We start from the raw sequence: 288,358 nt of genomic DNA, 5'->3' as shown, positions 1-288,358 counted from the left end.
TCCAGTTACAATACTCATTTTCCTGACAAAAGTGTCAGGAACAACAGGAAGAACCTGCACAGTTCTCGGCTCATCCAACACTTGCAGCTTTGGAAAGCAGGGATCCATTAATTCAGGTCCTCAAAGCCCACTGTCCTGAAGACTTTCAATGTTTCCCTGCTTTAAAACACTAAAAGTAATGGGTCAAATCCAGAACTTGTCAGAGATCCATTTCATTTGAACCAGGTGTGTTTTAGCAAGGACTTTTAATTGTGTCTTGTGATCTTGCATGTGTTAGATTACGCATGCGCTTATCTTCCTATACATGCAAATCATCATCACTGACCCTAGAGCTCACAGCACATGCCTGCTGATTACACGGCTATGCACGCAGCCTGTTAAAACCATTTTGTTCAGTTTCTTTGGGTGTTTCTCTTCTGCATCTGTTTTCAAAAATCCCCCCTAAAAACATTTTGGTCTTTTTAAGTTTTGGAAATTAGTTCAAAATTCTGAATTTTTCTGTCAGAATTTTTTATTTTTTTTCCATCAGTGACCCAAATCCTCTTCCGTATAAATCATGAGTTCTGGCTTTGTCTTAAAAAGAACGTGCAAAGTAAATTCTGAAAGAAAACATAACAAGCCAAACTCCAAGGTGTATTCGAAGCCAGAACATTGAGCAGGTTGATCCTCACATCTTCTTCATCTGATATAACAGGTGGAGACACTGAATTAGCTGAAAGATGCAGATGCGAGACAACAGCAGCTTCAAATATCAGCACTGCAATGAGCTGAGGTACAGCCCTCCCACACAGGAGAGGAAGGTGAAGCAGTGAGCCACATCCTCACTGCTCAGGAGGTCAAACATGCCACAGCCAACACACAGCCTCAACTCCAAAAGGACAGAGAAGCCAACGCGATGCCTACAGAAGCCACAATGGACAGATGCCTACCAAACCAGCTCAAGCTTGGGACAGACACACACTGAGTGTGGAGAGACTGGTTCAGATTTTCTAAAGCCACATCATGCAACCAGATGTGTATCTCTCACAGGAGGGCGAAAATCCCACCAAATTCATAAATAAAGTAACTTTCTTTATCCAATGTATTCTGCCAACTGTTTCCATCAATATCTTATGGAACAATAACATCCTGCCAGAGATACAAAAAAACTTAATGCAAAAATAAAAAAATAAAAACAATCATACGCCAGCAGTCATGTAATGGACTAAAACAATAGAAGTGGGACAAGAATATTTACCGAAAATAATAAGAAATTTTTTTTTAACTACACTGATAATTTGCCAACTCCATAACTGTTAATGCAATACATTGTTTCTGTTCCTTTCGTAACAAACCTTACTATGCTGTTACAGCATGTAAACCACCTGCTTGTAACCAGAGATCGACTGATAGTGGGAGCTCTCATCCTGTATTTTAGACACCGTTTTATAGGTGGGAGGAAATGTGGAGGAAGATTACTGAAGTGAAGAAAGACATACAAAATATTGGACAGTAAGTAAAATTAAAAGTCTCAACCATTGCCAAGTAGCCCTGTATGCAGACAGTCTCTGTGGACGCTCAACCGACAGCTGAACACGTCTGATAAGAAGTGAGCCAAGGAGCAGCAGCAGAAAGAGAGGTACTAAGTCTTGAAGAGATGAAAGAGGAGGTGGAATAGCAAAAGGAAGATGATGTTTCTGTGATGGAGCGAAAATGCAACCCTTGCTACAATGCAATATTTTTTGGATTTAAATTTATATTAGTTGCAGTTATCTGTTTTGAATGTTTGATTATAACTAATCTTAATCAAACATTCATTATGATGTGAAAGCAAACTCCAGTTATGTTATTGTCCTTTAAAGGACATAGTTTAATATTTGCTTTTATGTTTTTGTGCATTTATAGTATCACGTGTCACAATGACTGGGTCTACTTTAGAAAATGATTTATTTATTGATTAATTTTCACTAAGATACTCTGTGTACTTCTTGCAGTTCTACTAAACATTTTCTAACCCCCAAACTGGAAACATTAAAAAATAAAAAATAAAAAAATGTAAATTATGTATAGTGATATAATGTGTTACATTGGCAACATGGGCAATATCATTGAAACTTTTTTTTTTTTTAAATAACAATAATATGCATTTTATGCAGCTGTAAAATGGTTACTTGGATTCTTCCCTGGTAAAAAAAAAAAAAAGATCTGGGAATGAGAATGTCATGTTTTATTACAATCACGTTTATTTAGAGTCTGCTGTTTCCTCTTCATGATAACCCAAACAGACATGTTGGGTCTGTTAGCTCCACAATTTAATTTACAAAGTTGTAATTTGTTTTGATCTTGTGGTCAGTATCTTAAACCAAATAATGTTACATCTATATGATAGAAAAAAAACCAAACAATAGTCTTTGTATTTTTCTCCAGTAGTAACATGCTTCCATTACCGAATTATACAAGATGACAGAACTGATCATGTATGTATTAAGCATAAGTATTTCCCAAGATTAAATGTCATTTTGTCCTATCAGGTGTATAAAAAGTCAGGAAATAAACCACATCCTCAAAGCTGGTCCACAGGCTTTCAAAGTAGCCGAGTAGACTCAAATCCCAATTAATTAGAAAGGGGTTTTTCTTTCACACTGCCAGTCTTCACCTGAAAAGCTCAGCTTTATCATTCCCCTGTGCTGCTTTTCTGAATAAACAGGAGTCTTTATTTCAAGTTAAATTCACCACATGAAAGAGTGAAATCTTGTGGGTCGGACAATTTAAATATTTTTCTTTGCACTTCCACACAAATATTTGTAAGCATGAGTGTCTCACTTTATCAAGCTGGACATCCAGCCAATATTCCCTATTGGGTTGGCAGTGCAGGCAGCTGATTTTAATAACTATTCAAGCACTGAAATAAACAAGAAGAGAGAGAATGCAATGGGACTTTGCATGCACATCTATGACAGAAAAGATGATGTTGCCCACTAGCGTCCTCATCTGACAGAGGATGTTTTGATCCTCATACTTCCTGAGCTGTTTTGTTTCTATTAACTGTTCCCCTATGCAAGCAGTTTTCCCAGCTGTGCTGTTTTCTTCCCGTCTATTCTGTTTACTTTCTGCACCGTGGCTGGCTGACGGGTAAGAATGAATGTTCTGAGAGAAATTACCTGGCATGGACTCCATACAAAGAAAAAAAGACAAAGAACTGGATACTGAAACGCATTTTCTGCCACCATTTGCTTAGGTGATGTCACACCAGATATTATTGTCCTTATATGCACAACCAAAATGAGATATTACACTGTTTCATAAAAATGTTTTCCTTTAACCCCACAGTGGAGGGCTTCTCGTGCATCTTAATAAAGGTTGACTCTAATTAGATCCTAAATGACAGCCGTTTCATAATATCTGTATATTCCTTACTGCAATCTTTACTTATGTATCTTTCAAAATCCTGGTTTTACTGTAAACGTTGCACAGTACACGGTACACAGCAATCCATACTAATAACCCCCCTCACCCATTTATCATCTATCTAATTCAACTGCATCCTCTGACACCAGGGCTTATCAATAGGACCAACAGGGATGTAACAAGAGCATCTCTAATCCACTAAGTCTCAAATTGACTCAAGGTTTGATCCATTTCTGTTACCGTACACGCCTGAAGAAGCTGAAGGTGGGCTTGTGTATCAGTGGCAGAGCAGGGAGTTAGCAGTGGTTTTAGGGTTATGATTTTATAACAGGCAATAATTTCATCAGCTCTCTCATGTTTGTATGGTAGCTATGAAGCTTTACCTGCCATGCAGGATGGTTTGTTACACAGATATGTCGTATATGGGAGATTTTCCCCCAAGGCAGATAAGCTTACATACTGATTGGATTAATATGAGGTCTTTGAGCTAAAAATTGAAATCTTGCAACCTGGCAAGTCTTGCTATTTTGCTTTGTTGTCAGTACTTGAGCTACTTTGTGTGGATCTCCAGGGGGGTCTTCAAGAAGCAAGTAAGACTTTCTCTTCATGTTTTTTTTGTTTTGTTTTTTTGCCATCAATTCCCCTGACTCAGACTTATAATAAACTTTTGAAACCATTAAAGGCACCAGTAGGTGGCTACACAGGCCCTGTTGTGTGAATCAAACTGAACATTCACTTAGAAAGTTAAAAGTTGCACTTTTCTTCCAGCCACTTTCTGCAACTGTGAAAGAATATCACTGGGAATGTACCGCTGACCAGTCAACAAAACCTCCAGAGGTGTCCTTTGTTCTGTTTTGCTCCTGAGCCCCCTGGGATGAGAGCCAGTCAGCTCTTTTTGGAGAACACAGTTCTGTTACAGCCTGGGCTTAAGAGAGGCTAGCTCTCTCTGACAATACGGTGGCGTGCACAGAGCAGACGCGCAACACTTCCACAGTACTACACAATGCTAATCTACAATGCTTCAATGCCTGCAGCAACATGTGGAGGCAACCAGCTGACCTCATAAGCAACAGATCACTTTTGCAAGTGAGTGCCAAGTGCTTACTCTGTAAGGACAAAAAAGCAATAGCCAGTAAGCTGGACAGTACAGAAGGAATATGTCATCTACATCACAAAGCTTCCTTGCTTTGTTCGTTTATAACCAAGCTGATGTACCAAAAAGCTGCTTCCTTTCAATCGGCATGGTAACATAACAGGAACATTTTTGGGTATGTCTTTTAATTAGTTTTGACATTGTTATTATGACGTTATGTCACTGAAATTATGTTAGTTTTGCTTCATCCAGACAAAGAATCTTGTATGCGATTGACTTTTCTTGCTACCAACATGGTACTAGTACAACACACAGATCACATGCATGGTGTGATGTGGTCTTTAACTGCAAGCACATAAAGACAGATGATTTAAAGCCCCCGCTTACATATTTCTTTGTTTCCTGAAATATCACAAGTTAAAGTACAAAAACTCAGGGCAGCAACAGCTCTGAAACATTTTCTTGTTCATGCTCTCACAGAGACATGCTGGTATCAAGTATATAATTACCTTGTAAATGATGTTTAGCTGTTATTAATTAAATCAGGTAAATGCTTATGACGATATTTTTAGGTCTGTTTTACACAGGAGAGGATTTTGCTACCATCCATTATTCACAACTTCAAAATCCTTCAAGCTTTTCTGCCAATTAATCAAATGAATCATTACATGAGCCCCAAATTAGTTGCCCATTATATTTTATCAGGCTTATTTAATAATAAATCTTGTTTGCCTTTAATTAAATGATAGGATTTTTTTTTTTTTTTTTTTGTCTTCCCAGAACATCCTGGTGCAACATGTCGGATCCAATCGAGAAAAAAAAAACTACAGAGTTTTATTTAAAGATGATCTAAAGTAAAATTCCCTTTTTAGTCCTGACCTTCATCAAATGTGTATTTGTCTTACACAAAAGAACTCTTTTAGAAAGGTAAATCAAGTGATATTCACAATACCACTGATGAGACGTGAAAGCTGGAGCACAGTGGAGCATCCCAAGACCAACAGGTAAGAATAGATAAGAAATTTGAACTGATGATACATTATTTCGCTGTTGGCGCTTAAATTATTCACAAATATCAAAATTAAAATGTTCATTGTTGAACGGATTCGATTCTGGTACTGCTTAATACATCCTTATGGGAGGAAATCACTGATTATTATCTCAAATGCAATAAATGACTGTTTTATATATAGTAATGTAAATGAAAGGACATGTAAGTCAAGTTAATGTTAAATTGGAGAAAGTAATGCAACAGTCACCTTGTATTAGCATGCTTGAAATCAGCAGTGCTGCCATATGTGTCAACAAGCGCTGCGTCTGCTTTTCTAACTGACACCATAAGAAGGGAAGCACTGTGAAAGTGATGAATAATAAAAGGATTAATTATTTCTCACCCATACCACCAAGGCAGAATCCCCATGTGGAGTTTTCTGTCAGTGAATTAAACGCACAGATGTTTCAGCATCTGGTTGATCCGTTTGGCATTTGCCAAGGCAGGATACATCACCAAGGGGACCATACATGTACCCTTCCCTGCACACTTAGGCACATCAAAGATCTAGCACTTAGTCTACACATAAACCAAATAAACACCCAACACGCCTACCTTCAGCTCTGCTGCTCACATTTGTATTGTGTGCTGTAGCTGTTTTTTTTTTTAACCACACTTTACTTGGTACAGTAATAATTTCTGTAGCCAGTATTGGCTGTAATGACAGGATGCAAGGCAGAAGAGCCAGTCAGTAAGCTCAGGCAGAGCTGCTCTTTGCTTTGTTTTCTTTGCTGAATCACTAACGGTACTCGTCCAGTACGGCCAGTGAATTGATATCTTGTTGCTGGCATGTGGCACAGTTCCATAAAGCAGAACACAGCTGCCAGGTGATGACCTGGGCTGAGACATAAAGTTATGAAATATAGTTTCTCTGCATGAAGACACTGCAGGCCAGCGACGGCTGCAGGACTGTGCATAATGAATGTGTGTGCGTCGTCCAAATGAGTCCAATAAAGTTTTAAGGTCAGAAAGTTGTGTGGGGTTGCTTTAGTACAAGCTGCTGAGTAAATTGAAATTTTTTATGAACTTTTTTTTCTTTTGTCCCCACACAGCTTCCATCTTGAACACCATCCTCTGTTCAATGGACCTGCTACCAAGTCAGGTTGAATGGAGTCTCAAATCTTCACAAAGAATCAAAGAACGACTCGTTCCTTCTTTTTCATCCTTGATGAAGTCCACAGTGGTAAGCCACACTCTCACAAAACATTTGTTACAGTTTGTGAATTATTAAGTGGATTTATTTAAACAGCATCTTTCATAAGGAATTTGCTGTTCAAAGCACTTCACAAAAAAATACAGGCACAAAGTGGTTCATAGAGGGTATAAATAAAACAAATTATCTAAAAGTGTAAGAAAAAAAATAGGAATTTTAATAATTATGATGTAATAAAGTTTTTTTTATTATTTAATCAAAGCATTATTTACAGTTTTTAATTAAATACAGCAGGCTTCAGTCATTGCAGATTAAATGCTAATGTAAAAACATGAGCTGTGATTTTGTTAGTTTTCTTTTTTTCATTTTTAATTAAAAAAAGAAAATTTGGAGTCCTGACTTTTCTATTTCCCCCTGGTAGTGAGCTCCACAGGTTTTTGTGGCCTCTAGATGTTATCCAGGGAGTTTGTTGTTCCAAGTTATCAAGTTTCACCTCGGCTTTGTCATTATTTAATAGTTAAAAGTTGTTGTTTATTTATTGCTGCAAGCAGTGAGTATGTATAACAGCAGAATCGCCAGGGCAACAGAGGTACACTGTTGTGTGTCGCCAACAAAACTGTCAGAACTGTGTCAAACAATATTACAGTTAAACAAAGTGGAAGAGTACTAAAAGAGCAGTTCGTCCGCCCTGTTTTGCACTTTTATTGAATTTGTTGAGTTGATCCTGGTTGCTTTTAGTCCTTCCTACAGACAAGAGATATGCAAACTGCTTCATGCACCATGGAAGTAACTCAAACCTCTCAATGGTACTGGCTCTGACAAACCAGGCAAAATGCTGTTAGAAGAGTCTAAATAAAAAATCAGCCAGCTGGGACACATCAGAGTTAAAGACTGAGCTCATGAAGACACAGTACTGCATTAAATTTAAGCGCACCGACATGACAAGCAGGACTGATGAAGGCAGAAGCAACATGAACATTGCAATGTGTTCCTTCTAGCTTTACTTTGTCTTTCTGGTAGTAAATGTGTCGTGAGTATAGTACAACATGCAACTTTACACTTTGCAATTCAGTATAAAAGCAGAAAACTCTGCTTGGCTCCTTTAAGTTTATCATTTATAATAAATTCAGTTTTGTGTCATCTGCCTTTTTTTTCCATAATGTATAAATGTGTGTGTCGTTTCACAGACAGAAAAACAAACAGCAGATTGTAAGAAACACTGTCAGAGGAAAAAAGTATTTAAATGACTTAGTGCCACTCTGCCAGGTTTCGTTCTAATCTTATCTGATCAAAGACAGAAACATGTGAAATGTATTTATTCACTAAAAATGACCCAGAACATGCTGTATAATGTTATTCCTCTTGAATCTCTCATACAGGGTAGTTTAGACACAAATTTCACAAATAGCTGCAAACACATTTTGGATTAGAAAGAAATCGCTACTGCACCACGTCATTTAGACTTAATCTCAGCCATATTCTCATGAGCTCATGTCTAGAGGTCTGCAGACCACAGCTTTTCTGCTTTTGCAATCGACTTTTTCCATCACTTCAAAGCCTTCTGCTGCAAGAGGAGTACGATGCAACAGCTGTAGCTTGCCAACATCAACAAGTTCACTTCGGGGCTTATTCACCCCGTGGTGATTCTCTCCAGAAACTTGTCAGCGTTTCGAGCTATTTCGCTCTCTGTGATTTTTTTTCATGGAAGACTTTAGGAAGTTTAACAATCTGTGCCTTCTGTTTTCTCCAACTGGCAGGTATTTGCAAAGTTAATGTGTAGATCATTCGCATCGTTAAGCTAAATAGTCCCTGCTTTTGAGCCACCCCCTCGTACAATAAAATGAAAAATTTACTAACGTGAGTCACAAGGTGTGACAAGACAAAACATCCTTCTGATCCAAAGAAAGCTCCTGTACAAGATTTATAAAGAAGCATTAATGTTTTAACTGCTCCAGTAGCTACACGCGAAGTTTGTGTGTTTCTGTATTCACTGGATGAAAGGGATCTTCCTCTTAAACCAGCATCAGAAACATGTATGTTTGTCTTTTACCTGCTGATAGTTCCTTAGGAGAAAAAGATGTATACCTATGTGGGATGGGATCATTTGAACATTGGTTTATAATTACACAAAATTACTGCAGTTCACCTCAATTTATAAGCCCCCTCTTCCTGATTTCTTCCTGTTGGGATCCTTTTAGGTACAACTCTGCTGTAGGAGGGATGGGTGCCATCATCATACAGTCATTTCATTATCCCAGCTCATCATGTTGTTTCTTATTTATATTTGTGAATCTTTATTTCTATCATAAAAACAACATTTGGTTTAAATGAGGATAGGACGATGGTAGCATACGGATGGTTGTAGGAAGATCATGAAGATGATGATAATTGTATATCCTTTATTTTGAACAGTAGTTTAAATTCTGACTCAAACATACAAAACAACAAAGCAAAGAAAAGGAAAAAGTCGCTCAAAGTGGCGCAAGATGATACTCCGGATATTCTTCAGAAAATAAACTGAGATCGTTTCTCCCAATCTCTCACTGTTCTGCAGCAGTTTAATAGCCAACCTACCGCAGAAACTATTAGTTTAGCTACATTTGGTGTTAGAAAGAAAAAAAAAAAACGAACTACTTCATATTGCATTATGTACAACTCTGTCTGTTCTAAATATGACTGGAAAATGATATCCTCGCTAACTGTGGAAATTTAGTCATTATTTCTATTCATCTCCATGAAATGACTGAGAAAACAATACTCAGCTTACTTGTGAATCAAATAATCTGACTTATAAATGTATCCAATAAATTTAGCTTTGTATACTTAATAAAGAGTGCAATATGTTAAGTATGTGTCAGAAAAGATTTACAAGCTAAATGTTTTATTATCAGTAGGTAACACAAGCAAGTTAATGAAGATGTCTTTTCTTTCGGTTGCTTATTCTCTGCAGTTTTCATCTCTAATGGTTTCCAGGCTGTTCTGGCAGGTGCCAAGATAGGCCTGAAGGAAGCTTAAACATACGTTCTATAACAATGTTTTATATTAAAACTTGTACAGGATAGGAGAAAATAAAAGAAAGAAAAGTACACGTTTTAAATTTTCTTTCTCATGACCCTTTGTTTCAGAATGAGACCTGACTGACTATCAGTAAATATAAATAGATCTCATGGCCCCTCAGGAACTCTGTCAATACGATCTTGTCAATAGTTTATTTTTTTGTTTGTTTTCAAACTTTTTAGAGCTCAATTGCTTGTTTTGTGACATAATTTTGTAAGACTATTTAGAACAAATGTATCAATGGGACAACTTAACCAAAACCAAGCCAGCTAATGTCTTCAACAGCACAAGGTAATTATAATATTCTCACATTTTATAACTCTATGGTCCGGGTTTTGTAATCTGGTAACCATCTGTAAGTGGCTTACTGTGGAAGGTGACCATGATAAGAGGTACGTGTTTGACAGAGAAGGGTACTGAAGTGCTGGACTTGGATTCAGAAGCACTTAGGTTGCATATACAGTGACTAGTAACTTGACAGAGACTTACATTCAAAAGACTTTGAACTGGACTCATAATCGTGGTTTAAGACTTATGAATAATCGTGTATTTCAATATTTTCTTTCTGATGTGATTTAATTCCCCCTTGTAGGACTGACGTATGCATGTATGCACAAATGAAAAAAAAAACATTGGCAGCCCGGGTGAGCACATCTGTTGCTGCCGCAGTTGTCATTATATCTTTTGGTTATCAAACCTTCATGAAAGGGATAAATAGAAGAGCAACAAACTGTGATGCGTCTGGCATAAAATACAGGATGCTGGATCCACCAAATCTAACTTCATCCATCAAATTAAAACTCACATAGAGGACAGTTACTCTGAAATAACAAAGCTTAATGTCACCATCCGTGTTAGCAAATGGGGCTACAGAAGCATAAACATTAGTTTGTGATTATCTTTGTACAGAAATAATGTAAACCCCATTAGACTGGCATTAACTGAATGTGTTCAGAAGAGGGATGAGACCTTTACTGATCACACTGCTTTGTTTGCATAAACTGCTGCCCTTGCCATGATCCAATAAAATCAAACCTAATCCATAAGACCCATTATAGACAGTGTGGTTTTAATCGGCCATTTAACATAAGTTATTTAGCTTCTTTGGTAATATTGGTGATATTTGTTGAATCAGTTAAATACAAGATCTGTATAAATTCAAGTCCACTAAAATTAGAATATAAATGCAAAAAATAGTTAATGTTCATATTTTTTGTAATAAACTCATATTAAGTCATATCAGCCTGTGAGTTATGTAGCATTTGTAAGTTTAAGATAATGCCAAAAGCCTTTGCTGTCAGAAAATGTTTTAAGATAAAGAGTAAGTATGATTTAAGATTCCTTGGATAGAATATTATTTTATCAGCAGACATGGCGGCAGACGTCGCATGGCGGCAGACGTCCCATGGCGGCAGACGTCCCATGGCGGCAGACGTCCCATGGCGGCAGACGTCCCATGGCGGCAGACGTCCCATGGCGGCAGACGTCCCATGGCGGCAGACGTCCCATGGCGGCAGACGTCGCATGGCGGCAGACGTCGCATGGCGGCAGACGTCCCATGGCGGCAGACGTCCCATGGCGGCAGACGTCGCATGGCGGCAGACGTCGCATGGCGGCAGACGTCGCATGGCGGCAGACGTCCCATGGCGGCAGACGTCGCATGGCGGCAGACGTCGCATGGCGGCAGACGTCGCATGGCGGCAGACGTCCCATGGCGGCAGACGTCGCATGGCGGCAGACGTCCCATGGCGGCAGACGTCGCATGGCGGCAGACGTCGCATGGCGGCAGACGTCCCATGGCGGCAGACGTCCCATGGCGGCAGACGTCGCATGGCGGCAGACGTCGCATGGCGGCAAACGTCGCATGGCGGCAAACGTCGCATGGCGGATGATGTATTGCAGCTAAAGCAACTTGCTAACTGACATGGATTTGAGACTCGACTCGGATTTGCAAAAACTGATTTTTGCTGGACCGTTTGACTCTGGAAAACAACCAAAAACAAAGCCACAAAAACTTTGAAATGATGTTTTACACACCAAACTGTAGAATTAAAATATATCAATAGCTATTCCAGTAACCCTCCTCTTGCAGTAATATCTTAAGAAATAACAAAAAGCCAGCTCCTGAATAAGCAGTATTGCAGTTAAAACACTTTTTGTGTTACAACTGCACCTTCTGTCAGTGGCTGATTTGGCTTAATAATGTCTCATTTATCATGTTTCCATTACTGTGTAATTAAACTGAAATTAAACATAATTGGAACAGTAATTTCAAGTGCTCTTTTGTTAGAAAAAAAGATTTGTTCTTTATTGCAGTACAAATGTACCAGCATATAGTACAATAAGCACAGAGTGGAAAAATTACATGGTTTGTATCAAAGCAGCTTCCCCTTAGGCATCAGTGAAATCTGAAAGGAAAACGTAGAGTTGTGCAGTGTAAGATAATGGCCACAATTATGTTGTGTTCTGCTGTAATTTTTGGTCTGTTCAGCTGTATTGCCTCACCAGGCCATCTGTCTGCTCTTTGTGTCTCGTTTTTCCACTTTCTCTTTCGATATCATCAAGAGTGGCTAATCATAAAGCCAATATGTGGACAGAAAATAACACAAGCAACAATTTGCCAAAATAAACACTGCTGGAGGATAATAAGCATATCCAATAATAAATATCATATATGACTGCTGTAAGTTTTTCTTTTCTTCATGTTCAGAAAAATAACCTTAGCAGGTAGCAGGAGACAGACACAGCTGAAGAACAACTTCAAAACACATGCTGATCTGGAAAAATATATTTTAAAACAGTTGCTCAACAATTCAGCATTAAGCGTAATGGTTTCCCTACTTTAGTCCGTCCATCCATTTCCCCACTAGCTTGTTCCGTTGCAGGATCGTGGAGGATTTGTTTTACCTGCCCAGTAGGAATAAGTATGGGCAATTTCTCTATTGTTGTCTCTTTGTGCTCTTAAAAGTTAAAGCAGATTAAATACAACAGGCCCATGAAATATCAACATCATGTTTCTAAAGAGGAACTAAAGACCTTAAATCCCCTCAGATGAGTTTTTGTCTGAATTGGTACAACATCAATAACACTGAACTGAATTAACCTGATGGCAATGCATGAAAAGGAATAAATAAGTGCTACAATAAACCTAAAAGGAATTGTCAACTAAATATCTAGCTTGTCCCAGATTTACAGAAGTTTATATTTCCCAGGTATTTTCATGTGTGCCAACCTGGCCTTCTGACAGAACATAATATATAATAGTTCCATGGGCAGAGAATGTTGTCGTTTCACATAAAGGCACAAAAATCCTGCTCTGTTAATCTCTATGTCCTCCCTTTAGGCCATGTAGATGTGTCTCTGAACACAGAGGGGGGGTGATGATGGAGTACATCTGCCAACTCACACCTCACACACCTTGAGTAGATCAATCAGCCCACAGAACACTTCCCACAGTCATTTGACTTTTACACTTTACGCGTCTGATTCCTCATTTAAAGATTATGCTTTTACTTGTGAATTTACACGTGATCATGTTTAACGCTGCAAAATAATCTTACAAGTAGCCTCAGCAAGATGTCACCTCACAGGACACAATAACTGGGGTTGTTTTGCAGTGGTTTAGTGCCTTGTACAATCTAACTGGATCCCATTCTGGGTACAGTCTACTTGGTAAAGCTATAAGAATAAAAAAAAAAAAACCTTTTTAAAAAAAGTACAGCAGTGGACTCCAAACATTGGCAGAAAAATATACAAAAAAGACAACTGTTTACAGTTTATCCATGTAAAATATATCAAATTCTGAGTGCACTTAAATATCACAGCAGTTCCTTTTTTACATGTCGTGCACTGGAAATCAGTTCTTGTCAGTCCTTAGAGGGCATGGCAGTCTCCAGTCCAGACCACATGCAGGCCTTCTGCATTTAATAATACACCATCACATTGAGATTTACAGGCAGTAAACATCTCAAATGGAACCTCAAATACACATTTTGCCAAAAGCAGCACATACATACCTTTTCTGTAGCGGTAAACTTCCTAACACCAGGAATGGTTCCTTAATTAGCAAACTTTCCTTTCCAGTCCGATCAAACAGGAAGAAGGGCTGGAATGCCTCTTATAAAGAGTTGGCAGAAAAAGTTTCAGCTCCTGGGACATTGCCATCCAGTGGCCAAGATTTACAACATGGCATGCTTTTTTACATCTGATGAAATCAAGCAATGCAAACTGCAGCAGAGGATAGACAAACCACGAATGTACAAAACACAACAAACAACAATTGAACATTTCTTAACAATCAAAAAAAAAAAAAAGACCTTGTGTTCCTCAGTAAGAGATTAATTTAATAATTTATCATCTGGCTACAACTTGCACATTACAACATCAGTGGCGGTCCATTATCCAAACAGAACATCCTGACAACACAAAATGTTCTCTTTGATTTAGCAATGGCCATGTTTATATGAGTTTCAATTCCTCTTTCATTTGGAATAAAAGTTTAATCCATTTTAAATAGATGAAGAATTCCCATGTAAACGTCTAATAACAAATTACAATGATAATTCAGAATTAAATTTAATTCCAAAGTAAGTTGCTGGTTTATTCCCAGTTTAGATCTGATTTGATTGATTCTTCTATCATGTTCTATTTCTGATCTGCACATGCTCGTTCCCTTGTCCTGTCAGGATGAGGAACATATTCTGCGCCTCCTTCTCTAAGACTCTCCCTTCTCCTCAGCTGCTGAAGAAAGTCAATATAATGCTTCAAAACTATCATCAAAATCAAAACAAAAGTGGTTTCCATTATGTGGTTATCCATGTTGTACCTGAAAAAAAAAAAAAAAAAAGCAGGAAGTAGATGTAAGTACGCCACTTTGACCAACTGTCCAATCAGAGCCCTTTCTAACCATCAGATTTAAAGTAGGATTAAATAAAGTCAAACAAACATATTTTCCATGTAAACCACAATTCCGAAATACTATTTCCATGTAAACGCAAAAGAGAAAACTTTAATTTTGAATAATTAACTCCAAATTAAAAACTATCATGTAACCGTTAGTCAGCTGTCTTTAGTTTTAAACTACATTTTGAATGTAGGAACAAATATTCCTTCCAGCCGTAAATCTTGATTACTTTGTATATGTGGAAACAATTCCTTTATCTTCAACTCAAACAAAGCAAAAAAAGATGATAGTGGATTTCAGGAGGAACAAGAGTAAACATAGCTGTGTTTACATCCACGAGGTCGAGGTTGTAGAGGAATACAAATACCTGGGAGTTCAGTTGGGAAACAGAATAGTCTGAAAATGCAGGACAGAGGCAGCTCCAGTAGGACTCGGTCCTCGGGGACCACTGTCCTGCAGGCGTTTGATGTATTCCTGCTTCAGCACACCTGATTTAAATTAAATAGATGTAACAGCCTATGAATCTCAGCAATATGACTTGTTCATTTGAGTCAGGTGTAGTGGAGCAGGGATACCTCTATGTATGTAGGATTTTATCTCTCTCTCTCTCTCCCTCTCTCTCTCTCTCTCTCCCTCCACGAGGTGTTTTCTCCGTTTTCTCTTTGGTCTCTTTCTGCCCCTCTTATGTCCTCCTATCCTCTCCGATCCAGCAGTACAAACAATATGAAAAAACAAAAACAGAAAAATAAAACAAGAATCTAAAATATCAAGGGGATCATTGTAACTATAAAGCTCCCCTTTCAAAGTAAATTTGCTCAGCAGAATACAGCATCCAGACCATCATTCGGCTTGCCTAAATGTTGGACAAGACAAAAAAGAAAGGAACAGGGATACCTCTAAGACCTGCAGGTTTGCAGCCCTCGAGGACCAGAGCTGAACACCCCAGATCTGCAGTGAAAGAACAGAGCAGACTCTGCCTCTTGAGGAAGCCAAGATCGTTTAAAGTCTGCACCAAGATGTAGCATATCCTCTCTAAATCTGTCGTGCAAGTTCAATCACCTTTGCATTCTTACTTTGGAGCAACAATATCACAGCCTGAGACTTATAGTCCATCCACACCTACAATTCTGCAAGACTTGGTATAATTCAGGTCTTATTTCAGTGTGAGGTTGCAACACATCTGAGTTTCCTTTCACACTGCACTTTCTCAAACAAACTGGACCTTTTAAATAAAGTATTCCCATTTTTCCAGCGGCAGCGCTAAATCAAGAATCACCACAGTTAGAAACTACCAAAGGATAAGCAGAATTTTTCTGAAAAAAATTGAAATTGAAATTGAAATTGAAAAGACAACAACAAAGAACAAAGTCTGCTCATCTGTTGGTTAATGCAGGGCTTCTTCTTCTGTTCCCACCACTTCAGAAGACACCATGGAGCTGCACCAAGTCCCAGCGGTCTTTGGTTGACCACATTTCTATCTGAACTTTTACTGCATCTCTCCACAGTGGGCAACAAGCAAGATGTTGCAAGACAAAACGGTACAAGGAGTCATTCCTGTAGGCAATAAACATTTGGAACAATTTGCTTTCCAATTAATTAATACTTATAAGTTAAAATAAAACTTAGAACAATAGCTTCAATATTAAAATTTCCCTCTGAGGATTAATAAAATATTTTTATGTTGCTCTTATTCTCTCTTGTATGACTGAGCTGTTTGCATTAACACATCTCCAGTTTCAGCCACTGCCGGCAGAATTCCAGTAAAAACAAATAAACAAATACTATAAATGTTGCGCTGTGACTGTCGGATGAAGTTAAAACACGCAAAACAATTTCTGGCTTAGTCATAGCCACTATGTGCCTAATTTTTTATCCTTAACCTATTAATCCCACAATTGTGTGGTTAAACTGGTGGATAACAAGCTTTTTATCTCCCAATGGGAGCTGAGTTCTCACAAGTGTGCAAACAGATCCGATTATGTCCCTGAAATGGAAATGAATATTATGATTTTGGTAATTAGACACACAAGAAATGTTTACTAAACAGTGACCACACATGTTCCTTTTTGTTTCTAACAGTCAGTGTTTTTTTTAGTGACAGACTGTGATAGATGCTGAATGCCGGTCATACATGCTTAAATATTGTTTGTTCCAAAGGGCTTATAGTGCTTCCCGGCTCTATATGATGGGAGCGAAAAGACAGAGCATAAGACTTGATTTTGGCACCAGTCATGTTTAGGATTAATATTTACATCTGACATTAAATTAAATCTTTACAAAATGAATACATTTCCTCTTTTGTTTTTTCTTTCCGTCTTTCTGCTTACAAAGAGGTATAAAAGAGAAGCTGAAGCCAGATTTTTAAAATGCTGCCAGGTCCCGCTTACATTTAAAAAATGGTCAAGGAGCTGATGTCAGCAGCCATTAAAAGGTCAGGTCCCCGTTTTATTTAGGAGTCTTTCAGTCCAACGGTTTGAAGTCAGGAAGGAGGTTGTCATATAATTAAAATAATATTTTGGAAACTGAAGCACATTTGTCTCTTTTTCTGTCTTAATCCCTCTTTCTTTCTCTCCTCTGTTCTCCAGGGTGAGACACCACTGTTGGCTTTCTATCCTTGGGAGAGTGCTATACACAAGCAGCCAGAGCTGGTTGAGAGCGTTCTGTATTGAGCTCTCAGCTCTTTCACTTTCTGCAATATAATGGCTTTCACAAGCATCATCAGAAATCCTCTGCTGGCAATAATAGACCTCAATTCAAATGCTGGCTCACACTTATCCTACCAAGTGACATTGCTTGGTCTTTTGGACATGCTAGATAATATTATCTCTCCTGCCCATGCACACTGTGAAGGATCAGTGAACACATCCACACATTCAGGCAGAATACATGCTCTCACAAACCTGCACAAATACAGTAATTAAAGACAATCAGAAAATTGTAGTAGCGCAGACAAACCGCATACATCACACTGTACACACTGTGTCCAAAAGAAAACTTGGCGTTCTGCCTTTATAATTTCTACATTACTATATATTTTTTTTTAAACTTTAAATAAAACTATATTGATGTCATCTATGTAAATGTTTTTCCTTTTTTGTTAAAAAACAAAACAAAAAAACAACAACAACCAAAAATCCAACAAAAACATCAATAACATCAATAACAAAACAGAGTTATGTATCATTCTGCACCTCATCACCTGACTGGACATCCAGCTTGTGCAAGACATTGACATTTTTTATTTGTGACTCTCCGCAGCTTTGCTAATGGTAACAATAACATGCTAAGCAGCGTGGTACCAAAGAGCGCTACTCGGTTGTTTACGTTCAGTTAGTGAACCATTAGATGGGGATAATTTTCACACACTGGGGCTTTAAATGTAACCATAAATAAATCTAAACTCAAAGACTGAAAAATCTTTTATTCACAATGCAGGAAGAAGAAAAAAAAAGATACGTGTCAGAGACATAAGCCATTTTGTTTGTTAACAATTTGAAGCTGTTTAATGTAACTTCCACCCACACAGCTACAAAAAGCAGGACATTTAAAAGATATCGTTATATACTGGTTTTATTGTGATTTGGCTATTGTGAACACCTCTTTTGGGTTCTTCAAATTCACTCTGCAAAAGCAGAAATTTAAATCCTGCAAACTAATAACCACATCTCTATCTACATTGTGAAAATAATGTATGGAAACAAGGAAAATGAAAGATGAATGCTCCACTACAATTTGCTGGTGAACTGGAGGAAAGCTGATAAAACCTACTAAGGTTTGAGAATGGGACAATGCAGGGAAAACCTTAACAAATAAAAATGATGCTGTCATACAGGCATACTTACATTTCCAAATATTTGCGAAGGCAAAGACTCAGGAAAGCTGAGGCAATAGCCGCAGTATATTAGGCCAAGAATAACACATATCGCACAAGGGCATGATCCTTCAACAGCCTCTCATCTGGGAACGCTACCAGTTTCATTCAGTAGGCCAAATATTGCTGCCAGGTATTGAGCCTCTGTCTTTGTAGAGCTATTCATTCTCACACCAAGCCAGCACTTCAATTACTCTGCTGACTTTAACTGGGACTTTATTTCAGCTTGAATTGGAGCACACTGTGCCTTTAACGGAAGAAAATGGCTCCAGACTTCTACAAAGGGTATCAAAAGGGATGTGCCAGTCCTGTTACATGGTGGTTATGGTACAGGTCTGAAGTGCATTCAATTATATATGTTCAGTTTAGTCCCTGGTGAAGCAAAAAATGTTCCTGTTTTCTTCAGACTTTCTTGCTGTTAGTTATGTTCCCGTTGAATATTCTTGTAAAGATAAACTTGTGGCTTTAATCCTTCACGTGTTAAGGGTTTCCTTCCAGATATAGCCATGCATTCACAGAAAACGGGGATATTTTCCCAATGACACTGCACACTCATGCATATTCTTGCAACCACTAGAGGAAAGGCATTACTCACGAGAACACTGAAGGGCATGACTAAGCTCAGCTTTGCATGAATGGGTCCAAGACCAGAAATATAGACGGGCTAAATACAGTCCACATTTTGACATCTCTCTAACTTGGGGGAGGGTGGATTTTGAGGAACAGCACATTTTATTGTCTGCATGTTTTATGCTTAATCCAGACTGCTGCTCTGTGAGATGAACCTTGTCAACCTTCTTGTCCTGTGTACAAAAGAATAGTGTGTTGGCAGCTCAGGAGACTTTTTTTTTCTTTTTAGAAAGTATGGGTGCATTGTTACTTTTCAGGCTTTGTCTGCCAATTTCTTCAGAAAAAAAAAAAACAAAAAAACCCCATATCATTTCACCCTTGAAACAGTGTTGCATGAAACCCAAAGTGGGAGGCACTCAGGCATGAAGGATGTGCACACTCACAGAATACATACGCATGTGCTTCTGGAGGAACCACACAAGCTTACTTACTTTCACCACCTCTGCTATGGTTGTTTGGGCACAGTGCAGAGTAAAGGTCCCTTTTATGCTCATTGTGTAGTTTTAAGGCCATGGGTCATTGTCTCTGGGAATGTCATTTGCCAGAACATTTTCTGACACCGCCGGTCGACCTCATGAGCCCCAGGGACGGCGCTGAACGGAGGAACTCATCTTTGTATCAAAGCTATAAATAAAATCATTGGACTTGTGATATTGTTTCAAACCTCCAGGCTGCTTGCTCATTCAGCTGCTGTGAAGGACAATTTTCTGGCTGTGACAGGTGTTAGAAGATTGTTGTGTGTCCTCCAGCGTGGTAGAAGAAGCTCTCTGGACATACATGTGGGAACAGACCAACAGCATGCCGTGACTGACAGCAACCCCCGATCAGGTTTGTCATCTCATCTGATAAAAACACAGACTCTGCTGTAGTTACATTCACTGAAGGGCAGCTCCACATCATTGAGCCAGAGTCTGTAACATTCTGACTTTCTGGCATTTCGCGTCACAACCACATCCAGTTGATTCTTCCCTCAGCCTTGATGCTTGTCGGGTCACTGGAACATAAAGCAATGTAGCCACTTTATTTATAATATCTACTTAAGGGAATGGTTTGAAAATTAATTAAATTCACAGTTTTCCCCCTAAAAGTTAGTTAACTCTTTAAGACCAATGATCTTGGAGTTGTTCTCAACATTACGTAAACGAGCACGGCTAGCGGATTGCCCAGTGTGCACAACGTTGGGAACAATGGAGATCCCATTGGTAGCAGCAACAATGAGAAAGGACACAACTACAGGGTCCAGTCCTTCCATGTTTGTTGTTTGGGTGTTTACAAGACACTCCCAGCTGGTCATGGCAAACTGACCACCCTTTCAGAGTCTTCTTCCTGCTTCAGGAGAGTTTTTCTCTCCTACGTTGTCCATGCTCATGTCAGGGGATTGCATTCAAATGAAGATTTAATTTTGGTTTTTTAACTAAACAACATCTTATAAGCTGCGATGGACTGGCGAGCTGTCCAGGGTGTACCCTGCCTGTCGCCCAAAGCCGGCTGGGATAGGCTCCAGCTTCCCCGCGACCCTGAATTGGAATAAACGGTTCAGAAAATGAATGAATGAATGAATGAACATCTTATAAGTTGACATTTTAAGAACATAATTAATGGCCTGTCCAGGGTGTACTTTCACTCTTACCTGGTATGAAGCAGGAATAATCTGCTTCCCTGCAACCCTGCAGTGGTGAAGGTGGGCACAGCCAGTAGATGGATTGTAATCGGATTGAAGTGAACATGACTGAAATGTATTGAAATCACTTTAGTTGTAGTTGTCATGAAACTGTAATTAATTGATTTTTTACTAAGTGGATTTTGTTGACTTTAGACAACTCCAAGATTGGTTATTTCACAGGATATGAAGAATTGACCAAGATGTAAAACTACCTGACATGCTTCAATTTACATTTCATCAGCTCCAATAAAAGCAACCAGCTTCTCCTTCAGTTTATTCTGACTGAATTTATGCAAAAGACTTGAATGAATCAAATCAGCTGACAAGTAAGTTTAGTCACAAGCTACCAGACGAACAATTACACAAACTAATGTGATTGCTGGTTTTGGCCATTACACACCACCAGTATCTTTGAAATAATAGATTTTTCTCACTATTTATCCATAATTTTTAAAAGGTAAAATGTCTGTAGTATAATTACAGTTTGAATGTTCAAAAAATAATCCTCTGTGAACATAAAATATTCAATATGCCCACTGAAGTGCAGCGTTGGATCCTTTGTTACTAATCAAGGTCTTTATTGCCAGCTCAAAGTGGACAATTTATTCACACAAGTGCTGAGATTACAGGAGCATTTGAATTTCTAAAATGCTTTTAAAAATGGTAACCTGTTAAAATGTCAACATTTTAAGAGTCTTTTGTTGATGTATTGATGGAGATGAAAAAATAATAATAGCAGAGCTCAAAGTAGTTCAGAAGTTTTCATGAATAAGAGCTTCAATTTTCAATAAAAAATAATAATAATAAAAATAATTTAGGATAATCACTGAGCCCATTAGCAACAGACAAATCATGCTTGACAAGTCGAGTTTAAAGAGTTGAGATTTCTGCACAGCAGCATGGAAAATGATTCGGTTTGGCTGGATGGATGATGGGTCATCTTGTGTAATATTATCAGGTTCAGAGCTAGCAGAAGGCCAGCCTGTGCTGTACATGATTATAGTGGTTGTCCGTCTCTCACACTCCACTCCTACCAGATCAAACTTCCATTTCCATAACAGGTCTTCTCACATGTCTGTCTTTCAGGTAAGCTGTGTTTCAGAGGGTGGTTGAGCTGAAATAAGTGCACGTCTATTTTTCCTGTCAGCTCAATTCGCTGTTGAGAAATGTGACTCTTTAACTTGTGTCAAACAGGAACATAAATAATATTCCATCTACTTTTTGTAAACTGAACATGCTTTTGATTACACAGTACTGTGAAGACAGAAATGAGCATGTGGTTTAGAGAATCAGATACATTATAAAATGTATGTACTCCATACTTAGAAGCACTTATCCTCATGAAAGGACCGGGACCACCTGGGTACTCAACTCCAGAATAGATCGTTCTGCTTGAGGATGAGGAAAGTGATATTGAACAGATGGATAGCCTTTCATGCTGCAGCATCCGAAGCAGATGGAGCAGCAACATCAACTCAAGGACTTAGGTGAAAAACTGAAGGGGCTTGGATTTATGTGATCACATTTATCCCTTAGAAAACGGCCCAACTTATTTGTTTGTATTCTGAATCTCATATGCAGTCTAATGAAATTCTATTACTGGGCTTTGATTGTAAGAGATTTGAGTCCTTTTATTTTTCATGATGATTTAATAAAGGACAAATGTTCCAGGTAGCGGAGAATGATAAAACTGGAACAATTGATTCTAATCTACGAGCTCTTTCAAGTAATTTTACTCCAGTCTTGATGAAGATGTGTGATCCAGCAATAATAAGGTATTCATGTATTGGTTATTGGTTTTGGGTCATTGCATGTTGAAGCTCTTGTTGGAATAACCTTTTTAATTACATTTCTATTTTTAAAGGTGTCCTCACTAATCCACCAGGCTGTCAGCTGCACTGTTACACTCTAAAACAAATGAAACGAGGTTAATCTTATTGGTATTGCAAAGGCGTAGTGAAATGACTGGAATACTGGAGCTAAAATGTCCACAGACTGTTAGATATGTGGCGAGACAGCTGGCGGCCTCAAAAAAAGGACTGTTTATGGCCTACAAAACACTGCAGTGTCCCCTTTTCCATTAAAGAAAAAAGGTATTATTAAAAATATATATTTAAATATTGTGTCACATAGATAGACTGTAACTATAGCTGCCCACGTCTTTTTAAGAATCCTTAATGGGATTTTATTTGGAAGTCACCACAACCCAGCTGTCGCTGTTTATGGACAATGAATAATGAAATCTTTCTCGGATGAATAACCAATTAAATCTGTGGGATCAAAATAATAGATTTTCTTGGTTGCTGTGTTGAAAAGAAAGCATTAATGTTAATTTCCCTTTAGATTTCTGAAAAAAATACAAAAGAACATTTACTAATCGTGCAGGGAGATGATCCTTGAGTAATGCTAAAAGCTCCCCTGTCAGTAGCACGTAGCACCGTGTGGCACTAAGTGCTTCTCTCTGAGCTCATTAAAATCATTTGTTGGGCAAAAATTAAACAAAATTGTTTTAATCAGCCAACAATCATTGTGCACTTTTAATTGTTCTTGCTTTGTATATTATGCATCACAGTGCAAAGCAAAGGACAAACAAAACACACACTCAAACAACAACACATTTTACCATATCAGACAAGGAAAAGCAAATGTTTAGTGATTTTAAATCTTTTATTTAGCATTTAATTGATTTCTTTTTTCTTCTTTTTCAGCTCATGTGCCCGGGATGCTTTTCTTCTAACAAAGTCTTTTGTGTGAGAAGATGTTTCCAAACCAATAGGACTGAAGCTCTTAATGTCACGTATTTCCTCTTTTTCAGTTCACGGACAAAAATGTTTTACAGATAAAGCTAATTACAAGTGTTCTTGATCACTTCAAGTTAAGTAAATCCTAATCAGAGCTGCGACATTTTCACACTTAGCCAGTGTCTGATGACCTTTACCTGAGACGTACTACTTTCTTGCATCATTCCAGAGTCCCCGGCAGCTAACGGGGCTCCAGTCACTGCTCTCTCTTGTTTATAAATCACCATTTTTTTGGTTTAGAGGGAGGGAATGTTGAGCTTGATTTTGTTTGTGGTTCATTTGATGTTTTCTTTTACTTATTCATGAAGCAAAAATAACACTTTCTACTCTGCTCATAAGACACGTGTACACATACATCATGTCATAAATATTGATAACAGTTTGTGTATTTGGAAAGCTTCATTTCTTTGTGTTTTGATTGATGTGACAGAGAGAAGACACCTTGGAATTGCTAAGCTGCTTTTTGCTATATGCATTCCCTGCTTAAAGGTACAGTGTGTAACAATTACTGATATCTAGCAGTAAAGATCAGCATAGAAATGACTTCTAATACCACAGCTGGGAATGAATCAGTCACCACAGTTCTTCCTGATATAAACATGTTTCATCTCTACGTGGCTACAGGTGCAGCAAAAACTATGTAACTGCTTCAAAATTGTGCCCATGTATGTCGTTTTCTTCATTGTGAATTTTAAAGATTTATTTATCCCAAACGTTGCGCTTGCATCTAGTAAACAAAGTTGGTCCTGCTGTGTAAAAGCTCGGTGGGTCCTCACTTCCCACACAGAGTTGTTCGTGCATTCAGTGACATCATTGTAGAAAATAATGGCACTAATATGGCAGCTGCCATGTCTGGGATACCTGGGGGTTGGCTCTCCTATTTTCCAGGGCTGACGTTGCTGAGGAGGTTAAAAACTCCTCAGTGGCTTCTGCAACATCACATTGGCATGTGGTACAGTTTCTTTGGAGCGGCAAACTGAGGTGGTGATTCCTCTTTTCAAAAAGGGAGGCTCAGGGATGTGCTTGAGTTACAGGGTATCACACTTCTGAACCTGCTTGATAAAGTCTATTCAGGGGTGTCTTGAGGGGAGGGTCCATCAAATAGTTTGACCTCAGATTGAAAAGTAACAGTGTGGACCAGCTCTACACCCCCTTCACAGGGTCTTGGTGGAGGATTGGGTCTCTGCTCTATGCTGATGATGTTGTTCCGTTGGCTTCATCAGGCAGTGAGCTGCAGGGTCTACATCTCTCAGCCTGGAAACATCTCAGGATCACCATGGATGCGTGAAAGAACAGTATGGGGAAAATCTGGGCTTAACAACCCGACCCCGGATAAGTGCAGAGAAAGTGGATGGATATTTGTTTAGTTATTATTCATCTAGTGTGAACATTTTAACAAATAAAGCTAATTAAAATGCAGTTAATTATCCTAAATCAAGTGAATCCTAATGAGCGCTGACAGTAAACTACTGCACAGTAATTCATATTCATTCACAGTTCATCATGTTTCTGATACTTTTACTGAGTTTTCTTGGAGTCTACATTTAACATTGAGGCCCACAACTTTGTTTCCACTCTTACTAGAAGAGCAGGGCTGACTGCTACCAACAATTATTGTAAATGTTCATGAAACCAACAAAATTACAGCATGTTGCATCATCCTGCAGAAATGTTTCAGTTGTTCAGTGTTTTGAATGCCTTAATCACTCGCTTCCCAAAGTAAAAACACTTTCAAAGATCAGTGGATTGTATCACAGTTACTGCAAGGTCACAAAACTTATACAATCATTTCCAGTGATATGAGTGTGTCATCCATATAAGGTCAAAATACATGCATTTAAATATTCCAGTAATCTGCATCAAACAAAATTCTCTTTTCACAAGCAGGAAGCTTTTTTTTTTCCTTCAAAAATACCCGGAAGGTTAAGCACTACACTTATTGTTCGCTGTTTTAGAAGGCAGTGAATGTCTTCACTCACTGCTCTCCTGTCATGTCTAGTCTGAAATCACAAACAAGGTAGTAATAATAGCAAGTTTCCTCTTGTTCACCCCTCTCCCCAGAGGATAGCAGCGTAACCATGTAGCAATCAGGACTCAACAATATGTCTCTATCATAGCCCGTGTGGCGACACTTCTTTTCTTCTGCGCAGATTGAGTTCAAGCCCTTGGACTACAAGCAACAATCAAGGCCATCTCTTTATATGTTGTTTTTTTGGGGTTTTTTTTCAAATAAAGAGTCTGTGTGATTAACAGGGTATTAATGGATCAAATCAAAAGTTGTGTGAGCTGCACCTGTATATATCCCGACTACAACAAAGCACCCAAACTTTGACCTTCAACACACATTTGTGATTCAAACGGCTCTTGCAGTTTTTCTTTGCCAGCTTTTGGTACAGAGGGGCAAAAATCAAGCTATTAAATAACAGTTAGATCCACTTAAAATACACTCTGCATTAATATAATCTGTGCTTTTGATAAGACTTTGATGAAAACAGCCCTCAGACTGTGGTATTGTGTTAAGAATGTATCTTTTACTTAGTTTCTATCACCAAGAGTAGCCAGAGTTTACCACCTTGATGTGATTGTATTGTAGTACTTTTAAGGCCTACTTTCTGTAACATCTTTTATGATTTCATCTTACATCAGCACATTGGAATTCGTTGTGTAGAAGAAATCTCTACTGTTTTCCTGTATTCCCAAGTCTTGAGAGTTTGATCATGCTGATGCAAGCGCAAGCGAAGGTTTATATCAGATAGGTAGATTTAGGGACTTACAAAAGTCACCAAGTTAGTACAACAAATGAACCCGGTACTGTCTCCGAGTCTGTTTTGAAGCAGAAAAAGACTGCAAGCTTGAAAAAACACTGTTGCCGTGGTGAAAAATTGTGCCCACCAAGATTTCACCCTGAGCAGACGCTGATTTATCGACAGCTATGTGAGAGGTGTATGATTCCCCCACACCTCTTTCCTGATTCTGGGGTCATTGACAATGACTTATGTGAGAAGAGACAAAAGTGCCATGGAGAAAATATTGTACGTGTGTCATTTCACAGCTACTCATTTCTTCTTCCATGGAAGCCGGTCACACCTGAAACAGAATGAAAGCTCTGACAAAGATGATTTACGACCCAATAGTCACATAACAAAAGACCTTGTGACCATTTAAAAGGTAATTGGGAATTGGTTGATACTTTCAATTGAGTCTTGATAGATATTACATTAAGGTTGAGTCAAACACTAATAAGTTCAAAATCTTTTTCAGACATGCTCCTTTTTATTTTTGCTCCTTCACTGATTTCCTGTGAATACGCAATCCGTTTCCACTGCAAAGCAAGAAGTCATGTTAGTTCAACCAAAACTGACATTTCATATAAATATAGCCGTATTAGTTCTATCAAAATCATTTAAATTGAAGCACAGTCATAACAGTGATTTCCAGCCACAGCAGCATCTGACAAAATCACTGTTTGAGAAACTTAAAGACAATTTCTTTGACATGAATTTGGCTTTACTTAAATGAATGATGATTTTCTGCAGAGAAAGTTTGGTCTTGACTGTTTTTTCCACGCAGTCAAAAGCACTGTGGTGAGTAACACGCTTCAGTGAAAAACTTAATTACTCTGTCATGCATACATAACAGGACAAGGTTGACGGTCCATTTAAATTGCCAAGCTGAACTCTAACTCTAGTTCCGCTCAGTTGTTCATATGTTGTCAATTCTTCAAGTGGAGCAAGTGTTAAGCCTGCTAAAAAAAAACTAAAAAAAAACATATTACTACAAAAAGTGTTTTTATAAAACTTCATGGATGTACAAGTAAATATATATATATATATATATATATATATATATATATATATATATGTGTATATATATATATATATATATATTTGTCTCAAAGGTGTTTTCATTTCCAAATTTCTTCTGCTTTTGCTGTCAGACTGCAGAAAGAGTCTCAAGATGTTACTGAAAAACCTTTCAATAAGACTATTTGTTAACCTGTGATCATTATTTGTGCAGTTTTGGACTCCTTTAACAATATCCGTATTTTCGGACATAAATAGAAGGGTCACAATGTTTCATTGCTAGTCACTTAAAAAAAAACTCCACAAGAGTTTCTAAAAAGCAGCTGAAATCTTTTATCAGTCTGTTTGAATCTCCAGTGGCCTCAGAAATCATCTTCATTCTGAATTACGTCAAATTTGACAAATGTGACAAAAAAGCACATGTCTGATACAGGATTTTACTAACCAGAGAAAGGAACAAAAAAAGACAATTTGCTGCACAGGTGACTTTTTCATAAAATTGTTTTCCATGAAAACAAGCTTAGTATCTATACCCAAAGATTAGTAATAATTGCAAGGAAGTTGTGGGTTTTAATGATATGGTATATATCATTAAAACCCACAACTTCCTTGCAATTATTACTAATCTTTGGGTATAGATACAACACTTGTTTATTCTATAGGGATTACAAAACTGGGCAGGATGTATTGCATGTAAGAATCAGGATCAGACTCAGCTTTAATCGCCTAATACGTGAACGCATGTAAGGATTTGTTTGCTGGAAGATGTTGATAACATAACAGGAAGCAGTATAATAAGTTAAAGTGATAAATCAGTAAAGCAATCAAATAAGTCAAAAGTAATAAATAAAATGGGATCTCATATAGTGGTGTCTACTATATATGGAGCTATTAACCTATTCAGATATACAGTAGAGGAGCAGCATATCTTAAACATTAGGAGTGGCTGGAGCTGCTGCAGTTTAACATTATCTACGTCCCACAGGGCAGGATGGAACTATAAACAATGTTCATGGTGAATACTAATTTTGTTATCCTTGCAACTATCTTTAAAATAGAAACATTAAAATGTCATTAAAATGGATCTGTGTCTTGAAATAAGACTTAAAGAAATCTTTACAGGAATTTTCTAAGTTAGAATAGAAAGTAGCTCTGCAGGTGATCATCATGAATTAAATTTGCTTTAAAAATCCTTTATTGCAACTAAAAAAATATCACTCCTTTTTAATGATCTGCATTTATACAGTTATGCGGCATTTATATAGCAAATGGGTAAGCCTTCACAATGTTCCTCATTCACTCAGAGAGGAACATAACCAGGGACACTGTGACATGTGGGGCAAAAGGGATCAAACCACCAACCCTGTTCTTCCACCTGAGCCACGGCTGACCTACAGGACTTGTGTGTGATGTGCATTAGGTATGAGTAAAAGCAATGCTTCTTTAAACACACTGGTCACAGAGCAGCAGAAAAAAAGTATAATTGTAGCTTATTGTCTTGAAAGCTCTTAGTAATCAGTGTCTCAGCATGAAGACTCAACATATATTTTTTAGCTTAGTTTCTTGCATCTCCTAACCTGAGGTTGGTATGTCCTTGTCCACTACAGGAAAATTCTACCACGTATCTAATTACCATTTTACTTTATAGCATCCATACTGGTTGTGCTCACCCCTGTATCACTGATCATTGACTCCAGCAGAGCCATGCATCCACAATGCCGCAAAAGCTTTTACTGTTAACATTGCACAGCATGAGAACCTCGTCGAGCTAAGAAAGCATGGCTTTACGTGAGGAATGGTTTGGTGAGCCTGCAAAAGAGATTTAGGATCAGCCTCCAAGGTTTTCTATTGCTTTGATGGAAAATGCAAACGTTAACTTGACAAGATTTTAGTGTATTTTAAATATTTCTACTTGCTGCACTTATATCCAATAATATGACTTTTCAGAGATCATTCGGAGTATTTAATTTAGCACTTACGCAATGTGAGTCAAACAACCTTTGAATCGCTTCACCGTAGTTCCTATAAATGCATCCCGTACAAGAGTGCTACCCAGACACCAGGCCAGAGATAAATCCTACTCATTTCCTCTGTTGACAGTCTGAGGCTGCTTCCTTGACTCGGTAAAATTAACGGCCCAGAACGTTATTTTCCCATCCAATATGCTGCCATCAATCATTCTGTGTGCCTTCATCACTTTAAAAAATTATGTGTCACTGTTTCCCACAAAGGCAAAGCAACAAATTTAGTCACAAGGCAAAAGAAATAATGATGAAATGCTTCAGAGTAAAATGAGGAGAATGTAAAACTTCTGTGCGACAGGTTTGGAATTTCTGCCCGCGTCTGATTTAAGATTCGCTGCACAATAGTCAGTATTTGGTAGTTAAGATGCTTTAAGTCAAGTCACTATGAGATAAATGTGGTTTAAAAGTAGATTTGTAGGGCTTGACCTTCATCTATAGGAGCTCACATGTCCAGATTTCCTCTGATCAACAGGAATAACGGCAACATGTGCAGTAAGTGCAGCATCCTGATTTGTAGGTTTACACTCATTAAAGTCTTGTGAAGAGAGTCCCGTTCATCATCGAATGTTACATTAACTGTCACAAACAAAATACTGATGGTCTGGAAAAGCAGAATCTCAACATATTTGAAAGCAGTTCATATTTCCAGAAATGCAATGTGTAAAATTCATTAAGGTTTTGGAGACATTTCTCATTGGTGTATGTAGCAAAATAAATCGATTTACATGTGAAATATCAGCAAGTTTGGAACATTTTTGCTCATTATTAGGAAATCTCCCTTTAAAGCATTATTATTTGTTTGAATAACTTTTTTTTTTTTTTTTTTATCAGAGAATGACACCTAGTCTCATATAGCCTGATAGACGGAGGAGAAAGTATATCATCACTGTAGGCTGTGACTACTCCTGTGTGAAGTATAGAGTTTTACAGCAGAGTGGGAAATTGCAAGTGCCAGGGAACAGAAGTGAGTGACATCAAGGAGGATAGAATGGTAAGGAAGCATGTAAAGTGCATCCTCATTTCACTTCTAGGCTGATGCTCTCTTACTCCCTGATCACACAACAGCAAAGGCTGATGGGACTGCGGATGGGTGGGGGGGGATGTGATTTGAGGGCATCAAGAAGCGGAACTGACAGAGACGGATTCACTGTGGCCCAAGCATGGAATTGCTTTTCCCTTCCCCTGGAACTGAGCTGGAAGTGTCTGTGGCTGCAAACAATCTCTAAGCAGCAGCTTTCACAAAGCCCGAGAGCCAGAACCATGAAGGCTCAGAGGCAGGTGAGGAAATGCTGAACTATTTAAAGTGTGTGTGTGTGTGTGGTGGTGGTGGGGGGGGTGATGGTGTAGAGTTGAGGTGGGTGCAAGCGAAAGTCAGCTTGGCTCATCAGAAACAGTTCGGTCATAGGTAACTTCTAACGCTATCATAATTTGGGTGAATTTTTATTATTTTAAGAGAAAAGTTGTGTACTTGTAAAGCATTGTGCTTTTAAGTTTTTCATTTATTTACTTATTTATTTATTTATTTATCCATGCCAAATGATAGAAAATGTGCAGTAATGTATTTATATATGTGTAAACATAAAGAGACAGTAAAACATGATGCTATTCTAGCACACTTTAATGTCAATAGTTAGCATGACCAAATCCTCTTTCGTGTCATTTCTCTAGTCTTCAGGAGTAGTTCTCCAGGCTTCTTGAAAGACAGTCCAAAGCACTTCTTTCTGCTTTATGTTTTGTTTTCTGTCAAGATTATCTGATGTTGCTTCAGTAATGTTGAGTTCTGGGCTTCGGGGAGGATTCATCACTCCATAAAATCTTTTGCTATTGGTTTTCAGTCAATGTGTAAGTCGGCATATCTCAACCGTCGGGTCCTATTTCCCCTTTTTGTTTTGTTAACAGCACCCTTCGATGGTGAGCATTTGGTGCGGGGTGTTTTCCTGTTTTCATCTGCTACAGAGTGAAAAAGCAGCGAAGAAAAGTCAAGACAAAATAAGGCTGAAGGATGAATCAAGGCTTTTGCTCAGCACTGCACACATTTTGGAAACATATCACACACTTTTTAGCATTTCATTTTTGTGAGTGTTTTGTGAGTGTGAGTGCCGTGATGGGTTTGTGTGTCCTGTTGTCAAGTCGCACCACTAATTAGGCAGGTGTTAAAAAACCATAGGGCAGAAAATTAAAAAGACGAGGCAGTGTTTCGCTCTCTCAGTTTGAGACACAGATCAGGGTGTCCAATTTAATTTACACCTAAACCTGAGAGAGAGTCCATGTGGAATTCTGACTAAGTTAATCCAGGCCACTACAAGTTTTTTTTTTTTTTGTTTTTTTTTTTTGTTTTGTGCAAAATACCATATCTTAACCACAGTAATTGCTTTTTAACATCATCATTAACTAATTAAATTAATTTCATACCAAAATGAGCCACATGAGAGGGAAGTTGCAATGAACAGCATCATTAGAACCTACATGTTTTAGCTGAAATGCAACACGGATAAGCCTCATTAGAATCCAGAGAAACAAATAGCTTTTGAGATGGTCCAAAAAGTGCTGTCGGGAGACCAGATGAGAGCTCCTGTTGCTTCCCCTCTAATGATGCATGTCTGTCGGAACATGAAGCATTGTTACACGGATATCTTTGTCATTAAACAACTCGCTTCAACATCTCTCTCTCTCTGTCACTGAGTCACTCCACCCTCTGCAAATCTATTCTGTCGCTTTTGTTGTCAATCCTTTGAAAGGGTCAAAGCAAAGAGGTGAACTACAAGTAAGCTCCACAGACATTTGCATTAGCTGGCTCAAGAAAATCAAACATTCAAATCTAATATGACGTGTATCATGATAGAAGTGATCAGCTTTCTTTGGTAACCTGTATTTTCTTCATAAAACTCAGTGTACATCCTGTAAAAGGCACACATCTGATTTACCATAATATTATCATACTGCTGCCTGCCCAGTTCAACGTGAACATGAAAAGATAAACTAACGCCTACAAGGAAAGAAAAAAAACTGCAAATGAGGAACACTGACAGAAAACTGGTCAACTTATAAATTCTTCATGTGGCAGCTACACGCGTGAGCACTTACAACTTTAAACTTGATGTGTTTATTACATGGCAGTGGATGTAGGTCTGAAATGGTCTCATTAAGGAAAGATAAAATAGAGATATTATTTATAGTAATTCAGTTGATTGATATCTATGAGAAATACCAAGAGAACGATCAGTTTTCTAATCTATGTTCAGTTTTTTGTGTGGCTGCAGTGGAACAACATGCATGACTGACAGTTCATAAGTCCAGATAACTACTAAATATACTGTTTTTTCTCTATGTTTGGACACATGCATCACTAACTATTTCCCTTGTGCAAACAAACACTTCTTAAAGCAAATTTATGGTCATTGTTTTTGACCTCATTAATGAGGATATGTGCCACAAAACTGACATCCCAATACAACATGGCTGAACTACTGTTCTGGCTGCTTGTGGACGTCATGATTTTTGTAAAATAGTGTGAGTGGCACTCTTAAGAAACAGGAAGATTTCACATGCCGTTTGGCACAGATGAAACTGTGTTTTAAGATGAAGACTACTGAAAGTAAAGCACACCTTAAGCTCAGGTAAGAAGGCTATACGGGTGATTTGCTTTGCTTTTTATATCGGAATCAATGTGTAAAGCTTAATCAGCAGGAGGCAGAGGTAGGAGGTAGAAAGGAGTTTTTAGTCCTGCTGGAAACTCGTCCATCTTTCTTCAAAGACTTGGTTTAGTTCAGATTTAGATTATTTCCTGGCAACTGGTTTGTGTTGTACTGGCTGCAGCAACAAAGCGTAAATAAAGATTTTGCAGCAAATCAGGGCCAAGCAAAATTTTCTTTACTGAAAATGGAGCAGTTATCATTTGGTTGCAATGATATTAGCCTCAGAGAGAAGAGTTACCAATCATGTCAGAAATTTCATCTTCTGTCGGCCAAAATGAGTTTCTCCGCAGTAGGATAAGCATTCATGTGTGTAAAAGACAGAGATAACTATGTCATGCCTCTGCTTCTGTTGTCTTACAGGATTCAGAGTATTTTTGTGGACTGAACTCTCCACATTTGAGTGCATTCAGACTACATCTGAAGAGCCCCAATGGTGAGAGCTATTAGAGCCCACTGGCAAGAGCAGAAGTCATAATGAGACAGACACTGATGATGAACTACTTGTAAATGAATTCAAATACATGTTCGCCTGTTAAACCTCTCACATGTCATCAGGGAGCAGCCGTAAGAGGGTCGTGTTACAAGCGAGTCCTTCATCTATATTGCAAAGCATTGCATGTGGCCCTTCATGATAATTATAGCCAGTTGTTGTTCCTCTGGAGACACATGTCAAGCTCAATGCAATATGCATCGCCGTTCAGAGTTTTCTTGTTTTCCTCCTCATTCCAGCAGATTAACATCAAACATGGAGGTGGGAGTGCCACGGAGCATCAGTGAATCCAGTCTTCAAAAAACAATGCTTAAGCACAAAGGTTTTGTGCAGTTATTGTTCACACATAGAGGCAGATGACCTTCCTTTCCCGGTTTGTGAAAAGAAAATCAGCTCCTCAAACAGTATTTACGGTACAAATATTAATTCCAGTACAATTATAAGTTACATCGCTGATGCTAATGCTCTACATTGCTGCTTTAGTCTAATGTGAGGCCGTGACAGGTGTGGAAAAGGCTGTTTGTACCAGTATGTAGTGCGAAGCTGGCCCTCACCGAGTACTCTGTTCTTTTCATTCTTTGAGTGACACAACAGCATCTAATACAAGTCTCAGCAACGCATGTCACGACCCCGTCACCCTCGCCACGCAGCACAGCAGACAGCTGATGAGACAGCAGGCAAAAACTCCACTCCACAAGCACTGGAGCAGCTGTCAGAGGCTCACTCTCCCCCCCGGTCTGCCTCATACAGAACGGGTAAAATGCAGTGAGGGAAAAGGCAGAAAAGGGGGTGAGGTGGTGGGCTAGAGAAGAAAAGAACAAGTTTAGAAACAGGACATAGCTATAGAAAAAAAAAGGCAATTGCAAGTGATTGAGTGATGCTGATAAAAACAAAAAGTGGGAGGAAATGGTAGTGAGACGATCGCATGTTGAAAAACAGCGCCATGAATTATTCTGTTTTTATCTTTTATCTCTGACAGCGGTTTCCAAAGACTATTTTAATTCAAACAGAGGTATTCTTCAGTACAGACGATCGAAAAACCTGACCTCCGAAATGAAATATTAAACAGTTCATATCTATATGCGAGTGAATCCGAGGGTTCAGCCTACATGACACCAAAGCATAATCCCTGTGTTCTGCGGTATCAGGCACAGTATTAAATGGGAAAGTAAAGGAGAGAAATAAAGAAAAGTAGTTCTCTCCTCCATCTAATTAGGTTTGAAGGTTGTGAAAGACTGGGCCATGACACTGACAGTTGCTCTCTATGGGCAAGAGACAAGACTCTTAAACCCACAGTCCAATTTGTACCAAAGTCAGTCTCACTGTCTCCCTGAGCTAAAGGGATGGATAGTAGCTAGAAAACAGTAATTTAGCCATTTCTATTAAGTTAGCATTAAATGCAAGCATACTCCCAGAGAGCTATGTAAAATAAAGGATTATGTTGACAAAAAAAATTGGCAGCTGTTTCAACAAATGGTTGAATACTTGATGAAATGCAGTGTTTTACTCGAAGCTACAGTCAACAGCGCGTTAGCATATTTAGCACATCATGGTGAGATTGCAAAGCAAAACTGCGCTGATGAATGATGCATTAACACCTTTTTGTGAGTTAATTAAACATTCAGGTACACAGATTTATTCAAACATAGTCAAAAAAGATGTTCTTTTTTTGTTTTCTATCTTCATGGTTTAGCAAGCTAACAGGTCAACTTAAAGGCGTTAACCAGGTTTATAACTCTATATTAGTCTCTCTGATTAATTTCATGTTCCTGTAGTTAATAGTTTAAATGCCTGGATTGAATAACTACGTATGCACTGAATATTTGTGTGAAAAATGACTAGATAATTATATTTTAATAGATAAACAACTGGCAATAAGGCTGGGGGTGCAAGCAGTCAGAGCTTAGGGTTGTAGCATTCTTATAAAACGCTATGTTTTCTATTCTAAAACATAAACATCGTCGTATGGCGTAGTTCAGGGATTCACAAGACCCATAATCTCACCATCTTGTCTCTTCTGTTTCTGTTTCTATTAGCGATTTTGTATCAAGAAACTGCTGAGTTTTGAGGACCTATACAAAGCCTCAGAGCCTTAACTAAAATAATTCATCATGACATCCTTAGTCCACTTCCATTAATAAAAGCACATTTTAACCAGACGCAGTTCAGCATTAAAGGGATCATTTAATTTCTCTAATTCACAGTGCAGTCAATATGGTGCCAGTTTGTAAAAGCAGCTGGGACCAATAGAAACTTAATATGATGCTGTCAGTGGGGTCAGCAGCAAAACTTTTTTACACCATGAGATCGGATTTCACAGAGTCAGGCTGACATACTTTTGGATACTGACACCAGTTTTCTTACTTTAGCAGTTTACCTAAACTTATTTAAGATACAGTTATCTAATCAATGTGGGCTTACAGAGCAGCTTTAATTTGGGAGTGTTCACATCTAAATTGGAGTAAAGGTTTTGGAATTAAAGCTCTTTGAACTTCAGATGCTACATTTTCAAGGGACCAAAAGTAATTGGATGGTTAGGTCTAAAGCTTTTGCATGAGCTTCATGGACTATTCCCATTAATCCATCATCAACCAAGCAAGGAAACGGTCTGGAGTTGATTATTCACACTTGGAAGTTGGTGTGAACACATAACACGCAGTCAGAAGTGCTCTCAATGGATTCAAAACAGTCCAACCTTTCACCCTTTCTTGCACATCTGACCAAAATGGATGAATAGGTTGACAAGAAGCTGTTGGATCCACTTGATGTGAACCAGGTGTTCTGGTGCAAGGAAACAACTAAAATCTGCCAGATACCGAGCCTCCAGGACTGGAGTATGACATCCCTGTTTTAGATTAACAAAGATGATGTGGCTAAGATTCACCCTTCATATTAGAATGACTCATATCCTCAGGTGTGTTTCAAGGTGGATGACAGCGGCTGTGGTGGATCCATCTTACCGATATTTTATAGCACAGATGTTGCAGCTTGTTGCTGTTTTATTTGTCCCATTTAATAAGTTTTTAGTATCAGAATGTTACTACAGTGCAGCAGCAGTAGAGGCGTTACCATTGTTTCCTGATTGCTTTTGTGGACGTGTCTCTGTTTGTGTAACGTCATCAGTGTTACACCTGGGGAAATGACAGCAGATAGCACAGATAGCAGGCAGGAGATATATAAGAGGAAAAAAACTCTAAATAAATAATTGTTCTCAAACTAAGTCCGAGTTAAATCTCATATCACTGGAACAGCAACTGAAGTGCTACTCGAGTTCCCGTCTCTGAGTCTGCATCACATTGTGTTGTACGCTGGTGAGGAGCATCATCTTAGAAGGAATACTCTTCTATTATCTTTGCTTGCAGCCATCGTTACCTGCTTAGAAGTGAATTAAAATTCATTAACTGATGAAATATCAAGTGTGAGGTAATCACACAAATATTCAGTAAGCTGTTCATTAGTCCACAGTGACATGTTGACAGGAATTTATGGCACATCCTCCATTACTTAATTCATGTATTAAATCATTATGACTCACACACAAACCTTAAGACAACTTAGTATGTGAACAGCACACATATCAGTGTTCCAAAAAATAAGTATAAACGACTTGACATGACAAAGCTCATTTTTCTGCAATTTGCTGCAGATGTTTTGCACCTTTTAGAGAAGTGTGTGTATTATTTCTACCCATTGGTCAACAGCATTAGTGGAATTAAATCCATAGAAACATATTTGTTAGCTTATTTAGCTGAGTTTGCATTTTCATCTCTCCAAGTGCACTGTACATCATACGCTGCCCTCAGTAAAACCTCCGTAGCTCATTGCAGCTGTGTGTGAGAATATTACTGTTCTTCACAAATGTAGGCAGTACATGCAATGAGGACACTGAATGACACTACAATGGTGTACAAGTGTTGAAAAAGGTTATTTCTATGGGTCATACATTTTCTGAGGATGTACACAAACTTTGCAACTCACCTGACACCACTCAGATGTGACCATGGGGCATTGCCGGAAGACGACAACACGTGTTTTCTGTCTGATGAGTTTAGTTGATTTTTTTTTTTTTTCAAACAGAAAATGCAATAAATATGAACCTGACAGAATTTTTGTATTAAAAAAAATCTCTGGTCAATAATTCTTTGAGATCTCCCAAAGAGAAAAGCATTGAGCAGACAGACAATACCGACACTGTTTTTCATACTTTGTCCAGGAACAGGCTTCATCTGATCCATCATTTCTCATATTTTTGCTGTTGTTTTGATTTAGTAATATATTACATTATATTATATACATTATAAAATTACATTATATTATATGTTACATTTTTGGATGTATTTGCCATGTATACTCTCACTGATTCCTGCAACTCACTGCATGAGCAAAAGATTTGTGGTGTGCATTTTCGTATATGGGCCAGGGCCAAAATGACTCATAAGTTGATTTTTTTTCCCTTTCCAGTCCACTCCTGTTGCTGTGGAAGAGAAATGAAGGAGCAGAGGACAGCTATGTTCTCCATAGAGGTTACCTATCAGTACAACTGTCCTCATAACCGCATCTTTTTTGACAAATGCTTGAGATACAGAAAGAAAAAGTACATATATACAATGTATATGTATATGTGTATATACATGTATATGTATATGTATATATATATATATATATATATATATATATATATGTATATATATATATAGATATATATATATATATATATATACATATATATATATATGTATATATATATATATACATATATATATATATATATATATATATATATATATATATATATATATGTATATGTATATATATATATATATGTATATGTATATATATATATATATATATATATATATATATATATATATATATATATATATATATATATATATATATATATATATATATATATATATATATATATATAATGTATATGTATATGTGTATATGTATATGTATATGTGTGCTGATGACCGCTACATTGTGAACACTGCCCTGAGAAACCGGATGATGAATGCCACTCAACTCCAGGCACGTTTAAGAGAGGTGAGAGGCACCCAAGTGTCACGTCAGACCATTCGAAACCGTTTCCATCAGCGTGGTCTGCGTGCTAGACGACCTGCACGGGTATCTGACCACACCACCAGGCACAGGCATCATCGTCTTGCATGGGCCAGGGAGCATTTACGCTGGACGAGGAACCAGTGGGCCTCAGTGCTGTTCTCTGATGAAAGTCGATTCACACTGAGCAGAAATGATGGCTGGCAACGATGTTGGAGACGTCAGGGAGAGCGCTATGCATCAGCCACTGTTGTCACCAGGCGAGCTTTTGGTGGTGGCGGTGTTACAGTGTGGACAGGGGTGTCCACTTGGTACAGAACTGCCCTACACTTTGTGAATGGTACAGTGACAAGCCCATACTACCTGAATAACATCATTAATCCAGTGATTGTGCCCCTACATGAACAGCACAGACCTAATTTCATCTTCATGGACGACAATGCTCCTGCTCATCGAGGCCGCATCATCAGGGAACGGCTGTTGGAGACTGGTGTACCTCAAATGGAATGGCCTGCACTCTCTCCAGACCTGAATCCCATTGAAAACCTGTGGGATCAGCTGAGCCGTCGTGTAGAGGCTCGAAACCCTGCACCCCAGAACCTCAATGACCTGAGGGCTGCCCTTCAAGAAGAGTGGGATGCCATGCCTCAGCAGGCAATAAGTTGCCTTGTGAACAGCATGAGACGTCATTGTCAAGCTGTAATTGATGCTCAAGGGCACATGACGAGATATTGAGACGTTCGAATTTTTTGTTGTGGTGTAACTACCATTGTTGTTACCTTTTGTGTTGAATGAATTTTTTGAGATGAGGAAATCAGTAGTGCATCCTTCTACTTAAATGTCTTACTTTTATGATATTATATCACTGTAGCATGAACATATTGCATTTTCCATAAATTTCACCTGAAAGCCAAATATCCCTAACTTTTTGTGAGTAGTGTATGTGTGTGTGTGTGTGTGCTTGCATTTTGAGGAGGAAACGAGGAGAAAACTGATTGCATGTTTTGCTTTAACCAGTGTAATGAGCAGAAAAAAGACCTGCTATCAGCTGCAGCAATCAGAAATGCTGACAGCCAACAAGAGTTTGCACATGTTCAGCTATTTTTTGGATGTTCAATAGTCTGAGTCTCAATGCAATAACGGAAATGTTCAAACTGTTAGAATTTACCTGATTGTTTCCTCTTCAGAAATATATTTAAAAAAATGTTTTCGAAGTTTGTCAAGGATCACATTGAAGTATGATGGATCTCAGTCTTCGCTTGTGGCCCCATTTTTCTGCTCCAAATAAACCGAAGGATAAATCCAGTTGCTAAGCCAGTCCCTCAAAGGGCTGACCTTTTGATAAGCTCATCTCTCAAATTTATGGCAGCATGGAGAAGCTTTATTGCCATAACCTAGAAATTGTTCGTGTTGACATAAGATCATTTACAAGCTTCTTCCCCGAGCCCTCAAGGCTCAACATCCCTATATGTGTACTAACAACGAGAGATTATCCTTGGGGCAAAATAACTTCAGCTTTTACTTCACCTAAGATTGTGTTGTTAGCAGGAGAGGGGTAGAGACTCCTGTTGAGGATAAAACCTTAATATTTCAGCATTATAGCGCTGTAACTTTGTTCTCTGCTTTTTTGCTGGATTTCGCATCTGCTGTGTCATGTATGACCTTAACGTCATTGTTTCATACTGGCTGTTTTGTTCCTCTCAGCCGGGTACTGAATCCAACCCCATTTATGATACAGTTTGGAGCATGTTAAAGGTGGTAAGAATGGGTGATTGCAGCACCAAACACATTCCTCCAGTCTTTTTTAGCAGCAAAAAGTAAGTGTGATAAAGAGGAAAGGGACACGAGTTGCTCTATAATTCTAGTTATCTGTTTCTGGCTTCTTCTTTCCCTGAGTGATCCAGGTTAGAACCATCAGGGGCACCTCTCTCTTCCTCTCCTCGTTCACATGAACCATGACTTTCTCTGAACTGAAAGCACGCCGCTGAGATAAGGGCTCCGTTCAGACCGGCTGAAGCAGTGGAAGCAGTGAGAGAATATGGTGGACAGAGCCATCTGGCCAGCTCCTCTCTGTCCTCGCTTGGCTGAGCACAAAGTTGGGGCCACCTGTCTTGTCTGTTGCATGATCCAGTAGCTGGGTACCACCAGGATGGTAAAACGAGATTGTGTGTGTGTGTGTGTGTGTGTGTGTGTGTTCACTTTTCACCTTGTAAATTTTATAGGAAAATCTGCAGAAAAGGAGAAGACGACTTTCCTAAAAGCCTTTTACATTATTTTCATGTTAAATGATATGCATATTGTCTTTCGACTTATTGACTGTGACTGGGGGAAGGTCACAGACTAAAGCTTTTGGTGACAATATTCTCTCAGAGAATATTGGATTTTATCTGCATCTATTAGCAAAGCATTTGGCATGAAAGAAGAAACGTTTAGAAAGAGAAACGTTAGGATAACATTCTGCCAGGGCTAAAAACCTGCATTATAGATATGAAGCTGTTTTGCAAAGCAAGTGAGCACACATTGCTATTGCTGTTATTCCCAACTATGGTGCTTTTTTGTATTTACCTGCACATGTAAGATTTTACATGAAAAAGTACATTGTAGTTAAAACAACATTTAAAATCACCCGAACACCTTAAAGCCATGAACTGCTGCTGTATGAAAAATCTGATCTTTAAACCCCTGGTATATTTTCCTTTGTACTTATACTTGGATGTAAATGATAGGTAGAAAAATCTTTGCAACTGGACTAATATTGAGCAGTAACACCAGGACCAGCAACTGTTTAACAGCTGCAGTGTAATAACAAGGGCCAATCATGCACAGAAAAGCAAAATTGCCTGGATTTGCAACCGACAAGCTCGGATTATTTTGCTCTAGAATCCCAATGTGAGCTGCAGCAGGAAAGCACCGGCACACGTCTGACAGAGCAGAGGGAGCGATCTGGGGAAGTTCTGCTACAGAGCTGGAATACAAAGCACCGTGCACGGTCTACTGGTTTTGTTATGTTTTTTGTGTTCTCTTATGTTATTGTTCTGATTTCCCTGATTATGTATTGTCTGGCTCTTTGCTTTTCTTTTCATGTTTTTCATATCTTTTCTTTTTTTATATCTAACTATATTTCCAGTCAATAGACTTTTTTTTATTGCTTGCAGCACACCTGGATTCAGTTATTTATTGCCACACAGACACACAAACACACTATTTGTTACTCACAACTCCTTTTGTATTCATAGTGAAAGCTTTTTATTAATCTTTTGTTAAAGTCTTGTCTTCCATTCTGTTGTGTGTTTTAGTTTAGTCTGGTTAGTTTTGTTCATGCCATGTTTTCTTTGGACTTTGAGCTCATGTTGCAGGACTTCCTGCCACAGCGGTGCTTTTTGTTTCTATGTTGTGCATCACCTACTGCTTCCTGAGATTGCATCTATGTTTATGTCCTCTTCACTTCATGTTTTATTTTACCCATAAATACCCAACCCATGGAAATATGATCAGATAAGTTAATTTTTTATCAGGTTTCTGTTTGTGCCTTTAACAAAATGTAAAATAAAAAAAGTACTAAACATTTTAAACATTTTTTTAGGGATATTTATCATTTATTACCAAGTGATGTGTCAAAATTTTTATAGTGTAAACTTCTGCTTTCTGGTGGTCATTAAGGAGCAAAAGACAAAAAATCTGATTGTCTTCCACAACATTTTAAAGTTTGAACCAAAAAGTGATGCCTAACGTGTCAGAAACTGTATGTATCATGTGTCACGCTGGGTTCTTATGGGTTAACTCTTCCAAAGTGTGGCATCATCCGTTCATTTCTGGATTCCCTGCCTGCTGCTTTTGTCCCATTATTTTCCACCCAGATCCTAGCAATAGAATGTACTGCATACTATAATTTCAGTGGCCAATGAATTTCGAGATATGGAGAAGGATTAGACATTACTGGGCACGATTTCCTCGTGGTAATGGACAGTAGCCATTAAGTATTAACAGGCTGTAGAATTGTCTCACACTGGAAACTATTCTAATTATTTCAGCTTGTCTTTAATCTTAATATAAGAAAAAATAGATTATAGATTCCACAATTTACTTTTAATAAGTAACCAAAAACAATGAATAATGACTGTTAATTCAGTTTAGTCCCTGACTTAAGAAGATAAATAAGGTTGGATATTACTGGCTTGGAGCTGCCAACGTACCTCACTTGTTCTCCTTCCTCTGCTGTCTGTTGGACTGCTGTTTTATAGAAACTCAACAGCATTGTGAGTGTATCTGATGACAGTCACTGGGGAACTCAAGGGAACATCTATCAGACCTGTCGGCAAAGCATTAAGTCAGGAAACCTAAAGAGAGAGAAGATCCTGTTGGATCCTGGCCTAGTGATAAGTTACCTTGACCAGACAGTCATTACACCACCTGAATTAAATGATAATATTCCAATTACCTGCTAATTTAAACCTCGGGTGAAATATGAGTAGCCAAGGAAGGAAAAAGGATTCTGTGTTGTAATAGCTTTCTGCGGGTGAAAAGGGAAATTGGGAAAATCTTACCGATATTAAATAGGGTTGTGTAAATGACCTGTCTCCATAAAAAAGCTCCTTATCTTTGTCACATTAAATCTCTAAGGCATACCTGCTTCTTCTCACTGACATGATGAGACGACAAATCTCATTTTAAAGAGCTCTGAATTTACAAACACACTCGGGAACCCGAACTGTTGTTTCTGAAGGCTAATCAATCCTGAACCAATCTAGAGGCAGATCCAGACGGCCTACTTTGTCTTCAACCCCAGAGTCAGGAGGTCTTGCCCTCTAATTAATCTGACTTGTCCCTCTGCTAAACACTGGATCAGCTTGCAGAACTGCTGCATTATTCAATGTAACCACTGGTGACGGAGGAAGTCTGTGGTCTGGAGTCACATTACTCTGCAGAGCAGCAAAGCCGGAGAGATGAAGACGGAGAGGAAGAAATCAAAATCAATGGAAAAGAAGCTGAGGGTGGGGGAGAAGTATGATGAAGCAGGGAAAGGAGGAAAAAAGATAAGGTGACAGATAAGACAGACCAGTAAGATCAAGTTGACGTGTTTCAAAATGATGGGAGCTGATGCAAACCACAGGCAGGTCAGAGCCTCATGGACAGGAAGTCCATCTTTAGATGTCACGTTCGCTGCTTCTGCTAACAAATCAGCCGCAAAAACAGAATCAGGTTGTTGTTTTTTTCAGCTGTGTGTGCTTTTCTGATGGGACATCAAATGACAGGTTGACAACAACACGTCTCTTTTTCTCCCTTAATCTTTTATTGTTAATCGTTATCCCTCAGGAGAAACCTCGTCCTGACCCCGATATACATCTGTCTTCTCCATCCTTCTCATTAAATACAACCTTTGTCCCCACAAATACAATGGTCAAAAACACAGTAGGCATGTACCGTTGGTTCATACAGAAAGAAACAAGTGAAATCGGTGGTCCTGTGTTGGCAGTTGCAGTCAGAATTGAAAGCTTTGGAATGGTAAAAGTACAATTCACTCTCACAGCGGATAAAACAAAACATGTAGCTCCAGATAGGTTGTACAGAAGCGTAGCGCTGTCACCGAAGGGGAAAAAATTGGGACCTTTTCACATTATAACGTGATAAGTTCATTGTGAAAACATGAAAAATATTGCATAACATGGTGAATTTTATTGTGAAAATGTGAAATTTTAACCATATCGAGAAATGTCTAATTCACCAAACGGGACTAAGTTGTACTTCACCCTGGGCTGAGACAAGGAGAGACTGAACAATGTCGACGGTGCGGCTAGACAGCACTACGTCTTTGTGTCGGCAACTCTCCCGGTCCCAGTGGTGAATATAACGTACAAAATTTACATTTTTAGAGAACAGCTGGACCTTAAACATAACCACTGGTACATGTTAACCAAAAACTGTCCCACATTCCTGTGTGTACAATAATAAAACAGTAGAACAATTAATCCATGACAGAACTGAAAAGTCTGCTTAATGAGAATAATTTCCACAAAATGTATTTTGCACCTAATATTTCTAGATTGTAACAACATTTGCATGCAGTTCTTTGTGTCTCTTGTTTGTCTCTAAACTTATCACATTATCACATGATATAGTTCACATTTTACAATAAAACGATCACGTTAAAGTGTGACCCGTGTCATGTTTTTACAATAAACTATCACGTCATAAGGCCATAATGGCCCATTTTCTCTTTAATTTGGGTGACAGTTCTACGTTTCTGTTATTTGGAAATCAGTTACATAAAAAATGCAAATAAGATCGTGGCGTAATACATGCGCTGATGAGCTGTTTTAGACTCAGTTCATACGCTTGTCTGACAGAAGAAAAAAAAAAAGTCACAAAATGGTCATTTACAGCACATTCAGCTTTGTGGTTATGCAGTGGTTACTTACGGTATATCTTTACTCTGGGCAAACATATAGTATAATATTCACATAGTATTCACAAAACAATTTACATCTGTATGTACACGTTCCTTCTACTTGTGAGAAAAAGTGTCCAGGCACTTTCTCCAGCAATCCTGGAGTCAGATTACTGACTACTTTAGCTACCCATCAGAAACTAGCTGCTTTGTATCCGTTTGAAGGTTTGGGACTCTGGTGATGTACGGTCTCAAAATCGAAATGTGAACTGAAACCAGCAGCAGAATAATGCCTCCAGCTGCCATTTTGAAGCTTCTACGGGCTTCAAGGTGCCTCTCCGGGTTTATCAGAGCAGGTACTGGAGTGCTACCATCACCCAGCTGAATGAGCTTTAGGGGACACAATGAAGTCAAACATATTTTAAAGAGTAATAATGGAGAGTAGAAGAGATATTGTTGTGGTCCTGGGGGGAAAAAATGGTTGAAAATATATCAAAAACCGCTTCCTCTCTGTTTGATGTAGGCTTTCAGAAGACTGTTTGAAAGCTGATTCTGATCATTATGTGCCAGTCTGACAGAGGGATTAAAAAGTCCATGACAGCAAGCTGAAAAAAAACTGTTTTTTTTCCCCCTCTCCATCAGCTCTGCAGTAACTAAACAGCTCGGTCTTTGTTGCCATTTCTTCTTCATAATACACCATTTTCACTCAGACAAAACATTGTGAAAACATCAATATGTTTAGTGGCAACTGTTGATGCAGAATGGATTTTTTTTTCCAATGCACAATCCTAATGCCCCTTTTTTTATAATACATATTCTTATTTATTTTACCCCATTAACATCAACTAACTGCATGTCAAAGTTCTCAAAGTGAGCCCCACACCTGATATGATGAAATGGTTTAACTTGTTTTGATAGTTTACAGTAAAGCCAACTGCATCAGACAACAAAATAGTAAAATAGTTACAAACTCAAACCTGTACTGCTGCACGGGAAGAGACACATCACCAAAGCATTAACGGAACATCATTTTTCACATCGTCACTATGGCATCTCAGTGCAGTTCCCCACTGCTCATTTTTCTTTCCCACTGGGTATAAAATACAAACAATCACTTTGGAGCAGGAACATTAGATGAAGCAGTACATGTTTGTGGGAGTACATCAAGATGAAGCGATGGAAAGAAGTAAAGGATTCAAGTCAGTCAGTGGGATTGGCACTGTGACAGTAATGAGAGAGGAATCTCCTGTGGTGGGACCAGGCCCACTGCTGTGGACCAGAGAAACGTCCACCTATAGCACACATGGTAATCCAGCACACACATTATGGCAAAATACAACACATTGGACTTTTGTACAACTTCTGCCTCAATACTGCTGACTTCTGGGTTGATCATTTTTAATGCCACGGGTCTGTTAAAGTCTCCGGTACGAAAAACGTTGAGATTTATGTGGTAATTTGAACAAATCTGTTCAAACATGAGACAATAAGGCAGTCTATGGTACTGTAGATAAGTCCAGCCACAACCACAGCAGACTGCTGTTGTGTGCGGCTCTTAGGAAAGAAGAGAGTTAATAAGATGCAGCGGTAACCATGGAAATACATACAGCCTCCTCACTGAACGAAGCAACGAAGCAGAGCCATGGTGACCCTCGTCAGAGCACGCAGGTCCATTCTTGGGATTGGAAGTACTGTTTTTTCACCACAGAAACCCATTAGCACAAAAAGAGATTCAAACCAGGAGGCAAAGAGGACCGAGTGAATCACAAAAAATATCAAAAGAGATAAACATCACCAACAAGAAGGAACTCACAGCTGTACATTAAAGGTTAAAAGTTGGAACCTTGACCATGTTTTTTCTTCCTTCCTGCTCCTTCTTTCACTGTCCCTTCAAAGTCAAGTCCAAAGGTCCAGACATTAAAGAAGAGGGGAGGTCACCGGGTGGCCTCAAATCGAATCTCCAGCGCACAGGATACTGCTGCTGTCGTAAACATTTAGTTGCTATCTGCCTTCAAAGCAGTCCAAGTACTCCAGGATGAGGTCATAGCAAAAGCGATACTGGTCCTGAAGAAATACACAATATTTTCAAGTTTAAAAACAGAAGAAGAAGAAACTGGAAAATACTTAGAAAAAAGTTATATTTTGGGACAATTTATTTAAACTTTCTTACCAGAGACTCTACCATGTTGGGTTTGCAGTTGCGTAGAGTTTTGACAGCATAGAAGATGTCCACCATGTTCTGGTACTGGATCATCTCAAGGAGGATGTTGCAGGCACAGAAGGTCCCACTACGACCACCGCCGTTGCTGTGGAAGAAAATATAGTATTAAGATGACATTCAGAGGTGTCAATCACATTTTCTGGATTTAGATTACATAGAAAATGTCTAACTTTAGAATTTGCTGGAAATCCAGATGGATGCACCAATGGATGTATTTTGCTTTACTTTCTTTCCAAAAACCCTATGAGACTGGAATTTAATGCTCAGTAAATACAGCTATGTCAATTCACTATGCACACAGCTGCCATGTATAGTTATTCCCATTTCATACCAACGTGTCACAGTTATGACAACCAAAGCAAAGCCATGGTGTCTGTCCGTGTCATCCCATGGCCACAGCTGTATCACACCTACTGTCTGTCCCAGTTATTCTCAGCAGCTGTCGGGAGAGTGCCGGGTGAATTATCCCCTCTGGTTATCGGTTTAACTGCAGATTATCTGTTTAACTGCAGTGGTTTAGACTTATGTCTCAGTTGCTGCTAACTAAAGCTTTGACTCTCAGGTCCCTCTCTGTGGAACCAGTTCCCAGTTTGGGTTCAGGAGGCACACACTCTCCACCTTTAAGACTTAAAACCTTCCTTTATGAAAAGTAACATAGTTAGGCTTGTACTGCTGGAGTCACTGAGCACTTCTTTTCCTTTCTGTGTCTCTGTTCTATTTTTTAAGTATAAAAAGTTACAACATTATTGGCATTAGTACACATTCCTGTCCTCTGTACCCAAAATGGTTACGGCAGATGGTCACCCTCCCTGAGTTCTGCGAGGGTTTTTTTCTTCCTGTTAAAGGAAAGGTTTTTGTTAATGTACACTGTCACCCACCGCCCCACCCAACCACCTGGTGGCTTAAATCAAAGTCAAGATTCAGTGCAACCCACTGGTTTCCTTAGCTAGGCTAGTAATTTCTAGGGATGGGCTTGTATGAACACTGTTTGAACATGATGAAATGACTTGAACTGAATTATCTGTAAAATGTCAGAAATAACTTTGTTTTGCTCAGGTGCTACACAAACAAAGCTGGATTGATCTGAACTGACAGAGTTGTGTTTTGATAAATATTGATGCATTTTACAAGACAGTACAGGACCTGAAAAGTATAAATACTTTTTTTTTTTTTAAAAAGCATAAAAATAAAAAATAAAATAAAAAAATAAAAAATGATAGTATATAAATGTAATCTTGAAGTATATATGTAAAAACATTTATAGCAGTAGCCCTACTTTGTATTTTGCTGCCTATTTTGTCCACCAAATAAAAGATAAAAAAGAAGAAAACAGACAAATAGATGCTGAGTAATTTTAGGTATAAACAGTGAGAATAGAAACAAGCAGACTGACGTGGAGCCATACTACATGATTATTTTTACAACTGGAGCTTGTATATTTCGAGTTTGTAGGTTCAGATAAACATTATGTTGGTCTGAAGTGTCTTTAAATGCAGAAATTATTGACAAAACAAACGGGACTATCGCAGCTTATGGACGCTCTTTGTTTTCAGGGTCTGATTCAGGTTCCAACATGTAGGGCTGTATGCTATGTGTTGACATTGTATTTAGTTTTTTTTATTGAGTACATATTAACCTAATCCTTCTGTTTATGAGATGTTACAGTGACAGCGAAAGCAGGTGTGGTGCACGCTCCCGATGTAGTGCAGTGGCGGGAGGCGGGGCTTAATGCGGAAGAGTCTCAATCCACTCGTTTTGCCCGCAGGCTGATCTGACAGCCTACGGAGAGGGTCGGTCTGAAGTAAATAAAGCGATTTGTGACAATAACTCAATCAATCCCAGCCCTTCTGGGCTCAGAAATAAAAATAAATTAGCCTGAAATGCACATAATAGTTCCACTTTAACAAACAGCATTCCATGCAAAGAGCTCCAGGTTTAAATAAAATGGAGTGTTTTAGGAACGAGAATGTTATCAACAAAGGCTCCTCTGCATTAATGCATAAAGTGAGTTCATATTAATCTTGCTTGAAGCATCGCTGTCAGGATTGCAGTGTTGGTGTGTGGTTTGGTTGGCCACATGAGTCTGCAATATCGCAGCAAGTAATTTCTGGATTGCCGAGAAATTTAGTACCGACCTTTGTTCGTCCACAAGGAGTAACCCCTCTGGCCTTGGTGGTCCCCTGACTTTTCCTCTAAAACCAATATGAGGCTGACATTTGCAGTTTTGAGTGAAATATCTTCATAACTACTAGACAGACTGCTATGAAACTTAGTGAAGACATTCATGTTCCTTTCAGAATAACCTGTATTCCCAAACTTTTTACCTGCTTCAACAACCAGGCACAGTTTTGGGACTTTTAAACACGCCGTTTTATGACTGAGTCATCCAGCTTCGCCCTTCAGCAGTATTAGCAAGTCGCAACACTAAACAAAGATGGTGAACTCTGTTGACACTAGCAATTAGCTTCAAGCAAGAAAGCTGTGCTAAGCAGAGCCTGACTGAGACACTGGATTGGGAGTGGGTCTACAAATGTTTATACTATGTATCATGTAGACAAATAAATCATCCCTGTTGTGCCTGACATTGAGTTAAAGTTTGACTCTCAGGGTGACGCAACACAAACACAGGTTTTAGTCTGTAAAAAGCTTTCAATGTTCTCTATGTACTACATATATAACCGTTGTATATGTACAATATCAAAAACTAAAATTAGATTTCTCTCTCCACTTGGAATGAGATTACTAAAATGTTCAGATGAATTCTAGAGGACAATAATGGAGTTTAGAGAAGATACCTCTGTGTAATCTGATAAACCTACAGCTTCATAAAAACAGGCATTTGATACAGTTTTTACAGCACGTACAAGCTATAAAGACATTATATCCATAAACCATAAAAATAGCAATATGAGAAACAATATGTAAAAAAAAAAATAGAAATAGAAATCGCCGCACAGAGCAGTATTTTTTGTGAAATGGCTGTCCAGGTCATCAGAAATGAAAGGCAATATCTGCAAACTACTAGAGGACAATCTCTTCCTCTCTCCTGAGACAGATGCAGTGGAGGTGGGTGTAAGAGACTCTGCAGAGTATACAAGCAATATTAAGGTAATCAATCGTCGTCAGTGCTTTGGCAGTGCTGGATTTAGTGTAGTGAGAACCATCGCATTCTGTATTAAGCCATAATTGATTTGATCTCCATAATCTCCTTCCAGGTTGTCGTGGGTAACACTGTGTGACAGCGCTGAGTGATGTGCTTTCAGATGGGGGTGGTGGGTATGAACGTGTGACGGGTCGCCAATGAGCTAGACGGCCCATTCATATTCATCAGCAGGGTGTGCACTCAGGGGGCAACAGAGGAGCAAACAACACAGTAAACTGCACCATACAGTATCAGATCCCATTAAACTACAATCTGATTTTCCATATTACAAAAACACTGCTGTCATAAATCGCACTGCATCCTACTGCAGCAAACGACACACCATGTTTGACACAGTGTCCTTCTCTTATCAGACACATTTGCTCATGATTTACCATGTTGTCACAGGCATTTTTTGCGATACATCCCTCTGAGAATAGGCCTTTGATTTCATATGCACTTTTAAATGTCAATCTTCAGAAGCTGTAATTTACTTTCTAGAATCCTTTTAAAACTGGACTGAAGTTTTGCATTTATTGTACATTATGCATGCTGTTAAAAAAAGAGACAACTCACAGGCAGTGCACAACAGTGCGTCCTTCTCCACACTCCCTCTGCCACTTGTGCACTTGAGCCAGCAGGTTGAGGAAAGCCTTTTTGGAGTCGGGAACGTCACGATATGCTGACCAGCGAAGGAACTGGAACTGACACACCACCAGCTGGCCCTCTTGGAGCTTCAGAAACACAATAACAAAATAAAACACGTGTCTGTATTGTAAAAAAGAAAAAAAAAACCCAGAACCTTCTGGATGTTTCAGTATTTGTGAGCATGCCAGTTTTGAGTGTTCCCCAGCCTTCCTGCTGGCACACTGTGCTGTGCTCACTCAGCAGCCTGGCTTTAAGATATATGGGTCTGTAGGTGTAAGTGGGGCCTGCGCTGTGTGTAAAAGGGGTCCCTGTATGTTCATAACCTTGTCCGGTAGAATCTCACCTAACACTTAAGGACCAGTAGAGAACTGTAAGTCATGCAAATTGGGCTGGCAAAGACACCCAACGATGCATGGAGGAATTGCTTCAGTGGAAGTGGGAATTTAGACTGTCCTCTTTGTTGTACTATCCTTACTACCAACTAGACGTGCTTACAATGCAATACTTTTGACTTTTACTCCTAACCTTGCATATCATTGTCACATACAGGAAACATACACAATAATGCTCTGGGAGAAGGGCTAAAAGTGGGATAGGAGGGATATTTCAGTGTAATTTGATTCTACCCACACTGTGTTAAGTTGCCCTTTTCCTGATTATGATATACATCAAGTGAGAAGAAAACGGTGCCACAGGTAGAGAGGGGTACGACAAGGGCAGCCGACAGAGGAGGTGAGGTTGCCAATCAAGAAAGGAGGTTCTGGGTGCCGCTTGTTGTGCTGCCTATGATGGCACAGGGGATAACACACTGCATGCAGATTTCTGCTATAATTGGTAGACAATGATCCTAAGTAGGATGCAATGCATGTGCTTATGCAAAGTCCCGGACATAACATCTGCAGATCTGCATGTTTTACGCAGGTTTGCATGTATAAGAAGTTAAACTGCTTTAGTTTTGTTTTTAGATGAGGACATGCACTGTTCTTGCTCCCACCTATGAGACAGAGGACATGTGTGGCATATGCTTCTTTAACAATGTAAAGGAAAATCGGGCGAAGTATAGAGTAGTACGAGCGCCACAAAAATGAATAAATCTAGAAAGGAAATAAATGAGGACATTACAGATCGGGGTAAACTCTATAAACTCTAGTCCTCAAGGTGCTGCAAATGTTGGGAGTTTCCCTGCTGCAACTTGCAGACTTGTTTAGAGCTTGACATCAAACTCTGCACCAGCTGCTAACTACCCTCTGATCTGAGTCAGGTCTGTTGCAGCAGGGAAACTCCCAACAACTGTTGGACTCAAGAAGCAGAGTTGCTGTTATAGACAAATACATGAAACAATACATCAAAACATAAAAATCAATTTGCTGGAAATATACTTTTTTTTCCCATTTATTTATTTTCACATAATTTCATTCTTTTATTTTTATTCTTTTTTTAAAAATGATTATTTTATCCCTATATATTTTTGCAGTATACTCATGCTGAAATCCTCAGAGCACACAGTAGGCTATCAACATCTCTGCCGGGATCAACTTCTCAGTTTGGACATGAAACCCCAACTCAACGTGCACAATTGACAGTTTGAGGAAGAAACTGATAAAGGAAGAATAAATAAATTAAAAATAGAAGAATTAAATTGTAAAATTAAATACATGAAAACAATGATAAATATTTATACCAAATTGTCTATATATCACCAAATGTATTTCCTTCTTCTTTTCCAGATTTATTCTTTGTTGTGGCACTTCAATCATTCCATACCAAAGAAGTATACTGCAACAGAAATACATCAAGTTTTGTGTTGATAAAACTTGGCTTTTTTTTGTATGTAAAGAGGAAACCTTGAAGACAGCATATTAGTAGGTTTTGTTTGCATGTTTTGCTCAGAAACAAATGTTTTACAAGATTCAATTCTTAAAGAAATGGTTACATTTTCTGGGCTGCTGAATATCAACCCAGTAGATTTGTGATAAGCTGAAAAATGTTTTCCTCCTCACCTCGCATTGTGGTCAAATTAGAAGGCGCTATATTAGGACACATTTATTTCAAATTTGACACACAGTCAGAAAGCAGAAACATACCTAACAGCGACTGACAGCTGCAGTTTCCACATGTACAAGATGTATCAAAATGTTTGATGTACAGCTGGAAGTTTTTGTCTTTTTTGCTTTTATGTGGCGCTAAAAATGTTCTGTTGGTGAAATTTCACATGTGAATTTCCAGTGAAGGTCTCAGCTTAATGCATCTCCAGGAAGAACTGAGTTGTCATTTGCGAAAACTGTGGAGGCTTTTTAGCTTCACAGGTACTCACCCTTGTAACGTTCTTGACCCGAAACAGACGCGTGATGACATCATCATCGGCTGACATGGACAGAAACTCCACTTCCATGGGTCCATACTGTTGTAAACCGGGCTCTGGCCAGTACTGAACACACGGCTAGGTGCAGAAACATGCAAAATATGGCAAATTATTATTATGGCAACTAATTGTGGTACAATCAAGGGCTACATTGTTAAACAATGGTCACATTAGAAGGTGGAGGTATAATGTATTTGATAAGTTGCAACAAGACGAAGAAATAGTGCTTCAGAAGTGCACATGAACTCTATAACACATGAACTCTACAAATGACTTCAGAACTTGACCTTGCAATGAACAACTAAAAGTGGCCATAACTCAATTTTCAGGCAAGACCCAAAAGGTCTGCCTTGCACTGGAAAAAAATACAAGATGAAAACATTTATAGTAGAGTGGATGAAAAGTGGGACAGGACAGCAGAAGTAATAGTGTATTTTCTTTTCCTATTTCCACACTTCACAGCATGTTACAAAGCAGCACACAGAAAAGTTAATATATAAAAACTTACTCTCTACTTTTAGTGGGCACTGTGTTATCAAAGACTTAAAATAAAGATAATTTCTTATCATTTCAACAGTTAATGTGTAGAGCAGGGGTGTCCAGCTCTGGTCCTCAAGGGCCAAAATCCTGCAGGATGTCAATAATTCCCTGCTCTATCACACTCAGCTTAAACTAATTAGTCACTGTGCAAAATTTCATAAGTTTCTGGATCCATTTAATTGAAATCAGGTGTGTTGAAGCAGGAATATATTGCAAATCTGCAGGACAGTGGCCCTCGAGGACCAAATGGAACACCACGGTGCGCAACTTTTGGCAATACGCAATCTTTCAGTGAAAGCCAGGCAACATTTGACTTTAACAGTCTTTAACTTTTATAGGATAAATGATTAAAATAAAGAATTAGTAGAATTTAATTGAGCATTGTGGAGACTTTAACCTAATCTAGCCTATTCTAGCCCAGTAGGTGAAAATGCAGCCTGTAAAACCATGATGGGAAAAAGCCTTCCCATGAGACAGAGTATTATTTGTCCAGTTGTCCACACTATAAACATAACAAAGAAACATTTCTGATGTAATGTCAGAGATGAAAACTTTATAACATGACGTTGGCGAGTACTACTCTGAACCTGTTTGTCAAAGACACTCTACTAAATTGTCTACTTGTAGTGATTTTGTACCAGGAAAACTTGATCAATTAAAATAATTTTTGTCTTATTTACTCAAGCTGTTTCTTTGCCATTTTTTTTTTTAGTAATGGCTACAAAATTATGAGACAAAACACTTTCTCAGTTGATGCCAGATCTGCAGCTGCTATGGCAACTAGCATGTAGACACCTTTGGAGACCGAGCTGAAGCACAGCAGAGAGGACCTGCACATTGTTTTTTAAAACCAAATTACCAAGCTAAGTCTACGATCTACTCAAATTCACAAGTTAAGCTCTGCTTTAAAGCACTTTGCGAAATCAATCATTTTAATGCTGATAGCACTCGGATTTTCCTACCTATAAAAGCTGACCGCTTCTTTACACTCTCATGTAATAATTTTTTTATTAAATCAAAGGTGTAGCTTTCCATTTCAAAACACAGGTCAATATTATTACTTAAAACAGACAAGTTGATAATAAATTGGTACTAAACTTATATTTGATCATTCCTTGTTTTAACGGCACTTTAGTGATGTACCTTTCTTTCATCTTCTCAAGAATGAGGCAGATTCTTTTTAAACAAAACTTTGACCAAAATTGTCCTTATTTCAAATGACTTTGATGTGGTCGCTCATGTTTGTATCATTTACATTGGACATTTGTGATTCATTATGCTTTATATATTGGGCAGTTGCTAATGCCACAGCTGCATTTGGTTCAGAGTGCTGCAACCAGATACCTGACTGGAATACAGAAATGTGAACTCAGTTCACCAACCTGGGCTTCATTACACTGGCTGCCTGTCAAGCAAAAGATAAATGATTAAATTCTGCTGATTCTATGAATATGCTTAAACACAACACCAACTTATCTGTCTGATCTGTAGCTGTATTATGCGACTGGTCATCTTCTAATTGAAACATCAGCTTTTAGTAGTTCCAAGATCCAGATTTATATGCTGTGCTGATCACGTCTTTCTGTTTGCGGATCCAAAACGCTGGAACATGTTCCCCATCCAAACCAGTTTGTCCCCCTCTGTACCAAATATCCTTTTTATTGGTGCTCCCAAATTACTTCTGCTTGTTCATGCTTTGTTTTTATCATCAGCAAAGTAACATAGATATAAATATTTTTAGCTGACAGCATGAGTAGTAAAATAACATGCACCCAGTGACAGTTAAAACCCCACAGCTCCCTCTTCTTGTTCAAACCAGTTAGGAAAACTTGATCCTTCAGAGAAAGCTAAAGGGAACCAGACATAGGCCATTGAAGGCCATAGAGTTTTTAGCTTTTTGCTCTGAGCATGTGCTGTGCACACAGGACACCCCTCTGGAGTATTGTAAAAACATGGCAGAGGACCTGCAGGTTCTCGTTCATAAATTATTCATTCTAAGTTGATTAAAACACAATGATTCTTGTTTTCATGCAGTTCTACACTACTGAAAACACAGTTATAAATATTACATTGCTTTTCAGCCAATAAAGCACCTGATTTTTTTTTCTGTAAAAACCATCATATCTGATTTTAACCAAAGCTTAGACTAGAATGCACGTGTGTTATTCACATTCATGTTGCAGGAGTAAGGCAACAACAGATTATACATGCAGTGGTTTTGCATGCTCTTGCGATCTTACCCAACATTACATGTTGCTATGCCTGGTATGCCTCAGGCCACAGTGTCCGACAGCATTATTTTATTTTTTTTTTCTTTATTTCAACTCCTACGCTAATGATGCTTGGTATTTACTTTAAACATGAAATCATACATCAACATTGTTGTCATTTTTCATTAGGAACTGGGTGATGTTTGTCATGAACAACTGGACTGCTCACATGAATCATGTTGAACAAACTTCAGCATTTAGTGCTGGATTTCTTAGAGGTTTAATATTCTGATTAATGAGAATCTGACTGCTGAGAACTTGTTTAACAGCTTCCACATGGAATAGTTTTTAACGAAATCCTTTTTTTGAAGAGAATTTGTGGCTCTTTTAACTCTGTCATGTTTATTTAGTTATAAATTTGTGACAAATTGTTTCTGACTTTTTTATCTTGTTTTTTATTTAATCAAATTATTTGGATGTGATTAGTTTTATTCATATAAATATATTTTATTCATATTCATATATTTTTTATTTATTTTATTCAATTTTCTATTGAATTTAATATCATTTTTGTTTTTTTGCATTTGTTATGTTTTCCTTAGTATTCCATGTATTTTTTGTTTTTTATATAATTGTGAATAAATTCAGGTGCTAAGACATAAATGATCTATTCTTAGTTTTATTGTTTTTTAGTCAATCTTTTAAGTCAAACTCAAGCCTGTATTTTGTTTCCACACTTGTTCCCACTGCCATCATTGGACAAGTTAACAAATGAAGTGAAGAAAAAGGCTCAGGAGAAAAAAGTGGGCCAGTGACAAAAAGAACCCTGAAATGCTGCTGGGGGGGGGGGTCCTGTGCAATGCAAGTCTATTCTTCAGAGATGTATCTTGAGGATTGAAGGGGAAAACTGGGACGAGTGTTATCTAGTCATGCCTTGAGATCAATGTGGTCAAAGATCAAAGCCCTGCAAAATGGCATGAAGGAACTAATCCTGAGCACAGTAAGACACAGAAATAGTGAAGGCAGGGTGTGTCAGGAAAAGTGTCAAATAAGTTCACAAAACCTCAACATTGAGAGTACAAACTTGTACAGCAAACAGACTCCTGTGTTTGGGAGAACTCAAATGTTGTGCTTGTCTGCTTCCTCGCAGTGCCAACGAATCAATAGTGATATAAATGTGTGTAACACTTTGACCTTACCCAGGCAGAGTTCGACTGGTTGAGTTGGTTGAGCATGACTACAGCCGTGCAGCCGTAGTCAAAAACCAGCCTCCAAAAGTCTGCTGTGGTGCCCGGCAAAGGGTGAGGGGTCACAATGAAGGCAGCCTGCCGGTGAAAGCTGTCGGCAAGGGCAGCGTTGATATAATTGTTACTCTCTCCTTCCGTGGTAACCAGGAAGGCCAGGGCACGGTCAGGCGGCAGGACATCCATGCTGCGATTTTTCTCTCGGTTTCTGGGCAACAGAGCAATGCTGCACTCCTCCACGTCCAGGTGGGGAGTCACAGAGTTGAGTGTCTGAAAATGGAGGAGAAATTCAGGAGAAGTGGGACACAACAAGTTAAGGATGCGAGGGAAGAGGAAGAAGGGAATGAGGCAGGAAGAAGCAAGCAAGAGATGAGAGAGAGTCTAGAAATGCAGCTATGTTGACTGCAAGAATTATTAAAATTCTAAACATCATATTCACAAAGTAGGTTAAAAAAAATAAAGGATCACTTGGACAAACTGTAAGACGCAACTGTGATGGAAATAAATGCCAAAGAAAATACTGCAGAGTAAATTTCTCTCTTCATTCTGCCATCATTACTTCAGACAAAGTGAAAAGCAATTTCAATCGTTAATACACAACATCAATAATGGATCTGTGACTTGCTGGTGTCAGTTCTACAAGGCTGGCTGCGTGCCGTCTAAAAAGGCAAAGCTTGCTGGGTGGTGGAGAGGATTTCAACATCAATGCAAGTCAGATGAGTTCATAAGATCAAAGCAGGAGAATGTAACAAACGAAGAGGGAACAGTTTGTAATCAGTGTTGCACCACCTACAGCGCCATTCCTTAATCATAAACAATCCATCCATCATCGTTCCCAAGGTATGGATATTGTATGAGTAAAAAACGGAATAAAAATTAAAGGAGGTGCATAAGCCTCTTCTTGTATGGCTTTGAAATGCTAAACCTGGAATCAATGTGACTGCTGGCTGAGGCAAAGAGACGTGGATGTGGCAGGTAAAGTGTGTGGGAACGCAGCTGGCTCTCCCGTCTCCTAATCAACATCTAATAAAATGTGAGCATTCCTAAAAACCAGGAGGGGTGATGCCAACGTCACTCACACAGAATGAAAGCTATAAACACGAGCATCCTGCACAAAAACACACCCATATCTCTTGGCCTAAATAATAATACTAGTATTCATTCATTCATTTATTCTTCATTCATTCATCATTCAAACTAGAGTAATGGGGAAGGTGGAGCCCATCCCAGCAATCACTGGGCAAGAGGTAGGGTACACCCTGGACAGGTTGCCAGACCCTGATACTACTCCGACCACCACTACAACTACTACTACAACTACTACTAATAATAATAATAATATTAATAATAATAATGATAATAATAATAATAATAATAGCATGATTTATTTTATTTAATTAAGGATATCTGAGTGCCCTGTGATGGACTGGTGACCTGTCCAGGTTGTAGCTTTCTGCTCACCCAATGACTGCTGAGCTCCAGTGTCCCGCAACCCTGAGTTGGACTAAGCGGTTCAGAAAATGGATGGATATCCAAGTGTCGACATTGTGAGGTTTTAATGCGACCGACTCACCTGAAACTCCTCGCGCAGCTGAGAGGAATTACTCTGCGAATCCACTCGCAACATCTCCTTATAAGTGACCGCAAATTCGTTCACCAAGATGGCCGTCTCTCCGCAAAGACATGCCTCTAGAATGGCATCATGGATGAAGATGTACTGCTCCTGGAAGAACGACAGGTAGCATTAGTGTATTATGTGATCAGCACATGTCTGATAATCTTTAAAAAGTAAAGGATATGACAAGGCTGCAGACATCAGCCGCAAGAAATGAACAAATATCTGGTCGATAGTCCAACAATATGAATGAAGGCAGAGATTTTTAACAACCCGCCTTGCTTTGAATTAGATATGCTTTAATGTTGGGAGTGTTTCAAGGCTGCTGAAGAATAAATAGATATTTCAATATTTCAAAGTAAACAAACAAATGCAGAGACCATTTAATTAGTGCATCCCTACAAATAACTGCAAATGTAATATGCAGCTAAGTCAATGTTAGATTTACATAATAAAGTGTGAATATGCAAATCACCTGCATATCTAAAGAAGCGCACATGCCTACGCTGCACACTGACATGCAAAGTGAGTCTTTCCTCTAAAACTATTGCAGTGACCTTTACCCAATTCCCAGAGTGGGAGTGTTGTAACACAGCCCACCTCAGCCTTTGAATTTTCAAACAACAGCAGGGAAAAACAAACATTTAAAAAGCTGAGTCCTCCGAGGCACACAGTGTGTTTGCCACGTTATGGCCAGAGATGTGACCTGGTGGATATGTGGGATAAACTGCATGACAACGGGAGATGTGCAAGTCCATTTGAATGTGAAGTGGTTTTCTGACCTCTGTCTGGATCATGTTGATGCGTCGAGAGCAGAGGGTTTTCACACAGTTGTAGATATCCACCACTCCTTCACACTCAGCCATGTCCAACATGACATCCAGCACGATGTAGCAGCCGGTGCGGCCTGCACCTGCACTGTGACAGAAAGGCCAATCATGTGAGAACTCATCCGCAACAGGTATTGTTTCAGCTTCATAAAAATCCTTGTTTAAACTAAAAATTAGCTTAAAAAAAACAAAAATGTTAAAAAAAAAACCCCATAAAACTCTTATACTATACTTTAAGTTGTTAGTTTAAAAAAACTAACAACTTAAAGGAGTCCTAACCTAGTCTTTTCATGTCTCCACTGTCCTCTAAGTGTTTAAAAATAAATAAATAAATTTAAAAAATGCGTTTGCGAGACTTCAGTCTTGTGGACAGTTTTGCTGCAAACAAAGCGTGTCTTCCTAGGAAAGAATGTGAACACTTCTGTCCAACACCAATACACACGTTTTAACTTGGAAAAAGGGCCATTTCTGGGTGATGACTACTTTAAATGGCTGCCTGTCCTTCCTTCTTTACAATCTACTTGCATTTATTGGCAGTATTGATAAAGTTTGTGAGCACCACTTCATCTTTGTGATGTTTTGGATGTTTCAGAAACAATTAGATATTCCACAAAAGAGAATTTGTTTTTGTGCTTTTGCAATGACAAATTTTCTTAGTTATTAAAACATGTTGCACCCAAAGAAGAAAGCAGAAACATTTGCAAAAAAAAACCAAAAAAAAAACAACAACAACAAAAAACATTTGCAACCAAAGGGTTTGTAATATTATTATCTATTACAATATTAGTATTATCTCCTTATTTATGAAACATAATGGTAAATATCATCTTCCAATGATGCAGGATTCACAAACATTTTGCCATTTAAGCCCTTTTTAATTGGCATTATTGGAAATCATCTATTATTATGATGCACTCTGCGTCAAGATTTTGGGGTTTTGGTTTGGGGTTGTTCTGTCATGCTTAGTTTTGGTTTCCTGTTTTTATTTTGTAGGTCCTTTCTCCCTGTGTATTGTTTCCTGTTTGCTTCCTGCTCATTACTTCAACTGGTTTCATTTCACTGTGTCATTCTTATTCTTTGTATATTTACTTTCTTGGCAGTGTTTCTTCTTTGCCAATCCATTGTGTCAGATTCTTTCACGTTCCCTGTCTTTGCATTAAACATTTGGTCCTGCACCCGTCTGCTGCTTGTACCTGTGTTTGGGTCCTCATCACTACCACATGTGACCCGATGGTTTCAAACCTTATAAAATGTCAGTCTGATATTGCAGAATTACTATATAGTATCACCCTGCAATGTTAGCTAGCTGTAGACGAGGTACAATAAATTCTCATAATCACCTGCTGCTTAAGCAGACTTTTCTTTTGCCTGAATGAGTGTATAATTTAACTAGGAAGACTTTGTGACTTTGTGGGATGGCATGCCTGGAGCAAATGACTATATAAAGACAGCTGTGTTGGATAAATGGCAGGTTGGTTTGGAAGTGCATAAACTTATGAAAACCTGATCTGTCAGAACAGACTGAAGCATTGCATTGTGACTCAGAGGCAATACTTTTATAAATATGTATTGTATTATTTCAAACTTAGCAATGTTTGATATCAGCATCTTGTGTTGAAAACAGGTCCCTTTTGAAGGAGAACTTGATAACCCAGGTAATATTAAGTCTTGTAGCACAAAGCCTAGCTTGTGAGGTTCACAAAGTCTCAGACTGACTCTTGGTACTTTTTTTTTTTTTAAACTCTAAATGTAACTTTATGGATAAGTTTTACATATATTCATATTATTCAAAACTTTGGTCATGTTTAATTTAAAGATCTGACATTCAAGAGAGGAAAAACTGTGTCAGTCCCCTTTAACAGAGAATTAGGCAACACCATACAAAACCATACTTCATAGCAGACAAGGCTACATAGAAGTAGCTTACTGATAGCACCACAAGTCTCCAAAAAGAAAACAATGTCACAAATTTACAAGTTTATACTGTTTAAAAAAAAGCTATAGCCAAGATAAATAGTTATTTTTGGTTTATTTTTGAGAAGTATCAGTAGCTACCTGCAGTGGACCACCACTGGGCCGGCATCAGGAGGTGTGGAGGCTTTCACTCTTCGTATAAAAGCCAAAAGTCCAGTGGCATGGTAGGGAACCCCATGTTCAGGCCAGGATGTGAAGTGGAACTGACGAACCTCATGCTTCGTCGAGTAGCCTCTCTGTAAAGGGAAAAAAATGGTTAAAAAAAAAAAAAAAAAAAAAAAAAAAGTGTTACATGAATAAAAACAACATGAATTCTAATCCTTGATGTTTACAGACCCTGACCTCACTGCAAAATGTGCTTCCATCAATTCAGCCGCATCCCCCCTCTGTGATAGCTGTGATACATTTTTGGTTCATTTTAAGGGCAACCAGGATATTATTTACGCTGGGTGCTGGGTCTTCTATGACAATTAGGCCTCTGGGCATTACAAGTTTGCAGCAGCGGCAGTGTGACAGACATGCAGAAAGGAATTATTGAAGCTCTACGGATCTAAGAGGGGGCTGGGAGGTTTTCTCCTCTCTGCTGGGAGGCCGCTGCAGTCGCACAGCCATTTCCTTTTCTGTACAAAGATGACAAAGTAAAGCAACGCAAAGATTTGTTGAAGACAGAAATCCAAAAAAAAAAAAAAAAAGGGAAAGCGCTTTGAAAAACAAGCTGTCACCAGGTCCCAAATTCATGCAGATTTGAATAAGCAGTAGCATGTGCCCAGGGAGAGGGAATGTGACAGTGTGATGATAATGCTGTTTGTGCCACTGTCACTCCAGCCTTGCTCCAAGCCCCTCCAATGAGAGAACTCCCCGGGGGATTGACAGGATGGAGGCCATTGGGGGCACAGCTCTGTAGCAGTTAGGTTGGGCGGGATGGCAGGATCATTCACATCGCCACTGATGTTAATTCCTCTCTATTCAGCACATTGGACCTCATGTCCATCAGTCCCGTCAAGTTTCTAATCCCTGCTATAAATGTGACACCTCTAATTTTAACTGTAGCTCTGCCAGGTGACAAAGCCGCCATTTTGCGACTTGCAACGCAGTTCACGGTTTCAATTCTACCCTAAAAGATGACAAACTGAATGAAAAAGACAGTGGGGAATATCTGAGATAACTCACCCTCTCCAAGGCAAAGGTGCGAACGGTGTACTCTGCCAGAGTCTCTGTCTTCAGCAGACTGATTTTGATGTCACCATACATCTCGCTGTCATCAGGCCAGTATTTACAGCATTTCACCTGTTTAATAACAGAATTATAATAGTTTAGAATAAATGTGCATCGATCTTCATAACATTTACACCCGTAAAACAGTAAATCAGTATAATTAACGGAGTTCGGGATTTCAAATCCTTTTCAGCACAACATGATCGATAATACTTCGAATTATATCGTTGCTTTTATGTAAATACCTAAAACACAAAAAATACACATTCCCACTCTGCTACCTGAAATCATTTCTTCTTGTTTTTCTCTTTTAGATTTTTTGCAAATGTATCATGGAAATCAGCATTTACAAGGATGTGATTTCCAGGTAATTTAGACATTATTTACAAGTGATTTAGCGATGCCAAACATAAAACGGTTTATTCTCCGCAACGCGAGTTCTGACGAGCACCAGAGGGCCGGAACAGGTTACACCAGTTTTAAAATTGTTCCATTGGCTTCTCGTGTATTTCAGGGTTGTTTTCAAGGTTCTTTTAGGTATTTATAAATGTCTTAATAGTCTGGGGCCTTCTTTTTTAATCAGACCTTTTTTTTAAATTACGAGCCCTTGCGGACCCTGAGGTCCTCTGGTAGGGGCTGTTAAGTTGTTCCTAAAGTTAGATCTACAACTTATGGTGAGACCTCTTGCCACTCTTCTGGTCCTTGTCTGTGGAACAGCCTCCTACAGAACCTCAAGGCTACTGAGACTGTTTGAAAAAGAAGCTCAAGGCTCACCTTTTTAGCTTAGCTTATAGCTAAACTTTAGTTGTGTGCACCAAGATTAGTGTAAAGATGTCTGTGTGAGAAAAAGCATATGATCGGGTGTGTTTTTGATCACTGATGCTTTTTGTGTGCGACAGGTTTTATTTAAGTGTATTAAAAATTAGTTTTTCCAATGTAAAAGACTTTGAGCTGCGTTTGCATGAAAAGTGCTTTATCAATAAAGTTTGATTTGATTTGATGATTTACTGTTGTACTCTCCATTAAAATATCTATACGTTTTTCTTTTTAATCACTGGATTAATGAATTACATTAATAAGGAATATTCACCACTGATTTAACCAGAAGAGAAATGCTTTTCTCACCGGACATTAAGCATTCAGTCATATTGGATACATGCAACCACATAACAAATGTCCAGAAAGAGGCAAAAAAAATTCTTCTGTTTCTGTCAATGAAGCACTGAATTTTATAAATGAATGCATTTTTAAAAATTAAAACTATTCATCACTGTGTGATTTTAATCTAAAATTGAATGTTAATACTTTATTGGTTTAGCAGAACAGATTTCACACCTGTATGAAGCTTCGCGGGAGCTTCGAACATGCAGCCGTGACCCTTCAAATGCTTACAGAAAGAGCAAAACCTGCTGCAAAAATGTTTTATTTTGCAGGGTAAAAGCAGGAAAAGTAAAATAATCACATAATAGAGGGTAACATAATGAGGAAGGCATCATTGCTGTTTTTTCTTCAGTTTTTACCTACAATGACTATGATGTAGGTCTTTTTTTCATTTAATGGAGGACTTGTTTGAATTCAATCACACAGAAGACTGCTTTTACCGACTGTATCCACTGTTAGGATGGAGAAGCAAATTGGATGAGGGATTACTGCTAGAAAAGTGGTGTTATTTTACCCATCTGCCTCAGTAATATGTTTATCTTACCTCCAATGAAAAGGATGGGATGCTTGTGGTAAGCTTATGGTGTATGTGTAGTTGAACTTAATGGTGTTATATATGGCAAAATGCAGTGGATTTTCAAGGACATTAGCCCTGAGTATATGGCCCATGCTAAACACACTTTTTATAATACATTTCATGAGGTGCATACTTATTAAAAGGATGATTTAATTTAGTTACTTTTATACAATACTATATTTTTATTATTAATTTATTAGATCCTATTTCCATAACAGACAAAAAAGGGATGCAATCCTTTAAAATACATGCATGCAAGGAAAAAAGAAAAACACGTTGCACCATCACTAAGTAAATATTTTTCAGTCGGCAATCAGCCAACCATTAATGACATGAGCTGCTTCTGGATTCCAGTAACTTCATAAACCAATAAAAGTTCAGACTACAAACAGCCAGTTGCTCTCACAGTTCATGCTGATATCCATGTTAACTGCTAGCAAACAGGATAAGATCTGTGATGAGTGCTGGAGATACATGAGAAGTAGCCTGAAAGCCTGAAGATCAGGACCGACTCGTACAGAAGAAAAAAGTCATTCTGATCACATGGTTACAGACAAAACGATGTACAACACTGCAACATAATCATAAGAGCCTGAATAAAGGAAACTGGATTTTTTTTTTTGTTTGAACTAATTGGTATACACTTTCTGGTTAATATGTTCTTGAATGACTGTTTGCATCGACAAATTATCAAGTTTGATATTGAGCAAAATCACTTTTTTTTGTCAGTTCAAGGTTATGCTATTTGGTGTACTATTGGTACTATTTAGTGTATGCTATTTGAAGCAGGGAAAGACCTAAAACCACGAGGACTGCAGCCTTGGTTCAGGTAAAGTTTTACACATGTAACTGTAGTGGAAACTAAACTCGGGTTCAAACAGTTATGTACAACCGATCATTTTTCTTTTCTTTTTAAATAAAACCAACCAAAGTAATAAAATGACTCAAAGAAATTACTTTAGGCAACTCTTTTCCTTGTTGTGGAGTGAAAGCAATACAAAAGCATGCCGGTTCCAACATCAAAGGCCATGCTGAAAACAAGTTTTATACTTTAGCATGCAATTCTTTGGATTGCCTTGTTATGTCTTGACTCGAAAAATCAATCAATCAAAATGCTCATTTTGAAGAAAACATATTAGATGTAGAAGTCAAGGAGGTACAATTTAAAATTTCAGTTCTTGTCAGAGATGCTTAAATATCATTATTACCTCCACCAAAGTGGAGGCGGAGGTTGTTTTTACTGGCGTTTATCTGTCTGTGTGTCTGGTAGCAACTCTATGCAAAAAGTACTGAATGGATTTTCATGATGTTTTTCCTGAAAATGGGTCTTTGCCTAAATTAGATTCCATTGAATTTTGGGAGTGATCTGGATCACCATCTGGATCCAGGAACTTCTTTGTAGGATTATTTATCATTCCGAGATATGGTCATTTTTAGTATATATGCAAATAAATCCACAATAAATGGTTAGAGTGCTTGGCTAAAAATACAGGAAAAGCTCTCAACAGGTTTTACAATATGTCAAAGTTAGATCTGGATTGAGACAAATTCTGGATACAATGGTCTAGAACAGGAACAATTGTGGGATCTTTGAAATTTTCATTAATGCAAGAAAAAAAGATCTAAACATCCAACAATTGTCACAATAAAGCCAAGACACTGTGGATTTATTGTTGTTGTATGTAGGAATCTAAGAGTGTATGCAAAGAAAATGAATGTCAGACTATCATATAGGGTGGAAATCCCAATATGCGGAGAAATGAGCTGCTTGACAGAAATCTGAGTGTTTTTCTAGTTAGCTCTATTGAACATAGAACTTGCTCATGTATGAATACTCCTGTAACCCACCACTAGCAGGTAAAAGGCTTAACCTAATAAAAAAATAAAACATACATGATACAGTCTACAGAAAAGTAACAGAGACTAATCAACTTTAAAAAAATCTTTTAAAAATCACAAACGTATTTTCTTTGTTTTAATCTAGTTTATTTGTATAGCACAATTCAATGACAAGGTGATTCAAAGTGATTCACAGAGACACTGAATCATGGGAAAACAAGAATAATTTAAAATTAAAAACAAAAAAGAACGGAAAAAAGAAAAAAAAATAGTTAAAAACTACATCAAGCCTAAAAGGTTCCAGCTTAAAAGAAACGGTGACTTTTAGACTTTTTAATAAAAACTATTTAAACGCAGCTGAGAACAGATGAGTTTAAATATTGGAGCATGTGGAGCACTGAAGCTAAATGCAACTTCTCCATATCTGGTTCTGACTCTGGTAATTGACAAGACTGGATCCAGAAGACCTGAGGGGTCTGGTAGGTTCATCAGTACATAATACTGTAGTAGTTTTGTCCTGAATAATTCAGAGCTTTATAGTAACAGAAGTTTAAAGTCTATCCTCTGACATACAGGCAGCTCGTGTAAAGCCCTCAGAGCTGCACTGATGTGGTCCACTTTTTTTTCTGAATGACCTGTAGTTGTCTCATTAATTATTTTATTTAACTGTCTCTACAGATAAACATGTGAAGACAGTTTTACAATCATCAAGCCTGCTTAAATGCATGGATTAGTTTTTCCTGGTCCTACTGAGACATCAGATATTTTTCCCTTGATATATTTTTAAGGTGAAAATATGCTGACTTTCCCTTAATGCATTTTCAAAAATTGGGTTTGAGTCCATCACTACACCCTGATTTTGGGCCTGGTTAGTGGTTTTTAGGTGTTTAGAAATCAGAAATCAGTTTTTGTTTAACTGAAGAAGGTTTGGCCCATCCAGTCATTAATCTCCTGCATTTACCAACATCCTGTACATGGTCTTAGTCTCCTGGTGACATTGTAATATAGATATTTGTGTCATCTGCATTGCTATGGCAACTAATTTTGTTATTCTTTATGACCTGTGCCACTGGGAGCATGTAGAGGTAAAACAGAAAAGGCCCCAGGATAGAACCTTGGGGAACTCTACACGTAATTCTGGTTTGCTCAGATGTAAAGTTACCTACTGACACAAAGTACTCCCTTTTCTCTAAGTACATCTTTGAAGCAGTTTACTAAATTACCAAAAAATGCCCACCTAGTTTTTTAAGTTGTTTCAGTAATATTACGTGGTCAGCTGCTTCACACGCCGCATGAAGGTCTAGTAAAATTAAGACTGACAAAGTTTTAAGTGTGGCTTGAATTTATCAGAATTTTTCAGATAATTCAACAGATTAATAAAAATCCCACTTTTATTTTAGAAACGTAAGTTCAATATTTCTTTTGTTTTGTATGGTTTTTACAATTATCTGGCAGCCCACTGAATTTATTTTGATACCCTGTTTGGAAACAATGGTTTAAGTTTAAGTCAAACAGTTTTTTTATTATTTTACCTAAATAAAGTTCAACATCCAAAAAATGCAAGTTTCCTGAGAAAAAAAAACAACTAAAATAAAAACTAAACTTGACCTGCATTTTTCATGCACAGCTAGTCTATCAATAAATAAAAACATTTCTAATAAACACCACACAGTTCCCACACAGTTGATTTACTCAGTGTATCTCTGAACCCTGGGCGGTGAGAGGAAGGACAGACAGGAAGAGAGTGTGTATTTCATCCATACATACCCTGCCAACCTCCACCAGCTTAGTGATCATGACGATACTGAAACAGTTTTCCTGCCACACCATCCTCCAAAAATCATACAGAGTCTCCTGCTTGGGTCCTAGTGTAAAGAAGAAAGAAATATCAAGGAAAGAGGCTAAATATGCTGCATCAAAGCCTGCCTCATCAAGGAAGGGGTTGCACTTGTGAAATCTTGTAGAATTGCAACCCAAGTGTCCTTTCTCAGTTCACAAGTGCAGATCTCTCAAGGTTGTGCCATGAACAAAGTTACTGGGAATTCTGAACAGGCAGTAAAGAAGGGGTGATGGAGGACAGAGCAACAGCAGTGTCTGATGATGAAAGTTCAGGGGGCCACGAGTCACTTGCTGTCATCTGAGAAGAAGACATTTAGGAAGCACTATACAACTTTAAAACTGGCAATGAAATACTCAGAGACAAAAGCACAGCTGACATCTCCCTTCTTTCTTGCAACTTTCATCTGCCTCTCTGAGCCAATGAAACGGGAGGGGAGAGGGTGGTAGTGCAGGATAAGCAGATGAGCGGAGCCTCACTGACTTTGCAAGAGGAGCTCTACAAAATCTGAGTCTACTTACAGTTTAAAACAGTGGAGGGACATTTTCAACACTTGCCCAGCTCTTCACTGTTTATATTTGAGCGACAGAGGGTTTCCTCTGTGACAAAGAGCACATTTCTCCGTCCGTTACAGTAAACAGAAACATATAATCAATGTGATTAACAATCTGCTCATGTCATGACATCTGATTTATGAAATAGTTAGCTTTCATGGGTTTATGATCATCCACCATCACCATTGGAAATGACAGAGAGATGGTTCTGGCCAGGGCCTGTGCATGACTGGACTCACTGTTTCAATCATCTTCACTTCATAAAAGGTGCTCATCATTACTGAATCTACATTAATGCACACACAAACACCATAGTCTTACAGGGATACTCACCCTGAGTAGCGATGAAGTGGTTGGATCGATGGTAGCCCTGAAAGAGAGAAGGGGGATGACATGCTGAGTAAGCCACCTGTGCCTCAGGCACAGCTGTACAGGAGGGTGTCTTTCTGTTTCACCCTTTCCCTCCCTGCCTCCCCTGCTCTCCTACTGACCCAATATGCCGACTGTGAAACATGTTTACCATCCAATATTCCAGCACTGCCACTTACAAATCCAGACCATGCCTTTGCCCTCAGTGACAACGCAGAGTGTTTGAAAGAGTTGAGGCAGCACTTGGTAATTCCCACTATACATCTGAATAAAGCCAAGATGCCTCTGAAAAAGTGATTTCTACAGCACATTGGGGTTATGAGCAACGCCTGCATCCCTCTAACAAGTTTTTATGACATGATAACAAAATAAGAATAACAGAAGCAAACCTAAAGCCCAGTCGTTTTTAATTTCATGTGTCCTATGTACAGAAATGTATTTCGGTGCAGAAAGACAAACAAAATCAGTTTTGTAAAGGCTCAATATCTGCTGATGTCATGTAAAGAGAAGAAAAGTGCAAACTCCACCAGTTCAAGGAATGTATGAAGACAATAAACACCATCTGGTCCTCACCAGGTTTTACAAACTTAATAAATATAGAGTAACTTCACATAAATAACACAAAACATATTTCAGTGTTATTTATTTATTAAAACTAAGCCAAAATGCAGAAGCATTGTGTAAAAAATCTCCTGAGTCAGTTAAATGTGAAACCACCTTTATCAGCAGTATGTCTGTCACAACTCTGGTTCACTCTTCCAGTCTTCTTTCTATAGTTTATCTAGGTGTCTGGAGATTCATGAAGAGTTCTCTTCAGGTCCTGCCAGAAAATCTAGAGACTGGAGGCAGTCTTTGATTCTTTTCTTTTGCAGTCACTCTATTTTAATATGTTGCTGTATGTGAGATAATTGTCTAATGACTCCATATACAGTGTACATATAGTGTTTGCGTTACAGAGTTTGCATAGCACTGCTGGACCTGAACGGAGAGGAGAGATAAAAGAAAGTAAAAATTAATGGGTAAAAAGTGAAATGCATTTTTCCAGACAGTAGAGCTTGAATTTACAATATTAAACTTCTTTTCTATTCTTTGATTTTATCATCCCTTAAAATCCATTAAACTGAAAAAATTGTTGCTTTTTGGGGAAAATTTCGTTATCTGACTAAAATGCAATCATGCATGAATTAATGAAAAACAATGCAACCTTCTTTTAATTGCAGTATTTTACCTCTTCAGACATATGCAATGATACTTTTTTTATATTTAGAATTGATCATGATTTATGATTACTTTAATGTATTCTATAAAACATGAATAAACTAATATATAATCATAAATATATTATGCATATGTTTTCTTTTCCAATTTCTCCTAAAGGCAAACACCATTGAGTAATGAGTAATGACATTATGTTTACATATTTCATACATTTATTTATTCTGAGTAAGTAGAAACGTATTGGATGACTCACTAACATCCACTAAATTGGTTTATTTACAAAAACACCATCCTCAGTTATAAATACGCAAGAAAAAAATATTGTAAATAGGTGTCCACTATTGGGCCACTATGCATAAAAGGGTTAATCATTTTTATTACAAATGTTGAAGGTTTCCTGCATGTGAACAATCTTTCAATTGCAGAACAATGGTCTCCAAATTGTTTGAAAATACTGATAACCCATCCCACATTAATAGGGAGCAACAATAATTTCTCTGACATCATTGCTGGCCTGTCTCCTCTCGGTATTGTGTTGACACACACCTGCTTCAGACAATCAAACAGACTATAAACTGCTGATTTGATAAAGGTGTTTACACCTGTTGATGATAATCTATCTAGTAAAGTTGATTATCAGGACCTGGCTGCTACTTACCTCCTAATTACCTGAGGAAGAAGTAAGGGTAAACATTTCACATAGTTTTACACAGTATCTCTGCATTTTGGCTTATTTTTTGAAAAATAAATAATAACAGTGTATTCCATCCTGCCATGTTAAGTTAAATCATCCAAGGTTGGATTCAACTTATTTTGGTAACATTATATGGTAACAACCTTAGAATTATTTAATGGTGTTCTTATTATTAGGTGACAATATTTCTGCAATTACACGTGGCTGAAACAATAATTAAAACATTATAAATAATCTAAAACAATTATTCATTAGATTCCCTCTTGATATAATTAAACAAGCAGAAAATTATTGCACACGCGTTTTGCATAAATGCAGGAGCCAAAATAAACTGCCTTCAAAAGCAAAATCAAAAACAGGAAGCAAAAAAAGAATCCGAAAAGATTTATATCAAAGGATGTGACAGCCTTTGATACAGATGACAGATGTGGAGAATATGTGGTGAATATGAATGAACAATGAGATGTCACCTCTTCAGCCTTGGGGCGAATAAATCTGATAAAGACCACCTGAGGTTATTTCAATGATAAACACTATCAAGTTGAGCAAACTGTCCTAACACGGTCTCCCTGAAAATACATGCTGTTTCAGTATGCAACCTCTGCGCCTTTAGAAAGGCACACTGATGCTGTGGTTCCCTGTTTGTCAAGAGGAGCAGCTGGAGGGCTAATTGATGCTACAATTACATGACTATCACAACTCTGCAAAGTGCAGAAGGCAGGACAGAAACATTGTAAACAAACTCCCAAACCCACCAGCTCTCATCAAGTCAGTATGATTCAGCAATCCATAACAGCTTTCATCTGTTTTGCAAATGGGGCATCTTCCTAAAATGTTGAGTCCATCCACGTTGCCGATGAATTGCTGGGCTCAATCACATCCAGACGGACACATTTTTGGAAATGGAGATGGATGACCATTGCTGTGAGGCCTGCTATCCACAATTCCTCTGGCCCTGGCCAAGCTCAGTCACAAGAAAGCCACCACTCCTCTACTTACGATGGTTGCCATAGCAACTAAACATCCTGATTCCTGTTAACTTAAGAGAACTAACAGACAGCAGGGCCTTCTGTCTTGAGAGGACACATCTGTGTGTTTGTTTACTATCATTAACTGAAATACTTTTTTCTTTTATTCATTTTGTTTTGTCAAACGTGCACGAAACCTGAAACACTTTGACCTTTGAGCACTTGTGGATAGAAGACACAGAAAAAAGAAGTGGGAAGAGAGGAGGGGGAACAGCATAAATAGAGTGATGGCAGGCAGAAGAACGAGCAGTGAAGTACTTACTTCCCTGTTAATCCGAATCTACAGGGTCCAAGGTCGAGGAAGTGGGATGGGGAGTAGAAAAGAAGACATACAGGCTAGTTAATGAAAGAAGCTTTAGGAGTTATGGTTAAAGACAGATGGGAGGTCGCTGTGTGTGTAGGTATGTTATTGCAAGACTACACCCCATGTGCTAGTACTTACAAAGTGAGTTTGTGTTTCTTTGTGCCTCATACATGCTGCTAATAGAAAAATCAGGTCTGCATGCTGTTTTAAGATCCTGGCAAGAGCTTTTCAGTTTACTTAGATTTACATGGCGGAAGAGGAGGAAGAGTTTTGACTAATTTTAAAGTAATTAAAAAAATAAATGAGTAATGTAAAAAATGAGTAAAAATGGATATAAACATTGTGCTGTGCAGACTTTCATGTTGGCATTTTATGTTGTGACTGAGATGACGGCTGCCAGTCAAACAGGTTTAGAAAAACCTACATCAAAGATCAGACTCTAAAGGAAAAAAAAATAAAAAGGACTTGCTGGAGACTGTGTGGAGGTATATTTGTTAGCAGAGGTTTAGTCTTTTCTTGCTGCTGTTTTTCTTTCTTGCTCCTCTATTCCTTCTCTCCGCCTCTACAAAATGTCTAGAAGCTCTTATGTATACGCAGGCTTAAGTATGTAGTAATGACACAGAGAGGGAGAAAGTGACCCTTAATAATCTGAGGCTGTTATCACTTCCCAATCATGACATTTTCACCTAATGAATCCGGCTGCAAAGATTTGGGCTAATCAATAAATGACCTCTGGATAAACGTGGAAATATGATCAGTTTGTTGGTTTTTTTAAAATTCCAAGTATCAATTGAGTGAAAACAGCTGGAGTACAGGATTTGATAAAAATAAGAAATAAATAGTGATCTTTAAGAGACAAAATGAAAAACCCACAGTGGGGTTTTTAAATGCTGGTCATTTCTACATTTTTATAAAAGGAGACTCTATAACCTCCATGTAATCAAAAGTAGTAACTTTTTATAATGTGGTCACAGCGTTACGTGTTTGGACCACTAGATGGGAAAATGGTAATAAACATGAGCAGTGGATAGAAGCAATGATGTTAAGCAACTTTTTGTCCATGTCCAAACAGACAAATTTTGCTAAGCAGGCACCATCTATTTGTTCAGTCTGTTCCCCTTTATGAAATTCCTACTTCACCTGCCACTGACTTTGCAAAGATAGCCACAGAAGGATTTCTGTCTTTTTTTCAATACACAGAGGTTCACTTAAGATTTATACAAATATTTGTAAAATTAATAGTTTTTCCTCAATTTCTTTATTTATTTAATCAAACGGATCATTCCTGAAAGTAATCTTTTCATCTATGATGAGTTGACCACTTTAGAAAATGAATTTGCATCAATGATAGTTTTTGAGGTCTAATAAGATTTTAGTATTGGAGAGCAATGCAGAAGCTGCTGTCAGACTGAAATATTACTTTCAATCTGTGTGCTATAGCTTGCAGTGCAGCATGTTTGCTGAGTGCGAATGTTGTGTACTAAACGATGTTGTGTATGATGTTGATGTTGTGTACTAGACCTGAATGTTCAGGTCTGCTACATAATATGTAAAAAAATGGAACTTCAGGCTCATCAGGATTCTTAACTATGTAAGATATTGTTGATATTTCTACACACATTTACCAAGATACACTTTGATACAAGCAAAATATAATTTAGCAAAATAAATGAATTAAAAAAAACAAAAACCTACAAATGACTTGACTTTTCTCTGTGAGCACCTAACGACATGCAAACTTCTCCACTACTTCAAATACACTACGACAAAATAACTAACGTATTTTCATGACCATAAGGCGCACATAAAAGTCTTAGATTTTCTTCAAAATGTGCGGCGTGCCCTATAGTGCAGTGCGCCCTTTGTGTGCGTGTTGTTGTTGTAATCGGACGTAGTAAAGAACACCATGAGAACGTTAAATGGTGAAGCGCGGGCGTTGATCGCACATCAAAGAACAGGTATGTGCGTTATGCAGAACACCTTTTTCTAACAACCCTGAAAATGGCAAAAAGACACGCTTATGAAGCACAGTTTAAACTGAAGGCCATCCACTACGCCAAGCAACATGGAAATCGAGCAGCCGAGAGAGAATTTAAGATTAATGAATCGATGGTTCGCAAGTGGAGGAAGATGGAAAACGAGCTCCGACAGGTAAAGAAGACGCAGCTGAGTTTCCGTGGACATAAGGCAAGGTGGCCCGAGTTGGAGGAAAGACGCTTGGGCTAACGTGTCTGCTGGCACTGTTGTCCGCGCTTTCGCAAAAGCCGGCATCATTTCCGAGGAGCCGCACGGCATGGAAAGTGACTGACAGTGAAGAAAGTGAACCTCGCATGTTTGCTGGAGATTTAGCGCAGCTGTTCAATTCAGAAACAGAGGATGAGGACTTTGATGGGTTTGACTGATGACGATTACCGGTAAAAAAGATGTGAGTACCAAACTCAGTTTTGGCCCCGGTCTATTTTTAAATATGCACACTTGTGTGCTTGTTTTATCCGTGTGTTTTACTATGTGCCTATTGATGATTGATTTATGATTAAAAAATGTTAATACTTTGTAATCAATATTTAAATAAAGCACAACCAAACTCAGTTTTGCTCCCGCTCTATTTTTAAAAAGGCATACTACTATGCTTTTGTGCATTGAGAATGTTAAAGGGGGAAGTGTGGGCGTGGATTGTACCGGTATATAAAACCCGCGCCCTATGGTCAGGTGCGCCTTATGTATGTGTTAAATACAGAAAGGGTGCACATAACTGAGACTGCGCCTTTTAGTACGCTGCGCCTTATGGTCATGAAAATACGGTAAACATTACAGTGGGGACGCAGACAGCTTGCCGTTTTCCTAGCCTTCAGAAAGTCAAATAATGTTTCAGAGGACAGAAAACTTTTCCATTTAACCCTCGGTAAAATTATCACAAGCTGCTGCAGATATGTTGTGCTGAGGCTGAGTAGTTCCAGTTCAGCACGCTGGGTCAGCAACACCACAGACACTGCAGAGGCGACTGAGTGGTGTTTTTCCCGTAATGCCTGCACCTCAGTGCCCTGAACACTAATGGAGACCCTTACAATAACTACACCCTGATGACAGACCAGGTCTTTAATACCCACTCATTGTAACGACCTTTCTAAAAGCACTGCTAGCTTCTCTCAACATAAAAATAAAACCGAGGAAACATTTTGATGATAAAATTTGGCCAAAAGGATAAATCCACACAAAGTCAACACATGTCTGAGCCAATTTTTTTTTTTTACTGAAAAAATAATTGCAGCTACTTTTCAAATGTATCCGTCATAATCTGTGTGACAGAGATGGGATCTTCCAACATCTTATCGACTGCTAACAGAAGTGGGGGTACTATAGCCTGCCTCAACATCTCAGAGTCCCCATGAGACGCACGCAAAATAAATCTTGGGAGATAAAGAAATCGCATCAGATTGCCAGACTTCCCTTGACATAACTCAAATAAATAACAACAACCGAGGAGTGTGACAGATATTTCACAGGGGAACTAAACTACAGCAGTGTGTCTATCTGCAGCAGTGTGTCGTTTTTTTCCTACTTCCAAATCTTGATTAAATGCTTTAAGAAATAACTAACTGTGGTCATGTAAACATGAACGTGTGTTTCCTGAACAAGCCCAGCCCTCGCATGCTTTTATGAATGAAAACACACATGAATGAAACTGTGTGAGACACACTATCAAAACACATACATGTCGTTTGTATGAGAATGTTTCCGGCACTTCATGTGTGCGGTGGTTAAGGCGAACAGCGGAAAGGATCGTCTCCTCCCAGCCCATTCAGAGGTTGAATAACATCAGTCATGTCTATTTAATTACGAGGGATTTACTCTGTAGCACCTCAGAAAGGTTCATCTCCTCTACAGGCATTAAACGCATTTATTCCACTCTCTTTTAATAAAAATGATAGCAGAGGTTGTTGGGGTCACGGATCTGGTGCAGCACCTGGTGCAACAAAGGCATCTGGCAAAACACTGCTGGGAAAGGTGTTTGATTGGATGAAAGCTTCCAGGTAGAAGTGGGGCAGCAGACTGGTGGGCTTACAGGAATGAGAGAGATGGACTGTGGATTTGCAGGGTGTGAGAGAGAGACTCAGCAGATTTGCATCTCGTATGGAGCAGAGACAGCAGAACAGGATTAGACTCACATCAATGTAGTTAGCGTTAATGTAGTCTGAGTTGGGGTCTCCCAGCAGAGGGTGGAGCTTCACTCTGTGGCGATCATCTGATAAAACAAAACAGAAAAAAACAATGAAAACAAGGCTCCCAAAAACTTTCTTTTAATTTACTGTTTTTCCTTAAGCATAGGATTCAGTATTTTATTATTACTTACATCCAAGCAACGTGTCATGCCTCCCTTTGGTTTTGTCCTTCTTCTTTGTGCAGTCCCAGCCATCGAAGAAGCTCTGCAAAGATAGAGACACTTGGTCAGTATGAGATTTTTGGAGCAGGATAATCTCTGTGTGAACCGCTCTGAGATAAACAAAATGACAGTTTCACCACATTTTTCTTTTGGCAGAAAAGGAAAATCATGCATTGTTGTTGGCACTAGTCAGGTTTGCATTCAATAGCAAAGCAAATCTGAAGCAATCTTCTGAAGAACTGCAGAATACAGAACTGGGAAAAGGACAGTTTTTCACACTCTGCATTGAAGCAAAAAACACTAGTGGTACAGAGTTGCTAGATGACGATGCTGCCAGTGATTTTAATTGAGTAGAATTAAAATTTTTCCAGTACAACTTTGTTAGCAGAGGTTGTACAACTTTGTTGTACTGGAAAAAACAAACTTTAAGGAATAAAAGAACGAAAGTGGAGAAAAACGGAGAAAGACCTTCAAGAATTACTTTCATCATTGGGGATACCTGGCATACTTTCCTGAATCTGAGAGGACATCAGTCTATCACGGGAATTTTCTACTTGGACAGCAGGAACCTAATCCGATCTAATCAAATAAGTCATGTCGTTTTAATTTGAAAGTTCAGCAAATCCACAACAAAAACATGTATAAAGCTTTTCCTTAGTGGAATGTTTTTCTAAAGCTTTCTTTTCCCTAATCTTATTAACATGTTGTAAATGCAAATGAAAAAGCAACGAGAGCGAAAACATCAGCAGCGCTATCTGGATTAAATTACAAGCCAGTGCATTTTGAGGAGTTTGGTGCTTTTTTGCATAATATGCTATTTAAAAAAAAAAAAACAGTGCCATGATTCATATGGTCCTCGCACCTTCCCCAGTTAATTTCCTTTATTCTGCTCTGTGTTTAGAAGCTGTTCTAGATGTTTTGGAGCTCGTCTCAAAAGTACTGCTTATATCTTATTTCTCATCACTTTCCTTTCTGCACAGATACTCTTAAAAGGAGCCATAAGTCTCTCAGAGGCCAAATTAAACCAGCAAATCTGCAAGTCAAAACACACATGCTGATATCCATACCACAATACCCTCTGTGGTTTTCAGCCAGTATAGAGGAATTTTGTGAAATTCTGCCCAAGTCTCAATGCGGAGCAGAGGATTACAACGCAGTCCCCCCCTACAGACAGCCAAGAAGCAGTCAAATCCTGCCTGGGATTACACCCTCCTCCTCACTTTTTCTCCTCTTTTCATGCCCTCCCTCTATAGGCCTTTCTTTCTGAATCCCTTATTTTCATTCCCTCTCTTTAGGTCCCTTCATCGCATCTCTCCCTGTCCACCTCTTCCTTTTTGAGTTCCTCCCTTCCTTATATTTCTGACACAAGATCTCTGAGCTCTCTTTGTTTCGCTCCCACCATTCCTCTGCTCAGACCTCAGGAGAGAGAACAGAGAGGCACTGAAGGAGCAAACACAGGAAGGAAAACTGAGCAAGTTGCAGTTTATTGAGGAGAAGAAAAACAACACCAGAGAAGGACTAATCACCTTTCAATGCAGGGATCAGAGAGGTGGGTTGGTTAAGAGGATCATGCAAACTGAGTCAAGGGATATGGGAAAAATTATGACAACTTGTAATAATCACTTAAATTCTTTTTGACTGTAATTTCTTTTCATATTCACTCTGTAAAACTGCCTTGTGTTAACATGCTACTTGTTTCTCCCTCAACCTTTTCAACATGTAAGTGTAAGGATGACAGAAGCACTCCACGTTCAATCAAACGCCGTCCAAATAAAGCTCCAATTGGTCAAACTTAAACTTGAAAAAAGTAGATTAAATTTTCCAGCCATGCTTCGTAACCAAGCCTATTTATTAATATTAACCAAAGAATGCAATGTCAGGTGTGTGTGTGTGTGTATTGAGCACAATAACTCAGCAGCTCCTAGTGAATGTACTGCGAAGGTTTCAGTCATGGTTTACTGAATGTTTGGAATTATGCAGTAAAACTTTGCTGCTGTTAACCATCAAGGTGGACCTGGCATGGTCATTTCCACTCACTGGAACCAATCACAATTTCAAAGAGGCTGTGATTGTGTCTTAATGAAAGACCTTTCTCAATGGAGAAGTTCTTCCTGAAATCAACAAGATCTGATGGAAAGTGAATTCTGATGGGTTGAGATCAAGGTTTGCAAATGGTTTATTGATTTAAACTATGGTTGCTTGTGTGAGTAACTTCATGTTACTGAGTTGTACCCCTTTTGGTTTTGCTTCAACATAAGTCAAACAAAGGACTCTAAACAAAGAACATCAGTTGTGTTTACACCATACAGTAAAGGTCTGCGTCGGCTGCAGAAAGACATTGGGTGGGACTGATGGCGCTAGCAGTCACTGCAGGCTGAACATTCAGGACAGCTCCTTGTTAATGTTAGCCACTTACTAGCTTGTCTGTGTTCAGGTGAATGGTGGCTAATGGCAATCATCTGCATGTCTGGTCTGGTAAGCAGCTGAGCAGTCCAGCACCTGATGCTAGCAAGGAAACTGGCCTGATCACCACTGGCTTCTTTCACCTTTCTTGTTGCCTCAGCTCTCTCCAGTTGGAAGGTGGTAAGGACCTGCTTATTCAGTTTGAGAGATGGCTACAGGCGGCTAATGTCCTCTATCTGGCATTTTCTTATGATTTGTAGCATCTTCACGTTTAATTCCTCACAGTACATGCTATATAGCCATAGAGTCCCACCCAGACAGGACTCGCTCCATGTAAACAAAAACTACCACTTTGAAAATGGTTGTGGTGGATAATGTACTTCTGTCTACAGAAGGGAATCCAGGATCTATGACATGACAGTGTCCGGTTGACTTAAAAACCTCCCATCAGTGTTAAAAAACTCCTTCTGCATAAAAACACCAAAACAAATGCACACCTTTGTTCTTTTTTCTTGCTCTAGATGATGTTTAAGGTGATTGTTGTAATGCTGCACACAAGGCTGAAAACATGAAAAAAGTCTGCAGAGGGGATAAGAAAGCAGCTGCCACCCATTTACAAGCCTCTTCGCAACCAGCAGTCGCATCTTGGTCAGTGTTTTACAGAAAACAGATTTTCCTTCGGGAAATAAAAACTTATGATTACAAGGGAAGTGTAATAAGTTATTTCTCATCATTTTCCTTCCATAATAGTGAGAGACAATCCATCAAAACATATTCCTTACACAAAAAAAACCAAAAAGCAAACAAAGAGGTGCGTATTGATTTTTAGAGTGGAGTGTGTTTTGGCCGTAAGGGACTCTTTAATGAGTCTACAAGCAGAGTTCCAGAGGGAGGGACCATGTACCAGAGACTAAATGTGTTTTCTCTTTTTCATGAATGCTATGAGATGTGGGTGACAGAGACAGACCTCTCCCCAGGGTGTGAGGTCAACGCTCAGCCACACTCATTCCACATGGGAGAGATATTCAGAGATCTGGGTCCGTCACTTGTTTTTCCCTGAATGATATGTCTAGAGATTGAAGACAAAGCAACGGGGGAGATAAGCGATGTTCAGTCAGGGAAATGTGCCTGTACTTAAGTTTCAATAAAGGACTGAACCCCACTGTGCACTGGTGGAAAAAATAACTGCCAAGAAATATTTGGTGTTTTACCTCAAACAAAAATGTGTAGAGTATGTTGAATTCCTGAACAAGGGGAAACAAGGGATCTGATTTAGCTGCTTTTACAATTTGAAGGTGTGAAATGTACAAGTATTTTATATCGGCAACAAATATAATTTAAAGAATAAAGCACACGCTGACCTTATTTAACACGTGTCTGAAGCTGGAATCTTTGTTATGCTTTCTGCAAGAGAGGTCACCTTCCTACATATGCACCGTTGAGTGTTTGTGATAATTTTGGACAGCATAGGAGCTAAATCTTTACATAAGTAGATAATATTTACTGATAGGATAAATTCATTGTTAGTTGAACTATTTTTAAATAATTGTTGTGATAAAACTATTCCATGTGACGAAATCCAAATGGCAGCATGGCAGGTCCACTTACTTTACTGGCAGGTGTGTATACATATTTCAGCTGTTTACTTTGCATCACTCACAATGTATTGTTTTTAATATTGGTACAAGTAAAACAATTTTCTTATCAACAATCCAAGATATGTTGAAATCAATTCACCGAACTATCAGTTAACATTTCCATATTTCATCCCATATTTTTTTTAATCATTTATAAGCATGTCTGTCCATTAACATTACACTTTAGAAATATACAGTATATATATATATATATATATATATATATATGTATATGTGACTTATTAAAATAACGATGAACACTGTACTTTTACTACAACATTACATCATCTTGAACCATCTGCATTTAAGGTTTTTCAGCCTTTTCATTAGTAACTTACACCCACTAATTTGCTCCCTAACCCCAAAGAAAACCACAACATCTATAGGAAGACAACACTATACATGATCTTCCTCCTTACTAATCTCATTACTGCAGCAGATGTCAGAATTCCAGCATCCTGTACCTGGAATTTGCTTAAAAAAAGAGATGTGAGGGGGACAAAGCATGATATTGCCAAATTTTAAACCTATATTATTACATGATGTATTTTTCTCGTTGCCAATTTGATAAACTGAATGACCCGATTGAAGACAGGGGACAACATCAAGAGCAAAATGATTTTTTATAATGTTCGATGTTCTGCTGCTGGACAGAATGTTCCAAGCAACGTTCATGGCACTATTGCTCATAGATTGCACCATTTATTGCAAAGGGAAGTAAATACTAACATTGCTTCTGGAAAAGAGTGTTCTTCTTTGGTTGAAGGGAATTGGAGCCAAAAGCCTTCCCCCCCCCACTTCTGTGCCTTTTCATCTTTCTTCCCATTTCAGACTGTCCCTTCCTCTCTTTACTACAATCTGTTAGCGGCACGCATTTAACCTCATTGCGCTGTTGCAACACAGGTCTTTCCTAGGCCCAAAGAAGGATGATTCATTCATATCCACAGCAATGGTGTCATCCAGATGCTTTTTTAGCCTTGGTAATTAATTTTGGTGGGTGCTAGGGAGGGTGCATGGATGATATCAGATTAATGGCCTCCTTTAGATGAGCCACCCTGGTTAATATGGCTTCCTTTAGTCACCAGTTGTCTACTATCCAGTATTTAGAGTATAATTACTGCACATACCTCGTACCGCTGATAAATAGTAGATAACAACACAGATTTAGTTTTTGGGAAGTGAATTTTTCACTTCTCAATAGTGAATCTACCTCACAAATGAACAATCTCAAGGCTCATCTGTATCTTTAAGCTAGAACCGGCAGCGCTGACAATTTGCCGATTAAGATTCATGATTATTAACATTCATGCAGTGGGGGCATCAGGGTGGAACATGTCCAGGTAGTGAAACCCCTGGAAACCCACCAGGAAATAAAATATTCTGTGATGATTAATAGAATATTATTTGCAACCTTGAGATTGAAGAAAAAAATGAATATGCTAGTGAGTGTCAGTTCTTTCCATCTCATCTTTTTCACTCTCAGCATAAAACTTAAACCAAAACCTGCTGTCACAACGCATCACAACACAGTCGCTATGTGATGTACATATATAAAGAGATAGCAGAGTATGAAAAATGTATCAGTCTGTTTTTTAAATTTTACTGAACTCTCCAGCATTGCATGCACATCGGGGACAGTGCCACTGGACTGGCAGACTGGGGTGGTGGTTTCAGCTTTTTAAGAAGGGGGCCGGAGGGTGTGTTCCAATTGCAGGGGAATCACACTTCTCAGCCTCCCTGGTAAGGTTTATTCAGGGGTCCTGGAGAGGAGGGTCCGTTGGATAGTCGATTCTCGGATTGAGGAGGAGCAGTGCGGTTTTCGTCCTAGTCGCAGAACAGTGGACCAGCTCTTTACTCTCTTTGGGGTCCTGGAGGGGGCATTGGAGTTTGCCCAACCAGTCTAAATGTGCTTTGTGGACCTGGAAAAGGCATTTGACAGTGTCCCCCGCGGGCTTCTGTGGGGGGGTGCTCCGGGAGTATGGGGTACTGGACCCCCATGTACGAGCTGTTCGGTCCCTGTACGACAGGTGTCAGAGCCTGGTCTGCACTGCCAGCAGTAAGTCTAATTTGTTTCCGGTGAGGGTTGGACTCCGCCACGGCTGCCTTTTATAACTGATTCTGTTCATAACTTTTATGGACAGAATTTCTAGGCGCAGCCGAGGTGTTGAGGGGATCGGGTTTGGTGGCCTCAGGATTGTGACTCTGCTTTTTGCGGATGACATGGTCCTGTTGGCTTCATCTGGCCATGGTCTTCAGCTCTTGTTTGAGGATTTGCAGCAGAGTGTGACGCGGCTGGGATGAGAATCAGCACCTCCTCAGCCTGAATAGGGTGGATTGCCCTCAACAGGTTGGGAGTGAGGTCCTGCCTCAAGTGGAGGAGTCTAAATATCCTGGGGTCTTGTTCATGAGTGAGGAAAGGATGGAGCGTGAGATCAACAGACGGATCGGTGAGGCGTCTGTAGTAATGCGGACTCTGCGCCGGTCTGTTGTGGTGAAGAAGGAGCTGAGCCAAAAGGCAAAGCTCTCGATTTACCAGTTGATCTATGTTCCTACCCTCACCTATGGTCATGAGCTGTGGGTCGTGACCAAAAGACCGAGATCTCGTATACAGGCAGCTGAAATGAGTTTCTGCAGGGTGGCCGGGCTCTCCCATAGAGATAGGGTGAGGAGCTTGGTGTTCCGGTAGGGGCTCAGAGTAGAGCCGCTGCTCCTCCGCATCGAGAGGAACCGGTTGAGGTGGCTCGGGCATCTGGTCAGGATGCCTCCTGGACACCTCCCTGGTAAGGTGTTCCAGGCACATCCCTCTGGGAGGAGACCCCGGGGAAGACACAGGACACGCTGGAGGGATTATATCTCTCAGCTGGCCAGGGAATGACTTGGGATCCCCCCCCCCCCCCCCCCCCCCCCACCCCCCCCCACACCACAGAGTTGGCAAATGTGGCTGGGAGAGGGAGGTCTGGACTTCCCTGCTTAGGCTGCTGCCCCCACAACCCGATGGATGGATGGATGGACAGTAATTGAGATGCCTCTGAAATTTGTCATTTGCCATCTAACTGTTGTTGGTGATTCTACTTGCTAATATAGATTTATCTTAAATATTTTACATATTTTACAACAACTATATGGGCTGAATTTCTTTCTTTGATGTGTAATATATAAAGAAATGTACGGAAGCGTAGCGCTGTCATCCTCATAAAAAAAAGTTTGGGCCTTATTATGTTATAACGTCAGTTTTATTGTTAAAAACGTCAAACGTATCACGTTATAACATGATGGTTTATTGTAAAAACATGAAACTATCACGTCATAACGTGATAAGTTTATTGTAAAAACGTGAAACATATGTATCTGAAACCGTGAACTTGGTAATTTTCGACTTTAGATGAAGAAATTGTGTGCAGGGTGGATAGGAGATCACAAATGGCTCATTTACAGGACTTGATAGAGTTTTTCTTCATACTTGGGTTGAGACATTGTGAAATTATGGTGCTTTGGAACACTTTCGATCCATTATAATAAATATGCGTAGTTTAAGGACAGTTTTAAAAGGCATGGGTCTGTACAGAAGGAAAAATGAGTCCAATCCCCATGACGTGGCATAATTTCTAATTGAAACTTGAGCGGCACGAGAATCGCTATAAATGCAAACATCATCGGTGCATCCAAGTGCCATCTATCCATCCCTCCTCTACCGCTTATTGGGGTTCTGATCGCGGGGGCAGCAGCCTAGGCAGGGAAGCCCCCCTCCCCAGCCACATTCGCCAACTCTGCGGGGGGTCCCAAGGTGCTCCAGGGCCAGCTGAGAGATGCAATCCCTCCAGCGTTCAAGTGGTTATACGTTTTTACAATAAAAGATATCACGTTATAACGTGATATGTTTCACGTTTTTACAATAAACCATCACATTATAACGTGATACGTTTCACGTTTTTACAATAAACTATCACGTTATAACGTAACAATGCCTAAACTTTTTTTTTTTATGAGGATGACAGCTCTACGCTTCCATAGAAATGTCTGTTATTTCTTTGTTGTAACACTTTCTTATGCCAATAAATAGCATTAGAAAAGTTTTTTTTCTTTTTTTTAAATGGAAAATGTAGTAGTGACATATGAGTATGTAGGCTGCACTCATAAAAAACATCCCAAATCTTCTCTGCTGATGTCAAACAGTTTATTCTGCTTTTGGTACCCCAGGTGCTAACATTTAAGAGCCTGTTTGGCACCTGATGGCAGCACCTGTACGCATGGATCCTGCTACAATGGTTAATTATGATCTGACTACATCAAAGTAGGATGAATGCTACCCTTGTATTCATCACTGTACTGGAAAATGGATTTTAATTTTATCAATAGGGAGCACAAAGATTTGTGGCGTGCATTATCATATATGGGCTGATCTAGGCCATTGTGCCAGAGCTGCTCCAGGTAGTCTCTGTTTCTCATCTGAATGGATTTTAGCCTTTTATTTTTTGTGTGTGGATTTTAGTTATTTTTCATGTTTTTAAGTCTTGTTAGTTTTTCTAGTGTTAATTTTGATGTCTTTAAGTCTTAAGTGTTTTCTGCCGTTTAATCTCCTGCAGTGTTATTATACCTTTCTAATTCCTTTAGACTTTAAATGCAGTTTCAGGGTGCAGCTTGTGCCAGACTGACAAACAACCAAATTTAGTGACTTGCAACAAATGCTGCTTGAACAATGAGAGGCCATCCCACAGCAGTGTGATCATGTTGGTGATCGGCATGAGGAGGAGGAGTTGTCAGGTTGTTGTGCCTGAGTCTGTACTCATTACTGAAGCCTTTGTGCGTACATGCATTGGCATACATTTTCATGTAGCACAGAGGTACAACCCGTTGCTAACAGACATCCTGTGGGTCGGACATGACAAATAAATATGTACTTTACTCTGTTTCCCTTCCTAGTACATATATGTTATACACCACTGGAGAGCTAAAAGCACTTAGATTTGAATGACTTATTTATTCAACCATTCCACACTACAATCATACCAGCTGGTTCAGTAAACACTTATTTATGACCAGTCACACAAGGAATCTATCCTAGAAGCCACATTGTACTCAAGTAGTAGATGTTATCTATCCTTCCATTTTCCTAACTGGTTAGTCCAGTTCAGGGTCACAAGAAGCTGCAGCCGATACCAGCAATCATTAAGTCCTGGACAGGACGCCAGTTTATCATCACCCTATTGCCTTATTTATTGATGATGGAAGAGTCCAATCACAGCTCAAAGCCTTCTCCAGTACGGCCTTAAGACTCTCAACTGGATCCAGGCCTGGACTCTGTGGTGGCCAAACTATTTGTGAACATTATGTCTCATGCTCCCTGAATTACTCTTACACACTTTGAGCTTGATGAATCCTGGTATTGTCATCTTGGAAAATACCTGTGCCATCAGGGAAATAAAGATCCATCGACGGAATAATCTGGTCATTCAGTACAATCAGGTAGTCAGCTGACCTCAGTCTTTGGAAACATAATGTTACCTTTTAGGTTCAAAATTGTACTAAATTAAAATCTACACATAAAAAAAGAAAAGATAATCAAAATACCACCCCAAGAAATTGGGCATCAAATGTAATCCTACCTCAGAAACAGAGTAATGGCTCTGTCTCACAAGAGTGGAGCAGCTCTCTCTTACCTCATATTCCTGTTTAAAGCCATAGCCCTCGGCAGTCTTCATCTGGTTGATGTGCTGGAGGAGGTCGGCCACTCGGACAGCAGGGTGGAGTTGACCTGTGTGGTAAGGGGAGCCCTTACGTCCGCACTGATGCCTCGGGGAACTTCCTAGCAGGCTGCTGGCCTCATTTACTGAACTGCGAGCATCACCTGAACCACAAACAGGCAGATATAGTGAGAATGCACAGCTCCAATATTTAAAAGCGAGGCAGGCTACAATAAAAGATTCCCCGTATTTTCAGATTTTGTGCATCTACTGCAGTCAGTGACCAGCAAGCAGTAAGTCATACTCATGTTTCAGACAGGATGGAAACTGTTTGGCTTTTTTTTATTTTTTATTTAAACATGATGGAGCCAGAGAGGAAAGTGACTGTTGTGGCAACGTTGTGTATATTGGTCTGTACAGAGTAGGGATCACCAACTCCAAACCTCTTGAGCCAGTGTCCTGCAGGGTTTAGATGTTTTCATGCTGCAACTTACATGATTCAAATTAAATGGTTCTCCAACATCTTACAGTCAAGTTCTGCACAAACCTCTTGAAACGATTGTTTGAGTCAAGCGCGTTGCAGCAGGGAAACATCTAAAACCTGCCGCACACTGGCCCAAGAGGTTTGGAGTAGGTGATCCCTGATATCGAGTTAGTGAACGGCAGTAAAGCTGTCTTACTTCGTGTACCACACGTGTGTGCATCCATGAAGGAAAGAGCCATTCTCTCATCCTCTTGCAGGGTGCTCTGGTCTGTGAAACTGCGCTCCATGGAGCCCATATGGCTCTTCTCCTGCCGGTAGGTGATGGGTGTCTTATTCATGTTCACTGGTTTCCTGCTTAAGGAAGACAATGGAAATACAATTAACAAAAAGAAATACTGTATCAGAAAAGCTGATGTAAAGAAGGTGAAAAAATTGTTCTACAACACAATATTATTAAGGTTAAGTCTGAAGAAAGCAAAGAGGTCATAAATTATAGATATTTTTTGAAAAGAAAAGAACTGTATTGTTTTTTCTTTTCAACTCATGACTGACAGCCAGAGCACAAGCATGTAAATGATGGCTCACAAAACAATGCAAAAGCAAAGAGGTGGAGTCACTTACGGATAGTAAGAGTAGTAGTCCCTTCTGGCAAGAGGGCAGGAGAAGGAGGAAAAAAATAAATCAAGAGAAAGAAGAGGTGTAAGATGAAAGCAATGTCAGCCGAGGGCAGAGTGCATTGATTACAGTGAAAATGGGAAGCGCCCTTTCATGAGTCCAGCTGCGCAGATGGCCATATGACACATGCAAGTGTATCGAGCAGCTGCTGACAGACCAAACACACAGTGAGGCAGTATGTGTGTGTGTGTTTCAACTGAATGTGCCTCAGTCTCACACTTCAAGGAATGGAGCATGTGGCTTCAGTCACTTTATATCTAGTATTTAATTCTCCTAGTCAAAAACACACAATGGCTTAAGGGAGAGAGCTGACTTCAACAATCAACATGTCTCAAGGTTACCCCAAATGCTTCGTCAGCTATTTAAATAATGGTTCCTCGAGCTTTGTCAAACTTACAGATTTCAGTTCACATTTGACGTCTTGTGAGATTTAAGCTGCAGCTATATAAAAACAGAAAAAGAGTGGCACATAATTTTACTGTAGACCTGTGGGATCATTGACTAATAATCTCTAAAAGCACACCTTTTCCCTCCCAATTACCATCTCATTTAAGGGTCAGGCTTCTGCTTGGTGTGTGTAATTAAGTGGCTAATTGAATCGCATCCGCCTTTAATTAAATACTTCACACTCAGATAGGTTTTGCAGATGAGAGTTGTTTGGTCCCTCTGGTGCAACACAAAAGATGGAAAACCATGCAGTGCAGTGGGTGTTGGTCCAGCTTTATGCCTCAACATGCATATTTTTTTTTGAAAGTTCAGCAAGTATAAAAGCTGTTTGCTGAACTATTCCACAATGAAACATAAAAAGAAGAGCAATGCTGGAGATGTAATGTGACTGTATTTAATGAAGCCTGTTTTGTACAAAGCAGTTAAAAGGAGACATTTACCCTTTCTTAATGATGATGATGACGGCGCCCAACAGGAGGATGAGGACCACAAGTCCTCCAGCGCACACGCCAAGAATCAGCCCCATCTCCTCGGAGTGTTGAGACACTTCCAGAGCCTTGCGGTGATCTTTGCAGGCCGCTGGAGACGGGAGTATAACGCATAGTCATATTCAAAGAATAGAAATATAAAGAAGCAAAGAAAATACTTCAAAGAAAGATAAATTGTCTCTGGGTGTATGTGGATATGCATACATGTATGTATGCATATCTGTGATTTACATGTATGTACTTATTCATTTCTTTAATGTACTGGGGTTTTTTTCTAAAAAAAAAAGTGCTTTTGTTTCTTGTCTACTCTTGGAAATTGTCATAGGATTAGAGCAACAACAGTAAGGAAGATTAATTAAGATTGTAAAGCGGGTGGGAGTAAATACATTTTTTACTTCATGCAGCTACTTTACAGACTCTAAAGTGACTGTTCAATATGTAACACAATTGGATATTTTCTTTTGTTTGAATAAATAAATAAATAAATAAATAAAAAGATAGAACTAGGATAACCAAATCCGCAGCTTTGGAAAAATTGTAATTCACACACACAACATTTAACTCCACCGACATAGACTTTTACAAGCTGTATCAATACATCTTGCTGTGGATTCCCAATGAACTGTTATAAAAGAATCTTTAAAATAGCTTTAAAAAGAGAAAGACCAAAAGGTTAAAGCGTCGAGCACAGCACGCTAAACTTATACATGCAAAAACCTTCCAATCCAGAGATGAATAACTGAAATCTGTGTGGCATGAAATACCTGGCTGGGTTCGCTGGTTCTTTAAAGTCTCCTGTATAAAGCCTATTATTACATTTATTGCCGTTATTGGTGGTAGTCTGGACAGTTTTCTTTAACTAAAGCGGGGAAGGCAGTTTCTTTTAACTTGGCGTACAAATGGATCAGAGTAAAGCTTGGAACTCACTTGCTCAGATGAATTTATCAGGTACAAAAGAATTGTAGTTCTATTATTTCTTCACGTCTTTGTTGAACTAAAGATTTTACAAGGACACTGCAATAATAATTAGAACTATACATGTCATATGGTGTGACATAAACTAAACCTCTGAGTCACTTTTTTTTTTTCCTCTTTTTTTTTTTTTTTAATCAATAATGAATAAAAAATATCATGTGTCAGCCCGAGGGTATAATCTCAAGGTGCCCTGGTGTCTGTTAGGCACTGGAAAGGTCATTATCATAACAGCACTTTATTCATTTCTCAGGCGTAAAGCTTCATACTTATGTAAATGGTGCTGAGCAGCGGGCCTGTCTACGTCTTGTTATAGGGACCCACTGATCTTTTTTTTTCTCTCTGTGTCAGCCTGTTCTCCAGGCCTTGACAGCCCTGAAACCAGCCCCTCTGAGCTCAGTGGAACAGTGGAACAGCACAAACTATCTGGAGAGCGGGAGAAAGTCAGAGCACGCCTGGGGATAGAGCTCTATCTTACAGTCTGCTGGGGGAAGAAATCAGATCTAGGACAGGGAAAATGAAAACAGAGCCATGTTGTAGCCCAACTATCTGCAGCCATGGGCACTTTATAGCTGCTTTTGAACCCTCATTCCAAATAAAGATAAAAGTAGCACAATATCATTTCATTATTTGGCAGGGCTTTTTAATAAGCGATGAGTGTCTGGCATGCTGGAGAAAATGGCCTCATATCAGAATGGAAAAGTTCCTTCAGAACCTGCTGTTGACATTGCTTTTGTACTGCTAAGTTGTTCCAGAAATCTCTGTGTCCCATTTATGGACACTGCATCAGACCAGTATACTGTCATCTTTAGCACTGGGAAGGTGGTGATAGAAGTTTTTGACAGGGAACCAAAAAATGTTTTACTGGTTTCTATTTACACACATGAATACACTTCAATCTGCGGGTGTCCCTGTGTCTGTGAGTTACAGCCCATCAGAACGTACATACACACACACAAACACACATACATACATATATTATATATCTGTAAAATATACTTAATATACTTATGTTAAGTATACCTAACTGAAGCTAAATGACAACACACACATACACACACAATCCCTTTACAGACCCTCTCTCTCTCTCTCTCATGCCACTTCTGATAACCTCACCTTTGTTTAGAACAAACATAAATAAATATCCTGCACGGCTCCAGCACTGTTTCCATCTTATTTAGTTAAAAGGTTGCTGCTTTTAGAATTAACACAGCGGTGGGCAGCTCTGGCCCTCGAGGGCCACAGTCCTGCAAGTGTTGGTAGTTTCACTGCTGCAACACACCTGATACACATCAAACTTAGTTATCAGGCTTGTGCTGAGCTTGACCTCAAACTCTGCACAGATCTGTTAACTACCCACTGATTTGAGTCAGATGTGTTGCAGCAGGGAAACTACCAACACTTGCAGGAACGTGGCCTTTTCACCCCTGACTGCTGGAAGCTGGAAGGTTTGCACTGCAAAAGGAAGTGTTGGTGAGTGCTGACGCAAAGTGACCCAATGTAACAATGTTCAGAAGCAAGAACAGCTCGCATGCAGGAATTATTTAAAAAGAGCCTATCCGTACATAACATATATCAGAGGCTATCTGTTGCAGACTGTCTTTAGAGAAGGAGGGCAGCACTCTGGATCATCCGTACAGCACAGCAGGTGGTATTTGAGACGGAATGTGTTTTTCCTTGATTCACTTCGACAGTATTTCAAAGAAATGACCTTAGTCCTGTCAAGAGAAGTATCTTTCAGAGCTTTAAAGCCAATCTGTCCATGCGAAAAACTAATTTTCTGTCCATTTCTGCTTTAGAGCCACAATTTTATTTCTGCATCACCTCCTGAAACTGCAGACCCACGTGCCTTCATCACATGTTAAAAATTAACAAAAGGAATTTGCATCAACCTGTTAACGCGTTGACTTTGATATAATCTATACATACTACTGCGGTCACAAACTCTGTCTTGCAGTTTATTTCATGATGCCACTTGATTCAAAGTTACCTTTGGAGAAGGTTAGTCTATATGGCTATAAATGTTGATGAGAAGGTAAAAATCAATTTCAGCTTTCTGATGTTTTCTGACAGATAAGGCTGTTTTGCCACATTTAGTCTTGAAATTTTCTATTAAGCCAAACATGAACATGAAATAGATTTCCGCATGAATCCATGCACCTGCCAGCTGCCCAATGGTGGAAATTGGCACTTAGAGGAGAAATGGAAGTCTATTGTTGTGTTGAGCCTGCCAGAGGATCCTTAATTAAACTGTCACCTGGAAGTTGAAATGTAATCTCCAGCTTTGTTATCCAAGCCAGAATCATTTGCCTCCACTTTACTTGTGATTGGCTGCTTGATAATAACGGCTCAGGACTGTGATGATACAGAGGCTATGTTAATGGTGGAGGGATCATGGAGATCACAAACAGCCGGAAAAAAAACAACTTTCACTCGTTACAGCTTGAAACTGGAAAAATGCTCTTATTTCCTAGAAATATGCATTAAAGGATTTTTTTCTCCTAGTTTGCATCATCCTTCATGAAGCGATGTGATGTTGGCAGTTTTTACAATGAGCCCCCTTTGGTCCCTTTTTTTCTTATGTTAATGTTATCTTCTTGCCCCACCATTGAACATGTTTTTAATTCTTTCACAGTGTATTGTGTCAAAAAAACAAGAGAGACCAGTGCAGGCTACAGTCCATAGCTGAGAGAAAGCATAATTAATCAATGCCTGACTGGGTTGTGTGGGGCAGATGGAGTGAGAACTGAGCCTTGCCTTTTGGCTTTTCGCTTGAGGAAAGCCTCATCTCTGTTACTCACATGTAAAAAGAGGTCTTTGCCAAAGAAATAGACATACCGGTGAACCAGTTTACTTACAAAGCTCTGTTTACTGTTGAAGTGCTGTGATATCTGTAAATACCTAATCGCTCTTATTCGCCATGATCTCACAGAGTGCTGTGGCTCATGAACACCCCTACCATCAGAACCTAAGAGTCAATTTCTCAGCCATTTTCAAATCCCTTTCAATCGAGGTGGCTGAGAGGAGGGTGAAGCAAGGCATTCTCATACTTATAGGCCAAGGTAGTAGCATCTTGAAGTCTTGATATGGAGAACCCTTTTGGTTGCCACTGAGGTCAAAGTCCTCAGATGTATCTGGTGTGCTGCTGATGAGAACAAAGAGACTGCCTTGATATAGTGTGTCCCAGTGTCTGCCCCCAAACAAGCAGGATGAAAGCCTGACCTCTAATCCCTCCCTCCTTGTTGCCCTTTTCTCTGAGGCCCACTGCTAAACAACAAGGAACGTCAGAACATTTCTACACATCCCCACCTTTTGTCCCTAAGAAAGGGGTGAATAGCAGTCCAGCGTGCAGTAAAGCAAACCATACCATCAAACTTATGTTCTTTACACTTTTATATTGTGCCTCTTATAAATTGAGAAAATGCACAATCTTGCAAAGAATTCGATGCCGTCAAGGTCACAGTGTCTGCGAGAGGAGAGATCTTAAAGTTGAATTACCTTTGCGAGCAATGCGAATGCAGTTTATTCGGGATTCCTGAAACACAAAGAAAACACAGGCTTCAAATGGTTGGGGGGGGTTGGGAGGGGTGTTACTTTGAGTTTTTCACAGATGAGATCTGATAAAAGAGAACTGGATGATATGAAATACTGAGCTGAGGCACACAAATATCTCACCTGAAAGATATGATGGCTCATAAAAGCACATGTATGGATGTAAAAGCATTAAGAGTAATCCACATGTAGGTGCGGAAGTGAAGAAAACCTGGGTACAAGTTCCATACTCTCTCAAGGCAAACTTTAGATTGTGTTCATTACAATGGGTAAAAAAGAAAAGAATAAATCACCACTTGGTTAAAAGTCTTATTAACAATATAAGAAAATATCTATTTAAAATCTAAGAGCTGTGCTGAAGTGTGTGGAGAAGGTTTGAGATACTTCCTGAAGGAGAGAAGACAAGATGAAAGCATAATTAAAAGGAGGGTTTCAGACCAGTGCGCCACTATGAAAACGAATTAATTTTATTCAAATTTCGGCTGATGACATCTCAGTGTTATGAAAAAGACCTTTGTCAAATAGCTTTAATGAGATCCAACACTGTAATCCAATTCTATCCTGCCACCCCATGGAGGAGATTTATCATCAAATTAAGATTTACAGATGCCAATTCGGGCATTATAGGACAATTATGCAAATTTGCCTGTTCAGTACAAAAGTACAAATCTTTTTCTAAAACTGGTTGATTTCTGCTTTTCATGACACTGCACTTTCAGCTGACAGACACATAAACACACTCGGTGGTTAAATCCAAAGACACAGGAGCAAACTGGAGAGAAAATGTTGTCTGTCAGTTACGGTGTGTTCAGACCAAAAGCGCTACAAGGTTTTGTCTGGTTCAACTTTAATAAATGTAATGGTTACATCTGTTTTCCAAACAACTACAAAAAAACAAAAAAGCAAGCATAGATACAAAACTATATTCTGAAGCTGTAAGATCAAATATAATGCAAGACTATATTATAAACAACATTACAGCTGAAGAAGAAATATATCTCACTGCTTTAAGACTGTACAAGTAGATTGAGACAAGAAAGTAAGCTGAAAGCTAAAATGAGGAGGTCCTGCAGTTTGGACATGAAGATCTACAGGTGGGACACTTGCCTGATAGTCGTGGGTTTTTGTTCATGTTAGGATTTAGGAATTTAAACCAAGAAGTTTGGCTTTCCACTGAGGACTCATGTGGAGCCTCTATAAGCTGCTGAACATAATGCACAATCTTTCACACTGTTTACACAACACAGCGAGGAAAAAAAGTATTCAGTCTGAGGCCTCTTCTCAGATGAATATCATTCCCGCTAACAGCCAAAAACCTACAACTTTATAATATCCCCCTCAGGGGAATAATAAAGTAGTTTTCATTTCACTTCAACACATTTGGAATGTGAGTGAAAAAGCAAAGGGACATTCTCTGTGAAAGTGTTTTCATTGTGGCACTTTTGTTTCACATATTAGAATATATACCTGATAATCAATTTTCTTTAATGAAAAATGATTAATCTTATTCTTTAAAACTGCACCCAAGTTTCCTTCTGCGGTATGTTTCTAAAAATGCTGATGGGTGACTTTCAGTTCCCATTATATGAAACAATATCTTTTAAAATATAAAATGCTGATTCATCTGAACCGGCCTCCAAAGCATTTGCAATCAGTCATAGATTCAATCATTACAAGCTTTGGCAGATCAAGACTGATACATTTTCAGCTTTACTGTAGAGAACGAACAGGCTGTTGTGATGGATAAGAGTAGATTTGGAGTATGCACATCTAAATCATGGTGCATCGGTTCAGCAGTAGAGTTAATTGGCTGGCTCCAGATTGTGGAAGTGCATCACATGTCTTCCTGTACAGTGCCAGTCATGCCGGAGGGGCTGCTGGTTCCTGGCAGCTCAAAATACAAAACACAAATGCCGACATTCAACACAAGACTCCAGCATACACTCGAGATTTCACAGTGTTTGCGAGTGTATGTACAGTATGTAAAACGGGAGATGTAGGTGGTGATGTTACAGATTACTACATTGTAACGTAACAATCTGACAATCTGTGGCTGCAGTCTGTTGAGTGATTTTTTTTTTTAGATGGATCAATCAGAGCAATTAAATACACTTGACAGGAGCTTCCCAGATAATAACTCGGGTAAAATGCCAAATATCATTAGTCCCGTTTACTGCTCAAAAATGGTCCCACTGCTGGCACTGATGAAAAAGAGACCAGACCACACGAACCTTGAATTAATGAGAAGCAATTAAAAGGAAGTTGACAATTCTGCTCACATTTTAATAAAATGTTCAGCCTGCAAAAACCTGACGTAATTTCCAAATGACGCTTCAAAACACCGTTAATAGGCACAAGCTTTAATCAACATCTGTTTGGTACATGTGCAGCTCTTCTGGTATTTATAAGAGAACTGCAGTGACTACCAGCTACGTTTTCAGTAGAAGATCAGGTTTGTGTTTTGTTTTTGTCTTTTATTCCTGCCATAACAAGTAGACATCATGTAATCTCTTATCTTCTCTTCCGTATATACGCCTGATTGATTTTTTTATTTCAGTGTCATGCACATTATTGTCTTGTAAGCCTTACAAGACAATATACAATATAAATCTAAACAATTCAAAGACGGCTAACAGGAAAGAGAAACAAGTCTCAACTATCCATCAACTTGTACAAAATAGTCAACAAACATACTATTCCAGCATGTGCGTGTGCTGAAAGGCGTTATGCTCACATACTAAATATTATTTCTCTGTTTCGGGGAGGGATATTTATCTCTTTTTGTGAATGTGAACCCAGTGCTAAAATGTCTCACCTGAAGTGCATAATTGCACATGGATCTGCCAAAACACTCCTAGACCATACAAATGGCCAAACATTAACATGTCTTTTGTTTAATTAACACTTCGACGTGGTCACTGTCAGACAACTCTGAAGGGGAAAATGATTAGTCTGAAATGTTAATAGTGCCATTAGCAGGGAAAAGGTGTAATGATGTATGATTGGTGTGATTATTAACAGCCTGATCACCTCTATTTTCTTCTTTTTTTTAATGAATTTTTACCTTTTCTCTTTTACTTTTTTCTGCTGCAATTCCAGTGACATGTCACTTGTTCCCTCTTGTTGTATTGTATTCTTTACCTTCAACATATAACTCAACCTTGTGTAACAATGAAAAAAAAACCTGCACGCAAAGACAGACAAAAGACTTGTTTCTGAAAAACTGACACAAGAAATTATTTTGTGTCTGCTGGAGTTAATTAAATCCATCAAAATGAACTTTTTCAGTCCTGCAGCACCAACGATTCAACACTGAGTGCTACTGTAACTCCAGGCAAAGACAACAGAGTTTGAAAGACTGGGGACAGCATTGCTTTGTGATGTGGCACTGTGCTCCCCTCATTGTGGGTCAAGGATGCTGGCCCCCTGCCAGGCCAAACAAAACGTAATCCCATCCGCTGGTAGAGCCAGGCCTCCCCTATCTAATCCCATTCTTAGCAGCTGTGTGAACTGCTCACACTGCAGTCCCTGCGTGTGTTTCTCCACTGGGTTGGAAAAAGATGCTACTGGTGGGGATGAGCCACCCAGCACTGTCCATGGGATGTTTTCCCACATTCCACAATCGAAAAAAAAAGGTAAAAAGAGCTAACGATGGAGAAAATTCAGACAGACAGACACTGGCGACCCATCTTGTATGGATTTATTCACAGCTGATGCTCAGACAGCTGAGTTGCCCATGACAACGTATCTCAGCTGTAAAACCACAGTGGGAGAATATTAAAGCAGCAGCTTTAAACCTCTGATCATCTGCACCTGTGCCCAATTATCCCTAAGTAATTGCCTCACCGAGGTAGCAGCTCCTCCTGTAATGGAATTTGGAAAGATAATGTGGCATTCCCAAGGTACATCTGCAGGTCTTTGTCTACTCAGGAACACTGACATGGAAAGAAGCAACAACCAAGACGCACAAAGTTGCTGTAATTTGCTTATGAATTCAAATTTGCAAAAGCTCAAGGCTTGGTGTTGGTGATCTATTGCTTGTTATTTTCAAAGATAACCAGCGGATTAGGAGTGCACAGAGGGGACATAAGAAAACCGTGCAGAGAAGGAAGACAGGACTGAACAGGAAGTGGGGTTTTAAACTGTAAGCCGAGTGAAGTGCAATACATTGTTTACTTTGAGTAATTCCAGCTAATCACAGCTTTGCTAGCTGTAAGTAATGCACGCAAGTAATTCCTGTTTTGGAAAGGCTTTGTTTGCATAGAATCAAAGTGGTGAGGTGTAAACATCCGCAGCTCGGTTTTTCATCCAGCAACCTCTTGGCATGAAATACTATTTCAAGGGTTGTGAACTCAGACAATGCCAAATGTCCTACAGCATAAACCAGAGGATTAAAACAGAAGATACAGATTCTCATTACCACTCATCAGTGGCTTATTCTGGATCCTACTGCTTACAGCTTGGAGATGAAGAGTTGCCAGATCTACTGCAGCACTGGCAGGTGTTGAATCACTCACCCCTTTGAAGTTGCTCATAGCCTGGAAGTATACAAGGTAGCTCTTGCGGGGGTCCAAAGGGCTGTTCCAGTAGCCATTGTAAGTGCGATTGTCACCCACTGTGAAAGGACTGGCCTCTGGCAGACTGCTGGGCGGCAGCTCGGCGGTGTAGTAGTGTGGGGTGCCTCGGGCTTGGGCTTCGCTTTGTGACATGGGCAACGGGAAACACTCCTGAAGCCCCAGCTCCCGCTTCACCTTCTTAACAGTCTCCTCTTCAACCACCACCTGGTATGTACTGGACATAGAAAGGAAGCATAACTAATAATAAGCTACTGCTCATATTGAAATGAAGCAGTATGATTTTAGGTTATCTTCTTACCTGACAGGTGCTCCTCTGCCTTGAGCGGGGCGCAGCAGCACAGTAATTGTGTTTTCAGTCTCGCTCAGGGGGGATGGCATGTCTCCGTAATCAAACGTAGGCGCTTTTGACACAAAGATGCCATAACGTTAACTTTTAAGAAATGAGCGTAAATTAAAGACAACACCATTAAATGAACTTCCCACTTCCATCACTTCTATTCAGGCAGCTTTAATTAAACATCTGTGCCTCTTTTTGCTCCCATACAAACAAGTTCAATCCTCAAGACTGAAGTAAAACTGACTGGCTTTAATCTTAGCCAATAGCCAAATTCCTTTCTCAACTTTAAAATCCAACATTTATAATAGACCCAATACCCATTTCTTTTAATATTTTTAAAATTCTGTTCTTGTTGTCTTGGCCACAACTCCAATTAAAAATCATATAAGTGAGGCTAAACTAAACAGGTTTCTCATTTGAAAGGATTTGGCACGAGTCGTGCTCCTCCCTGAAGATGTGTGGCGGCACATGTCTTTTGAATATCAGCAGTCAATTAGCGACGTGAAGGACAACAAACTATTCATGAGGCATAGATAATTATCATATTAAAAAGCCGTTTGCTACCACTGCTGTGGAAAGGAGTTAGCATCAATTAAGGTGCGCTTTCAAGAACACTGGACATGCATTTCTTGATGCTGAAGACCTATGGCACTGGAAGACAGTTGGAAGCCTGCTGCCACATCCAGAATCTGCCTGATGGATAACAGTGTATCAGCCAGGGCAGTGCACACATCTGAACATATACGTGCATGCGAATGAGAAAAATGTATGGAGTCAGTAAGGCTGCAGTGGGTGTTGTTTGAAGATGCTGACAGTAGTGAGTGTTGAAGGTGTTTGCTAGATGTCAGCATGGATTTAAGAGCCGCTTGCTGCTCGTGAATGTTCTGCAGCGAGAGAGGAAGATGATGATCAGCAAAGACTTTTGGACTCAACCCGCGTTTCGGCTTTGAGCCACAGTTTTTTTCTGACATACAGCGAAATGGTCACGGATGTCACTTTAATCTATAATTAAACAAATTGAACCTCTGTAAAAAGATAGGGATCAAAGAAGGAGTGTGTGGGAGTGAGATAGAGGAGTGGGGAGGGGGGGTCCAGCTGGATGCTCCTAAGAGACGTAATCCTATTCATTAACAAGTGAAAATACATCATCAAAAGCATACAGCAACACAAAAGCTGAATTCCCAAAACCGGTAATAAGCTCTGAGGCTCTTGGAAATGACATTCTGTTCCCAGGAATGTACTGCATCTTTCTTTCAAAGTAACACACAACACTGACCCCTTTGTGGAGTGTTGTTGCTTCTTTCTAGTTAATTTATGTCTTGAGGATTGTGAGGGAGCAGTGTGCCAATAGATTGGAAAAAAGCAATGAAAAAGAGCTCTTTTACTTTGGGAGTAAAAGTTTGGCCTTAGTGTGGGAGGAAGATACCGACATCAAAAGAGAGAACACCCAAATCCCAACACACAACGGTTTAAACGGTAGCCTAGCGGACCTAGACTTTGTATAAAATGTACACAGCCATCAGCTCTATTATAAGAAAGCCAATGATGTACCTCAAAGTAATTCTGTGCAACAATTACTAATGTCTAGTGATCAAGTTAGAGAAAGTAACAATCTTAAGAATCATTCTCACACTAACAGAAAACTACATCGATGCTGGATGGCTGAATTACCTGTCTAGAGTGAGGACAAGCACCTTATTTTCAAGACTTCCTTTCTTCATCGGGTAAAAGTCCAACCTTACATTTGAACTTTCTCACGAACAAAAAGGCCAGAGAAAATCGTTTGTCTGTGTTCTTTTTGTTTGGACAAAAATAAACAGAATACATTTTTAGCAAATGTTTGAGATGATAAAAAGAAGAGGTTAATAATAATAACGTCATAACATAAAAATTGTAGTGGTAGTTGGGTTTTACAAATGGCTCAGGCAGGCTTGTTTCATCCATTTTTTTAAAAGAAATTCATCAAAGTAACTGCAAATTTACCTCTACCAAATGGTAGACCAGGAAACTGAAAGGGTTAAATTCTCTTTGACTCTTTATGATTTTGCTGCTTTGGCAAAGTCGATAACACATCGATGCCTGTTTTTGCGACAGATGATGAGCATCTCAAATGTGTTTCTCACAAAACACCATCTACAACCCCTTTTTTCTCAACTGTCTTCTTTTTCATTGCCGTTCTCAACAGCACTCTTCTAGTCTTTTTTAAGCTGCATTATGCCAGTTTTGGTGTGTAATAATGTCCTCTAGATATATATATCTGTATGTAAGATATTAACAACAGTTACAAAGTTTAAAAAAAAAAACAGTGGCACTGGCAGAAACCATATTAATAGTGTAATCTTTTTTCTTCCTCGTGGAGCTTAGCTATTGTTGTGCACTGCAACTTTCAAATGCAATGCCGTTGCTATGAGTTGCTTCCAAAACATGTTTGGCTCCACAAAGCTGCTTGAAAGCGTACTGACTTCTCCTGTGTAACATTGCCAATTAATGTTTGCCACAAGCCATTAGGACTTCATTAGCTAGATCCGTTCCATATGATCAGTGGGCTTGTGGTCTTATAGAAAAAAATTCCAGGAATAAATTGATGTTAGATTCGTATGTTTAATACTCTCAAGCTGCATTCTTTTGTCCTAATGCAGTTCCTTGCTCTCTAATCATTACCAAGATACCAGCAGCCAAGGCAACTCCAAGCTTGACAATATTTTCTAAACCAACAGAGTCCATCACAGTTACTTTGTGTATCTTTTGTATAGCATCTATGGTCATACTTGCATTTAATAACTGGCAGCGATGAAAGGCACAGTTCCATGTTGCGATTGTACATGAGACCACATTAGTGGAATCATTAATCTTGGTACCTGAGATGTTAGTGGTGATTTCAGTAAGGGCCGTCTGGCCAAAGCCCTTGGCTGTACGTGCTCGCACAGAGATCAGGTAAGTCGTTCCTGGGTGAAGGTTGGAGAACATGTGGTAAGTCTCGTTCTTAAGCTTGGACACTGTTCTTCTGGGTCCTGGGACGTTGATGCCTGGATCGGACGACTCAATACTTTGGTAACTGATCTGTTGATCGGGCAAAAAAAGAAAAAAACATTATGAGTTTCACTTTGCTTTGTACTAAATTTCAAGTGTGGTTATTAACTGGGTGAACAATAAGCTCTGCATGATTTCTTGACATAATCTGAAATGCACCAGCCATTATACAATGGTTGTCCTGATTAGTCATATCGAGTTTATAATTTTCAGGTATTGGGTTTATTTGCTGAGTACAATGCATGCCAGCATCTTTGGTGAATGATTACCTTCCTAAGTAATTTCAAGCATTTGTAAGGCCAGACTCTGGACACCACATATCAAAAAACACACTCAAGTGTTTGTGAGTTAAATTAATTTTCATTGACGCAAAAAGCTTTAATGATCCTTGAAAAGATTTTTTTTTTTTTTTTAATGTTTCTTCAAGATGTTGTGTTCCTTGCCTGCACCTGCAGAGAATTTCCACTTATACCCTGAAACAGAAAAGTGCTAAATGCGGCCTCACTGCAATCAGGGTAAGCATATAGTACATACATCCGAGCTGAAGGAGATCCACTTCATCTGACAAAATCAAAACACACACGATGTTCTGTGTGTGTACTTGCACCACACTCTGAAGATGTCTCTTAAGCCAAACCCAAAGCTTTGCTGATTATCATAAGAGCTTAATGCCCGCTCGTGCCTCCTTGGTGAAAGATAGAATTATGAGCTATTCAGTGAATAAACACAGATGGACTGCAGTGTTTCCGCTACAGAAGCATACATAAAACATGCCAGACAATGCACACAGCAATGAGCAGGGCTCGCACAGGACAGCGTTGCGGTCGATAGGCTCAGGCGAAGTGGTCAATGTGTTAGTCTGAGAAAGATGAGGAGGATTTCCACAGGTCTTTATAAAGCTTTCTCTGTCGGTTCAGGGAGATCAGCCCACTACAGAGTAAAAATAAAATCATGTGCATCCTCCACTTTATTCATCCTACCAGAAATCCTGTTTAATAAGCTCCTTGAGGCGACACAGAACAGGAGGTCAAGAAGGGAAACCGTACTGTTCAGATTGGAAGGCAGACCTACTGATTGCTTATCACAGACAGAGGGTGTACAGTAAATACAAAATCATTATCCAGCTAAATGGAAGCCCTACAGCACAAAAAACGCATGCCAGTTATTGATTAATGGTGCAAGGATCTTTTTCAGAGGGACAAAAGCAGTGTTACGTTCAAGTCCTGTACACAAGGTCAGTCAGATTTTATCTAACCCCTGTTGCTATTTTTGTTAACAAACCATTTGCTAAAAAGTTGCAATATGGGGGGGTTTGTGATTAGGCACAATTCTACATCAAGACTAGATTATGGCACCATGAATAAAAATAGCTCACCACATGGGAAAGGAGCCATTTTTTTTCCACTTGGAAGAAATGGGCATTTTCTAATTCCAATAAATAGTTGAGCTTCCAAAGTGTTGCATAAGACAATCTTTCACTAGTATTCAGTATGAAAACTGAGTGCAAAGCAGAACTGGACCTGCTGAAGATGTGGTCAGTTGAGGGGGTTAAAGTTGAAAGAAAGTAACACAGTAACACAGTGCATGTACATCCTGTTTATTAAGATGAATTTCTTTTTCACTCACCTTTACCATAGCTTACTGAATTCTATATAGTGAGTTATAAGATGGGTATGAGTAAGTAGCAGCAGCACTTTGCCGCCCTCTGTGTGTTTTTAGCTTAAAAATTGTTGGAAATTTTTAAGCTAAAAATTTCCAACAAATTTCCACAAGCCACACACGTAGCATCCCTGCTGAAGGTTTTACTAAACCTGTGAGTGCACAGCATGGATATTTCAGACAAAGATTCACTTTTCTTTTACTGGTGGAGTTCTTGTTTTGGATTACCACCGGAGATCTTTGTCAGTCAGTGTCTCAGAGGATAAGTCTTATGAATACCGCTCCATGGTGGGAGGTTTCATTCTCAAGCTCAGCTGCCTTATTTTACAAGTGTTATTTTTTTAACCTTTCTGTAACCTCATTGGACTTCTGATATGAGATTGCTTTGGTCTTTTTTTCCCCCTCCATAGCTGAAGTTGTCTAAATGAGAATGATACAAAATGTTATTGTCTTTTTTTTTTATCTGCAGCCAGAAACAGAGGAGAATAGTTGATAAAAAAAAATCATGGAAGTTGTGTACTTTAAAAAATAATATTCTGTGTTACATGGAAGCACAATTTATTATTAAGTGTGTGTGTGTGCGTGTGTGTGTGTGCTGTGATGAGTCTACCTCATCCATCTGCTTCTGAATAAAAAGTTTTCAAGTATTTTCCCTTTGAATATCTATTATAAATTGTGCATATTTTGAATTGTTCCTTCATAATTTTGCTAAGTTGTAGAGTTTACTGTAGTTCTCAGCAAACAATTCTTGCTCCAAGTAAAATCTAAACATTAGCAGACCTTGTTAGCGGCAAACCACACCAGCTAGCGTCCTTATGTAGTTATAAAACACATTTGTATGTTCCCCACTGGACAAATGAGAATTTTCTGCTAATATTATGAGGAAAAATGGCCCGCACAAAAACAAAACGCTCAAACAAATATCAAAAGATAACACATTCATGATAAAAATGTTCACTGACTGCATATCAGTTAGCTAGTGGTAGTGCTGCTAGCAATGCTACCAGAGCAGGAGTGGCACACCTGTATGAGAGTTTAAGCTAATTTTGAACATTTGGAGAGCAATATACTCCAGTAGCTTACAATATTGTTAAGGTAGCATTTATATCTTAATTCTATTCATGTTATATGGTTAAAAATAAACCGTATGTATAATTATTACACACTAAAGCATCCGTGCAGCTTGAGCAAGTATGCAAACGAAGCAAACAGAAGTATCTCCACAGACTCACCTCATACTGGGTTATTAGACCATTGGGCTCGACAGGCTCCTCCCACTTCAGGAAGATCATGTCATCCAGAGGGGTGAAGGTGAGCGACTCTGGAGCTATGCCTCCGGGAACTGTGAGAGATCATCAGAGCAAACATTTGTCAGGGAAATTGCAGAGCTGATCCCACAATGATCCGGTCCTGTCAATATCACAGGAGTGAATGTCAGAGTGGCTCAGAACAATGCACCATGCAAGACGCCCACAGCAACAGAGCAACAGGCTGAGAACATCAGATGAGGAAACTGCTCGTTTACAAGGTGCATAAATAATGTATCTAAGACACACAGCAGAGGGGAAAAATGGTGGAAAAAGTATTATAATCTTAAACCAATCTTCAAAGTTGAATGAATAATGAATATTTTGACTGCAGTTCTGAACAGCAATATAAATGCCCAAATATTGAACTGTTTTGGTCTCCTTTGGAGCCACACACATCTATCTTATTGTTTGTGTGAGTATTTGAGAGAAGAAGACTGTCATGTGAGGTTTTTAAACTGATCTAGTCTGGAGACAAAGTTATTTATTAAGATTTTTCCCAAAAGACTGTTCCTAATTGGCATGTTCTGCATAATATGTTCATCGCTATCTTAGCAGTGAAAACATCTTTCTTATTTTCTGTTGATCTCCTATCATTCTCCGTCTATATCTCTTTCAGAAAAATCTCATTTGTTTTCATTTTTTTCATGGCAAAATTGATTTCTCCCTCAGCCACCATGCAAACGATATGCTACTGCGGAGGGGAAATAAGGAGATAAGAAGCACAAAATCCTATCTTGGGATTTCCCAAGCTTTCTTTTATAATATTTTTATCTGAAATGAAAGGATTTGTGTGTAATGCTGATTCAGTTTCTGTCAGCACAGTCAATATTTGGTGAATAATTTCAACAAATATGAGCAAAAGAATTCATAAATTTACTCTACGGGTTTGTGTATTTTAAGTAATAATGCTACCGTATATTTCTGTTCACAATAACGTAAATGTACATCATAGTGTGAGAGGAAAAGTCTGATGAGGAGAAATTTAAACTGAATAGTTTCTGTTCTGAGATTTACTCAAATAATATTGAAACAAATCAAGTATGGGATATCTTAGACAACACTCGGAACTCCAGACTACAATTTAAGACATCAATTGATACACTTCATCTACCTATGCAAATAGTGTTCATAGAGTAAACTTGGCGCAAATACGACAGTTGCGTTTGGTCAATTATTTCTCCCATTTAATACTTGCAACTCGTGTTTTATTATACATTTTGCAAGGTCATCTTTACAATGAAGGATAATTCATAAGGATCAGATTTCTATGGCATGAGCAACTTAGCCAGAAGTGTGTGTAGTGATCCAAGTGCTGCCAGGCATGTTGCAGACACAGATGTATCAATGGCTCCTGATCGGAACCTAAACGATAAACAGACATATATAAATGATATTCTGGAGGCAGTGGTGATCCTAAGTTTCCAGGATCTGGGACCTAACTCCATCCATTAGGATCACAAAATTCTCCCATACAGAGCCACGATCATTATGCAGTACATCCAGAACTTGGGAGTGGAGAGTATGGAATGGTCTATAGTGGGCAAGTCTAGACCTTAGCCCAAATGCAAGGCCGGATTATCCAATTGACATTATGGGCACAGGCCCAGGGGCCCATGCCCACTTGGGGCCCATGTGGGGGCAAACACGAGCAGTTTGGACATGAAACAAAATGTACATAAAAGCCAGATAGTTACACCACAGTGTCTAGTGTCTTGCTATTGGTATCATTGGCTGAGAGATGTTAGAAATGTCGTTTCACAGTGTATCATTAACAATTTTCAAAATGTTGTGGTGGGGAAGGAGCCCCCTTGAACCTTCTGGACCTAGGGGCCTGTGCACTTTTAATCCGGCCCTGCCCAAATGATCTTCCAGTCCATGCCATTGTGAAATTACTAAAGTGTAAATTGCCAATATGTATTTTATTTCCTTATAGCTGTGGGAAGAGTGCAATCATCAAATCCACCAAGCAACTCAAAGCAAGAATAAATCCCAGCAGGAGAGTACTGCAGGGGATTTCAGCACATTTTTTCAGGGTAACATGTTTAGTTGTGCTGCTCACAGAAGCACCATCCTTACTCTGCTGTTCTACATCTTTGTAAAGGGGACTAATAGGGTTTTTTATGTTTAACACAACACCAACTGATATTATTAGAGGGGAGACATAATAGACCAAACATACATTTCTTTCATTATGTGTCGGGTTAAAAAATTTAAGTGAAGTTATTTGTTCAAATTTATTGCATCTTAAAATAATGAAAACATAAACTACCAGAATTTACTCAGCAAAACCCTCAATAATACTTGTATTACAGGTTTTTCATCAGCTAAAAATGAGCAGTAATAAGATTTATAAATATTAGTAGAGGCAGCTGCAGCAGTCTCACCATCATAAAGGTTTAAACTTTTTGTCCTGATGCTGTTTCAGAAAGGAGTTGATCAGTTTGTTGTAATCTTAGTAGCTGCTGTTTGTTGTAGTATTGAACAGTATTGCATTGTATTGTACAGAGAGGTGTTTCCATTATTTAGCCTTCACTAATTGAAATAAATGAGGTGGGCAAAATAACAGGAACTCTTTGCTGTAAAAGCAATTTAATTCATCAGTACTACAAACTACATCCTGTCAGAAATCAACCCTATTCAATGTCGACCAGTGATTCCCAACCCAGATTTCTGATTTCTATCATACTGTTTTACTCAAGGGAGAATAATCTAAATGACAGAAATATCCTTATTGTTGCAGTTAAATGCACTATGAGTCAGACTGACTGTTTTTAAGATGTATTAAATATGAGAGTTGTATAATTTAGCTATGATCATGGTGTACAGGAAGAGACCATGATGTCATTCTGGATGAGTCCACATTTTTGACTGGTATACACACACACATAATGCCAGGTTTTTGAGATGTTAAAATGATGAATACTGTAATAAATCAAAAGGTGTTCCAACAAAGTATAAATTTAATGGTGTGCACACGTATAAAGACTGCAGTTTATGCATATTTACCCTTTCACTGTTGGTTTGATTTAGTTTTATGATGAGTTAACAAAGGATGTTATTATTTGACAGATTTTACATCACGGCCGTCAGTCAGCTCTTCTTTACAAATTAGAAAGAATGTTGGTGACTTTTACGGCAATCATTTATCGTCAGTATTTGTTATTCTTTGATCCCATTTTTCACATATAGTTTTTGTCTTTCAGTTTTCACGTGACGTTCTCTGTAACCTCCCAAAGGAACTTACTGTCTTCCTCAGTCTGAAAGGTGACCTCTCTGCCCTCTTTCTTCCCCTCTGGGTTGGCCAGTGACAGACGAACGTGAATGCTGTGATACGGTGGGAGATCACGCAGAGTGAAGCGTGAGGCATTGTGTTCCACAGCCAGGCACTCGCGTACGGTGGTGTTGTGGCCGCCGCCTCCTCCGGCCATGGTATAGCGGTAGCAGAGAGACACTGAGTAAGTGTGGCAGCGTGTCAGGTTGAACGCCAGGTTCTCCCACTGCAGGGACAGCTGCCTGGACTGGATATCAGTAGCTATGAGGCCTCGCAGTGGACGCATGGGCTCTGAGAAGGACAAGCGAGCAGAAGAACATGAGGGAGGGAAAACAAAAGGGAAAGAGACAGCTTGCAAAGTCCTCGGACAGCATACTGAACTTCAGAAAGTGAACAAATATCTCAGAGAACAGTTTGCAAAACATGGTATTCTTATTTTATATCACTTTTCCTGCAATATTCTGCTATATTTCCCCAGCTACAATAAGAGTGGAGTCAAGAAGTGGCCTGGGGTGGCCATGGCCACAAGCAGCAGAAGCTGGGCTACTCCACAATCTTTATTAGGGCTGTGTACACATAGAACTGGAGCTGGATCTGCTGAAACTCCTATTTAATGGTTGCATGGACAAAGAGATGGAGCAACTGACCAATCAATCAATATTAGAGAATATAGACACAAAAAAAAAATTAAAAATCTGTTTGTTATTTTCAAGACAAAATAAACAAAAAAACGAGACAGAAACGCTTCCAGCCAATCGATCACAGACTGACTCGTACATAAATGAGGCAAAAAAAAAAAGAGAAAAAAAAAAAGGTCAGTTTAGTTCCACCAGTTAACCTAAAATGCATATTTTAGGATTGAGGGAGGAAGAAGGATGACCCAAAACTAATCTATTCACACAGACCCCACACAGGAAGACTCCAGCAGGACCCTTTTGCTTTGAGGTGACTATGCTAACCAGCACACCACAGCAAAAACAAAATAAAATCAACATTTATGAAGCATTTAGCGGCTGGAGTATTTGAAGCTTTTAAGGAACACTGTAAATGTAAATGTTTCAAGACTACTTTGTCCAGCCCCCCATGCCTCCACCACATCCAAAAACTCTCCTAAATATTGGAATCGAGCTTTTGGACCTCGGTTAGAAAAAGCCTATGAGTTGTCATCTCCCATATATGCTGCATCAGGTATTATTATAATTTCTAACTGGAAGCATCACTTTAACTGTTGCTAGATGACCAGTCGTCATGTTCAAGAGACCAATTTTCTCCCTCAGAATCAGAGATACAAAGAGCTGAGAAAGTACTTCAATAACATTTAAAAGTGTTTCATTGTTGCTCCTTTCTCCGTAGTCCACCCTCTATCACTGACTATGAGAAGTTTCTCATCATCTTCAAATACAATTTCCTCATAAACTTTGAATAGATTCCCCATCCTCATTCCCCCTCTCCTGATCTCTGCTTGCCAACCAATTGTATTACTTTGAAGATTCGCATGTCGACAATCTACCAGCGGAAAGCGGTAACACATTTAAGCTCCCTTTTTGGAGATAAGGCCAAAAATACCACTTTGCCGCTTAGAGAGTTAATACACTAAGTCAAAATAGTTCACAGACAAGAAAAAGTACAATAAAAACAGGGAAGTAATACCAGAAGGTAAAACCAGCTACAATTCATGTTTAAAAAAAGCATATAAATTAAAGTGACATGAGCAATGCATCTTGGTAATTTCATGTAAAATTATCATAAATTCAGTTATCAATTCTGAAAGTTTGTCCTTCCAAATGAGAATAAACAAAAACATCAACCATACTTAGAGTTAGTGTCACAGAGGAAAACAATAATGAGACATCAGTCACTGTGCCACCACAAAAAGAGCAATGGCAGTAGCCTGGCCACCCGTACAAAAAATGTCTGGCTCCACCACTGGCAACTACATAAAGGTCAGTTTGCTGCCAGCACAGCACACACCCACATCTCCAGTGGTAGAACAGGAACTCAGGCCAATTGCACTAATTAATAGGACAGGCTGTGAGTTGCTGTCGCTCTCCCACCAGTCCCCTCCTCTGTGTCACAAAGCAACTTGACTCTTCAGTAGTTACACATCTTTGGCCTGAGGTTTAATCCCCCCCTGACAAAAGTGCCAGTGCTACAAAAGGACATTCTCTTCCGCTGGTCATTTTTACTGCTGGGTCATCGCGATGGCCTGTCACATATTTTTAGAACATACCAAGTTAATTCTGGTCCTTGACGAGTTAACCCTGACTTTCTCTGACTCAGACTAACAGCCCTGTCTTTGATATCCCCCTCAAATGTAAGGGCTCACATAGAGACACAGAGAGCCTCTATACACAGAAGCACAGACCAGGCAGTGTTCAGGAGGATGTCCAAAGCACAAGAGAGGCCAAGTTAAGCCAAGGACATCCTCTGTATCAATTGAAGCATTTATCAATGACCGTTATTAATCCAATCAACACCTCTTTGTGAAGCAATAGGCTGCATAATGTAGTGTATGGCTTTCTTCTTTTAATAGTGCAATTTGAGTAATGAGCCAGGGAGGCAGGGAATGACAGCAGAGATATGGGGTACAGGGAGGAGTTGGAGGTTGCAGGCCAAGGTCCTCATCCCTGTACTGACTCACTGCAGTACAGATTAGTGCAGGGAACTTAAATAAAGCAGCTAATGCATCACTGGGCAGAGGCTAATACATTAAAAAAAGAATTATCCCAGATAATGGATTTGAGAGGTGCTCTCTACTTGTGCAAGGACACAAACACTGACTACACACATCTCTCTTTGAGAAAAAAGAAGTTACTTAACTCACTTTTACTCCTCTGTTTATCAGAAACAACATCACTATCCCCATTTTCTAAACTGTTTTTTCATTGGCTGTGGTAGAGCATTTCAAATGTTATGACACTTCAGATCTACACTGAAGGCCTCAGCACGGATTTGCTTTCCCTTTTAATTTGCTGTCAGGCATCTCACATTAGACAGAAATATGGAAAGAACATTGAAGTAAACCTTATTCAGACTAATGTGAGGTTAGATGAATGAGTGGGCACCGTTATCGCAAAGCAGTAGACTGCACTGCACCCAGTGAGAGATTTTAATGTACCATTGTTCATTGTGACTGAGAATTGTCTTAATGGTGCAGTTGATAGTCTGCACAGTCTGGGAGCTAAATAAAGAGAGGCATTTAACTGCTGAGTTGATGAAGCACCACCAAAGAGGGCACAGTGCGCTCATTATGGGGTTTCTCCAAGTGGACATTTTGTGCCAGGCCCCTCCTCCTTGCCTCGTCCATTCCAAAGGCACCCATTCTCCGGCACCCTGTGGTGAAAAAACTGCAGCCGTCCTGACACAGCTATCAACCCTGAGCACCATGCTGATCCTTGGATATGGGCAGTTACCGTGGACATGACAGTTTATGGTTTATTATTGGTGTTAAAACTGTGACATGAGGCAGAAGCCAACGAAAGCCCTGATCTGTCTTAAGTGTCATTTATGGTTTGAGGGGGATTTGTTAAACTGACACATATCTTATCTTGGTAACATATGCAGGTATAGGAAGATATACCTGTGTAGTATTAGTTTTTATCTATAAATAGGTAGAAACCCTTGCTATGCTGATAGTAATGGAGACTGAAAACAAAGGTACTGAATGCAACTGATAAATAGCCAGGTTTCCATTTCATTTAAACACCTTTTTCTGATGCATTTTATTTTTCAAATTAACAAACAAGAAAAGATGGTTATTCATTGAGTGCTGCGTCACATCGCCAGCATTATAGACTATATCTCTAAAAGTTCAAATTCAGTAGAGGTAGTTCTAAAAAACTTTAAATAGAAAAGAAATACAAAAACTATGATAAACATCACTGAAATTAAATGATTATTTTGAAGAAGTTGACAAGAAGCTGTTAGATCCATTTGATTTTATTCAGGTATGTTGGTTCAGAGAAACAACTATAACCTGTAGGATAGTGACCCTTCACAGACCGAAGTTTGACACCCCTGTCTCAAAGGAAAGAACTGCAAATAGGATACTGATTATTGTGTTAGCAGTATAAGCAAACTGATTCCGTTACATTTGTTTTGCCACAAAGGCATTACATAGTATTCACACAAGGTGTTGGATCATGTTAATACAGCATATCAGGAGGATGAATTACAGGAGCTACAATCTGCATAAGTGCAATGCAATATTAGATTTTGTATCTCACTCTAGCGGAAAGCTTCAGCAAAGGAAGCAATGTAGGGCATGTAGTTATGCCAATCAAGCAAATCTGCTTTTAAGACTGGGTCAATAAATCATGACTGACTGTATAAACAGAAAACAAGTTTAGAAAACCATCAGCATCCATATCCGTAGGAAAATCCAACCTAAATGTCCAGGTAAAAGGAATCCTGGCTGTGAATAAAAAACATGATCAATGACCTGCCAAGACATGCAGATAACTTGTGTTCCTTATGTGCATCATTTCAGCCAAGTTTGAGTACTGTCTCCCTCTCTGCCTATAACCAAGAGGATCACCGGCAGGCTTTCCAGAAGGTTCAGTGACCCAGCAGCAGGTGGAAGCCCATTAACATAGTTTGGAGACCACCTGCAGTACAAATGCTTTCCTCTCCTCTGTGATTTACTTGAGGGGCTTCAAGCTGTGCTAATGCACCGTGCTGATAATCACAGCAATGGCTCATCAAGCACACCTGGATGGCCATCAGAGCCAGGCAGAGATCGTGTTCACATTCACGGCCATTAGTTTTACAGCCTTCGCACCAGGACAGCTCAGCTCCAGGAGCGTGGGACTGTGGAACGTGTGTGTACGGTGACACTGTCGAGCCAACATGCTTGGGACAAGGAAAATATTCAGCATGACTATGGAAGAGTGAGATTAGTCACGGTGGCAGGACAAGGCTTCTAGACAGGAAATTCACTTTCCTCCTAAATACAAAGAGGGTCCAAATATCCCTTCTGTTCACCAGATAATTACCACCTCTCCGCAATCACCACAGCAACCCCATCATCTATTTTCTCTTGCTTAAGTGTAATCAGGCCAAAGCAAGGGGAGACGATCAGGATCCAGCAGCAGAGAGTGGGGTCAGTCTGGGTACAGCAGACCAGATGGTTTGCACAGTCGGGGGGGCTCCAGGATGCAGGTGGTGATGAAAGTCTCTTAGAGTCTCAAGAAGAGGAAAATATGGCCATGTTAGAAGTGAAAACTCGGATCAAGCTTTGTAGGAGTGTATCAGATGCAGATGCATCACAAAAAAAACACAAAAAAAAATCTCCCCCATCAGTCTGCCTTAGCTTTACTGCAACCTAAGGAAAAAATACCACTGACAATGACAAGCTAAATTAATTTCACCTATACACCCTCTGTATTGAACTAGTGCTGCATTCAAATGCCCTGCTTAACAGCTCAGCAAACACAGCAGCATTACTTATCGCACACATGGCTGAACAAGCTAATGTCACAGTGGTTGAAATGTAAATACATCATTAAAGGCTGAGTTTAGTGACTTTCACAAACACTGATACGAGCAACGGTGAAAGCAATTTCAATCTGTTGTGCATCCTCAATCGCTTCACCTCCTTTTTACAGTTCCACTCTCACTTCCCTCCCACACACTCAATCCCTCCACTCCTGTTTGATGTCAACTAGTTTTTTCTCTTTTTTTTTTCCTTCTCCTTTGTAAATGATTGGACTCCCTCGAGTTGAGGGAAGGTGTGTGGGGATTGGGGGGGAGTGCTGTAAGCTCACTCAATGCCTGATGAATGAGGGGTGTCTTTGGCTGTTGGGAGAGGAGACTAGCTCTAATATGTCATTGGGGAGGAGGCCAGAGAGGCTCTACTGGAGGAAGATATGTGAGGGATAGTGTGTGGCAGGGAGAGACCGTTGGGCATAGACAAGAGTGATGACCATGGAGGACACAAATCCTCTGACTGCTTTTGGGTAATGCCAAGTTCTCTATAATAGTGACAATTCAATGCTTAAAGTCCAGATTCAGGCAAGGATCATATCTGTTGGATCCTCTGTGTGTGCATTTGCATTAACACAGATTTTTTTTTTGCTCTATGTGTACATACATTTAAAAATCAGTATTGCTGCAGCCGTCTGGTGTGCTGCTTGGGTATTCTCTGTCTGCACACGGTGACAAATCGCACAGATGTGCTGATGTGAGCAGCCAGAAGACAATGTTCAACCAAAATATAAATAAATATAACGTGACAAAGGACAAACTTAAAATGGATGAGTTGTGAGGGCAAATATTTTTTTTTTTAAATTAGATTTTTGTTCATTCACCAAGGCAAAGGCCAAGGAGGATGTATTCGATTATTGTCAATATCAACTACAAAACTGAATTTCCTGAGGCTTTGTGATTCATGACGTTTTGTTACACAGAAACACGTCAGGAAGCTTTATGAAAGATGGCAGGCACCCAAAAATAAAATAAAAAGAAGAAGAAACTGCTCACAGTAGCCATCAATGACCTTTTATAACCAAAAACTCATTGATCTCCAACAAGGAGGACTGCTCCTCTTAACTTAGATAATACCCAAATTACCCTAAAGGACGACTCCGCTTAGACTATATACAGAAAAGTAAACTGTATTAGTGAAAAGTTAGGAACTTATCCATAATTTCACATAAAAAAATTAACCGAACAAATGAACTGCATTGAATCTTCTCATCAATTCAGTCCACTAGTATGACCATGGACATTACAGCTGTGCATCCTCACTGGTCTCACAATTTAATTCTATTACAATTATCTAGTCAACAGTTTAATTTAATTCAATTATATGATACATCACAATGTATTGTCGTGTTACTTTTTTACATTTTACTTTTTTTTTTTGCACAAGGCTACTTTTTTTAAAAATCATAAATATGTGCATTTAGTTAATTACAAACTCCTTTTTAACTTAACTGTATCAGAAATAAATCTGGTTATCCCAAATATGACTATCATAAACATGTAAATAATGACATTATTTTCAGCTTGAGAACTTTATTGTAAATACAAGAAATTTCATGATATTACACATTGCATCCCTTATAATCAGTAATATAACTTATATTATTGCATAGGTGCAGAGTTGTTCACATTGAAAAAAGTGATTCATTTTAACCCCCCTAATGCACAGAGTGGCAGGCAACAGTTGAAATGAAAACACTTCCTTTCAAGAGGAGGGGGGCCATTTGCCACAAAAGAGGGGTCAACAAGCACAGCTGATCTAAGGTAGGGTTACCTGCTGAGAAGTCTTTACCAGAGATTTTTAAAGATGGTTGCCAGCCCCTTTTTTGTAAGAGTTGCCAACAAACTGCACATGGAATGAAGACACATAAATAACCCGAACCACCAATCAGAGCCACCAATTAGATTTGGTCTTGCTGGGATGGCCTGAACCCTAACTGTGATGCCACCTAAAACCTGCCAGTAACTGTCAATAATAAGTCTTCTGGTTAAAACTTAGAGGTTTTACCAACAAAGGGACAGATTGAAGAGTCAGATGGATTATTTCTGATTGCAGATGCCATGACAATCCATCTGTCTTGCAGGATAAATGGAAATGTAGAGCACGGATGAAGGAAGAAAAAAAAAATCACATTTCTCCTGCATCTCCAGCCTCAAAACTATTAGTGGACTTAGAGAATTGCTTGTTGTTATAACATGAGAGTAAACCAAACTTAACATTTCTGCTGGTGGCTGATTTGAACACATTTTTCAGAGGCCTCTGATCCATTCATGTACGATATTCCGTGTTTACACACATGAAAAGGTTGGTGCCCAAACCCAGCCGATAATGAGCTAAAGGAAGAAAGGTCCCAACACAGATGAATTAACCAATCGTGCGTGTTTTCACAGCTGTAGATGGAAACCAACACCACACGGAACATACGGAAACCGAGAGCTTTGTTTCTGTAAGGTGACAGTGCCAACAATTGCACCACCACACTCCTTTGATATCAGAAAAATCAAGTAAAGCTTTCAATCGACAACTCCACACATTATTGAAAAATTCTGTCATCTTCGGTACAAACCAAAGAAGCCCGCTCTGGGCTAGCTCCTGCAATCAGCCAGTTGTTATCTTTTAAATAACCCTCAAACCGATATTGCTATGCAAGCAGCAATTAAAGTCTTGCTTTCAGTCTCACACAGCTCCAGAGTTCAGAGAACAGCAGCGATAACAAATGTGCCTTCTCTTATGAGATAAGTACATGCAGCGACTGAGTCAGAGCTTGTCTATCAGCTCCTCTCTGATTGAATTTTCAGCAGATTATCATGACCGATTTGGCCTGGCAATGAAATACTGTCTAAAGTTATGGGTGGCTGCTTGGCATCGAAACACCGAACTGAGGATCTTTATTAAAGTGACTACACTGCATGCAAAGAAGGCATATTTATATGTATTATCACAGCTGTGATCCAATACATGAGCCTACACAATGTAGAAACCCACTGAGTGGAGCTACAGTGTAAAAAAAAAAAAAAAGTTTTAAAAAACTGAGTTTACTTTTAAAGTAAGGAAAGTGTTTTTTCAGTAAACTCAACTAAGAGGTTGTTGCCTTGTGTAAACATATGGATAACTCAAAGCAGAATGTTAGTGTCTAACCAGAGTTAGAATGGCTGTTCAGGTCTACGCATTGTTTGACCTGAAACAACTTATATTATTAAGTTGAGATCAAGAAAAGAAGTTAAGATAACTTGTGTTCTCAGGTTGCTTTAAATAATTGCATGAGCAAATAGGAATAATTGTTTTAAGTTTGAACAATTTAGTATTTTGATTTACACTTTTAATGTAGGTACACCCTACTTTTTTTTTTTTTTTTTTTTTTTGCAAGGATCATGGGGGCCTGGAGCCTATCCTAGCCTACCCTGGAAAAGTTCCCATACCATCCCAGGGCAAACAAACAGAGACAAACAATTTATTCACACAAGGCTCAAACCAGGATCATTTTTACTGTCAGGTAAACGGTGATGCTATTCACTATTCTATTCTATTCTATTCTATTCTATTCTATTCTATTCTATTCTATTCTAGATACAGTCAATTGGCATCCAGGGCTTGAACCAGCAACCTTCTTGCTGTGAGGCCGTAGTGCTAACCACTGTGCCATCATGCACCCATAAACCATACTACTGTGCACTTTTGGAAGCTTGCAAGGAAAGAAACATTTCCATGGCAACATAATCACAGGCACAATCACTAATATCAGCTAACAAACTGGGCTTGAACCCTGGCTGACTTCTGATCTGCATGGTGCCCGGTGTGGTTAGTTGCCTCGCAGTAAGAAGGTCCCTGGTTTAAACTGAGGCATTTGTATGTGGACTGTAACTCTCATATGTGTGAGAAAAAAATGACTGTCTATAATTTTTTTAATAAACTAAAAGGAAGATCATGTGTTGACTTACATAAAGAACGTCAGTCAAAGTCGAAATATTTATTTGAATAAACTTGGGACCATTCAGATGTACTCACACATATAAGTACACACTAGCACATGAAAAATAACTCGTAATCCCAAATACACACTGCTTCCAACAAAACATATCTCTCTTGAAATAAAGACTGTCTCAGTGAGATGACCTTCTTAAATACAGGTTAAATCAAATGAATAAGAAGAAAGAAAGAAATTGCAAGGTTTGAGACTTACCTGCACACTTGGTCCGGCTCACAAGAGGGGGTCCAGGCGGTCCGGTTCCTCCCTCTCCGGGCCGAGTCAACAGCACGCTGATGTGGTACTCTGTGTCTGGATCCAGGTGCCACAGCTTATAGGTGACCATGTTGACTCCATGCACTTCTGACCACGGGGACTGGCTGGCACGGTACTCAATCTCCTTCCTGATAATGGGCCCATCTCCCAGGATAGAGTTGGTGTTTAGCGTGATGATCAGGTAAGTGGAGCCGGCACGCTGCAGCTGAGGCGGCGCAATGGGGGATGGAGGTACTGTCAGAGAAGATGAAAAGCAGTCATTTTTGTTTCCCACCTCAAAACCGTGTTTACATTGGTGAAAGCATTTGCTGAGGCAGCCGCAAAATCTAAGGCAAGTTAAGTTTTTAATTTATTTTACATATTACTAATAGCAAACGTTGAAACCCAGCGAGTCTGAGATGAGTCTCCAGAGAATAACAACGTGGGCGGGTCAAACTGTGTTCAAATAGCAGATTAGTCATACACATTAACAAGGTGTTCACCACCTTGCATACATTACAACAAAGTGGTGAGTGAAAAGAACAGCTGGAGCGCGCAATGCAACCAATGTGGCGTCTCCGTCACAGAGGTTTTAAGTGCTGGAGAGGTTTTTCTCCACTTGTCCTCATGATGAAAGAGGAGACTCTGCATCCCTGTCGGACAAGATTGCCAAACCAAGAATTATTCCAGAGCCCACTGGTCAAACGTCACTTACAGGCAGATCCGAGCCACTGAACAATTACACGGGCAACAGTGTGAGTAAGAAATGGGAATAGAAAAGAGACGAGGACAAAGCATGAGAAAAGATCAGAGTGAGATCTGTGGCTGTGACTAATCCTTCATTCCTGCAGAGGCGCCTCTGTCTTTTATGCTCTTCGTCTCTGTGGGCTTTCAACATAACCAGAACAACACCTCTGCTCTGTGCTGCTTCTCTTTGCCCACAGCCGCTCAGCTTTGGGCTGACAGCTTCTTGAATTTAAAAAAAAAAAAACAAAACTGTAAAATGTAAGGCCACAGGTAAGCAGCCAATGTGATTAAACTTCAAATATTTGCCTCATTTCCAACATTATTGTAGCTAAAAGCTGTCAAATATGTGTTTTTATTCATTTGACACTTATTTTTTTATTCTGCATTATTAATTGTCTTTTCTATTGTTTCCTTCACTGCTTTTCTCTCAATTTTCTCTGTTTAATCGAGAATTTCAATTAGATTCATGATTCAAGGAGCTACAAATCACTGGAAATACACCTTTAGTTGTAGTCAGGCTGAAATAATAGAATAAAATGGGGCCGCAATAAAAGACAAACTTCATGAGAAGTATTGCAATGTTTGTTTGCTTTTTTTAATTACGCGTTTACTGCCCACTGTGGGCCAATAAGAGTTTCATTGCGGCTCCTGTTTGCTTTCCACATCACTAAACAGACAAGATCTCTCCCATTAAGGGGATGATGAGGCTCCTGTTGGTACTGCAGCAGTGGAGAGAGGTATTTATGAAAGTCTTGTTAAATCTATTAAGATTAAAAGTTATGTCCAGTTGGCTTGGACATGATTTACAGCCGGACATCACATCTCTGTGGAACAAAGCTTCGCCAGAAATAAGATCTTATTATAAAAAGTAAGGGAAGCAGAAGCGCCATAATCATGAGTTTTGCAGAGAGAGGATAAGAAATGTGTTTTACAGCTTTTTATTAGTGCATTTACTCCTGGTTTATGAGTAGGTGAAGGTTGGGGGCTTTAGAGACAGTTTCACAAAAAGGGCTCCATTTTGTATAGTAACTATCAGGTTATAACATTAATAAAAACCAATCTGCTCTTCCGTATCAGTGAAGGGGGTAATACAATGTGGCAGCAGACTAACAATGGGGATCTACAGCCATGTGAGCGGCTCTGAAAGGCTGAAATAAGGCATATCAGTGCTTTGAGCAAAATGTCAACATTTGCATGCTAACACGCTCACAATGACAATCCTAATATGCTGATTATAGGCTGGCATGTTCTTTTAAGTTGCTTGTTGGCGCGCCACATTTGCTAATTAGATTTAAAACAGCTGAGACAAGTGGGCACATCATGACTTTTCAGTTATTTATTCATAAACGTATGTACATGCTTCCAGAAATGTTGAGACACTAAAATGTAAACGGAAACAAAATGCAATAATTTGCAAATCTTTTAAATTAACAACAAACTAGATCCTTACAATTTTATTAAAATGATGATAAACCCATCTTGGATTTTAATGCTGCAGCATGTTTAAAAAAAAAAAAAAAAAAAAAAAAAAAAAAGATGGTCTGGGTCAACAGAGGCCTGAGAAAGTGAGTGATTATGATAAGAAACATCTGAAAGAACATGTTGCAACCAGTTGGGTTAATTATCAACCAGACAGTAAGACAATTAGTAAAACCTCTGAGAGAGATTGAGTCTCTTATGAGTAAAGATTGGGAGAAGTTCCACAATCAGCAAAGGAAAATTACTTTTGAAGACTTTTCCTATTAGTTACAGTCGCTACGTCATAGAAACTGGAGACATCACTCTGCAAGGGCCGTGTAGTTATGCGTGTAGTTATGCCCCTGATCATGAGGCACATCAGGGAGGACCAGGAGTGTTCAGCCGCTATAATCATACATCAATCAAGAATGAAACACAGTCGCTCTATTAAAGTTCTAAAATTTGCACCCTGACTTCGTTAGCAGTAATGTAGCATTACTAAAACAAGGGTTGATGGTACACAGAGAGGAACATTCCCCTTCCAAATTTTTCTGAAATGTACTGCTACCATCAAACTCATGCATGCATTTGTTCATTCCTGCATTCATTCAGTCAGTCAATCATGAATTTTCTTAACCGCTTAGATTCAATTAAAGGTCATAGGGAAGCTGGAGCCTATCCCAGCAATAACTGGACAAGTGGGAGGGTACACCCTGAACAGGTCACACTCCCCAACAGACCATCAAACTCAAGATGAGCTAATACTTTTTATATATAATAAAATGTCAAACTGTTTTCTGCTGTTAATAGCATGGTGCTTTATGTTCATGAGATTTCGACATTCCATTTTCATTCACATTGATTGTTTTAGAACAGGAGTTAAAGCTCAATGTCTGTTACAATCCATAGCGATCCGCTCACCAGCTCTTCGGTTTGTACCAGCCAATTAATCGATCAATGCTGCAAGAAAACATTGACATCAACAGAGCAAAAAAACTCTTTGACTTGTTCTGACCTTTCTCTGCCCTTGCATCAGTCTGTAAAAGAGCAGCAACAGGAGCTCACAGCAGAAGACGTGCTTATTTCCCTTTCTCATCGTAGCCGAACTGAAGGCTGAGTCTGTTAAGCCATCAAACCCTTCCACTGCCGTGTCATTACTATGCTGTCAAAGTGGTGTCAGGCTGCGGGTTTGTAGAGAGTAATGAGAGTGAGGTCACCATCTGTGGTTCATGATATGACAGGGGCTGCGAGAGACCAAGTCAAGTGAGCTGCTTTTTGACAGAGAGCTAAAAAGCTCGGGATGGCAGCCTGTTTGACAACTTCAGCTCAAGAAACCACTCATGCCAGGAGACTGTCTGCACTCGCCATCTAAACACAAGTAGCATACCATTAACACTGAAGAATTGTTGCAGAACTGCATCATTTTATATCATTTTAACAAATGTGCACAAGTGGCATCAGTCTTTATTTTGATACAACATATGGAGTTATCTTGAGATGGAAGCAGAAGAAAGGCTTACAGAGAAGAGAAAAAGACAGTTGAAAATATCAAAAATACTTTTTATTTTTTACCTTTAACAATGAGTTCAGCAAAGTTGGAGACCCCCGAGCCTCTGGGGGACTGAGTCACACATCGGTAAAGGTCTTGATCAGAACGCTGAACGCTATCTAGCTGGAAAGACGCCACAAAACGCCGATGACTCAGGTGCTTGACCGACGCCATTGTTAAAATGTCCCCATTGTGTCTCTGAAAAGCATGAAAAGGACAGGGTCAGTGAAAACAGGATGGGTCGTCATCTGCCCACACACACACACACACACACACACACACACACACACACACACACAGGTAGAGTATATGTCATCTAATCCAGCGTGGTCACTGCACACTGAAACACGGACTTGTGCTCAACATGCCATGAATGTATCCTGCAGCAGAATGTAGATTTACATTAAGTTGGAAGATTTAGACAAACAGATATGCATTAAAGACGGAGAGACATCCTTACTGTCGACTGCTTGCATGAGTCAACTTGTCAAAGCCAGAGATGTTACATTTCTGATAATCCAACATGATTAAGTCTCTTAATTGCACCTTCTCTGCCTGCATGATGAATGCCAACATCTCTCAGAGTCAGTGGGCCCTCTGTGTAATGCAAGCATGGAGGTCAGCAGAAAACAACTGCTTTTACATTCTGAGCAGCACTCACTTTGCTCTAATACAGACACGAAAACTTCTGGAGCGGCCTGCTGGACTCATTTATTCACGCTAGCTCTACCAGTTATTGCTTATTTAAAAACACGGCAGGTCCTAATAAGATTTGTGGGGTTGTTAAGTTGTAAAGCAAAGAGTCTGCCATTTTTCCTCTTACATTCTTCTTTCTAGCCCTTTTTATTTGTTTGTTTGTTTTGTGGAGGGGGCTTCTTCTGATTTTCTTCCTTGTTTGTCCATTTTGACTATATTATTTTTAAGCCACTAACTGATTGCATTTCTTGTGTTCATTGCTACAAACATCCTTGTACACAATGTCCAACCTTCCTTAATAACTCAGACACACACATACACACACGTACACAGCTGCTACCTATTTCTGTACCCAGTCCTTCTACACAGTTATTGCCAATGCACACTTGAGTTATTGCTATATGGGTCAGTTCCTATTAAAGCTGTGTGATTAAAAAAAGAGGATTGCCCGATTGTGCTCAATTTAATTAAAATTGCAGGACCATCTAACTGATTTAATTTTGCAATATGACAGTCAGACATGCTTTAATAAAGACAAATGAAATCTTGTTAAAATAATACTGATTATGTGGTGTAATGCATGACATGAGTGTCCTTCCCTAATGGAGCCTGTCTACTCGTTCAGTCGTCCTATTGGAGCAGTATTATTCGCAGAAAACATTTAACTGCTCGGCGGCTGGAATCGCGAACCAGACGGGCTTTAATGCATCAAGGTTTAATCAGTTTAGAACAAAGGCTAATAGATGAATTCACCGCGGAGTTTGAGTTTTGGATGGAATCTTGAAGATTAGAAAATGTGGGGAAAGCTGCTGTTTTAAGAAGGAAGCAAAGGATTTAAAAGCAGAAACAAACTATAAACACAGTGAGCTGGGCCTGGAAGTGAGAAAAAAATGTGAAAAAAAAAACAAAAAACTGAGAGATGGAAATTCAAACCAATGTTTTATTTTGCTTCACTTCACTGTCGCATGGTTAGGGGGGTTTTTCTCACATTGTTCCACACCATTAGAATGACAAACATCCGTCAGGCTAATAGTTTTTTTTCCCCACAAAACACACAAACTCTGATGTATTTTTTTCTCATGTTTTCAGGCGATTCTCTTTGTACGAAATAATGTGCATGAATAGCGATGCCTTTCATCGGCCAGTCCAAACACAAGTAAAAGTATTGCAGCCTGCAGAGATCAGCAGGGAGATTTTTGGCCTATGTTGGGTCAGTTCGGCTTCTGTCCTACCCCTGATTTCAGGCGCTGAAAAAACCACCGACCACATAATCCTCAGGCTGAGAACATGCAAACAAAAACATAAAGACTCAACCGCTGATTAGGGTTATGCAGGCAACAAATCTTGTGGCCACAAGTAAGAAGTAAAAAAAAACAAAACTCAGACATTCTTGCGTCTTCCCTGCATCTTTTCAATCTGTCCTTTGCCACCTATCTCATGGATTACAGAGCGAAGGCAGAAGAAAATCAGGATAAATCAAATAATCGCTTCATGTTAGCAAAACAATCTGGCCGTAGCTAATTGGCGAGGAGACGACAAAATGGTCTGCTAATCTGGCAGGCGTGGGCTGCCAGTACTGTTCAGCAGCTGGTACGGCAAACAAAACCAGCAGAACGGCATAAGGACACAAAAATATTGATTTGTGATCATAACCAACGGAAAAAAGGAAGAAGGTGAAGAAGACAGCTGAGGAAAAGTGTGTGTGTGTGTGTGTGTGTGCGTGTGTGTGTGTGTGTGTGTGTGGGGGGGGGGGGGGGGGGGGGGGGGGGGGGGGGGGGGGGGTATCATATGGTCTGGGGATCTCATTACAGCAGGCGTCTGCGTGGTTATGCCAGTTAATTACCCAAAGCATTTGTCCTCATCCTTGTGTTGCGACCAAATGGGTGGTTGTTCAAGGAGGTGTGAACGAGGACACTTCAATTACCGAAATCACACACCTCAGAGTTTTAAACAATGGAGTGGGATTGCCTAGGTCAGCTATGATTAACACTGGCTGTGCTGGGTGGTTAGATGCTGAAAAAAAACTTTGCATGTGTGTCTGCACAGTGACTGCAGCATGAGAAAGAGAGAAAAGAAGGCCTACAGCACAATGACATTTGGTTCTTTAATCAGGACCACATGAAGAGGCTGATTTCTGAGTTATTCCCACCAGAAGAACAGACTGCATGGACCCGGCTGACCTTCACAGAACAAGCCACTGTGGATGAGAAGAATTATGGCTCAAACAAAGCTTGTGATCTAAATGCATGCAGTGTGGAGCATTGAATCCTACAAGCTAAGCAACTTTTCAAAGGCTTGTGGACAGAAGAGACTTCAAGGCCTGTGCAGCCTTCACAGCGTTCACTGTCTGTGTATCATCTTTATTCAAGCTCCGGCAATTCTAGGACGCATAATGATTCAAACACGGAGGCATCCTTGTAGAACTGGTTATTTTAGGTAACACCTTCCACTTACAAGACTATAATTTGAAATGAAATCTTCAACTTAACACAATGATTTGCTTCAGTGAGCAGGCCTTCATGGTTCGACGTTTGCCTACAAGCCAGAGTCGCCGTTTGAAGCGACAGTTAAAATTTTTAAAAAGATGTTAAACACAGAGAGCATCGAAATAACCCAAAACAAAACGGCAGAGGATGGATTTTGACTAAGACATTCATTGAGTTTTTACATGTTCTATCTGGGTTTTTCCATCATTTTAGAACGGACAATGTGGCCCTCTCAGGGTTTTGCATCCTTTGAAGGTCCTTGATCCCTTTTGGACCAAAAGTACAAAAGTTCCTTGAGGTCGCTGGGAAACTGGTGAGCTCATCCAGGACTACAAACTCTTTTTTCTGGTTTTCTAGCTTGCATTTGACTGACTGGTATGATGTAATGTGACACATTGGCTCAATAAATCCTTCAGTTCACTGTTTGTCTGTGTATTTTAATTTTGTTTCATACTTCAATGGGGATATCTGAAGTTTTATTAGTGTCAGATGCTGACACTGCAGTTGTTTAATTTGAATAAAATCAGCTGTGGTGGGACTTTTCTCATAAAACTTTACTGGTATGCCTGAAACATGAGTCTAGTCCTAATGTAGATATACATTTTTTTTAAGTCAAGCTTAACTTGTGCTTCTAAAAAGAAAAATAAATAAATAAAAGCTGTACACAGCAAATACAATTCCCATGACACAATAAATTTTTGGATACTTTTTAATTCTGTTTACAGGAGTCAGAGAAGCTGTCCAGTCAGTGAGAGACCTTATCCACATGTGATTCAACAGGCATCTGTTGCTCTGATAACTAGAGAAGCACTTGTAGGAGCAGACCTCTGCCTGACAGCTCATTTCCCACCAAATTATGAAGAATCTTTTTAAACCATTCCTTCCAGATCATTCGCAAAATTTTATGGAATCTAAGTTAAACTGAGACTTATTTTCAGAAAAAAAAACCTTTGCATAGAAGATGCATAGAGTTGCTAACAAACAGACAGATAAACAGATGCAAAAAAAAAAAAAAACAGCCATTGTGGTGGATGTAATAACAGGATGAACATTTACATGGACTAGGTCTAATTTCTGACTGGTTAGAACCAAGTAACCCAGCTAGAAGTAAAAGGATACCTTTCTTCAGTTGTTGCTTTGCAGCACTGACTGTGTTGAAAGCGTTTAGCAGTGAACTCTGCAGCTGAACCACTCACCTCCAGCAGGAACCTCTCAGCTTCTGAGGACCTTCCAGCAGCAACACACTGAAAAGTGGCATTTTGCCCTGCATTGACCTCCTCATCTCCTAGCCTGGAGAAGTGTGGTGCCTTATCTACAGAGACAGAGAGAGAGGAAAGCATAATGACATCCAAAGATTTCATCACTTTAACCATTTACAAAGCCACTTAGCTGCTATCGGCTTGTCCTGGGTTCCTTTTTCAGTTTCTCAAAAACAACAAAAGGAACTTCAAGCACTTCTGTTTGAAGAGGTAGTTGGCTTTGAGAAAGGAGGATTTCCACATTCATGATAATAAGAATTCAGGTTTTTATCTGATGATTGAAGTTGTTTTTTCTACACCGAACTGTTTTCCTTTGTTTTAAAAATTCAGATCAACATTTATATATTTTACTAAATGCTGCATTCATAAACTCTTTTTGTTGTTCCTGCATTCCGGCAAGGCGCTCCATCGCATTTGGCGAAATAATTTAATTTTTTTCCAATATCAGCATTCCTTTATTGAGATGTGTGGCACATCCATTACAAAATAACTTGCTAACAAACAGAATCGACGTATCGATGAGCAGAATGTAGCAGAAAGTCAGAGTGAGTTTGCACAGGGGAAGCCACAGAGTGAGCATCAGCCCTCCACGGTTTGACTAATAATGTCCCAGCACGCAGTGTCAAACTGCCAATGAGTCAGTGTGTGGGAGTAGCCCCTCTCACCCAACTCTACATTAACAACAGAATAGTGAGAAGCAAACCCCTGCAGAGCTAAATCACTGTGTAAATGCCGGCAGCGCTGCCAGCTATCTCCATGAAACAGGGTAGGACAAGTCAACGTGTCACTCCGGATGACTGACAGCAGGAGATGACGGAGCAACCGTAATGCTGAAGCATCAGGGAGAAACAAATGTTTGGGTCTCACTCATATCCTGCTTGCACAACAGTGCGTTGCTATCTTGCAGTGAGGGGAGATGACAATTTCTTGATCTTGTTTGTGTACAGTAAGTCAGAGAAAGCGCTTTGCATTTGTACCCCACTTGTGGCCGTGCTTCCTTTGAGCGACTCTCCTTCCTAAGGATAATTCATAATTCATGCCTGAGAGCCAAACATACAGTAAACAAACACCGGAATGAGTGCAAGTGGAAACAACTCACGCCCTGCAGTTGTATGGAGCTGCAGTGTTATACAGCTAAATGTGTCAGATCTTATCCTCAGGACTCTTTAGCATGATAAATATTTCATTGGTCTGCAACACTGGTAGCAGATTGAAAGACTGCGACTCGGGAGAATACAACTGAAATGTCAACCATGCTTTAACCAGAATTAATAATGAGGAAGTATTTATGTTTATACTACTTTTTTTTTTTTTTTTTATCACACGACACTAGCCTTTGGCTTTTTGCTCTTTCATCTTTCCCCACACTCCTTACTGCAAGACCGGCCATGTGCCACATCGTAGGGCTTGCTCCATCCCTGATGAGAGTCTTAATTATTTAATGGCCACAGTGGGAACATTCAAAAGATGCCATCTGCTGTCTGGGAGTAACAGGGTTGCACACAGGGTGGTATGCACACAGTACAGGGAGCTACCTAATCTCACAGCTGGTGTTCATCTAACAAAAAAAAAAAAGAAAAGAAAAAGCACTTGTGGTATCCTCTGTAGCACGGTGTCCCTTAAAAGTCCATCTTAATGAGAATCAAAACAGTCCATTTGTGAAAACAGAGTGAACTTATCAATATTAAGAGTGGGAGAGAGAGCTGTGGAAAAAAATGTCCTTCAAGTTTGTGTAAGTTATGTATGTTGGTTGGGAGTGTGAAGCATGGCTGTTAAATGTGCTGACAAGAGGCCTTGTGTTCAGCAGCAGGCTGCAAGGGGAGTGTGGAAGCGAAAGTGAGAGGCTTTGTCCAGATATTAGCCTTTGGGGTCTCAGCAACTGTTTTACACAAGGTCCTCTGGGGCTGACAACGCACTCAAATCGCTACGCTCACTTTTCCACTGGTGGCACAACAAGCTTTCAGCTACGGGGAGACATTTGCTGTGAAGTGCACACAGTGAAGAGAGGACATTCTCATAAAGCCAGAAAACGTAGCGCTTGACGGGAAACCCCTCAACACGAAACCGTGACAAAAGCCCAGAAGCTGCTCTGCTCTTCCGGAGAACATCAAACTGTGAGAGCCTTCAGACAGAGCACTGGAGATCGCACTTATTAAGACATATATTTAACCATCAAAGCACACTGGAGGTAAAATCACAGGTGTGTTTTCAGGTGGAAGAGAGTGTTTTAAAAGCGCTGCCGCAGGACAACCTGCAAAGTTAATCTAAAAGGTCAATCAACAATTACTCCTCTCCTATCCTGTGTATGCTCCATGGTGCTTTCACCCCCCCCCCCACAAACCACTGAATGCCTCTTTTCTGTAGCACCTTGTATAATTGCATCCATTGTCAGAAGTGGCACTTACAGCAGGGATAGTTGAGCACCATGATGTCATCTAAAGCGATGTAGCCTCGCCGCTCTCTGGAAACTGTTGCCTCAATCAGGACCTGCAAAGTGAGCATAAATATATGATAAACAGATCTAAATGGGCAGCTAGTAAAGCCAGTAGTTGCGAGTGACCTGCTCTCATAGCTGACATGTAAGAGTTTTTGAAAGGGCCGCTGTGTGAATTGTATTCTTGTTCCCTTGCTGACAGATACATTAATTACAAACTCCACCACTGCTGGGCCAAAACAAAAACTTTGACAATGGGAGAAATAAGCGACATGCAGAAGCATTGACGTAGAGAAGGATAAGTTTTGTCTTTGTCCACATGGCCATTGGAAAAAAAATTGCTTACCACAAAACACACAATGTGGTGAATGAGTCATGAGCCCCATCGCAGATGCAGGGCACCGGCTGCTGTGAGGCCATAACAGCAGATAATACAGCAAGCACAAGGCCACGAAACTCAGGGGAGGCAAAAAGTCCATTCTGTTCTCTGGAACAATAAGCTGGATGAGCGGTGGGCTCTCATGAAACCTAATCAATATCAAATCACCATCCTCAGTATTACTGGAAGAGTTATGAGACACATGGGTGGTGTTTGTTTTTGCAGCACCAAGGACAGACTTCCATACACGTTTGATCAGAGGGCAGCTTTGAGTTATTGTTTCTCATCATTTTTGGACCAAAGGATTACAACATGGTTCCCATCGCTGAGTTTTGATTTTCACTGAGGTCCCCCAACACACTCCCACACACACAGTCAAACTCCAAAACATCCTGTAAGCTTCTAATGTCTGTCTTTGTATCGGTATAGACAAGATCAATCATGCAGGACTGGGGAGTCTACTGGTTTTGTGTTGCACAACAATTAGGCAAGTTTGTTTACTGCATGGAGTTTCGTACACAGAGGAGATCCGCAGTGTTTTATATTATGTATGAGAAAGTTTTCAAAAAAGAAAAACAATCTTTTATTTTCTTGCAGTGTGTAAAAGCCATTTTACCAGATACCGTAGCCGTCGCTGTCCCGCCCTTATAACTCCTGCATTACATCAAATCCTCTCAGTTCTCACTTTTTTTTTCTTTTATCATAACACAAAAAGCATTTAAGAGAGAAAAAAACAATAGAATACAATAGAATATTTAAATAAGAAGAGAATAATACACAAAGAAGAAGAAAATATTCAGATAAAGATCCTTATTTGTGATTTTTATCATCTCACTCACTGATCCTTAGTTTATAAATGTTAAAATACAAACACCCTCCCGTCCCCCATGTGTTATCTGCTAACATGAAACATGAGCCTCCTCTTTTAAATCTCTCTGACAAACACACCGTTATGCCAAACTGATTATCTGCACCTCCATGAACCTCTTGTGTTTGAATGGTTTACATTGTATAAGGGTCCCAGCAGCCCCTTCGGGACCGCTCACTCGCTTACAGTCACTGTAACACTGACATAGTCTTCCTCCCTTCATTTAAAAAAGGAGTAAATAAACTGTTCAGGCAGTTTCAGAGGCAGATCATAGAGGGATGTGAGAGGAATGGGATCAGTTAAAAAAAACTGGGCAGTGAAGGGGGAGGCTTGTGGCTAAAGGAGCAGGAATAAAGGTGAAAGGGGAGGCGAGGAGGAACGGACCTGGCAGCTGGTTCTCCTGCAGCTGGACTGAGTCCCTGCTCTGTCTATGACTGACCGCTCTACACAGAGGCTAATCTCCTTCTGCCAAAGTCTGTTTTTCTCCATTTTTTCTGAGGTGAAAGGTGTCACCACTCCTAAACATGGTGATTAACTTGTACGGGATTGAATTTTCTTACTTTATTTATCATTGCTGTCTTCCAGTTTCTGGCTTTGGTTCCTTTGCTTCCCATCGTTTCCCCTCGCAGCCTTCCGCCTTCCCCCCTCTTCGCATGAATCTCAGCTTCAACATACAAAATTAACTACAGTTTAAGCACAGATCTACCTCAGTGGGTTGACCTGAATTAGCTGTGTAAACATACATGGCCATGTTATTAGGCTGATATCAAAATTAGCCAGAAACACTGATTAAACTTAATAGTGTACAAGCAGAAGCAAAAAGTCTAATTGAAGCCATTATTACTCTCTGCTGAGCTTTAGTGTTGCAGAGATTGATTGCTGGTTAATCCCTCGTCTTCTTAGCCATTAGGAAAGGAGGTTATTAAGGAGGAGACATTCAGAACATTTGTTTTAATAAACAACCTTCCGAGATTTTTATTTAAAGCCACTTTCCCAATGAAACTTAGTGAACGCTTGTACTTTATTCTAACAAGCTGCTACTTTGCTTTCCGAAGAAGGAAAAGTGCAGGAGCTATCCTCTGGAGATGAATAATAAAAACGTGGCATGTAGTGATTTACAGCAGATATAAAATACACATTACCAGAACATATTGCATTAGCCTGTAATATTGGTTTTTAGAGGCAGCTGTAATGTATACAAATCAAGAGAGGATTTATTTGGCCAAGAAAACCAGCGTCTACCTTTCCTCCTATCAGGACACTGCATTAAGCACATGAGGCTTTTACTCATTATTTGAGTCAGTCAGATTAGATATTAAAGAAATCCTTTAAAAATTCACAAATGATCCCATGCTGAAGAAAATCTGCTCAGATGCCAAAGAGTAGCAATCATGTCTGTTTAAATCCTGTTTAAATGTGAAGAACCGCCATGCAGTCTCTGCCACATATATATATAAAAAAAAATAAATAAAAAAAAACACTTGTTCATGGCTCAGCTTGGAGGAGTCTCAGCAGGCAGCTGTGCTGCTGGAGGGAAAAAAAAGGATGGAATCAGACAAAGCTGCTACATAAGGAATCTTATTTATAAGTCTTTGATGCGTCTTCTGCATCCTAATGCGTTCATTTTGTTAATTAAATTAATCTAATAAAGTAAACAAGAATGTGCCATGGGAAAAATTATACTGTGAATTTAAGAGGTCAGTGTGAATAATCCAGTCTGCACATCCAATATGTTTCTCCCTCTACACTGACTTCAAATCTGACTTGAGGGGGATATTTCATCTTTTTGGGAAATGGCAAAGTGGAAGTGAAGCGCCTTTGTGTCATAACAATGTAAGAGAAAAGAGCTGCAATCTGCCAGGGTCTTTGCTCCATGTGAAATAAAAACCTTTTCTTCATTTAAAGCTGATATGAAGTGTGTGTGTGTGTGTGTGTGTGTGTGTGTGTGTGTGTGTGTGTGTGTGTGTGTGTGTGTGTGTGTGTGTCTTCTGGTCGTTTTATCTTTTTGGGCTCTTTTGTGAAACACTGCTTCCCTGCTGAGTTATGGCTGGAGGACACCGGAGGACACGTCACAGGTTTGTGGCAACCATAGGTCCTGCAATCAGCCTCAAGATTAAAAGAAAAGTCAAGTATCTGTAGAACCTTATGGTACCGTATCTTTCCATCCATCCATCCATCCATCCATCCATTTATTTTGGGTGCATTAGCATCAGGATAGTCCGTTAGACTCTGTCTGATTGGGGACTCGGCTGAGTTGTAGGGGGGTGTCTTCATTCAGACAGAGATTGCATTTACGCTGCACTTTGGTCAAACACAGCAAACCTTTACATTAACATATCCCCATAACCGCCAAAGGTGGCGCTGCACTAGTATTTAGAAAAAGAGAACAAGACCCACATGAAGAAGAAAACTCAGTTTTACAGTTAAACATGGAGCACAAAACTATGGCTCTTTTGGTTTTTTTGTTTTGTCTCATGCAAGTATACTGCAGAACTACACTGCAACAATGAGCGTGGTATGAACAGCAGTCGAGGCAGAAGACTCTTAACGCGATTGCCATATATTTACCCACAATGCAATGCTACAAAGGCTCACAAATGTAGGAATAGACTTGTTTTTTGTATTCCATGTCCTGTATTTGGACTGCTTGAAACGGGCCGAGACCTACGTTTGTAGGCGGACAGAGTCTGCTTCTTTGGTCCGAATTAGCGTTTGTTTGGCACATTCACAGCTCCCCAGACGAAGCAGACTTTCCAGGAAAACTGACCAGGATTCAAATTAAAAAGCCTGATGTGAATGTGCCCTTAACCTCCTATCGGACCTACATAGAAAAAGTTGTGGGCTTTTCAGTTTGAGAATCATGGGCTCAGTCTTAGAAAACTGTGATAACCGTCATCCAGACTGTTTCCCACTTGTGTTTATAAGCTGTCCAAGTGTCTGCTGAGGTCTCTGCTGGAAGAAAAAAGCAAATGTGCAACACTTAACTGACTGAAATGGAAACCAGCTGCCCCTTGGTTGTTGTTTAGCAGGAAATCTTGAGTTCTAGCTTTAATGTTGATCCCATTTTCATACACAGCACTTCAAGAAGTTTAAGAAATACAAGTAGAAAAATACAACAGTGAGCTACCCAAGCAGCACAATTTGTTCCACGCCACAACAAAAGCTATTCATGAAAGACTCACAAAGGGCCAAAGAGGGTTTGAGGAGTTGAAATAGTTTCCCAAACCTGCAGACCACAATCTGAGAATTTGTAGGACTCATCAAAACAAACACAATCAGCGGGGGACGTACCTCCCAACCCACAGGACTTAAAAGGACTTTCCTCATGTCCCGTTTCCACGCCCTGATGGGTCACAGCTTTTTTTGGTTGGACAAGACAACGTTAGAGAGCATTTTTACTGATACAGCTTAAAACAATAGTACATTTTTTAAACTACAATGTAAGTGTTTTACCAGGGAAAGTTAGCTTAATGCGACAGCACCGGCTACAGGTAAGGGGGACAGAAAGGAGGAGGAATCAATAAAATACACAACATCAACAAGCAGAGAGACTGTAAAGCACAGCAGATGAGAAGAAAGTCTGACAAAGTTTCTGACATTTGATAGGAGATGAATAAGTCAGAAGAAAGTGAGAGACAGAAAGGATGATGGCGGGGGGGACACATGTCTCCGGCTCAACTCGGTAGTCTTGGAGGGCTGGATAACATCTTTAATATTTGATAACAGGGTTCTCCAGGTACTGCAAACACTTCTTCCAAATACGAAGCAGGCAGAAATATGGCAATGTACGCCTGACTCACACGACAGCTTCTCCAGACACCTCATGGTGATCTTCACATTTCCACCTCCAAATGAACTGAATTCAAAGCTGTGACAGACACAGGTGAAGTGGGTGCATTTATCTTTCAGCACATATGCCACAAAAACAAAGTAGAACTTGATGAAACAAAATAAAATTTGGCAAATTATTTAAAAAATAAATAAATAACTTGCAACCTGATGTTGCTAGGGGCATCAAACTCCTCCTTTGGCAGTAAAAATCTCCATGCACTGGAAATAATGAAGAAAATTATTTTCTGAACCAGCAGGCAGGTGAACAAACCAGACTGTTGTGATTTTGCTTTGCTTTTTATTTCCTCTTAAAGCCTATTAATCTCCTTAGTTTTGGTGATTATCTGAGTATTTCAAAGACTCTGTTTAATTAGATTCCACAATGATTTTACTGAGAAACCAACAGCGACTGTGTGTGCCGCAAACAAAGCGTTTCATCACACCCAAAATGAGCTTTCTTGAGTACAATCTCCCATCAGGAACTGTGCTTTGAACAAGGCTACACTGACATTTTGTAACCATGTGCTGTAGGGAAGGAACCAGGTGCTCTACTATGTGCTGAAATCTAATAAGGTTGGAAAAGTTGTGGATTTGTCTCTGAAATGATGCGTATTCTTCAGGGATTCATTTGATTTCTGAGGAAACGATATGAAGTGCCTCCACCTCTGCTTCAAAACAGTGCTTTGCTTGTTTAACGTCGAGGTGGATCAGCCTGCCGATCTCTTTAAATCAAAGGAAACTGTATTAGACTTGCTGATATAACCAAAAACCTTCATTTAAAAAATCACAAAAGCTGCAGCTTGAGAGGAGAAACTCGGCTAAAGAGTTGTCTTAAAGCAGGCTCTAATGGATTTCAATTGTTCTCCTTTTTTAAAGTTTTTTTTGTTTTTTCATTCAGCGATTAGCATCAGGGGATGGTTTGTATTAAGAATAAAGAAATAAAGCGAGCATCACGCCTTCCCATTCACCCTTCTCTGTTTTGACTGTGTAAAAGAGAGCAGCGGCGTGCTGTAACACAAGGCTCACTGTCGTTCCACAGCGATGAGGTTTTGGACTGCTGACGGATTAGCGATGTAAGCCGCGGTATATGTGACTTTGTGGGGGCAGTTTGTTTTTCTCCCTTTGTACTCGGAAGCGGTATGAGGTCAGCCGAGTCAAAGCAACATGTAAGAGTAGAAGAAGGGTAGTTTAAAAAAAAATTTAAAAAAAAAAAAAAAAAAAAAATGGATCGCTTTAATTCCTTTGCAGCCTGCAAATAGGATACATTTGCTCTAAAGCTGCCAATAGTTGGTGATCAAATCCCCAATATTAGCAAATTTAATCCAATCAATTTGAACGGTATGTTTTCCCCCCAACAGGAGATAAAAGCCAGGCCATTAGCAGTTTAAGTCGTTCTATTAAAAGGCTGCACTGTCAATACTAATTTAACTGTTAGGCCCATCTTCTTCTCCTGTACTGTTTGTTCTTCTCCTCCTCCTCCTCATAAGCCCATTATAAACCTCCTTCTCCTTACTGCAGCCTCTCATTGGCAGCCATGCCATAGTTCTGACTCACCTATGAGCCATCAGTGTTTACTGTGATGCTTACAGGACTGCGAGAAGAGAAAGTACACAACTCTGCAGAGAAAGTGGAAGAGACGATGTAGTGAGCAAATAACGCACACACGCACATGCGCGCGCGCGCACACACACACACACACACTGGCCAGTTCTTGTGGAGAAGAAAAGAAAAGGCAGGATGAGACAAATTATTACTGTATTTATGACTTATCTGCTCTCGTGTCAAGATGTACTGAAATAGATGTTAGTGAGTCTGTTTTATAACAGAGATCTTACTGCAGAGGAATGCTCTTTGAAGAGACATTTGACCATGTTCAGAGTAAAAGCAAACTCATGTTTAATATATATCGACTAGCGCTGGAAACGCTAAGAAAAAGACTCAAACAGTGAAGACCAAGGATCTCATTATTTGTTATAAAACTGAGATGACGAGAGCTCATACTGACTGCAGCTCCATGCATAGCCGAGTGGAGCTACGGCTAGTGTCCCCGTCCCACTATACATCCGCTGGAGGGAGATTTAGTTATTCATCAAAGCACGTTTGACTCTACGGACTGCATGCAAAAACATTCAAGACATCTTGTTGCTTCCGATTTCCTCCGTGAGGGCTCGTCCTCCATAATATTAGAGCTGAATGCATAGTGCAGACTTTGTCTGTGAGTTACCTGAGTGGTGTAATCAGGACACACTTTACCGTTTTGACAAAAACATGGAAAGATATATAATTGTGGAGTCTGTGTGGTGCATCTTGGCCTATTTGAAGTGGTGGGCAGATCCATCCAAACATCGATAATATCAATATCTACACTGGCATTGATATTGATTGATACTAGCGTAGTAACATCAATACTTCAGTTTCAGTTCCTGTCCTGTAAGCAGTATGCACTGCTGCATTTCAGGCAACTTGTCTGTCTCCATCACAGCGTGCAGCAGTCACCCTTCGCTCTGCGTCTTCCCTCTTGCAATTAGACGTTGCACTGCCATGTGACTCAGCTGTGCAGGTAACCAAGGAAGCAAACAGGCTTCAGCCAGCAGCAGAGTGGTTATTTGTGTCATATATTAAATGAGACAGCCTCCAGACATCTGCTACATGTAAGGTTTATAACAATCAGAAGCTTCATAAATAAGCATTTCTCTGAGATACTGACAAGCTTTGATTTTTAATATGGCAAGAGTAATAACTATGTTGTTAATGCGTTTAGAAAATTAATGTGTTGATTCTAGATTAATCGCTTTGCATCATAGCGTTCGTTTTGACAGCAATAATAAAATTGACCAGCATTTGTATTGACGAACCTATCCCTTTATTTACTTGGTATGGGATCAATACCAAATCCTACACTATCACACACAACTTCCTATTTCAGTCTAGTTGAGTGTATACATGCAGGAAGCAGAAGGAAAAGTATAATCTAGGTGCGTTAGTCTGATTTCAAAAGGTCTAATTTTCTGTTATTTCCAATCATTTATTGTTAAAGTCAGATTTTAGTTGGATTAACTAATTTATTATTTAGTTTTCTTCTTTTGTTGTTTTTTTTTTTTTTTTTTTAGTTTGTTTGTTTCATATAGATCTACTGATTAACAGATGAGCTTGCATAACGGTTTATGAGGGGCAAAATACAACCAGTAGAACAGTGACTATAACATGGGCGGCTGTAGCTCAGGAGGAAGAGCAGTTGTCCTTCAACTCGATTCCAGGCTTCCCTAACAGGCCAAACTGTCCTAGGGCAAGACACTGAACCCCAAGCTGCCCCCTGATGTGCCTAGTGTGTTGGATGAGTGTGCGTGAATGGGTGAATGTGACAAGTAGTGTAAAGCACTTTGAGTGGTCTGCATGACTAGAAAAGCGCTATAAAAGTACAAATCCATTTAACATTGGTTTCAGCAGATATTCAGCTTGTTGATGACAACTGGCCAGTCTAAAACAGGACCAGATCACTGCATGTAGTGGACTCTGTTCCTTTGGTGTGTCCAGGTTATTTTGAGGTGCATCAATACATAAAGTAGTTGAACCAGCTCGTTATGACAAGAACATGCTGTTTATAGGATAATGCTTTAGTATCAATTAAATAAGTGTTATACATAATATAATATGTCAGAGAAGAAAAAAATCTTATTTTTGCAGCTTCTATTAATATAATCCTACGAGGATGTGTCATGAAGGACTTGTTCAGGTGTATTTCCAGAAAGCTATACTGTTTCTGCTGCTTTAGAGAAACATCTGCATGCTTCTTGCACCACTAAGCACCTCTAGCATCTTATAACTTTATGCGATTTTCACACAGTGGTTCTCTATCAAAGACCTATCTAAAGCACTTGCCAATATGACTTTGGTTTGCTGTCTGTGTTGTCATTTTGAATATGCATTAAGAATACAGCAAGATATAGTCATTAGGCCCGACAGTGACAGGTGTTTGAATTTAGTAGTGCAACAGAGTAGTCGACGCCTATTCAGCTTGAAATATTTCTCTCCTATGAAAGCGTGACGCATCCTTGAAGATGGTTTCGGATTTATACATTTACTATTACTGCATTGTTGTTAAGTCATAGATTGTCTTGCTTAAAGTCAGATTTCATCACGCTGGCTATAAAGTGTCGCCCTGCATCTAGCCCCAGGTTGTACAATCCAAGACTGTTATTTATATAGTGAAGGTCACATCTTGCAGGACTGAATAGAATTTAATTAAGCCAGAGGGATTGACAGTTGTTTATAAAATGTGTACTACTCAACTTAATTGTTTTCTGACAGCTCAGCAGAGTTTGCAGAAAGGAGAAATTGGATTAATAGATGGATAACCCACACACACACCTAACCGTGCCATCTACAGCACATGCCAGTCAGTGTCTGTCCTCTGTTCTCGCATGATGATATATGCAAATGGTTGGAGAACACAGGAGTGTCAGCAGGGGAAATCTCTACCAGGCATTCCCATGTCACATCTGGTTAGGTACCTCAAGCGTTAACATCAGCTCCATTCTCAAGGGAATCAGTGCTGATTAAACTGCAAATGCAAGTAATTACCACCAGATTTACCTTGAGGCTAAAATGAAAAGTGATCAACAAAACCTCACTATGTTGCATTTTTCAGCTTAACAAGGCGTTGGTTGGTGAGTGCACAGCGTTGGCACGGAAACAAATCCTCAGTTCAGGCAATGGGATAAGGATATGGTGACATGATGCAATTAAAAACATAAACTCCAAGACAAGTCAAAGACCTTATATCTTGTACATCATGACATGTCTAACGAAGAGTAAAGAAATAAATCGGAAAAAGCTCATACCTGGTATTCATTGGGCCAGAAGGTGCTGACAGCTAGCTCAACTTGGTGCCACTGTTTGCCGTGAGAGCCAGACGTATTCCACACAGGACTGCCGAGCGGGCCGCCATTGACTCGCACATATGCACGCAGGGCCCCGGGACTGTGGCCATCACGGCTGTACAGGAAGTAGCTGAACTGAACACAGTGCGTGTCATTTTCACTCAGCGTCTGCAGCAACAGCTGAGCCCGATGACCCACGGCATGCTGGGATGAGTTCACCAACATGAAGGAGCCTGAAAGGAGCAGGAAACGTGTGTCAGTCATTCCTCACCACATCACTCTGTCCGTTAACGTTTGTACGTCTACGCTTCATACCTCATAATCCTGAATATATTAAAACCCTTAAAAGCCACAATGGTTTGTTTTAAAGCCCATTTGTGTTTAACTTGTCTGTGTGGCCTAAAACCATTGCAATATTTGGTTTATCTCAAACCACTGGATTCCATGAACAGTGACTGTCTGGCAAGCTTCAAAAACAAACATCATTTACAAGCTGTGGCAGTGGAGCAATGGAGCATGCTTTCAAAAAAGGAAAAGAAAGTGGGGGGGGGGGGGGGGGGGGGGGGAGAACCCTGAAAAATCTGCAAAATGCCTGCAGTGTTGTATCATTTTAAATTGGAAAATGAAGGCAGACAAACAGACCCTTGTGCTATCTGTTATGCCAGAGTTTCCTGAGGCAGGAATAACTTTTTGGCCATTTATGTTATTCATCTTCGAAGCGTACAATGCGATGTCTATGACACTGTGTACATCATATTACCCGATAATTAGAATACAATTTCTCAAATTCTTAAGGGACTTTGACTAAAGTCAAATAATGAATTTAAATCACAAGATAAATGCTGTGAAAATATATAATAATCCATCATTTAGTTTTAGAAGCCTCAGAGGAGACAGTGACTTGTAAAATTAAAAGTTATATGCATTAGTGTTCATGGGATTTCTTTTGGTGAGCAAAACAGTCTTTCAGCTGAAATACATGAAAGCAAAAGAGGTTTGCAAATGAGCCACTGAGGGATTTCTGTTGAGCCGACTTCTGCAAACCAAAGCAAACATGTCACAAAGGAACAAATCTGTTTTTAAACCACTTTTAGCGGAGTGAATCGGTACAGAGAAAAATGAAAGTATCATCTGACAAGTCGCTGCTGTGTGGGTTGCTGATAAAAAAGAAAAAGAAATGCGTGTTGTTGAATGTGGGGACACGCTTGGTTCTGACAAGTCAGGAGGTCTGACGAATACAGCAAACAAACAAGGAGAGATGGAAGGAAAAACTGATAGGCTGACCGGGAAAAGGAACCGATGGCAGGTTTGCTTCAGCAAGGTGACGCTGAGGTAGGAGACGAGATTCTGGGCTCCCCCCCTCCCAAAGCCTCCTCTAATCAGGATAACATAACCCCATTGCCCTTTGCCAAGCGTCTGTCCTACCTCAAGTCTGTGCCCGCTAACGTGATTAGCACAACAATGTTTGGAGACCTTCCTGTGTACTCACATAATCAAGTCTGTTGTCTTTGTACTCCAAGGTCTTTCTGTTCTCAGTCAGAAATGAACCCAGGAGAGCAGACAGTCAAAGCCTTGGCGCCAGGTGTCCTGAAGACATTTACTCTCCACTCAGATGTAATAGTGTGTGAATGGTGGCCCGACAGACACCAAAGAAACACTTTTTCCGTGCCACACAGTCTGCACATCTAGATTAGAAAGCTTCCCAGACAAAAGAGCTCGTGCTCAACTTTTTAACCGCGTTCACACCCTCTAAGCGACTCATTCTAACAGAAGCACCATGAGTGATGGGTGCAGAAAATTTCAGCTTTTGTCTTTTTCTCCACACGCTGCATGCCAAACAAAAACACTTGATGGATTCTTCTTCTTCTCTGCAAGAGAACCCACTGAGAGAACACAAATGCACCACATTAAAGACAAATATGATAAAACACCTAAACTCAACCACTTGTATTCACTGTAATGAAGTGAGATTAACAGCCTCTGACTCCATACTGAACCATTACAAAAGTTCACCTGAGAAGCTCAGAGAAATACATGTGGCCATTATTTGGGAAGTAAGCTGCAGCTTTTGTTGCTCTGCAGCTTGATGTCCCTTGCAGCTGATTTGTGTCTTGTCCTGAGCGTGGTACCTTCTCTCTCACTGCGCTCTGCTTAATTAGATCTTTCAGACTCTGCCTCCTTCGTCACATTCAAGGTCCACAAGGGGCTCGTAAAAAGGGCTGCTGTCCTCGCTGCTGGATGTGTTATGAATGTGGGGCTCTTGCTATATATATAGGTATCATTATCAGCTTTCTGTTGACTCTGCAAAGAACCATAATGTCAGGTGACGACTTATGAAGCAGTCACACTGCTGCATTTTTGGCCTGAATAGAGGCGAAATTAAATGTTTTATAAGCAGGGAAATCTTTTAATCAAGCTGAAGGGAGCTCCTTGACACATTTTGTCTAGTAGCCTGATAGTAAGATAATCAGAGTGGATATCATGTATATTAGCTCTTATAAAGACGCTAATTTCAGTGTCCCGCTTTTATGTGATTTTCAAAAATGTGAAAATGTTCTTGATTTAGTGATAATAGAATGGACCTACATGCAGTGTGGTTCTGGATGTAAAATACAACATAAATATTATTATATTATATAATAATAATTATATAAATATGTGTGCATATATGTTGCACAAGTTCCTAAACTAAACAGACAAAAAAGACAAAGAAAAATGAAGAAACTACAAAAGAACAAAATGAAAAAAAAGTCTGTATTATGTTTTATCTTGATGTATGGACGCAGTGACTCCATTACTTTTTTGTTTCCTAATGTCTGTTCTTCATTTCAAAAGTTACCTGGTGGTACAGTGAGAACCATTTTACCTTCTGAAAAAGCTCACAACAGATGATATAAGCTACAAGCTGCTACAAGCTAACGCTAGGTTAGCTAGCCACAGACAAGTTACAGTGCTCCATGAATCGGCACCTTTCTGTGTACACGGCTTGTGTTATTAAAGGAGAAGGGACTTCAGTCACCTGAATCAACCTGATGTTAGTCCTGTACAATTACCACAAGAACACACATTTTTCCTCCTGGGAAAACAACACACTGGAGCTGCCAGCGGCCTAACATTGTTTTTAGGTGCAAACCAGATCAGCGCAGACCTGTGGGCTCATTTCTGACTCTGAAATACATTTCGTTCATGTGTCCCTGTTATATTTATTCTGCAACTGTGAGTTTGCTGTTATTCTTATATTTTTAACTTTAACTTTGTATGTAGATCTGACACTTGTGTGCATATTGTTTATTTCCATTTCACTTTGCTGCTGAGCTGCTAATCGTTTTCTCATTGTTCTGCAGAGCTATTCTACTCTATTGTTGCATTACCGGTTGGTGTGTTTTTCATCAGTTGTTGGTTTTCAGCTTAGTTGGAATTTCTGAAAAGTGTGTTTTTTTATATATAATGTTTTCTCTTCTTGTCAGAAGTATAGTCTCTAAATAGGTTTTTCTTTTACATACAGTATGCACTCATCACATTGGTCCTTTCCTCCTGATTTCCTTCCTACTGCGACTATTGTACCAACATTTCTAGTTTAAAAGAGGAGTTGACTATAGAATACAAAGCCTTAAAGTGAATATGAGCAGACATGAGAACAGAAGATTCAACCTTGATTCAACTCAGAGTTTTCATTCCAGACTTCACTGCACAAAAGCACCTTTTAGTGGCTGATGGTTGAAAACATCCTGCAGCCTTTCCACATTCTGCTCAGCATTTTCTACCCTGTCAAAAACCTGATTATAGAGCCCTGATAAAGGACACAAGAGACAAGAGATGAGGTAAAAATCTATTTAGTTTCTTTTCTGTAACAGACACCTTGGGAGAAACATGGAGCGCTGAAAAAACAAAAAGGAAAGAACTTTCCTGGGTCAAAGCACCACCTGCGAAGTGGTTCACTATTGGAGATTAATCTGCAGAGGTGAACCAGTTCATGTTGACCTGAAGAGAAGTTCATGGAGCTTTACCTTCAAATGAAGATACTGAAGAAACTCTCCAGAGGCTGCAGAGACGGACAGCTTGTGTTGGTGTGTAAAGAAGAGTTTAGAGTCATTATAACTGAGTGTACACACAAAGCGCTGTCGTTTAAAGAAAGCCTTGCATTTGAGAGAAAAGAAATAGCCAACGTTTATTATCATCAACTGCATGACTGAAAACTTGGACTTTAACTTTCGCAATGTCAGTAAGACGCAAGCCTCCACAAGAGTGTGTGTGAGACAACTGCTGGCCATCTTTGGTTCCTCACTTTAGCTGTTGTCATTTTTATCTGTAATATTTCTAATTATTGACTCACTCAACAATCCAAACAGGTTGAAGTTTCAGTTATCAACGTAAAGCCAATGAAAAAAACCAAAATGTAAAAGTCTTTAAGCACACAGTGCGAATTGTTATGATGAAACGAAACCAGTTAGTCCCTGCGGCAAGCCAGTTAACGTGACGGTGTGCCTCAGATTCAGCTGTCAGTCGATTTATTTTTTATTTCAAACAGGATAACAAGAAACAGGCTTAACTTTTTAACTCCATCTATCATTTTTGGTCAGTTCTGTGGAAGCTTGCATTACTTTGTCATGTTCAAGCTCATTTGTTTTAGGTTTATTTTTGCCGTAAATTTGAGTAAGAACAACAAGTTGAGGGACGGCTCTTTACCCAAAATATCATCAACCGACTTCACCTTTCAGTTTGGGAACTACCGTATGACACTAAATGAAAATAATCCTCAACTTTCCCACATTGTGTCCTGCAGCTTTGCCTCCGGGGCAATAATTCTGTCACCACAAGCTGTCCATGTATTATAAGATATAAAGTGCTGCTGACTGTCATTTAAACTTGACTGTGCAAATTCTCTGCCCGTTCGCTTTGTCTTTATCACTGCTGAAAAAAAAACTTAAAAGTGCATTTTGCAAGTTATTTAATTTGCTAAATACACACACTGTATTTTTTGGAAATGTTTATACAAAAAAACTCAACAATAAAATGTATTTTATGAGACATAAGTGCAAAGATACAAATGAAAAAGCAGTAAATGACAGCAGCAGGGCAAACAATGTTTTTCCCACCATCATTTTACACAACACATGGGAAATGTATCTGCTTTTGTTCTTTCTCAAAAATTCTATCATGGTGAATTATTTGATAGTAGATTACACACGAGTTCAACTTTTCAGGACAGAATATCCACAGTTTTTCTTTTAAAAAAAACAAAAAAAAAACAGAGCAAACAGCTTTAGCTTCCTGCCTAGATGCAATTTGTGCAGGTGAAGATACGGTATGGGGCGCTCATTTCAGATTAGAGGATTATTTACCCAAATACTTTACGAAGTTTCAGATCCAATAAACTGGCAGAACTGTGTGGAATTAATAACTGATAGCAGTTCACTATGTTCAACCAATTCTTTTGTATTTCGTCATCATCATCGGGCAACACAGACACCAGCATACAGGACACAAAAATCCACCTTTCTAATTCAACTTCTAGTCTTTCATTTTACCCTCCTTCTCACACTCTGGTGTAGGCAGGCACTGTAAAATGTACCATTTCTTCATTGTACAGCATTCATATGACTACAGTAATTTCTTTTGTCTTGTCTTATACTTATACTCACTATATTGTCTGATATTGCCAACTCTACTGAAAAGTCAAAAGTTAAAATGTGTAGTCCAAAATGTATGAATTCACTCTGCAGATATGTGCGTCACTGGGAGAGAAATAGGCCTGAGATCTTCTGGGTCTCCTCAAGTATTCAAAAGAATGCATGTGCATTTCAAACTGCGACTAAACCAAAGACATCTTCCAAGCCCCCCTTCTAAAATTCTCTTTAATGCAATGTTCATCTTTCAAATGCATGGATCATATTTTTTAAATGATCTTTTCTCCTTTTTATTCTGTAGCTTCCATTTTACCATCAAGAAAAGAAAACAAGACTACTTAGATGAAACCGTGTTGTTTCATGCTACCCCTTTACATCCCCACCCCCACACACCTACAAGAGTAACGCAGCACCTTTCATGAATTATACTCCAAAGAACCATAAAATCTGATAAAGTTCCGTCTATTCATTGATGCTCCCCCCAAGGGCAAAAGAACATCCATAACAAGATTAGCACGCATCATAATTCATACAGAGAACTGCTGGACAACAACCTGGTCACAGAGTGTAGGTGACACTATCTGAGGCCAGACTCAACAGATGCAAGAAGATGATTAATAGAGGGTGAGGAAGAGGAAGAACATGCAGAATTACAAACATAAAGATTAGTGACTTTTACAGGCAGTGTTTATGTCACACAGCATTTTGTTTGTGCTCCCACTTTAAATCCAGCTAAAGTCTATTCTTCACATTTTTTTAACCTTGCACAAGCCTCTCTCTGTATAAGCCACTCAGCAAAGCTTTGTTCCTCTGACATCCAAGGCCAGAGTCCAAGTAATCTCAAAAACATAAGAAACGAAAGGGACCAAAGGTCTTTATGTAATAGGATCAATGGCTGTGTCAGGGTTTAAGAAGCGCCCTTGATGCTACTCGCTGTTCCATTACTGTTCATCAGAGTCCGGACCTGCTCTCTGCACGTTGGCCTTGATGCTCATCTCTTCACTGAACGCCTTCTTCCTGCACCGTCCTCAGAGCAAGCCATGAAGGATTTCAGACTCAATCTCAGAGGGCCCCCCAGACCCCCAACTGTCTGTTTATTTCCTCGTGTCCACAACATCTTTCAGCACAAATGCAAAAGCTAATAAATAAATAAAGCACTAAACTTAGGAGAGTGGAGCTCTGGCTGGCGGCCTGTAGGCACATTAGTGTTGTCATTTCCCTGATGTTTGGTCTCACTCCGCTTCACAGATGAAAAACCACTTCACTTTCTGGTGAAATTGTCCACAGAGCTTTCAATAGGAAGCACTACAGACAGTATGTTTTGTCATTAATACCCAACATCGATGTCTTTGTACCATCACTGCAGAAAGTATAAGGACAACTAAAGTTCTTCTTTGATTCAATGTTGATTTTTTTTTCCCTTTCTTTCTTTGTCTGTCTGACCTTATGGATAATTGGATGCAGCTCTGAGGCATGTAAACAACATAGATGGAGGCTTGGATAAAAGGAAACCCGTAGAGAGGATAGACATGTTTCTTTCCTAATGGAAGATCTCATACAGGGACTAAGCAATAATAAGACATCACACAGACTTAATCGACTTACAGCAATGACACACAATGACAGTGTGCGTACTGGGAGGCTGGAGCTGACCTTACAGTGAAAAAAGAAAATCAGTGGAGTATTTTCTGCAGAGCATCCAGTGGTAAAGCCTTAAAGTTGCCTCCTCTTTTATTATAAATGTCAGCATCTCTGTTCATTAAGTTTGGATATGCCCAAAACTTCTTGTTCAAGTTGCAGCAGTTCAAGTTTTCTTTCTTCTTTTATTTATTACTGCTTGCATGGAATTTATTTATTTTCTTCTCAGTTGTGTGAAACAAATTCTCATTTTGTTTTTTTGTATGTTTCTTTGTTTTGTTTTGTTTTTTCAGTGACCGCTTACTAAGCCCCAGGCATTCTTAAAGTTATTGTTACTGCATCTGTCAAGCCTCCCATCATCCCTGCACAGACATAGTTTACAGAGATTACAGGGACAGATTCACTAGTCAAAATGTCTACAGTGGCAATTTATAAAAGTACAGGATCTCCTCAGTCAACCCGGACATCGACAAAAGCAATTACACCACTCTCTCTTTTTTGGCTTTATTAAAACTAATTAGACAATTATTAGGATGATATCTTTACACATTGGTTACACATGCCAATCTATTCTACAGAAAACTATTTAAGTTCATTAAAAATCATAGAATAAGATATGGACTCTATAGAAATGTTGAATTTAAGTTTTTTTTTTTTTTTAGATTAATTGTAGACTTTAAATAATCATACCATTAAAGTCCATTTAACTTGAAAGATTTTACCTTTTAAAAGTCAATTGACTGTGGTTGAAGTTTCTCATTTGCTATGAATACCGTAGACAAACAGCTACTTGTGATGAAACAGGGAGAAGCTGTGCGCTAATGTCAACACAAACACTGGGCTGTAAATATCGTACAACAGATAAGAAAATGCAAGTAAACTGGTAACAAACCAAAGTAGCACCATCAATTCCATGAGTTGATACAGGTATAAATGCTGCGGTTGGGATTCCAAATGGCTGCAATGGTTTAATAGTTTTATACACAAAACTAAGTTTGAAAGCAGGTGGGTGCAACACAAATATCTTATTTCTGTATTGTAGATTTTTCTGCAAAGCTAAACATCACACACACACACACACACACACACACACACACACACACACACACTTTGCTTTAAGGCAAATGGAAAACAAGGGCTAAGTAACTATGAGGTGTGAGGATGCTCCGAGTGCTGATTACATGGTGCTTTTTTTTAATTAAGAGATGAAAAGTTCATGATTTGCCAGCTTCTCGTGAAACGCATTGCAACAAGTCCATCATCTGTGTGCATCAGAAGTCTTGAACTAGCAGATTGTGGGGATAAGTATGAGATATTTTCAGTCTAAGCGGTGGATCCGACAACACACTTCAGTCAAGAAATTGGCAAGAAAACCCGAAAAGGAGACAAAAAGACAAAACAAAACAAAAATAAAAAATAAATAGATAAATAATAGCAGGCATGACAGTGTACTTTACTAACATTAAAACATTAAAATGACCCCACTAAGTCAACAATAATAATGTGGTTTTGATTCAGGAAAAAGACAATGAATAGATTAATACAGTAAACTGTGTTGTCTGCAGGTGAACAGTACAATGGGAAACAACACTACTAATTTGTCAAATCATCTTAAAAAGGTATGACCTCAGTGGCAGAAAGCATGAAAACAGGGCTGATGCACTCAGTGCAGCAACTCTTGTAGCTCAAATGTCAAAGAGAAAAGCATCTCCTCACCATTTGTGGGCTGCTAGATCATATGAAAAACACTCAAAACAAAGCAAAGTGATTACAGCAGCAGTTTCATACTTCATACAATTGAGACAGGATGTCCTCGTGGCCATTATCAATATACCTTTAACAGGATTAACAAACTTAAGCCAGAATATCAGAATCAGAAGTACAAAAATAAGTAGCAACATTTGTTCTGTTTTATTGCCCAGCCCTACATATCTGCTGACAGTTATCACCTGCTCTGTTATGAAACACAATAAAAGAAAACAATAACGGTTTCCTGGCTGCAGTGGCCCATCTAATATTGGACAATTGTTACTGATGGAAAGCAGCGCGGATTCACTGACTTCACTCAGTGCAACAAATCTGATATAAATGGTTTATTCTACCTGCGCGTCAGAGAATTAAAACTTGACATTTACTGCAGATCCACAGTGTTAGACAAGTGAAAACATAACTGTTGTCTGCATACAAATCTAGTCCATCGACAGAGCAGCCCGCCAGCTCTGCATCAGGGCGACGAACGCCGACAGACACTCCATTCCCTCGGTTGACACGCCACCTGAAGAGCAGAGCCTAATCTCATTTTCTCCCCCCACTCATTTCATCATTCGCAGCTCCACCTCTGTCAGACTCATTCTCTCCCATTCAAATCAGTTTTCATTACCGCTGCTGCCATCCATCAAGAAGCTTGTCTCCCACACAATATTCAAAGTAGTGCAGGGTATTGACATTTTCTGTTCTTTAACAACAACCCCCCCCCCCCCCCCCCCCCCCCCCCACGGCTGTGGTATTTCTCTGTGAGCAGAGATCAACTTTTGATGACATCACCCTGGTCATTCAGGACTAAATGTTAATAAAGAGACGGTACGTGCTTCATCAACTTATCATTGTTCATCTCTGCACTGCGTATGCTGTTTAGAGGACTTTAAAGTGCTCTCATCCATCCGTATCCCGTGTCCTCGTTTTACAACTTTACCTTTCTCCCAGGCCATAATTTCACATGCAGAAACTAGCCAAAAGGTGACAGAAAGGAATGTGTTGAATTAGGATGTATGGTGCTACAGGGTACTCTTAACCTTTTTTTTTTTTCAGTGCCTTCACTTTGTCTACACTGCTAAGAACTCATCTTCTCATTCTGCTTTCAACTTTATCTTATCCTCTCCTTCTAAGCCCGAGCTGTGACTTTGTTCTCTGCAGCTCTTTATCGCCTCAAGTAGAGGACCAGCAGACTATTACCCACACCTCTGGGGACGGGCTGCTGCGTGCAGGGCAAAAATGAGGTGTTGGGAGTCAGCCGAGGACTGATGTTCAGGCAGGAAATAAATGAAATACAAGTGCTATTGTCAAAGAAACCAGTCCCTTCCAGCATTTGAGAAAGATAAGGCTACGTCAGCAAGTGTTGTCTTCCTCCCAACGAGAGCTTCCTCTGACCTTTACAATTGTCCTCCAGGCTGTTCGGGATCAACTGCCAGATTTGCCCGCGAGAGGCGACAGAAGGAAAAAAAAAAAAAAGAGAGAGAGAGAGAGAGGGGCGGTGGTGGGGGTTCTTTTAAATGTCTGTTGTCAGAGCAATGCATTATGGGATTGTTGGAAGGTCATGTCATGCAAACAACATGTTTTATACTTTTATTTGTGGTTAGAATTTTGAAGTACCATGAAAATAATATAACAGTTATTCCTACATGAAGAATTCAGACAGTTTAAATGTTATACAGCTAATTCAGGCGTGTAAAAAGTCCTCTCAATGATTCAGCCGGCTGCTGGACCACCTTTAACAACAATATCTTAAAGTAATCATTTTCTGCGTCACATTATCAGTCATTCACATCACTGTGCAGGAGTTTTGGCCCACTTCTCTCTGCAACATTGATTCAGTTCATTAAAGTTTGTTGGAATTCAATTACACACAGCTCTCTTCAACACAGCATTTTAGCTCAGGATGCATTGGTTGTAAAATTCTGGGCCTGCGTGGGCTGAGAAAAAAAATATTTATACATGGGCAAATCGGCAGTACTTATTATCTCTATCAGTTTATTCTCTCCTTTGCTAAAGAGACAATGGAATATTCTTCATTTCCTCCCTTTTCACACTATTTTTTTAAAACAGTTTTGAAAAGTAATGTATTACTATAATCCTCCATTGCATCCCGTCACACAGAGAGAAACTTTCTGTCAAAAGAAACCAAAAAAATTAAAAGACTTTTACAGCGTTCACTTGGCCCGACACGGTTTAATTTGTATTCAGTATAATAAAATGTTAATAGAGTCAGCCAGTTTCAGGGCAGCACAACTACCACACACCATATAAATATTGTCCACCACCATCTGTTCATATTAAACTATTTAAAAGGCAGACAAAATGCAGTCAATAAGTTGAAAATTAGCCAATACTTGGGGCGATAAGTTTCTGTATCTTGGACCAAAGCAACACATCATTTCTTCTTTTTGTTTTTTAAACTCCTGTTGTAGATTAGCTGCTGTGCTTGGGGGTCATTGTCCTCATGTGGGAGCCCATTTCAGACAAACTCTTATCGTCAGACAGATGGTCTCACATGCATTTATACAGAGAAGTTCATTGTCGACTCAGTGACTGCAAGCTGTCCTAGCCCTCCGTTACCATGCTTGACAGTTTGTATAAAAGGTGTTTCTGCAGATATGTATGATTTTTTGCCAACATCACATCGTTCATTTCAGCCAAACCATCTCTACATTGGTTTTGTCTTGTGCAGAAGACACTGATCCAGACGTCTGCAAACCCATGCAGCACTGGAATGTTGTTGCTGAGAGAAGAGACTTATTCCTGACAAATCTTCCAAACAAGTCAGACTTGCTCAGTACTAACATGGTTGTAAAGTCTGAGTTGTAACTCACTTTGTGCATTACACTGTGTGACCTCAAGGTGAACTTCATGATATATCCACTTCTTCAATCTGGTATCTGTCTAGAATGTTCCCGAGCTCTGAATAACCACGTACTCTGTACAACGATGTACAACGATGGAGTTTGAAAATGGCCTCAAATCCTCGTCTCCCAAATTATGGCTAAGAGAAATCTCAGAGATCACTACCTATGTCTTTCCACATTGGCATTATTAACACAGACCTGAATCCTTCAGACCAGCCAAGTAGCAAAATCTCTGCTTTTATAGAGATGGTTACACATGATTACAAGGATTATTGATGATATCAAATTCATTGAATTATCAGTACTTGACTGATACTAACCTCCTTCTTCCTATGGAAACATTACTTGTTTTTTACACTTTAATTCTGCTTATTAGCTTAGTTCTGTTAAATAAATAAGGACACAAAACATTTTTTCATTTTTTGTTCATTTTTGGCTGTATTAATCAAACATTGAAACTGTGGCAGGACCCGGGGATATTTCAGTATTTCCTTATGCATAAAACCTCTCAAATGAAACCCCTAAGGAACTGAAGAAATTCATTTTGTCCATATATTTTACAACTATCTAACTGTTGACCTTACTCACTGCTTTTTAAACAGTATTATTTCATATTTGTATTTTTGATTTAATTTCTTTCTTTGTTGTGTAAGGTAACTCCCTCAAATCAAAATCAAAAGAAAATGGCCCCACCCTTAATTAAGTTGGTCCATGTTAGGATATTTCACAAGTACTCAAACTCACACACTGAAACTACCATGGAGCACTTGAAGGCAAGCAAAGAGGCGTACCACACTTAAGTGGGTTCACTGATTAGTTCCTCTTCAGTTGCTGGAAGTGTGCTAATCAGTAAAATCACCAACTGCGGTCCAGCAGTCTCTCAGCCCTGCATGGCTGACCATCCATGCTCTTGGCTAAATCACAATAAGGACAGAGCATTCCGTAAGTGATATAGTGGGACCACTTTAACACAGAACCACTCAGCAGTAGAAAACATTTGCTGTGCAGGAGCGGACTGTCCAACCAGCTGTTCATTACAACCACAGCCTGGCTCTCAGGTGCCTTCTCCCCTGTAGGACGGAAAGTAAAAAGAAAACCCTTCACACACCATTCCACATGTTGACTTTTGTTGGTGCCAACTGAAACTTGGTAAAATCAGCTGATTTAGCCCTTGCTAACCGCTCATACATAGAATAATTGTAAACATGTCTTTTGCTGCTTTGGTATTCTTCAGATTTCCTTAAGAGTTGAGCTTTTTGACAATGTTTTTGTGGTGTGAATCAGTTCTGATCTATCGATTCACTCATAGCTTATGGTAAGATAACGACCACTGGCAGTTAAAGTAAAGTGTGTACATTTTTTATGCAATGTGCCTAATAGTTTGACAACTACTTGCATATTGCATTTCTGCTGGGCTCCCAGGAGCTTCCTACCTGCAGGGCCTTGTATCTCCAGCAGCTTTTTCTTCCTGCCATAGTGAGTGTGCACAGATGACAAAAAAACTAACATTTTCCCTGGGGTGCTTTAGGTTGGTAAGGGGTTTAATCAACCATGCGCTCATGCTCTGATCTCAAGTGCTTACAAGCAAACCAGATAACCAGGTGGCTCTGATTAATCATGTCTTCACTCAACATGTGGGGGGAAAAAAAAAAAAAAAAAAGGGAAAGCAAACATCATCAGCAACAAGCAACTTTGTTAGCAGCCTGGTCAAAGGGCTTATTTACGCTGCTGTTTGACAGAATGAACATGTCACAAAGCCCTCCAGATTAGTAAGAAGCAACATTTAGCAGGTTGTGGCTGCTGCAATAAATCAAGCAGACCCTAATCATTTTGAACTGGACAGTAATCACCTGCAAATATGTTTCTTAATTGCAAAAATGACAAGCTACCAAGGAGGTTAGGATGCACATTTGGGAGGCTGCGATGTGCCAGACTGATCACTACCTCCCTCTTTGAGCATGACAACAAGAGAAAGACAACATGTGGAGAAACTCCTCCTTGTCACGCTGCTCAGCTGTGGCTCAGGGGTGTTGCAGAAATCCATAAACCTCACACTACAAGCTATTCGTCGTGCTTTATCAGCCTGCCATCACCTGCAGTGGAAGCATTAAACATCCCTGAAAGACATGCTTACTCCCTAAAGCGTAATTAAACAGCTTTTGTAACAGAGAATAACATATAGATGAGTGCAGCAGCTTTTCATATCACTATCCATTTCAATGAGCAGATATGACATTTTTTTTCCATTCCATCAGTGACATTTTATATAATATACTTAGAATTCTGTGATATACTGATAGTCATTTGATAGACTTGTTGTAACCAAGAGAAGTTTATAATTAATGAGTTTAGCTGTTGCTTGACATAATGTCCCATTTCCTTACATTTCGATAACATCAAAGATACGCAGAATTAAATTTGCATTGTGCATAATTCGTCTGTAGTTTGTCTTCACAGATGTAGCAACGAGATGCATTGTGGGGAGGAAAAAAAAGATGAATGACGAAATGCTTGCGGAAAACATTCATTAATTAACATTTACACAGTATCTAATTACAAGCATGTAAATTAAGTGCTGAGCATATGTTCAAATGTAACTCAGGTGCAACTCTCCGACGCTACAACTGGAGACAATATGCATACAACCCTGCTTCAGTGCCCTACATTTAGCGCCTGCAGGGCATTTACGCTTCCCTCTGTAAAGCCTGCACATTTAGTTTCACTGCAGCAACCAGGCCCAGAGGGCTTCATCCCAGTAAGACGCTCCCTGGAGCGACACGACCTGGACAGACAAAAGAAGAATCACCGTCACTGAGTGACAGTGCAACTATATACAAAAATGAACTCTGAATTATTATCATTTTAATTTTGTGTGCAAGATCCTTCTGACCTTCTCAGCTAGAATGTTTAAAACATTATCCTGGCCTTAGCCGTGACCTACCTACTCTTTGTCTTGCCTTTCAACACCCCAAGAGGAGGATAAAATAGAACGAGCTAATGGGGCTCCATTAATTCTTGCCCCTTTCTCACTCAAAAGCTAAATTTAACACTGCTGCAGTGAATGGGCAACATGTTCAAAGTGTTTGCCATGTTGATTTTTTTTTTTCCCCCCTTTTTTTCAGGATGTCGCTGCTCATCAACAGCTAATCAGACCCCAGATAGAAACTTCCCCCAGCGGTTATAGAAGAAAGGCATTATGTCAGTGAAAAGACAGACAATCAAGCGGCAGGCTAATTTTTTTATTAGATTTTCATTAGCTCCTTGTTATCAGTGATGGATCCCATTAAAATGTCAGCAATGTGCCGCAGTGGTAAAATCAGGCTTCCAGGGATGAGGGTGCAGCCTCACAATGCTACATGCCAGGGTTTGGTCATCTGACTCCACTCAAAGCTAATTAGCCAGTAACAAAAGGAAATGAATGACAGTCAGCAAACACGGAAATTGTTGAAAATCACTTGCCATAAAGATATTCATTGGAAAACTAAAAATTTATACTGCATACTGCATTATAGTGAAGGAATGGTGTAGCTCTAAAACACTCCTATAATATTTAGAGAGCATGTTGCAGGTTAGAAACCTCCTTTAATCTGTATGTAGAAAAATATTGTTGGAACTGATGCTGAATAAAAACAAAAATAAATAAATACACTATTTGGGCTTTTGAAGCAGTTGCTTTAAGAATTTTACTACTGCTCCTAAAACTGCAAGACAGGAAGTGGCGTAGGAAAAGGGTGACTATATGCCGAAAAAGCACCCTTGCCGTGAAAAGCACCAAATAGCAAAAAGTGCAGTAACCGCATCTTGCCTGTAGATGGCGTGTATTATTTTTAAGGGTAATGATGAATGCACGCCATCTACGGGTAAGTTGCTGTTACTGCGCTTCTTGCTATTTGGGTGTTTATCTAAGCAGGGGCACTTTTTTGGCACAACATAGTCCCCCCTTTCCTACGTCACTTCCTGTCTTGCAGTTTTAGATGCAGTAGTAAAATTATACTAGAAACTACTCCAAAAGCTGACAAAAGTGTATTTATATGTGTGTTTTTATTCAACATCAGTTCCAACAATATTTTTATACATATTAAAGGAGGGTTTTAACCTGCAACAAGCTCTTTAAGTCAGAAGTGATAAATCTGCATTACAAGCAATGTAAAATTTGACAGTCTCGTGTGCAGTGCGGTCATTTATATCACAGCATGACAAATAAAGGACACTATTTTCCAATTAGAAACATTAATCATCTGGTCCTTAAATTAGGTTGAATACAACCTCGGGTGAAAAGCAACACATTGCAACACTGATTCTTTTGTTTTTAATCATTCTGTGTAGATTTGTTGTTGTATTGGGATCATTTTCATGTTACATGACCCCATTTTAGCCAAGTTTAACTGCAAGGCAGATGGCCTCATATTTGACTTTTAACCACTTTGGGATAGAAAGGAGTTAATGGCCAACCCCATGAGTCCAGGTTTGTTGCTGCAAAATAAGCCCAAATCACTGCCCCTCTACCACCATGCTTTTAATCTTCATTTTGGTTAAATCCGGTGGTTATATTTAGATGCATCTTTGCTACCATGCTCTTTTTTTCAGATAAAATATACAGTAGCTGCTCCTGGTGACCTTTGAAAAAAGTCACGTCTGTTCAGTGTTCTTATAATGGCACTGTCATGAACTTTAACATTTAACATGCTAACAGAGTCCTGTAGAGTCTCACATGGAGGTCTTTGTTTTTTTATTTCTTTGCTTTGTTGCTTTGAGCATTGTGTGGTGTGACCTCACGGTGAACTGGCCGCGACATCTACTCCTGGGAAAATTGGAGGTGTCTTGAATGTTTTCCACTTGTAAATAATCCTTCTCGCTCAAGAATGATGGACTCCAAATCGACCTTATAACCCTTGTCACACTGATGGACAGCAACAGTTGCTTCTTTAAGACCACTGTTTGTCCTTGTTGGCCTTGTGTCAACACACTTAAAAGGTCCACGGCCAATATAAGAAGGCTTGCCATTTGGGCTTTTTTTTTTTTTTTTTTGATATTTTTTTAAAACACACTGTCTATACTTCTAATCCTAAATGCCCAAAGATGCAGCTTAAATGGCCTTCAGAATGCTTTTTATTAATTATTCTACCGGTTTAAAATAGCCTTCACCATCAGCAGAGTGGTCCACCCATGTCAGCTTTTACCCTGGCGGAAGCGGCGTGATGTTAACATGTTTACAGTGCACCAGTGACAAAGTGTTTTTCTGGCGCTGCAGATTTGTTTTGCAGCAGCACATGGCTCTGTCTGCTGATGCTGTGTAGTATTCATTTCCCTGTTCTCGATGAATGAACAGTGTGAACAAACGTGTTGCCATGTGGCAGTGTGTGCTGGAGACAGAGAGGCTGCATCCACTGTGTCACAAGAGGGCTTCGGAGGCTGATGGATGGACAGGTGCCAGCCTCAGCCTGAGTTGAGTGCCAGATAGATAAATCTAAGGCAGACACTGATAGGCCACAGAGTCATCATAATGACAGGCAGGCTGGAGCCAAAGGCGGGAGGCTGCAAGTCCGCCCATCCCAGAGGTGTAACGTGCTTGTGATTAACTGTCAATCCCCCCTGTTTGGTGGGCAGACATTCTATCTCAGTAAGAAGCACTCATCATTATGACAACTACTGTAGCTTTGACCTTGGCCTCAACCAACGATGTAGCTGGGAAAGTCATTAAATGTAAACATTGTGCAAATAGGAATATGTTTATCTCTTCTCACCCAGACACATCCCTGCATTTAAGAAAGAGTAATCTAATTATGTGTTACAATTTGGACTTAGCTTGTTCACATATGTTGCAGGTATGAATAATTTCTCAGGTTTGCATCTGAACCTTCGAAGTGTCTGCAAAATTTTGATCCAAAGCAGAGATTGTGAATTTGGATGCAGTTTTTAGTCATAAAGATTGCGTTGCTAGTTTTCCTGTCAAGTGTCATTATATATATTTTTTAAAAGACCTCAGTTTTATAAGAATATATTGAAAGAGTGTTGGTCAAGTCTCAGACGTCACCTAATCTCAACGAAATAGGACTCTTCCTTTAAAATAATGAATGTTCAAATCTCCACATAACAGGACGAATTTGGTGTTGCCTTCTACTGCCCTTATATAATTCAAGCGCATCATGATTTCTAAAGCAGGTTTGGCACCATCATTATATTAAGTTTTCTGAGAATTATCTGGATTTGTCTTAAATGTTTGGCATTTTCCATGAAGTGCTTTTTTTAATGCCCAGATTGAATGTCGGTATTGAAAGAATATGACAGCTTACTCTGACTCTTGAAAAGCAGACAATCATTGTTGCCATCAAAAGACTCTTCTTTGCTTTGCAGAGCAAAGTTTCAAAAAGGCCTAATGCTCAAGTACTCTTACATAAATACTAATCAAATGCAAACCCTCCAATCAGTAAGTTACCTGCAAAGTTGCTCTTAAGACTGAATGGTGGAACTAAATCTGTGAGGTATTTCATTATATTTCCCAGTATCTTTACGTCTGAAAACATACATTTCCTTTGAGAAAACTTTAAACTTTCACTGCTCGGAATCTAAACAACAGAATTTTAGTTACCTTTATTGTGGAGGGAGTCAAAACCTTCAAACATTAAAACTTGTATGCAAGCAGCAAAACTTCCAGTAGATTTCAGAAACAGATTTCAGATAGAACAAAAAGGACATTTCTAGCCAGTTTTTCTTAGGTTGGGCTTTACAGGGTTAAAGATTTACAAGGTCTTATGAGCAAGAAAACAATATTTTCCAGCAATGCCTTTTAGAAGGTATTTTCAAACAAAGATTTGGGTTACATATTGTTAAACTGTAGGCCTTTACAATCAGATTCTGACTGCATAATCATTCATGGCAGAGTCATGATAATTGCTGGTCGGAAATTTGGAGAAAAATATGTAAATTGGTACTTTGTGCCAAATGAATTACAGTCAGAGTTGCTGGAGACACAATACTCAAACTGGGAGAAATGGTTCAAAAACACAATCTGCAGCCAGTTATGTGATGTTTTCAACCAAAAGCAAATCACAAAAATATCATGTGGATATCAGGACTAATGTAATAATATCAACATAAAACTGAATGTCTTTATTATGATCAGTACCGGTAAATCGTCCACCTGCTCTTTAAACCTTGAGGAATGCAAAATGTATGTTTGAGTTATTCTTTTTCACTCTACAACTTACATATTTGTGCTTCTTCCCATCAAATCAGATGTGATGCAGGTATATTTAATCTGATCACATCCATCCCAAAATGTCTCAAATAATATTGTTTCGCAAAAGGCAATAATTTACACCAAAAGGTAAAAGGTTTCGGCTGCCAAATGGTTTTAATTTCTGGCTTCTTCATACACACCAACTGGAAAAGGTTTAGGTGAATTTTACATCCCTTGTATCAAGATGTGTGTTCAACTCACATAGCAGCATTAATTGGAGTCTTATAGTGCTTTTCGAGTATTAATGTCCACTTAAAAGCACTCAACAGTACAAGCATCCATTTACTCACAAACACACATTCCCATTGTCCTTTTTATTCAATGCTTGCAGAATCTCTTCTGTTATATACACACAGTGAGTAAATTGTGGGGCTCAGAATGAAGGATGTGTGGACAGGAGAATCCAAGGATGGAAACACTGACCCTCCGATATGTGGATGACCCCATGTTCCAGTCACAGGATTAGCTGTGACTCAGGAGTCCACATATATCTTAGCTGCACCTGACATGTGTATTTTAGTGTTTGGATGAAACTGGTACAAGCACAGAGAGAATGACTCCAATGAAAAGATGTAAAGTCTTTTCACCAGCAGCTCTAATCACAATCTACAACATATAAAAGCAATATGAGGGTCATTACAATGATGATGCACCTGTATATGGAAGTAAGAATTATCTGTAAGGCATCAGCATTGCAAAGAAAAAAAAAAAAAACATCTTTATGCAACAAAACTGCTAAAACAGTCGAGTTACTTTTTTGTCTTTATAAAAACCACAAAAGTGGTTTCTGTTTTACAAGGTTTGGCAGAAACTGCACCTTTCTTCCTCTGTTTCTGTCTAACCTCCCATCGATTAGCACCTCTGCTGGCCAAATGAGTACATTCCCCCTCCTCCCCGACAGCCGTGCTGTCTGTCTGAGGTGTGACATACTTGTCCTGGCAACAAAACTAGAGGAGACAAACACAATTTGCTAAAATGCAAAACAACTTTTCCGTATTGGGTGTGGAACTAGACTTAGTATGATGAGGAGTAATTAAAATCAAGTCAAAGGAAATAAATTTAGTCAATACTCTTCATGACTTTCTCCTTCAGAGTTGTCATGATGCTTTTCTGAATTCCTTCTATTTCCCCCACAATCCTCTCCAAAGATTCATTTCTGTTTTGCAGTTTTATTCTGTGCTGTATCAGTCCACCTTGAGGGGACCTGATGATTGGTTTGACATGCTTCTGTGCAGATGTTTGTCCTCAAGCCTTGTACAAGCCTGCATATTATTCACTTAATCTGAATTTTGATGACATGATTTGTCCTTGTAAATAATAATTTAACATTATTATAAAGTCTCTCTCTCACACTGTCAGTATTTTGTCATCAGTTCTCTGCTGTCAGCAAGCCATGAGGGAATTTTATTCTGACATGGCTTGCAAGAGCTAAATTCACAGAATAGCAAAGCAGCCATTTCCAGCATTTCTGGAAAGATATTGTATCTTTTACAAAGCTCACTTTAAAACAATCAATGAGACAGACACAAAATCTCCCCCCCCAAAAACCTCTCTTAGTTTTTAAATCTCCGAGGAAAAATCTTCTCCATTTTGTTGACTGCCAGAGCTTTTAGCTGCACCTCTTGCTTAAAAAGGATCAGAAACAGTCAACTGCCAAACTGTGAAGAGCAGAAATGTGGCCATTAGGCAGCCGTGGAGACTGTGGAGCTCACTTTCACAGGCTTGTGAGAGAGCAGCTCTGAAAAGCTTTGCCAAGTCCCAACCTAAGGGAGCGCCGGCGAGCTCTGGGCCCTATTTCTGCTTCTACGTCCAGGCTGCACTCATCAGCCAGTCTGTCTGCAATCAACAATAGAGCCAGATGGACAGAGACCCAAGAATCCACCGGCTGGCTCTACCATACCCGCAGCCAGGACGTAGAGGGCTCAGAGGTAACTTTGCTAAGCCACGAGGACCTTACTTTTGCAGCTCTGAGCAGGTGCGTGGGCAGAGATCTGGGGCCTCATTTATAAAATGTGCTTGGATTTATACTTGAACTTAGTCTTAAGTTAATTCCCGGTAGTGTGCGCATGTTCGATTCATGAAAGATGCTGAGCACAAAAAAACCTTTCTTAACCTTCTCCTGTTCCCTGAAGGCTCCTGTTCTGGGCCTGGCTGTATTGTTATGAAAATGTGTCCAAGCTTGGCGCATTCACTAAAGTGGTGGAAAAGAACTAATTTGCCTAAAATGGATGTAGCAATTATTCTGCTCCATTTCTGTTGCTGTAAATTGGGTAACTATGACTGAAAATCTTTAAAACAGATTTAACTGGGTTTTTATATGTAATTCAGTTCCAGTTAATGGATCCAGACTATCTTTTTCCAGTAGCATGACTGCTGCTCTTAACTAAATATTTTAGGAGTGCCTCTAAAATGAACTTGAACAAGACAATTTTCTTTTTTCCATGTTAACTTGTCTGCATTTTTAAAAAGCAATAAACAGACAATTGAAAGAAATACCAAACCACTCTTCTGCTTTCAGTGAAAAACGTTTCATCATTTTTAAAGATTAACGTCACAACTGCCTTCAAAATAAAACAGTAGCTTTGCATTTTTACATAGTGAAACCAGGTAAGACAAAGAAACCATACATGCTGAATAAACAACTGGGGGAGCATGTTGGAATTAAGGTTAATCAACAACAGGTTGGTAACATGATTAGGGTATTAAAAGAGCACCTACACTCTCAAAAATAGAGGTACAAGATAGCGACATTTCTGTACCTATAGGTACATTTTAAAGAAATGTTCTCTCAAAAGTACAATACTGGTCTTTAAGAGACCAGAAGCACAACTTAGGACCAGGCCTAATGCTGTGAAAAACATAAAAAAATATAACTTGATAAGGTAAGGTTGAACTTGATAAGGTACAAAAATAGGCCAGAACTGAAGGGTACAGAAATGTCTCTCAAAAGAGTACACCCCCAGCGACAAGCATTTGTACCTTTTTAGGTACAAGCTGGTACCTCTATTTTTGAGTGTGTAGAAGCAGTAGAGTCTCTCAGACATTGAGGTAGGGCAGCGGTCCAACATTTTAGAAATACACATGATAGAGAAATTTCAGACTAATAAAAAAACATAAAATTAGTAAATATCTTTTTATATTTGTTTGTCTGCAGCGCATTGAGTGAAACTCATTTTATTAAGATTGTAATCACCAGAAAAAGAGAGTCAAACCATTAATGTGGAGATTGCAGGATGGCTCCTGTGAGGGTGTGTGGGACAACCTCCTCACCAAAAAGAAAGTTTTTCATATATTGTGACACTCTTCATTATTTTTGTTTTGGTTTTTTTAATATTTTGGGAAAATAACTCTCATTTCTCTCTGAAGACATTTTTGAAGTCGTGCTGACCATTGCTTCATGGACTTCACACATTAGGGCAGTCTAAACTTTAAAGCTTTCCAAGTTGTCTACAATCACCTGCGGCCTCATCCACAGTCAATTGTTTAGCTTTCACACTGAAAGTTAGCTTATGACCAATACTAGGAAAGTATGTACACCAAAAAATATTTACATGCATAAATCTGTGCATGTATGTTGCATGTGCGACCAAAATGGTCCAACTCTAGAGCCCTGTTACCAACGGTGAGCATTGTGAAAATAAACACTGATTTCCAACCAAAGTTACATTCAGAGTTCTGAGAAACTACAACAGAGATTTTATCATTCTTTGACACAATCGGTTTGTTAACGCCAAAACCCAAACAACCCCAATTTCTGCCATCTCTTCCCCCCAGAATTTAAAGATTTTTCTTGTCTGTTTATTGCTAAGCATGCTTGTGTGATTTTAAAGACTAGTATCCACATACCATTAATGTTTTTTAACCTTTACCTCATACCCTTAGAAAGTTTCTTACACAATACACACACACACACATTATATACTGACAATTTACTCACAAGACTTCTGGGATGCATTATACACACTGAAAATCATTACTGTACTATTCCATGTAATTCACCTCTCTGAGTGACATTTATTTGTCATGTGTATGAACCTAATCCTAATACTTAGTTGATGAGCAAAACAGGTAAGCAATGAAAGAAAAATGAAAGTGTGTAATTAACTGATTTACTCTCCCAGTGAGGTAGTTTAAAGGTAGTGACTTGACGTGTTACTGAGAAAGTTTTCAGGTACTTTGATGTTGTTATTTGAAGAGGGGGATATTTTATCACGGATTACTGTGATTTTCCCATCAACTTTTGTGAGGCATTATGACAGCAGATTCATATTTTCCCCCGAGTTTTGCACCATATGTTCAGGTATCCCTTTGCTTCCACTCAGTGCATAATGAGCTATGACTACCGAATATCACAGTCCTGGAAAAGTATCCACTGGTTAGACTGTTCTTCAGCATGATGTGAGCACAGCTTCTGAATACAGTTCTCTCCAATGTCCTTACAATGATCATTAAGCTAAATTCAGCAAGACTTTTGCTCAAAAACTAGCACTGGTCCCAGAGAAGATAGCTTACTTAATGTCCAAGACAAAGCTCCTCAGGCATCTGGCATCTTGCTGGTATGGGCTGCGTTAAAAGACTCAGCGGTCTTATGAGACCAAATGTCAAGCATGCCCAGAACAAAGGGAGCAGACTGCACATTTCCATGTGGTGCTCTGACCTGCCGAGCCTCCCAGGGCAGGAGGTCTTGGTGAGATGAGGCCAAGCAGAGCCACGGGGAAGGAAAACGAAGGAGGATCCTGAAAGCCGGCAGTATTTTCAGATGTACCTTTGAACTGTGGATGGAGTTCAACCTTTACAACGTCAGACGGAAGATTTATATCTGCACTTTGCCTCTGTAAACAAGCGACCCTGGTCCACATGTCCATATTATACATATACACCAAAAATGTGTCCTGCAGGGTTTTTATTACACACACATACCCCTCTGCATACACACATACACTTAGATATACTGTAATCCTGTACCAATGAAAATGAAAATTAAAAATGTTTGAACTTTTACTTGTTTGCCCTGTCTTTGGAGTGTTCTTCGACTCCTATTGGCAGTGGAAGGCAATTCAACCCGCTAAAGCCCGTGAAAACAGGATTAGTCTAGCCTCGCTTCCTAATTAATTGTGGGGATGTTGGGCTAATAAATCTTTGGTTATCTGGCCCTCTAATCGTAGAAGGAGATAGCATGACTCTGACCCAGCTGCTGGAATTTTTAAGCTTTTGCTTTCTGTAATCAAGCTCCAAGAGATGTGGGTAGAATATCTGCTTTATTTTGCTCTCCCCCCCCAAATTCAATTAAAAATAGATAGGCAAGTGTATTGCCGAAATTCTGTAACATTTGATAAGTCCCTACTTGAAGAGATGTTTTTCCACACCAAGTTTGGCATCTGAATGTTTAACTTTACTTCAAACAGGGTGAGAGAGGACTGTATTATGAAGGGAGATGGTACATACAACTAAAGGAAAAGCAAGGGAACACCTCAGTTCACATGAAACACAGCAGCAAAGATAAAAATCCATAACTATGTAAACATCTTAGACCACCACGACTTCTTTATGAACAGGTAAATATTGGAGACAGAGATGGATGGATGGATGGATGGATGGATAGATGGATAGATGGATAGATGGATAGATAGATAGATAGATAGATAGATAGATAGATAGATAGATAGATAGATAGATAGATAGATAGATAGATAGATCGATAGAAGGCGTGTAATGGGGAAAATGGCAAAAGTTCTGTAGTGTGTCTTTAAGCATTGTCCAACGTATTATAAAAAAACTGGAAAGACAGTGGGGAATAATCATTTTTGAGGAAAAATGTGGACCAGAGAAAAATCTTGAATTATACTGATCAGCAATCACATAATAGTGATTATGTGATTGAATAAAAAAAAAAAAAAAAAAAACCCAACAGTAGAACTCAGGGCTTTGTTTAATAGTAAAAGTGAGAGCAAAATGTGAAGGGACTCAAAGGATTGGGACAGAACAGCTGTATAGCCATAAGAAAAATACTAATCAGTGAGGTTAACTAGAAAAAGGCTTCAATTTACTAGGATACATAAAGATTGGACTCTGAAGAAGGAAAGTGTGAGTGAATAAGTAAAGAGAAGTTGAAGTTTGTTTAAGTAAAAAGAAATATTCCCACCCACCAAGAGCCATACATGCTTACAGCAATTAATTGAGACTGGGATGGCAGTAGCCAGTGTTCAAAGGCTGCTGTCCTGCAGCAGACAGGTCTCCAGAGAATTGGAGTCAAGATTTTAGTCTAGTCTGTTGGAACATGTCTGAGTGCAAGGGCATTTATAATGCACAAACCAGAGCTCAGAAACAGAACTGCAATGTCATCTCATCCTCAACGTCATACTATAGCTGGGTGTGAAATAAGACCTAAAGTGTTAGACAGGGATGGAACATTCTGAAGGGAGAGAAGAAAAAAAGGAGAAGACAGAAAGCAGAGCAAATGAAGAATAAGAGATAAGCTGAGGCCCAGCAGTGATACAGGTAAAAATGTGCTGTTTGAGGACAGCCTGAGACCCAATGAAATGGAAAATGTGTGTGAAAATGTCTGCGTGTTTATATTTCTCTCTTATGATATGAGAACAAAAATCTCCATTGAATAGAAAAACGGCTAAGGTTTAATAAAATTAGCATCAATGGTATGAATACAACTGTGTATGTGTGTGTGTGTGTGTGTGTGTGTGTGTGTGTGTGTGTGTGTGTGTGTGTGTGTGTGCATGCTAAATTTGTCATGGAGTTTGGAAGCTAGAGGCAACCATACTTCAACAGTTCAACAGTTTCATAGAACCTTACAAGAATAAAGGTATTTTCAAGGGTAAAAACTACTTTCCTAATAGTAGTTAAGATTAACTGTGGATTAGGTATTTGGTGTGATGATTACACTGGGTGAAAAATATAAGGAAAAAACATTTTCCCAAAGGGGAGTCCCCACATAGAGAGCAAAACATTCTGTGTGTGTGTTTGCATATAAATATAGGTGCATGCAAACCGAGGCTGGGACGACACCCCTGCTTCCAAAGAGCCCCAAATAAATTAGGTTAAGCGATGTGCAAATCCCCCAGCTGCTTGAGGGAGCATTTTGCAGCCATATTAAAGGCATCCAGCTGTGCTTCACAGATTGTCCTGCCACCTCAAAGAGACCACATCAGGTGATGAGACGAGCAGCAGCAGCAACACTCTGAAACATTTTATTTCCCACAAGTTATATTTTGAAATTCCCTGTTTTCTTTGCTATGACAAACATTACAAGCAAAGCGTATAAAAGAATATGAGTTTCCACTGAAGTTATGATTATAGCTTTTTCTATTGCTCCCTTCAGAGAGCATGGCCCTCAGCAAGGTGACAGGGAAGCGGCCCACATGGCAGTGGGAGCTGTAGCTTCATAATTGTACTGTCACAATAAAACTGATGCAGAGCTTCTAGATTTCAGCTTATGGCATTGCATCAAAACTCCCATAATGTGACATGGGGGTAAAAAGTAAAAGAAAAAAAAATGAAAAGCTGATTTACTAAAGTGTTTTTTTTTTTTTTTTCATAAATTAGCTGCTGTGCATGCAAAGTATATGCAGAAAGTCAGGCTGCTGTGTTTCTCAAGGCTGGTGCCATCGTTTCGTCATCCATGTGCAGCACTTGTGTGGTAGCAATTTAAAGCACATGCCGCTGCCCTCGTTCCCATCATCTGATATTAATATCTCAGCAAATGCTGTCAGACAGCTCCTAGTGGAGAACCCACAGCAGTAATTAGCTGTAACAACCTGGGAGTGTTCCTCAAAGGGACATTATCTTCACTGCAATTACAAACAACACGAAGACAGCAGGGATCATGATGCCAAGATCGATCTATGTCGCCAGCCTCTCAGGTGGGTTTTTTGTTCGTTTGTTTGTTTGTTTTATTTTCTTTCCCTTTTCTTCAAACACAATAAGAGTTTTTTTTTTTTGTTTTTTTTTTCCTTTCAGAGTAATTCCGAGGCTTCAAGCTGCGGCCGGCGCAAACATGTGTGATCACAAAATACAGCCACCGCTTTGTGACATTCCCACTCTATAATTGCAGCCAGTATTTCCGAAGGTAGGAGGCTCTGAGCAGATTTGATGGAGTCAGTAAAGACTGTAATGACTGTGAGAAAGGAATCGAATCTAGTAATCTTACAGATGCCATAAAAGCACACAGGACACTCCTCAAAATGAATATCTCCCATTCCGGAGGCTGCCATAACCTCTTCATTCCTGGGCTCGCCATCTACTCTGACATTTACAGAGCGGGAAAAATTCTGGTCTGCAGCGAGTCCATTGTTAGCAAGGCTCCGTTGTTTCTCACGCATATAATCTTCTCAGACATATTATCATCCCCCCACTCTCCAATGACAGCAAAGAATCCCCACGTAAGCCAGCCTCTCCTCCTCTTATTCCCCAGTTTTGGCTTTGGAGGAGAGGATGAAGATGAAAAGTGAGGTTTACATTTCAAATGGCCTGTCAAAGTGTGTCATAATAGGCTGGATTAACACAGCAATGAAGAAATTTTGTCTATTTCTTTCTGCTTAAGTAAAATAGACAGTTTTCCCCACATCACAATTTTAAGAAAGTGCTAGTAGACTGTGGGATAAAGATGAACGCTGGGATTTCAGAAATGTGTCCATTTATCAACATGGTAATGTGATGAAACTGGACACCAAATCATCTGAGTGTCCACGGTCCATTATTCACTCCACTGCCTCATAGTGGCTACTTTGCATATAGTGGACATTATGTTTAATGATCACATGAAACTAGGATGAACCAAAGAGTCAAGAGTATTCAGTTAGGAAAAAAGTGTTGAGCTATGTAATGGCATTTTATAAAATACATAAAAACACGTAGAAAGAATCCACATGCCATGACAAGGTTGCCAAGGTTTTACATACTATGAAATATGTATTTTACAAGAAAATAAACAAATAAATAACAAAAAAAAGTCTTAAATTGGCTAAAAAAAAATCTCAGATAAACAGCGACACATGATTTATTTGTTGATGTCAATGTTTAGAAAAAATATTACAAAAAATTCAGAATCAGTGCGTGAAAAGCAAAGTGCACACTTACTGCTTCCTGTTAGCAGACAGGCTGCCAATCGAATGCATCCACTTGATAATCAGCAAATGTGACACAAAAATCTGACTTTTTGGCAGTTTGATGATCTTGAATATTCCAGTGTGCTTTAACACAGTGTCAAGGAGGAAAGAAATCCAGTATAATCTGAGAGAAGCAGTTGTTGGCGCCCATTAGTCTGGGAAATTGTCATGAGGTCATTTATCATTTTGAACTGAGAAAAATTATTCACAAGATGAAAACTTTCAAGCCAGCTGCCAAATTTCCTGGGAATGGACATCCCAGCAGGTTTCCGCCAAGGTCATGCCATGCAATGCTCAAAGAAATTAAACAATGAAAAACAGAAAGCAAAGAACTCAGTACACAAATTGAACAAAAATGGCTACATGGAAAAGGCAGCCAGGATAAAGCCATTAAAACTAATAAACTTACTTATTAATACTTATTAAACTGTCAAGCGTGGCGTAAGCAGTGATGATTTGGTCCAGCTTTGCAGGCACAGGACTTGAACACAATGGAGTCGCTGAGCCATCAAGGAACTGATCCTTATATTAAACTAGTGAAATGTAAGGCTGTCTACCTGACAGGTAACGCTTAACGGGACATTGATCATCGAACAGGAGCAAATTTACAAAAGAAACAGAAAAAGGAAAGAATTAATGAAGGTGTTTAATCTGACTGAGATGCTGTGGTGGGACTATTAGAGAGCTGCACATAAACAAATCTATGCAAAACTCTATTAATTTAGCAACATGATGAAGTAATAAGCTCATTCACAATGATCTGAGGAAGTGATGATGTTGTATGGAAACAAACTCACTCAATTTTGGCTATTAAATTGTGGGGTGTTAATTGGTTGGTTTTATCCAACACACAGTTTATACTGGGCTCATTTGTTGGATGAATAATGATATGATGTACTGTCTGATGTACTTAACTCTGTCTTTTGCGGTTTCTGTATATGGAAAGGTGATTTGGCCCAATCGACCCCCCCAAATTCCGGACAGAATGGCAGCCACTGAGTTACGCATGTCCTCATCCATAAAAACGTTAAATACAAAAAATATCAATTGTCTTTTGAACCTTTTCTCTTTCCATGATCATGTCTAATCTACAACTATGTGCACAACCATAGGACGATTTTCTTTTCCTACCCTTGTTCTGTTTTTTGTGACCTTGTTAAAAGGTGCAATTGCCACTGTTGGAGTAAAAAACAACGCTGCATGTGTCAACATGTGATCCCCGAGATTATTAAAATGGACCAAACCAACTTTTTTCAATACCAAGTATGATACATTAACTCAGAGTACCTGTCAGTACTGATAACAGTGCTCGCTTTTACCCTAATTTAAAATCTGTGCACCACACTGAGCAAGCTGCCATCCCCAAGTGGGTAAAGGAGGAAAGAATTTAAAGAATTTAAATCTGCCATCTCCAAACATGGCCACTACACTCAAATATTAGCTTTTTTTTTTTTTTTTTGGCAGGCTGTCCGCTAATATCATTTTCTCCTTCAACTGTGACCCATGTGAAACTAAGGTTGATAATAAATTGTTTAGCTCATTTAAGCATGGAAGTCTTCTGAATAAAAACAGAGAAATTAATTGAATTAAAGTCACCGACTTTGATGCAGCTTATTCATCCTTGTTTTTAGTCGATGGCAGCGTCCCCCTCTTCATTCAAGTCTTTTATCTAAAAGGCAAAGCGCTTCATGTGCGTTAATGGAGAATAATAAAGTTTGGTGAAGCTTGAGAAGCTAATTATCAACAGTCTAGTTAAAAGCACAGAGATGGGCAGCATACTAAACAGGCTTGAATGGAAGAAATTCTATCTGAGCACATGTTATAAATATACATCACTTTCTACATGTGTCTGAGGTAGAAGTTTATTTGGCCTCCCTTTGACCATCTATTTCCCTCCACATCACATATCATTAAGGTTCGTAGGAAGACGAAGAAGGTGCCAAATCCCAACACTATTTATATCCGGGCAGCTCCGGCTGATCTTGCTAAAAGACAGGCAACAAATTCAGGGAGAGCAGTGGACCCTTGAGACCGGATATAATATATTACTTATTGTGTATAATTCAAATGGCCATCCATCTCGAGTTAGTCATTCTGCTTGCATCAGGCCTTTCCCATTCATTATCATATCAGTTAACACGATTTAATGCAAATGGCTCCACCCAGAAGCTGCGCCTACATATCAATTACTGACAGAGAGTTGTGCACGACAAGAGTTATTATGGCAACGCAACGAAATTAAATCACACCTGAGAGGAAGCACGTGAAGGAGAATGGCAGCAATGGATACGGCGTTAAGCAGGAAGACAAAGAAGAAGAATCATGGTTTGCCCTCACTCCTTTATTCTCTAAAGGGCTCTTTTGGCACTTCATGAGTCTCCAACCACACACCGACTCAAGAGGATCCTACAACACAAATCAATGTTATTCCAACAAATGGTGATGAAATAACCTCTACTCAGAAGCCGTCCTGGCAACCGGACTGCCACTCACTATCTGCAGAGAAAACACACTGAAATCATTAAGTCTTCCAGCACAGGATCAATGGCCTTAATATAGATTCAGCTCATGCTATTTGCAGGGATGTTTTCTCAAGCTGTTTGCCACCCCATGATTATAGTAAGTACATCCAGCAGCTTAAATTCAAATGATATCTGCATCTGAAACCCAGTATCACAAACAGACAATGGAAATATGTAAAAGACATTTTAATTTTCTGCTTTGACACAATGACAGATTTATTATAAGATGTTTTATGGCTGTGAAATTCAAAGCGAAACGGTGCATGGTTTTATGAGCTCCTCTGTGAGAGCTGTTGTACGGTGGGAGCTGCTTTGCAAATCCTTCCAGTTGCAACTAGTTTTCCCAGTGGGAACTCTAAAGCATGAACTTGGGTCCCAGAGGGACACGGGGGCGCTGCATTTATAAACAGATGGTGGCAGCGCCGCACTCCCGGGGGAGAGCACCGCAACATCTTTTTTCCTCCTTTGAAAGGCAGCCAGACTAACAGTGAAAATAAAGCATGCACTGGAGAATAATGCCATTCAAAGAGCAAGTCAGCAACTCCCTCATCACACAGCGAGATCACTTTAGCGGCATGAAGGCCTGTTTCTGCCAGGGATTTTAATAAACCAAGAGGATTCAAGATTTTTCATTAGACTGCAGCTGCACTTTACAAGACGATTAGCATTTTATCAACTCATACTTTCTATGGAGGCCAAAACTTGGTTACATCAGTGAAGCCGTTGGGGATGAAAAAAAGTCAAGTGGCATTGCAACTGAGGTTTGATTAGACTTCGACATACTAATGACGCGTGATGATATGGGTAAATAGATTTAGCATATTATGAATTTCTTATACCATCTCTTGTCTGTAGACCTTTGGCCTTACAGCCTTAGAACTGTCCCTTAAGTTGTGGGTGTTCATTAGTGGAAGTTTAATAAAAAAACTTTAGGCTAAATAGGTTAATTGGTATTTGTATCACGTCCAAGAAACTTGTTCAATAGTAGAGAAAGATAATTAATATGGTTGAGTATTCTCAAAAAGTAATTTGTGTTCAGAATCCCAGTTTAAGACATCAAAGTCAAATGTGTTGAATGAACCATTGCTTTGGATCCTTTTCATTAGAACAGATAGATGGCATTTTAATCCCGCTTTGGTCCTCAGTGTTGACACTGGATATAAACTGTGTAGTGCAAAAACATCCAGAACAATCACGTGAGTGTGGCCATTGTCTGTCATGCAGAACCTATAAAGCTTAACTTACCAACTAGTCTATAAAGTTTGATTCTTTTTTTGTCAGTTAGAAACTTTTTACGAGCTCTCCTCTGCTAACTTTTAACTACAAAGCTGTAAATGTAACTGCTGTTATTTGCTGTAGCATATGATATTTCTATTATCTGTAACTTTACAACTTTAACTACCATATGAGGGAGTCTTATTAACCTGATCTAGTATTGTTTTGGGGTTTTTTTTTTTGTTTTTTTTTCACTTGTTTAATCTTGCAAGTTCTATTTTGTGAATATTGTATTAAAGTGTTTTCAATGGATTGAAGAATGGGATGCTGTCCCACAGCAGTGTGTCACTAAGCATGAGGAGGAAGAAGCATCACGTTGCTGTGGCTGTGTGTGTGTGTCGCATAAATGCCAGTGAGGCCCCTTTTTAGAAGATGAGTAAATTGTTAAATTGCCAGTATGATTTCTTTCTTCGGGTTTAAATCATTCAAATATGAAAGACACCAACAAACAAAGTCAGCAGCAGAATAAAATGTATAAAATTGCTAGAAAAGATTTTTCAATGAGCACAACCAACATACTCAACCCTCGTGCTCATCCCACAAATCCAATTCTTTTGACAAACCACTATAAAGGGAAATAATCAGTCTATCTTCGTTCGCAGACTGCAGGCTTACTTGTGGTTCCTAGAGTCTCAAAGAGCCAAGCAGGAGGCCCCTCTCTTATGGAATAAGCTCCCAGTTAGTGTTAGGGAAGCAGACACCCTCCCCACCTTTAAGACTAGGCTGAAGACTTATCTTTTTGATAAGTCCTATAGCTAGGGATGGTTAGCATCCCTTAGTTATGCTGCTATAGGTTTAGACTGCTGAGGGACATTTCCTGATACACTGAGCTTCTTTCTCTCTATCTTTATCTCTCTCTATTATCCCTACCCCCAATAACAGTGTTGTATCATTAACATGTATGTCTCCTGTCTCAGCAGGTCTCCCTGGCCAGGAGTAGCAGTTCCTCTTGTCTGTTGTCTTTCTGTCCTCTTCCCCCCACACAGCAGAGGCAGATGGCTGCCTGTCCTTGAGCCGGGTTCTGCCGGAGGTTTCCTTCCTGTTAAAAGGGAGTTTTTTCCTTCCCACTGTTGCCAGTGTGCTTGCTCAGGATGGGAGATTGAGTTGGACTCAACTCAATCTGTTGGTTTCCTTATATAGACTATTATGAATTGGCCTTCATTATGTTTTCTTCTCTGTCTGTAAAGCGTCTTGAGATGGCATTGCCGTTATTTGACGCTATATAAATAAAGTTGAACTGAACTGAATCGAATCCAGCAGTATAAGGTTTATTGCCAAGAAGTGTATCTGTGAAACTTTTATCCATGGAACTGTTATTTAATGAAAAAAATCAAAAGTGTGTTGTTGTGATATTTTGTTTGCCAGTGCTTGAGTGCTCACACAACTCAGAAACGCCTCAAACTCTTTCAGAGCTCACAAATGAGCTGTCAAGCATGAATGAAGAATTAATTCGCTTCATGTTTTCTCGTCCATTTCTAAATATTGTATATGTTGAAAAATCCACTTTTTGCTTGCACACAAACGGAATTTTAAATAATACCTGGAAATGGGCCATTATGGTCTCAGGAAACTTTCCACTGCCTCTAACCTGTGTGGATTTACAGAGAAGTATAAAGAAAAGTAACCAGCACATAAAGGTTGAGGAGTGGGAGATACGTACAAACTCAAACTATCCACAGCTTGCACACATGCTTATTCCAATCTCTGCATCAGCAAAGACAGAATAAATGATTAGCACAAAAAACAAGAAGAAAGCCTCAAATATTTAGAGGAGCATGTTCAAAGCCAGCGGGCATGAGTGCGAATGTCTTTCAAGTTTATCCCAGTGTTCACATTTGAATGAAAAAGATGCTTTAAGTCTGTTAATATTTTGCTTACCAAGAAAATAACAGAGTGAGTTTTCCACCGACATCAGCTCTGCACTCTTGTTGCTGATCAGTATTATTAAGCTGTGGATGCCGCAGGAAACTATAAATAGATCTTTACACACATCTAGCTCCAGTTTATATTTTAATTGAATGTGCAAAAAATAAGTTTTAACACTGTGTGAAACACCTGTTCATTAAAACCTTCCATGCGGTCAGTTTGCCAGCAGTCTTGTCTTTAGTTGGACCATCAAATTTCACAGCCACACTGATATTCATTTTACTCCTCTTCACTTTCATGTAAGAATATTTTCTACATGAATCTGGCACAAAGGAAATACTGTTTTAAAACAAAACTATAAACAAAGAACAGCAGAAGTCACAAGTCCTTGCAGATCTGTTGTGCCTTCACATAACAGAAGCAGAAGGAGGCGCTCCCTGAAGTCTGTTTTACGTGTGAACAAAGTAAACTTGTTGATTCTGACCAGCAGTGATCATTTGTCACACACTGCAAACTGCAGCAGTTACCAAGCTGCTGCTGATGCACACTAATGGAATGATTGCAATTCATTCGCTCTACTTTTCTTCTGCCAAAGCCAGAATCAAGTGGAGCGACGGCTCTGCCCCTCTGTGGGTCCGTAGCTGCAGCACTGAGAAACTTGTGAAAAGGAATTCATTTTCAGGTTCTTTATAACTGGGTTTCATGGAGCTCAGGTGGTTGGTATGGTCGGGCTACAGCGAGGCAGAGGGAGGGGAAGGGAGACGAACACCAGGGCACATCTCCAGAAAGAGATATTTAACCTCGTCCCACTTTCCACTGCTAGATGGCAGACATGTAAATGTCCCCCACATGTCCCCCAAAACTAGGGGAAAGAGGTGAGGCGGGGTAAGGAGAGGGGAGGTGTATTCAAAGTTCATGAGGAGACCATGAAAGACACCACACGGGCCCAACGAGGAAGTGCGCATCGTCTGTAATGCAGAGCGAAATTTCACGTCAATGTTGAAGTCATTAGCTATTAGCCGTCTCTGATGCTGCAGCAAAAAGTTCCCCTTCTGTAGATGATGATTGGTTGCCTAGTGACACTGCAAATGAGGCTTCTGTTGGAAATCATGGAGCGTCTGTCCATAAAAAAATTAACATACGTACCTGAAGCATGTTGCTGCACATTCCTCACTAAACTGAGGTCAGGGAGGCAGAATTTGGATGTTTAGGAGAGTTTCTTGAGATGGTCAAAGCAGCAGGGGTAGAAAACGTTGCACAGATAAAGCTGTGCTATAAATATTGATGATAATGCTTATGGCTGGGCAAAAAAAAGAGGAAGTGCATCACAGGTGGATCACAGTTTGATGAGACAAGGGGGTATTACTAAGATCTGATACATTATAAACCCACCATTCAACAATGGCTTGACTGGGAGGATTTCAGTGTGATCAGGATAAGAAGTTAATCAAATCACATGTATTTTTTTTATTCACTGCTCTTTTCAAAATAGACAAAGGCTTACCTAAACAGTTATCCTACAATTCAACTGGTTTGTCAAACTACTTTCTGTAGCACTTGAAGGATTATTGCAATTTCAACATTTTAGTAGTTGATTATTTTTCATCCAAAGAATTCCTGTTAAAGATTTGCACTATTTTAGATGATTTAGTAACTCAACTTATGCAAAGATTTGTATCTTCTAACCTGCAAAATATGTCGAGGAACATGGTGGATATGCAATGTTCATTGCAGTACAACAAAATGATGCCATTAAAAGGGTGCAAATTAATTTATAACTGGGTAAAATGACATTTTCTTCATTATCTATTTAACCCACTCACAACATCATTTTAACAATAATCAAAATTACCCTTAATAAATGCAATTACAGGATTGAGTTGGCTACACATGTCTGTGAAGTACAGTAGCTGATGATACTGTGCCTCCCTGCTTCTCAGAATTCTGCCCTCAGTGGAAAAAGGATAACCAATGGTAACACACATGTCAAGCAGAAACCTATAGCTGGTGCATTTTAATGGGAATACATTAAGTGCAAGAAAAAATAAATAAATAAATAAAATTTTAGGCTAAATAAATAAGCTAGCAACTTCACTTAAAACAGCATTTTTAATATTGTCAAAACCATTCACGCACAGATACTGACAAAAACCTTTGTTTAAGCTGTGTAAAATATTTAAATGTTGTTACAAAGCTTCTCTAAAAGAGAAAACAAAAGAAAGTCAGCACTATTGTTTCATGCTGCTGCAGTAACCTTCCAGCTCAGTTGGTTTGATTAGCCTTCCAGACTGAACTGAAATTAATAAGAAGAAGATGAAAAAAGAAAAAAAAATGAAAGGAGAAAAAACAAAGTAAATCCACACTTTCAATTTGGTTTAAAAAAAAAAAAAAAGCCGCTGCAGCCTCACTGCACTTGTCATCCAGATGAGCCGAGCTGTTCGACTTCTAGTGACCAAACTGCTTTATCTCACCTGAGCTAAGGTGCTTCACCAAGACAGTCTATTTTGCTGCAATCCCGGGCGAGCTCCCTGAGCATCAATTATGTTGTTAAACCTGCAACCTTACACATAAAAGCCCTCTAGCTCTCCCTTTAAAGCGACACTAATTAGCCAGAAACTACAGCTATTACCATACATACCCATCACCTGGGAGTGTGTGTGGGTGAGTTAAAAAAAAAAAAAAAAAAAAAAGACAGAGAACAAAGGAAGTGGACGTTGAGTATACTCCAGCTAGACTGCAGGCTTCAAAGAACGGCAAAATGTCTGCCATCCCCAACTGTGCCTCCATCATTCACAGTAATGATTCCTCCTTGCCGTAGTGAGAAGGTATGAAGGGAGCCAACACTCACTTCCCTAAATAACTATCCAATTAATTTGTCATGTTTTAAAAGCTTTCAGGTAGCGACAGGCATTTTTTTTTTTTTAGATGCTTTACGAGGAGCCTGAGCTTTTAGGCATCAGTGATCAATAAATATGATCTTCTTTGCCTGGAGGTAATGAGTCATAAGCACTTATCCTTGTGAGGCAGCAGTGTCCCTCCTGGACCATGGAAAGTTGTCATTCCCACCAAATACTGTGGCTGATTTCACTAACTAATTGCTCCGACTCTGTCTGAAGGTGAGCAAATTACAGAAATCAACGAGTGGAAACATTTTAGACTCCAGAGTCAAACTGCATGACTACAACCTTATTGATCTTACTGAAATTTAGAGGATCTTGGAAGCAAAATAACATAAACGGTCTTTTCTGGAATAATTAACTTCGCCTCTGTTTTATTTACAGAACAAATGTTGAATGCAGACTGCCAGAAAGGACACACAGGTCAGTGAAATTGAGTATTAAACCGGTGAGGAAGGCTTGAAAGCCCTGATAGCAACAACTCTCCCATCACACACATATCCGTCTCCTCACTCTGCCTCATCCCTTTAAGACACAAATGCATTTCAGGTCACCATCAATGACACACACGCACGGTAAAGTGGAGCCCCAGTGAGAGGAAGATGCCAAGCAGGAGTGAGAGGTGGCAGATGGTAAAAGCCAGAATGGAACTAGAGGATGCTGGAGACAGAGATTGGGGACTCTGTGTGGGATAGTATGCATTAGCTCTCTTAGGATCATTACATGTTGTAAGCTGTCATATGCGCCAGCTGACCAGGCCCTGACCCTGGAATTGTACGTAAAAGCCACACTTTATGTGGATCGTAACCTTTCTGAAGTCTAAGGTCACATCCGAGAGTCATCGGTGTAAGAGAACAAGTCGTGCTCTTAGCTAATAAAAATAAGCTACAGGGTCGATCCACTGGGTGTACTGAAAGTTGAAGTCTGGCAGCAGCGAGACCTTCACTGACCTTCACCCGACTGGACAGCATGTTTAGCGTGGAACACATGGTGAGAGATAAAGCAGGAGAATAATTCAGCCCACAGTTTCACCGGTGTCAGACAATTATTGTTGGAAATTAAAGCCCAGCACATTGCTGGACTGGCTGCTGAGGAGGACAACAGGAGGCAGGAGCATGTCAACAGCATGAACATTAGCCCCATTCATGAAAAAAAGAGCAACTTTTTTACCTTAGTATGTGAATATAAATATGATTGCATATATGAAATATGTCACGTGAAACGGCTTCATCCCTTCATATCATAGATGAGTAACAAAGCAGTTTCTGTCTTCACATAAGTCTCCAAACTGTTTTAATCCTCATACCACATTTAAACTAAACACACACACACACACACACACACACACACACACACACACACACACACACAGAAAGTGCAACAGAGTAGCCACTCTGCAAAGATCAACTTAAATAAAAAGTTAGGGAAAAAAACTTTTTTTTTTCCTTCATTTCTAACGCTCATTAAAAGAAAACACATTTATAATTTGAGCGTGCACAACGTTGTGCACGCTCCATTACCTCGCAGCTGACACTTGCATCCTCTAATTGAAGCAGACAGCAGGTCCACTCAGTCAGTAAACTTCTCATAGTTTTCTACACCTGCAATCTTGAAGTAATTTGCTTTGTTAAAGTCAGTGGATGACTTTCTGGCTGTTTTTGTCCAGGTAAGTTCATCAGAGCAGCAATAAACAGTGATGTATTTATTTCAAGCAACTAACTCATTTATCCATTTGTTTGTTCATTTAATACTGCAGAAACTGTATTTGAGTGTAGAACCCATATATGTGACATATCTCTGATACAGGAATGGGGGGGGGGGGGGGGGGGTGTCACCTGCTAAAGCTATCTGAAAAAGAGGCAGCTCTATATGTTGTTGTCATCTGAGTGCTGACAACAACAATGTGCTGCCCTACTGCTCCAGTCTGGAAGTAATGCTCACGGATGCGCCTGCACCTTCCTGGAATAGGTCATTGTGATTTAAATTACAAGTGTAAAACATTTGTTCATAACAACAGGTTGACAGCAGCAATGTTTCTCTCTGCACCTGAAGGTCAGGGCAGCCATCAGCGTGTTGGGTCTAGTTCAAAGGGCCCTGGTTTAGTCAGTCCATCATATACGGAGGGAGGTAACAAATGAATACTGCTCCGACACCTTTTGTCTGTCAGTAATGAAGTGGAAATTGCACAACAATGCCATTATCAAACGAGCATCACAGTGGCACTTGAGTTCAGCTGAAACTTGGTCACTAATGTCTGTCCCGAGGGGCAGCTGTTCTCCTCTGCACAGCTTCTGGCTGCCGCGCCGCCTGATGTTCATTCTCCTTGGCAGCTCTGAAAACTTGTTGTACCCCGAAGACAAACCGATCGGCATGAACTCGCTTTTATTCCATGTGCTTTTAAACTGCGTTATAAGCAAACTATGTTGTTAATTAGATGCCATACGTTTTGGATTTCATTTTGTGATCATGATTTTAGCTTAATTGTGTGTTTGTCTCAATACAAGGTCCATTATCGTAACTAGGTGTTGCTATGCTCTATATTCCTGCCATGCAAAACTGTTATAAATAAACTGATATAAATATAAGATGACATTATGATTATTCGTGTGAAATATGTTGTGTATGCAATAAATTACTGAGATGACTGCATGCCAAAATGCAACTGGACCACTGCGTCACTCAAGCATTTGCGGTGTCGTCTGACAACAAGTGCATGACATGATAAATGAAAAAACAGACTTGTTTTAAGTTCAACTCAAATGGGAATTTCTAAAGTAAAAAAGACAAAAAAAAAAAAAGGAAACAATGAGTGGAAATAAACAATATGTCACAGAAAGAATTTGATTCATTTTGATAATGCAAAGTGTTGCAAAGGCACAGTGTTGTTCTGACAGAACTGTTCTGAGCCAAGATTGGTTTCGGGTTTGGTTTGGAAAGTATGAAAATGAAAAAGAAAAAAAAATCTCGATTTCAACTCCTATTTTCCCTTTGTGAGTCCACTTTTTGTGGTAGAGGTGCCATGTCATAACGAGTGCGATTTACAGGAATAAATTTAATTTCAGATGATGAATAAAATCTCCTTTTCAGTGTGTAACAAGACTTTTATCACGTCCAGCATAGCTACACAAGTCAACAACCTTCCCATGTATGTGTGGATTCTCCATGAACACTCAAGTTTCCTTCCGTGGTCCAAAAACATGCATGATATGTCGACTTGAGCTTATAAATTCTCCCTTGGAATGAGTGTGAGCAGAAATGGTTGTTTGTCTCTCTGTGATGCACCGCCAACCTTTCCAGGGTGTAACCTGCCTCCTGCTTAGCAGCAGCTCAGAAAAGCTCCAACTTCCCAGCAACTCCACATCCGAAATAGTGGGTATAGACAATGGTTTGAAACCTAAGGTGGTGGTTCGGCCACTTTGCATCAGACTGTGTGTAATATTAAAATATTTTATACACAGTTATTATCACTATATGACAAGTTCCTTTCACAGGGTGAGTATGTTCTTTGCCATTCATAGAGCAGTGCATGGTGCTGTTTATGAATCATCATGCATTGGATAAAACAAGTCAAATACAAGGAGTTTTAAGGGTTAAGCAGGCTTTCCTCTTTGTTTCAGTGACTAAAACAAAAAAAAACGGATGCTACTCTGTGTGTTTGATCTTATCTTGACACTTGTTTGAAAGTACTGCAAACATAAAAAGGCACATTAGAAGCGAGAATTTCCCCTTGTTCTATGTGGATGGTGTAACAAGGTCGTGCTAGATGTTATGTCGACACCATTAGTTTTTGAAAGAAGGCATCAATTTGACTTTTGACATGATAAGGGTGTTAATACTTTCTAGTCCTCTGAATGAATGTACCTTACAAATCATATACATTCACACGTCACTGCCAATGCAAGTATTTGTCCTGGCATCAAAAGTAGTTTTGGTTTTCAGCAGGTTGTCATGCGGATGGGATAAACTGGAGATCCAAAAAGAAACAAAATAAGATAAATTACAGTTCACTCTTTCTAACTCTGATAAATTGATTTTCCCCCCTAAAGGCGAATCTTGTGCACTACTGTATAATGGAAACCGCTGCACCCCTGTAACTTTTAATGCTAATGACTCTGGCTTTCATAAAACAGGATACGCTTGACATGCAAGAACATTCTTCTCAACAAGGTCATCGTCCTGCACGCCTGACTCGTTCATTAAAACAGCAGAAGCAAAGTTTATCAATATCAACCAGACATCTTTAATCCAATTCAAAATAAAGCAGCCTGTGATAAAACTGTGCCATTCTTATTAAGATCTCACGGCGGTCTATCTCCCTTTTTTTTTATTATTATTTTAATTCAAGACTATTTTCTTTTTCATGGGAGCAGTAGTCTCTAATTTCTCCAGGGAGCCACAAGCTGCTGCTATCTCAGCTGTGTTTACTAATCTTCCCTCGACACCAATTTTTCAGCCCCACAAAGTTAATACTGGCCCAATGTAAATAGCCTTATCTTATAAACTCTTGTTATCCTCCCACACCCCCACCTTTGCTGCCCAATGTGAAACGCAGTTAGAAGTCAGAACACAGGGGATTAAGTCAAAAGAAGGGGGGAAAAAAAGACAAAAACTTCCCGTGCCGGTATCTGCAGCAAGGTTATCCACCTTAATTAACAGTGAAAATGTCATGTTTTGCATAACAAGGAAACGCTGCTGTCACCAAGCAGTGACAATAGTCAGCTGGATTACACAAGCTCACGGCGCAACGCTGAAGGATGAACAGATAATAAATTAAACCAAATTTGCCTCCTGGTACCCAGAGCTGATCGATCAAGGACTGATGCTCAGAGTCTTTCTTGCCGCTTCGTCATGTGCAGATTACAGTACCTGCCTCATTCCACCTGTGCCAGGCTGTCCCATCGAAGGCTCTGGATTGCTGTAAATGCCATAGCAGCAACTTTTAATTAAACCCACAGGGAAAAGTATTAATTATCTCATCTGCCGTGAAAAGGCTGGTGGCTGCAGGCAGATTCTCACTTGAATGCTGATGATGTGGAGGTGAATGAGGTGTGGTTATGAATTAAATGTGGGATTTATGCAGCTCAGGATTGTATTTCGGTAACCACCTGCAGACAAGGAGGATTTTTAGTGCCGTAAATCAGAACTGCGAGGAGCCAGCTTTGAATGAGAAGGGCCATTTACTCCTGGAGAATGATTTTGACCATTTTCCAAGGCTATTTGAGTTGATGGGTGCAAATGGACAAAATGCTCCCCTGAGGATTGCATTAAACTCTGTTTAGAAGATATCCCCCTTTTTAATCTATCCATCTGCTCCTTTTAGCTTATCTATCTTCATATTTGCCATCTTAACTGGCTCCTCTGCCATTAAATCACGTCCATCTTCTCCTCTAAGCTTGTAAAAATCATACTTCCACTCAGCTTCCATGTTTTCCTGCTCCTTCCCCGATACAACAAGCACTTAATTGCATGTTTTTTTGTTTTTTTATTTTTAGTTCCAATTACCATTTCACAGATAAATTGGTTGGTTACACAGGGGATGCCTGTTCGTTCCCTAATCATTCTGCAAGTTTTCAGTAAAAGCACTTTAGTGGAGGGCCCACTGCATCCACTGATATTTTTACTGAGAAGCTGAAACAGCAGTCTTCTCTTTGTCAGATCCCTGTAGGTATTTGTTAACGCAGAGATGGAGGAGCGCCTTATAAACTATGCATGTCATCTCCCTCCGGCAGCCACCAATGGAGAGGATGATGGCAGGAAAATGCTGGTTTCCATTAGTCCTGTGAGGCTGGTTAACATAAAATTATCCTTGGGGTCAGCAGGACGCAGACAAAACGGCGAATGCTTCATTAAATCTGATGCATAATGGAGACTGGACATGTGGGCTGCATAAGCAGGTTCGCACACAGTCTTACTTTTCTGGTCTGAAGTAACGGCATTATTCAAACTTGATGACAATTTTAAAAGAACCCAAATCGCATATGAATTTATATCAAGGCTCAACATCTTCTCGTCTCGAGCCAGATGAGCTCTTACACGCATTTCTGTGTAAGATCAGCCCAATTATCTGCAATCGATCTATGCTAACAGAATTTAACTTAAGGTGCTACAGTCACAATAACAGGGAGAAAATAAAAGTACTCACCCTTCAGGAGGTCAGAGCTGGCATAAGGTGAACTGTACGTCCGAAATAGCAGCCAGTCAAAGTCATCCTCCTCCCCTTGGGTGAAGTCACACAGATTAGGGTCAGAGTCCTCTTCAAATGTGCAGCCAGCAGCTAAGGGAAGGAAAAAATTAAAGAAATTCATTTAGCTCAGTGGACAGGGATGAGAATGTATGAGCCACAACCATCAATGCAATAACATTTTCTTATTTCTTATCCGAAAAGTGTTTCTTCTCTTGTAAACAAATCAACATTACTGGATCATTTACAGCGACGGAAGACTGTAAACCAACAAGGAGTCCAAATTAAGGAGGACTTTTAGAATTAAAGTCAATATAAACAGAGTCGTGCTTATCCCGTTTATCCATTTCCTCCATTTTTATAGAAAACCTGAAGAAAAATAACAGTCAAGACATCTTAAATGTGCACTTAAGCCAGACGGCAACTGCAGCAGCCAGCCATAATGAAACACGCATTTCGGCCACGCTGACCGCCTCCCTGCAGAGCTGTAAAGCTGACCACAGCTGCGATGCGGCTTTCAGATGGCAGTAAGGAACAGAAAACAACCTGTGGTCATCTCAGACTCATTCTTCACATTTGCAATTGTAGAAAAAGTTCTAAACAACAAGGTAAAATGAGTTGCGAGAAAAAAAATGGGTTTTTTTTGCAAGGCAGCCAAGCAAACATCTTAAAATTATTCATACAAATTGCACAAGTCTCAAATCTACAATAAAATTTTACATTTAAGGATTTATAAACACTTTAAAGTGTCAGGTGCTTATGATCATGGAGAACCTAGGAGGATCAGTCACAGTCAGGCAGGACTCCAGAGCGTGCTGAAACGGCATCAAATCCTACACATTCGCCCAGTTTCCCTCAAACAAACAACCGATCAATCAGCTAATTACTTCCAAGGAAAACAGAGCCTGTTAAAAAGCAATAATTGCACCTGCATTTGAGGATAATTACCACCCAAAAGAATGCACAAAATAAAGCCCACTGGCATGCACATACAAATAACAGCAACATTTGGGGAGAGCAGGTACACTGGGAGGCATTGTGATTATCATCATGCCTCACAACCTGCTATCTGTTGCACCAAAAAATAGGCCTTTTTTTTGGGGGGGGTAGTTATATTGAACAGCTAATGCTTTAATTACCCTTGGGTCTCGATTAATGTGCTTCAGCCGTTGTTTCTCTGCATCTGTTGCCACATTTCACATTAGTCAATCGGTAAGACAATTACAGTCTAGCGATGGGCAGTTTGAACGGCTCAGTCATGAGACCCAAGCCTGTGTCAGTAATAATTAGAGCAGGACAGCATGAGACGTGGCATGCTAATGATGGGAATAATCACGAGCAGGTCCTGAAGGTGACTCCTGTGGTCTACAGTTTTATAGCTGCCCATTCTTCTCTCTAATCTGCCATTAAACAAATGTTTCCGATGTGAGAGTGCAGACACAAAAAAAAGCAGCACTGCTCGCTGTGCCGAAGACACAGAAGTCTAGTTTTACTAATCATCTGGAAGATTTACAAAGGTTAGAGCCATTTGAGGTTTACTGGGAGAGCTGGGTGAATTGGGTTTGTCAAATCAAATTATACGTTTTTGGTAAAAATTTTCAATGTTGAAAAAAACCAAAAAAAAAAAACCACAGAAAGCAGCTTATTGATAATGTTTTTTAGACTGAACTTTATTGAACCTGACGAGAAAATTGAGAATGCTGAACCTTTCAGTCATTCGTTATATAAAGTCTTGTGTAAATAAAACACAGCCAACCATTTCCTGCTCTGGTTCTGGGTTTCTGTTCCCTTCCTGATGCCTTTCGTGTTATTTTACCTGCTGCTCCTCTGCACTTCGGTTTTCCTCCAGTTTCCTTTGACACTTGAGTTCGATCTGATCATTACTCACTATAGCACACCTGCCTCATGTGGTTCACCTACAGTTTGCCAGATATTCTTTGTACTTTTTGGATTCAAGCCGTCTTTTCTGGTTTATACTTGTTTGTCTCTAAGTGCCTGCTCCAAGGCTTTTCTTAGTAACTCAGTATGTGCTTTGGGATTAATTTGGACTGTTCTGGATATTGTTTTGGGTGTTTTACTGACTGACTCGGCTAGCACTTTAAACTTTGAAACTTGGATTATGTCTTTCTTTACTCTGCGCCCTTCTTTTAATTTTTAATTCCCCAATTTCATGATTTAGTTAACTTCTTAAAATCTTACAGGAAGAGCATGGTTCGCTGATTGAAAGACTAACCGGGATAATCAAGGCCTTGCTCAACAAATCAGAGAAAATTGGTTAAGGATGACACATTAGGGTTAACCCTGAGTGTTCCTTTTCACAAAACTAAAGTAGTCTTTAGGAATAGTTTTGCAGGTTTCTTGAAGGACATTTGAAAGTTTTTTTTTTTCCAGGTGTTCCCAGCGTTTTGCACCATTCTCTGTCAAATTGATCCCGATCTGCTTCGATGTTAAGGTCTAGGTTGTGGGAAGGATTCAGTACTCGGTAGGACCCGTTTGCTACTGATTTTTAGCCATCTTCTTGAGTAATTTGGCATACTTCAGTCTTTTCTTCCCATTTTTCCCTTATGAACTGCTTCTGGACAGCCACCCTTCCATGGGGAGTATTTCTGATGAGGCTGGATCACATTAAACCAAAATCTGAGGATGCATGTCCCAGGTTTTTGCTAGACTGCTTGAGAATATTCTTCTCAGGACACTGCTCATCTGCTTTTTAGTTAAGTCCTTTAAGTTGTCAATTATATCCACAAATTTCTCTTTCACATCACACAAATGCACCTTGAAAGCATGAAATTAACAAAAAATTACAACTAAATTTTTTAGTCAGCCATACTGGAGCCTTTACATGCAGTGAGGAGAATAATAACTAATAATAAGTCCACAATTTCAGGCACTCACACAATGGGTCATTTTTTTTCTTTGCTTCATTTCCTTCCTGCCTCCTGCAGCTCGTTTTAGCCTGAATTATGCTTCTTAAGTCTTCATATTTGTTTTGTAGATTGTTCTTGTGTGAAATCAAATACTTCATCCCCAATAATTAATAATTAAATAAACAAATAAACAAAGAATCTAAAGCTACACTATCAGCCACGTAGTGTAGGTCTCTTCTCGGACATACTGAAGTCAGATGTTGAATCTGCCTTGTTGCAAGTGACCCCCCATTTAAAAAAGAAAAAAAGATCCATTTTGCCCTCTAAGGACACTGCTGATCAGGGAGTAGGACTGTTGCACAAAAAGAACACCCTTGCCTACAGCTAACCTGTAACATCTTTGCCACCTCCAGTGATTATATGATAATAGAGGAGCACATCATGTAAGCTTGGCCTGTTGGGGGATACAGTAGCGGCTGAAGCTGGGGGAAGGAAGAGTGCGTTTTATCCCTCCAGGTTTGATTTATTTCCCCACGCTGGGCTGTTACTGCACAGATCTGCTGCTGAGGCCAGAGGTTAATTGTCGCCGCACCAGGGTCTATTTCTAATAGAACAGCCAGAGATATGGGACCTGACACATCCAAACGCTGGCACTATATTATTCCCACTGCTTCAGTAAATGAAGCCTGCATACTCCTCCCCACAAAAGCCTCATCATCCAGAAGAAGGAAGGCAGGATCCGAGGCCAGGGCTGCCTGGGAATGTCATCTCCTCCGAACACACGGGGAGAGAAGCAGCTCATCTATCATGACAAACTCACTTCCTCCTTTGCTCCTCCTGCAGGACCAGTGGGTGTGTGTGGGGTGTCAGTGGTCATTTTTTACCTGAATAATTACAGCATAATTTAGTGCAATGACCAGAACACCAGGGTACGATGCTGCCAAGGTTTCGGGAACTGAGGTTCAGACATATTTCCACAGTTTGCTGTTCAACCTGGTAATAACTGACTTATAAACATGTTTACATTTGAAGGATTGTTAGGTAATAAAAGTATTGTAGTAGATGTAATTTTCTGGAATCTAAAAAAATAAAATAAAAAAACCATAAGCAAGTATTAGTTTTCTGGATTGAGAGCCAGTAAACAACCCGTCGACAGCACAGAGAAGCAGGAAAAACCAATGAAGATTATTTAAGGACTCGAGTGAGCTGATTTTTTGTCCTTTTTTTTTGTCTCATCTCAATGCTTACGACAAGTTTACTCTTGATTTCTTCACAAAGCTCCATTTCAATAAATCAGATCTTAACCCCTTGGACTTTATAGGAAGCCAAAATAACCTCAGACATGCGCTGCGTAAGTGATGAGCCCCGCTCGGGTGCAATAACTCCTCTTTGATTTCATAAGGACATAAAAGAAGGTGGAAACCTGTTTAGCAGACACTTCAATTTGCCGCTACATTCGTGGCGATACGTAAAAATGTTCTCGAGCTTTATGTGTGCAGTTAATCATGGCTCTGGGCTTCTCTCTGTGCCCATATCAGCTGTTAGTGTCACATGTGGCTTTTTGTGGAAGATCTGATATCTTGCGCTCTCTTTAGTTGAATAATTCCCTCCCTTGCTGTCTAATTAGTGCCAGTTATGCACTGTAAATATTGTCAAGCTTTATCGTGTTTTGAGTCACATTTTTTATAAGATAAGATTAAGTGTCAACCCAACCTGAAACCAGTTCTTATTTGGTTTTTAAATTTGTTTTTCTTCCCTTACTTTCATTATGTTATGCATTTTAATTGCTTTATTCTGTTGCTGTCATTTTTATGCTTTTATGTTAAATACATTAGATGCACAGCACTTTGCTCAGCTGTGACTGGTGAAGTGCTTCATAAGTAAATGATGATGATAAGGACACTTATTTGAGGTGCCATAATGCTTATAACCATCCACTTAAACCATATTCAGCCAATGGGATGAGTTTGACTCAATACAGCAGCACCAATAATAGTACAGAGTTACTGAAGATGCCCAAGTGCAGTCTTCAAATGTACACGTTCTCTTCTCCAACATTTCTAAGAAAAAGAGCAGCGTGCCTTAAAAGAAAGAAGAAGAAAAAAGAACGCAATGCCTTTGATCTGAAATACTGCAGTTAATCTTTCACTGCCTCGTAAAAGATTCAGTCCAGTCAGTGAGCAGAATAAAGCAGCAGAGTCCGGCACCGCAGGGTGGCATTTACAGATTATAATATAGCAAGACTTGTCAGAGGAGCGAATTGCTCTATCGGACACTCAAACAGGCAGTGAAACGCTGCATGTGAGTATATCTGTCCAAATTAGCTCAACAGATAGAATTTGTAGGTGTTAGATTACTGCACACACCCCTGCCCCTGCCCTCCCCCGACAGCAGTTCATTTGCAGCATAAAACAACAAATAACTCAAGTCTTGACAATTTTCAAGACCTCAGCACAGGTTTTAGAAGCGGTGTTGCATGTGTTTAATAAAAAGAGGAACATGGATGACAGTCACACTGATAAAAACCATTTATTATTCTATGTATGTATTTTAAAAAAAACATTTCAATTGATGACATTTTCTTATGATAACAAAATAGATTTTGAGGATGCCTTTGATAGATCCCCGTATTACTAAATACAGACATATCGGTTTTTGTATCACACACTTTCTCATCATAATGTCTTAACCTGCATGTGCTGTTTGAGTAACTGCAGTAAACATGAAGACGTGCTGTCCAGTGAATGAGTCATGCTGAGGTCTGTGTCCACTTTATACCGCCTACAAACCACAAAGGTAGTGTGCTAATGGACCATTGCAGTCATGGTATAGTACTTCATGGTAGCTTCAAATAAAGCACCACTATTAGTAAAGTGGTGTCATTTAATCCAAGTGCGCCAATCAGTGTTTGAACAGATGCTACAGCACAATAAGCTGTAGAGGCTCACATGCTGTAGCTCTTAGACACTTTTCCCAAAATCCCACAAAGACACTGAAGTTTAATCTTCAGCTCTCCTGCTTCAGATTCAGTCAGCATCGAAGGTTTCTCACCGTCTCTCATAGCAGGTTACAGTCGAGTGTTTTCTATAGGCAAGTTTTACACATGGATGAATAACGTTCATGTGAACACATCCCATGAGTGTGTAATGCTGTGTCAGTAGAATGTGTTTTAATACACCACCTCAATCATGAAAAAAAAAAAAACGGGTACACTGTCTGCACAAAACATCAAGATGATTTAATTCACAACATGTCAACGGTAATTTAATTTGGATGACTGGCTGGAAAATGTTATTATTCTCTCCCTTTCACAGAATAAAATACTGATAGTAGTTTCTTCACAATGAGTCTGTTAGTTTAAGGTAATCCAGTGGTACAACTTTAGTTTCCAAAGTCAGTATCCAAAACTGGCACTTCCTTTCTGGCTCTCTGAGCCGCCTTAAGGTGGAGCTACAAAGGTGTTTGAAATGAAAAAAGTAAAAGATTGACTTTAAAACGTGATCGACTGATTATTACTTTCATCAGAGCAACTATATTCAGGTAAGCATTTGATGATATCCGTATTATGGAGTTTCTATCAAAGCCAAACATCGCAGCACCGGTGTGGGAGCGTTTTGTTTTCAAGCCAAATGAAACTTGGAAGAGCGGATTTGATGGATTTACAGCAGAAAGCTTGCAGTCACATTGCTAATATCACTAATCTAAATCATCATCTTCGCATCCACCAGCAAAACAAATTCACTGGTTAGAGTTGCAGCAGCAGCTCCATGTCTAAAGATTTACAATGAGTGACAAAAAAAAACCATGGTTGTTTCTGTTGGCACACTCTTACTGATAAATTAATGCACTATATAGTCAAAGAAATGCAACCACTTGAAAAGGAAGGTTGCAAAGTTTATTAAGGAATATGAACTACCAGGTAATCACGTCTGGAAAACTGCAGTTCCTAACTTCCTCCAGTCATTTATTCACAAAAGTTTATAAGAAAAAAGGTATAATTGTAATTCATGTCTGAGTTAAAATTGCTTACATCCAACGATGAACTACCACATTATGATTATGTTAATGTAGGAATGAAAATCATAGTTAAATAAAGTAATGTACATAAAGTCAGATAGTCAAACTTGACAAATAATTATTTACTTAAATTTAATATATAAAGAAGATAAAAATGGTAATAAGGTATGTATTTGGACAGAAATGGGACATCTTGAGCTTATCTCAGCTTCTGTACATGAGAGCCACCTAGCGCCACCCAGGAAAGGTGGCCAGCCTATCACAGGACAGAAATACAATGTAAACCAACTAGGGCTGGGCGATATGACCTTTTAGCAATATTCCAATATTTTTATGGCATGTCACGATATACGATATATATCTTGATACTTACCTTAGCCTTGAACTAATGCTTTGGTGCATACAATCACGTCAGTAAAAGGATTTTGTGTCTACATTAAAACATAATTGTTCATACTGCATTAAGATATGCTGATTTCAAACATTCATGCCAAAAGGATGAAATTTTAACGAAGCAAATTGATCAAAACCGTATTTATTGAACAGTTAAAGCAGTGGCAGAAATATGTCATTTTAAATTTGTGGTACTACTACCTGTTGTGGCGACACTTTTGCAACTTACTTTGCATTCGACAGTTGTTTGGTCCACATCCTCTCTCCGGTATCCAAACCACCGCCAGATGATGGATCCTGTACTATTTTTCTTTGGAACAAATACTTCCTCCATTTTTTTGTAACTCGCGCTGCTACTGCTACCGGAGTTCTCTGCTGGAAAAGCTGCTACACGCTGCCTCTCATGACGTAGCACATAGCTCACGTTATGTATGTAACTAGGTGCGCTTGCTTTAACTCTCTGTGCAAAGCGATGCAGAGTCGAGGAGGAGTGAGAAAACCCCGCCCACAGCTAAAAACAACTGACAACAGGGCTTTTCAAATATGACAAATATAGACATTTTCTATATCCCACAGGGGACTAGTCAAGATATCTCGAGTATATCTGATATATCGCCCAGCCCTAAAACTAATGTTAACATTACATTACATTAGATTGGATTTCTCAGAAATGCAGGCCAAAACAGTGTTGAGTTTTCATTACCTGACAATCAACATAGTCTCTCCACTAATGTCTAGTTTTTCTATGAAATGTTTTGCACATCTGACAGTGTGCAGAAGAAACTATCACTAAATTGTTAAATTACTCTTAAATCTTCTGCGAGAGGATTCTCATAGCACTCAGCCGCAGACCAACGAGGGCTGAAATGTTGGTATTATTATTAAATGGAGATGATGAATATCAGCAGTACATGGATTTTTCTCTTTGGTTTGAGGCTTAACTGAAATTCACAAAAAAGAAACTGGAAAATAAGCTCCAATATGGAACAAAAAAAAAAAAAACTTTCTTTGTTCTTATTTTCTTTAGACCCAGATAATAAAATCCTCTGTTCCCTATTGTCTGAAACAGATCTAAGTAAAATGAAAACACAGTCAATTTAATAAAATCTAATAACTCCCTTAATAAAGGAAGATATTAGTCAGACAGATAGTGTGTGTGTGTGTGTGTGTGTGTGTGTGTGTGTGTGTGTGTGTGTGTGTGTGTGTGTGTGTGTGTGTGTGTGTGACTCCAAGAGACCATTGCTTTGACTTATCTGGATGGTGACAACCGCCACAACCTGCCAAGTTACCTGGGAAACGCGACTCAGGGACACACTGATGCTTGTAGAACCTACAGCAATAAACGAGAACTGATCCATGCTGGGAAGCTGAGAGCACTTCCACTCCACACAGAAGCCTCATCTAAATCTGCCGAGTGTGTGAGCGCGTGGCTGGTGGGGATCCAGGTGGGAATGGGTGGAAGCAGATAGAGTGCTTGATTTGCATTGCAGTGAGTGTGGCCCTATGCATCAGCAGGAGACAGGTATATTTATTCTCTACAGAGACTCTCCTCCCCGGCACTACCCTGCATCTGAAAGCCATCCATCCCCGCACCTGAATACGCAATGAAATCATCTCTCTGCCTCCCCGGGCATTAATAACTCAACCCTGGTGACTGGATGGGCCTGGTCATACAGTGAGGGACAGGAGGCAGATTGAGAAAAGAAAGAATTTGAAGATGGTGAAGAAGTACAGCAGAAGTGCTCAGCTTCAGGGTAGACTACACCGAGATGTGCTGCAAGAAAGCACACGGAGGAGGAGAAAATAACAGGCTTTAGGAAAATAACTGAAGTGGAGATGTAGAGGTAGAGATGAAGGCTGTGTTCAACCTCAACATTTTAAAAAGCCAGGTACTTCCTACATTATTAGTAACAATAATGATAATATATTCATCAGAGCCTTCTCTTCAATCGTGCAAAATAAAACCATATCAGTATAAAGTTCTCAAAGTAAAATCTAAATGTTAATTGGTTCAATTCCCTGTACAAATTATAGCTAAAGGTGTAAATAGATGTTGAGATATTGCACTGAAGTTGTGATAAATGAAACAGATCCTTCTCCTAAACTCTGCTTGGTGATCAATAATGTGGACAACATAAATAAAAAGTCCAGGGCAGAAATCCAAAGCCATGATGAGTCACAGTTTTCTGATTTTAGGGTCAGCTATCTGCCTACATATTCCAGCCACAGAACATTTTTTATTCAGAAGAGGTTAAAATTGTTTTTGTGGCTCATTTACAGTTAAACTATTTAACTGGTGAAAATCCTGTATTACCTGTATAACATATATTACCTCCCAAATCCCAAATACAATGTGTCATTTGCTGAAAAAGCATTGTTGGACCTTTCATATGAGGAATACGAGTCACAGTAGCTGCGACAGCTGATGGATTATAAATGTGAAAATGCCATTATTATGGTTATTATTGGTCATATTGTATAAAGAAAGTATTCTAACCATATTGCAACAATGGTCATTTTCTAACATTAACCAGTTCATTTCATATGCTAAAACCAAACATGATGTAATACTTTTTCATAACGTTATGAAAAAAGGTACCCAAACTAAAGTACTTTAATACTAATCACAAACATCTTTTTAACCTTAAATCAAGTAATGCAGCGGTTGAAATTGTCCAGTTGTCGAATGTACGTCATGATGCATAAAAGCACTACGTGTAATCATCCCATCTTTCGGGCCACTTCTTTCAGTTGTTGCTAATGTCATGTGAGTGTCATGTTTATTTCACACTGCAGAAACAAAAGTGAAACACAATCAAAGCTAAACATGAAGCCGGCGCAGCTAAAATATTTAACCAAGGAGACTGTGGTTGAGTCCTTATTTTCTTGTCAGATTTGGTTGCACGTCTTTGGACTTTTGATTCAAGCTAGATTAAATTAGGCTGCTAAACTTATGTTTAGCACAGGCTGTTTAGGTTGTTTTTGTTATATTGATGCACAAAAAACTCTAAATATTTCAGATTTTAAGGCTGGAAAGTTCTGGCCAAAGATCATTCCCAGGAAAACAAGCATTTGCTAATTTACATTGTGTGGGAAACTAATCCTTTCGGACAACTGACACATTTTGATATTAAACTATAATGTTGGATTCCAAGTTGTCCCCATATGGCTGTTTTCTTACAGTTAAATGCAGGATCTTCAGTCTTCCCTCCAATTGTGATCTTGCTTCCCTGTGATCTCTCCTATACCGTCTAAACTTACATTCAAATGATGTTTAGATACGCAAATCAAGAAAATTCTTCCTTCTTCATTTTCTGGGGATGAACAATGACACAAAAGCTTCCTGCAGTTGTATTCATGCTCCGCTCGAAGAGACAAGTCAGCTAGAATTCATCTGGAAATTAATTATGCCTTTTCTTTAAAACGACTGGTACAATATTTCATCCTTGATGTTGGGTTGATGATAAAAGCATCTCAGCTGTCAAAGAAATAAAACCAGAAACATAATTCTTCCCATATCAGTCCTTTCTGTGCCATTCTGAGGGCAACACAGAGAAAAGAACAAGGACACCACAACAAAAGCAGTCTGAGCTCGTTGTCTTGTTTCTCCTTCTGAGGAAAAATAAGGAATGATCAATTATTCCACTTCCTGGTTTCTGTGGTTTTTAATGTAGGGGGGAGCAGGAAAAAAAAAGAATTCAGTTCACATTGATGTTTTCATGATGAGATGTTTTAATTAAGATACTTATTATTTTCAGAATGGTCTATTTTGAGTTAATGGTTCACCAGCTCTTTCGGTACCTGCATAATCATCTCCACTCCGCAGCTCTTTCCATTTCCACAGAAGAAAAAATGTGGAACACGACTGATTGTGACGGCAAAGCAAATATAGAGGCACATGAAATAAATCAGTTTAATTAGCAGTAAAAACTCTCTCATTTCTTGTGGCCTAGTCTTCCACATCTGTTTTGCTTTTCGGGCGCCAGTTTCATAAAATGCCTCCTTTGAATTTAGAAACGAAAACACATATCCACTTGGTGAAGGGTCTAATGTGGGAAAGTTTGTGGATGTAATTAAGGAGATCTTTAACATAGAAAAGGATTGTGAAATGCATGTCTTTCAGCCAGTGAGGGACTAAGACAGGCACGTTCTTCTGAAATTCTGAGTGTCGCAGGACTTAAAACTTGCAATTAAATCATATGCTGGTGGTTTTAATTAGACTGTCAGAGTGTCAAAAGACAAATGTGAGAAATAACTGAAAATTCGTGCTGTTTAGTTTCTCAAATGAGAGCAGAATCGGGTCTGTGTCTTGAAAAAATTTCTTTGGCTTTCCAAATGATTTGATCCATTCACAGAATCTAATATCATTTTAATGATCAAATATGATTCAACCCCCCTCCCCTTGAAGTAATGAAAAATGCCTTCTGATTGAGTAAGATCAGATCAGTTTGATTTGACTGACATATGAGCCATTTTCTTTCTCATTAGACCATTAATGTGAGTCAAAGTGGTCTAAGGATATGAAGCTACTTTAATATGAATGCGTAAACCAGCGATGATGAGGAGTAAACGGACTGAGACACTCCCGTCAGACACTAAATGATTCAACACAACTTTAGAAAAGATCCCTTTAACCAGTCGACTGTAGAAACTTTAAACACAAAAAGGGAAAGGAACAACGCTACCCATATTTAAGCATGACAGTAGTAGTTTAAAGATTAGCTGTCCTCAAAATGTTTTCAAACTGAAAACTGGTCTAGTTTCTTTTTCATGATATGATTTTTTTCTGATACTGCAGCAGCAGTTTGAACATTCAAAACGCTGCACCGCTCAACATACACACAGCGGAGCATCTGTATTATTGGGAATCATAAGTGTTAAAGTTCAGAAAGTGAAGTGGTAACACAAGTTAAAGCTGCACATGATGACATAGTGGACCAAACTACTATTTACCGCCGCTGCAAATGAGAAACTCTCTGCATCACTTCAGTGGCAAAAACCTAGAAAGTATGAAACTAATGGCAACGACCACATCCTCAGGTAAAACTGAAAATGCTGAAGGTGACTTGAGTCAGAAGTCATATAAGAAGCATTTCATTGAGACACCGCCTACAACAAAACAAGACATACCATGTAGCCAAAGATGGTTATACAGAGTCATGTAGGAAAAAGCTGATTTAGCGCCATAATCAAGACACTGTGTAATAAGTTTAGTTTGTCTTTGGTTTTTTGAATGATGAAAGTCTCATGACAGTGTAATAAGCTTTTCTAAGATAATCTACTGAAGTAATAACCCTTTCAGTCAGTGGAAAATGTGGTTAACACTCATTTAGGCATGGAAAAATTACTGTCCATTAGCATGAAATTGGTGTAATTTTTTTAAATACCATAATACGCAATGTTGTTCACACTTCGCAATGTTGCCCAGTACCAAACAGTTGGAAGTATTTATCCAGTGTAGGAAAAGAAGCCAGTATATAAAAATGCAACATCAGTGGCTTAAAACATCTCTCCACCACACTCTCCACACAAAAAGCACCAACCTCTAAAATGAAGAACAGTTAATAATTTGGTCTGAGAAAATGCATGTTTTTATCCAATCAGGTTTCAAGTATCGCTCTCCAGCTCCACTCTCTCCTCTAAATATGATTCATTTAGGCCCTCAAAAGAAAATGTATCGACGACTAAATGCTCAACTAGAAGCTTTTAAGCAGCAATTGACAAAACAATGACTGACATCACGAAGCTGTGCGGCGTACGAAGAAATGGCTGTAAATGTAAAGCTATGTTATATTCTACGTACTGACATTCAAATAGTTCAACAGTCCTAAGCCTGATCTTCCAGATGTCCTGTGGTTAAAACAACCAACTACAGCTCATAATGATTTACCTCATTTGTGAATGAAATGATGCTTATATTATAGTCCATGACATAAATGTAATGATCATATTCTAATTAATTGCTATGATTCTCATTGTTACCGTCATTATTACGTTTTGTATGCTGAGGGTTCAACTGAAGTAAATATCAGATGAATCCCCTCGCCAAGCAGCTATGAACACTTCCTGGTTCAAACACAGGCTTTTGTGTGGGCTTTTTATCAAATGGTTGCAGGTGTTCTCTGTAAGCAAAGTCCAACTCAGGTTCATTTAAAGGTCACAATTACATCATTTAAAACTACTGACCCAAAAAAAAAATTAGAAATCTTCTTTCCAAATTTAAACTTACGGACACTTCAACCAGCTGCATTCAGCTCCTGACCAGCTGAGTATTCTGCAAACTGCCTGAAGAGTCGCAACTCGCTGGAAGGAAAAAAACTGGCGTCTATCAACTCAGCTAAACCACACACCCCGTAGCAGCTTCACCGCTCTGCTGCCTGTCAATTCCACTCACATAAAGGCAGCCAATTGCTGTCTGCACAACCTGCAGCCTTTCAATTCCACTAACCCACATACACAACCATCACACAAAGGGAGGGAAGCGGGAGGATTTCAGTTCACTTTGCCTTTCTTTTTGTCTCTGTTTCTCCATCAACATCCATTGTTCTTGGGTACGTTTAGCATAAGACGCCCCTGCTCCTCTCTCTTTCTTTTCTTCGCGCCTTTGACATTAATGAGAAGGAGACAAAGCACTGATAATTTCAGCCTTCGTAAATAGCAAAATCCTAATCGGCTCAAGATGTTAAACATGCTCAAATGTTTTGTTAAAGCCAAGACCTTTCCCTGCAACTTCCAAAACGCCATGGAAATCAAAGTTAGAGGGTTTAATGTGCTTCAAAACGAAAGCAAAAGCAAAGCTTTTCTAAACTCTGGGAAAAAAAGATGAACACTCGGTCTTAAAAAGATCAGCACATACCTGAGCTTCCCCAGTCTGCAAAATATATCCGTTTGTGATGTTTGGTGAGCTGAATTTGTAGCTTGTAGCTCCTGAGTCAATGATTTATTGGCAGAGAAGAAAAGGCTTCAAAAAAGTTTTAACTTCAAGAGTTTGCTCAGCAGTGAGACGATCTAAAATAGCTCCAAACACTAATGGAGCACAAAGGTCATCACAGGCGGTCCTCTGTTAAAACCAGTTTTCCATGTAATTCACAAAAACGGGCATTGAAAACTGTATTAAAGCTGCATTTTCTTGTAATCCACTTGTCTAGAAGTATGTTTCCAAAGAAATGACGGTAAAATAGTGTTTGTGCTAATTCCAGCTTTCATCATGTCAGAAGTTTAAAATTATGGGGCAGTAAAAAGTTCAAATGAATTAATAAATAAAAGGTTTTATTGTAATAAAATGGTTGACTGGTTAATACTATTCATTCTTAAAGGATCAGATTGCATGAACTAATTCTATATGCTTCTATTTGGTAGCTTTTGAGACAGTAGCCATGTTGGTAATCAGGAAAGTGAGGGTGAGTTAAGGCTGAAATCTTAAATCACCTGTACCATCAGAAATCATCGCATAAACTTATCTGCTTTACCACCGCAAATGTTTAACAGTAATATGTGCTTACAAGTGTGCAAGGCTCCAGTAGGGTGCACGTTTTGTCAACTGGGTTTATACTCAAAAAAAAAAAACTAAATAAAAAAAACAGTAAAAACATATTAATAAACTTTATTTTTAAAAAAAACATGGTTTTCTTTTTTTTTTTCAAGTGAAAGTTGTTGTCAAACTGCAAATTTGCAGTTTGCCACGGTGACATGTTAACTAGCAGTGGGAAACGCGGCCCTTGTCCTGCTAGCTTGAGATTGAAATTTGATCTGTTTGTTTTGCTGATTGTAATTAATGAGCCCTTATTTAGAATTTGATTGGCTGTTGGATCAATTTGATTTGTATCATGTGTGTTGGAGCAGGGAAATATCTAAAACTTGCAGGATTGCAGGTCTCGAGGAGCAGAGTTCCCCACTAATGTAAACACAACACACGACGTGTCAACAAAACCTGGCCATTCATGCTCGCTTCAGGCTCGGATTTTGGGTGAAAATCAAACCTACTTGAAGGAATCTCAGAAATATGCCTCCACTATTTTTTTCAATGCAGCCATCATCAAATGCAGCTGATCGAACAACCAGAAAAGTTTACAAATTCTTTGAAGGTCATTTTGCTCTGAATCTGCATGGACACACATGTACAATACAGGCATGTCAGTATGGGCAGTTTTGATTAGTCTAAATGTCCGACTGGTGGTTTGTTAGCCTATTTGTTACCATGTTTATCCAACTGTCTGGCGCTCATAGTCTGCGGCAGAATCAAGGTACTTAAAACACAATGAATGGACTTCTGTTTGACCCACATGTGAGCTCTCGTGTATGCGAAAAGATGACGTCAAGATAAACATGTCAGCAAGAAAAGATTAAATCAGCTTGTTTTAGCAGGTGTTGCCATATTCAGGAAACCTGTTTAATCAGTTTACTTTATGTAAAAACTGTAGAGACCTGCCACAAATCATTGTGTAATGCTTTTAAAAGGATATAGGTGTTTATCACGTATTTACCTTGGAATTCGGATTGAACTGTTTTAAACCTAAGATCACTATATGATGAATGATAGAGCAGCAACTGGTATGAATGCATTTTACTAATTACAAACAGAATCCTCAATAGACAAACAGTAGACTGAGTCTAAAACATGCTGCTAATTAATTATACGTCACATTGTTAGGCTGTTATTGGCTGAATACTATTCAAATAACATTGAGTACCAGAGCTATGCAGAGAAGGAGCCTCATTCCCTATCGTGCCTGACATTTTAAAGGATTATAAGCGAACACAGGGTGCACCACCCATGACATTGTTGCGCAGAAGGGGACGCGTGAAGCTATTTAAATCTACTTTTTAAAAAACAGTTAAATATTTATGTGGGGGTGGGGTCGTATGTGAGCTGTGCCAGAGCAAGACTGCATTTATACCAGCTTCAGGTAGGCTCCTGAAACAATGTGACAGTCGCTGCTGGGTGTGATTCTTAATGGCAACAAGCAGGCACATGTAAATAAATTCTAGCAAACACTAATGAAGAGATGTATAATGGGCTTCTGTGCTGATCTCTGAACAGAGCACAAAGTGTGCATTAACAAGGTTTGGACATTTGTTAAGGCCAAAATGTTGTGTTTACGCTCTCCATGAAAATGGATTTTACAGTTTTCTGCTAACAAACCCAAAACACAAAGTATCTGCAGATATGTATCTCCCTCTTCAGCCACGATAACGATGCCAAATGATAACGATATGACAAAATAGAAAGAATGTAAATTTGCTCCTTACATGAGCAAACAGAGGAATGGTTTTGGATCCAAGCCTTAAAATCTTCAGCAAAAAAAGTATAAGTGAGGACTCTGCTTTAATTTTCTGAAAAAACAACAACCAGATTCTCCAGCTGGCTCTGTGTACTCAATTAAGTGTCCGAAGGGAAAATCTCTGAACAACAATGCCAATCTAAACCACAACAATGTCATCAGGCTTGGCTCTGTAAACGCCTGAAAGAAGTTAGGAGTCAAACTCGACGACGCTGTTTCACCTGTTAACAGCGCCCTTCTCGCCTTCTGGCCTCCACCTGCTCCGCTTTCTGGGCTCCAACCCAGCCAGCAATCAACATTCACCTGATCATCTCGTCGCACTGGGGCAGCTCTTGTGAGCACACGGTCCTTTGGCCTGCTGTGGGCCGGCTTCCTGGTGCAGCTGCCACCTGCCCAGTTAGGTGCTGTTTTACATCCATCTCAGCGCTGCAGGAACCATGGGAACAGTCTGATCTGATATATGAATGTGAGAGTCAGCTACTGGTATGTAAGCATTCTTTCTTATGTGTGATTTATGATGCACTGCTTCAATCACTGTAAGCTGCTGCTGCTGCACAAGCATAAGGCAGACAGGCAGTCACTCAAACAAAGATGGACATGTGAAGAAATGGGAACAGACATCCAGCAATCACACGTAAGGATGTGCTTTCACACTCAATCCAGGCAGAAACGGTCAAAGAGACACCAAATAAAACTACATCCTGACTGTCGCGGCACACAAACCCCCTGCCTTCCTGTAATTCCTCCATACTTTTACCATTCTGACAAGCAAAATTAAGGATGGAGCGTTTGTTAAATGTCACTGCTTTCGTTAAATGTTGCTTTTAACTAATATTGGTTGAGTTTCCAGCCAGCTAACTAGCCATCAGTTAGCATTTCGATCCGGCACTCTTGATGAAAATGCAGCACTAACAATGCTAGACTGTTCGTTCAACTAATCCTTGGAGGAGAAATTGTTGTATTTGGAAGAAATCACCTCTGGCCACACAGCAGCACATCAATCTTTTCTTTTCTGTGCATTCCAAATACATGATGACAAAAAAAGCAGCATTACACCAAAGCTGTAATGCTGGTGTAATCTCCCCCCCCCCCCCCCCCCCCCCCCCCCCCCCCCCCCCGATTTCATACAGTGTATTTTTAAACAAAATAAAAAGGCGAGTGTGAGTGTTTCCCCCGGTCTCTAGGGGCCCAATCAGCAAGATTCTGACAGAGCATCTACCGTCGACGCTGTGTGACGAGAGAAAGGAGAGCAGAGGAACGGGGCAAAGAGTTAGCTGGAGATGAGTCTAGTACAGAACCACGTTTCAGCCTCGTTATGCCAGATGATGTCAGGAACAAATCGCCTGGTTTTAAGTGATTAGCTGAGCTTCAATCACAGCACTTTGAAGAAAGAGAAATGTTCTAGGTGGGAAATACTGCTTTGACCATTGTACCCCTGCAGTGTAGTGATATATACTTCATACAGAAGGGAAAAACATTCTTAAATACAAACCATTCACTGCGAAAACTACTAAACCAAGAGCGTTTTAAATGGGGGAAAAAAAAGCCTTAATTTGCCACACACCGTTAATTTCAAGGTGCTTATTGCATCAAAAGTGCAACTGCAGTGTTTGTCTTCAACCAACATGCTTCCACCAGAAATCCAAAATTGCAGAAAAGAAAAGTAGTGATGGATCATAGGGAGTGGTGCCGTCTCTTGGACCTCAGCCAACCAGCAGGGGACAGTGTTTGAGGTGAGAAGCCTGGGGGGAACAGAGAGAGGGAAGGCTGCCAAGACTTGCTGTTAGAAAGCTAATTAAACCATCGGCCCATTGTGAGGGAGGTGAGGGTTGAAGAATAGGCTCAGGCTCCCTCCAGGAAGCAACTCTGTGGCTTCACTTTCCCGAGGTAAATTTTCCACTGAGTCACACACAAAGAAAAAAAAAAAAGAAAAGCCAGATAAGGGCCTTTCAGTGACGCCGCTTAGTCTCGCTGCTGATCAACCGTCCTTTCCATTTTCCAAAGGAGCTCAGAATTGGCTGAGAAAAAGCTACTCCAAAAACCCCTCAGCTGCTTTCAGTCCCTGTGCCCTGCGCGAGCTGCAATGAGAGCACAGATGTTTTTAAAGGGAAAACGGCTTGCAGTAAATTCTGCACTAAAATGGCAGTTGTGCAAACGACCAGCTTTGCTTTGTGTGCCGCAGCAGATGTGTGTTTTCACGCTCCGGTTTTACTGTTATAAATAAAAGTTGGAGTTTTTACTGCTGACTGAGTGACAATAGCAGCTGCAACACAAGAAGGAGATCAAATGATCTGATGCTGCTGCTGCCACATCTCTTATTTAACATTATTAAAACGTACACCGGAGGCACTGAAATGTTGTAACAGCACTTCAAAACTTTCAAGTCACTACTGTTATTGGAAGAGCCTGTTAGTAGAAGCTCATATGTTAGACCTTTCAACACAACATCAAATTCAACTTAAAAGCACTCTTAAGAACACAGAGAACAATCCCATCGGGCCCTGCAAAGCACTGGTCCCTTTACACTCCATTTCACTAAAGGACGTTGTAACTGTGCAGCTGAAGACAGCGCACAGAGGTCCAGGAAAATGTCGAAGAAATGTGCAGAACAGGGACATTCTCCTGGCACACGTGCAGCATCGGTGCAGGAGGACATTGAGCAGGGAGGTGATTTGTTTTATATGGCTGCTTGCCAAAAGAATCCAGGCCATTTATAGTAATGCGAGCTCTGACTGCACGTCTAAATTCTGCTCAAACTTTTTTTTCTTCTTTAATGTTACGGCTGAACTGCTCGGTGTTGTGTGTTGCTCTTCAATGAATGGCACTCGCAGGTGTTTACTGCACTGTAACCTTTTCTGTGTCATTTCCAAAAGTAGCTTTCCCTAATAAAACATGGCTGTGTGTTTATGCACAAGCGCCACGGTGATGAAACCAGTTATTTCTTAGGTATTCCACGTCGACGGCTGATTTTCATGGGATACGGGGTCAAAAATCCAAGTGTTAGATTCTGAATTAACAAAGCTAACACAAGAGCATGCAGAGGCTTCAGACATCTGTACCTCACTCTATCTCAAATGGGAATCTGCTCCAGCTGGTCAGACTCACTGATGGAAAACCTTACGGGCTACTTCAATCTCCTCCTCACAAATTCAGCCACAGTTGTGGGATCCCTGCAGAGGGAGTTAAAGGTGTGCAGCAGGAGAACCGCTGTGAGCTCAGACTTGCTGAGAATTGAGACTGCGAGGGCTACATCTGTACAGCAAGCTGACACCACGCTGAGGCCAGGCTGTTTTATCATTGCTCCGTTCTCATCGTCTGCGACGCAAGTTTTCACTGCACATGCAACGATAACACCAGCTTAAGCTTTGCATGCCAAATACATTGTTACTTACAAATTTATCTGGATGAATCTATTTTTAATTCGCTGCTTAAATTCATCTGAGACGACCCAATTCTCTTTTGAGCGTCGACGCCAAGAGACATCAAGAGAAATTACATTTCCATCTAATATGTAGCAGTGCCGAATCCCAGAAAAGTCGTTGGTTTAATGTTTATCTTCCAAAGCCGATCCTTCCAACTGCTTGCTGATTTTCTTTTTCAACTAAATCGATTAAAAAAAGATTTTTTTTTTCCCTCTTCATGAGGTTACAGACCAAGTGTTCCAAGAAAATATTAATACAGCTGCAGCTGTAGCAAAAAAAATGCATTTTGTTCCCTAATTGTAGTGAATCACGACTCCCGCTGCCACACCTCCATTTCAGAAAAGAACAATTTTCCACAGGACATAAATTCACATCTAATACATTTTCATGGTGGGACTTTGTGAGGGGGGTTTAAGCTGCTTTCCAAGACCAGACCAATTCAGAAAAGGTCAGAAAATAATCCAATCTTTTTCAAGAGGCGTCTACATCAGGTTTTTCTTTCACCCTTCAAAAGTGGCTGCATTTTTCTGTAATAATATCCTCCAATTAGGTGCAAGCTTTGTCTTTGAAAAGGTCTTAAAAGGGGAAATGACTTGTTAGGAGAACAGAAACACTATTCCTTAGCTGTCTTATATTTCAATTTGCTTCCGAGCATGGTGGTGCAATTGTGCACAATTAGAAGGTAAATGATCAGAGTTTTACAGTATTTTTAAGGCTTAAAGAGGCACCGGCACAATCCGAGGAGTTATTGCATACCGTTCCTCACACTGGGGCTTTTATAGCCTCATTACACAGCCAAGGTAAGATAAGTTAAGGTTCTTAATCAGGGATCAAGTAGTTTGAGACTTCTCGCTGAGGAGATTAAAGGTGAATATACCAGGGGACACCTGGTATTAGACTAAAGTGGAGGGGTGGGGGGCGCTTAACGGCTTTTTTTTATGAGGTTCTGTTTCTCTTATATCCTGCTTCCACCATCCAATAGTTGAAGAAACCCCGCTGGTGCACTTCACATTCTCTCAGCACAAATCTGTCAAGCTTATGCTCAGGATAGATGTTGGGAGAGAAACATCCATCTCCTAATTATAAAATGTAATTATGCTGAAATTGGATTTCTATTGTAATGTTTTTGAGAAGCTTTTTTACTCTGAATAAAAGAGTTGATAAAATGTGCAACTTTCATAAAAGCTAGAATCATGCACGCATTGTGTCCTGTGGCTGCAAAACAATACTCCAGTCCTTATTGTTTTGAATAACGTGTGTTGTCTGGAGATGTAGCATGCAACGACTCGTGCACAATACACATGCATTTATAACCCGGAGACGGTCAATCATTGTGCTGAAATTCAGCTCAGCTGAGGTTTGAAGATAAAAACAACTTTAAGAAAACAGATAAATATTATCAAGTCCTAATTATTGAAGCCAGAATTGCCAAAAGGAAGGAAGTCCAACAGGTTTGCAAGGTTTATCAGGAAAGACTACTTCCTCCAGGAGCACGTCCTGAATTCATCACATCCAGAAAGCTTGAAGATAATTCATAAGACAGGAGTGCCAAATTCTGGTCCTCAAGGGCCACAATCCTGCAAGTTTTCCATGTATCCCTGTTCCAACACACCTGACTTAAACAAATCAGTCATTGTGCAGAACTTCTTTGGCTGTTGGATCTATTTAATGAAAGCCAGGTGTGTTGAAAGAGGGAAACATCAAACACCTGCAGGACACCGGTCCTGGGGAACCGTGCCATAAGGTGACTGCACTGACGTGTGAAGCTGTATAGGAGCTGGATGGCAAATCAGTACATATATATGATAGCTAAAGCACCTATATTCTTGCTAACAAGCAATTAGAAAGGATAACTACTCAGACTACAACTAGACTGGATCTCCTGGTGCGACCACTGAAAGTGTGTCTCCTTTGTGTAACAGCCACACACAGAAGGGGAAGGATCCCATCATGAAGTGTAGGAACTGAGACATTTCCATCACGTTGCCTTCTGACAACATAATGATGCACTGCATCTCGCTTCACACGGCTTGCCAAACTACATCAGCTACAGCTCAAGAGTCCAGCATCTCAGCAGCAGCAGTGGCGCTGGGGGAGGTAACTGAGGGACCAGGGGGCTGAAGAGGGCTTAAAGCCCGAAGCTAAAGCAAATGCAATGCAAAGGCAGGAGATTGGAGACCAGACACAGAGAGGGGGACGAACGCCAGTGGTCTTTCACTTCGCATCAATGTCATATTTAGGGCACTCGCAGTGAAAGTTGGAGCTAAGGCACCGAGGGGCAAGGGTGGCAAAAGCGTGTGTGAGGCAAGAGGTTTAATCCTGAAGCCAAAGCTTCAGGATTATATATATATATATATATATATATATATATATATATATATATATATATATATATATATACATACATACATACAATATTTACAATGAATTGTATTAAGAAAAGGAAAAGGCTGAACATATTGATGTCTTTAATTGCAGTTGCTATTCCAAACATGTCAGAACGTTTGACAATCTCCTGGTACACCACTTACTGATGCACATCAGTGCTCGGCTAACACAGTGTTGCCATCTTAGGCAACTTTGCTTCTTCTATTGTGAGATTTTATTCCACTCTCGTGATTAGTAACTAATCTAACAACTTTTTAAAGTGTTATTGGAGATTTTTGGAGATTGCTTTAAAAACATGCATGTATAATTTGCTCTTGTCAATGAGCAGCACATGCGGCAGCAGGCCCCACCCCACTCCAAAAACCCTCCCAGCTGCATTCAGAGCAGGAGTCTACACATTCTACAGTTTCAGCTGAAAAGTGTCAAAAGCAGCAACACAGAAGAAATACAATGGATGCCTAAAAAGTTCAGTGTCTGCAGAGAAACTCACCATAACACACTTCTATTGGGCTTTTAGACACAATACAGGAAGATTACTTTGTGAAGTGGGACTAATTTATGGTTTTTAAAGAATATTCTGCGTTAAACAAAAGCAGTTACAAAAAAAAGATAATCAAAAGGACTTAACAGAGAAGAGTATAACAAACTATCTTTAACAACAATGCATTTACTTCTTTACCTCTCCTAGCTGTAACAGCTGGGCTTTTCCACACCAAAGCATGAATTACCCCCCATGATTCCCAGAGGTTATTACTGCAGAAGTGCAAATGCCGCAGCAGTCCGGCTGCAGCCGATTCGGGTCGTGAAGTAAAAGGGGCGGGGGCTCAAAAGTGGCTCCTTGTATCTCCACCTTCATTAATCACACTTTGCATGCCTGCAGCCCACCGAGCAGTGTGACAGTGACAGCACTGAGAATGATTAATACTTAATGCAGCATTTAAGAGAATGATTTATGCCATCTGTTAGTGGATGACATGCTGCAGAAGTTGGCTTCACCACTACCACACACTTGTCAGCAAGGATTAAGAGAATGATACATAACTTAATCTCAGGAGCAGCAGGTCACCTCCAAAATTAAGCTGATTTTAAACCATGAACACAAAGGGGAAGAAATGGGTGTGAGGGGAGGATATGCAGGGTGAGTGTGCATAACCTCAGAATAAAATTGATTACAGCAAGCCAGGATCGGTCCACATTAGGTTGTGTGTTAATCAACATAACATAGCCCGTCAGTGGGTCCTTGACCCTCAGTAACTATGGGATGCCCAAAGCCACGTCCACGTCTCTGTCACACTCTCCAGGTTTCTCACTTTGTCTAATTCCCACTTTCTAAAACGAAGCTAACAGCTGTCCTGCTATATGTGTCTCCGGTGGAAGTTTTGATTTATAGTTCAGCAGCGTATTAAACCCAATTATAGCACTGTCTCTAAATGGATATGTCACACATGACAAGGTCATATCATTCTCTAATTATAGTCTCCTCAGTAACAGTATTTCCATTCTTTGATTTACTCTCCAATCTGGGAACGGATCGGCTGTTGTCTGCTGACTTTTCTTGTGGGAGCAACGGCCAGGGTCTGCGGGCTTCCGGTGTTGTGAATACAGCAGATAACACATTGCAGATATTTCGTTCTGTCAAGGCTTCCTATGTAGTGTGCTGGTCATTGTTCTAAAGCAGATAAAATGATAAATGATAATAAAAAGCTTGATAAGTAGCACTGACACACGGTTTTACATATTTAAAGTTTATATGCAGGCAGCCGAAGCCTATTTAAGCCGTATGGTGCCAAAGCATCCTGCCAATCAACAGATTTGGCACATTCATATGCAAACGTGTCCTCATATTGTGAATTTACTTTATAACACAGCAGAGCGTATTACCAGCTGTGTGGTAATGAAAAGAATTATGCTACTCCTTAATTTGTTTGCTATCTAAAACCTCCACCAGTATCCTGTTGGACCACCCTCCCTCGTTGAAAAATCACCTCCTTCTTGCAGGAGACCCCATAAGCAGCACATGGTTTCTCTGTAGCCTCCACGTCCGAGTTCTGTTGAAATCATGGTCTCAATAACCAGAATGCACCCATTGTGGTTACGCCTGAACGGCTTCATGTGGACAGAATAACAAATTCAGCTTCATACTCTGATTTCCCCAAAGGTCATGAGAATAAAAACACTGAGCCTTGTTTTTAATATGTGATGTAATGTAAACACATGTGGCTAATGGAAAGCGCACAGCATGGCTTTTACATCACTTGTAATAACATAAATAGACTGGAATTAGAATGAAAACAATGTAAAAAAAAAAAAAAAATTAAAAGGGATTATTTAAAGTCCATAATTTATAACTCCTGAGTACCACCATATTATATGCAAGTATCATGTAATCTCAAGACCTGATTGCAAATGAGTAGTTATCTCCAGCTGCCTTCCCTCAGTCCCTTCTTTCCTGTTTTCTCTGTAATATTTACATATGCAAACAAACTGTCAAAGCTCCAAAACAAACAGTTTACCATCCTCCAGAGCTTGCATGGTTAAAAATACATTGCGTCTAATCTGAATAAAAAAGTTTCTGTCTTTCGACAGAGACGACGAGGTTTCGCTCCTCTGGCTTCCCTGTAACACAGCTATCACATGGCAAGGTGAATACAAGGGTAATCAGCTCGGTCACTGCTTTGAATCTTTTTCTACTGGAGGATTACATTCATTTTGCCTGTTTGATGTTTCAGCCAGGAGTAAAAATCGATATCAATCAACCCTGCAAAAAACACCCAAGTCTTAACTTTGTCCAATAAACTGGTTGTCCAAAACTTCACTTTGCATTAACAATAAACTGACTCTTTCAAACATAAAAAAAATAAATAATAAAAATGTCAGGCTTTGTTTCATAACACTGATTAAACAGATCACCCATTTCTAGAATCAAATGTGGAGAAAATGTGTCCTTGCATATAACCGGTCCTAACCAGGTTTCTACAGAGCGGATGTTTGTCAGTTTTGGGCGAGCACAGGCTTGTCTGAGAGCTCCCAGAGCGTGGGAGCAACGCGAAGAAGAGAAAAGCTTGATGCTTTGAAAATCCAGCACAAAACAGTCCAATATTTTGCAAAAGAGGCCACATTGAGGTCAGCTTTTCATCTGGCATTCAGAGATGTATTTATGACACTCAAATCTCTAATTCAGGTCTTTAAAGAGAAATGCAAATGAAGGCATTTATTAAGCCGTTAAACACCATGACATACTTCACTAGATCATCTAATTAATTTACAGAATCTTAAAACTGCTAGTGTCCTCATCAAAGCCAAAATATGAAGATGTTATTAAATACTGCATCATAACTGTTTACAGATCTGAAGCAATGACCAAACTGTTTCAGTTAGCTTTTGCTGATGCAAGGTCCTCACGACTGTCTGCAAACAGAAAAGAAAGGGAAAAATGTACTTGAAGCAATGATTTTTATGAGAGAAAATCACACTACATGAATGCTTTAGAAAATGAGGATGATGCAGCAGAGAAATGTCACACATTATCAACCAGATATCAGATTTCTCCTTTTCCTGACCACACAAGTAATGCTCGTCTTATTGGTCTCCCAGCACCAGGAGTCTAAAAGGTATGTGTATTTGTCTTGAACCAGTCCAGTATGTACATTAGGGGTGGAGAAATTTAATCGAAAAATCGGAAATCGGGGTTTTTTTTCTTCACAATTTTAAAATCGATTTTTTTTTTTTGTTAAATTTTTTTTTTTTTTTAAATAAATAAAATTAATGCACAATAAAATTTTTGTCATTTTTACTGTTTTTATTGAACTTTTTACTTGTGTTCTTGGGCATTATAGCAGCAAAATGATGATCTGGCTGTTGTGTTGTTTTTTCCTCATTGAAATCAAGAAAAATGACAAGCAAAAAAAAACGTTTTATACATTTTTTTGTTTTTAATCTCCAAAAAACAGCAATATTGGGGAATTGTGAGAATTGCAATTTAATTCGAATTGGCACCCAAAAAAAATCGGAATCGAATCGAATCGGGACAAAAGCATATCGTCACAGCCCTAATGTACATTATACTCTGGGTTAACCAGTCACACTCAAAATGAATGTAAATATGAAACTATATTTAAACATGTGAGTAACAAGCAGAGCATCATAAAAGGTCCCATATTGTAGATTTGTTTCAAATTTTTAATATTGTGTCGGAGATCCGAACACATTGCTTTTATTACCACAAATTCTGCCTTTGTCATTAATTTCAGCTATTGCCAAAGTGGCTCTATTGATCTCTGCTGGGAACGGCTCATTTCTGTTTCTGAACCTTTGAATGTCCATTAATCGTGCCTGTCCACGCCCACTCCGGCCCATCTGAAAGGGGATGCAGTGTTCACTAACGCCTGCTCAGTGTTTTTATAGATTATAAACTATATATATTTCACTTTGTGAGGTCACAAAGGGAAAGATGTCAGACTCACTTGTTTGGGCACTCATTTGCTAAAAAGTGGAGTGAGCAAGTCAGAGAGGTGACCAAATTTTTACATTTCACAGCAAGCCTGCTGACACAAAGAGAAAGAAAACACAAGTTTCTCTCCCTAAATATTTGCAAAAACAAGTAGGCATTTTCTAGAGATGTTCCAAAGTTGTGGCTTGCAAGAATGCAAATGTCTGCAACCCTCGCTCTGGACTTTATGCAGCGATTTTCCACCCAGGCCCCCCCAGTTAATCTCTGGATCATCAGCGGGTGGGACAATGTATGAACATGTCAGCAAAATTTCAGCTGCATTTCCTGTCAGCATGCACGTGAATGTGTGTCTGTACTGGAGAGAGTTTGTCCTCTCTGGTGACCTGTATGCTGATTTCCATTCACTCCACTCTATTTTGGATAAGTAAAAATACATACAGTACTAACAGTCACACAATGAGGACATTGTGATATTTCCAGCTATGAAAACACACTGATTTCAACAATCTGATTTCTGCATTACACTGGACAGTGTTCACGTGTGAAAACAACTCTAGAGTTTCATGGTATTCATCACTGTGGCCACGTAAGACAAAGCATTTAAGGTTACTATTAAAATATTACAAAGCTGCATGACACTGTGCAGGCCAAACCCTTTTGCTGCAGGAGTACAGACGATCTAATCTGTTAATCAGTTTTCTGAGTTTCCTTTTATTTTTATTTTAATGTTGCCAGCACTCAAGTTTATTAACTGTGAGAGGCAGAACAATAGCCAGTCAGATACCGTTCCTGTTGAAGGTCAGTCCTGTGGAAAGTGTAAAAATGACCATTTTACATTTCTGCAAACAATTCAAATGTTTCTGAAGCTTTGCTGTGACTGCTGTGATGCTCTGGCCTCTCCGTTATTTAACTCCGACACCAAACAACCCTCCAATATGCACAAACTCTACTCTCATTAACCAACAGCGTCTGCATCTGGAGTTTGAAGCCACTGATAGAAAGAGTCATGGAGTTCCATCCTAGATACTAGTAGGGGTGCTAAATCAAATCAAAAAATCGAATATCGCGATTTTTTCCTTCACAAATAAAAAACATCATTGATTTTGTTAATTTTTTCTTTTTATATACATCTACATATATATATATATATATATATATATATATATATATATATACACACATTATATATATATATATATATATTTATATATATATATACACACATTATATATATATATATATATATATATATACACATTATATATATATATATATATATATATATATATATACACACACATTATATATATATATATATATATATATATATACACATTATATATATATATATATATATATATATATATATATACACACACATTATATATATATATATATATATATATATATATATATATATATATATATATATACACACATTATATATATATATATATACACATTATATATATATATATATATATATATATATATATATATATATACACATTATATATATATATATATATATATATATATATATATATATATATATATATACACATATATATATATATATATATATATATATATATATATACACATTATATATATATATATATATATATATATATATATATATATATATATATATATATATATATATATATATATACACATTATATATATATATATATATATATATATATATATATATATATATATATATATATATATATATATATATATATATATATAAAATTACAAGTAATCTATTGTAAAATTTTTGTCATTTTTATTGTTTTAATAGATCTTTTGACTTGTCTTCTTGGGCATTATAGCGGCAGAATGATGATCTGGCTACTGTGTTGTCTTTTTCTTAATTGAAATCAAGAAAAAAAAATTTTGTACTTATTTTTTGTTTTTAGTCTACAAAAATGAGCAATATGAAAGAATCTATTTAATCCTATTTATATAAATCAAATCGGCACCCAAAAAATCTAAATCGAATCGAATCTAGACAAAAGCACATTGTCTTAGCCCTACTACTTCTCACATTGTTTTTACTGAGTTAGATTTAAGCAAAACAATCTGGTTAGAGATTAGGAAAAGATTGAGGTTCGGTTGGAAATACATTATTTCACCCCAGAACAAACACTTGACAAAGTGTCAGTAAGTGGGGAGTAAGACCTGCCATCAGCTTTTTTTGGTTGAGCAAATTTTAAACTAAATGGATGTGTTATTTGCACAAAAATAAATAAATAAATCCAACATTTCATTTTCATGACTGTGCTATGATGAAAATGTACTGAGCTGTAACTGAGCTCTGACTTTTAGTGCTGTTACACCCCTACCACAAAGAGTCTAAAGCCATCAGCTTCAGGGCAGATTGAGAAATGGAGCAGCAGCTTTAAACTCCACCTTTTCCTTATTTGACTTCCTGCATCATATGACGTCTGTTGTTAAAAGCCCAAGAGTCTGTGGGAAGCTTGTACAAACACTTGTGAGTGATTGACTGATACGCAGTGGTAAATCAAAGAATGGAGTGCCTTTTCAATCAAGGGTGAAGTCTGTGAACATAAATAACAGCAACCATCTTGCCTGTGGCAGTTTCAGCTCTATAGAAACACAGGCACTTGGCAGTCGTCGTGCACTGTGAAAAGTCTTTGAAAGGGAGAGAGGGATTCTCCACAAATGTAAATTTATGTACACCCATTTGACACGTTCCACTCTTGATTGGTTTGTATTTTGCCACCTTCTTCCTCCTACCCCTTATATAAGAGACGATTACCATCATTTCAAAGCCCAGTTGGGCAGTGAAGAAAACTACTGGGTGGAACAAGGCCTTAAAAGCAGCACTAGTACCCTGGAGATAATCTTTGTCAACTGTTGCTGCAATTCACCTGAGACTTGAGCCATCAGAAGCATGCAGAGGTACAGTAATGACAATTCCAAGGCAATTAGCGTTGAAGAGCTTGTCTGCTCTTTCCTTGTCTCTAAGCTTTCCTAATTAAATTATCTTAACAAGTCAAGAGGAATCTACAAATGCTTTTGCATCAGGACTGTGCAATCTTTTGAAAATGTTTTGTTATCACACATGAGCAATATCTATATTGCAAAGACAACTGCAATATTGCATGGATTGGTACAAGGACGGGTGTATTAATGAGGGTCACATATGGATTATATTACATCCACATACTCAAGTATTTCTTCGTATATCACAAATAATTTCCAACAATAACACATATTGCATGCTTTCATAGTATTGTGCAGGACTATTATAAAAAACAAAAAATACCCACAACTCTACTGTGAACGTGGAGAATCAGACAGTCCATCTTAAGAGAAAATTTACATAATTTAACCGCTAGTTTGCCAATTTGACATTTAATGAATAGTCACTCCAGAAAGCTCTGCCAAAAGTAAATTTAACTGCTTGGATATTTTTTATTTATATATTGTACAATGCCTTGCAATCTTTTTGCCAGTCCTCAAAGCTTTTAAGGAAAAATGAATCAAGAACAGTGCCTTCTTGGCAGGACTGCATCTTTTCAAATTCTCATAGCTGCATGGAGGAATATAAATAGATAAAGTGTAATAAACACATTTAAAGCGTAGCAAAGTGTATTTACAAGCCTCTTTATCTTTTAGAGGCTTTTCCACTTTGTCCATCAAGTGTCTGGAGGAGTAAAGAATCTCTGACTTCACTGCAAACTGCAGTCAAGGACAGACTAATTAATGATTCATTTGTGGGAGAGCTGCTGCTCCAGCCAACCTAATGTTAATGACGAGTGAACTATACAAAAATAAATAATGGGGCCACAGTTTTGTACTTATATTTGCATACTAAATTAAACCATTATCATGTCAAAAGAGGTCCAGATTCTCTCTAAATGATGGAATCTTTTATGTATCTGTATTTGCATATATTTTCTTGGTTACAATAAAATGGATTCACACTATGCATGGAGTCAGTTATGCCTTCATTGCCTCAAACTGGGTCATCATATCTCCAGGCACAATTACAGCCAAAAACTTCAGCAGGACAAATTAGCTGTCAGTCTCTGCTGCGCCTTTATGAATAACCAGGAAGCTGTCAGAGCCGCGGTTCTCAGTTCTCTCAACTGGAGAGGAATGCGATGCGGATCACAGCGCAAGCCTTGCAGGTGGAAAAGAGGCAAACGTGTGTTTAATAAGCCAGAGATGAATGCAGAGTGGTCCCTCTTGTGGAAGCCCCGGCCTGATCCTGCCAAATGCCTTATTGACGTCACGCATAAAACAAGCCATCATAATACTTGATAAGTGGAGGGATGAAAGATGAGACTTGAGGTACAGAAGGTTCAAATATTGATCTTACAATCCTGTTTATACCCTCCGGCTAACGATGAGCAGGGAGGAATTGACAGGCAACAACGTGACAGTCGGAGCGCTGGGAGAATCATCGAAACAATCCAACAAACATTCACACATGACATGTTTTAAAGATTGGACAATGTTCTCCAAAATGGAAAATCAATTGTCATAACAGGCTGTTTGAGCCACATTTTTATCTGTTTGCATCTACAAAAAAAAAACAAAATGGCCCAACTTCTGAATGGCTCAATCACCAAAGTAGTGCTGCAATTATTTTCTGTATTGATTAAATATCACCGCTGCAATTTGCTGGTATCCATGGTGACATCTGCAACATGACCAGCAAACAGTTAAAATGCCAAATAATCAACTGTACATCTACAGCAAGATGAAATAGCTCTATCTCATATTTGAGAACCTGAAACCACCAAGCTTTTTTTTTTTTTTTTACTTGAAAATGAGATTTTAAATAAACAATTAATGAGACGTAAAAGCATTTTTAAAAAATAATGAGTTTTTTTCATTTTCTATCATTTGACTAACTGCTCCAGCTCTACATTGAAGGACAGACATATACTGGTTTCTTAAATACCTGCTCCATAAATTCAGATTACACCAATTTAACGATAAGTGCCTCTGTAGTTTATGAACATACACTTAAATGAGTTACACTTAATGAAGACAAAATGCTTAAATTGCTTCCAGATACATTATTAATTTATTACAAGTAGAACTGCAGCCTGTATAGTGCTTCCCAGAGGGTTATCAGAAACCACCAACAATAAGTCAGGACCACATTAAAGCCATTTCATCTGCAGTTATTCATCAAAGTGATTCAGTAATGTTAACTACTGTGATGCAGTTCTATGAAGCATTATGGATATGACTTATGGAGCTCTAGGGCTGAATTACAGTCATATGCCACAGAGCCCCACAATTCAGTCCTGTGTGTATGCATGTCTGTGTGTCATTGTTTTCCCTATACGATGAGAGACTTAAATGTTTCCTTCTACCAATTTATAGGTATTTATGTCAATTTGGGACTGCAAGAGTGATTTAAAGTGATTGTTTGTGGCTAAGACTTGGTTTTAGGGTCAGGGCTAAAGTTAACTTAAGGTTAGGGTGAAGCAAACAGTTGGGATGGTTAAGGGTTGAATACATAATATGTTGTATGACCGGACAGTCCCACCATGTAATGCAAACCAGATGTGTGTGCATGTATGTGTGTGTGTGTGTGTGTGTGTGTGTGTGTGTGTGTGTGTTTGTACAAGATGCAGCAGAGGCATAAAAAAAGAAGTACAGAATGCCATTCATCTTTGTCAATAATATCTTGACCAAACAGAATTCCTGCTGCTTTAATTCAGCACCACAACATTACATTTGTATTCAAATGCCAAAGCAATATAAAGACAAATATTTGCTGTGTGTGCATACTGTGTGCATTAGATTAAACCAGAGAACTGTTTGGGAAACATTTCATCTCATCTCGTCTTTACCATTTTGTATGATTTCTAAAGGTACAGTTGTAGCTTGTAATAGTGTGAAACACGTATCACTCCATTGGGGGCTGTTTGACTAAAATCTAAAAGAAAGTGTGACATAGCCTGCAGATATACTCAGGCTTGAGTTAAACATGAAATCTTTAACATCTTAGTTTATGGCCACACAGTTACGACATATTCGAAACTTTTAATTTGATATTGTGCATTTGTCAAATAGCAAAAAGGTGCTGATTCCTAAACCAGCCACTCAGAGAGCAGCCATGGCAACTGGGCCACATACAAACATGTCAAAGTCCTGCACAAATATGAAATATGTGTACTGTCAACATTTGACGTTCTTCCCATTTTAATGGTGTGATTAGGTAATGCAGAATTTGCAGTCAAGATGACAGTGTCCAAGAATTAGACATCTAGTAGTAAAGGTTGGCACAGAAATAACTTCAAATGCCAAGCACAGCTCTGAATGATGGCAAAACTCTTCTGGCCATTAACATGTCTTCATCTGCAAGTGGATCCACTGGCATCGGGTCCCGCAACGACTGGACTGCAGCGAACTACATCAAAATTGTGTGTACGTGTGTTGTCTTCTGTGTACTTTTAGGGTCATTTACTCAATGCAAATGGACTTCTAGCAGTTAAAACTCAGATTTGTTTGTCCATTCAGAGAGACCATAGGGAAATGATGGTCCAAATCTGGCAGCTGGCTCATTCTTAGAGAATAAAAACATGAAGATTATTTTAGTAATATGATTAGATACCCATAGCAGCACAGCATTTAGTAACAGTACTTTTATCTGTCATTGACCTTTGATTTTGTTACACACAGCAACTTAAAAGATTTACAAGGTCCCACTCATCATTCCCCTCATTTGCCCAATCACTTGCCAGTAAAGAGGTTTCAGACTTTCTTTTCTATTGGGGGTTGAAGCGTAGTGATCATCTAGCCCCTCAACTGTGTCATAAGAGACTTTTGGATGGCTTGATAACCACTACTCCTTTAGCCCCAGACGGTGCAAGTCTAAGTGATAAGAATAAGGAAGGGAATTGGGAATGGAGATTAGCAGCCTTTTCCTCTGAATAGCTGAAGCAAGACAGTGTCCCAGTACCGTTTGCATCCAATTTATTATTTATACATAAGATGGTGTGTACAGTTTTTTCCAGTTGTATTCAGGGTTGCATTTGAGGAAGGTTAATTTTTCTTTTTTGTTCTTTTTCAGCTTTCTTTTTTATCTGTGTACAACTGTGTGTGTGAGTGTGGGAGAGAGACAGCACATTCAAATTCATTTCGTTATGCATGAAGATCTCTTGCTAAATTCACCACAGTCTTGACGGTTTGTCTGTATAGCACAGATCAAAAAAACAGCATAGGATTGTTTTCTCCTTTTCATTATTTTCAAACACATGTGCGCCTATGCCTTTCACATACTCATTGTTTGTCTTTCCGCAGCACATATAAAGTTATGAAACTTGCTTCCATGGTGTGTGGGTTAGCATGGTGTTGTGTCTGATAAATATCCTTTCTATTGCTGACGGAGCAGATCCCACAAAGCTATACGGTCCCAGAGGTGGGATGCTAATCTCAAAGGTTTCTCTGGAGGCTTTCTGCCACTGGATGAAAAACTACTGTGAGACCTGCAAAAATGAAAAGGACACTCAAGCACAAGTCCTCAAAATACAGAATTTATGTCTTTTGTCCTAATATGGGAGTGAAATCACTTTAGATATGTTTAACAGAGAAAAGAAGGGAAAACTGAGCTGGACAATGTAATTACTCATAACCTTAAATGTGATCCGTGTAGATCAGGGGGGAGGAGGGGGGGCTTTGTTTAACTTGTGAAGCATTTTGCAAATTTTCCATTATTTGCAATTGTGATCAGAGCTGATACCCTGAGTAGACACAGTTCCGTTTAGTGAAACATCAATTATGTAAACTCAACAAAAGCAAAGGCAGTTCCCCTGGCCTCTGTTTTTCATTTATCTCCCTCCCATCCTCTCGCTCTACAGCCATCCCTCCATCCAGCAAATGACAAACACACAAGCTGAGACGCACACAAAGAGCAGCGAAGCAGAACACATCTGGCTGCACGGCCTGTCAATCTCACACTGCTTTGCGGTCGTGCTGAGGGACGACGTCGGCTCTGCCCAGTCTTGCTGCTGGTGTTTATGTGAGGGTTTCACTGAGGGCAACATGATACTCCACAAAGCAGAGGCTGGAAATATGAGGAGAGGCTGAGGCTGAAGGAAATAGAGGAGCAAGAGAAGCTGTAAATGCAAGGGAAGTCAAAGTCAATAAAGGGTGAGTTAGAGGGGATAAGGCAAGATGGGGAAGGAAAGCTGTGCAGGCAGAGTGAAACATGGAAGATTGTAGCAACCAAGTACTTCTTTTTCAGCTCCAGCAGCACTAAACACACGTGAAAGGCGTTGATCGCGGCTAGTGCTGCAGGACTCGGAGGGAGAAAAAAATAAATAAAAAAGGCATGTATGAAGCATGGCACACTTACACTGAGAAATATAAAACGTATTTAACTTCTAGCACTCTGTGCCGTGGGCAGTAAAGACATGCAAAATTCTTGCTGCTGCCAAGAACATGCCATAGCACATCTGAAAATAATGTGCAAAAAAGAGGCGGCAGAGTAAACAGAAGCCCCCTGTGAGCATATAGCCTCAGGGTGTATGTGTGTGGAGAGGAGGGGAGGGGAGGGGTGGACTGGAAAAGTGTCAAATGAATGGATCAGGCAAATCGAGATGTGAATGGTGAGAGAAGAAAGTATGACAAACAGAGCCAGAGCTTGACAAGTTATAATAGCATGACCACCTCCTCTAACCCTGCTGCGCTCGCTCCTCCACAAGGTACGGCTGACTTCTGCTGAGCATGCAGGCGAGAAAACGGACTGAATGAGCTCCGAGACAGACTAAAGAAGGAAGCTGGTAAACCTTTAGCAGATACTGAAAGAACACTCCAACATATTTTAAACACTAACTTATGCTAATCTTGTTCCTTCAACTACAAACTGCTCTGCGGCGGCTTTCATTGCACCCCGCTGTCTGAATAGGAGATATCGAAAAAGCAAGAATGCAAGTGTGTATCTGTTTGTAGTGCTTAAGCTTGTGCTGTTGGTGTTGCAACCAAAGAATTTCAAACACTGAAAAAATAGTGAGGTTGCATTAGACCATTACAGGTATGCAAGGAGGCGTTGCCACACCATTAAAGGTTGAAAACTTTAGATTATTGTGAAAGGATTATTAAAACTGGAAATGTAATACAACAAAAAAATACATTGTATTCTCTTTTTTTTTATGATTCAAAGTATTGCTATTGAGAGCTTACTGGGGGGTCATCTTGTTTAACATGCTGGTGATGCAGGAATGGGAGCTGACATAAACCTCTGGTTATTTTGTATATACAGCAAGTGTTCATGGCTTTGCAGTAGTCAGTTAATTACTGGCCTTTCTGAGGCTTTCAGCTTCCTGTGTTTGTTTGGTACAAATCTAGCATCAGCCTCAGCTGTTGTATTTATCTGTTAAAACCTGTTGCTAAGACTCCACACTTTCCATCTCCCTCCCCGTAAATAAAAACCTATTCAAGCAATGAGAAAGAGATGAGTGGGTTTTTTCAACTGTTTAAAGTGTGGAGTGAAATACTTTAGAAGCATATTTTAAAGTGGGATTTACTGTATTGCAACTATATATAAACTCAGCACACGTAAGGAAATGTGTTTGGTTGCATGTCTCTCAATCACAATCAAGTCAAATCATTAAGTCACCCAGCTTTACCATCCGTAACGCTGTGGTTCCACAATCCATGCTTAAGAATGGGTTGGTGGTGATGTTTGGTAGGCAGTTGTGGGAGCTGTGACAATGAGTATTAATAAGCATTGTTCGACAATGTTTAGTTTTTAAGCTGTTTTTTGACAGAACAGTTTGAAGGCTGAGAGTTGTTGGCATGTTTTCATACTGTTTAGACAGACATCATATTATTAGTCTCCCAATTTCCCTGGTATGTAGCAAAACCTATTGATCAATCACCAACTAACAGCCAGAAAGTCCAAACACTGGAAGACCAAATTAAAGTGGGGTCAAAGCACGATGCTGTTATCACCATCAAAAATTCAGTTTCCTTCCCTGTTCCTCTTTTGAAAAGATTTCTTTTTCTTTTCTTACAAGTGAAAATTTACATTTAAACCTTTAAATCAGTCTTAATCTTCCAAATTTTTCAGTCTTTTGGCTGAGATCTTTTTAAACTGTAGCCTCCATCATACCTGTCTGTAATAAGTGCATCTATCTACTTTTCCAAGCTGTAACATTTTCCCAATCCAAGGCTGTAATATTTGAGAAAATTATCTCAAGGATTGTGTTTTGTATCAGGCAGCACTCATCGTTGGTTCTCCAGTTAGTTCGTTGTCAGTGAAGCGATCTTATTGGTGAAACATTCCAAATGGCAAAATTAAAAGTCATACTGAATTTTCTCTGTCTGTACATAGTCTCTCGGACTCAATTGATGGTTTCCAAAGTAAGAGATGTCTTATTACTTTTTCCAGCCTGAGTCACATAACACACCAGCAAACAAGCTGCACAGATCAGACCATGATAGATGCTCATTCCTTAAATAAAGCAGGGTGCCCGCTTACACCTGGAAAGTGGTCTCAATACCTGAAAAGACCCAGATATTCCCAGACATAGACCCAGATATTTTTTAGCTCTCTCTCATAACAATATTTGATAATTTTTCTCAATAAATAACTGATTAAACATATATTTATCATTTCTTTAATTGGTTAGAATTAAAAGAAATTCTAATTATCTTTAGAAACATTTTTGGCACAGATATATTAAAGTAAAGGTGCTTTGTGTCCGTGGTTTGAGAGAAGTAGAACAAAAATTAGATAATGAAGACTTTTCTACATCTGGACAACAGAATGCAGACTAACTCAGGATTATATTAACAAGTTACAAAACACTTATATCACATATGTCTTCCAGGCAGAGGACTAATCCGACAAGCCAAAAGGCCATTTGTGCAATCTGCAGCAAACCTCCCTGCCCTGTCCTATCTGCGAGCAGCAGAAAAAGCCAGTCCTAATCATGTGACCGTTCCTCACTCAATTTCCATTGGACATGCGTTACGTTGATTTTATCAAAGGTCAAGTAAAGAGAGCAGCATTTCTCCAAACAGGCAGCTGATCCCAACTCTGGAAAGGTGGCACTAAAAACAGGACCTGATGCAGGAAGCTCCCCACCCTACATCCTGTTGCCGGAGGCAACAACATGACTTCTGTGGCTGCTGAGATAATAACATAATACAGTGAGTTATGAGGAGGTTTTTTTGTTGTTAAAACCACTAATGATCAACCTGAGAAATTGTCTTTGTTTGGGTTTGCTGTTGCCAGATGACTCTACGGTAAACACTGCCACACACAGCGTCTAGAGGATGACTGGAGGAATCGAAAAGCTGTAATTTTCATCTAATTATAATTTGCACTTAAACACACAGTATATACGCATATGTGTTCAATTACCCGGCAGCAACTAAATCTGTTACTGCTCTGTTTACTGAGTGTTGAAAGTGGACAGAAAGGTCGAAAGTAAAATGCTCGTCCAGCTTCGACTGGAGTTTGAAGTCAGCTCAGTACGCGCCATCCATCCAGCCCCCCCCCATTTCCTGAAAACATTACATCAAAGCAGCAGCTCGGCAGAATCCCACTGAAACGGGCCTGTCAGTTTAAGACTGACAACAACAGTGCAGCTGCTGGCAAGACATGGGAGATGTATCCCTGGTTCCGCTCTCTCATCTCCATGTGTCTGCATTTCTGCCACCCCAGTCCCCCCCCCCACACACACACACACACAATTCACCTTGGCCAGGATACATAACTGGGGAGCTGACAAGCCTGGGCATGTGAGTATGTGTGTGCCTGTGTGCATGTGTGTTTTCTGAAGCATTTGTAGGTCAGAAAAAAAAAAGCCTCAATGGGAGCTCGACAGAAGGCTTAAGAATACTTTTTAGTCTGGACTGGCAGTAAAGCCTTCCTTCTGAATGTTATATTACAGCAGCGTAACTGAGAAGAATCCTGAATTTGCAGTGCACACACACACGTTCACACAGAGGATAGACTATTGGGCTTCAACAGGTGAGAAAGACAAAAAGCTATTATGATGTATTACAGGATAAGAGGCGAGGCGATTCATGAAAGTGGCCTTCAAGGCAACTCCCTCAAGAGATTTAAAGGGTTTAATCTGAGGCACACTGCATCATGCTGAGGGTTTTAAGCTTTAACCTATCATGCATGAGAAAACAAAATTCAGCTGTTTTCTGACCATTAAACACTGAGAAAATGAAAGAAAATAGTTTCAAATTAGGTCTTTTTATTGCCCGAAATGAACTTAAGGAGTAGAAAGTGCTTTTAAAAAAAAAGTCTTTTTAAGACTTGAGGTTCCCCAGATGGATGATGTAGAGAACAGATGGCGCCAAACGGTGTCAAAATGTCCATTAGGAGACGAGGCCGGAACTGTCTGTGTCAAAACCTCTCTAAATTTGTTCTGCTTCGCTTTATCAAAGTCGGTCTTTGAAGAGATTTATTGTAATTAGAGTTCAGGACACAGAGCTGCGTCATTTCAATGCGATCCGGAAAAAGGGGGTTGTGAAACCTTTCATTTATGCTTCACCAGAAAAAGAGAAACTGATATTCCCACATGAGTTCCCTTAGACCACAGATGTCAAACTCCGCTTTGTAAAGGCCACAGTCCTGACAATCACTCATTCATCTGAATCAGGTGTGTTGACGCAGGGAAACATCGAAAACCTCCAGGAAAGTGTCCCTCGAGTACACACCTGAAATAGACCTCATTATTATAGAAATACCCTTTTCATTGTCAGTGTTTGAGCAGAGGCCGAAAAAGCAGGCGCAGGGTTCAAAGGGTTGACTTCACTAATTACCACCCAATGTAGAAAGTCAAAGAGTTGCTGTGTGTCAGTTGATGTTCTCTGTCTGAGAAAGAAGTGTGTGATAATGCATGCCTGCAACCGTTTGGCCATGTTGTGGTTGAAAGACACGTTGACAGATTGTGACGCTACAGTGGAAAGTAGAAAACAAACTGCCGATATGCTTTGTAAAAGCAAAACAGGAATGTCAAGATAAAACAAAAAAAGCGTGAAGTATAGAGGTAGGACAGGTAAGCGGCAGAGCATCTGCAACTTTAAAGGAAAGTTGCTACGTGTACATTTCCAGACGTGTGTGTCATACTGTAAGTGTGAACTTTATCAACCAAATTATAGAGAGGAGGTTTTTACACTGGAACCTGCTCATTACCTGAAGATCAGCGACACTGCAAATTACAGAGCAAGCAAACGCCTCAGGTGTATCTACTGACCCTCCCACACTCCCTGCCCTCACTGCGCACACCCACATCTGCCAATGTGCAGAGCAAACACACACAGATGCCATGACTTCTACGCATTAAAAAACAATGTGCAAAGCTTTTTAAATCAACATGTGACGTTCGCTCTCTGCACCACTGAGACTTGCTTAGTATAATCAAGTAAATCTGAGCAGGGGGAACCGGCTGATGAAGTTACCTTTTCCCGTCATCCCAGGATGGGAAAATTATGTCTCTGTTGGGGGCCTTTTAACCTCTGAGTGCACACTCGCTTCTCTGCAGCTTCAGAAAATGCACGTCTTCAGACATAGACTTAATGAGAGCCCAGGGAGGAAGGCAGACACGCTCATAGGTAGGTCTGCTCTGAGCTACTCATCCTGTCTGCCATACTGATTTACCCACCCCTTCTCTAAAATACTGTGTGGATCCCAGCGTAGAGCCAATCCAGGGAGGAAATATGAAAAAACTGAAAGACTGAGAGGAAATGCAGAGCCTGAGAAAAGATGGCGGGAATGATGAGCAATGGGAAGAAATTAGGAAGAGAGAGACAGCAAGGCACAAGAAGTGATGCAACTGATCCACAGATATGTCTTTTCTAAAGCACTGTGAAATCTTGTTAAGTCATCACCGTCTTCTTAGAGAGAATAATCTGTTTTATAACTTGAATAAAAATTCAACTCTGGGAAGTTATAGGGTTCCCTTTTAACAACTGTTTGACTCTACCACTGGAGGTGTATCAATAACTCCGTCTACAACGATGCGCTGCTTCAACGATCAGAAACCCATCATCGTCTGCCCGTTTTGAAAATGTCAATCAAATGTCAAGATACAGTAGTAATTTGTAAGATTCACTTAAAAAAGAACATGATAAATTGTTATTTGTTTATTTTAATTTAATAAGGAAATTGTGGATATAGAGAAAAGCTGTGAGCAACTATGATGAAGTCTGGGAACTTATGATAACACGGAAAATACACCCAAAGTAAATTATGTGAGACTCCAAATAGGAGTAAAGTTTACGTTTTATCATTTATGTCTACAAATAGAAATGTATCCTTTCAGTTTTCTTATACATTATGTAACCTTTTAAAGCTCCATATAGAGAATGTGGCACAGTCTAGTCAAATAAAAGGTTATTCTTCATTTAAATGTCCGCTCTGTGCATGCTCAGGATGGGAAGCTGAAATAAAGAGAAATTTCAATGCACTCCACTGGTTTCCATAGCTAAGCATTTATTTATTTTACACTGGATTAATGTGGAACATATAATGTATTTGTTTTAACTGGATTCTGACTGGACTATATCTTTAAAAGTACCTAAGATGGCTCTGTCTTGAATTGGCACCATACATAAAAAGCTGAACTGAACCGAGCTCAAAAATTATATTTTTAAATCTTAGTTGTTGTTTTTTTTTTTTTGTCATTTGATAGAATTGGAATTATGTTAAATCAGCATATAAGATCATCTCACATTGGTTGATAGGTCCATTACTGAAATCGTATCGCTGCAGAAATTGTAAGATCTGCAAATTTCCAATCATCCTCACTATCCACTATCTTCCCCCGTCATGTTTCAGAAATGGGACACGGCATTCAAGACAGAATGACTGTAGCTGTGTTTCCAATACATTTTTTTGCTAAATAAAAGCAATATTTGTAAGTTTCGACAACAATTGCGATTTGCGGGTGTTTCTATTGAACAGTGTTTAATGCATTAGCCTCAGGTCTTGTAAAATGTCGTTACTCTCGTGACATTTTACGAAAATTGCAGTTTATGCAAAGAAGGCATTATGTTGGTGTTTTCTACTTGCTGCGGAGAATATGCTACGGATTTTCAAAGCTTTTTTCCTACATTTTCTTTTCAAAAACTCTGAAATTTCTTGTTGTTTGTTCCACACCACACCATCTTTACCGGAAATGAACTGGTCATGACGCCGCCACATCAAGTACCGGGACACATAAAAGCGAAAAAAGTGTTTCCATTACACTTTTGTGATATATTTTTATATCGAAACATCTGAAAAACCACCTCATGATAGCGTAAAAACTTTTTAGCAATATTTGAGACTTTTTCAAAATTTAGGCGTTTCCATTAGCAATTTTTTATTGTAATATTTAGTTTTTGCCCGATTCTAGGTGTAATGGAAACGCACCTTGTGACCATCTTCTTCATGGATAAATTCTCTTTGTCATTTAGATCCTATAGCGTTTTGATGCTGTTGTGTTCATGTGATCGTCAGCAGATCAGCAGATGGCAGCACTCCCGGTGAAAGAAACAATCATAGATTGTATATAGAGATTGATGTGAAAATACAAATATGTGCAAAGAGGTGGAGGTGAGAGGGGGGCTGTGAGCGTCATGGTGGATGATTGACATCGAGCGAACACAGAGTTTCTGAAGCTAAGAGCTAACAGAGCTAAGCCAGAGATAACAGGAGCTAACCAGCTAATGGTGGTAAGCGGGCTAAAGCTAAGTCACGTTATTAACCGGCTAAAAACCGCGGTTGTTCTACGTTCTTCTGACTTGAAGAGTGAGGTTGGGTACCTGTCAATCAAAAGGACACGCCCCTAAATATGTCGAACTTTGAGATTAAATTACTTTTAAATGGGTGAGTTAGAAAAATATTCACCCCCCCCCCACAGTTGTCATGAAGGTAAACCTGACCTATAAACCTAAAATGGATTTTTGTACCAGGCTGTAAACATGTTTATTTCTACTGTGAAGTTGGTCTTTTTAACATGGGAGTCTATGGGGATTTACTCTGTTTTGGAGCCGGCCCCTAGTGGATGAAGGGGGAACTGCAGTTTTATGAAAATTCCGCGTAGGCTTTATTTTTTACCACCAAAGGCTCTGTCCATCTTTCTTATACAGTCTATGGAAACAATACTCCTAAAATTCACTATTAGTTGTTTTTTAAGTTTAATATTTTGAAGTCTATTCCAGACATATAATTGGGGTTGGGAACTGATGTTATTGATGTAAATGGCATTTTCAATTCTCCCTATTGATCTGGTTCTTTACTGGTCCCCTAATCAATTCCAATCAGGAAACTAAAGACACAACACACATGGACAAAAAATTCTAAAAGTCTAAAAAATTGTCTAATACCTAAAAAGAGTAAAGATCTAATGCCTGACTCAAGCCTGCTCAGATATTTTTTTATGACCAAAACTTGACTGAAACAGTGGAGTGCAGTGAACCACAGCGACTACACTTGGCTGGAGAGGATGCAGCAGATGACAGCTGCATGAAAGCAGATGTTTGGTTTGGTTTTTTTTTATCACTGTATTTCAGAGTCAACACTTTCTACAGCAGCTTCACAGCAAAAGCCCTCCAGTAAACACATCAAATGTTCGCTGATTACTGTGAAGAATCTACATCAAATCTAGCACATTCTCTAAAATTCCTCTCAATGTTGGGCTGTGTGTGTGTTTATATAGTTACAAGGTTTTTATACATGTGTGTAAAATATCCTAACAGGCAAGCAAGCAGAGATTTGTCTTTCAGTGCCATTAACATTTGTTGAAAGTTCATTTGAAAAAAAAAAAGATTTAACCATCCATAAGCTGAGTTGAAATTCCTAAAACATTTATAAAAAGATATTTATTAGAGATTCCTTTTTGTTACTACCTGATTCACGTTATAGCTGAATAAGAGGGAACAATATTGTCAGAGTTATTAAAAAAAAAACAAAAAAACATTTTCATTTCAATAAAACCTCACCTTTCACCCACACTTTCCATTATCGAGTCCAGACAAACAGAAATTTATTTCAACTAAAGATCTGATCTCTGTGGGAAAAAGACCCATTTTAAATCCTTCAACAGGAGTTTGTGGCGCCGTAGTGACTCACTGGACTGGGGAAAATCCTCTGCCACAAGACCCCAGCACTGAATGAGTCCATTCCCCAAGGTGCACATGTGCCTAACCATGCCAATAGACAACCAGTGAAGTGAGAAACTCTCCTCAGAGAGATTAAAGGAATTCATCTGCAATAATGAAAGTCTGCCATTGCATCTACACAAGCTGATGCTGAATCTTAATCAAAAGCCATCTTCTGCTTTTCACACAGGGCTACTACACAATCAGAAAAACCTGCTCTTTACATTGGCTCAGAAAGAGGAATTAAGTCTAGTTGGCTAGGAGGAGTTTTCCTCCTTTGCTTTTCCACTCAGGGTGAATAAAGCCACGTTAGCCAGACAAACACATTCCTGTCTGCTGCTTGCTCTGGCAGCACTACCTCAGACATGACTGAGTTAGCCCTGCACACTAAGCAGTCCCCTCTGATGGGATTAGCTCTTTAAGACTTGTGGAAAACAATTCCCTGCTCCCTCTCAATAAGGTCAAAACAAAGCATTGTTGTGCCATGCCATGCACTGATAATCCTGCCAGCCATGCACCTGAAGCACAAGCAGCTGATACAGACAGAGTTTATTGTAAATGTGATCAATGCAATAAACTGGCTGCATTTCACACAACCTTACAGTGTGTTTGGACTCATTTCTGTTTTTCCACACAGTCCTGGGTACATGCTACTTTTAAAAGGACAACAAGTGGTCATGGAGGTGGTGCAGAAGCTCTAAGCATCAGGTTACGTGTGTGTGAAGACCACAATAAAACCTTGGACGAACAACAAAGTAGCTATCTTACCTCTTTTTGTTTCACAAATCATAACACAAGCTATCCATTTCAGTGACCGTGTTTCTTAAAGGGGCCAAGGGTAGTTTTAGTACATTAGAGCTTCAGGAAAACATTGATTGCGTTCCTCAAATAAATAAATAAATAAATAAAATAAATTCTGGAAAGCTGCAAGGTTTTTTTATTCTGTACATTCACAGAGGGAGATGAACAATCATGCGTCTTTCATTTCAGATAAGCTGGTGTAAGGTAAACACCTTCAAACATTGCAAAGATACCTCAGGGAGATGATGTGGAACAAAAATATTCTGATTTTCTCATTAGATTGAGACAAATTATCAAAAAGTTTGGAAGAGTGCAGAGGAAGCTGAAGAACTAAGGTGGAGTCATTGTGGGTAAAGAAAGGAAAGCCTATTAGCGCAGAGCTGGGGATCTTAACATCAACAGCCTTCCATTGTCATCTGTCTTAATGTCACATGATAGCTCTGCTAAGCAGAGTAATACCCATATTAACCACCATTCTCCTAATGCTTTTTCTCCTGTCCCCTGTGATCAGCCTGCCTTCAGCCGTAATCCCAGACTAAGCTGATTCTTAATTACCCTGGCAGTCCGAACAGACAAAAAGCCATGACCAACGTGCACCGAGGTCCCCCATGCACTGTGTATTCCAGCTCCTCTCTAAATACAGACTGCCTCTAAAGCCTGTATGAACAGCAAAGCAACACTTTTTGATCTTTGCAGAGCAACACATTCATCAGAGTGTGTCCTGTGATCGGTATGCTAATTTTTTTCCATTTGCATTTTCATGGCGTGGAAGAATAAAGCAAACAAAAGCTCCATAATAATCTACGCCGCTGTGATTTATGGAAGTTCAAAATGGCCAAAGGAGTTCAGCAAACATTTACATATAATCAGGTGGGAACAATCACCAATCTGGCTCTTAGACACTTGCAAACACACACCAGGCACTTGCCAGTGTGCATAGAAACAACCCCCCTTACTCACACGCGCACACACACACACATACACAAAAGTGCCAAGCAATAATTACAATCTTCTCTTTGTGGTTTTGAATTAAGCTCTTTGTTAAAGACACCCTGTGGGCTCACTGGACATTCTTGCATATTTCTGTGTTAATGTGAGACTAGCAAGCGCTGCCTCTGGCAGGAGAGGGTCCATGCCATTTAAAAATTACCTAAAGCCTTTCCAGTCATATTAGTCTTTCCTGGCCTTCTTCAAAAAGTCTGCCAATCACACCAAAAAGCCCAAAACTACAGACAAGCAGTAAAAGTCTCTCCCAGTGGGCATGCACTGACCCTGGCAGCTTGACAGCAGATCACTTCATGCTAGTCAGCAATCTTAGCAAGGCTTCAGTTTCCCAGAATTTAAAAGAAAAACTGAATTGCATATTCAAAGAGGTTGGGATTCAGTGACAGCTTTGCATGGATAAAGCCTTGAGTCGGATGAGTAAACGAGCCGGAGCAAGAACAACAGAAAAGACAAAACTACTCCATGTACCAGATATGTAGTGCTTCAGGTGACACGCTGTACAGAGTTACACGGACATGGCAGTCACCACAGGTACAATCAAAGGTATTTCAAACTTTTTGATGAGCTGTCTCATGGAAGCAGCAGGCAGCTGAGAAGTAATAGCACAGGAGGACCTGGAGGACCCTGGAGGGCTGTGGACGATCCAGCCAGAGAGCCCTAAGGCTGAGGCTAACTCACTTGGAATTCATGTAAGTAGAACAAGACTCCAACTGAGGGTCTGCGTTAAGAATCTCGCAATAGTTTCTGAGCAACACAGACAAGCACAGTGATCTGAAGGTAAAGGGCAAAAAATTCTCTTGGTCGGCAACTATATCTTTTCATTAGTATCTCATCAGAAATAACTCCCAGATTAAACCGCACTGAGCAGCAAATACAGATTCATCTTATTTGCCTTCCGGCAATTATAGAAGCTTGTCAAATAAAAATGAATAAGAGACCATATTTTCTATGAATCAGCTATGAAAGCCCAGTTTAAATGTGCAAACTTTGTCTCTTTGGAAATGGCAAAGAAGGGGCCACACCCTTTAACACACCTACTGTCACTGAAACGTCTTACAGTCAAACACAGTGCATTGGACATCAGACTGGTTTCCCTTCTTTTATTATTTTATGAAACAGTTAGTCGGGATCCCCTGAGCAACGACTGATATAACGGCGTTGAGGAGGACTATGACAAGAGGTCGCATAGGATCGAAAGAGAGGGCTTCAAAAGGAAGAGGACAGCGGGCTGACTGCGACAGGCTGTTTGAGAAATCAATAAGCTTTGCTTTTGTTCTGTCTCTCTTCAACACCTGAACCAGAACAAAGAGTCTGAAGCATCACTTGGCAAAAGCTGTTCAACTCATCCAGTGGTTAGAAGCTGACAAGTCTGAGCACCCTGGCATACCATTCAGATCCACTGTTTTTATTTAGATTTTTTTTTTTTTTTAAATTAGCCACTGCTGTAACGCATCATGGGCCCTGCGCACCTTTTTCTGCAGAAGCAGTGGTAACTTTTCCCACTTTGAACTGTGATGAAACTGCATGCAACATTCACATGGCTACAACTCCCGTTTGGGCGAGTCAGATGTTTCCACTTCAACCCAGATTTAAAAGAATCTGAAAACAGTAGAAATTAAATCCTCAACGCGGGTTAGTAAACAGCTAATTCTTAATTATATTAGAAATCGGAATTTCATGTTCTCAACAGGCTTCAAATGAGTCTGCTGACTGATCTACCACCAGCTGGCACCTGTGCTACCTCAGCCGCCATGACCTTCCCATAACACACCAGCACCAGCAGCTGTCACAGCACAGTGTCACCACTGTATCATGACTGTGCTGCCGGCAAAAAGGCAAAATGCCTGCGTTCAAATGCAAAAAAAAAAAAAAAAAAAAAAGCTTCAAACCAAAACCTGAGCTGATACAACATTTTGTTACGAAAAGATGGCAGTTTAGCTTTAGATGTCGTGCTGGGCAAGCCTTAAATGCTTTGCTCTTTTAAGTCCTCACGGCAGCAATATTATTCATGCTCTGTTACACTTTAATGCTCTTCCATTTCCACTGTCCTGATAAAGTTTATGTGGACGACCATCACTTTAACAAGTGTGAGATACAGCAGAGTGGAAATGGCTGGGGTTCACAGCCGGGTCTCTGCGAGGATAGTTCTTAGCTTAAACAAAAGATAAATAAATAAAAAAGGCTGGTCAAACCAGAAATACCACTTCCTGTATGATAGGAGCCTGCATCCATTATCCCAGCAGGGAGAAAAATGTCCTTAAAGACAGTGCTTTGACATGTAGAGGAGTGTCAGGAGTTTGGATTTCACTGGGGCTTTTATATGAAGAGAACTGCACAGGCAGCTGAACAATAAGTTAGATATCCACACTGCAATCCTGAACTTTGACTCCAACCTGGAGTAAACTAAGCATCCGCGCTCCACAGCGAGCCTGGAGAGCCGAGTAAATTTGTTGTTACAGAGAGGTAAAGAACTGAAACACGGCCAGCGGTCTAAATATAAACTGCTCAGGAGGCTTTCTTTCCTCTGGGCAGGGGATAAGGAGCAGAACTTGCCGCATCCGTCTTGCAGACCCACTTTCTGCAGTCTGGAACTCGCTACCTTGGGGAGAAAAACACAGCGACTGAAACAACTGCGAGTCGGAGCGCTGCTTATTTCTTTGTTGGATAATTACACATCTGTCTGTGAGCTTGAGCTAGGCAGGCTCACTCTGTTATATGCAGGCAATAAACACTAGCCCATCTGTGTTTGGTAATAAATTTCTTCCCCCCATTATTCAAGAAAAACATTTGCTTTTAAGTGGTAATGAACATAACAGCTCTGTCATTGCAAACCATTACATCAAACTTTTTTTTTTTTTTGGCTTATTTTTCTAACAGTTTGCAGCCTTTTCATGGAAATGAGATTCATGCTTTCATTACTCTCCCATAATTTCTGCATCTTCCTTTCCTTGTACTCTGAATTATGCAGCGGAAGTACCTTTCTTCTGCTGTGTACCATACACTGGCTATTTTCAGGACACAGGCAGGACATTACTTTGGTCAAACTTAAGTGAAATGGACTTCCCTGAGTGTGAAATATCAATACTGTGTAAATAATACCAGGCTAATGTAGCTGAGGAACCTGCTCTCCAACTGCTGCAGAGTGGAAAGAGAGAGGCAGGCCAAGGCAGCACGCCGGCTGTAAATCTCTCAAGTCTTGGCATCTTATCCAAGGTGCTGAAAGGTGTCACAGTAACCCTGAGGAGACCACAGAGGTGGCAGCTCAAGCCCCTGCTAGCATCGGTGTCAAGGCGGGCTGAATCATCCAGAACCTCGAGACCTTTCTGCATGAGAAGATTTCAGTGAGCTGTTCTCTGCTCTCACAAGGTACAATTGTAAACACACAGACACATACTGTGTACTTATTCGCTTGCCTTTCATTAATATGCTAAAAACATTCATAGTGTATGTCACAGAGTGTAATTTTCAAATTCAACTACTAAATGGTCTTCTCATGGCTTAGTAACGAGCTGGAATATGATTAAATTACATTTGAAGAGTGTGACCAGAAAACAGCACTGAAACAAATGGCCTGATGAGGAAAATTAGAGGATTCTTTTCCAAATGCTCAGTCAAACATAAAATGGGCCAACAAGTGTGTGAAAGCATTCGTGATTCATTTGACTCCAGTCTTTAAAGCTCAGTCTAAGTCCCAGCATGTCACAGTCTGGTCACCGTCTCAGGGTCAGTCTCCTGACCTGAACCAGGACTTAGGTGAACCCATCAGGTATGATCCATGAATACATGAAGGAAGCGTCTAGAGCTTTTCATGCACTTTTACACACAACTATTAAGAGGTTCAATTGTTGAGGGTGTATTCTAAACAATATTAGAAGTCTAAATAAGTCGCTTTAACTCTTAGACCAGAACTATTTTCTGGTGCAAATAGAAATTTGCTGCATAAGCTCCAATCAGATTTTATTCTGTAATCATACCGAACAGTAAACGAACACAAAAGCAAACATTTTGTTCTTTTTCATCTTTACTGCTGCTGTAAGGCCCATTTTCCAATTGGCTTACTTTTATGACCATTTAACTCTTCTCTAACTTTTTTTTTTTTTTTCTTCATTATTTCTCTCTTGTTGACTCTGTGCCGTGTCCTGATTCCTGACCCTTTAATAACACACTTACAAAAAGAGACCTCAACAGGAGAATACATGTCATGTATAATTATCTACAATCTACCTGTTTTCCCACTGAGTTTTCCCACAAAAAGAAGGCCAGGCTACATGGCAGAGGAGACACAGAGCAGAAACAATCCATCTTTGGGGGGGGGGGGGGGGGGGGGGGGGTGTTACCCTGTTCTTTCTCTGCTCCCAAAACATTCCGCTCACCCAGCATTTGACCTTTTGGAGGATCAAAAAGAGGCCACAGGTCACAGACGGCCTGAACGGAACGAAGGGTTGGAGCTAGATAAGAAAACAGAGGAGCGATGATTACGAGGACAACAGCAAAATGCTTAGCAGGATTAATTACGCACAACATTCACGAGATACGTCTGAGCTGCAGCGTAGCATGAAGAGACGCCTGCACACTCAGCACTGCACAAACCCAGATGCATCAGGAGCGAATGAGAAATGAGACCAGCTCAAGCCAGAAGAGGCCCTGCATGCTTTCACTGATGAGGAGCGCCATCAGTTATGGTGACACTTGGCATGAAGCAGGACTCCTTGAAGACATAAGTGTGTTTCTTCCACTCCTGTGAGAGAACGAAGAGTAGCCCGATTGAGGCCCAACTCTCCTACATATATACCCGCATTATAATAGATTAGATACAGAAGAGACACAATGCAGCACACAGAGTTCCTCTCATAAATTATCACACGCACACACAGCGCTGAAGGCATAACAGCCGGCACACGTGAGCACAGCAAAAGTCCTGCTGCGGGCTCAGCTGAAAACAAAACATCTATCTGAATGAATCCCTCTGTCATTCTCATCTTCTCTCTCAAACGTTCCCTGCCCACATTCTTCCCCTTCCATCCCCTCCTATCCTGGCTGCAAAGTTTTCCATCTGCTCTCCGAATTACTGCCTGTGATCCCACAAAGATGGAAATCAACCAGCCATTTGCAGGAGTCTGATTTAGGCCCGATACCCACTGGCCCCCTCTCCCTCCATCCACAGACGGTGGCCTGGCTCCTGCAGAGAACAACTTCCGCTCGGTGGATGTGATGCAGGCCTGCGGTGCAACGTTTCCCGCATGACGGTTATATTATTATTTCAACAGCAACAGTTCACAAATGTCTTTGGGATTCTTTTTCTTTTATTTAATCAGATGCTTATCACACTGATCACACGGACACTTAACAGTTAACATAGAGGGGGAAGCAAACAGGCGTCTTGAAAGGAATTAGGTCACAATAGCAACATTTTGTCAGGCAGAAAACATTTCCACGTTCATATGGTTCATTTTCACCATGCAACAAATGCACTGATCCTCTTTTAAGCAGAGCTCTCCGTATTTTCTGCTGGCTATATCAGTGACCCTGCAGTGGCTGCAAATAATGGCTTTGCCTGTTTCCAGTTACATTATTCTATTGATTAGTCAACTGTAAATATCAGAAAATGTGAAAACAATAATATGCAACAGTTTCCTAGCATAGCTTATATGTTAAAGAATGACATTAATAATAATTAACCAGGCAATCTGGGTTTAACAAAGCTTATCATCTCAGTCCAAGGGCTGCCTTAAACACATACATGGGCAAAAATGAAATTCTGCATTAACTTTAGATCAAACTGGGAAATGAGTCAGAAAAACACAGGATAATCACACCACTCGGCTGACAACATTCACAGCTAATAGAGGAGACAGATGGTAACTGAACGGCCATGTTATTCCCATGAGAGAAAGCACAGGAGCAAAAGTGCCAGATTGGGTTAAAACGCATAACCTCCTGACAAAACTGGAAACTGGACATTTGACCTCTTTATGTCTGAGCAAATATGATACAAGTGTGTTGGAGGGTTTTTTTTTAAAAAGTTTTTTTCTTTCATTTTTCCTATTTATCAACCACAGTCCTGTCTGCAGTCAGTCTAGCACAGGAAATAGTCTCCATATGTCACAGCTGCGAAATGACAGCCTCTGCCCACCACAGCAGAACCAACAGAAAGAGTTATAGAAAATATGGATCAGCTTGGGAGAAAAAGGGGCCAGGGTATTCCCTTAGCGGATTCCATATTCCTAATTGTTATTAAGCATTCATTAAGACGTGGGTTTCATCTAATCACAGCAGCAAAGGCGGCGTTAATCAGAAGAGAGGCGCCCTGAAGATTGTGGGAGCTGCAGCTCTGCTCCTTCAGGAAGCAGGCAGGTGGAGAAGCGTGTAGGGAGGCAGGGCGAGGTGGGAAAAGCAGTAACAACACCTGCCAGCGTTGACTGTTAGCAGCTAATGGGAAGGCAAAAGCTCTGATGGCAATGCTGGCAACACCCCAGTTAACAAACTGAAAACCCGACAGCATGTAAATTTTTGTTGACAGACACTCACACGGCGCTGCGTAGCGAAGCGTTGCTGTTCCATTCAGCTCTTTTAATTACCTGTGTGTGATTTAATCCGTCCTATGTCTCAGCCCATTCCTCTTAATGATGTGCTCCATTCAGCTCATGATAATACACATTCTGCTTGCACGGCTCTGTTGTTGTTGCTTCACACACCTTGCGTTAGGAGATTCAAGGGTTTTGCTCTGCATTGTTTCTCATGAAATACAAATATTGGCCCAGTTTCAACAAGAAATATATCACCTCGATCTCTTTTTGCAGGTGTTAAAGCAGCTTTGGAGTGTAACTGTTATCAGAACTAACTTATGCTCCAGGTCTTATCTCCAACAACGGTACATTTTTGCATTTGTTTGTAAGCAAGAAAAACAGGCCCACATTATCTCCGCTTTCAGACTCAGCATCCTAAATAAATCTCAGAAATGACTAACAAGAATTCAATGAATACAGATTATTTTAGGTGTAAGAATTTGAAGGAATATAAAAGAAATTTTAGATTCTTGTAAAAAAAAAAAAAAAAAAAAAAAAAAAAAAAAAAAAAAAAAAAATTTATAGACTGTGTCTCTTTTCCACGTCTGGATTTTGGAAAGATTATTGAACTGATGTTTTGCTTGAAACAGCAGTTTTTATTCTTTAGGAAAGGGTCCCATCATGTCACAAACTGGCTTGCTTCCTCACCAAACTAAAAATGATACCTTAAGAACATAAAAGTCTTCATATTCAACAACATGACAACCAATAGGAGAAGAATCTGCTTATCACCTTTGGAGAAAAGCCCCACTTTCCCACAACGACAGTGGGAATGTGTCTTACATAATCAAAAACCATTGCTAATTTCACAAAGCACATCAGAAGAAACTTTTAATAATTCACTAAATGAAGAATTAACAAGGCAGCCAGACTCCGGTATGGAGGAGCTCCAGATTTTAGTCTGTGGATGTCATCACACACTGGTTCAGGCTGTGGGGAGGGTTGAGACACTCATGCTTGCAAATGTCAAGATCATAAAAATCTTTTTTACTTTTGCAACCTCTCTGAATGGACTTACTTTAGCTCACAGAGTCTATTTAGTCTACCTGGCGCCTTTAAATGCTCTTCCTTTGCGATAGCAGGCAGCAAAAGCAGCGTAGCGCAGAGGACCGTGTTGTTTTGGGAAATGGGAGCTTTTCCCAGAACACCCAGGCGCAATCCTAAATAACCAGTATCCTCACCAAAATATCACCATAAAAACGCCACATTACAAAGTTGGTAAAAGTTACTGATATTTGCTTCTTGGGGTGATTTAAATGGTCGCATTTGTAAGTCACAGGGAGGAGTAAAAGAAGCAGCAGATAAACGTAGCAACGTGTTGGGGAAACACAGGCACAAAGTTGGCATCTTCACCGGACTCGCTCCGCTTTTCCCTCCGAGTGGAGTTTCATCCTCACGTAGACAGGGGAAAAAAAACTTCTCAACTGCTTTCAGGACGCAGAGAAGTGCATCACTCTTACCTGTTGGTCCTTCTATGCCATCGGCGTAGATCTGAACAGTCAAAATCAGTAGAAAGGCGCAGGTGTTCATCGTTCGGATGTTTTAGTCCACTTTACATGAGAAGAAGAAGTCATTTCATTCCCTCCGAGACGTCCGGGCACGCGGGAGACAAGCGGAGCCCCTCTATTCACCCCAGTTGTGACTGTATGGAGTTTCAGAGACACTGGAGGGAGACAGGGCTGTGCTCGTCCTGCAAACTGACGTCAGGGTAAACAGTTCAGGAGAGAGATTTCTTTCCCAAGCCCACTTTCCCTCCCAGCTTTGGCTTCTCCCGCTGATTCAAAATATGAGCCGAGCGCCTCCAAGCGGCCACATCCAGTAACGACACGGTGACGGTCAACGCCTCATACCACCAGCCCAGCAGTGTGTTTGGCTTGGTTTGGTATGTTGCTCCATCTTTGATTTTGGCCAGATATTTTGCACACATTTGAACCTGTTTTCACTTATTTCATGCAGCATGTGAGTTGTATGATTCCATTTTTTGAAGTAAAGCTCACAAAAGGGAAACATTTAGGTGGTGATGAAGGTTAGAGGTGTAGTTTTGAAGAGTCAGACTGGGATATGCTACCGTATGACACTCACCTTGCATCCAGCAGGTATAAATAACACAATTAAGAGTCAGCAGGCAATGCAGGACTTGTTATTTCAGACAGCTACATGTCCATCGCTGTTTTAAAAGTAAGAATAGTTTCACAGTTGGATCAATTTCTTCTATTAAAGTTTAGATGATTTTATCCCAGAAATAGGTACAATTAACCATATTTTTTGTCATTTTTAGGCCATGGTTTCCCACTGGTGTTATAATGAAATAAAAAGTAACTGAGAAGTCCCAGACTGACTCCAGTCTGTCTCATTTGTCTGGCGATGACGTTTCTTGTTGCGTTAGTTGGACTCATGCTACACTCAAAACCCTGGATGTAACTCTGGAGTCATGTTGCCTGATATATTGATGCCTTCCTAGACCAGATCCATATTAACTCATGGACATTAATTTGTTGTCCTCAAACACATTGAGAGTCCCCCTATTATTAATTATCATAACAGATCATGTCAAACCTTTCTTATATTTTAAAATCGTATCAGCTGTCAGAAGTTTAATGAACGAAAGTTTTTCTGTTTTGTTTTGTCATGTTGCCTGCTGCTGTACAGGCTGAGGTTGGTCTCATATTCCCATAGGACAGGTAGGAATGCCTTCATATCCATCCATGACAGCTGCAAAGCATAATTCTCCATAAATTAGATAGTCTGACATGTTGTGTGCACTGAATTTGCATTAGATGAGGTTACAGTTTTTTCTCTCAACCCACAGCTGGCCGTGTTGGAGAGTCCCAAAAACACGAGACCACAGAAGCCACCTTTAGATTTGTAACATGCAAAAAGCAAGTGTAAACATATTGCACAAGCGTGATCGTTACCTGAAACGCCGGATATTTTGACAGGTATTTGCAAGCTTCTCTGCCATGTCCAATTTAATAAAAACACATGTTTTCTATCCAAATGAACACATTTTTCTCACGATCCAAAATGCTTATGAGCATTATGTTGTAGCTTAACATGGTTTGTTCACATTTACCATTCAACCCAAACACATCGCACAAGTGTGATGTTGCTGCCACTCCGATCCACAATGAAAGATGACACAGCTGACACATTCAGCTGTGGCTCCAGGGCTCAACTGGATCCGAATGCCATTATGCAGGCAATTCATCGTTCATTTTGTTGTTATGTGGGGACATTAAAGCTGTGGATTCAATTATAGGAAACCAAATACACACATATAACGCATCCGACATGAGTGCACTCTGAATCTAATGTTGTTAGCCCTGAATGACAGGTGAACAATGTATCACACAGCAAATGACTTAATCTAACCAAAAGGGGCACACAGGATGTCATGCTAAAACCTGTAATTACACCTGCTTGATGCATGGCACACACATTTTAGCCCTGGTGTTCAAGGCACAGGGTAGCAATTTATTTAAACGAATGGAGCATCTTGACTGAAATGTGTTCAACTGCATGATACTTTAATTTGCAGCAACAGGATGTTAGAGTACTGTTCAATTCCAACAGCAGGACAGGTGTCGGCGAAAATGTTGAAAGCTGCACTGTGATGACAGTCATCTTATCAGACATTTCATCAGCTGCCACTCGTGAGCCCTAACAAACAGCTACATCTGCACAGGCGGCGTGTATCAATTTATAAAAACATATCTCCCCAGTTCTGAGAGAAGATGTCAAAGGCAACCCATCACTGTCGATCACATGGCCCCAGCATGCAGCAGGGTGCTCAAAACGAACAGGAAATCACAGCTGCTTCGAAACAAAAACACCATTTCCATTTGCTGTCTTATAGGAAATGATTGACATTTTGATTGCCATTATACTGGAAGTCAAACAACCCGGGGGGACAGCTGTTTTCTCTGCTGAAGAGGAGCTTCTGCTGTTGAATTACACATTAACCTCAATTTCACAAAGGAAACATCAGTGTTAGACTGACTGTAAGAAAGATGAGGAAATTAATAAAATGTTTCATTTTAAACCCAATGACAGACTGCAAATAAAACTGACCCGTGTGTGAAATTTATTGGCCGACGACACTGATCCCTCTTCCTATCTCTGATGTTAATAAGTTTACCAGCATCATACGATTCTCATCAACAATCTGACATTAAAAGAAGTAGTGTCAAGTTAGCTCTGAAAGGTAAATTCAAACACAGCATCTGGTTTTAATTTCAAATGTGATCATCATCTGTCAGGGTCATTATAAACCTTTGGGAACTTAAATCAAACTTGATCACAAAATATAATTCCCTTTTATAGTTCAATACAATAAACACTCTATAGAGAAGATTGGTAAATTTAGCACACATACATACAAACAATCCTGCAACAGGAAACAGTTCTGTCACATTTACATATTGTTGTCATATAAAAATATAATCTATTCCTCAGGTAGTGTGTTCATGGTGCATCGATCTGAGGCTCGTCTCATGCACACTTACATTAAAGCCGAGTAACAAAGAAATAATTATCTTAACCCGCAAAATGAACATTTAAACTATAAATACTATAAATATGTTTTATTGATAAAGAGGATAGCAGCTCTTAGGTAAGACAAAACGCCATCATCAAAGAGTTTAAAATAGAATCCGACCTCATGTGTTCAGAACTTTTTAACCTTATATGTACAAAACCTTACACAGAGTCCTGTTACCACAAGACAAGCCAGAACTTTGTGTTTTAGTGTTGCAGTTAGTGACCATTTTCATAGCCAGCTTTATTATCTCATGTAGTTGTTAAGGTATAAATACAAAGTTATTTTAAAAATACTAACAAATAGCATCTGTAGTAAATTCTCAAAGCTCAAAATGACATGTTGATACTGCAAAAGACTGTATATTTTACAAACCAAAACACAGAGGGCAGATTAGAAAACACTGCAGATTATATGTATTGTAGATTAATCATTGAAAGACCCGATCAGCTCGAGTTCTTTCTATGTTAGAAAAATGTGCCTAAAACCAGAGACATGTCTAACACCAGCAAGCCCGACTATTAAAACCACAGAGAGGAAAGGTCAGTGACAGTGACCGTCTTCTTTCAATGCAAAGTTCTTCTGGGAATTCCAGAGTCCCAGGCTTCGTGTGCTTCATGTTGTCATACACCACCTGCTTGGAAATGTTGCAGAGCAAGCACCATGACAGCAAACTCCTCAAAAAGATGAAAAAAAAAAAAAAACACTTCACATTGTTTTATTCACTATACGACTTCTTTTAGTCTCTTGCACATTGCTTGATTTAACCCACAGAAACCCTGCATCCCACTAGTTTATTCTTTTATCTCTTTCTCCCTGTTATAATGTTCTCAGTCTTTTGTCTCCTTCACCTCCTTACTTCTCATGTGGGACTCTCCCAGAAGCTTTACTGTCCTCTGTCCAGTTTCTTTGTTCATCCCTGAGGTTTCCTCATGCTGCAGATGGTCAACCCTCTCCTGGTTGATATCCTGCTCCTTCTTCGGTGTGCCACATTTACTATCTTTGTCCGTCCTGCCAGTTCTGGCATGCTGACGGTGGCCCGTAGCGGCAGAGGAATGCGGGAAGAGCTGGCCATAGGATGCAGCGCATAAACCAGTAACAGAGAGTGGGTGGATCACTGTGCTCCTCTTTATGGAGGTTAGGAGGTTCTGGGTCCGCCTGCTCGACTGGGTTTGACGATGAGGTCGAAGTTGTTTTAAGGTGTTTGAAGTTTTGTAAGATCTGCTTTGAGAGGAAATCTGCTTTCTCTGATCCTCCAAGACGTCATCCAACACTACAAAAAAAAAAGATATTAGTTCCTAGAAACCAAGGGGGTATCATCGTGTGGACTGTTTATTGGCTTTGGAGGCTTTCTCACCATAAACACTGTTACAGATTCTGCTCTCTTCATTCTGAATCTGCTTCAGGCCCAGAGCTTGTTTCACTGAGTCTAAAAGCCCAAACATCTCACACAAGGAATTAAGTACGATGGCATCTGACAAAAAAACAAACATAAAAGGCTGACTGCAAAGGTTAATAAGTCTACTAATTTGTCCATAATAACATTCTACTCTCAAACCAGGTTTAGAAATGGACTTTTCATTGAAAAAAGAGTGATATTTTTTATTATATATCAGTTTTACCGTGTGGGAACTTACCCGTCTCTTGCAGGTTTGCCCTCTCACTGCGAAGTTCAACTCCTTTAAGAGTGGTTAGTATTTCAGTCTTAAGACCAGACAGGACGTCCCCCATGAGCCCTGAGTCTGCCACAGCCCTCCACATACCCAGAACTCCATCTAAAGAGCAGAATTTAGGTGAGAAATTTTAGAAATTAGTTGAAAACTCTGAAACTGTGTGTTTTCCATTTTATTACACAGTATAAAAATGGCCACAGGGAAATTAAGAGCACGATTTGCACCACTACAATATTGAGGTGTGAACATATACATTCTGGAGGGGACAAATCAGATGAAAAGAAAGAAAGCACAAATAAATAAGAAATCTTGGATAAATAAGGTGGAGAAGAGAGGCCGGGGAGATGTCTGGGGCTGAGGCTTGAAGTCAGTCGAAGCGCTGAAAGAGTAATAAAGTGAGGAGGAAAACACAGAGGGAGATGTCAAGGTTGGAAGAAATGTAAAAGAAATAGAGATAAAGGAAGTGCGAGAGGTGCAGCTTGGAGAGAGGATGTTAAATGGGTGACAGATGTGGAGAGAAAAGAGGAGGAAAATGGGTTAGGAAAGTGGTGCTGGTGGAAAAGGAAAGGAGGGCAGGACAGATTTGAAGGGGAATGAAAAATTACTCGGGATCTGTACATAACTGAAAAAAAGAAGTGGAGAATATTTGAGTTACGTATTGTTGCTCACACACAAACCCACACACATAGATAGATAGATAGATAGATAGATAGATAGATAGATAGATAGATAGATAGATAGATAGATAGATAGATAGATAGATAGATAGATAGATAGATATTCATGCACAACTGTTAATATTACAGCTATCATGTCTTAATTTATTCCTGCATATTAAGAATGCACACAACTGGGATGAATAACTCTGGAAAGTGGGTGTAAAGCTACAAGCTGAGTGCCCTGTCTAAGAATTGTCCATTCTTTCCAGGCACAGTACTGAGCAATAATACTGCATGTGCAGCAAGACACTGCAAGTGGCCATTCACAAGATCGCCGCAGGCCATTTTACAAACTGAGGTCCACCTGGAACAATGCCGAATTAGGTCACCTTTAAAACCCTTAAATCAAAGCTCAGTCCCAGCAAGAAGCAGTCACACCTGGAAATGTCAGCTGCTATATAAAGGGACATGACTCTCTGCCTGCCTGCCTGCCTGCCTGCGGTCAGCATGTTTTTAAGGACAGTGTGCAGGAGTGACAGAACGTCCCACAACTGCAGATTCAAAGGTTCAGTGACTTGCTGTGTCAAAGAGGTCAAACAGTTTGAAACAACTGCAGGACGACTCATGAAAGAACACTCCTCATAAATATAAGGCCTCTGGAGAATTGTGCCAATTCCAAAATTAAAAAAAAAAAAAAGTCTTAGACATTTTTTTTAATCAAAGACTTGACCCAAGATAAAGGGCATGCAAATTCATTCTTGACACTTCCATCACTCCAGAAACTAAAATATCTGTTATATCCCAAATTTTGATACTAAATTCACAGTCACAGTTTTGTGACAGTCACAAAACTGCATTTATACCACTGACTTACAAAGCTTCCAAACACAGCACATATCCCTGTAGTGTCGGCTATTTCATGCACAACCTTGCTTCTTGCACGACAATAATACATCAGTGGAAGGCTAAGATTCTTGAGATTAAATTAATACAGAGTACTTTGCAATACTGTCACCAAAGTGACTACAACCAACGCCAAAAACAATAAAAAGAAAGATGATAAAATGGAGGCAATTTTCCTAAAATGCCACACAATAATCCACTGATTGTCACTTTCCTGACAAAAACAATCCAGATAAGTTCAGTGAGGTGAAACTTTAATTTTCAAAATGTTCTTTCTTCAGTATATTTCTACATACTGCAGCTGCATCTTCATCATGACAGCTGTGCCTCATGTTTCATTTATTCTCTCTTATAAGTGCTACGCATGTAAAGGACCGGGACTTCAGAATTAAGTCAGTTCCATTACCTTTTGATTGACACCTGATTGGAGTCTGTAAATGCTCTTGCTTTGTCCACAGAGTTTAATGGTCAACAAGCTACTTAGAGAGCATCTGGTCAGTGTTTAAAACAGTCATTTTTTTGTGTTTTAGTTACCAAATTTGGATTAGGACAGTGGTTTAACTTTGCTTTTTAACTAACAGGTCACAACAGCAGTCATTTGTAACAGAGTGACTCTGACTGTTTAGGGAAACCAAGGATGAAGTTTGCTGTTAGAGACAAAAATGAAGCATTTTCTCCATTTGGCTCTAGATTAGCTTTCACTTTACAGTGGATATGCCATGGATAAGCATTTCAGACTATTGGCCCCAGAGTAGGAAATGATTACACCACAGTGAAGCACTGCAGGTTAATAGCACATGCTATCAGTTTTACCATTCAGACATAATGTATGATCAGCCTCACATATTCTGAGTACATGCTTATATTCACCGGGTGTGTCGTCCCTCTTTCGCTTGGCAGAATGTCCATTGGCTGTTGTGGCGTTTACAAGCCGGGGTTGACCATTACTCCGCTCTGCTGAGGAATTAAACTTGTGCTCCGAGGGTTCCTCTACTCCTGCTGCACTATGAACCTCACCTGAAATAAAACCAAAGAAATGAATTAATAAAAGCCCAATAAAGCAACTTTAAAACACAAGAGCCTGTAGCGGAGACACAATTAAAGGAGGATTTCTTTCATTGTTTTCTAAATGTTCAGCTCATTTCTGTTTTCTTTACCCTTAAGCCCAACAAACACAAAGAAAATCCTTTCTTTGTTACAAATGTATGATCTTCAAGTGCTTTTCAAGTGTTTACTTTGTCCTCTTAGTGAACAGCAGCTCAGGCATATGTGGGAAGGGGGGGGAGAGAAAGACCAACTGTAAATGCCAACTGAAATCTACCTGTCAAGGGAGGCACCTGTCCTCCAACAGGGTCGAGAGCCAGACATGACAGGCTTGGCTGCACCGTGGTCCCCGGAGGAGGACGCGTGCTGTTGATCAGCACATCGAATTTAGTGCTGCGGCAGGTGTTGCTGCACACGGAGTCATGCTGGTAAAAATCTATCTGGCCAGAGTCCATCATTTTCCTGCAAGGAGGACAAGCAGGTTACAATAAGGCTGCAAAGTATTTGAGAAAATGTTTTTGCTTCGCTGGCGCAGAGGGATACGAGGAGAGAATTTGCCAAACAATCCCAGCAGCTTCCCAGCGGTTTTGTTTGACACTGAGCTGGCTGATATACCCTCAGGAGGAAAGCAGATCAAAAGAGCAGATACTGCCTATTGAGTTCTGTGTGTTGCTTTCCAGTTACACCAACAACAAGAGCAAACACGATAAAGAGGAGCGAGGTAGCACATGGCGGCTTACATGCGAGACATTTGATGCCGCCATGATCATAATTCCGCTTACCCACTGACTCAGGAATGTAGTGGCAAACAGTCACAAACAGACAGTAATGCAGCTGGAATTTACATGAATGAAAGATGGTTCAAGTTGTTCTCACCATGACTCTGAGTGGTTTTTAAGGACTGTCACTTTAAGTCCGACACAGCAGAGCAAAGCCAGCATAGAGGCAAATCACATATACCAAAAAGGGAGAGATGTTTATTTAACATCTTTAATGTCAAATGTACCTGAGCATAACCCCTCCCAGTCTGATGGCTCTCTTCCAGTCCTTCAGAGTGGCTTTTCCTGCCAGGTGCACAAACTGCTTCGGACTGATGAGCTGGTCATTAAACTGTAAAAAAATGAAGAAAAAGCTTTTTATGACACACGGCGAGTCAAAGACACTTTATAATTCATCCCATTACATTTAAAATTAAAGCGACAATGAAAATAAAGTGATGTACATGAAAGATTTGTTATGTATAACAAATGTTATGAATGTGCATGTGTGCATACATGTGTGTGCTACTGCAGCCAAAGTGAGAAGGAGTAATACACATTTATTTACCTAATTAAGGCTAAAAGCAATTTGCCAATCTTAACAGTCCTGCAGTGTTTCCCCAACAGCAGGACTGTAAAAAAAAAAAAATGTCCTGAGTGTGTATGAAGTTCTCTATGATCTTGCATAATCTCTGGTATTCCTGGAGGAATATTTGTCACAAAGTGAGGAGAAAGCTTCCTCTGAGATGAGCTGATGAGCTGTGCACTTCCTATCACACACCAGAGAGTCTTCCTATCCTGAGCAGGGCAGTTTCAGTGGCAGACTACTTACAGAAAGAACAGTTTGTGCTCAGACTTCTTGACCTGTCATGTGCAAAAATAATGATTTTCCCATGTGATTATATGATGGGGGATATGTTCGACGTAACAGCTGAAATATATACTGTTTGCTTTGTTATTGGACATAAAAATGAATCTGCTACATGTGTACACCTATCTATGAAAAGCGTGGCAGAAGACATTAAGTCTCCCAGTTCTTAAAAAGAGAAAAAGCATAACAGGATAACCTAATAAGTTTTAGCAAAGGCCAACAATAAAAGAGTGAGATATATTAAAAGCTGCATACTGGATTCTACTCGGCTTTGTTTTTGTATTTGGTTGGATGGTGCATAATACACTCTGTCAGATCATGGGACATTTGGGTAATTTTTCACATTGTGAAATTGTTTAACAAGCACTTTGAACAAGTATAGATAAGTGTTCACTGTTTACCCCATTCATCTATGATGTAAACATTTAGATCTAATGGGTATAAATGTAAAGGAGAGGGGTACAGGAACCCAGGATTCAGCAGCACCAATAGTGTATATGGCTTCTTGAACAAGACACTTCTTCACTTGTCTGTTCCTAGTAGGAAAAAAAAAACCTTTACATTTTTAAATATAATAATACTTAATGTATAAGTGTATTTATGAATGAATAACATATTTTAAAGAATCTATTGAAGGTAAATGGGACTATGCAAACACAGCATTTATGTGGAAATAATTTTCATGTGTGAGAAACATTTAACAAAGTAGTGATAAGCTATTACTTCATTCCTGAACACACTAAACAAGTCAACTTACTTTGACACATCTGACATTGATTCCAGGGCAAACAAACTTCTTAAACAGCAGCACTGCCCTATTGTCTCCACATGTGATGGGGTAGCCGTACTCAATCTCGTCTCCCTCTGCTTGACTGTCTTCTAAGTAATCCAGAACAACAAAATAACCATGATTGTCCGCAGTGACTCTCAATTTGTCCTGTCATAACAGTATCATATTCAATTACTGTTGGAGTGATAAAGTTTGATATGGACAGCGTGTCTTTACTTGCCTTGATGAGTCTCTATGGCTAGGACTGTGGTGCCAGTGTCGGCAGTGTCATCATTTAGCCTGTAGATGGCGACATATTCACACATATAGAAGAATCATTCACTTAACGGCACCTGTATGTAAACCTTTTTGTTTGCTTGCTTTTTGAACATTTGTCTGAATATTTTTTCTCTGTATTGTCTCAAATCTCATTCTTTAAATTTCAAAATGAAATTACAGTTTGGATAAAACGTGAATGTAAAAGCCACTTTATTTAATATAAATATTAAAGGAAAAAAAATTAAAAAAAAAAAAAATCCATAAACCATGTTACCCTTGCAGTTGCAGGATGACTTGAGTCTTATGGTTGTTGCCACTACACTCGCCCTCCTTTTTCTTCACCATCATAAGCTGCCCTGACGACACAGTGACCTCAGCACCAGCCATCACCCGTCCCCACAGAGCTGTGCACTGAGAGAACCAGGCAAGCATGTTAATATCCACATCAGACTATCTATGCACTCTATGCACTGCCTATTTTATGCACACATAAATCAATGAAATCCTTCTCTAACTTAGTTTTCTGGCATGTGATGCTTTAAATGACATAATCCTTGCACACAGGGCAACCTAGATTATTGTAGAGTATGGATGTAGATGATGGCACAGAAGCTTAAAGCTTTAAATATAACTTGAGTTATGAGGATTTGAAAGATGTTACTACTAAAATAAATAAACAAATATAATCACCCAGTAAAATTTCTTACAACTAAATGAGTTCATTTGCAACAGGCCAGTTAATCCTGAACAGCTTTGATTTGTGGCCTGCCAGGTATCACTGCATACAACACAGACATGATTCTGTAATGAACGTCTATGGATGTACACAGGAACACTTCTGGAATCCATTGAAACTAAGTCCAGCTCCTTTTTCCATCCACAAATGTAAGTTACAATAAAAAAGAGCACTCATAATAATCTAGGAGGGCATTATCATGCATGCTGAGGGTAAACGGCATGTATGAGAAGGCACCACTAATGATAAATAATTTAGGGTGCTTTTGAAAAAATATATGCTGACATCCATATGACAAATCAATGCATGGTTCTGTAGTAAAACAGTTGTGTTGCTCAGCTGGCTCGCCTGAAGTCTAGATCTGCCAGCCACTGAAGCATATTAGGTTAATTATGAAATCAAAAATATAAGAAATGAGGCAATGACATGTTGAGCAGCTGAATTTTATATCAAGATTGGAAAACTATTATCAAAAAAAGAGCAGCAAGTTTTTATACTGCTTAGTGTGTTGTTCATATAAGAAATATAAGAAATATTCCAACACAAGTATTTTTGTTGTCTAAGATTTTTTATGCACTACAAGTTTACAAACAATATTGAAATCATTGCATTTTGTTTTTTTCCCACCATGGTACACAACATCCTAAACAAGTTTGGAAATTCAAAACTTATCAGCAAAAACGGATTCAACAGGTCACTTGTCTGTTTATTGTCATTTTTCTTTTACATTGTTTTGTTTGTGCTTAAATTCAAAACTGAAGTGATCATACTAAATATAAACTGTGGGGTAGTGATTTTGACACTACTTTTATTTTTTTTAAAAATCATGTTAAAAAAATGAACCATTTCTTGAGTTAGACACTTGATAAATTTTGAACTGACATTATTTCTCTAGGAATCAAACAATGAATATGCTCATGTTTATGCAGCTGTATAAGTTACAGTCAAATGGTGATGTATATAATACAGTAAGGGTGCGTTAAGGTACATTTCACAATATGCAGATTTAAGATGGGTCCAGTGTAAAAGAAATAGGTTTCCTACGCGGTCATTTTAATGAGCATGTAAATTATTACAGTTAATTACCATAATGGTTTACTTAAACTATTGTCACAGCGATAATTTAAATCATTCCACCCTGACATAGTACTCATTCAGCTCCATTAAGAAGCAGAGGAAGATAAGTACATCAGTATATAAATAGTCCTGTCATTTTGGATTATTCCAGTTGAAGAAAAACAAAACAAGCAGCAAAACAAGTAGAGAGCAATAACATGATCAACATATTCCACGGTATACTAAAACGAATCCAGAGCTGGATCACCAACAGTTGCGTGCCTTACTCACCCTCTTTCACCTACTCAAACTGACGTGTCTTGGTGCGGCGTCACGCACACTCCTACCAACAACGCTAGCGCGCACTCATGCTCCAAAAAGGCGAAACAAAAAGAGCCCGTCCACGCTCCAACTCTAGAACACTCCACTTTTTTCGCAAATTTAGTTTTACTTACCGTTTTACAGCAGGAAATAAAGCATCCTCCGCTTGTTAGAGAGTCACGAGAGCATGCGCCAAGCTGCCGAGCTGCACTTCCTGCAGTGAACGCAGCATTTGCCTGAGAAGCATCTGTCCCGCTGTCACGAGAAGCGGTTTGTTGGCACGCGATCTGTAAATCGGTCAAACTGCTCTTATGAGGCTTGGTTTGGCCGCCTCTATGACATTTACATGGGCTGAATTATGTCGAACTTCAGTATATTCTTTCCAAAACCACTATATAAAGCATGCTTTAATATATATATTAATGAACGGATCCCTTGATGTTGTTCATCTCCCGTTCATGATATTGTATAATATGTGCGGCTTTATGTAAGTTTGCCATGTTGGAAGAGCTGTACAAAGCGGCTGCGTGTTGTGTTGTTGTTGTTGCCTATCTTTCACCAGCAGATGGCAAGCTTTGCATTGAGTTTAAGGACAAGAGTAAGAGGTGTGTTGGCAGAGGTGCAAACGTAGAATAAAGAAGAAAAAAATAAAGGGACGGGTGTGTGAGGGGGGTGGGGTCCTAAAAGTGATGACTTGATCATGTTGACTGTTTAACACAGTATTTTCTGCGTTTGATACAGTATGTAGTTACCAGACACCGTAATTCTGGGGGCCACACTTGCATATAATCAGTATTGAGATCAACTGATCTACGATCAGCCAAATATCAGCCCGCCCCTTTTTGGGAATGGAATGTTTAGGATTTTTTGATAGACAGTCGAAAAGAACCAATAGAAAGTCGACTTTACAAGTAATGACCAATAGTAGACACCCAGTACTTTGTGCTCCAACTTTTTATTGAAGCAAGAACCCAGCCGTCGAAGCATGCACCTTACCTCTTTCACGCACAGCGCTGGAAATCATGCTTTCAAAGTGTGAAAACTTCGGGGATGCTGTGAAGTCTCTCATCACTAGTTTCTGGATTACTTTTAGCGTTTGTTCTGTCGGTGTTCACGGTCAGGAGGGTAAGATAACCACAGTTGTGTTGTCGCTTTTGGCATAATAAGGACTGTGACGCGAGACTGAAGTTGTTAGCCTGCTGCTGAAGAGCAGCTACAAACATTAATATATTTCTTTGCAATAAGTAAATGTTTCTATTGGTAATAACAGCTTTATAAAGTACTATAAGAAATCAGGCAAGCAAAAATTACTAACATTTAAATGTATTAAACCGTATTTTCCGGGCTAAGTAAGATATTCATCATTACCAACTTGACAACCTGTGTTGTTTGGTAACATTAGAAACTATCAACTAGTTTCCATCCATCTTCAAGGCCTGCAGGTTCCGACCTTTTCATATGATTTGCTGTCAGTACTACTGTGGCACACATTGTATATGTTTGTGTAAACCTACTCATGCTGCTAAAGCAACACTGTTGCTCGTGAGAGTGGGTACTAAGTTCGATTGTGTGATGTCATGGTAACATTCCTGACATGCTCTTTCCGTGTGTTTACCTGCCGATCCCAGCTACCTTTCCTGTACCCTTTTTTTTTTCTTTCATTTTTATTTTTTATTTTTAGCAATAAATAATCCCAGTATGAATCACAGTTAATCATCTATGTAGACACAGATAGACAGAAAAAAACAAAAACAAAACAAATATCAGTCTTGCAGACTATGACTCCAACCATACCACAAATCTTTGTTGTTTTTGTCAGTGTCTGTGGCTTTGGTTTCCTCCCATCGGAAGATGATTAAGTCCGGGAGAAATAATTCGTTCTGAAACAGTTTTAGCTTGTCAAGTATGCTGGCTTTTGTGGGACCAGGTTTTGTGAGAAATATTTCAGTGAATGTGCAGTAATGCTCTGATTGACATGCCAGAGGGGATAAGCCTATGTAGTGACAGGTAGCACAGGTGAACATCCTGTCTGCTAGTGCAGACCTGTAAAGACCTGCAAGAAAAAAAAAAAACTCAAGAGAAAAACAGTGTTGAAGGTGTCCCCATTGACATGTCTTCTTTAATTCCAACCATTTTGATTTCAGCATTATGTGATTTATTGTCTGGATTTCCGAAACTGGGCGAGACAAGCTGAACAAATATCAGTTTCAGAATTAAATTAGAAGCTGACCAGTGTGGAAAAAGACTGTAGGTCATAGCTCAGTGAGCAGGAGACAATTACAGGCCACCCAAAGCTTCCCCAGCATTGCTGTCTCTGTGGCCCCCCCACCGGAAGGTGACAGATCCATGCTCTGTTGCCCACAGTTACAGTATGTCACTGTGGCATTTCCAGGGAAGCCTTTTGGGACTTGGGGGAAGTATTAACATTCAAAGGGTTTCGGGTATTTGGTGTTGAACAGCTTTTGGGAAGTAAGAGACCAGCCGGTGTAAGTCAGGATGTGTTACACAGGGTGAGCGGAAGGCTATCTTAAGGTTTCCCCCTCAATACAAAAACCAGGGCCTTATATGGAAGACAGAGATGGGGGTGTGATGCTTAGACATTGTCTGACCCTGATTTCTTTTTCAAGTTTTGACCATTCTTGGAACATTGCACCATCTGAGAGTTTAGGGGAAGAGGAGGTGTACATACCGCCTCCCCCACACTAACCTCTGCAGCCATCATGGGAACTGACTCATTTATTTTCTCAGACCAACAGGACTATCTAAATATTTGCATTTTCTGTCCCCAGATTAAGTTTTAGTCATGACTGTTGCAGGTCAGAGGAAATAATGAATCAACAACAAATTTATGTTTTTCACAAGGCAACTATTTTGTAATTTCTCCACCTTTCCATCAAGAATCTAATCCCACTAAATAATCACGCTTCAATATTTAGGGGATTAAATCTTCTATGCAACATCTCCAGTCTGCAGAATTTAGTTTTTAAGAGTCAAACAATTTCCTCATTGGCAGTTGTGTCAGAGCTTATTTACAAACCATGAACATGCCCAGGTCTGCAGGGCATGACTTGTTTGTTGTTTACATCAACAAAACCTTTCATATTCTGTCTGTTTCAATAAAACAGTCTGTAGTTATGTCACTTTGGTTTTGCTTAAAATGAATTTGATGCTTTTCACTGCTCTTCTACAAATGCAGTTTATCTGTTGCAGCAAGTTTCATATCTGCCAACTGCATAAAGAATAAATATGTCTTATCAGAGAGCAGCTGCACAGCACACGGTGTAGATGACACTATTATTCCTTATTTAGATAATGCACTGGTTCCATCTTTCCAGGTGTGAATAGTTGCTGGTTTCTGATATGTGCTCTTATATTCAAGTGATCACAAAATACACAAACGACACATGAGAAAATTCTCATGTGTCATGTGAGTTGTTTTCGTTGTTGTAGATGTCGTATCATACTTATATCTTTGTCAGGTACTGGTTGTGGACATACACTGCTGGGACCAGAGTCTGGCACTGTAGCATCTCAGAACTACCCAGGCACCTATCCTAGCAACGCCTGGTGTAAATGGAGGCTTCGGGTGCCAGAAGGGCGAACGCTTCGGCTGCTGTTTGGAGACTTTGACATCGAGGGAGGTCCGGGCTGCAGCAACGGTTCTGTTGTTATCACAGACAAGAATGGAGAACACACCATGGGTAGGTTCTAGGTTGATTTGGATGATGTCTCTCCTGTGTCCTCAGTAGTTTTGACTGAAATATTCGCTGACAGACCAATGCCATTACCGACGTTCTTCCAGCCAGGATTGTACACACACACAGGGCATGCCATTCAGCTGACACACAGACAGAGGAGACAAGCCCTGTTTCGCAACTGAGACGTGTGTGTTTTGCAACCAACTGTAATCATTTGTGTCTTGAGGCTATAGATATTTGACAACTCACCAAACTGAGGTTTGAGTGAGTTAGAAGATAGAAATATTCTGTTTAGGCAGCTGTTGGATTTATTATTAGACTTCAGAAAATCCTGTTGTTTCATTGGTTTTCCATGTTTCAGCAACGTTGTATTTCAATGTAAAGTTTGTTAATTACTGTACACTTTACAGCTATATTGTGGCAACACTCATGTTGATCAACTCTATATCTTAGAGTTTTCTTTCTGTTATTCTTTCAGTTGGGCAAAATAATTATAGTCTTATTAAATAATAATAATTAAAAAAAAAAAAGAAATTGTGGTTCTGTGATGTCAACACTAAGGCAAAATTAATCATATAGGATAAAAAATAAAACATGTAAAACTTGTGTTATTACATCAGATGTGTTGAAGACTCCAAGCTTTCATTTAACTTGGCAAAACCTTTTGTAATGATCACAACTGACCTCATAGCTTTCTTATACCTGTATAAAAAGGGTTGATTTGACAGCACACTACGGTAGTTCAAGGAGCTTTAGGCAGATCCAAGACACGGTTATTTCAGCTGTTTTTGAATGACTGTAAACAGAGTTGTAGCTGCCTTGCCAACATGTAAAAGATTACCTTAATTATCAGTCTGTATTAGAAATACGTTGGTTAAGATGGTGAACAACAACCCCAAAATCACCAAAGCACAGATCTGCATGAACTGAACTCTTATGACATAAAATTATTGTTTTTCACAAGTTTGATCATCATCATATGGATGGAGATTATGTTGTTTGGCCGCAGTGACTGAGGCATTAAACTTTCAAGAACACTATAGCTGATAATCATAGTGGTGGTACCGTCATGCTGCTGCTGGCAGAATTACTGAAGCCACAGAAAATTAATGAAAGGTCAAGGTATTTAAAAGAATATTTAAAAGTTGATCAGAGTTTGGTGTTCCAACAGGGGAGTAAAGCAATTACAAATCAAAACTTGATGTAGTTTGGACAGCGCAGAGAAAAATATAGCTTTTGTCTGACTACAGTCCCAAAGTGATCAGAAGCAAAGTCATGTAAAGAAAGAAAATTAATTTCTGACCCTGTCTGTACAATCTAAACCAAATGATGGTGTCAGAAAAGCAAAATAGATTCCAGCTAGCATACCAATTTATTTTATGCCTATAAAAGGTGTGTATCATACCATCATTCACTTTAATGGTTTATTTAGGGTCTGATGTTACTGTGAAATCCATGTTTATCAGTAAGCGTTGTGTGTTTGTTTGCAGGTCCAGTGTGCGGGAAGCTTGATGTAACACAGAAAAATGTGACTCTTAAAAGCAACGAAGTGACCATAATTTTCAAGGCAGGCCCACACCGCAGCGGACGAGGCTTCCTGCTGTCGTACGCAACAGACCAGAACCCAGGTTAGCTGTGTGTTTCCTACAGTCATGCTGGCCATTTCTGGAACTTGTTCATCATTGTTATGAAGTGAAGTGTCTGAGTACAGTGTTTGGCTAGTGTCCACAAAGACCTGATTAATAGTTGTGTGTGCTCAAATACAAGTGTACACTACTGTAATTTTAATATTTATCTGTGTATATGTGCTTGTGTGTTGATGTTTGAGTGTCTGAGTCAGACCTATTGGCATTCATCCTCTGTCACCATCTTTGCTCTGGCATGTTTGCTCAGAAAACAAGACTAAGGAGTCTTCACTAAGACAGAATGAAGTGAGGCCTCAGGCTTCAGTCTGTCACATGGACTGACTTAATCCCCCTCCAACCCCCCCGTTTCTTCATCTGACTGTTAACTACTGCAAGGCCACAACTATCCCATGCCTTGTACCATGCCATGATCTTTTACCTCAGAGGCTGCACATTTAGCAGTTCCACAGCAAACTCTCATATGTGCACACGCACGTTTATTTAGGACCAAAGAGCCAAAACTGAAGTGTGCAGAGATTAGATTATTTAAAAAAGAACTGATGGAAAAGTTTAAAACTCTTAATGTGATTGTTAATGACAGTGTAGACTTTTTTTGCTCTGATCTCTATGCTGTTAATAACAGAAAGTCTCGTGTTCTCTAAAAGAAATAATGTCAGCTTCAGAGTATGTATCATAGTTTCCTGTTTTGCTCTTGAGTTGTTTATAAAATCCTGTGTCTGGAGCTGTGCGGACACACAAACCACTGTCCATTAACCGTGATCTCACAGGGACCATTCCCTGTACTCGTGAACTGTGACTAAGGGACAGTAACAAAGGGTTCAGTCACATTAACAGTGATGGACCCCCCCCCAATATAGAACGCTTAGAGCATGCCAGACTGTCTCACACAGAATCTGTGATTGTGCGACTGAGCGAATGGTCGAGTGGGATCGTTATGTAAGTCCAAGACACAGGGTCTTATACAGTTCAAATCCACCAACACTTTTCAGGAAGGTGTAGATTAATTGTATTATCTTTCTTTTTTTCAGATGTTATCTCTTGTTTACAAAGAGGATCTCATTTTAGTTCACAACATTTGAGGTAAGCTGTTATCATAGAGAACACTTCAGTGGCACTTCATGTGTGTCTCATGCATTTCTGTGCTGCTTCTCAGTGTATACTGCCCGGCTGGATGTAAGGATGTCACCGGGGACGTTTGGGGGAACTCTGAACAGGGTTACAGAGATGTAAGCACACACAACATTTAATCTGGTCAAGCTGTGTTTGAATTGTTTGGGTTTTTTTCTTTAGTTTTTTCTGAATAAAGCATATTTTAAATTGCTCCTATCAACTTCTCTTCCACAGACCTCTGTCCTGTGCAAATCTGCTGTCCATGCTGGAGCCATGTCAGACAGTTTGGGGGGTCGCATCACTGTGAATCGAGAGAGAAGTCTTACTCTCTATGAATCCACCTTTGCAAATGGGATCCTCTCTAAAATGTTTGTTAGTTGTGATTGTATTGAACATTTTAGATAACAGCAATGTCTGTCTTGAGCCAGTCTGACCTTTCATTGTTGCTTTTTTGGCAGGGGATCATTGTCTGAGAAGAAGCTGCTTTTTAGCCAAGGTATGGGGCAGCAGTTTACAACGACAGGCTGCAAAGTTTTCCAGCGATATCCAGTGATATTTTTGCATGTTGTAAGAGTTTGTCTCAAGGAAAACATTATTCACATTCCAGCTGTTTTATGTCTCAGAACAAATGTAGTGTTTTAGAGGGTAAAAATGAATATTTCCACCCCTCCCAACAGTCATAAGCATTTGTTCCTTTCAGCGCATGATGAAAAAAATGATCTTTTTGATGTAAATATTTTAAGCAGCTGACGTTGCTGTATGTGAAATGCCACAGTTACACAATGGAACATGTTCATTGGTCAATTTATTCCTCTTTTCCTTGAACAGAATGTAATAACATCCTGGCGGTCTCTGGTCTGAATGCTTCTTCTTTCTGGGACAAAAACAGTAAAGAGCACAGAATATTCTCATCATTCAGAAACATAGAACCTCGTCATGACTTCCTGCACTGGACAGCAGACAGCAGTGATCTCAAGCCATGGGTGGAGATAGAGCTAGCCGACAGAAGCAATGTCACAGGTAAAACATTTGCATTTATATTTATTTAAAAACACTAGAATGTGCTCCAGTGAAGCTGTTTAGCGTATAGCATTACATGTATTTTTATCTTAATTCTTATCGTAAAGAATAGAGCAAAGTAACAAAGTATATTAGTTTGTCCTATTTCTGTAACATTTTTCTGCAGTATTATGTTAAAGTACTTTCATTGGGATGTGGAAAAAACATTACCCTCTTTTCTCAGGAATAATAACAACAGGATCTGATGACTACTACACAGAATCCTACAGTCTTCATTTCAGTAAAGACAAGAAGAGCTGGAAGCCTTTTAGGGGTGTTCTGAGCAAAGAACAAAAGGTTTGTGTTGTGTTTTACACTGAATACTGTTAAACACAAAACCGCCAGAAACTGACTAATAAATGAAATGAAATGAACCCAACTGCTGTTCCAAAAATGTCTGGTCTACAACACCTGAGAAAAATTGCAGAATCACTACTCTTAGAGGATTTTGATTTACTTGTTCTATTTCATTTATTCATTCATTCATTTTCCTAACCGCTTAATCCAATTCAGGGTCGCAGGTCTATTTCACAAAAGAATAAAAGATAAAATAAAATATAAAAGAATGAATGAATCACATAGATGTAAAACAGCTGAATTTTCCAGCTTTTCTCTAATAAACCTAAAAAAGTGCATCGAAATAGCTGGAACAATTACAGTAAGACCCAAAGTGATTTTTTCTTTGTTTTGTCTTCTCTTTTTATTGTTATTTTCACTATTATATATTTTTTCCCTGAATTCTTTTCCCCAAAACATTTATATTTAGGTACATTTTCAAAGGAACAAAATGTCAAGTTGTCGAATAATTTAGCATCTTATCTGCGATATTTTTCCAGCTTGTGTTGGTGAGATTAATTTTTTTACAAGTAAAACGAAAGAATTAAAGGAATCTTGTACATGAAATGTGTTATACAAATGAGCTTGCTCTGTCTTCATGGCTTCTAGGTGTTTCAGGCCTACATCGATGGCCACCTTAAAGTGCTCAACAGCCTGTTTCCTGCTGTGGTGGCCCGATTTGTTCGTTTGAAACCATTAAACTGGCACAGAAGAGCTTCAGTTCAGGTCCAAGTTCTGGGCTGTTCCGCTGCAAAGGCCACACCGAGGTCACGGCCGCCAGCAGGTGAACAAAAACGATTAGACTTCAGTTCGCTCAAAGTATATTTCATTTGTTTACTCCACAGTCAAGTGTTTCACATGTAAAGTTTGTCCTTTTACTTGCCCAACAGAATCTCCATCCATCAAAACGAGCGTGGACACCTCACTCCCAAGCCCGTCTCCTGCCCTCACAGAGGGCTCAGTGTTGGTGGAGACAACACTAGGTATGGACTCTCTCTGTATAACTTGCTTATGGTAGTTTTTCTACCAGTATTTTGGGATGCACATATTATCAGTAAAAACTATGCAACGTACGATTTAAAGTTCACTTAATGCATTATGTATATGTCAGTAAACAGTACTTTATCTTTACACTCCTTCAGCTGTGTAGTCACTCAGACGTTTACACTCTTGCAGGCTCCAGCCAGCCAGCAATAGTGGGAGTGGTCCTGGGACTTATTATGTGCGGGAGTTGTTTGTTGGCTGGAATCTGGTGGAAACGGAGGTACCATCTATTAAAAATTGTTTCCTTTTTTTGTGTTTATTTGTGTGTTCATTGTACACATGATGTAAGAATCCAAATAGTTCAGTTTTGGTTCTTTGATGATAATTATTTGGTCACTTATTGAACAGGCACAGATTAAAAAAAAAAAAAAAAAAAAAAGGGTTATATTTTAGTTGCTTGTCATAGAATATTTGGGAACAACCTGTGACTGTCTTGTGTTTGTTTGATGGAAACTTCAAAGCTCAAACAAAGTGACTGCTTTTCAGATATGTACAACTGTATTGTGTATGTAAAACACCTTCATGGCCCATATTCATTTTCTCTATGTAGGAAAAAAGAGTCACAAATTAAGTACTCCTTACCCACAAGTAAGTCAAGCATTTACATATTTTTCGTGTTTTTAGAACAGTGGTGAAAACACTGGCTGACTGTGTGTCTTTGTGTCAAGCAGGTTGTCAGAGTTTTAAGGCAAAGAGTCCACAGTCTGAGCTTATCTCCTACCCGCTGGAGCGAAATGTTCATGATGCTCTACCATGCCCCCCTGTAAATGGTGAGAATTGATGCACATTAATTATAAATAACTAATGCATCTGTTTTTACTCTCCTCTGTTCATCTTGCTCAGTCCCTGCTCTGGTGGTCACTGTGTGCAGCTCATGACTGGCCTGACAGGCGAACAAATTACTCTGCAGGCTGTCTTTTCTTCCCCCTGCCCCAGCCCATCACCCAGTCACAGTATAAACATTCCTTTCTTTGGTCCGCAGAGCTTCTCTGAAAGAGACCCTTGAATCGGAGCTAGATAAAAGCCGCCCCAGATACCCCCAACCCACCCAGTAGTCCCATCTCTCCCTCCGAGATTCCCTCTACCAGCAAGGCAGCTCTTCATTCAGTCGTCTACTGATAAACAAGGCTAGAGGGGTCAATACTAAGACATTAAAAGCTTTCCACAAAACCTCACAACACTATTTTAAAGAGGAAGAGTGTGTGAAGTGTGGTTGGATGGAGAAGATGCATTTTTAACCTTAATCATTGTAATTACAGGAGACATTTGTGGACATGTAAGTTCAGGCATTTGCTCCAGGTTGTGGGAGACTGCTTTGGTTGCAGAGCATATCTCATACTGATAACTAATTTCATATCCAGTTTATAACTTTTAAAAAAATATTATTAAAGTCATAAAAAGGATCTACTACCATATTTAAAGCTCATAAAATGATGCTAACACCAGTATGCATTTTGTTTTGATTACTGTACAGTTTTATTTCCAGTTGATATATAACCAGAGCCAATAAAATTTTGCAACCATGGACTTCTCAGGGACACATCTAGCAGATCTCCTTGCTGGTGTTTGATCAAACTAAAGGTCCTCCTGTCATTTAGTTGAAATCCACTCCTAGCTACCTGCTCAGTCCGAGTCTGCTCATAGCCATCTGAACTCATTCAGACAAGCTTATGCTTCATCTTGACTGCCGTGTTCCTCTCAGGAATGTTGTCTGGTACTACCACCCTCACACAACCCAGGTTCAGTCCACTCTGTTCTGACCTGTGCTGTTGAGATGATGCAACAAAAACCCCTCTCTACCTTCAAAAATCTTTTTAAGTCTTGTATCTCCAGAGAGCATCTTCTGTCTTAGCACTTGTCCTAAACACAGTTATCCTTTTGTACTTTTTTTCTTTCCACAGTACTTATGTTGGTATGCTCTGGATTATTTCTTGACTTTGACATGTACTTTAACTGAGTGTGAACTTGTTGCAGGACTCTTACTAAGAGCTTTCTTAGTAAAAAAACTGATGGTTGCATGTGTGACAGGTCTATTGTAGTGAATTGTATTATTTATTAAGCCATTAATTTACGAGAAACTGAGGACTCTTCATGTGGTAATTACAGACACTGTCCAAACCTACTTTCTTTTTATATATATATTTTTTTTTTTTACCTTTCCAGATTACGCTGCTCCTGCACTTACAGCTGTTGGACAGAAAGTTGGTTCAACATTTAGACCTTCATCAGATGAGGGCTATACCACCCCCTTTCCCTGCGTACTTTATGACACTCCAGGCAACCTTCCAGAATACGCTGAGCCACTTCCTCCTGAGCCTGAGTATGCCACACCTTTCACTGAGCTGCACTCTGAGCCCAACCTTCCACCTTTAAGAGTCCTACCCCACAGCCATACACAGAGACCTCATGTTCCAGCATCCTCCACTGGTGTCAGGACAACCCCAAGCCATAGCCAGTATGACTGTCCCTCACACAGGATGCTTTCCAATGGCTACTGCACTCCTGCTGTACATGCCAGCTGCCCGCGGCCAGTCAGCGTGGTCTATGCAGAGCCTAAGTCCAGTGACTCTTTACTACAGAAGCACACATATGAGGAGCCTCTGTGAGTGCAGTGACCTTAGACATATGAATGAAGAGGCTCCAGAGCCAGAACATTTGTAGGACCACAGGAGCATGTGAAGAAATCTCAAAAGGATACTAAGCCAGAGAGTGTCCTGCACAGTGGACCACTGCTCTCCTGCCAGTGAGATGCGCCCAGAGATCAGGAGCCACTTTGGACCACTATACATGGAGTATATCAGGGTACACAGCTCAGAGTACTGGATGATCTCAGAGCCATGTGATGCAAACATTTCCTTCCAGGAAATAAGTACTAGTATAGTAATTGTTTTGTGATGCACAAAGAAAAAACAGGCTTGGTTGTGTCAGATATTTTTACTGATCAAATTATAAATCACAAGCTGCACTTTCCAAAAACGAATACAGCATGTATGCAAGTATATTTACCAGATTATATGCAAACAGGTTGATACATAACAGTGAACTAAACGTTATTTGTCATCACAAAAAATTATATCATTTACAATGTAGATTTCTATGATTTTTTTTTTAACAAGCACAGCAAGTTGTACACTGCAACAAAGTGGTTGAGAATGTTTTGTATAACCACTAGGAGGCTCTGGTGAGCTTCAGGTGTCTGATGTGTAATGATGTGTGTGCTGGTTGTAAATCCTCATCACCTTTCTGTTACATATATTAAAGAATACATTTATTTTAAAAATTGTTTTGATTGTAATAATGCAACAGAAAGGCACAAACATAATGTGGTGTGATGGTTTACTTTTTACCTCTGAAGGAAAAAATACATATCACAACTCCTTTTAACATGCTTTTTAGCATGAAATGTTTTTTTTGTTTGTTTAAGCTTGCAACACAACTTTTCCACAAATGAAATATTTGACTTAATTTAAAATGTTTTTCTAATCTTTAATACTTAAAACACCTATGCTATGCAGTCATTTTTTTAATGTATCTAAACAGGTAAATAAATTTATCACACACATTTCATTCCAACCTATTTTAACATGAAAAGTAAAAGATTTTTTTTTTCCCCAAATATCAAAAAGTCTTTATATCAGGTGACATTTCAGACCTGTATGAAGACATTCCACAAATTAAGATTCGTAGATTGGTTTTGTGTTTTCATAGAATGAGAAAAACCTTCTGCTACTGAATAAGACCCATTTAAACCACCAGTTGGTCGCTGTATTCAACAGAAACAGGTGGTTCAAGGTCAATTTAAAAACGATTTAAGTCTTTAACATCAAACACATCACCTGCGTTTTTAGGCCATGCCACTGTGGACATATACCTTTTTAATTTCCCAGATGTAAGCGTCACAAAATTTCATTATGACCCATTGAATGTAGTAGCAAAAGGAAATATGTAATGCAATACATACAACATATTTGACAGAAGTCATTATAAAGAAAATCTACAGTAATACTTTAAGTACTCATAAAGTTACTTTGGTTATTAGAGTATTCAGTCAGTTAATGCCAATTTTAAATCAACCCTAATCGCTGTGATTGCGATCATCCTCATTTGTGCTGAAGTCTTTCCTATGATCTTCCTCCTCTACTCTCCCCTCATGGGAATAATGGGCCAGAGTTTGATGTCTGTTTCGTGATGGTGCGTCTTTAAAGCGCAGACCACAGTCCTCACATGCATACAGAAGCCCCTCTTTCTGACCGCCTTCACCTTCTGCCTGCGATTTGCTCTTATTCCCACTGGCGATAGTGGAGCTGTGATGAGCAGCAATCCCATCTGAGGACAGCAGGGAAGCTGTGTGAGAATCAGTCTCTGGGGCGTTATTTGTATTTACCCCACCACTGGCTGGGGGCAGAGTTCTTGGGCGACCAGGAGAACAACCCCCAGCTGATCCCTCTCCAGTGTGTTCAGGAGCCAGTCCGTGGACAGTGCGGTAATGGAAGCTGATACCAGAACGGTTGGAAAAGCCTTTCCCACAGACGCTACAGATGAAGGGCCTTTCTCCTGTGTGAATGCGGATGTGGATTTTAAGAGCTCCTGATTGGGTGAAGCACTTCCCACACTGGGTACAGCGGTAGGGCTTTTCTCCTGTGTGGGTTCTCTGGTGGGCCCGGACCCCTGCTAGATGTGGAAACCCCCTGCCGCAGAAGCCACATGAATAAGGTCTTTCCCCTGTATGAATCCGTCTGTGGATCTTCAGAGCTCCTGACTGGCTGAAACTCTTCCCACAGTCGGAGCAGGAGTAGGGCCGGGCACCAGTGTGCACATTGAGGTGTATGCGGAGGTTGCTGTGAGAGTTGAAGGCCCGACCGCATTCCGTACACAGGAAGCCAGGTGGTTTGTGAGCATGCACGGTGCGCTGGTGCTGCAGCAGCTGTGATGGTCTGGAAAACGAGGCTGAGCAGTGCATGCAGAGATGCAATGGTAAAAGAGTCCTGCTTCTTTCATCTTGTTCCTGTGTTTGTCTTTGATGGCGGTGGCAGACCTGAGAACAGGCAGGGAGGGAGCACTGACAGGACAAACATGAAAGGGGGCCAGAAAGTTGTGCTGAGTGGGCAATTTGAGGACAGGGTAAGCAAGATGTTAAAGGACAGTGGTGGTGATGAAAATGGTGGTGAGCGTGTGTGTGAGAAAAAGGGGAGTCTGTGCCCTCTTGGTGGCTCAAAAACTGGGAGCAGGTTTGAAGACTATGGTGGCAACACAAGCAGGGAAACATGGGAAAATGGGGCACCGATGCTCTGGAAGGGGGAGCGTCAGAGTTTGCTTCTTGGGTTTGTGTTCCTCTCTCTGCATCATCCTCACTCTGTCGTTGGCTGGACAGCCTGAACTGCAGCTCTGATGTTGTGGCGCTGCTCCTGCTGCTGTGTGCAGTCATGTCTGGTGAGCAAATGTTGATGCTAAGGTCTTTGGGCTGGTGTGCTGATGATGACAAAGATTGTCTGGGTAGTAAAGTTTCAAAAGATGGATGTGCACTGGAGAACGGACAGCCAGGACAGGTGCAAGCATGAGGCACACCTAAACCAAGGAAACACACAGAAAATAATGGATAGAAATATTGCAGAAAGAAAAGAAGTGAAAAGATATATTTGGTAAGTTTCCCACCTTCTCTGTCTCGTACTTCTACCATCCTGTGTGATGCTCCATGCTGGATCGGCCTGCCTGGGGCTGCCCTTCCCTGTTCCTGGACAGGTCGAGGTGGCTGCAGAGGTTGAAGTGAGGAAGCCTTGAGCCCTACAGCAGCAGGACCAGCAGCAGAACCAGAAGCAGTCACGCCCCACGATGAGCTGAACATATCTGGCTGCTTTTTAGAGGAGTTTCCAGATGACAGGAGGTCACCAATGAACTGATGCATCTCCATCCAGGAACACTGGGCATGCTGAGACAGGTACATAAAGCAAACACCATTTCACACTAAAGGACGAGTTACTGAGAGCTGCCAATAGATCCAAAGAGTCGTGACCCAAACTGAAACAATGACTGCACAACTCACGAAACAGACTACAACTCCACGTTTCCCATTAACATAATGACAGTGTAGCTTACTTACAACGTCGCCCCCTGTGTCTTTGTCCATGAATTCAAACTAAGCGTTGGCACAAAATTGGCAGCTCTGTTTGCAGGCTCAATTTCTACTCTTTACACACTACGGTTCAATACAACAAAAGCAACGAACCAATGATCATGTAAACACGCTTGTAAATGTATTGTTGCTCTTCGACGTCCAGCCCACTTCAAGCATCCTGATACCCGACGTTCCGTTTCCGGGTTGCTCAGTCACGTGACATAACTCCACTTTGTGTTTTCCTTCCTTTCTTATGGCAATAATAAAATAAGCTATTAAAATGCAATAAATAAATAACGAAAATTGTTTTTAGTAGCTAAACTTTATTAACATAGGCATAACAGTAAATTTTGGGCTCTCAAGTATTTCAGCATCAGCCCTCTGCATCAGATGGAAACGTCTGATGTTAACTCGGAACAAGATACGGAAAGCTGTGGGAAATTTTAATCGATCACTGAAAACAGTCAGTGCCCACGGCCAATATTGCAGTGGCTGGGCTAGAATTACACCATTATACTACAAAAAAAAAACATGTGATCTCTGTAACTGCAAACAAAGGATACTGTACCAAATATCAACATTGATTTTCTCAGGTCTTTCTAAAACTTGTTTGCAGCAGTAACATACAAATAAATTATTTTAAAACATACATGTGATGTCCAGATTTTTTTAGATCATGGACCTCACAGTGGACATGCACCTAAGATGAAAATGTCAGACCCCTCCATGATTTCTAAGTTTTTAAGTGGGAGAACTTGCAAAATCACAGGATGTTCAATTACCTATTTGCTTCACGAGATTGGGATCTGTTCATCTGAGCTTTTACTTTCTTGGGTGATATCTTTAGGTGATACACCGCTCTACTTTTAACGACTTAGCGACAAAAGAATTACACCCGATGTTATGAAATTGAGGAATCTTGAATAATGGATAAATTTTTATTTGGCTTTGGAATATATCTCATAATATATAACTTATTACATAGAAGTAAATCACAAAGTAATCCAATGTCAGTACCAACTGTAAGTCTTCAAATATTTAACCTAGCACTACAAATCACATCCATATTGTATACAAAAGAAATTGTGTTTAAAGTCAAGTGTACAAAATAATAAAATAATACAGAAGCTTGTTTCTGTATACAATCACAGAGAAATAATAGCAGGCATCAACAATTTATTAATGCTGACAGAAATCCCGCACATTGCATAGACTACATAAACCCAACCCGAGCAACAATTAAAGCTAAAGAAAAAAAAAAAAAAGACAAAAACTGGGCTCAAAATATGGAAAGTTTTCTTTGAATCACAGATTAACAAAACATGTTTTTACATTTGACAAAACCAAAAACATATTTATTCATATAAATGACAAAAGTAGAAATAAGAAAATCCTGCCCAAGTATACAATTTCTATAAATTAGTGCCACCTGTGTAACATCAGTGCCATTTTTTTTTAAATTTAGGTGGCTACAGTTATTGCAACACAAAGATGTGCATCCTCTGCAAATTTTTTTTTTCTTTTTGTTCCTCCATCCAAAGTGCATTTCATTGGTCTATGTCTGCACAGGCAGAGCTTGAAATGTCAACCTCTTTTTTAATTATTTTCACAGGCCTGCAGTCAGTCAGCTGACTGGAAGTCGACAATGCTGCATCAAAATCAGGAAAATCAGGAAACTGAGGCTCTTTCTTTATGTCCACAATTAGTCCAGGGGATGCTGTGGCGGCAGTAAGAGGGGAGGAAACCGTCGGATCTATTTTGAACATTTTCACTTCACTGCATGTGTCCATCTTTTTTACATCTGTTTTAACATTCTCTTCTCTGCCATCACGCTTCTGAACTTCTTGTCTTTCAGTACCATTAGCATGCCTTGACACTTCAAATTCTTCCAGCTCACTTTTAACCCGAAGAAGAGGGGCGCTGGACACGACAGACTTAGATAAGTTACATTTCTTCGACAAATCCAAAGGTGCCACTGTGTCCCCCTTAACCCCTGTCAACAACTGCACGGTGGTGTTAAGCACCGATCCAAAGGAAGCATTCACTGGTAGCTCACTTGTCCCCAGAAAGGAAGATGCTTGAGGCAGAGCTTGTACGGTTGCCACTGGTAGTGTTTGAGAGATTGCAGATGGGAGTGAAAGACCACTATTTTGACAGACAGGAAGAAACAAAACAATGTTCGTGCCTGGAGGCGGTTTTTTGTCCAGAGTTAGACTCCATAACCCTTTTGATGGTCCAGATTCAGTAGGTGCGCCTCCTGCCACAGGTCCAGAACCAATGGAGTCCATCACTGGTTGTGCAAGGTTCTTTTGAACATCATCAGGCACTGAAACAGTGTTTCCAGTTTGATTTTTACTTTTCTCAGGGAGAGGCTTTTTCAGGCTCTGTCGCTTCTTAGAAACACTCTGAAATAGCAGAGACAAGAAAAAAAACATCTCAGTCATTCAGTCAACCTGCTTTACAGAGCTCAACACGCTTAAATGTAGAAAGACTCAAAGTAATAGGAAATGCAATCAATCACATTTTAATTCACAATACACTTTTCTTCCTCAGCCCAGAACCCAATCCTACGTCCTCAACATGTTTACGCTGAATTTAACTGCGTACAAGTATACTGAATATAGATATGGTTATTTTTATTTATGTTTTGTTTCTAAGTATCTTGGTTAGTTTAAACATGACAGTTTCAGAAACCCATTTGCTGAATTTGTAATTTGGGCCACTCTGACACGAAGATATTTCATCTGCTCATACATAGAGACTAATTTAAATATTTTCAATCCAAAGATATAAAAATCTGTTTTTCTGCTTTAAAGATCATTACGATGATGCTGTTGATGTGTCATGTAAAATCAATATCACAAACATTAATCAAAACTATAACCTCAAATGTGAATGTAAAATAAACCCTGGGAAAAAGATGGTGTAAATTCTGCAGTTTGTTTGTATGCTGTGATACAGAATAGGCAGCAGAAGTTCAAAGTGGGTTAAGATTCAAAGGTAAAGCAGCTAAAACCAATGAAGGAATAACACCACCATCACTCACCACAGAAGGAGCAGTTTGACCACAGGTCTTGAGGTGGCCATCGTAGTTCTGCTGATGGGGGAAGCCCAGACCGCAGGTCTGACAAAAGCAGGGTGACTGACCAGCGTGACCGCCCATGTGGGACATTAACAGCAAGGCTGAGCGGAACCCTTTCCCACATTCAGCACATTTCAGCACCCTCTGGTGAGCACCAGCATGCTTTTTCAGCTCCTCCGAAGTGTTAAATCTCTGTCCGCATTCTAAACATCTGATTTCGTCTGTCTTCTGGTTTGGCTCCTGATTCCCCCAGCAGCCTGTGTCCTTTTTGTGCTGCTGAAAGTCCCCCTGACTTAGAAACTCCCGCAGACACGCCACACAGTGAATGCGTTGCGGTTCGCACTTGTGTTGGCGGTACAGCTTAGCCAAGCGGAAGTGGCAGCGGCAGCGTATGCAGGTGTAAGGCAGCAAGCCAAGATGGGAGAAGCTGTGTTTGAGGAGATCGTTTTTCCTGGTGAAAGTTTTTGTGCAATCTGTGCATTTAAAATTGCGCTGGCACCTCTTCCTGTGGCGTGCAAGGGATTTTTCAGAGAGAAAATTGTGGCCACATACCTCACACCTAATGTTAACCATGCATTTGTGTAACTGCACATGGGCTTCACAATCCTTCAGGGAGGTAAACACCCGTTTGCACAGGTCACACTCGTAAAACAGGTCCTCAAAGTGAGTTCTTGACAAGTGGTCGGAAAGATTCTCCTGTGAATCAAAGCCAGTCAGACATATACGACACCAGTGGCGCTCCGCTTTGGTTTTTGCGTGTGTGCGAAGGTGGATGCGGTAGTTATAGATTTGACAGAAGCGCTTTCCACATTCTGCGCAGCAGTATGGGCGCGCTCCCATGTGAAGGTTCATGTGGTCTTGGAGCTTGAATTTGGAGGACAGCTGGAGGTCGCAGACACTGCAGCGGTAGTCGCCGGAATTATTCGGTTCTGAAGAAAAGAAAGTAAAAGAGTGGTGGTTGATGTTAATATCATGTTAGAAGATGTTTACGCTGATGACTTAATCTAAATCATCACTGTGGTCTTCACTACTTTATAACTTTCAATACGCCAACAAATCCCATTGAAAACATAAAAATAACCAGTCATGTCTTTCAGCCCTTCTTTTAAATGTTTCATTCAGGTTATTTATTTCAATGTATATCTTTAAAATTAGGCAACATATTTTACCTTGATTTAAAGGAATATTTTGGCCTCTTTAAACCTGGCCTTCTTTTGACCAACTTTTAAAGGGGTGCTATTATGGTATTTCAAGTATTCTGAGCTTTCTACAGTGTTACAGTGTTGAATCCTCATCAGACATGTGAACGGCACTCTTTTTTTATTACCTAAACGCATGTTTGAGTTTGAGTTCCAGCACTCTTTCCGTTCGGTTTCCATGGTGACGAAAAACGCGTCGTTTTAGAGAGTTTTTTCTACTTCAAAATCCTTGTGACGTCCCGGGGGATAGGTTTGGTGATTGGTTACCTTCTACTGGTTAACAAGGGCATGTACAAATACATCAGGCGGGTGGAAAACGTTGGATAAAGTTATTTCCAACGATGGCTGGTGAGTTTACCAAAGAGAGACATCCTGCTGCATTCGTTGCTGTGGGTTGCTGTTTTCCACTTTGTTTTCAGGGTCTGATTCAGGTTCCAACATGTAGGGCTGTATGCTATGTGTTGACATTGTTTTTTTTTTTTTTACATTGAGTTCATATTAACCTAATCCTTCTGTTTATGAGATGTTACAATGATGGCGAAAGCAGGTGTGGTGCGCGCTCCCGATGTAGTGCAGTGGCGGGAGGCGGGGCTTAATGCGGAAGAGTCTCAATCCACTCGTTTTGCCCACAGACTGATCTGACAGCCTACGGAATGGGTCGGTCTGAAGTAAATAAAGCGATTTGTGACAATAACTCGATCAATCCCAGCCCTTCTGGTCTCAGAAATAAAAATAAATTAGCCTGAAATGCACATAATAGTTCCACTTTAAGGTTTAGATGATGCTTTTTTTTTTTTCACCAAAATGTTCCGATTGTTATCAAACAACAGGGTGGGTAGGATGACTACATGGATCCAGTCACTCAGATCCTGTGCGAAAGTAAGCAGTTTTCTAGGACTTAAACAAAAATAAACAGTTCACAGCACCACAAAGAAGCAACACATAGTACAGTATAGGGCATGTATTTAAAAAAAACAAACAAAAAAAACTATCTTTAAGAAGTTTAAGAACAGCCGGGTTCTGCCAGAGGTTTCCTTCCTGTTAAAAGGGAGTTTTTTCCTTCCCACTGTTGCCAGTGTGCTTGCTCAGGATGGGAGATTGAGTTCGACCCAACTCAATCTGTTGGTTTCCTTATATAGGCTATTATGAATTGGCTTTCATTATATTTTCTTCTCTGCCTGTAAAGCGTCTTGAGATGGCATTGCCGTGATTTGACGCTATATAAATTAAAGTTGAATTGAATTGAAGTTTGCATTAAAAAAAAATAAAATAAAAATAATAATAATAATAATATATATATATATATATATATATATATGTACACACAGTAAATTAAAAATTCTAAGGTCCCTTTTTTTATGTAAATTTTTTTTATTGGTTGATGTTTAATTTTATTTTAGTGAGAGCAGAACCTGCTATAATCAGGTGTGTCAATGCAGGGAAACAAAAACCTGCCGGATACTGGCCCTCGAGGACTGGAGTTTGACACCCGTGTGTCAAACTTTTGGTTTTGTTTAAAATCATCTGAAAAGGGTTTCTATTTAAAAAAAAACCTTTTTAAGAGACTTGTCTTCTGAAACTTGTCATTTCTCAGTCATTTAAAAGACTATAAAGATGGAACAGAGATGCCCTCAGAGGATTTAAATCTCTTGTTTGTGTGTGTGTGTGTGTGTGTGTGTGTGTGTGTGTGTATGAGTTAATGATAAACTTAGTCTTCATGTTTACAAATATTAATAATACTAGTTTATGTGATATTGATGAGATGTCAAACATAAATTCACATTTCCCAATAATATCACTAATTCCTACTTTCAATCTTACCATTGCTTAGCTCTTCTACATCCACCTCATCCTCTTCCTCCAGTTCTTCTTCATCATAAACATCTGAAACTTCACTGTCATCCGTGTCAACATCCACTTCCAGCTGCTTCTCTGTTGAATCCTCCCACACATTGTCTTCATCACCTTTTTGTCCACCTTCTTCCTCCTCACCAACCACCTGGGGGGTCTGTGTAGTTAGGTCTTTCACTGTGGACTCAGCAGATCCTGCCTCGCTGATAACCAGACCATCTTGTTGACTCTGTGTAAGATCAAGCTGTTCACATGGTAATGTCTGTGTTAGGTGTTGGGGCACATGAGACGTTCTGGTTACACCTGTTTCTCCACATCGGATCAATCCCTTCTGTTTCTGTGCAGCTGACAACGAAGCAGCAGGTGAGAGGGAGTCATCAGACGGCTTTTGTCTACCTGAAGCCCCCTCTTCCGGCTGTAAGACGTCTGGAAATCCCAACTCTGTCAGCTGGATATCAAGGGTGTACTCAATGGACATGACTGCTGGCTGAGGCAGCGGAAGTCGTTCAACAAAGAGGAGCAGGTGTTGAATCAATATTTGATCGCCGTCATGAAACACAAAGCAGTATCAGTCAGTTCAACACTCGAGAGTAAAACAAAACCACACAGGTAATACTGACATAAATATCTAATTTACCTTACCTCTCAAGCGACTACATTGTTAAGACAACTCTGCATCTTGGTAAATGTTACTCTTCCTCCTCAGTTAAAATTCCTTTGTGGTACACCCTCCAACGCTGTCGGCACACATGGTCAATAGTAAGGCTTTGCTCTCGATGCTAGCTTTTATAAACCAAACAAGTCACATACATGTGTGTATTAAAAAAGAAAACCGTATTTGCCCAAAGTGGGTGGCAAATGAAAGTAGTGACTTGCAGGTTAGCTAGCTGCGCTCACCTCCCACATAAACAGCGATCTATTAATAAGACAACAAAGACAAACTAATGAAGTAGCAGGAGGAAAACACAAATGAACTCTTGAGCGCTCCTGGTGACTTGGAGCGGTATTACATGTCATACCAGCAGCCGTGAACATCTAGCTCTTTTCTTTTTTTTCTGTAATTGTGACTTTAATAAATATTGAGATCATTTACCACCTATTAATTATGAAATTTGGAGCCTGTCATTGGGTAGAGGCAGGGTACACCTGTGCAGGTCACTCGTGCATGACAGGGCCAGCACAGAGACAAACAACTATTCACGCTCACATTCATTCCTACAGAGAATTTAAAGAAACCATTTAACCTAACATGCATGTCTTTGGGCCAGTGGGAGAAAGCTGGAGTATCTGGAGAGGACCCACACATACACTGGGAGAACATGCAAAGTCCACACAGAAAGGTCACCTTTTGCCACACATGAATGGAAGTTTAAATGCATTTTCCACAAATGCAACCTTGTTCAAATAATATTCAGTATTGTCCACTGAATGTTGTCCTGGTTATCATTGTGGAGCCAGTTTAAACTGACCTTATTGTATGTAAATGGTTTTACACGCAGAAATGTAGCACTTTCTAAACTGTTATCTATAATATAAAGGTTAAAGTCAGTAAAATCTATAATCAAATGTGCTCTAGTGCATCATCCTGGTGACAGATTTCTACATTAAAAACCATGTAAACACAACCAGTTGTTATAAAACACATACAGTATCTTGACTGGTTTTCACAAAGAAAAAACATACTTTGATGTTAAGATTTCAATCCCCTTGTGCAACCTCATAATACACATGTACATGTATATTCCATTAAAATAAATGGTATTAAAAGATTTCTCCATATTGTTCAGGATTGATATGCCTGTGAGCTCACAAAATGTTTAATATAAAGCTATTTAACAGTTGAGCCTCAGCATCAAAGATGCAAATCAAACCCAATATTTGTCAGAAATGTGCATTTATACATTATGAGAAAAACTGTTTTAGAATTTGCTGCACAATTTTAATCACAGGACTTTAAAGTCCAATTCCACATCACAGCATATCTTTCTCATTTAAAACTAAGAAAAAAAAAAAAACCCCACAAAATCCACTCGTTTCTTCAGCAGCCTCCCTCAGGACAGCATGATTTATTACAGTTTTGCAGTGTCCAGACACATTGCAGTGAGAAGAAAAACAATCCAGTCAGTGAATAACATGATATACACAGTTCTTTATTACACTCCAGGGCATAAAACAGCCACGAGTGCTTTTTAAAAAAAAAAAAATGCATGAAATATTTAGCAAGTGGGAGGGAAAAAAAACAAAAAGAAAAGGCGTAAAGTGTAGAACAAATCTGGATTATAGTGGATCCTTTTTGTCCACGTGCCAACCACCCCATGTTAAATCTGGAGCACTTAGCCAAATAGGCTTTAAGGAGAAGTACTTTTAAAAATAAATCCACACTCAAATTTAATTTAGAAAGTTACGTAATGAAAATATTAAGTGTAAAAATTAGAAAGAAGCTGTACATAACATGTTTTTAACAAACTGCCTAAACATTCCAACATAATATCTCTATGAGGCAACTAGATTAGAAATATGTACGAAATCAATCTGTCAAGAGAAAATGAGGATTTTTTTTTGTTTTTCTAAATCACAAAATGAGCTTATAAACTCAAGACACCAAGAAATAAATTCATAACACACATTTCACACTTTAAAAAAAGGGAAAAAGGGAAAAGAATCATTTAAAAAAACTATTCAATGTGTTTTTTATACAAATAAATGATGTATTTTGACAAATGGTGTAATATATTGGTTTAATACTTGGTTAGTCAATTTATGAGATGCATCTGTCAAAATTTCAACTGCTCAAAACCAAACAATTTTATTCCAGGACCCTGCTAAAATCAGATTTATATCATATTCTTGACTGTAAGGTTTCCCAAGTTTTTAAAAAAAATTAAAAGAACAATTCATGACCAAAATATTAAAAAACCACAAATTTTCTGCTTTTTTCAATTATCTCTTTGCACTTGGGTTTTCTGGCTTTTCATCTGGGTGACTTTTCTGATGAGCTTTCAAGGTGCGCTCACGGCCAAAACTCTTCCCACAGGTTGGACAGGAGAAGCGACCAACAGCGTGAGCCCGCGACATGTGGGCATCCAGCTGCTCCGGACGGCCAAAGCTCTCTTCACATTCTTCACAGGGGTGGGCTTTCCGTGGAGTGTGCTTTTCCTTCTTGTGGGTGCGGAGCTGAACCAAGCCAGGGAACGTGAGGTCACACTCGGGGCAGGGGTGCTGACGAGCAGGAGCAGGGTCTGGTTTGAGTTTCTTCTCCTTTGCTGAAGCTTGACTCTCTTCTTCAGAACCTTTTTTATCTTCAGTTTCGGATTTTGGCGCTGCTTTAGAGGGACGGCCACGCTTCACTCCGCCACCTTTCCCTTTTTCTTCCACTGGAGCTGCTGCTGGCTCTGATGGGCTGCTGGCCTTTACAGCCTCCTCAGGCACTTCTGCCTCTTCCTTCTTTTTCCGCTTTCCCTTTTTCTCACCGACCGCAGGGTCTTCAGCTTTGGAAGGCCGTCCACGCTTTTTGATAGGTGAAGCGCTGCCGTTGCATTGTTGACCTTCAGGATACTTCTCCTGGTGTGCTAGCAGCTCTGATTCCACTTCAAATCCCTGACCACACTTCTTACAGCGATGGGTTTTTGTAGGGTCCTCTGGTTGTTCTGCAGTATCTACATCTGGACGGGGATGCTGGGTCAGACGATGAGCACGCAGGAGTCCAGCACTTCGGAAGGTTTCATTGCAATCTTTACAAACCATCTGTCTTTCGGGACACACCTGTCTTCTATGGGCAGTAAGCTGTACAGGTAAGAAATAAAAATATAAACATTATTAAGTACAAATATGCTATGCACAACATTTAAAGCTAGAAATTCTTTGATACGACACACTAATTTAATATACTTGACATTTTCACTGTGCTATCCATCCTTTAAATAAATAGTGAATTACACTGGACTAAAATAAACTCACCTCAGAGAACGTTTTGAAGCTCTCCTTGCAGTGAACACATTTGAAAGGTTTGTCATCCTTGCTGTGTGTTGGCTGGTGCTGTGTCAATTCCTCAGATGATGGAAATGTCCGGTCACACACGTAGCATGTAAACAGAGTGTTTCCCTGTAAGAAAAAAAATAAACAGGTCAAAATTCAGGCAGTTTAAGATAGATAAAATGACTTTATTCATGAAGCAGGGACGATATATAGAAATTTGTTTTAAGCCAAACAGTAAGAGTTGATCTAATAGAAAGCAACAAGTGCTTACATAATATGAAAACAACCTCACACAACAAAGCAACGTAAAAGAACTACAATTAGCATGCCATTTTTTTCTGACCACTGTAATTTATTTTACAAGGATATAAATTAGAAATAGGGGTCATAATATAAAAGATGCACCTTAAAAATACTACATATTCAGTACTGGAAAATAATTGTATGCATAATAAAATCCTTAGTTATAAAAGTGCACATATACCAACTGAGGACATAAACAAGACAAAAAAAAAACAAAACACAAATAGGGACATTGAAAATATTTAATGCCTTCAAATGCTACCTGCTGAAGCTGTTGTTTATACTCCTCTCGGTGGCTCTTTTTCATGTGCCTCTCCTTGGCTTTGGCGCTGCAGAATGTGATGAAGCACTGGAAACACTGGAGGTTTTCATGCTGGTCTGTAAGTGCAGGCAGACGTAGTTATGATTTAGTTCATTTTGATAAGCTGAATTGAATTCATGGGCCATGTACCACTTACAAGGTTGAACAGTAGATGTTGGAGGGCCATTCAGAGTGATGGGTTTATATGGCTCGGCTGGCTTTTCAGGGGGGGCTTCAGGAGGTGGATCTGGTAAGCCCCGGCCCATCACTATCTCCTCAATGTTCAAAATTTCAGAGTCCATCCCGTGGTAGTGGATGGCCTTAGAAGGCTGCAATTTTTCTGAGTTAAACTTCAGAACATAACATAAACTAGGCATGAGGTAAATGGAAGATACGTTGCAGAAATAATTGATTTGATGAACAGCGGGAAACAACACAATCCGAGTTGCAAGCACTAACATACAGCAAATGACAGCATAAAAACATCAAGGTTAAACTAAAGTAAACAAGTCTAAATAAATATTGGGTTATGTTAATATATCAATAACTCTGGGCTTTTTTAAAACAATTTCCCATATTTACAGAAGTTTAGGTTCAAGCTGACGCTAAACATCACACGGAGGCCCGCCAGCTAAGCTAACTAGCTCCATACAAACCCACAAGTATCCAAGATTACGAAGCCTGCTTAAAATGCTTAAACGAATAGAGCCAATGGATTGAAACGATTCAGTTGCCAACTACGCTTACTGTGGTTTACCCACTGTTCACGTAGCTACGGCTAATAACAAAGTAGCAGGCTACTTGAGCGGGCTAACGCTAGTTAGCTTTCCACTAGTTAGCGCTAACAACACTCGCCATTCAAAAGAGGACCGTACACTCCGTGATTGCTCACGTCCTAAGTTTTATCCAATTATTGGGGGTTTACAAGTGTTTGACGAGAATCGATATGAGACACTTCACGTATCTCCAGCATACATTTTAATAACAAATATGAAATACAGCAGACGTTACCTCTTACCGCTCTTTGAAGGTAGTTTGGCTGAAAGAGTTGACCCTAGACGTGCATCTACTAGACTGTACACTTCCTGCGCGCTATTGGCACAACTAAGATGGCTGCCGTGAGTTTTTCTGTGTTATTGATTACATTTTTAAACAAAACATTTAAATGTGAGATATTCATGATTCGAACTTTACTTTCATTAATACTGGACACTATTTATATTGTAGAGAATAATAAAAAAAATTGTACCATTTGACGTTAATGACTCTATAGCAAGTAACATTATTGCACATGGGGGTTTGTTTGGTCTCTCTGAAAATATTATTCATTAATATGCTGTGTTATGTAATTAAATTCACATGCAGCACATAAAAGGACAGCTACACACGTCTGGATAAATATTTTTTACTATAGACCGCACAACCAACTAAACTAATTTTCTATACACTACAAATCTATGATCGATGTTTGTCACGTGACGCAAAACAACTTCATCTGAAGAACTTGAATTTTTTTTTTTTTTCATTGCACTGATTTTTTTTTACTCATTCACAGCCGGAAAAATAAGCCTGCAACAAGCGATGTAATCGTGGCTGATATGCAAATAGTTTCTGTCATATATTGAACTGAACAATTCAGAGGAGCCAAAACGAACTATTGGGTTCCAAATTATCAATGCTATCTCAAAAAAAGGAGGGGGAAGTATTCAGCAAAGCTATGAATGCACGAATACACAAAAATTAAGTGAATTGTAAATAGGTCTTCATAACAAAATTCTGTCTAAATCCAATATCCATATTATCTGTGACAACATATTCTGGATAGTCAAAGAATAAGGATAATTTGTACAGATACAAGCAAAGCTGAAACCCAGTATTCAGTGATCATTGCCTTCAGGCCCACATGTAGCATTCCTTTAAAAACAGCTTGTCTTGTGGAAATCCTTCCATAAAACTGAAAACTGTTACATTTTTAATCTGTAGGAGTGCTATCATCGTACACCTCAGAGTATCTGAGCTAGCATTGGTCTGAATTATCTCATCTTTTCATGGAAGAACTTCAGCAACCATTTTTCTTTATGTATTACATTAGCATAGCTCTATAGTAAAATCTATGAGATAGAATGACCTGCTTGCAGTCCAAACCCACATTTATATCATTATGACATACAAAAACCTACCTATGACCAAACAAATCCATTGCCATTATTAGTGACACCATTTGACATGTTGGACAAAAAGTAAAAAGGGTGTGAAGATTATATTATAAAAAAGAAAGAAAAAAGCAGCAAGAATTTTTGTCTTTTATTGTTTTGTAAAATCAGAATAAATAACATTTGAAATTCAAATTAGAAATTCACATAACTAAAAATCAGTTCACTACGGGATGTAAACTTTCATTCATTCATTCATTATTCCAACCGCTTAGTCCGATGAGGGGTTGCGGGGAAGCTGGAGCCTAACCCAGCAATCTTCGGACGAAAGGCAGGGTACAACCTGGACAGCTCGCAAGTCCATCGCAGGGCGAATGTAAACTTGATCATTTAAAATATAAATAGTTAAAAAAGGTTCAGAAGCAAATCCTTTTTACATTTGATCAGTGACTTAATGAGACATCACAAACCACCTGTCTATTTAAATGGAATTACAAGAGGAATTGTGGTGCCTTTTAAAATGCACTACAAAGTTTTTTTTAAGGACAAAGAAGTCGGGTTTACGTACACCAAAAATCACAGCTACATTCTGCATCGATCAGCTGCAATATTAAGATGTAACACTGCTTATCATGTTACACTACAAAGTTCTGCTTGGAAAACCTGCATCCATTTAAATAGAAGTTGCTTTTATGTTTGCTTCTAATAATTTCCAGATCAGTCAAATCCCACCACATGGCAACAGTCCTCCCCTACTATAGCAGCCTCCCACCACACTGTGCCCTGCAAAAACAGCTTAGAAAGGGCTCAAAGAACACCTGGATTTCAAAATTCTAAGACGTCGATCTGATGGGATCTTAATGACACCTTTCCACTCCATGATCCCCCCAGGCGTTCTTCATCAAAACCCTGACTGAACTGTTTGGCAGCATAAAGAGGATCTACTAACTATTAGGCAGTTCAGTTGGTCATAACGTTGCGGCTGATCGGTGTAAATTGGAGAGCAAAACATAAAAAAGAGGTAAAGATAACGGTCAAACATTACTCTTTTTCCAAACTGCCTTGATTATGAAAATTTAAAAAGCAGTTGTGGTTGCGTGAGATACAAAGAAAAACGCAGCATTTAAGGCATAGGACTCGTGATGTTCTATGACAGTCCCCAAAACGACACCTACCCCCTTCCCCCTCTGTGAGCTGCTCTGGCCAGTGGCCTGAACCATCATACCGCGTGGCTGCATCCGGCAGAGGACTCTCCTCCAACAGGATGGGATTGGGAGTTTCGCTTGTGGCATGAGCATTCTCTGAGGGGGGCTGAGGGGGAATGGAGTCCTGGGTGTCTGAGCTGCTGGAGAGGATCAAAGCCTTGGACACCTCCAATCTGAAGGCCATGAGAGTCAAAGGTTCTGACACTGCTCTGTTGTCCTGACGGTACAGGAGCCAGGAGTTTACCAGAGCTGCATCTATGAGGTACCAGAGCACCGCTTGTGGCCAGCAAGTTGGCGCAGAGGCCATCAGGGGGATAGAATATAGATTTAGCAAATCTCTGTTTAGACGAGCAGACATCTGGGCTGTCTCAAAGCTCTCCATGAGTGAAGCTATATTCCTCTGGTTATTCCCCGCAGTAGAGAGTATGAAGCCACGGTGTGACCTGCGCAACATCAACTTCCCATCAGAGCTCACAAACTCATCTCCAATCTGTCCTCGCGCTCCTCCTACCCTGCCTGCTGCATGAACCCCAACAGTTAAAAGGCGCTCCAGCATTGCAGGGGTGGACAGTTCCTGTTTGCAAAGGAACACCATACTGCCTGTGGGAGCCACTTTTTCTACAGCATCTTCTTTGTCTGAGAGATCCAGTTTGAGATCCACATGTGACAGTAGACCACCAAATCCAATCAAGGTAGTGCAGAGGAGAGACGGCCTGTTGTCAGAAACCTTACTGGTCAGAGGAAGACTGTACTGGTCAATGGCATAATCAGCGTGCTGTGTCAGTGGTTGGCAGCCTGTGTTGAAATGACGCAGCAATGACTGAACTTTCCATAGAGGATCAGCCTGTGCGAAGTGGTTTTCATTACTGCCTTGGCACTGCCTGTCATCATGCTGAGAAATAACACCTTGACTGCTTGAACAAGCTTCACCTTCCTGTTGGCTGTCAACACTTCTACTGTTGGGATTATCTGAGGGAGAAGTTAGCCTCAATGTGCGAGAAAGCTCGAGGAATCGGTTCAGAGGAATGGCTTCAGCAATGAGGGGCACCTTAGTGAAGTCGTCCCAGTAAAGCCTTGGACTGGGAAACTAAAAAGAAAATAATAACATACCAAAGGAGTTATTGCTTTATGAAGCCTGAAAACAAACTAAGAACAAAACAATGATTTAAGAGATCAATTCAACAGGAATACTGACCTTTAAAGTTCCCATTGCAATGTGTATCCCAACAAAGCGAGCAACCTCTCTGCACGTGACAGGATTTGGCATTTTGGAAAGTTTATTTGTGCAAGTGGCTATTGATACCCAAGTATCCCAACCAAAATATTTAGAGAAATGGTCAATGGGCTTCCTGGTTGTGTTTTCTTGGTTTGATGATTGAAGCCAACTCATTGAAGTTGGGACACTGAAAGGAAAAAACATGTATGATAATTACATGAACACGACTTTTATCCTTAACCGTCTCATGTAGGAACAAATGCTTCACTTATTAAACTTCTGCATTATTTATTATTACTAAAAAAAAATGGAAGCAAATTCTTAATCAGTTTTAGTAACATTTAAACTCTGTAGTTGTCCCGCACCTTGGTGATGTTTGATCTGGTTGTTGTCCACTACTGGTTTTACTGTTGTTGAAGCAGGCCATTACATCTGCTTCTGTGTCAACGTGAGGATCAGACAATTCAAAACCGCTTGTGTCTTTCTCATCAAAACTCTGGAGGAGGAAGTCCCTGATGTCAGATGGATTCTGCCATTCAGAGTCTGATGCTGCAACAGAAAGATCAATTAATATTTTTATTGAACTGCAAAAGTATTTAACTGAAATAGTTGCAAATTGGAAAAAAAGTTGTACAAACCCTGCCTCTCTGCAAAGTCAGTAACCCCTGGTTCCGACGACAGACCTCTAACTAGTGTCTCCTGGTAATCTGGAGCAGAATGTCTTCCTTCACCTGATTACACAGCAACAGTAATCACTATTAAAATATACATTGTGCGTGTGTGTGTGATATATATATATATATATATATATATATATATATATATAATATGTGTGTGTGTGTGTGTATGTATGTATAAAAATAAGTGGTAAAAACAGTTCCTCACATGCATCACAATCTGCAGTTTGATGTTCAGTCTGATTTGCATCACCGGACCCTTGTGGGGTTGAACTCCCTCCATTGGTCTGTGCAGCCCCTAGCAGGACTTCCCTCTCTTCTTCCTTCACTGGGTAAAAGATACACTGGTTGCTACTGAACTCTGGGCTGACACGACGGTCCCTTGTTTCCCCGCACTCCATGACTGAAAACAGAGATCACAACAAGGGCAAATTTTATCATCAGCCACCCAAAAATATACAACTTTGCATATTAGATTAGAACAAGAATAAAACATTTAACAATGTATGGAATCCTTGTCTCTCTCTCTGCATTACTGATGTGCCAATATACACTCAAAAAGAACTGTATAGACTCTTTAATACTTACACGGGATGTCTGTCTTCTCATTACTGACTGGCTCCAAATTCCACTGCATGCGTTTGCTGCCTTGGTGCACCAGCTGAGCATCGTTCACCATAGAGCTGGTTTCCTCCTTTACCAGAACAGTCCTTATATCTCGATGGTGCTGCGTTTGCACACTTGCACGCTGTCTGTTTTGACAAGTGGAAGCAACAAGCAGGGGATCTGAGCTGCTTTCTTCAACCTTGATCTCCTGACTTCCGAGAACTTGTACCTCGTCCTCAGAAACTCTGTCCAGTCCCTGGAGCAAGAAGAACTGCTGTAAACATTTCCTAAGCTGAATCGAGTTTGTTTTTTACAGCAGAAACTGCATCTTACCTGTTTCTGATTGCTCCTCCCTGACACCAGACACATCTCCTCATCAGTAGCTGCACTTTGTCTCGATGTAAGGAACCTCTCCAGGATGATGCCTGGAGACTGATCTGTCTCTCTGTCATTTTCCTCTCCTCCTTCCAGTCCTCTTTCTTTCATCACCTCCTCAACACTTGTGGTGAGCGACTCCAGCTCAAACACAACTGGCTCTCCATTTGATTCCTCTAATGGAGAAGGAATGGAAGGTAAAGATGTACCAGGGGCCTTTATGGCTTCCAATTCATGACTGGTCGGTGATCTTGTGCTGATCTCATGGGCCATCGTTTCTGAAGAAAGAGGATGTTTTTCATAAACTACCCGACAATCCTGATCATTCTCTGATTCAGTTCCTCGGGCTGCATCTCGAACTGAACTTTTCTTTGATGTTGCATCTCTTTTTAGGTGTACTGGTCCTCTTTTCCTACCTTTTGGAGAATTCCTTACTCCTTTCCCGCCCTCTTTTCTCTTCTGAACTACTGTTTCTTCCTCCTCTTCTTTGACCTCCACTTCATGAGTGGAACATGACACATTTTGAGAAGTTAGGCTTCTTTCAGTTGTCCCATCACTAACTTGCTCAGAGCATTTGTTTGGGCTTCCACTCTCAAAATTGCAACTTCTATCTGGTTCGTTTTGGGGAGCAGTGTCTGCAATTGAAACTGGATCCTCTTTCTCATTCTGCTCTCCAACAGTGACTAAATCTACCTCTAGAAGCAAGTCCTCCTTAATATCCTCATCTTTGGTACCATGAACTTCAGACTCAGACCCAGGAGTCTTTGCAGCATCCTCTTCTTGCTTGTCTTCATCTGATGTCAAAGGCCCTCCTCCTGTCTCAGAGATCCCTGTCTGTGTAGAGGTTAGTGAAGTGGCTTCAGATGAGACATTTTGTTGTGCTTCAGTACTTTTCACCACATCAGATGGTAAGAGAACATTTGTAGAGGCATCAGATTGAATATCTGATCCTGTTTTACTTCTACCTTTGTCCTCATACGAACTCATTTCAACATCTTGAGGAGGAATATGTAAAGACGGAGATGGAATCAAAGCTGGAAAGGAGACACTTCGCTCTCTGTCCTCCAATGCCATCTCTCCAGTCTCAGGCTCAATATCCCAGTCTGTCGCAGCATTCATCGCATGAACGACTTTTTCATGTGCTTTTGGAAGCTGGTAAAGGTCTAATCTAGAGACACCCTCAAAAATGTTCCCATTGGTGTACGTGAGACTCGGACTCTCCACAATATGTGCAGACATCTTGTGCTTTTGAAGACATGACACGTCACTAAATCTCTCCCCACAGTCCTTACACTCTAAGGCACGCTTGGAAGTTATGACACCCTCTGTCTCCACCTTTGAGGAGCTTTTACGTTTCCTGGTGGTCTTTGGTTTAGTGAGCAGTGTCTCTGATGGCTCATGGGAAACCTTCAGTGATGATAACAGGGACAGAGCTTTCTGGTTCTTCTTAGCTTTTCCTCCTTTCTTTTTACCTTCTAATGAAAGCTCATTGGTGGACTCAGTTGTACTGTGATGAGATCCTGCTTGAGACTCACTAGGTGAAGCTTCTGGTGTCTGGCCAGATGCCTTTGAAGGGTCTAACTTATAAACTTTTAGCTGTGGCTGTTTATGACCTTTCAGTAGAAGCAGGGAGTCTTCTGTTATGTGTGGCCCGGGCACATTTGCCGTTTTGACTTTCTCGTCTCTTGCCAAGTTTTTCTTTGCCTTCCCACTTTTCACATTATTGGGTTGATCCTTCTGGAGTATCTTAGCTTGTTTTTTCTTTTTAAACATAGGTGGGGCAAAAGATTTGTGTTCACTTGTGTGCGCTCCACCTTCTTTGGCTACTTTCTGCTTTTTCATTTTGCTTTTACCTTTATCTTCATTGATTTGTTGCACCTGGGGGGTCTGAGTTGAAGGGGATTTGTTGTCGGTACCTCCTGACACCACATTGCCCTTTGTCTTGTTCTTTTTCCCCTTTCCTCCCTTGTTCTGTGATGCTACTTTTTTCTCTGAACGTTTTTTTGTCGGTGTTTTACGTTGTATTGGCTGGCCTTTCTGTGTCGGCTTCTTCTGTTTCTTGCTTTTCTTGTCTTTGCTTTGAGGACCAAACTTGACAACTAGATGAGACTTTTTTGCTCTCTGACGTTTGGCAGGTGTGGCGTTAATCTGGAAGTCGTCCTTGTATATTGACCCAACAAAGTCTTGCATGTATCCTTGAAAAATAAACGTCCTGGCTGGCTTTCTTTTACGTACTTTCACAAGCTCTTGAGCCGACATTACATTTATGGGTAACTCAGAGTTCTGTGGCACCGGTTTAGTCTGTAATAGGGAAGGCGCCTCTTCTTCAGCAGACGGCTCTTCTACTTCACACGTGTTGTTCTTGCTTTCTATTGGCAAATTCTCTGACACATCCTGTTCAATCTGTTCCTGTGTCTTTTCATCCTTCTCAGGGATCTGATCGACCCCAGCTGTTTTCGCATGTGAATCAATGTCTTGTTTGGAATTAGTTTCTGATTCACTTGGCCCTTCTGTGAAAGCATCTGGAGGAGCAAATGGGCAAGAAGAAAGATCCTGCTGCTCTGGGTTTAAAGGTGTTAGCTCCAGCTCAACAATGGACATCAGCAGTGGAACTGACAGACTGGTTTCCTGCTCATCGATTACAGTCTGATCTGCAGTCTGGGTCTCAAGAGTCTCCTGGTCAGTGCTCAGCACCAGGGAGGAAGAAGTGATTTCATTTTGTGGTTCAGTTTGGGATTGTTCTAGCTCCAAAGTTGGTATCAAAGCAGGGGTGAGCTCCAATATGACTGTTTGTTCAAGGTTTTCTTTGAGATTTTCAACTTCATTCTGGCAAACCAAGAGATCAGAAGTAACTGCACTAATGTCAGGTTGTTGAAGTATCAGTGGCATCACCTCTCCCTCAGGTCTCTCCGTTTGTTCAGCTTCAACAAGCATTAGTTCTATATTTTCACATGCTGCCACATGAGGTCCAAGACCTGAGAAGGAGGGGTTATCTAGCTGTCCATCAGGAGTTATAGGTTCCAGTATGATTGTTTGCTCCATAGAATCACATGGGTTGTTTAAAGGGTCCACTTCAACATCCTTACAATCTGTCTGTTTCAGTCCAATAAAATCAATCTGAGGTGGAGTTAAATTCAAACTCAACGGCTCCAACGGCTGTGATAACTGCTGCACTTGCAATGGTGGGGCATGAGGTGGTACCTGCCCCAATATCACCACTTGGTTCACTTTCTGCACATTTCCCAAAGATTCAATGAGTTTCCGAATCTGTTCTGTGTCAATATTGGCATCAACTTTCTGCAGAGGTCCATTGGGCTCCACTTGTAAGAGTGTTGGTTGGGCAATGGATATAGGCGTTATAATGGGTGCACTCTGTTTCCCCAGTTGTGCTGCTGGAAACACATTATTCGCTGAATTATTGTGCTTAGTTTTCATGTGATGCAGCCGTGTTTTCAAACTCTTGAAAGTGGCCTTGCACGAAGAGCAGGGATACCTTGTTGTACCTGAGGACAATAAAAGGTCAAAAGCCTTGATGTAGTGGTAAATGAATAAAACTATAAAACAGTAACAGTAAAAAAAACAGAACATATAGAGTAAAACTGAGTCAAATTACAAAGCAGCAGATTTCATAGCTGTTGCATCGTTTTACGCAAATACGTAAACATGACCTAAATGTGTATTTAGAAATGTCAGGATTTTGACTTGTGCAATGATATTATACTCATAAAAAGGACATTTTTCTTACCATCGTTTTTCTGAAGTTCTTTTTTAGCAGAACCTTCAATTGCTTCCCCCTCTTGCAAGTGTGCCACCGTATGTTTTTGCAGAGCCTTAGACATTGTGAACCTCTTTCCACATTCTTTACACACATATGGCCTCTCTCCTGTGTGTGTGCGTTGGTGATACCTCAGCAATGTCAGTGTTTTGCAAGTTTTGCCACAGTCGGTGCAGGCGTAACCATCCTGGCCAAAATGAACTTTTTTATGAACAGTGAGCTCTGATGACTTCTTGTAGGCCAGACCACAAATTGGACACTTGAAGGGTTTTTTCTCTATATGGGCCTTTTGGTGTGCCATGAGCTCTGTGGAGTTTGTAAAGTGGCGGTCGCAAACATAACAGGCAAAGAGAGCATTCCTCAGAATGCATTGCTCATATTCTGCTGGATGGCTCAGCTTCAGATGACGCTCTTTGCTCTTGTGATCACTGAAGATTATATGGCATTCAATGCACTGCAGGGAGAGTTGAGATGCTGCAGGACGACATGAAAGGAGAGGTAAAACATTCACATGTAGTATACCGATATTCTCCTGTAAAAACAAGTGTTCAAAGAAAAAGTGTGTAAGCTGACATAAAAGTACAACTAGGACAACGGCAGCAGCAGCAGACAAAAATAAAGACTCGTTCTCTTCCATTTCTTCACTTTACCAGTCACATAGTGCTCCAGGCATTTACAATTACACGAGGAGCCAAACATTTAAAAACATGTTATTACTTTTATCACTGTGCATAATTGAGATTATTTGGAACTGTGAGCAGAAGATGTACTGGCAACACATCCGTGTATGCTGGTGAGCAACAATTACTGTATGTCAACACAGAACTGCATCTTTCCTGTGGTCTGACAGATTGAAATTTGAAAAAAATTTCTCGGACCCCACACCTTCTGAGCTAAAAAATAAAGAATTTGATCATCAGTAACTTTTATGAGGTTGCAGTGATGCACATAGGCGAGGACAACTTGTACATCTCTGAAGGAATCACGGATGCAAAATGATAAATAGGTTATGAAGAAACATTCAAATTAATCTATTGCTAAAAGGCAAAAAGAGTGATGGTTTACAGGAAGAAGAACTGCACTGTTCCAAATATTTAAGAATGTATATTATAATCACAGGGAGCAACATTTGTTTCAATATTTCATGTGTTGATGTTGATAAAGGTTTTAGGCAAGGAAGGTTTATTTGTATAGCACAATTCAACAAGTTGATTCGAAGTGCTTTACAAAAATATTAAAACATTACAAAATAATAAAACATCAATTAAAATTAAAACAAGAAAGAAAAGAAAAAACGAAAGTTGATAAAGACCTAAAATCATGATTAATCTCAATTTAAAGAAACATACGCAGATTTGGACTTAAAATGGGCTTAAAAAAAACTTCAAATAAAATGTACTGAAATGCAGCAGGAAGAAAAGAGGGTCTTTATCCTGGATTTAAATAAAATGAGTGTTTCAGATGATTGAGGCTTTTGGGGGTTTGTTCCAGACATGTGGAGCATAAAAGCTGAATGCAGTTTCTCCATGTCTAGTTCTGAATCTGGGAACTGAAAAAAGACTAGATGACCTGAGAGATTTGATAGGTTCATATTGGGACAGAAGGTCTCTGATGTATTTTGGTCCTGAAGCATTCAGCGCTTTATAGACCAGCAGCAGAACTTTAAAGTATGTCCTCTGACAGACAGGCAGCATCAAAACTGGACTGATGTGGTCCACTTTAGTTTTAGTGAGCAGAATTCTGAATTAGTTGCAGTTGCAACTAACTAACTTATTTTTAGGAAGATGTGTAAAGACACTGTTTTAGTTATCAAGCTGACTAAAGATAAGAAAATTGACTAATTTTTCCAGGTCCTGCTGTAATATCTGACTTTTTTTTAAAAAATATTTTAAAATATTACTTCTTTTTTTTTTAAACTGGTGCATGGCAGTACATTGTCACAAATAGTTTTCCTGCATCTATGCATAATAACTTGTGTCCACTTCAACACTGAAGGTACAAAATAGATGTAGAAAGTAACTGATTAAATACAGGGGACATACTACAAATTAACTTCCACAGATTAATGCCAAAATGTAATAACATGGAAAATAACATGGAAAATTTGTTTTAAATGATGCTGAAGTTCATATCTTGGGAATGTATGACATTAAATTCCAACTAAGTCTCTTAATCGTACCTAGATTAGATGCTCAAGAGATTAGATTTAATTGTTGGTTTTCCTTAGGATATTTTATTTATGAATTGGCTTTTATATTATAAACTGGACTAATGTGCATTTGTTTAATGCGATTATCATGGCAATTGAAGAAATGGAATAGAGCTAAACTTAAAATACTTACATGTGAGAGGTATAACCACTGGTTTGGACATATCCATCTTCAGAGGATCGATCATGGCTTTCTTCGAAGGAACATACTTCCGGCCATCACTTACACCTCTTTCCTGCTTCTTTGTCTTTTGTCCATCACATGCAGGATTTGTACTTGTGCCAGCTACCAGTTCTGCTGGGGCACTTGACATTGCAGTAGAGTCCCTGTCCATCTTTCCAGTGTCTTCGCAGGACTCTGTATGTGTCTGTACTCCAGGGGGACTCTCCACTAGTTCTGTGACATCCATATTTGCAGATATCTCTGCATTTTGCTCTCCTGTCTGACATTTCTCTGGTGTCATTACCATTTCAGTCTCAGTGGGAGCAGCTGACCTGCTCTCCTGGCTTTGTGCATCTGATTCACTCTGCTGAGGCTGAGCCGCAGTACTCAGCTGTTGCTCTGAGGTTGATGTGGTCACAGGGTTTGATTCGGTGTGTGTCTGAATCTGACTCTGCATGGCTCTCCGCTTCAAAGCTTTATAGATGTTTGAGAAATCAGGTCCTTCACATATAAAACACACGAAACGGTATTAGGGTCACTATCGTACAGGACTTGCACTTACATGTTTAAAAGAAAATAATAGGCATCTTTGTTGTCCATCTGAGGACAGCTGGCAGACTACTTATAACATTTGAATTACAATAGCTGACACAAGGAGATGTAGGGCAGCTGCTGCTGGAGGCTGTTTTCTACATTATAACATTTAATAGTAAGTAGGTATGGTGCTACAACACATTTTTTTAGAATGATATCCCTTTTCCCTTACAAGCTTTCGCTAATAACATCAGATATCCAGATAATGGTAGCCTGGTTAGCCTTATTCACATATTTGGCTAAATTTATAGTGCAAATGTTAGCATTTTGTCTTGTTACGGCGCCAGAGACGCAAAATTTCCAACACTCTGCACATCCACTCTTCAACACAGACACATGTACATCTGTTATGAAGCAAGATGATACATAACAAGGTTACCTGAGCTGACTCGTCCGCCCATGCATCTCCGCGTCGGTCCTGACAAAAGCCAACACGGAGGAGCCGCAGACACCGTGACGTCACGTCTGACCAGCGGCGCGTAGGGGGAATCATGGGATTTGTGGTTTTTCCAATCTAATGGATAAAAGCATCATTTTATCCACCCGATTTTATACCACAAACTGTAAGCTACTGTATAATGTAGATGGTCAAATAGTTTAACCTGGACTCTATACCACTAGGGGGGTGTTACACACCGGACAAGTGTTCCTCATCAGGCTATTTTATCCATAAAGTTTACACAGGTCCTGTTTCTACTTGAAATGATATTTCTGTTTTGATATATCTTTGTTTGAATCATTAATGTAAGTTGGTGATTATATGTTAAGTTTCAACATACAAAGGAGTTAGATTGTCTGAACTCACCACCAACAAAGTGCATTTTCTAGCTGCTAACCTGAATTATCACAGTGGAATATACACTAAACACTATTCTGCTCCATTAGAATTACTAGTTTTTAGTCTGTTCTATCGATGTGAACCCTGACTCTAGTAAAAACCATGAGCTTAGGTTACTACCACATGAAAGCTTGCAGTACAGATGCATAGACTGCTAAATACTATGTATACACAAAGATCTACATATTGAAAAGAATGAATTTGCGCACCCATATCACAACTTTTCAAACAACATTTACCATTTCGGTGTGGCTGAAACCATAGGAATCAGAAACGGCTGTGATAAACTGATAAATCGCATATGTATATACATATACAAAGTATATTACTTTAGTTATCCACAACATTGCTCATTGTGTTAAAAATTATTTCACACAATAAAAGGTAAAAATCTCAAACCTCTAACTGTGGCACATTTATCCAACTTACCACATGGTTCCAGGATTGACCGCTAAGCTATGGATTGCATAAAAGTCCCGCACTTACTGTTGCTTTGTTCAATATTAAATATATTTGTAACTGTACTATAGTGGTGTGTTGAACTTATTTTCATTCAAAACAGTGTCAGGTATCCAACTAACTCTCCCGGGTTTTACGACTCGAGTGACTGCACACAAAAAACATGAAATCACAGTGAATGCATTTAAATGTTAAGGAGAATGATGCACTGCTTGGCTTTAGATTTTTATTTCTTCCACTTTCTCTTCTGGTTGATACACCTACACATAAAAAATACACATAAAAACATGGTATGAACATGGGCTGTCATTGAGTGTTGAGGTTAGCTTTATGATGGCTAAAATCAAACATGTACTGTAACACTTGAAAAAAAAAAATAATTCAAAGAAAAAAAACATAAAGGTATGATAAAAATTCATTAATTGACATGATTTTTATTCAGCTGCACAAAGGCTAATTCTAAAAGTTCTTTCCATGCTTCATTACTCTGTGTCATCTTGTGGTAACGGTACCTCCCCTGTTGCATGTTTCACATAATGTAAATGCAGCATGGCCATTTCATCGAAGCCCATATCACATTCAATACACTCCCATTCCCAATACTTGTGCTCTCTGTGTTTGTTTGGCTTACTCTCATCCACCTCCAATACCATTTGGGACTGCACAATTTCTGATTTCTGATCACTGGAAGGATCAAGCCAGCTCAGCAATTCAGGAAGCTTGAAGCAATGCACAGGCTCTCCGCAGTCCGACTCCTCAGAGTTTTCCTCACTGTGTACAAAATCAATCTGTTCAAGTGGACCCTGATCCTCATTTTCTGGCATGGTTTCTGTCTGTCTTAAAAGTGCCTCCATGTTTGCATTAACCTCTGGGTCATGACTTACACTGGTGGAAAGGACATTTGTTTGAACACTTCCTTCTTTCTCATCAATCCCTAGAGACTTACGGTACAGCCCCAATTTACCTCTGAAATGTTTTCTTTTGTGTGCAATCAATTTTCTTAAATAACAGAAGCTCTTCCCACAGAATGTGCACTGGTGAGACTTTGCCCTGGAGATTTTATTTGGTAGACCCAGGCGCCGTTTTGCTGCACGGAGGCTCTTTTCACTGGTGTTTGGCTTATGTTGCCTCAGGCTGTGACTTTGCAGATGTTTATCAAGTGACACATCATCTTCAAAGCCTCGAGCACAGCTTAAACACCAAAAACGCTTCTGGTTATGAAGTTCAAGGTGAGCCATCCATTTCTTCGCAGATGTGAAGTATTTGTTACACAGGTCACACTTGGGTGGAGTTGAATTGTGTCGTCTATGTGACCTGTGAACTCTCAGATGACCAATCAGACGTGTTCGCCTGATAAACGACATCCCGCAGTCTGGACACTCATACTTGCGCAAGTTTTGGTCACTCTGAATTGGAGGTTTTTCTGGAGGAGGTTGGGCTTCATGCAGCTTTTGGTGTTTTTTGAACGAAACCAGATATGTATAAATCTTCCCACAGACTCGACAGGTGTAAAATTTTTGAAGCGCAGGTGTGGGAAAAGCAGAATCTTGAAGTAGCTCTGATGGTGTATTAGTCATGTCACACTCATCTCCAACTCCACTTTTGTTTTTATTTTTGTTTTGTCCTACAT

The 288,358-nt window shown here is 39.6% G+C and overlaps 7 protein-coding genes across 10 annotated transcripts in view; 1 reads left to right on the top strand and 6 right to left on the bottom strand.

Moving 5' to 3' along the window:
• Positions 1-46,889: 46,889 nt before the first annotated feature.
• ptprub (protein tyrosine phosphatase receptor type Ub) lies at positions 46,890-234,773 on the bottom strand. Of its 2 annotated transcripts, XM_079241398.1 has the most exons (30): positions 234,597-234,773; positions 180,793-180,924; positions 137,809-138,080; positions 127,861-127,942; positions 125,393-125,508; positions 121,038-121,212; positions 117,222-117,515; positions 107,530-107,847; positions 104,208-104,317; positions 101,145-101,346; positions 98,248-98,350; positions 97,890-98,163; positions 93,319-93,355; positions 88,801-88,939; positions 87,860-87,883; positions 87,435-87,589; positions 86,731-86,918; positions 77,004-77,076; positions 76,819-76,895; positions 69,373-69,409; positions 68,416-68,513; positions 63,027-63,143; positions 61,938-62,092; positions 59,835-59,970; positions 59,011-59,160; positions 57,393-57,707; positions 53,396-53,521; positions 51,010-51,167; positions 47,241-47,376; positions 46,890-47,134 (listed from the first exon to the last, which is right to left on the bottom strand). In XM_079241398.1, the coding sequence occupies exons 1-30, from the start codon at positions 234,664-234,666 to the stop codon at positions 47,072-47,074; spliced, it is 4,332 nt and encodes a 1,443-aa protein (XP_079097524.1). In that variant the 5' UTR covers positions 234,667-234,773; the 3' UTR covers positions 46,890-47,071. The 2 variants fall into 2 exon arrangements, with proteins under 2 accessions (XP_079097524.1, XP_079097525.1); XM_079241399.1 differs by lacking the exon at positions 87,860-87,883 and having other exon boundaries at positions 87,435-87,592.
• A 3,730-nt stretch (positions 234,774-238,503) lies between these two features.
• LOC306756403 (glucocorticoid modulatory element-binding protein 1-like) lies at positions 238,504-245,016 on the bottom strand (the record flags this gene model as incomplete). Its single annotated transcript, XM_079241131.1, has 9 exons — positions 238,504-238,946; positions 239,031-239,147; positions 239,311-239,448; positions 241,779-241,925; positions 242,230-242,414; positions 242,959-243,062; positions 244,339-244,460; positions 244,592-244,650; positions 244,904-245,016. 9 exons carry the CDS (start codon positions 245,014-245,016, stop codon positions 238,504-238,506), a joined length of 1,428 nt encoding a protein of 475 aa, XP_079097257.1.
• A 2,730-nt stretch (positions 245,017-247,746) lies between these two features.
• Positions 247,747-259,082, top strand: LOC306755538 (discoidin, CUB and LCCL domain-containing protein 1). The gene is made up of 15 exons (XM_079239950.1): positions 247,747-247,867; positions 250,222-250,443; positions 251,931-252,068; positions 253,115-253,166; positions 253,240-253,312; positions 253,431-253,564; positions 253,655-253,692; positions 254,025-254,216; positions 254,440-254,552; positions 255,201-255,375; positions 255,482-255,574; positions 255,768-255,855; positions 256,186-256,223; positions 256,307-256,405; positions 257,799-259,082. The coding sequence occupies exons 1-15, from the start codon at positions 247,765-247,767 to the stop codon at positions 258,239-258,241; spliced, it is 2,001 nt and encodes a 666-aa protein (XP_079096076.1). The 5' UTR covers positions 247,747-247,764; the 3' UTR covers positions 258,242-259,082.
• A 298-nt stretch (positions 259,083-259,380) lies between these two features.
• On the bottom strand, positions 259,381-261,868 carry LOC306756402 (uncharacterized protein). Its single transcript, XM_079241130.1, has 3 exons — positions 261,733-261,868; positions 261,288-261,561; positions 259,381-261,200 (listed from the first exon to the last, which is right to left on the bottom strand). Exons 1-3 carry the CDS (start codon positions 261,757-261,759, stop codon positions 259,711-259,713), a joined length of 1,791 nt encoding a protein of 596 aa, XP_079097256.1. The 5' UTR covers positions 261,760-261,868; the 3' UTR covers positions 259,381-259,710.
• A 1,136-nt stretch (positions 261,869-263,004) lies between these two features.
• On the bottom strand, positions 263,005-268,357 carry LOC306756401 (uncharacterized protein; the record flags this gene model as incomplete). The annotated part of the gene is made up of 3 exons (XM_079241129.1): positions 263,005-264,152; positions 264,794-265,758; positions 267,850-268,357. The coding sequence occupies 3 exons, from the start codon at positions 268,355-268,357 to the stop codon at positions 263,295-263,297; spliced, it is 2,331 nt and encodes a 776-aa protein (XP_079097255.1). The 3' UTR covers positions 263,005-263,294.
• Positions 268,358-269,931: 1,574 nt separating this feature from the next.
• On the bottom strand, positions 269,932-273,525 carry znf576.2 (zinc finger protein 576, tandem duplicate 2). 3 transcript variants are annotated; one of them, XM_079241277.1, is made up of 5 exons: positions 273,477-273,525; positions 272,616-272,808; positions 272,420-272,535; positions 271,837-271,980; positions 269,932-271,662 (listed from the first exon to the last, which is right to left on the bottom strand). In XM_079241277.1, the coding sequence occupies exons 2-5, from the start codon at positions 272,758-272,760 to the stop codon at positions 270,820-270,822; spliced, it is 1,248 nt and encodes a 415-aa protein (XP_079097403.1). In that variant the 5' UTR covers positions 272,761-272,808; positions 273,477-273,525; the 3' UTR covers positions 269,932-270,819. The 3 variants fall into 3 exon arrangements, with proteins under 3 accessions (XP_079097403.1, XP_079097402.1, XP_079097401.1); XM_079241276.1 differs by having other exon boundaries at positions 273,470-273,507; XM_079241275.1 differs by lacking the exon at positions 273,477-273,525 and having other exon boundaries at positions 272,616-273,332.
• A 14,332-nt stretch (positions 273,526-287,857) lies between these two features.
• Positions 287,858-288,358, bottom strand: part of LOC306756399 (uncharacterized protein) — a gene marked incomplete at its 3' end in the record, with an annotated part of 8,893 nt that continues 8,392 nt past the window's right edge. Inside the window, 1 exon segment of the mRNA XM_079241127.1 lies at positions 287,858-287,919. Within this exon segment, the coding sequence (XP_079097253.1) occupies positions 287,858-287,919 (62 nt within the window).

Source organism: Telmatherina bonti, assembly GCF_933228915.1.
Source record: "Telmatherina bonti genome assembly, chromosome: 5".
Taxonomy (NCBI): Eukaryota; Metazoa; Chordata; class Actinopteri; order Atheriniformes; family Telmatherinidae; genus Telmatherina; species Telmatherina bonti.
Note: the sequence above shows the minus strand (reverse complement) of the source record. Positions and strands in the feature narration are given on the sequence as shown.

What these genes read in the sequence shown, in the direction of transcription:
- ptprub (XM_079241398.1), bottom strand. Translation starts at nt 234,666, where the DNA reads ATGAACACCTGCGCCTTTCTACTGATTTTGACTGTTCAGATCTACGCC. An exon ending in TGCTGAACTCATTGTTAAAG is followed by an intron (nt 117,516 to 121,037) that starts GTAAAAAATAAA and finishes CTTCTCTGACAG; the next exon opens with TACCTCCATCCCCCATTGCG. An exon ending in GCATGACACGTTGCTTGGAT is followed by an intron (nt 76,896 to 77,003) that starts GTAAGTAATAAT and finishes TTGTTTTATCAG; the next exon opens with ATGATCGCCACAGAGTGAAG.
- LOC306755538 (XM_079239950.1), top strand. Translation starts at nt 247,765, where the DNA reads ATGCTTTCAAAGTGTGAAAACTTCGGGGATGCTGTGAAGTCTCTCATC. An exon ending in GAATGGAGAACACACCATGG is followed by an intron (nt 250,444 to 251,930) that starts GTAGGTTCTAGG and finishes GTTTGTTTGCAG; the next exon opens with GTCCAGTGTGCGGGAAGCTT. An exon ending in ACCATGCCCCCCTGTAAATG is followed by an intron (nt 256,406 to 257,798) that starts GTGAGAATTGAT and finishes TTACCTTTCCAG; the next exon opens with ATTACGCTGCTCCTGCACTT.
- LOC306756402 (XM_079241130.1), bottom strand. Translation starts at nt 261,759, where the DNA reads ATGGACAAAGACACAGGGGGCGACGTT. An exon ending in AAGACACAGGGGGCGACGTT is followed by an intron (nt 261,562 to 261,732) that starts GTAAGTAAGCTA and finishes TACCTGTCTCAG; the next exon opens with CATGCCCAGTGTTCCTGGAT. An exon ending in AGAAGTACGAGACAGAGAAG is followed by an intron (nt 261,201 to 261,287) that starts GTGGGAAACTTA and finishes TCCTTGGTTTAG; the next exon opens with GTGTGCCTCATGCTTGCACC.
- znf576.2 (XM_079241275.1), bottom strand. Translation starts at nt 272,919, where the DNA reads ATGTTAGTGCTTGCAACTCGGATTGTGTTGTTTCCCGCTGTTCATCAA. An exon ending in AACATCTACTGTTCAACCTT is followed by an intron (nt 272,536 to 272,615) that starts GTAAGTGGTACA and finishes CTGCACTTACAG; the next exon opens with ACCAGCATGAAAACCTCCAG. An exon ending in ATAAACAACAGCTTCAGCAG is followed by an intron (nt 271,981 to 272,419) that starts GTAGCATTTGAA and finishes TTTTTCTTACAG; the next exon opens with GGAAACACTCTGTTTACATG.